Source organism: Pongo abelii, chromosome 10 (genome assembly GCF_028885655.2).
Source record: "Pongo abelii isolate AG06213 chromosome 10, NHGRI_mPonAbe1-v2.0_pri, whole genome shotgun sequence".
In the NCBI taxonomy this organism is placed as follows: domain Eukaryota; kingdom Metazoa; phylum Chordata; class Mammalia; order Primates; family Hominidae; genus Pongo; species Pongo abelii.
The window spans coordinates 115,520,369-115,754,060 of NC_071995.2; the positions used below are offsets into that span (position 1 = coordinate 115,520,369).

The following is a 233,692-nucleotide window of genomic DNA, read 5'->3' on the forward strand; positions in this document are numbered from 1 at the left end:
TGCTAATTTTGTAATTGGGTTGTCTTTCAGTTATTGAGTTGTAAATGTTCTTTATTTATTCTGGATACAATTTCTGGATCAGATATATGACTCATGATTTTCTTTTTTCTTTCTTTCTTTCTTTTTTTTTTTTTTTTGATACAGGGTCTCACTCTGTCACCCAGGCTGGAAGTGCAGTGGCACAATCTTGGCTCGGCTCACTGCAACCTCAACCTCATGGGCTCAAGTGGTCCTCCTACCTCTGCCCCTCAAGGAGCTGGGACTACAGGTGTGTGCCACCATGCCCAGCTAATTTTTTTTGTATTTTTTTAGAGATGAGGTTTCATTATGTTGCCCAGGCTGGTCTTGAACTCCTGAGCTCAGGCAATCCACCTGCCTTGGCCTCCCAAAGTGCTAGGATTACAGGCATGAGGCACCACACCTGGCTGATTCACAAACATTTTCTTCCATTCTATGGGTTATCTTTCACTTTCTTGATGGTGTCATTTGCAACATAAAGGTTTCTTATTTTTAAGTCGTCCAATTTATGTTTTATTATATGACTTGTGTTTTTGGTGTTGTATCTAAGAATTCATTGCCTAATTCAAGGTCATGAAGATTTACTCCTATGTTGTCTTTTGTTACTTTATTTTTTTAGAGACAGAGTCTGGTTCATAGCTCACTGCAGCCTCAAGCTCCTGGGCTCAAGTGATCCTCCCACCTCAACCTCCCAAGTAGCTGGAACTACAGACACACACCACCTTGCCCACTAATTTTAAAAAATTGTTTTTCTGTAGAGACAGGGTCAGCTATGTTGCCCAGGCTAGTCTTAAACTCCTAGCCTCAAGTGATCCTTCTGCCGCGGCCTCCCAAAGTACTGGGATTACAGACATGAGCCACTGCCCCCAGCCGCCTGTTTTTTTCTAAGTGTTTTTTTTAATTTTTACGGTTTTAGTTCTTACATTTAGGTATTTTATTTGTTTCTGTGTATGGTCTGAGGTAGGAGTCCAAATTCATTCTTTACATGTGGCTATCCAGTTGTCCCAGTACCATTTGAAAATGCTATTTTCCCCCATTGGATTGTCTTCCTAGCCTTATCAAACAAAGCAATTAACATCATATGGTAGTTCTAGTTTTAATGTTTGGAGGAACCTCCATAGTGTTTTCCGTAGTGGCCACAGCAATTTATATTTCCACCTACAGTGTACAAGAGTTCCCTTTTCTCCATATCCTCATCAATTCTTATTTATTTATTTATTTTAGTAATAGCCATTCTAACAGGCGTGAAGTTATATTCCACTTCTGGGTATACATCCAAAGGAACTGAAATCAGGATACTGAAGAGATATCTGCACTCTCATGCATGCTGCAGTATTATTCACAATGGCCAAGACATAGAAGTAACATAAGTGTCCATCCATAGATGAGCGGGTAAAGATAATGTGGTATAGACATATAATGGATTGTTATTCTGCCTTGAAAAAGAGGGAAATCCTGCCATTTGCAACAAGGTGGATGAACACAGAAGACATAATGCTGAATGAAATGAGCCAGGCACGGAAGGCCAAGTACTACATTATCTCTCTTATACGAGGAACCTAAAATAGTCAAACTCATTTTGATAATCGTTGCCAGGAGCTAGAGGGAGGAAGGAGAATGGGGAGATGTTGGTCCAAAGGTACAGAGTTTCAGTTATCCAAGATGAATAAGTCCTAGAGAACTACTGTACAGCGTGGTGCCTATAGTTTATAATATTACATTTTATACTTAAACATTTGCTAAGATCTTATGTTTAGTGTTCTTACCACCAAATAATAATAATATTATAGAGGGCTGGAGGAAACTTTTGGAGGTGACAGATACGTTTATAGCACTGACTGTGGTGGTGGTTTCACAGGTGTACACTTATTTCCAAACTCATCAAGTTGCATGCATTAAATATATACATTTTTTGTATGCCAGCCATACCTCAATAAAGTGGTTTTTAAAAAATAAATGGACAAGCTGGATTCAGTGACTCATGCCTGTAATCTCAGCACTTTGGGAGGCCAAGGCAGGAGGATCATTTGAGTCCAGGAGTTCGAGACCAGCCTGGGCAACATAGTGAGACCTCGTCTCTACAAAAAATTTTAAAAATTAGCCAAGCATGATGGCGTACACCTGTAATTCCAGCTACTTGGGAGCCTGGGAAGATCGCTTGAGTCCGGGAGTTTGAGGCTGCAGTGAGCCATGATTGTGCCACTGTACTCTAGCCTGTGTGGCAGAGGGAGATCCTGTCTCAAAAAAAAAAAAAAAAAATCAATTGACATAATTTAATAGCTTCTAGACTGCAAACTCTGGATATCTTAATAGTGTGTGATACAATTCATGCTCTACACTTTCTGTGTTATCTTTTCCTAAAAGGCAGCTTTGCATGGAGAGATCACGGTAGCCTGTGAGTTGGAATGGTGGAATTTGTGATGATGCAATGCTTAATTATTTGAAAAAGTAAAATTGCTTAGCTAGGCAATACCTTTGATGTGATAACTTTGCAATGCATGTTAATTTGAATGTATGTCTATTTATTTATTTATTTTTGAGACGGAGTCTGGCTCTGCACTCAGGCTGGAGTGCAGTGGTGCCATCTCAGCTCACTGCAGCCTCCACCTCCCTGGTTCAAGCGATTCTCCTGCCTCAGCCTCCCGAGTAGCTAGGATTACAGGCACACGCCACCACACCCAGCTAATGTTTATATTTTTAGTAGAGACGAGGTTTCATCATGTTGGCTGGACTGGTCTCCAACTCCTGACCTCAGGTGATCCGCCTGCCTTGGCTTCCCAAAGTGTTGGAATTACAGGTGTGAGCCACCACCCCCGGTCTGTATGACCTTTTATAAGATGGGCCACATACAGAGATTGCAAACTAGGGGCTCTGGGGCCTAATTCACCCCCATAGGCATGCTGTGTTGGGCCAATATATTGTTTTAAAATTATTTTATCCAACATTTAAAAAATTATAAACAAAAATCTTGATTTCTTCTTTCTCTTGCAAGTGTAGGAGCTCTAGCTCCATGAGTAGTTGCCCTCTGAGATGGGGCAACCACTCTCTCCCTGGTTCTGAAGCCAGGCTCGCTGTCATTCACCATTCACATTGTTTTTCTAATGGTGGAGAAGCATGTTTCTGCAGCTAGGCCTCCATCAAATGTGAGAACATCTAGTTCAGCAAGCCTCCAGACAAATGGAGAAGGTATATTTGTTGTAAAGAAAAGGAATATTTCGGCCGGGTGCGGTGGCTCACGCCTGTAATCCCAGGATTTTGGGAGGCCGAGGCGGGCAGATCACGAGGTCAGGAGATCGAGATCATCCTGGCTAACACGGTGAAACCTCATCTCTATTAAAAATACAAAAAATTAGCTGGGCGTGGTGGCAGGCACCTGTAGTCCCAGCTACTTGGGAGGCTGAGGCAGGAGAATAGCATGAATCCGGGAGGTGGAGCTTGCAGTGAGCTGAGATTGCCCCACTGCACTCCAGCCTGGGTGACACAGCGAGACTCCGTCTCAAAAAAAAAAAAAAAAATAGAAAAGGAATATTTCTATATTGATATGTACAAACATATGTATACACGGTCATCCCTCACTGTCATGGGGGACTGGTTACAGGGACCCGTAGATACCAGAATCCTCAGATGCTGAAGCCTCTCATGTAAAATGGCATAGTGTTCGCATTATAACCTACACGTATCTTCTGTACACTTTGTCTCTAGATTACTTATAGTACCTAATACAATGGAAGTGCTATGTAAATAGTTGTTATAGTGTGCTTTAAAATTTTCTATTACTTTTTATTGTTGTATTTTTTCCCCCTAAGTGTTTTCCATTTGTGGTTGGTCGAATCAAGGTCAGAGAGCCCACAGATTCAGACAGCAAATTGCAGTACCCATCTCTCCCGTGATCTGCCTGTCTGTCCCCTGTAGGTGTTAGTTAGCCACCACTGGCCTGCAGTTTTTCACATATGTTGATAGAATCTCTCCTATCAAAGCATATGTTCTTTGAGGACCACCCCATTCCACTGATTTTTGGTAGTATTCACCACCCGTGGTGTCCTACACCACCAGCCATGATAGGGGTCCCCGATCCCTGGACCAGGGACTGGTACTAGTCTGTGGCCTATTAGGAGCTGGGCCACACAGCAGCAGGTGAGCGGCAGGCAAGTGAGTGAAGCTTCGTCTGTATGTACAACTGTTAACCATCGCTGGCATTACCGCCTGAGCTCTGCCTCCTGTCAGATCAGTTGTGGCATTAGATTCTCATAGGAAGGAGCACAACCCTATTGTGAACGGCGCATGCGAAGGATCTAGGCTGTGCCCTCCTTATGAGAATCTAATATCTGATGATCTGCCACTGTCTCCCATCACCCCCAGATGGGACCATCTAGTTGCAGGAGAACAAGCTCAGGGTTCCCAATGATTCTATATTATGGGGAGGTGTATAATTATTTCATTACATATTACAATGTAATAACAGAAATAAAGTGCACAATAAATGTAATGCACTTGAATCATCCCGAAACCATTCCACCTTCCCTTCCTGGTCCATGGAGAAACTGTCTTCTGCAAAACTGGTCCTGAGTGCCAAAAACGTTGGGGACCACTGCACTATGGCGCTGTTGCCCAAACATGCCTCAACACATAAACAGACTCACATATATCCAATGAAGTCTTTCAAGATGCTAGGGGGGTGCATCTTTTAAACACTTGCTGTGTGCGCAGTTCTGTTATAAGCTCCTTGGTTATATTGTCTCACCTGCCCCACAAAGTGGGCACAATATCATCCCTGTGAGACACAAACCAGGTATGTGGGTTTCCCAAAGTCACACAGGACATGGTGGAGCTGGGATTTGTAGTTGGGTGATCAGATTCTGGAATCCACTCTCTCAAGCACTAGTCAAGAGGGCTATCCTAGACTGACTTTTGTTTGGTGTGAGTTCTTTCTTGAACCTAGTGGGAGAAACTGAGGCACGAAAGAGAACCAAGTCTCATCCAGTATCAAATTAACTCTGGGTGCCCAGGACTTTGTTCTGAACAAACCATCAGCAAAGTCCCTGCTCTGTTTTGTGTAGGTACCTGATTCTCTTTGTAATAGACCTTCCTGTTCCAAGCCAATCTTTACCTTCTCCAATGCCGGGGATTTGGAGATAGTGATAAATAATATTACTTTTTATAAGAACTCATTCAGAAAAAAAAAAAAATGTTTAGAAGCTGTGTTTTCTCATTAAAAATTTAAAAAGAAAAAAAAGCCCTCTGTGTCCCACAAGGAGATAAATTGTAATTCTTACAACTTAATTACTTTACTGAACAGAAGATATTTCATAAGTTTGTTCTGCTTTAAAGCCACTAAAACGTTAATGGCTGCACACAACTGAGATGTGTTCATAGGAGCAAAGGGGCAGCCAGTCGTTTAAACTTTCCAACTGCAGAGCTCGCTGGGGTTCACCAAGTGCCAACACATCCATTATTCTCTGTATTCTAGAAACTTCTTAAAACAGTCCTCACAGGTAGGTATGATGATGGAGAGAGCGTGGCTCAGATGTGCTGAAGGTCCCAAAGCCACCTGTATCAAGTCAGTGGCAGGGTTGGGAAGAATGATTTCATTGCATACAATGAAACCATTACCAAGCAACTATGATTCTGGTTCTGCAAGAAGCACTGGGAAGACAGAGGGAAATACAATGTACCAATCTTTCCTTAGAGGGTCTCTGTGCTTGGCTTAGAAAGGGCTGGCCCTGTCGTGCACCATGTCTCCAGTAGAACCAGCCCAGAAGGGTTTGCTGTCTGGGTTCTGGTAGCTTCTGCAGGTGGAGGCCCCAGCCTGCTGTGACACTGGCTCTCCCTTCGAGATTCCCCGTCCCCCACCCCCGAGTCAGGTGAAGCCAGGTACAAGAGAATCTAAAGAGGCTCCCCTCAAAGCCAAAAAATTAAGCCGGGCCCCTATACCACTCCTTTCGCCAAAATAAATTTCAAATGCTTAGAGTTCAATTTAAATACGAAAGCCATAAAAAGGCTGAGAAGAAAAAAAAATGGGTCATTAAAAATATATATAATCGTGGAGAGGCAAAGGCAAACATGAACCCAAAAGTCATAAAGAAAAAATTAATATTTCCAACTACATGAAAATGAAAGTCCTCTATATGGTGAAAAAAATTACAAACTGTAAATGGGAGAAATATTTGTAATGCATTTCTTTATTATCCAAAGAGCTCTTATATATCTCTGAAAAAGACAAAGCCGAAACATGAAATGTACAAAGGACACAAAAAAGCAGTTCATAAAAGAAAGATAAATGGCCAATAAACACATGAAATAATGTGCTCATAATGCATGTGAATTTAAATGAGCTGATTTTTCAGCAGTCAGGTTGGCAAAGATGAAACAGGTTGACGAGGCCCGGGGAGGGGAAAATTGGGGATGAACACTTTCATGCGCTCTTGGGGGAGTGTAAATTGGTGCTGTTGCTTGGAATGCAATTTAGCAATATCTACCAAAATTCTAAGTATGTGTACCCCATGACCAGCCAGTCCACTTCTAGGAATTCATTCTACAGATATTTTTGCTCAAACACTCCAAGACGTACATACAAGGATGTTTTGACAGCAGCTGTATTTGCAGGAGGGCAAACACAGCCTGAATACCCATTGGTAGGCAAGTGATGAAGTAACTAACATCGAATTTCTGCCATGTAAAAGAATGAAGGGCCGGGCATGGTGGCTCATGCCTGCAATCCCAGCACTTTGGGAGGCCGAGGCGGGGGGATCACGAGGTCAGGAGATAGAGACCATCATGGCCAACATGGTGAACCCCTGTCTCTACTAAACATACAAAAATTAGCTGGGCATGGTGGTGCACGCCTGTAGTCCCAGCTACTTGGGAGGCTGAGGCAGGAGAATTGCTTGAACCTGGGAGGTGGAGGTTGCAGTGAGCCACGATCACACCACTGCACTCCAGCCTGGCAACAGAATGAGACTCTGTCAAAAAAAAAAAAAAAAAAAAAGAATGAAGACGGCTATATGTACTGATATGGAAAGATCTCCAAGAAATACTGATATGCCAAAAAAAAAAAACAGACTAGTCCTGATTAGTCCATCTAAGAAGAGAGGTACATTGTATTTCTCTTCGTCCTCCCAGTGCTTTTTGCAGACCCAGAAACATGGTAGTTGCTTGGTAATTGTTTCATTGTGTGCAATGAACTCTTCTTCCCAACCCTGCCACTGAGTTGATACGGGTGGCTTTGGGACCTTCAGCACATCTGAGCCATGCTTTCCCCATCATCATCCCTACCTCTAGGAGCTATTTTAAGAAGTTTCTAGAATAAAGAGAATAATGGAAGTGTTTGCACTTGGTGAACCCCAGCAAGCACTGCTGGACTGAGCATCCCTTCCTTTGCCTTATTTCAGTTCCAGCACAAGGTCAGGGCTAATTCACCAACTGAATAAACTTGGGAAGGTCACTCAAGGTCTCTCTGTGCCGCAGTTTCCTTCCCCATAAAGTGGGAAACCATAGTGCTTGGTATCATAGGATTCAATGGGATAATGCATGGGAAGCAGTTTTAAAAGCTTCTGATACCTAGTGCTATAGTTTGAACATCTGTCCCCTCCAAAACTCATGTTGAAATTAAATCATTTAATGTGGCAGTACTGGGAGGTGAGGCCTTTAAGAGGTGATTGGGTCATGAGGACCCTGACCCAATCAGAATGGATTAATCCATTCATGGGTTAGTGGATTAATGGGTTGTCATGGGATTGGGGCTGGTGGCTTTATAAAAAGAGGAAGAGAGACCTGAGTTGGCACAGGCAGCACCCTCACTAGGTGATGCCCTCCACCACCTGTGGACTCTATAGAGCATCCCCTCTAGAAAACGGCCCTCACCTGTTGCAGCCCCTTGATCTTGGACTTCTCAGCCTCTGGAAGGGTAAGAAATAAATGTGTTTTCTTTATAAATTACCCAGTTTCAGGTATTCTTTTATAAGCAACAGAGAATGGACTAAGACATCTAGCAGGAACTCTCTAAATATTGGAGTTTAAACATTTGTTTCACAAAGCAAAAGAACATGAGAGACAGGTGTATACAGCATGCTGTATAGCTCTTGTACTTAGAGGAAAAAGAGAAATAATACCTGCAAGAATTCGTTTGCATATGTATAACTCTCTTTGCATAAACACAAGAAAATGGTGTCACTGGAGGAGAAATGAATGGCCAGGGTCAGCAGGGAAGAGAGATTTTTCACCGTAAAACGCTTTTGAATGTTAAACCATATGCACGTACTAACTGTTCAAAAATAGATAAAATTAAAAATTGGCCAGGCATGGTGGCTCATGCCAGCACTTCGGGAGGCCGAGGCGGGCGGATCACCTGAGGCCAGGAGTTTAAGATCAGCCTGGCCAACATGGTGAAACCCTGTCTCTACTGAAAAAACACAAAAATCAGCCAGGCGTGCTGGCGCACGCCTATAATCCCAGCTACTCAGGAGGCTGAGGCAGGAGAATCACTTGAACCTGGGAGGCGGAGGTTGCAATGAGCTGAGATCGTGCCACTGCACCACTCCAGCCTGGGGAACAGAGTGAGACTCTGTCTCAATTTAAGGAAGGAGAGAGGGAGGGAGGGAAGGAAGGAAGGAAACAAACATACTGCTTAGCATGTATTTCATGTAATAATCAAATGATGCTACTGGATGGCTCTACGTTTCTTATTTTTACCTCTTCTGGTCTTCAAAAAAGCTGTTCCTTCTACCCTGTACTAACCTCCTTCTTCCTCTTCTATCAGAAAACTTCTCATGAAACCTTCCCTGACACCCCTCCCTTTTGTATTCCCGTAGTATTAATTCATTTGTTCATGGTGACAGTCATCACGTTGGCTCTAGTTATGTTAAATGTCAACCTGCTTCCTGTAGACTGGAAAGTCTGCAAAGGGCTATGTCTTATTTATCACGTAGTACAGATCCAGGCAGAGTAGATGCTCAACAAATGTTTTTTGGATTTTTTCTTTTTCTTTTTCTTTTTCTTTTTTTTTTTTTTTTTTTTTTTTGAGACAGATTCTCACTCTGTCGCCCAGGCTGGAGTGCAGTTGCACAGTCTCAGCTCACTGCAACCTCCACCTCCCGAGTTCAAGAGATCCTCCCACCTCAGCCTCCCAAGTAGCTGGAACTACAGGCATGTACCACCACGCCCAGCTAATTTTTATATTTTTAGTAGAGCCAGGGTTTCATCATGTTAGCCAGGCTGGTCTTAAACTCCTGGCCTCAAGTGATTCGCCTGCCTCGGCCTTCCAAAGTGCTGGGATTACAGGTGTGAGCCACCATGCCCGGCCAACAAATGTTTTTTGAACAAATACATTTGCTTGACTATCCTCAGTGAACCTCTGGGCACCAACTTTATCATTTTCATCATGAGAAGGAGATTCACTGAGAAAAACAAAATATGCTTCCAATCCAAGGAAGCAGAAAAGGGCTGCTGCCAACTCCCAGTGGCTGGTCTTTTGTCTAAAAGAAAGTTACACAGACCTTTGCTGTTGGTTTCCATAATACTTCGCCATTTCTCACGTACAAGACTTCCATTTAATGCATACCTGTTTACATACAATGTAACCCCTGGGCACAATAACGTTGCCTTCTTTTTCAAATGGAATGATTATGACGAAATGGAGAGGCAAGGTGTACCATTTTACTTTCCAATTACAGATGCACTATAGCACCAACACAGAGAAATATCAACCTTGTTCTCTTCCTGTCTGCGACTGGGAAAACATCAAAACAGATGTTTCTAGATTGTGGCTAGAAACAAACAAACATCTTCCTGGCTGGACCCGGAAGGCCCAGCGTCAGCCTGGAGTACGTTTTACAGCCGTGGTGGAAACCCTTGAAATGGGAGGTGCATGTGGAGACAACTGTTCCATGATGTCTGGAATAGCCTGCTGGGTGGGTGGGGATGGAGGGGGTCCCAGCACCCTGGGCTCAGACGGAGGGATGGAGGCATGGCAGCCTTTGGATCTTTGCATGACTCTGGGATCTGGGTCCCCACTGTCAAATTGAGCATTTTATAGTATAGGTTATGGAGCTGTGGAAATAAATGAAAGAATAAGAGAGCAAAGGAAGGAAGGAAAGGGTAAGAAAGGCTGGGCATGGTGGCTCACGCCTGTAATCCCAGCACTTTGGGAGGCTAAAGCAGGAGGATCATTTGAGCTCAGGAGTTTGAGGCTAGCCTGAGCAACATGGTGGAGACCCTCATCTCTACAAATCTCTACAAAAAAATGCAAAACCTAGCAGGGCGTGGTGGCGCCCTCCTGTGGTCCCAGCTCCTTGGAAGGGTGAAGTGGGAGGATGGCGTGAGCCCAGGAGGTCCAGGCTGCAGTGAGCTGTGATCGCGCCACTGCACTCCAGCCTGGGCGACAGAACAAGACCTTGTCTCAAAAACAAAACAAAAAGAGAGAATGGCAAGAAGGAAACTGTATTTAATTAGCAGCTCCTACATGCCTAGCACTGTGCGGGGAGCATTGGTATCCATCATCTCATTTCATCCTGATGTCCATTCTGGGAGATGGGCATTCCTATTTTGCAGATAAGGGAACTGAGGCCAGGGAGGGCCGCACACACACAAACGTGGCCTGTAGCACAGTTAGAATTCCACCCCGCTCTAAGTGGCTCCAATCTTAGCCCTTTTAGGCTACTCCCTGGAGCAGCAAGAGACGGGCAGGATTTCCCTTCTGCAGGGAAGGAGCGCCCTCCCTCTGGTTCCCGGGAGACTCAGTGCAAGGGAAGCCAGCTGCATCCGCGTGGCCTGTGCTCCTAGGGAAAGCACGTGCAAAGGCAGGGGAGGAAGTGGCAGTGCCCCCTGGTGTTGGGCGGACCACACACACCTCAGCTCAGACCTATGCAGCAGCTTTAGGGGCTATCTCCTCTCTCAGGACACCTCTTCCTCTCGAAGGCTGCCCTAGATGTCCATTTTGATCAGATTTCGACCTCATCACAATGGAGGAGGACTGTGTAATTCACTCTGTACTCAACCAGGATTCTAGGGGTGGCCCAGCGGTCATAAGTCACAAAATGAGGCAGTGCTTGGCATGCGGCGGGTGTGGACGTTCACAGAATGAGGATCCAGAGCTCTTTACTCTCAAAGGAATGGCCGTCACCTGCAGTAGGGCAGAGGCTCTCTGACCCTAAGTACATGTGTGCTGAAACAGTGTTTCTGCGCTGCTGCCACATCTTTTTTTTTTTTTTGAGACAGTCTCGCTCTTGTTGCTCAGGCTGGAGTGCAATGGCATGATCTTGGCTCACCGAAACCTCCGCCTCCTGGGTGCAAGCAATTCTCCTGCCTCAGCCTCCCAAGTAGCTGGGACTACAGGCATGCACCACCACGCCTGGCTAAATTTATATTTTTAGTAGAGACGGGGTTTCTCCATGTTGGTCAGGCTGGTCTCGAACTCCCGACCTCAGGTGATCTTTCCGCCTCAGCCTCCCTAAGTGCTGGGATTACAGGCGTCAGTCACGGTGTCCAGCTGCTCCCACATCTTTAGAGAGATGTGGCTCACCCACAGAAGCAGGCGGTGGCGGGCTGGGGGGAATGGGTATCTCTGGTGAGGAAAAAAAAACACAAAGTTTGTGTATAATCGATGCAAGATGTCATATTTTGGGTCAGATAAAAGATTTTCCGGTCTTCATACTACTAAAGAGACTTTCTACAAGTTTACTTTTCAGTATAAGTGCTCAGTAATCAGAAAAGAATACAATTCCAAATAAGCCCCTGCTTTAAAACAGAATCTTGGGGCCAGGCACAGTGGCTCATGCCTGTAACTCCAGCACTTTGGGAAGTCAAGGCAGGAGGATTGCTTCAGGCCAGGAGTTCAAGACCTGCCTGGGTAACATGGTGAGACCCTATCTCTACAAAGAATTTTAAAAATTAGCCAGGCATAGTGATATGCATCTATAATCCCAGCACTTTGGGAGTCTGAGTCAGGCAGATCACTTGAGTCCAGGAGTTTGAGGCTGCAGTGAGTTAAGATCATGCCACCATACTCCAGCCTGGCATGGCAACGAAGCCAGACCCCATCTCTAAGACAGACAAAACCAGAATCTTGTGCACTCCTGCTTCCCCACAACAAAGAATGAATCCCAGTTTCAGAACACCTGTTCCAGCTCTGCAACTTCCTGGAAAATTTTCCCTCGTCTTTGTTTGCCTCAGTTTCTCCTATCTGTAAAATGGAGCCAGGCTATCTACCATTTGTGAAAAGATTCAAGGAAACTTAAGGCTCTTAAAGAAGCTTTCAAGTGCCCTAGACTAGGAGTCCTCATTACCACTAGCTAATTTCACCTTCAAAGCACTCTAGCATTAACCAGACGTGCCTAATTACATTGCAGGGAAATGCCGTGGGTTGTTTTTGCCTGAATATGACAGAAATTGGGGTGGTCATCTGTCAAAAAATGTTCCTGTGCCCGAGAGATAGATATATAAACGCTAAGTCTTATCTGATTATCAGTGAAGGTTTCGTGTGGTTTTTTAAGGTCTAAATACTGGGTGCATGATAAAAGAACAGTTCCTTTTTTGCAATATGCCAGCTGTCATGGGTTTCCAGGCAAGACATTATTTCTGATAAATAGATATGGACAATAGATAATGTCTATATTAATATTACTAAAAAGTGGTCCTCTCCTGCAGTTCACCCAAGACGAGGACGACAGTGTATAAAGAGGCAGCCTGCAGATGCCAGACAAGAGACTTTCTTCTTGTGACAGTTTGAGCTCCCTCACTGCAATTAACTTTTTCTCCCCCTCCCACTCCTCCTTCATCTTATGCAATGCAGTTCAGAAAAAGGGGGCCTGTATTTTCCTCCTGCTGATGGAAGTTGATTAGCAGTCAGGTGGAGTGATGCTCAGGGGACAGCACAGCAGATTAATTAAATCACTTCTACTGGCTAAGTGGTGACACTTTGATTTATAGCAGAGCTCACTCAACCAGACAGTGGCTTTTCTTGCATGCCAAAGGAAGAAGGGCCATACTGGCCAGTGGTTGGAGACTGGGGGCTTTGCAAACTTTAAAGACAAGCATCGTAGTCATTAAAGCCAAAGCCCCCCACTGGGCTCCTCTCTTGGGGGCAGGGGGATCTGCAAGGGAGAGAAACTAGACAAAGCAGAGAGACTAAGCCAGGGGAGGCACAGGACTGTATCACACCCTGCAGAAAAGTGAGCTTGAAGTGGTTCAGCACTGTTTCCCCCAGGTCTGTCTTTACTGAACCATTCTTTGGCATCGAACTTTGGCTCACCCTGAAGAAATAGACCTATGGGAGTCCTATGGTATTGGCTCAGGAGAGCTGGTGACTGTTTCCATGACAGCACAGGGTCTTCTCAATTAGGAGCCCTCAGATCAAAATGCATGGATTAGCTGTGCCTCTGCTGGTATGTTTTATGTCACAAATGGCATACATTTTGTGGCTGATCCTATTTCAGTCTTTGCTTGGGCCATTGAGAAGTGCAGTCAAAGCCGGGCACAGTGGCTCACACCTGTAATCTCAGCACTTTGGGAGGTTAAGGCAGGCTGATCACCTGAGGTCAGGAGTTTGAGACCAGCCTGGCCAACATGGTGAAACCCCGTCTCTACTAAAAATACAAAAAAATTAGTCAGGTGTGGTGGCTCACGCCTGCAGTCCCAGCTACTCGGGAGGCTGAGGCGGAAGAATTGCTTGAACCCGGGAGCCGGAGGTTGCATTGAGCCGAGATCGCGTCACTGCACTCCAGCCTGGGTGACAGAATGAGACTCCATCTCAAAAAAAAAAAAAAAAAAAAGTTCAGTCGCACATGCAGCCCAAACCGTGGGCCTTCGTACACACTCCCATGTATGAGCTCTTTATGGATTCCCTGTCTCTCCCAACTCTTCCTTTACCTGGAACATTTTTGTTTATCTTGAAATGCTCTTTGAAGAGCATTCATATGATATTTTATATGAATGAGGTCATATAACATAGCAGTCAAATCCCTAAACTTTAGAGCATATTTAGCAAGGTCTGCTTCTCTGATAACCTATATTGGATTAGAGAGCTTGTTATACAGATCCCGACTGGGCACAGTGGCTCACACCTATAATCCCAGCACTTTGGGAGGCAGAGGTGGGAAGATCACTTAAGGCCAGGAGTCTGAGACCAGCCTGGGCAACATAGCAAGACCCAGTCTCCACAAAAATGAAAAATACAGATAAAAATAAATACAGATTCCTGGGTGCCATTCCATACCTTCTGAATCAGAATAGGTCAGACACAGCCTTTCTTTTTAACAGAATCTTCTAGGCAATTCTGGAACATGCTGACATTGGAGAACCATAGTTTTAGGGTCAGACATCTCTGAAAGCAAATCTCAGCTCTACCAATCAATAGCAAGTTACTTCAAGCAAGGATCATCTCTTTTTCTCAACCATAAAATGACACTGGTGAGAATTAAATTAGATGTCTGTAAGTAGATAAACATCTAACATGGCTGGCTGGCAACCTGTAAGACTCAATAAATGGTAGACAACTCGAATGTCCAAAGATGGATGAGTGAATCAGCAAAATGTGGTCCATAGGTACATGGAATATTATTCAGCCTTAAAAAGGAAGGAGGTTTTGACACACGCTGCAACGTGGATGAATGTCCTTTGAGGACATGCTACCAAGTGAAAGAAGTCAGACACAAAATACTGGATGGTCTCATTTAGATGAGGCCCGTCGTACAGTCAAAATCATAGACAGAAAGTAGAATGGTGGCTGCCAGGAGCTGGAGGGGAGTGGGAGATGAGGTTAGTGTTTAATGGATGCTATAGAATTTTCAGTCTGGGGGCTGGGCATGGTAGCTCAAGCCTTTAATCCCAGCACTTTGGGAGGCCGAAGCTGGTGGATCACTTGAGACCAGGAGTTCAAAACCAGCCTGGCCAATATAGTGAAACTCTGTCTCTACTAAAAATACAAAAATTAGCTGGGTGTGGTGGTGCATGCCTGTTATCTCAGCTACTTGGGAGGCTGAGACAGGAGAATCACTTGAACCCAGGAGGCAAATGTTGCAGTGAGCCGAGATTGCACCACTGCACTCCAGCCTGGGTGACAGAGTGAGACTCTGACTCTGACACACACACACACACGAAGAATTTCAGTTTGGGGTGGTGCAAAAGTTCTGGAGATAGATAGTGGTGATGGCTGCACAACAGTGTCTATGCACACGATGTCACTTAACTGTACACCACTTTTAGGTGTACACATGATCTGACATAATCTTCTTGGGCATTGAAAATGGCAAATCTTGCCAGGTGCAGTGGCTCACACCTGTAATCCCAGCACTTTGAGAGGCCAAGGCATGAGGATTGCTTGAGCTCAGGAGTTTGAGAGCAGCCTGGGCAACATAGGAGGACCCCATCTCTTAAAAAAGAATATATAAAAATACAAAAATTAGCTGGGCATGGTGTTGCACGACCGTAGTCCCAGCTACTCTGGAGGCTGAGGTGAGGATCACTCAAGCCTTGAAGTCGAGGCTACAGTGAGCTGAGATTGCGACACTGCACTCCAGCCTGGGTGACAGAGTGAAACCCTGTCAAAAAAGAAAGAAGGAAGGAAGGAAAGAAAATTGCAAATCTTATGTGTATTTTACCACAATCAAAAAATAAAATAAATGATATTGTTACCACCACCGACAAACAAAAGTTATTTTTCAACTCCCAATTCCCCACCTTCCCCTTCCAGATCTTCTACAATCAATCTAGCAACAAAGCATCCAGTTGAGGTGCAGGAGGAAGGGGAATGGAGGAGAAACGGGAAAGAAATAACAGTCTCTAGCCCTCTCATTGTTTTTTCTTAACCCAGGAGTCCAAAAAGTCCCCAAGAAGCCACGGACCGCTTATCCCAACTGTGAAGGAAGCTGATGCGACATCAAATATTAAAAGGGTAGAGGAACCAGCATAGTTTTCCATATAAATGAAGCTACTTACATATATGAAGATTGCTTTTAAAATTCAAATATAATTATTTTTTAAAAGGCATCCTGCGAGCTCTGTCTCTCTCCCAGCACTGACACTTCTGGGCTGTTGTCATGTGCCAGTGAGGTGCCTGTTGGCAGACAGCCCAAAGCACTTTGTAACATGCCCTCCAGATCCTAAGTGAAAACTGATCAAAGAATTGGCACCAGCAAAGACAAGACTGAAATCAGCTCTAAAAGGGGTGGGGTTGGGCTATTGTCCCTCTTTGTGGGAACAGCTGCTTAACGGGGCATTGGAGCGGCGTGATTATAATATGCATACGGACTGCTCTGTTAACAGAAGCCGGCTTAAAGTACTCCAGGGGCCTCCACCTTGTGTTTTGGCAAAGGGATCTTCGAGGATGCTGTGTCAAACCTTTTTGAAAATGTCTCCTTGACACGGAGGGTGAGGAGCGGCGTCTGCGAATCTCATTACACAGGGTCCCACGCCTCCCTCTGCTGTTCTCCGGCTCCCGTTTCTTGGCTGCCGCCAGTGGGAGTCGCACGGGGGTCACCTGCCCCCACTTTTAATCAGGACGGGGAAAAAATGCACCAAAGGAGTGCCGCGGGTTACCTGAGCGGACCTGGGAGCCCGTCTCCTGAGTCCTAGGGGGAGGATCATTTTTTTGTCTAGATCGGCAAGCGGGCAGGTTTGCAGAGTCCCTGGGGGCCGGTAGTTCTTATAAAGGAGAATGCACCACCAAGCAATTAGTTTCATTGTGTTGTGCATGGGACGGCATCGCCCGCTCTGGAACGGAGGAGGAGGGGGACATCCCGGCACTGGGAGTGGGGAGGGCTGAGAGGGACCCCATGGACACAGCTGACGCCCAGTTCCACAGGCCAGGGGAGGGAAGCGAACCGTGCAAGTGCTGGAGTCGTGGGGCTGGGATCTCCCACGATCTGAATCTGACACATTCCTCCCAGGGCACTGGAACTTAAGATGTGAGTTAGCAGCCGTCTTCATCGGAGGCGGAAACTGGAGATCAGCAAGGTTAGAACAATTTCACCAAAGTCTCCTAGCTAGTAAGTGGCAGGGCTAGGACCACACTGCCCCCCTCCCCCCAACACCCTCATCTGTCCCACTCCAGGGCCTATGTGTTTTGCTAGTTGGTTTTGTTTTTACTTGCACCCCACCCAAAGGAAACGGATATGTTTCTTTTTCTGGGGTGGGAGTTGGCTGCTCCCCAGGCCCTGCCAGGCCCCTGTTCGGGATGGTTTCCCCGCCTCCGTCCTCAGCCCATTGGCAGCTAAAAGGTCCCCTGGCCTCCATCTCCCAGTGTCTGTGGGTAGAAGTGAAGGGAGGGCGGGAGGAAGGGAACAGTTTTAAAATGAATATATGCATGTGTCTCTCCTGCTAATCACCGGAATGCATTTTCAGGAGAGGTGAACGGAGGGATTAGCTGCAGGACTCCCATTAATGTTAACTTTATTTCAGTAATGAGGTGCCAAGGCATAGAACAATCACTGTGGCTAACACGGTGTAATCACAGTGATGAGATCCGCACGCTGTGAGGGGAGGATGAGGGGAGGATCGTCAGGAGAGGGGAGCTGCTCGCTGGTGGGGACGGATGACACAGAAGAGGTGGGGGAGCAGGATGGGAGAGGAAGAGGGAGGAGGAGGCAGGTGACCCTTGGCAAGGGCCGAGTGGGTTAAATGAGGGCCCCTGATAAGGAGGAAATAATGGTAGCAACTCCTCAGTGGATGCTCAGAGTGGATAGCCCAGGAGGGGGACTCTGCTCATTTAATTTAATCCTCATGGCAACAGGGAGGGCAAGGCATTATCCGCATTGTATAGATCAGCAAACTGAGTTTCAGAGATGTTAAGTAATTTGCCCGACGTCACAGAGCTGTTGGAAGAACCTCAATTGGAAGTAAGTTTCTCCTAATCACTAAACTTTTCAGGACTGCACCCTGACTACAGAGAGCAGAAGATAGCAGGCAAGTGCCAAAGAACCAAAACAGCAGGGCTGGCAGGAGGAAGACGCGGTTGTGCATGCCCGGCTCGCCTGGAACACCAGTGCACGTGCCTGGGTCGGTAGGACTCAGCACTGAACCACAGCTGACCATTTGGATGTATTGGGCATGCTGAGAGAGGAGAAGAAAGGAAAGGGTGAAAAATTGCTACATAACCAGATTCCAGGTGCCATCTCTAGCCACAGAGGAAATCATCAATGCATCCACAAACAAAGTTAGAATGTTCTCTGACTCTCCCGACCACCCTATCCTTCCGTTTGCAAATGCTTGCACCCAAGGGACAGTTAACTCCTAACAGAGGCTAGTGTTTCTCCAAGTGTGAGCTGCAGACACATCCGGGCACCTGTTAAAAACACTGCTTGCTGGGCTCTGCCCCAGACCTGTGCCCAAAGCATTTCCTTCTTTCTTTTTTTTTCTTTTTTTTCTTTTTTGTTGGGGTGGGGGGGAGGCGGACAGAGTCTCTGTTGCCCAGGCTGAAGGCTGGAGTGCAGTGGCTCGATCTCAACTCACTGCAACCTACGCCTCCCGGGTTCAAGTGATTCTCCTGCCTCAGCCTCCCGAGTAACTGGGATTACAGGCACACACCACCATGCCTGGCTAATTTTTTGTATTTTTAGTAGAAACAGGGTTTCCCCATGTTGGCCAGACTGGTCTCGAACCCCTGACCTCAAGTGATCCACATGCCTCGGCCTCTCAAAGTGCTGGGATTACAGGCGTAAGCCACTGTGTCCAGCCTGAAAGCATTTCTTAGAGCAGTTCCTGGATGAGGTTTCCTGAAGGTTTCTCTGTATTTGTAAGAACTCGTAGAAAGCAGATATCTATAAGCAGCAAAGCACATTCTGCAGGCCAGTCTTGCCCCAATTCCATGACCCCATCACCTCCCCTGGTTGTTCAAAGGTACGAAGTTCATGCCTTCAACACAACACATTTATTGAGCACCTACAGTGTGCCAAGCTCTAGTTCATGCCCTGGAGATAGAGCAAGAATCAAACCTAAGTCCCTGCTTTCGCAAAGCTTGCATTCCAGGGAGCAAGACAAGCAAACAACCAAACTGGGAGGATATCAGGATATCAGAGAGTGCCATGAGGGAAACGAAAGCAGGAGGAATAGAGCAGTGGTTTTCAATCAGGGCGATGTTGCCCCCAGGGAACATCTCGAAATGTCTAGAGATACTTTTGGTTGTCATAATTTGGGGAGGGAGGTGCTGCTAAACACCCTTCAATGCACAGGGCAGGCCCTGCAACAAAGAATTATCCAGCCCTAATTGTCACTGGTGCCCAGGCTGATAACCCCTGGGCTAGGGAAGACAGAGGACTGCTCTTCAAGGCAGGCATCAGGGAAGGCCTCCGGTGAGGGACACTTGAGCAAGGACCCAGAGCAGGTGAAGGATGTCTATGGGCAGAAGGTCTCAGGCAGAGGGGATGGAGTTGGAGGAGGCGCCCTCACTGCAGGTGGGAGCATGCACACCTCGAGGGAGAGATCTGGGGGTTTCAGCCTAAGCGTGATGGAGCCTGGGGGTCCCAGCAGGGCCGGAGATGCTCTCACTTAAGCTTCCAAAGGGTTCCTTTGGCTGCCGCAAGGAGAACAGCCTAGGAGGAGCCGAGAGGAGCTGGGGACCAGGTGGGAGGATGCTGGCTCACCTAGGCAAGAAATGTAGGGGCTGGAAGGGGAAGAGGAGCCCCAGGGTGGTAAGGTGTGGTCTGGATCAGAATGTGCCACCCAGGACCGGGCGCAATGGCTCGCACCTGTAATCCCAGCACTTTGGGAGGCCGAGGCGGGCGAATCACTTGAGGTCAGGAGTTTAAGATCAGCCTGGCCAACATGGTGAAACCCTGTCTCTACTAAAAATACAAAAATTAGCTGGGCGTGGTGGCAGGTGCCTGTAATCCCAGCTGCTCGGGAGGCTGAGGCAGGAGAATCACTCGAACCCTGGAGGTGGAGGGAGCAGGGAGCCGAGATCATGCCACTGCATTCCAGCCTGGATGACAGAGCAAGACTCTGTCTCAAAAAAAAAAAAAAAAAAAGACTGTGCCACCCAGGCTGTAGCCTCTGGGATTTGCTGAGGGATTAGTTGAGGGTGCGAGACAGAGAGGAATCAAGAGTCACTTTGGAGCTGACTTTCCATGAGGTCCCTGCTCCAGGTGTGTCCTTGACAAAAGGGACTCCGAGCCCTGCTTCTAACCCTAAGCCGGTGGCTCTCAACTAGTGGCGATTGTGCCCCCCCAGAGGACACTGGAGACTGGACCATGTCTGGAGACGTTCGGGGTTGTCATAGCTGGGGATGCTGGCTCCTACTGGCATCTAGTGGGCAGAGGTCAGGGATGCTGCTGAACGTCCTGCAGTGCCCAGGACAGCCCCCACCACAAACAGTCACCCAGCCCCGAATGTCAGTAGTGCCAAGACTGAGGAATCCTGACCCCTGATTCCCCCTAAACCCTGCCACCTCCTCTCACACGGGGCCTGGCCCCGCCAACTTAGCGGGGACTTTGTCAGAGGCCGGAGATTCCAAATCAATGCATCTCAGTGGCTAAGGTCCATATTAACTACATCTCACTTGCTTCTGACAGTGACACAGATCAGATGCTGCTGCTGTCGTGGCTGCCACCACAAGAAACAAGAGTGTTGGAGTGCAAATTCATTATCCAGCTGTTAAGAGCGACAGAGCATGCACACATCTCTCCCCGACTGGGGTATCTGAGAGCCAGCCCTGCTGTATGATTGAGTGGCTGCCAGCCTCCTCTTTGTAACCTTGACACGCCAGAGCCGGGCCTCCAGTGCACCGGCTAAAAATCCTAAAGGCAACGGCGGCGGCAACAAATAGATGGGTTAATTTGTTTCATGCCCCCTTTGTCACCAGGCTCTCGCAGAATAAAACAACCACCACCGCCACCACCACAACCTCCATTTGTGGGGTTTAATACCCCAGCTGCTGGGAATCAGATTCAGCAGGAGGAAGAAAATGTGACGTCAATGCAGAGATCCATTTATTCGGTGATGTTTGCTTAAAAACCAGGTTTTCATCTGCAGGTTATTCTTGCACGCTTGGACCTCTAGCAACACAATATCACATTTCCAGGTGGTATCTTTAAGGAAAGCTAATTAAGACTCTTGGCACTTGTAGCATGAAACATTTTACAATTTTCTTCAAAGCAATTTGCCAACATTAGCTAATTAAAACACCCAGCCTTCCATTGAGGGACAATGGGAAGAGCGTACAATCGTCATTTCTGAGCATCTGTTGTACGGATAGAAATCCAAATTCCTGTTGCTTCTACTTGGTCAAGGTCCTTCTCTGAAGGTGGCCTTTCATGGTTTTTCTTTAACCTGCCTGGGAGCATTTAGAAGATTCCAGCTTTTTTAGCACTTAGCCTCTAAAATAAAGAACAACACAGGGAAAGGAGTTTGAGCAATTGAGGCTGGTCTGCTAAGCCAAGGGTTGGCAAACTATGGCCCAAGGGCTGAATCCGCCCCTTGATCTGTCTTTATAAATAAAGTTTTATTGGAATACAGCCATGCTCATTGGTTTACATATTGTTTCTGGCTATTCTCAAGCTAAAACAGCAGGGTTAAGTGACTGCAAGAGAAAGTATAAGGCCTAGAAAGCTGGAAATATTTTTACTGTCTGGCCCTTTATGAAAACAGTTTGCAGACCTCTGCATTCAGCGGTCTGTTGCATCTGCCTATGATTTTCCCGCTCTGCAGGCCAAACTACCCCATTCCCAGTTGTTGATTGGACAGCTCTTTTCCCATGGTGTCTTTACTGTTATTAAGTCTAGGCCCCAAATGAAGGTCTCCAAAGAAGTGTCTCTGGTCAGTAGAAAGGATTTTTTTTCTTTAGATAGAGATGAGCCTCTCTATGTTAACCAGGCTTATCATGAACTCCTGGCCTCAAGCAATCCTCCCATCTCAGCCTCCCGAAGTGCTGGGATTACAGGCATGAGCCACCATGCCCGTCCCAGTAGAAAGGTTTTTCAAGGAAAGGGAATTTGAATTTAATCTCTCAGTATAGAAGATAATTTGACAATGTCAAAACCCAATAGAGGCCGGGTACAGTGGCTCACACCTGTAATCTCAGCACTTTGGGAGGCTGCGGGTGGATCACCTGAGGTCAGGAGTTCAAGACCAGCCTGGCCAACATGGTGAAACCCCATCTCTACTAAAAATATAAGAGTTAGCCAGGCGTGGTGACACATGTCTGTAATCCCAGCTACTTGGGAGGCTGAGGCAGGAAAATCACTTGAACCTAGGAGGCAGAGGTTACAGTGAGCCAAGATCGCACCACTGCGCTCCAGCCTGGCGACAGAGTGAGACTCCGTCTCAAAACAAAACAAAACCCAATAAAATCTTTCTCCCATTTTACTCTGTTTTCTTAAGGATTGCAAGGTCAGCCTTCTGCTGCAGTTCGTCCAAAACATTTCCCCTTCTCCAGCCGCCACCACCCCGTTTGGAGATTCCATGTTGGGGAATTCATTCCCCTTTTTTGAGCCCTGCCTTCTGGATGGTTCGAGGAGCCTTCAGTTCTCCATGGATGGAGCTCATGGTCACCTGGATGCCTGGGACTGGGGAATGAGAGGCCAGGGGTCAGGGGCCGGGATGTAATTAATTTAATCTGGGTCCTGGGGTGTCTGAAGGCAGGACCAACGTGACTTGTAGCTTCAAGGTTGGCGGAGACATTTCTAGATACCCCTTACCTTCTCTCCCATCTTCCTTAGCACATCCTTATCTGAAGGCAAACCTTTATCTGCTGCATTGTTTATGTGGAGTAGCTTGAAGAATCCTCATTCATCCAGGAGAAACTCCTTTCAAAGGGTGCAGGAAAAACACTGCAGGTGGTACACCCCCAGAGACACCCCCGCAATAAGGCCGCTCTGCAAATCGGGGCCTTCAAGAATGAGTTGGTGAAGGCAGGGGTGGGGATAACCAGACAGAGATGGGGAGACACCCTCCCTACAGCCATAGCAGCCACTGCCGTCACGGAATTAGTTCCAGGCTAGTGTGCGTGTCCCACTGACTCATGAATGGCCATGTGCTGGATTAGGATCTTGCAGTGCAGGACAAAACAGGCTTGCGTGGAATCTAACTTGCAGAGGACATCTAAATAGGGATTTTAGCTTAGTTCAAATCCCTCTATGTTTTTGGGCTCACTCAGCCACATTGCCCACTAGAAGATTCTGAGAGCAAAAGGACTCAGTAGAAAGCATTTTTGCTAGTCTGAGGGTTACCAAATCATAGCTTCTTGGTTTAGAAGAGAGACTGAAACAAATTTCTGTTGTACACAGTGTGGGCAAAAACCTTTACATATATTATCTTTTTTTTTCTTTTTTTTTTTTTTTTTTTTTGATACAGAGTCTCGCTCTGTTGCCCAGACTGGAGTGCAGTGGCATGATCTCGGCGTACTGCAACCTCTGCTTCCCATATTCAAGCGATTCTCATGCCTCAGCCTCCCGAGTACCTGAGACTACAGGCGTGCACCAACACACCCAGCTAATTTTTTTGTATTTTTAGGAGAGACAGGGTTTTGTCATGTTGGCCAGGCTGGTCTCAAACGCCTGACCTCAAGTGATCTGCCTGCCTCGGCCTCCCAAAGTACTGGGAATACAGATGTGAGCCACCACACCCAGCCTACATATGTTATCTTTTTAATCCCCCCTAAAAACCTGTGGGGGAGGGTATTACGATGCATCTTGGCAATTTTACAAATAAGAATACCGAGCTTCAGAAGGGTTTAGAATTGGTGTAAAATGATGCCACGTGTAAGGGGCAGAGTTGGATGGAAGCCCAGGTCTCTCTGGTCAAGCCCACTCAGCTCTCTGTGCTGGGTTCCATTCTCCTATGCCACACATACAAGTGTATTCTTAGTATGTTTCTTTCCTTTGCTTTTCTTGTTGAAGAGCTGGGGTCTCACTATGCTGCCCAGGCTGGCTTCAAACCCCTGGGCTCAAGTGATCCTCCCACATCAGCCTCCCAAAGTGCTGGGATTACAGGCATGAGCCACCGCACCTGGCCATCTTCGTATATTTCTTAGTATATTCAGAGTTGCACAGCCATTCTCACAATCAATTCTAGAACATTTTCATTACCTCCCTGAAAGAAATCCCATATCAATTAGCCATCACTCCCCATTTCCCCCAGTCCCTTCAGCCCCAGGCAACCACTAATCTACTTTGTATCTCTACAGATGTGCCTATATTCTGATTTGCCATTTCACGTTAATAGATGATGTGGCCTCTGTGACTAGCTTCTTGCTTAGGATTTAGCATCAGGCTGTCAAGGTTCATCCATGTTGTAGCAAGGATCAGCACTTCCTTCCTTTTTGTGGCTGAGTAATGTGCCACTGTTTGGGTAGACCACATTTTGTTTATGGCTGAATAATATTCCACTGCATGGGTAGACCACATTTTGTTTAAATATTCCTCCGCTGATGAACATTTGGGCTATTTCTACCTTGTGGCTACTGGAATAGTGCTGTTGTAAATATTTGTGTACACATTTTTCCGTACATTTTAGAAAATCACATTTTTGTGCCTTTTGTTAAAGACTGAAAAAAAGTTGTAAACACGTGCTCTCATTGAACAGTGTTACAAATATTTATTGAAACGACTGAGGCATTTAGGGCAGGATAAAGCAGCTGGGTATGGTAAAAAGAAAAGTGAGTCAAAAGTCAAGGCCAGGCATGGTGGCTCACGCCTGTAATCCCAGCACTTTGGGAGGCCGAGGCAGGGGGATTGTTTAAGCCCAGGAGTTCGAGACCAGCCTGGCCAACATAGCGAAATCCTGTCACTGCTAAAAATACACATATTAGCCAGGCATGGTGGTTTGTGCCTGTAGTCTCAGCTACTTGGGGGGCTGAGGCAGGAGGATCACTTGAACCTTTGGGAGGTTGAGGCTGCAGTGAGCCGTGATCGCACCACTGCACTCCAGCCTGGGTTGAAGGAATGAGACCCTGTCTCAAAAAAAAAAACCCAAAAAAGTCAACATACAGAATGATTGATCTTTTTGATTCATTCACTAAATACTTATTAAAATATCTCCCGAGCATAAGATGGTATCCTGGGTACTAACGATTTCACTCCCTAGCTAGTCTATCATTCCATTATTATTATTATTATTATTATTATCATTATTATTATTATTTTGAGATGGAGATTCACTCTTTTCACCCAGGCTGGACTGCAGTGGCATAATCTTTGCTCACTGCAACCTCCACCTCCCAGGTTCAAGCGATTCTTCCGCCTCAACCCCCCGAGTAGCTGGGATTACATGTGCATGCCACCAGGCCTGGCTAATTTTTGTATTTTTAGTAGACACAAGGTTTCCCATGTTGGCCAGGCTGGTCTCCAACTCCTGACCTCAAGTGATCCGCCCGCCTCGGCCTCTCAAAGTGCTGGGATTACAGGTGTGAGCCACCGCACCCGGCCTATCATTCCTCGAAAAATACAAAGTTGCTGCTGTTCTAGAAAACAATCAAAGGTCAATCATTTGTCTTTTCAGGGCCTCCTCTTCTCATCAGCAAGCAGGGACAGTGCATCGACCCAGAGGCCTGGGAGAGGCAGGAATAATGATGCACTAGAGAGAATTCTGGATTTGGGAGAATCAGAGACTTAACAAATATAATGCTGACAATATGACCATTATGATACAAGAAACTATTTGTATCCACTGTCCTTTCCTCGCCTGAAATAATGTATTGCTTCCTACTCAGTGATGACATTTTTCAGGCACCAAGAGTTTCCCATGGAACAAGAAGTACATAAACTTCCTTGCTTTGTAGAAAACAGATTCTGTTTTATAAGTGGTTTAATATTTAGACACTACCTCCAAAGGTTGGGAAGGCCCTTACAAAGCAACAGGAGTTGGCCAGAATGAAAAGAATCAGCCGATGGCTGGGAGGCAGAGGCTGCAGTGAGCCGAGATTGCACCATTGCACTCCAGCCTGGGCGACAAAAGCGAGACTCCATCTCAAAAAAATAAAAATAAATAAAGGAATGATAGACTTGCCAATCTGCCTTGGAGAAGCAACAGACGGCTAAATCGTAGGGTTCCTGGCATTGCATTTGCCCACGTTTGCCAGCAGATGGCGACGTGATCCTGCAATGTTGCATTAGTGCAACCCCGGGCAATGAAAGGTCAGGGACAGGGCACCTGAAGCTAGCTACTTGGAGACTTGTGAACCTGATATGTTGCTTTGCAGAGGTCGAAAACCACTAAACACATTTGGGAGGGAGGAACAGAGGAAGGTCGACCAATGACGTGTTTAAAACAGCTGCAAGGATCGGATGAAATTTGCAATTGGCTTGAGCTTGAACTCCAGATAATCCCTAGAATAAAGACATGGGGGTGGGAATTAAAACAAAGAACTTGATGCAAATTAGGGTCAAACAATGATCCCCTTATGGCACATCCATTCCAAGGAATATCTTCAGTCATTAAAAAACCAAGTGGTAGTCTGAGCACGGTGGCTCATGCCTGTAATCCCAGTACTTTGAGAGGCTGAGGCAGGCAGATCACTTGAGGCTGATTGAAAACCAGCCTGGCCAACATGGCAAAACCCTATCTTTACTAAAAATACAAAAATTAGCCAGGCATGGTGGCATGCGCCTGTAATCCCAGCTACTCGGGAGGCTGAGGCAGGGAGACTTGCTTGAACCCGGGAGGCGGAGGTTGCAGTGAGCTGAGATCACGCCATTGCACTCCAACCTGGACGAAAAAGCGAGACTCCATCTCAAAAACAAACAAAAAACCTCAAGTGGTATTAGATATGACACCAAAAGCACAATCAACAAAAGAAAAATTAGACAAATTCGGCTGGGCTCGGTGGCTCCCGCCTGTAATCCCAGCACTTTGAGAAGCCAAGGCAGTGGATCACTTGAGCCAGGGGTTCAAGACCAGTCTGGCCAGCATGGCAAAACCCCATCTTTACTAAAAATACAAAAATCAGCCGGACATGGTGGTGCACACCTGTAATCCCAGCTACTTGGGAGGCTGAGGCAGGAGAATCTCTTCAACCTCCAAGGCAGAGGTTGCAGTGAGCTGAGACCACACCACTGCACTCCAGCCTGGGTGACAGAGTGAGACTCTGTCTCAAAAAAAGAAAAAAAGAAAAAGAAAAATTAGACAAATTGAACTTCATCAAAATTAAACTTCTATGCTTCCAAGAACGCCATCAAAAAAGTGAAAAAACAAACCACGGAAAGGGAGGAAATATTTGCAAATCTGATCTAGAATATATAAAGAATTCTAACAACTCAAAAATGAAAAGACATAAAAGCTAATTTTAAAATGGGCAAAGGATTTGGATACATCTCTCTCCAGAGAAGATACACAAATGGCCAATAAGCACATGAAAAGATGTTCAACATCATCAGCCATCAGAGATGTGCAAGTCAAAACCATCCTGCGATAGACCCCACTTCACATCCACTAGGATGGGTATAATTTTAAAAAGCAGACAATGACAAGTGTTGGCAAGGATGTGATGAGAAATTGGAATCCTTGTACATTGTGGGTGGAAATGCAAAATGGTATAGCTGCTTTGGCAAACAGTCTAGTAGTTCCTCAAAAGGGGAAACACTGATCAGATTTGACCCAGCAATTCCACTCTTTCATATCCCAAGAAAACTGAAAACATATGTCCACGAAAAACTTGGACATGAATTTTAAAGCAGCGTTATTGGCCAGGCGCAGCGGCTCACGCTTGTAATTCTAGCACTTTGGGAGGCCAAGGCGGGCGGATCACTTGAGGTCAGGAGTTCAAGACCAGCCTGGCCAACATGGCGAAACCCTGTCTTTACTAAAAAAAATACAAAAATTAGCCAGGCATGGTGGCACATGCCCGTAATCCCAGCTATTTGGGAGGCTGAGGCAGGAGATAACTTGAACCCGGGAGGCAGAGGTGGCAGTGAGCCAAGATCATGCCACTGCATTCCAGCCTGGGCAACAGAGCAAGACTGTCTCAAAAAAAAGAAAGAAAAGAAAAGAAAAAATAATCATTATTCATGAGAGCCAAAAGTGGAAACAATCCAGATGTCCATCAACAGATGAGTATTTTAACAAAATGTGGTATAGCCACACAATGGAATACTATTCGGTCATACAAAGGGATGGAGTACTGGTCCATGCTACAACATGATTGAACCTTGAAAACATCATTTTAAGTGAAGGAAGGCAGACACAAAAGACTCTACTAAAAAGACCCTGTCTCCACTAAAAATGCAAAAATTAGCCAGGCATGGTGGCGTGTGTCTGTAGTCCCAGCTATTCGGGAGGTTGAGGCAGGAGAATCACCCAAACCCAGGAGGTGGAGGTTGCAGTGAGCCAACATTGTGCCACTGCACTCCAGCCTGGCTGACAAGAGTGAAACTCCATCTCAATCAATCAATCAATCAATAAAATTGATAGTGGTAATGGATGCACAACTCTGTGAATAAAGTCATTGACTTGTATACTTCAAATGGGTGAATTATAAGGTAAGTAAATTATATCTCAATAAAGCTGTTACAAAAAAAATCAAATGCTAGACTATTTAACATGGAAACTCATTCCCATTACATTGTTAGGTGAAAAAAGGGAGAGAGAGAGAATAGGGCCCTGGGGCTGCTGGGTTCCATAGCTCCCTGTGAATGATGGCCCTTGGAGATGCAGAATGAAATGTGGGATTTCACCTGTTTCCATGATCCATGCATGCTTGGTGGAAATTGACTCTGGCTGCCCAACTCCACAGTGGCGTGCAACTCACTTTCTCTCCAATTCATCCTTCAAAGCCCCTTTTAAGAGATATTTGGTTACAACATGGTAAAATATAACGGGATCCCAATTTTTGTTTCTATTAAATATATTAATATATAAGCGCATGTGTGCATGAAAATAGATACACATCAGAGGATAACAGTGGTTGTCTACAGGTAGAAAGTTTATGGAGCTTTTATTTTCTCCTTCATATTTGTATTGCTCTAATTTTCTATAATGCAATGTATTAATTTGCAATTAGAAAAATATATATATATGTATTTTAAAATGTGTCTATAACCCCGACACTTTGGGAGGCCAACGTGGGTGGATTGCTAGCGTCTAGGAGTTCAAGACCACTTTGAGCAACATGGCAAAACCCCGTCTCTACAAAAATACAAAAAATTAGCCAGGCATGGTGGTGTGCACTTGTAGTCCCAGATACTCTGGAGGCTGAGGTGGGAGGATCACTTGAGCCTGGGAGGTTGAGGCCGCAGTGAACCATGATCACACCAGTGCACTCCAGCCTGAGTGACACAGCAAGACCCTGTCTCAAAAAAAAAAAAAAATTATGAGATAAAAATAAAAACATAGTGTTTTATTCTGTAAGTCTTCTCTGCCTGCCTCACTCACATAGTAACACTCCTTTTATTCTCACATTTATAACCCTATATAACAGGTAGTGGCATAATTGCTTGTCTTCTCCAACAGACATCTGAAGACAGATATCATTCCTAATTTATCATTCCATCCAAAACCCAGAAATGCCTGCCTTTGATATGCTCGGTGAACATAGTATGCATTACCAAATACTAAGCAGTATCTTCTGTGTGAAGCCTACATTAAAATTTTATTCAAGACTTTGTACCCTTTGAGGAGACAGTAATACAATTCCTTCAATGCTTTATATTATCATGAGGGATTATTTCCCTTTTTGCCCTTGCTGCCAGGAAGCTTACTTGCATCAACTGTGTTGCTGGCTCACAATTGCATATCTGATTCTAACTTTCTTCTTTGAGTCTAATGTGTGGCATTTCCTCAACTTCTTTTTGAAAATAAACCAGCTACAATCAGTGTAGCTCTATGCATGAGGTAGGAATAAATAAATAAATAGTGGCTACTCTGTTGAGGATAAAATATTTTCTTTGGAAATCCAAAGTGGTATTTTATCCTAAGAGGGATGGTAGCCTCAACATCTAAGGGTGCTCAGGCACAATGTGTCCAGAACCAGAGGCTTGGAGCAACTCAGTTTTAAACCCCAGAAGGGATGAAGCATCTTCCAGTTCTGTATACTCCCCAAGTACCTACACAGAGCTGGGTGAAGAGTAAGCACCCTTTAAATACCTGCTGTGTGAATGCTCAGGGCTCAGAATTCCGTATCCTTGCCATGCAAGGGGTCACAAAGTTTAACCCAGGTTTCTCAGCCTTAGCAATTCTGACACTCGGGCCAGTGAGTTCTTTGTTGTGGGCTGGCTGTCCTGGGTGTTGTGGGATGTTGAACAACATCCTTGGCCTCTACCCACCAGATGCCAGTAGCACCCCTGCACATAAACTTTTTGACAATCAAAAATGTCTTCAAACATTGCCAAATATCCCCTGGGGGCAAAACCTCCCTCTGGTTAAACAGCATGGGTTTTTGCCAGGTGTGGTGGCACGGACCTGTAGTCCTGGCTACTTGGGAGGCTGAGGTGGGAGGATCGCCTGAGATCAGGGATTGGAGACCAGCCTGGGCAACATAGCAAGACCCCATCTCTAAAAAAAAAAAAAATTAAAAATTAGTCAGGCATGGTGGCTCATGCCTGTAGTCCCAGCTACTCAGGTAGCTAAGATGGGAGGATCACTTGAGCCCAGGAGTTCGAGGCTGCAGTGAGCAGTGATTGTGCCACTGCACTCCAGCCTGGGCCACAAAGCAAAACTTTGTCTCAAAACAAACAAACAAACAAAAACAACAACAAAATGTCTTCAAACATTGCTTGAAGTGGGTGGTGTAAAATCTCCCACTGATTAAACAGCACTGGTTTCAAGCAACACCTTCCAGGTCCTAGAAGCCACCAACTACAATTCTAGAATACCAGGGCTGGAAGGACCCCATGTGTTATCCTGTTTACATCCTTTTACGGACAGGCCAATGGGCCCAGAAATAAGAGACACACTGAGGCACAGCCCCTGCCCACAGGAAACGACAACGGGTGATCAAAACGTGCCAAGGCAATGCGCTGCCCCTGGCCCTGCTTACACGCAGATTGGAGTTTGCAGGTGGCTCCTCCATGTCATGGTGTAAACTTGTGCTAAAATTAACCTGAGCATCTGAGACTTCCTCTATAAAATGACGAAAAAGAACACCTGGCTGGGCGCGGTGGTTCACGCCCTGTAATCCCAGCACTTTGGGAGGCCAAGGTGGGCAGATCACCTGAGGTCAGGACTTCAAGACTGGATGGCCAACATGATGAAACCCCATCTCTACTAAAAATACAAAAATTAGCCAGGCATAGTGGCATGCACCTGTAGTCCCAGTTACTTGGGAGGCTGAAACAGGAGAATCGCTTGAACCCGGGAGGCAGAGGTTGCAGTGAGCCGAGATCACGCCACCGCACTCCAGCCTGGGTGACAGGACTCCATTCCAAGAGAAAAAAGAAAAGGAATGCCTGGCTGGGTGCAGTGGCTCACGCCTATAATAATCCCACCGTTTTGCAAGGCTGAGGCAGGCAGATCACTTGAGCCCAGGAGTTCAAGACCAGCCTGAGCAACATATCGAGATCCCCATCTCTACTAAAAATTTTAAAAAAATAACTGGGTGTAATGATGTGTGCCTGCAGTCCCAGCTACTCAGGAGGCTGAGGTGGGAGGATCACTTGAGCCTGGGAGGTTGAGGCTGCAGTGAACCAAGATCGCGCCACTGCACCCCAGCCTGGGTAACAGAGTGAGACCCTGTCTTGCTCTCTTTCTCTCTCTCTCTCACACACACACACAAAAGAAGAATGCTGGTCTCCGAAGATGGGGATGGGATGCTGCACGTGCAGAGTGGCACATGGCGAGTGCTTCATAAATGTTTTTCTTTGTCTGAGTATGAATGGTTAAGAGGCCTATCCCACTTTTCGTGTTGGCGGAGGGTGCAGGAGGAAGAAGGGGGTAGCTGTGGGTATTTATTTAAGTCTTGGGTCTTCTCTGCACCAGCAGCATGCCCAGTTCCCTCTTCTGCAAGGGCTACTTTCCTGAGTCCCTGTTCACAAAATTGCCCGGACCGGGGAAAGAGTCCTGATTTGTCATCACCACCAGATGGTTCTCATCTATAGAAACAGCTTCATTGTTTTCAGGAGAGAGAGCTCCACGCAGGCACGGGGCCCATAATCTCTAGACAAGGATCACATTGAGGACAGAAAACCTATGGCATTGGTGCCACCAAGTGGCACAGAAAGCAATTGTCGGTGTCTGTGCCACCCGCACTGCCTTGCTCTCCACTTTCCATCTCTCCATCTTCTCCTCCTTCCCTTGAAATCGCACCACAAGTGTCATTTGACTACACTGCCATCCTTCGAGGTCTGAAAGGGCTGCAGTGAGAATAAAGGGCTTTACAATCACATCTGACTCGGCTCTGTAGTTCCTCCCCGTGCTAAATCAGGTCAATGAGCTGATTTGTGTCAAATAAATTAGCCCGGCCGGCTGCTAAGCTGCTCCAAGCCTATCTGTCTCGGGCTTCCAGGTTGGCATTTAGCAGGCTGCAGGCACAGCCCGGGCAGGTGCGGATGCCACGGACGGAGCTCGAGGAGCACGCCCTGAAGTGCTGCCCAGATGCAAACCTCCCGGGAGAAACTGAGTCCAGCACGTGCCTAGGGAAGAAAACACAGCAGATTCCAGCTCCAGACATCCTGCCGCAGATGCCACGGAGCGTTTAGGAACATCTTTAAAAACTGAAGTCCTTTGTACCCTCGAAAAGCACAATGTAGACCAGCAGCTTGACAGGGCGGAGCTGGTGCTGGGGGAAATGCGGACTGCCTCAAGCTCAAATAATCTTACAACACCAGGTAGCCAGTAAGACGGTCCACAGATCCTTCCCCAGCCTTTTTATATTTTACATTTCTGCATTTAGCAATTCACTAAAATAAATGACAGGCTCAGGAGATCTGGAGTGCAGTTTTCCCCATCTCTTCTCTACTCAGGAAAGTCGGAGTCACGCCGAGAGATGCCCTGCCGTGACAGGTTTCTTCAGCATCCTTAATGCAGGTCAACTCTGGCCGCGGCAAATGCCTATAATTTATTTGTGCAGAACAAAAAGACTTCCTTCCACACTGCATAAAATCAGACAAGGAAAAAGCAGGCAAAGCTAAACTCCTGTGCAATTATGAAAGGGTTTTAACCTCTAACTGGGCTTCAATCTTCCAGGCAGGATGATAGAAGTGGAAAGTGTGCTTGCCTGCTCTGCAAATGAATTCGCTATCATTGGATTAAATCAATCTAACAGGAGCTAATTATTTTAAAATAATATGGACAGCAGGGTCCTACCTTTATTTACATACAAATACAAAATCCACGTTTATATACAAAATACAGGCAAAATGCTCCAGCGGAACTTTAATTAGTGGTTATCTCTAGGGGCTGGGAATCTAATTTGGCACAATTTAATTTCTTTGTAAGTTCGTAGATTTTAAGGTTTCTGCCTGGTAATCACAAAAGCAGAGAAAGGAAAACCTTTTACTGAGCTGAGCAATGACTGTAGAAGCCCTGCTTAGTAGGAGTTCCAAGATGCTCTGTGTATCTCAGGTGAAGCACACCTAAATAATTTAGCACTGCATTAAGGCTCAGAAACATAGTACCGTTGTGTGCTTCTCTGCCAAAAGGCAGCTATTTTTATGACAGAAAACACAGCAGCTGTTTTCACAGGTGCAGGGCAGCAGTACATGGGAAGTTGGTCCCAGCAGAGAAGGATATGGTGTCTCTTTAAAACTGGAGGAGGAAGAGGCAGAAAATGGTGAGCCCCAGGTGAAATCTGCAAGAGAGAAGGAGGAAGCCCTGGTTTGAAGAAAAACGGGCTCCAGATGGCTGGGCTACATTTGTCCTGTGAAAATCAAAAGCCTGGGACCCAGCCGCTGGGAGACGTGGGCTCTGGTCTTGCTTTAACAGCCAGGGGGACTTTTGGCTTGTCACAAAAATTGGAATTTGGATCTGCAAGATAAGCTAGCAATCACCCTTAATTGACAAATGAGGAAACCAAAGCCGGAGAGGGTAATTTACTCAAGGTCATTAAGGTCAGTGCTCTTGTCAATAAAATTAGGATATTGCTCACATACTTCATACTGCTTTTGTTGCACACACACACACACACACATGCACGCGCACACAGAGCCAATGCATGGAAACATCTCTGAGAATATATAATGTCATCACATTTACTATTCAAATTAGCATCAACTGGTCAAATATTTACTCAGGTAGTAACTTACTCAACATTTCTATCTTGACATCCCCCAGTACAACTTAATACAATGTCCCAATCCCCATAGGACAGGACAACACTCTCTTTCGCTCTCACTCTCTCTCTTCCCCAAGAATAGTGAGATGTGGCCAGGTGCGGGGGCTCATGCCTGTAATCCCAGCACTTTGGGAGGCCAAAGTGGGCGGATCACAAGGTCAGGAGATCGAGACCATCCTGGCTAACAAGGTGAAACCCCGTCTCTACTAAAAATACAAAAAATTAGCCGGGCATGGTGGCAGGTGCCTGTAATCCCAGCTACTCAGGAGGCTGAGGCAGGAGAATGGCGTGAACCCAGGAGGCAGAGCTTCCGGTGAGCCCAGATTGCGCCACTGCACTCCAGCCTGGGCAACAGAGCGAGACTCCGTCTCAAAAAAAAAAAAAGAAAGAAAGAAAAGTGAGATGTGACCAACATAGTCTGGAATCTTAAATTACTGATAATGGTGATTTCTCATTTAGACAACACTTTTTTCCCCTCCCCAGACAGGGTCTCACTCTGTGGCCCGGGTTGGAGTGCACTGGCGCAATCATGGCTCACTGCAGTCTCGACCTGCTGGACTCAAGCCATCTTCCCGCTTCAGCCTCCTGAGTAGCTGGGACTACAGGCGTGCACTACCATGCCTGGCTCCTTTTTTTTATTTTTATTTTTTGTAGAGACAGGGTCTCCCTGTGTTGCTCAGGCTGGTCTCGAATTCTGGGCTCAAGCAAGTCCTCTCACCTTGGCCTCCCAAAGTGCTGGGATTACAGGTGTGAGCCACCACACCCAGCTGCCAACACCACTTTCGATTTTGGGATAATCTGGGTGTACAGTGATCAGAAGCTTACCTACCCCACGTTGCATTAAAAAAAGTATGAATTTAAAAATCCCAAGAATAAACTACCCTATGAAAACCTCTGGCAGTGCTGATAAAAACACATTTCTTGGTAAAAACATATGTCTTGGTCCCTCTGGTCTGATAGAATGTGTAGTCCTGAGAAAAAATAAACCTGGACTCTTGGGAAAATATTTGAATAATTAACTGCTTTGCTCATTGGTTGTAACTGGCAAGTCATTCTCTTTACTACAATATTAAAGTCTGCACTTTCATTTTACAGACAGTCCAGCGGGTCAACTCCAACATCAGGGACTAATTGAATCGTACACAGGAAGATCACTGAGTAGGTTCTGTGGAGACGCAGTCGGCCCGTATGCACATCACCACTCGGCTCCCAGCTCAGGTGCAGATCAACGGCGACCACTTGCTCCACTTTGCTGTGACAGCAGACCAGGTAAGGCATGTCGCAGATACATGCTGAATATAGGGATGCCTGTACACAAAACTGCACTCACGCTGTGATAACACGCAGAAGGTCACACGCTGGAAGAGCCTTGCCCAACAAACAACAGACTAACAGGCCAGAGGCGGGGAATGCTTCTCAGAGTCCCACTGTCTTTTTTTTATTGCTCCTACTTACTTATGTGATTACTTTTTAGTAGAATGACTAGTTTTCTAAACAGAATCTGTAATGACAGGCCCACATTTCGTCCCCAACCCCCACCTCCAAAGCCACTCCATTCAAAGAACTGCTGGCGAGGTGCTGGGGAGCCAATCCGTTGTAGAGGGGAGGCGTTCTACCCCCTCCAGATCCTTCTGCAGACAGGAGGGTGTCTGCATTTGGCGGAGTCCCAGAGTGTGGTGAGGACACAGTGGCAAAGGGATAATGCCATTCCTTGAGGCAGCGCTGGGCTGGTAGAGACCTGTGAGGAAGTAACGTGTCCTGTGGGGATTTCAGGGTAATTTAATCAGCAGCACTTCAGCAGGGTAGAAAGCAAGGGCAGGGAAATAATGAAGTCAGCACTCAGCTACCAGGAGCTCCTCTGTTCAACCTGACGGGGACATGTGACCCCAGAGCAGGGCTTCCCTCCCTCCACCCAGCTCACACTTCCAGCCAGGTAATTCTGTGTTGTTGGGGCTGTACTGGGTACTGCACGATGTTGGGCACCATCCCTGGCCTCCCTCCACGAGTGCCCACAGTACTGCCCTCCTCCCCAGCTGTGACAAAAATGTCCCCAGACATTGCCAAATGTTCCCTGGGGGACAAAATTGCCCCTGGTTGAGCACCACTACCCTAGATGAACTGGAAAAGTTGGTTTGTGAATATGTGAGCTTAGTTGTTTCTAACACAGGGCTGAAAAACAAGAGAAGGGGACAAAGGCTGCTTTCATTTAAAAATGTACTGTAGTAATCAGTAAGAAAAAGAAACAACATTGGCTAAGTCACGAATAGGCATTTCACCATATGTACATGATAAATGGCCAATCAAAACAAGGAATGGGGCTCATTCTGCTAGAAATTAAATACATTCAAACAAGAACACTGAGATCCATTAGCAAAATGTTTAAAAATAATATCACAGGGTTATCGGGTATGACAAAAATGGACACTCCCTGACACACTAGGTGAATATATTGGTGAAAATAGTTCAGATAAACATACAACCATGTATGTAAAAGTATTTATCATCAATGCATTATTTGTAGTAGCAAAAACAACAAGCAGCCTTGGAAACCAGTTAATGTCCTCAGCAGGGAATTAATAATATTATCGTATATTCATGAAATCGACACCATGTGGCCATGCAAATGCATTACATAGGCCTCTATGTAACATAGGATATTCATTAGAGAATTGTTTTTCAAGAGGACAAAGTGCTTTCATTTTTGCCTAGAAAACGGGGGAAGACAAAAATGCACTTATCTCTAGGTTGTATGATTTTAGGTTATCCTAAGTTTCATCCTTACGTGCTCCTGAATTATCTGAAATATCGTATCTTTAGCATGAGTTCTTTTTAAAAACAGTAACAACAATAGTAACAAGAGCTCTGTAATTCCTACCCTTCCAACCTCAGGAGCCCACCCACCCCTATCCGAGCTGACCCCACCCCTGACTGCCCCTGCCATTGCTCCCCGCTGAGTTGCAGACATATGACTTCTTGCCAAGCCTCAGGCCTTGCTCACATCGACACCTCACAGCGACCCTGAGAGGCAGATGCTGTGACCCCATTTCACAGATGAAGGGCCTGAGCTGCAGAGGAGGAAGACTGCCTCAGCCACGCCGCTAGTAAGTGGTAGTTCCCAACTCTAGAGTCCCAAAAGAATTCTGTCCTACCTCTGAAAAGTATATCCAATAAGCAGTACCTCCCTACGTTTACAACTTATCTGCAGATCCCAAGGATGGGAAAAGCTGCACTCAAACTTGCAAATTGTGCAACTGTTCCCCACGATTCCCTTGGGGCCAATGCCGACTGAAGCATCTCCAGGAGGCCCCAGTCGGGCTTGGGGACATGCTGAGAGGTGACAGCACTGGTCTTGAGTCATATCCTCTGCTTCTGCAAAAGCTGTGGAGCTCACCCATCAATAGCAGCTCCACACCAGGCGCATTGGCTCATGCCTATAATCCCAGCACTTTCGGAGGCTGAGGCGGGCAGATCATCTGAGGTCAGGAGTTCGTTACCAGCCCGGCCAACATGGTGAAACCCCGTCTCTACTAAAAACACAAAAACTTAGCTGGGTGTGGTGGTGTACGCCTGTGATCCCAGCTACTCAGGAGGCTGAGGCAGAATTGCTTGAACCCAGGAGGCAGAGGTTGCAGTGAGCCGAGATCACGCCATTGCACTCCAGCCTGAGCGACAGAGCGAGACTCCATCTCAAAAAAAAAAAAAAAAAAAGCTCTAGCATTGCCAGATTCCAGGCCCTGTGGAAGGTATTTCCCTCCCTCTTTTGTCCTTGCCTGTCTCAGAGCCCTTTTCACAGTCTCTTGTGTGTTTCTTTCCCTGTTAGGACCAATCTTTACAACTTCCAGCAAGTGCAGCAAATAAGATGCAGAACTGGGGGAGATGCGCCGTATGACTCAATTCCCTTGAGCCGAAAACACTCACTTATTAATAACATTTTTTTCTTTTTTTTTGAGACAGAGTCTCACAAAAACAGGCACACGCCCCCACACCCGGCTAATTTTTGTATTTTTAGTATTTTTAGATGGGGTTTCACCATATTGGTCAGGCTGGTCTGAACTCCTGCCTTCAGGTGATCCACCTGCCTCGGCCTCCCAAAGTGCTGGGATTACAGGCATAAGCCACCGCGCCCCACCAGTGAAAGTTTTTCTAAAGGTGTTTTTCATCCCCTTTGTGATCTCCTAAACTCCTAATGTGTATCACACACTTTGTTGGGCTCTGGACAAACAAAACTTGGACAAGGTCCCTGATTCTAGAAACCCTCGGTCGAGGGAACCCCAAACCAACCAGAGTGGAAGGCAGGGAGAGGTCCTAGGCTGGGAGCTGGGAGCCTGGAGCATGTGCCAGGTGCTCTGCAGCTCGGCTTCATTATGGAGGCTCAAGCGCTGTGAATTTCCAAAAACAGTGAACACACCCCTAGCTGACTGAAGTACAAAAAACATATTCCACAGCCAAATGAAAATGACCTTTGGATCCTCCACCTAATTTGGGTGTTTATGCCGCCTCGCCCCTCTTTTGGCCTGGACAGTTGAAATATATCTGCTCTCAGGGGAGACGCCCACGGTGTCAGGGCTGGAGCTGGCAAGAGACAGCAGGAGGAGGACTAAACCTAGAGTCAGAGATGAAGTTCTTGTTTGGGATCTGTCACTAAATCTCAGTGGGGACCCAGGAAGTCACTCCACCTCTCATATTTCCTCATCCACAAAGTGGAAATACAAGCAACCTTAATTCTCCATTGTAAGGTTGCAGTTCCTGTCTGTGAAAGCACTGGAAATGTAAAATGCAGTCTTCAGGTACAAAGTCAGAGAGGATCCGTAAACAGGCACAGGCTGCCCTTTGGTATAAACTGTTCACATTAAATCTATGTTATGTTGCTCAAGAGTTAAAATAAGCTCAAAGGAGAGGCTGATACCAATGTCAACCCGGGCAAGACAGACACTGAAATTCCAAACTGAGCTACCAAAAACAATAGATGGATGAGACATGCAGGCATGCCACAATCCGTCACATCAGAGTTCGATGTAGTCCTGCTGCAAACACGTGGAATTGGAGAAGTCCAATGCAAATGGAATACATTTCTTGGGATCTAATATTTTTAAAATTGCTTGACCAGCTTACCCTCTAGGAAAACTTATTTAAGGGAGGCAAATAATTTTGGGAGATGAGTATAAGAGGTAGTAGGAGGAAGTTAAGGAAAATCACCACTACATATTGCAGGAATGTACTGGAAGGCAAATATGGCCCAAAGAAAAAGCTCCACTGAAAAAAACGTTGAATACTGACCACAGAATTAGCACCTTGCTCCCAGGTCAATAATGTGAACCAAAACAATTACAAAGCCCTTGCTCAAGCCTGAGGTTCGTGAAGGAATATAGGAGAGCTGTGTGTTCATGTGACTCCTTAAAACAAAGAGCAGTACTATTCGAAGGGCATGATGTCTTGATCTTAGGATCAAATATTCTAGACCTTGAGCCGGAGAATCTGCGTTACAGTAGGAAAAATGGGGAGTGCTTTATGCCTGTGGATTCAGGACACACCAGCAACCTACATGTGTAGCATTCTCTAAGTCATAATGACCATTCTCATCTCCCACTGAGGGCAGGTGTAAGACTCTTCTCTTGCAGTGCTCTGATAGAAAGTTGGGTTTCTTCTTCTTCTCTATAAATCATAGGGAAACCAAACATTTGTACCTGTTACACCCCCAAAGCTGAAAGCAATAAAGAGTAAACACATACAGCAAGCTTCGAGGTGCGTCTGTTTAGGAATTGCCTCAACATTGGGTTTCTATTGATGAACAGGGGAGGAGGTTGTCTCTGACCTTCCTGAGGCTGCCACTGTACCCTGGCTGAGTAGCCCACAGTTAATTTTAAGGAGCAAAAGAAATGAGAACAAATTCCTCCAGGAAGAGAAATTAGATTTCTGCTAAAACAGTGCTCTCCATAGGTGATATGAGCACATTCGACTGCCACTGGAAAATAACCTGAGGGCAGGCACACGGTGCCCACTGTTAGAAATCTTGCAGTTAGATTAGAATGGAAGAGTGTCTGAGTTTTTAGATAATTTTACACGTGAGGATATGGCTAACAGGTCTTGTTCAGGGCCTATGCTTGATACTGTTGAAATACAAACAAAAATAACTGCCTAGAGAGAATATTCACATCCTAAAAGAGAAAATGTTTTATCTGGGTGGAAGAATGATTTAACTCCTGAAATTCGAGAACACAGAACAACAAAAATAATTTCCTTGAACATATTCAACTAGAATGGCAAGGCATTTTCCTACATAAAACATTAGAATGTCCCCATTACTCCAAAGGAATCCAATAAATAATTTTACAGTGAAAGGGCCTGGATCAAAACTGGAAGTGACACCGGCCCCCGACGAACACAAGTCACAGGTCCCTGTGCAGGTCCCAGGGCTAAGTCATCCAAGAACTCCACCGCCACCATAAGCCCGGCCTCCGGTTTCATCTTTCCCGAATGGGACTGGCTGGAGGGGCCAAGCTGCTTTACAGAAGAGTTCCATCTGGTAATCCTGGGTGGTGAGCGAAGCCAAAGATGACAACACGAGAAGTGGTCAAAGCCAAGGTTTCCTCACGCCGCCTTTGTCTTCTTCCTGCAGCCTGGCCCGATGGCTGAAGCTGGGTCCCAGGAGGCGAGTTCTTCGGCGGGGCCTCCTCACCCAGGCTGGAGCAAGTCCACTGCACCCGTCAAGCGGGGAAGAGCTCGGGCGGGCTTTCTCCATAGCAATACTTTGCTATGGGGTCCCGGTAGGTATTCTCATGCTGCACGCTCTGTTGGCAAAAGGAAGATAAGAGCGCGGTGAGAGCGAGCACAGCTTTACACGCCTCCCTCTCGGAAGAGTGAGAGTGGATCGGGACTGTCAGACTCTCCCTGCAGGGCGCTGGCCAAGTCCATCTCCAAATGTCACTAAAGGCTCCAAGGCACTTTCTGGAACAAAGAAGAATGCTCAACCCAGAATGCCAATGAAGAGCATGAACACGGACATAACATCACTGTGGGACTGTTTCTTTTTATGTACACCAGTGAGTTTTTAAATAACTTTGCTGTCACCTGGTGACTCAAGACAACTACTTTTTCTCAAATTACTTGAAGCAGTCTAAGATCCAATGGGTGTTCTGCACCTGATTCTGCGCTTCACTCAGTTCCCGTAAGGAACCCTGCAGCGACATTAAGGAGATGCACTTTAAATTGCTTTCATAAAGTTTATGTACCTAAAAATTTGGTGCATGAGCCAAATCCTACAATACCATGCAAGCCTCATTTGGCTAAGCAAATTGGAAGTGTGATTTAAAGCAGACAATCATTCCTGATGGCTAATTTTTCAGCAATTTGTTTTCATACAAGCAACTTGGGTTTTTGGCTAGTCTAGAATTCATTAATTAGTCCAAGACCAATGCTAAGCAACAAACTTGTAAATATTCATCCGATTTAACAGACATATAGCCAAATCTTCTCTTTCTTGGGATACTTTTATCAAAACAAATCAAATGGCAATTGGGAAATCTTTTTATGGTAAAAAGACCAAGTCCGAAAGTATAGTAGCTTCACTGAAGACTGGAAATAGTTCCTGGGTTTTATCAGTGAAGGAAAGAAAATACTTCGCCTTTTCTAGCGTTTCTCAGAATGAGAGAGAATCTGAATCAAAATGAGTCATGTGTTCAGCCTTCCTCCTCATTTCCTTTAAAGCTCATTCAAGTGGAAAGCTCTTCAAGCAAAACAAGACCATCAGGAATTTCTTAATGTTTTCAAATGCTCATTATAATCCCTGAAACATTTACCCAATGATACTGAATGCTCGCAGAACAAATCAGAGACATGAGAAGGGGCATAAAATCAAAAGGTGGACTACAGAAATCTGGCAAAGGGTACAAGAGCTTTGGAGAATGACAAATGAGTCCATTATCTCAGACGAAGCCAGTAAAATCTTAGAGACACCATGAATAGGAGCCAGAAGAAATGTGCTTGTATAATAAACACGTCTGGTGATTTTACAAAGAGAGCTATGACAACTGCCCAACCACAATAGCTGAGAGCCGAGGAGACAGTGATGAAAAGGCAAAAGACTTTCAGACGCTTTCGGCAGCAGGTGCAATAATATTTAATGCCCAAAGAGCGAAGCATTTAATGACAGCACGCTAATATGTATTGAGAGCCTGACAGCCTACAGATTTATTCATGTATTTTTAAACATTCACCTGCCTCATCCCCTTGAATCCTAAAATAAACAGCGACTCCATCCCAGAACAAATTGCTACTTACTCTAAACAAGTGGTTACTGGAAAGCCTTAGTCAAATTTCAAAGACAGGGAGGAGGACCTTCTCGTAGGAGTTGGACTATTAGGACTCCACCAGACTTAAAAATAATTTTAAGCTTCCACTTAAGGAACAAATGTACCAACCACATAGAAGAGATGCCAGTTGATTAGACCTTGATTTAATATAAATGCTTCACCTCCCCTAACTTGTAGAAATCTCACGTTGACATTTTAAATACTATCATCACACCAAACAAAGCGTGACACGGCTTCAAGTCTCTTCTCCATCACCACCCCACCAAAAGGATCGACAGTGTGTATTTTCTAGTTTCCTTCTAACCCGTCAGCTGCCATTCCACAGCTAGAGACATCACAGCTTCTGACCTGGGATGAGGTCCTGCATTTGGCCAGGCACAACTCAAAGTGATCTTCGACTGCCATGAAGAGGTTCTGGAATGCCACAGCTGCCCGGTTGAGGAAGCGCTCCAGGAGAAGTTGCTATGGAAACAAAAGTTAGTGCCTGTAATAAATTACCTAAGCCAGCACAAGGTGACCTTGGCTATCTCTCCTAAACTAAGAGAATGCTGATACAGGGAAGCGGGGAAGAGGAGAAGAAAAGGAGGGAGGGGAAAGGACACACGCGTGCACACACGTGCATGCCAAAGCACCCTGGGTATCTTATTCATTAGATATGTGATTAGCAATACAATGGTCCATTCTGCAAAAGAACCATTCAAGCAACTGGGAACCACCTCCTTTCCTTAGATAAAAGCTGTTGTGCAGCAATTTCTGACACCTACAAAGTTCCTTTCTAAGTTTTATTTTCAGAGGAACCTCACATGAAGAGCCTAATGCTCATCATAAAACAGAGACCAAAAGAAAAAGGAGCCGCAGAACCAGGAGCAACTCCCCATACCTTGTTGGGCTGCAGGCAGCAGGAGACACAGTACTCATAGGCGCTGCAGCAGCCGTTGGGCCAGCAGCCATCACAGCAGTACTGCTTCGTGCTAGGGACGTTGACGTTACAGCAGCCATTTACCAGCAAATCCTTCCTCTCGCAAACGTAGCCTGAAAGTCAGAGACCAACCTTAGCATAAAACCAGCAGCCTTGCCACCTCCCTATCAGGGATGACGATGAAGCAGCAGTGAAAGTACACAGAGACAGAAGCTGGAGTCTGGGGCATCATCCTAAGCACTGAAGAGCTGGAAACTGGACATAATGTGAGTGGGGCTTGCTTTCCCCAGGCAGTCGTTTCCAGGAAGCAGGCACTCCCATTATCGCCAGGCTACACGTCGGGACCTACCCACACCTACTGTTTAGTCGGCTGGCACATGTTTGATTTCATCACCAGGTCAAGCTACAGCTACGTTCTCCTATTCTAACCTATGCAAGCCAACATCTCATCTGTGCCTAAAGAAAAATGTCATTCTTTTTTGAACAAAAAGTTTAAAACAGAAAAAACCAAGGCACTGATTCACAAAAGTGAGGTCCTTCTAGATTTAACAAACAAACCACTCTTTACAAATATCTTTCAGATGCTCGCTGCTTACTGAGTAATTTGGAGGATTATAAAAATAGAAATATTCACATCTAACCCTTATAAACTGATTTGTACGTGTACATGCCACGGACTCAATCACCCTTTGGCCTTTGGGAATGCAGTTCTCTAATACTCAAGAAAGAAAAAAACCTCCTAATCCCCCTCTCAACTTCTTATAAATCTCATCATCTATATACAAATGCCCCCTCCAACCCAGCCCATTCATGGCCAACTTTAGAGAAAAAATCTTCTTACAAAAGCTAATGTATTGTTCAGAGTGGCTAAACAGACATTTCTCTACATCCTTCTGGGAATGGGACAGAAAAATGTAAGGATAGGTCCACAAGGGCCACCACTGGCCCTGAGGAAAGTCCCAAGTACACACATGAGCTCCCAGGTGCACGTTCAGGCCCACAGGTGCAGAGCAGCTGCTCCCCACATCGCTGCATTCCAAACGCCCCAGCTTCTTCATCCTCAGAGAAGGAGACTTGCTGAAGTATAAGGTTATTTTCAGAAACTACTTTAGAAAACAAAGTCTGTTCAAAAGCAGGAGGCACCAGTAGAACAACGGTAATGAAGAAACTAAAAGGGCCCTCACTTAAGACTTGGGCAAATGAGGTCTATAGAGAACCGGGTTCCGGATACTTGGGAATCGGTGCCTTTTGTGGTGGTAGTTGTTTATGTTATTCTGTCTTCTAAATTAACAGAGGATGATTCTAATGCTATAGTAAATGTTTCTTGGGATTCTTCCTATTTCTACTCATTTTCTCTACGGGACTAGAAACAAACACAAAATGTAAATAAGTTAGTTAGCATTTTCCTCAAAATTCTGCTCAAAATAATAAACATATAGCAACTCTATATAATGTGACCTCTGCCAGCTGAAAGTCTCTGCCTTTTACTTTTCATCTTGTAAGTGTCAGCATCTCAGGCATCCTTTTTTTTCCCCCACTGCCAACTTACAGTATTCAGCCTTGAAATGCAGCTCTTTCTAGCTTGGTGAAAGCAAGCTCATCAAGAACTCTCATCTTGTATCAGACATCTACTAACTCAAACGTTATCTCCAACAAGGAGTCCTGTAAGATCACAACCTCATACTGTGTTGCTATTGCCTTGAAAATTAACTTCCAGCCTTTGAAAAGTTTGTAAATGCAAATGATCTTATTTAATAATGTGTTACCCCGGCAATATTCACAGCGGCATCTGCTTGCTAAGAGGCATAAGTTCTTAAATGCTTTCTTTACTAAACTACTTACTTCACCCATATTCACGGAGAAAAATAAAACCTATAGCTCTTGGATTTTTATTAATTGATTGATTCATTCATTCATTCCTGGAATTTTTTACTCAAAGAGTCTGAGAGTCTCTGTCTCACCCAAATTAATCAAAAGAATATTCTTTCACCAGCTATGATAAAAGATGACAAACTGTGCTCACAACCCAGAACTAAAACATCAAAGTGAGAGTATAAGATTTCATGTTTTCTCACTGAATGTCACACATCCTGTAAGAAGCCCTGAACTCTAAGTCAATGTCTGCCTACTGACTATGTCATCTTGTGGAAGTAACTTCCTTTTGCTAAACTTCACTCTGCTTATTAAAAGACAAAACCCACATTATTTTCAATATGATTTGCTTTTTCAATGTGATCTTAAAAATATAGCTTGTCACTGGCATCACTGCTGAGTTGGGAATGCATTCTGGTCAGTCAACAAGTACATTTCTTGAGTGTCAACACAATGTGAATTTTACTCAGGTTACCAAGAAGGAAAACTGAGCTCTTATCCTATAGAGTTCACCCTCGAGATGAGAAAAAAATATTGGCAAGATGGGGAAATAGTGAGGCTGGGGAGAAATTGTCAAAAGGGGCCTGGAGACTGATGCATGACATAGTGCTCTTGTTGTAAGTTGTAGGCAGAAAGAACTTTAAGAGTTAAGAGTTATCAAAACAAGCTTCTCTGATGTTGAAGGGAAACTTGAATGATGAGTAGGGTATAGAAGACAAAAACCTGGGGAATGTTGGAAATGAGGGAGGAGGGAAAATGCGTTGCAGAGGAATCCCTATTCAAACAAAAACCCTATGAATGGCCCAACCAGTCTACGCTCCTGACCGCCTGGAGAGGAAGGGAAGCCAGCCTCACCGAGTTCATCCGTGATGAGGTGCTTCCCTTGAATGGAGTTGCGGCACTGATTGCTCGGACGACTGCTATTGCCCAAGTTAAACTGCACTTTCCACGGGATGGGCTGATTATGGTCATGAACCTGGAGGAGATTCCTATCTCTCACTGCCCTCTCCTCCTGCGAAGAAACCATAAGTGAGAAGGTTAAGTATCCAGTATCCTTTCTTACAGTTTCACCAGTTTTTCACAGAAACTACAGTAAGAGGCTTACACTACTGGAATCTGCACTCTCCCGGTACAAGCAAAGCCTGAGCCAAAGTCATAAAATAAACCTGTAGGAAAAAGTAATAAGCTAGCGCTATGCTTCGAAACTGGCATACTTACATGCGTGGCTCCTGGATGACGTGCGCATCATAAATGTGTATAGAAGTGTTAAATTTATGAAAAAATTGGAGAGGAAAAGTTTTGGACTTTTTCTTTCTGATGGCAAGTAATTTAAAATATTTTTCATATTAAAACAAATACATTGTGGAACAGAACTTAAAATGTGAATACACTTTTTAAAGAGCAGAAGAAACTTTTGTGACTCTCATCTCAGACATCTAGAGCACAAAATCCCTTTCATTTGCAGTTGCAGGTACTTTGGTGGAAGACGTTTGGGAAAACGTGAATTAGGAGGTTGATTTTAGGAGCAAAATGAAGCATGTCAACTTGCGAATTTCTTCTGTGAAGGACCACCGAGTATGTAACCCGCTACGGAACACACCCGGGCCGGCCAGCCCTCTACCCGGACAAGCAACTGGAAGAGTTACCCTGGAGTCAAGAGTTGAAGATCATCTCTTCTGGCCTTGAAGCTATGTCCGGTAGGAGCCAGCCTTCAAAACTGCCTTTTCTATACTGTTATAATCTTTTCTATACTGTTAAAAAAACTAAGGAGGAAGCTGCCTAAGTGCTAGAAAACAAGCCGAGCTTCAGACGGCCTCTTCTGAACGCTTCAGTGGACTACTGGATAACAAAACAATGATAGGACTCCCTCCCAAAGGCTTTTTATGGACTTGAAACATTCACTATTCTAACGGAGTTCTGTGGCTTTTACCTTTAAAAATAACCTGTCATGTGTCGCTTTTTAAGCAAAAGGGACTAATCTTGAAAATTTGATGAAGAAGCTTATATACTTAAAAAATGGTAAAGATCTTTATCGTTACTAAAATGTATCTAGGAAAGTAATCTGGGAAGATCTACTCGTATTTTAAAAATATATATCTACATACACTTTGGCCCAGGAAACTCAGCTCTGTCCTATGGAAAACACCAATGTATAGGGAAATACAGGGATGTTTACTACATGATCGTTTCGATGGTATAAAAAACCTGAAACCTGCCGGGCATGGTGGCTCATGCCAGTAATCCCAGCACTTTGGGAGGCCAAGGCCGGTGCATCACCTAAGGTCAGGAGTTCAAGACCAGCCTGGCCAACATGGTGAAACCCCATCTCTACTAAAAATACAAAAATTAGCCGGGCGTGGTGGTAGAACTGCATGAACCCAGAAGGTAAACGTTGCAGTGAGCCGAGATCACACCACTGCACTCCAGCCTGGGTGACAAGAGCAAAACTCCATCTCAAAAACAAACAAACAAAACCCCTGAAACCCCAATAACAGAGAAATGACTGAATGAACACTGGTATAACAATACGGTTACAACCAAACTGAGATACGACTGATAGCTATTTAACTAGAGTAGCAGCTCTACAAACTGACTTTTGCACATTAGATTAATGTAGGGAGCATAAAAACAAATTCTGATTCCTAAGCCCACCTATGGGCAGGAAAATCTGTGGAGACCTGGGAATCAGTATTTTTAAAGTACCTAGATGATTTTAATACATAGACAGGGTTGCGGACCACTGCATGACTATAGTGTATTATCAAGGGAAAAAGCAAGTTGCAGAATAATGTGCCTATCACACATATTATGATAATAATTATGATAATATGCACATATAGGTTTGTAAGAGCTAAGATAATAGTATGGAAAGATATACAGTAGTCTCTCTTACCCATGGTTTTACTTTCTGAAGTTTAACAGTTACTCACAGTTAACTGTGGTCCAAAAATATTAAATGAAAAACTGCAGAAGTAAACAGTTCCTGAGTTTTAAATTGAGCACTGTTCTAAGTAGCATGGTGCAACCTCACAATCATCCCATTCCGTCCCGCCCAGGTTGTGCATCATTTCTTTATCCAGCATATCTATGTTAGTCACTTAGTAGTCACTCAGTTACCAGGTGGAAAAACAGTATGGATAGGGTTTGGTACTAGCTGCAGTTTCAGGCATCCACTGAGGGTGTCAGAACAGATAAGGGGGAACTACTATACTACAGACTATTAACATGGGAGGGACATATGTGCTTATTAAAATTATCTTTAATCATCTTGGGAATATTCTTTTTAATTTAAAATAAAGTGATAATATTAAAAACAGGATTATTAATAACAGAATGAAATTAAGTCAAGATTCTGTAGAACTTTCTATTATACTTAGAACTTTTCTGGCCGGGCGCTGTGGCTCACGCCTGTAATCCCAGCACTTTGGGAGGCCGAGGTGGGTGGATCACGAGGTCAGGAGTTCGAGACCATCCTGGCTAACACAGTGAAACCCCGTCTCTACTAAAAATACAAAAAAATTAGCTGGGTATGGTGGCAGGTGCCTGTAGTCCCAGCTACTCAGGAGGCTGAGGCAGGAGAATGGCATGAACCTGGGAGGCGGAGCTTGCAGTGAGCCAAGATTACGCCACTGCACTCCAGCCTGGGCGACAAAGTGAGACTCTGTCTCAAAAAAAAAAAAAAAAAAGAACTTTTCTGTAAATCTATAATTATTCAAAAAACTGTTTTAAAAACATGATTACCAGCATTAAAAGCAAAAATTGTCCATAATCCCATCAACTTAAATTCTATTTGTTTTTGCATATTAACTTCTAGCTTTTGACCTCAACATTTATACAAATTAGGATGTTTTGCATTCAGCTCTTCTTGACACTAATTGGATAGTAAAACATTTCCAAGTCCCTACATTATCTTGATAATCACATTTTCAAGGCCATCTAATAATCCGTCATGTTGATGTGCCATCATTTAGTAAACACATCCTCTATAGATCAACATTAGGCCCAGGTTTTTGTTATCATAGATAATACTGCAATAAAATGTGGAGCTTTTAAAACAATTCTCTTGAATAACTTGTAGTAAAATGCTATGTAGTGCCAAATAGTGTCCCACATTATATCTACCATCTGTAATAGTACCAGCATTTAAATAACAGCGTTTACAATTTGACCACAACCCCACCAGTACTGGATTTTGTTCTTTAATTTACCGTCTTTCAAGGTGGCTTTAATTTCTATTCTGCCCCCTCCCTTTTGTTTCTTTGCAAAGAAAGAACTGGTACTAGCAGGACCAGGGCGGGTTATACAAAAACAACATCTGTATTCCTCAGTTATTGCAAGAAGAGGAGCTAAGTGCAGGAGCCTTGGGAGTATGGGACAAATCACTTAGGTGCATGCTGCTTAACTACCTGTAAATTCATACTCTTCTGCTCTACTGGGACCCTATCAGTTAACTGCATCATCAAGCTATGTGCAAACTAAACTGAGCTGCAAATGCTACCCTAGATAAATTAATAGCCATAAAGACTATTAAGAGCTTGGTCAAAGTACAGTAAACTGGATTTTACGACAAGATTAAAAGTGCTCTTAACGTTACTCCCACGCTATCCTGTTGTTCTTCCAAAAGAAAACAAGAGTTCACGGTCAAGTGCATCCCAGAAGGACCCCTGCCACATCATGACATTCCTGGTAAACAGGAAAGCAATTCTCCCAGTACTTCAACGCGTTTCCAAACACGAATATTCAAGACCTTGCCAAAAGGACAGTGAAAGCATGTGGCAGAAATGACTTAGCAATGTTTGCTTTTTTGAAGGCCCAGTCTTGCAAAGGGTGCTGAAGACATTCCTTCACAGGATAGGCAGCTTTCTACCTTTCCTGAACTGTTTCACCTACCCTATTAGGTTGTCTCAGTTTTAAGCTTTTCTTCATATTTATATTTTTTTCAATCGAAATTCATTCAAAGGTATCTAGTTCTTACAGAATGCTAAGGATGCAGAGACGAACGGCAGTCCGGTTCTGTATTCGAACAGCCTCAGAGCTGTTGAGAAAGGCGTACCTCCATGTATCAGCGCAATCAGGCACTGCAGATGCTGACACATGTCCACATGGGGTGCACTAGGTACAAAGAGAAGAGCAGAAGCCAAAAGTACATGAGGGCTTTCTTCCTAATTGTAAAGAGCTACAGAAACACACTGTGATTACTAATGTGTTGCTTTGTGTCTGACTTCAGAAAGGCTGTATTCATAACTGTGCTGTGTACTTTTCAGGAGTTATCACAGGTCAAGTGAGATAAATGTCCCACGTAAGCAGTAAAGCACAGAAACATAAGGCACTCTTATGAACCTCAAAAAAAGAGGTGGGGGGAGAAAGGCCAGAGGGTACTCCAAATGTCTAGTATTTGGGAAATGGCTAAATGCAGCCTGATAATGGAAATTTTTAGTTATAAAAATCATATTTCCAAAGAGCTTTTAAAGATAGGGAAATGCTTATATGTTAAGGGAAGAAACAGTACGCCTCAACTATACAAACAAGAAGGATGAAAAATGGCAGGAAGAAAATATGCCCAAATATGAACAGTGGATGCCTCTGGTTAGTGAGATTATGGGTAACTGTTCCTCTCCTCTACCCTGTGCAATATGAGACAAACGTTCTGCAATATATATCTCTCTCTCTTAATAATCAGTGCAAAACAAAAAAACCCCATCAAATTAGCAACTCTCATATTATATGATATATACTTCACTCTAGACAGTATCTAACTTGGCACCAATTTACACACTTAGCTCCTTTAAGGCTGAACATGTTTGTATATTTTCAAGGAGTTATGCAAACAGCCCTGAGACTTTCAGGAGCTGCACCACTTGAACACGTACAAGAACATCTGGTTACACGAGAGGAACTCTAAGGACCCTTCTGGCTCCCAAGATTGGAACTTGTTTAATCTCAGGTCAAATGCCTCGCATAGTTAGGCCCGCCCTGCCACTAGATCATGTCATCCTGTTTTGTTTTCTTCGTAACTTACATCATTATCTGAAATCACTTTGCTTATTTACTATCTCTCCTCCTTACTCGCTAGCGGAATATAGGCTCTTGGAGGGGAGAGACGTCATCTGCTTTGCCCACTCTGTCTCTGCCATCCAGCAGAACAGTGCCTGGCACACAGTTGGTGTTATTTGTTAAATAAATGCACCCAAGAAACCTGGTACCATTCACCATTCCCAACCCTCCCCTCAATGGCATCCCCACCATCATCACTGATTTCTCCTGTCTCCCATCTCTACAATTTAAGTTATCCCCCAAAGCATTAATTAACATGAAAACCAAAGAAAAGAGGAATTCAAAGCAGCAGAGAGGATAATCAACTATTCTCCAGGCAAAACTGCCGCATCTGCTCCATGAGTTTCCAGTCTCACCGCAGCGGAGCTAAGGGGCACGGGGAGCTTCACAGTGTTCATAGCATCTTCTCAATCAACGGTACACACCCTGGACCCATACACTCCATCTCACCATCTCCATTTTACAGAGGAAGAACACCAGCTCCCTCAAGGCCCACAGTTAGGGAGTGGAAGACCACCCAAACTGAGGCCAGCTGAGCAGGGGCAGCCAAGTCAGACGCATGCAGGAGCGCCTCTGCCAGAGCACCCAGGACAGCGGGGCTCAAAGTCTTTGGTCCTGGAACCCTTTCTAATCTTAAAAATTACTGAGGACCTCAATATGTGGGTTTATGTGCGTTATGGCTATTGATGCTTACCATATTGGAAATTAAAACATAAATCCTTAAAATGTTTATTTTAGATCGTTTTTATTCATTTAAAAATAACAACAATGAATTCAGTACATGAGTTTTTTGTGAAAAAACACTTTAAAAAATAGTAAGGAGGGGGCAATGTTTTTATATTTCTGCAAACCTTTTTAATGTCTCCCTTAATGGAAGACAGGTGAATCTCCGAAGCGACCTCTATATTCAATATCTGTCACAATATATTGTCTGGGTTGGAATACACCAAGAAAATCTATTCCACCCAAATGTGTAGTTGGAAAAGGGAGGACTACTTTAATAACTTTTGCAGAAAATTATGGATAATACTAAAGCATACTTGACAATAAATACTACACCAGAATTTGACAAATGCAGTTTCCTAAAAGTTCACTGCACACAGTGCAGCCGGTTTGGAAAACAGTTGTGCAGTTCCTCAAAAAGTGTAACACAGATTTACCATTTGACCCAGTAATGCCACTCCTAGGAATATACCAAGAGAAATTAAAACATGTCCACATGAAAACTTGTAAATGAATGTCTGTAACAGCATTATTCATAATAACTAAAAGGTGGAAACAACCCAAATGTCTCTCAACAAAGAATGAATAAACAAAATGTGACAGATGCACGCGATGCAATATTATTCGGACATAAAAATGAAGTGCTAATACATGCTAGGACATGGATGAACTTTGAAAACATTATGCTAAATGCAAACACCAATCAAAAAAGACCACATATATTATAGAATGCCAATTATATGAAATATCTAAAATAGGCAAAACTATAGAAACAAAGTAGATTACTGATTGCTTAGGACTGAGAGGCAGGGGGAAGATGATGATGAAAATGTTTTAAAACTACTGGTTTGTGAATATACTACTTTTTTATTTTTGTTTTTATTTTTATTTATTTATTTATTTATTTTTTGAGATGGAGTCTCGCTCTGTCGCCCAGGCTGGAGTGCAGTGGCGCAAATCTCGGCTCACTGTAAGCTCCGCCTTCCAGGTTCCACGCCATTCTTCTGCCTCAGCCTCCCGAGTAGCTGGGACTACAGGCACCCGCCACCACGCCCGGCTAATTTTTTGTATTTTTAGTAGAGATGGGGTTTCACCGTGTTAGCCAGAATGGTCTCGATCTCCTGACCTCGTGATCCACCTGCCTCGGCCTCCCAAAGTGCTGGGATTACAGGCGTGAGCCACCGCACCCGGCCTTATTTTTACTTTTTAATTTTTTTTTGAGACAGAGTCTTGCTCTGTCACCCAGGCTGGAATACAGTGGTGGATCCTGGCTCAATGCAACTTCCACCTCTCAGGTTCAAGTGATTCTCCTGACTCAGCCTCCCAAAGTGCTGGGATTACAGGCTGAGCCATCATGCCCAGCCTGTGAATATACTACAAACCAGCGTTACATACTTTAAATGGGTGAACTGTATATGTGAATTATATCTCAATAAAACTTACCAAAAAACCCAGTTCCTTCAGCACAATGTGGCATCTGAAACCATATCAATGAATTTTTCATAAACTGTTCAAATCCATGAGTCTGTCTTGCACATTAAACAGATCTTATGCAGATCTTCTAATTGACACATTTTCATTATACAATACTAAAAAAATCACATTTGTTAATATCACCAGGGATTTAATCTTTAGGTGTTAGAAAGTTACAAGCTAAGCGTAGCAGATACGCATTTTCCAAAATTCTAATTTTCACTTGAAAGCTTAAATATTATCATTGGCAAATAATGTCAGATGTTTTCTGTAAAGTAACAAGCTCACTTCGTTTTCAAGAAAATGTCTACCAAATACCCAAATCTGAATAACTAGTGTATCAGTTGTTCTTTCAAGAAAAAACAGTGTTTCATGAAAAAAAGTGGCTACTTAAGCTGCAGCTCAATTGCCAAAGCTCTTCCTCAAGACACCCATCATATTTCTGTAGGCAGAACGTACCGTTAGGCATATTTCCCATTTCATTCTACAGAAAAGATATGTACTTGGGGATCAAAATTTAGCAGAAGTAATAATTTTGACTGCTTTATTCTTAAGTGAAATTAGTACTTTTTTTTAAAACTACAAGTATGGCCGTGAAGAATACGACAACTAGTAGCACAGTCTGCTGCCGCTGCTTTGACCCTTGCTAAGGTACTGGCTTGACCCCCCCATGACTTCTGCACCATCAGTGAAAGTGTCAACAAGGTGAAAAAAGCAAAATAACATTTTGTCGTTATTCTGAAAAGAATTCTGGCCTTGCAGATCCCCTGAAAGAGTCTCAGGGACCCTCTGGGTTCCACAGACCACATTTTAGAACCCAGTGGGTTAGGTTATTATAAAAAACTAAAGGCTGGGTGCAGTAGCTCATGCCTATGATTCCAGCACTCTGGGAGGCTGAGCCAGGCCATTGCTTAAACCCAGGACTTGGACACCAGCCTGGAAAAAATAATGAGGGCCCATATCTACCAAAAAAATAAATTAATTAATTAGCTAGGTGTGGTTGCGCATGCCTGTAGTCCCAATTACTCGAGAGGCTGAAGTGGGAGGATCCCTGGAGCCTAGGAATTCCAGGCTGCACAGAGCTATGACAGTGCCACTGCACCCCAGCCTGGATGACACAGCAAGACCCTGTACCAAAAACAAACAAATAAACAAAACCAAGTTAAAAAAAAAACCCTAAGCCTCAGTGGCTTCACAGAAGATTGTTTCTTGCTCATGCTACAAGTCTAACATGGGTAAGCCGAGGGGTTCTGCTCATCCTAGTCCCTCAGGCTGAACGAGGCTCCCTCTCAGCACATGGCCTCCATGGTCACCACAGCTTCTGCCTGCAAGTGACAGTTCACATTGTATAAGCCATCACACACCACACAGCCACCCTCCTTCAAAGAGGGTGGGAGCCAATCCCACCACGCGCCCAGAGGAGGATGACCAACTCCTTGTGAACAACCCTGCTAACTACTACCCCAGGAGATCAGGCAAGGACATAATGAGTCACTGAGTGGCCCAGTGGAGGGCAGATCCCAAGATCTGAAGGACTGCAGCTTGGCTCAGTTAGTTCCCCAACTGCTGCTGGACCAGACATAGACCCAGTGCTGACAAGTATCCTGGTATTTCAACAGAAGCCAGAAGAAAGGATTTATGTAAAATCTCATACATTTTTAATCCCTTTTTAACAATACCAGCCAGGCACAGTGGCTCACACCTGTAATCCCAGCACTTTGGGAGGCCGAGGCGGGTGGACTGCTTAAGCTCGGGAGTTCAATACCAGCCTGAGCAACCTAGTAAAACCCCATCTCTACTAAAAATACAAAAGGCTGGACGCACTGGCTCACGCCTGTAATCCCAGCACTTTGTGGGGCCGAGGCAGGCAGATCATCTGAGGTCAGGAGTTCGAGACCAGCCTGGCCAACATGGCGAAACCCCGTCTCTACTAAAAATACAAAATTAGCCAGGAATGGTGGTGCACGCCTGTAATCCCAGCTACTCGGGAGGCTGAAGCAGGAGAATCGCTTGAACCTGGGAGGAGGTGGTTGCAGTGACCTGAGATCGCGTCACTGCACTCCAGCCTGGGTGACAGAGTGAGACCCCATCTCAAAAAACAAACAAAACAAAACAAAACAAGAAAACAAGAAAAACCATGCAAGCGAAACCAAGGTTGCATGTTACCCATTTCATCTCTATCTTGATGGTTACAAATTGAGAATGTGGGCTTTAAAATCAGGTGGCCCTGAATCAGTCCCAGCCTGAGCCATCGCAAAGAAACAGTAGCCCGAAGCACTACAAAGTGACAGAGACGTCCAATAGTAAAATGGTCAAAGGACGTGATAAGGCCACTTCAGATGCAGAACAGTCAAATTACCAAAACAAGTAAGATGTTCATCTTCAACCACTAGTCAGCGAAATATGCAGCACAGTAATAAAGATGGGGAATAAATCTGTAAGGTTATCTAAAGAAAGCGTTTTTAGTGTTACTGAAGGACACGGAAGAAGGCAGGATGTGGAGGGGAGACAGGGATACTGGTGATCCTGACCCTGTGAAGGCTAACGTGTGTGCTCGTCTTAGTTTTTTTCTTTTTTGAGACGGAGTCTCTGTCGCCCAGGCTGGAGTGCACTGGTGCGATCTCGGCTCACTGCAACCTCCGCCTCCTGGGTTCAAGTGATTCTCCTGCCTCAGCCTCCCAAGTAGCTGGGACTACAGGCGTGTGCCACCAAGCCTGGTTAATTTTTTGTATTTTCAGTAGAGATGGGGTTTCATCGTGTTAGCCAGGATGGTCTCAACCTCCTGACCTCATGATCTGCCCGCCTCAGCCCTCCCAAAGTGCTGGGAATTACAGGCGTGAGCCACTGCGCCTGGCCTCATCTTACTTTTTAACAAAGAAGTTTAAAAAGTAATAAAACAAAATAGAAAAATAGGAAAAAAAAGCATATAGAATAAGGATATAAATAAGAAAAATATTTTTGTACAGCTTTACAATGTGTTTGTGTTTTCAGCTAAGTGTTAAACAACAGCCAAAAAGTTTAAAAAAAATTAAAGTTTATAAAGTAAAAACATTACAGTAAGCAAATGTTAACTTATTATTAAAGAAAAATCTTCAAATCAATGTAGTGCGGCCTGTGTGGACAGTTGAGAGTAGTACACAGTAACGTGCTAGGCCTTCACGAGTTCACTCACCACTCACTCACTGACTCATCCGCAACAACTTCCAGTCCCATAAGCTCCACTCACGGTAAGTGTTCTTTATGGGCATACCATTTTTACTCTTACATTTTTTGAAACACAGTCTCACTCTGTTGCCCAGGCTGGAGTGCAGTGGCGTGATCTCGGCTCACTGCAACCTCCACCTCCCAGGTTCAAGCAACTCTCCTGCCTCAGCCTCCTGCATAGCTGGGATTACAGGTGTGTGCCACCACACCTGGCTAATTTTTATATTTTTAGTAGAGATGGGGTTTTGCTATGTTGGCCAGGCTGGTCTTGAACTCCTGACCTCAAGTGATCTACCTGCCTCAGACTCCCAAACTGCTAGGATTACAGGCGTTAGCCACCACACCCGGCCCATTTTGTATCTTTTATACAGTATTTTTACTGTACCTTTTCTATGTTTAAATCTATTTAGATCCACAAATACCTCCCATTGTGTTGCAATCACCTACAGTATTCAGTACAGTCACATGCTGTACAGGCTTAGAGCCTAGGAGCAATAGGCTATGCCACATAGCCCAGGGGTGTAGCAAAATCACCTAAAGATGCATTTTTCAGAATCTTGAGCGACGCATGACTATAATCTTAAAATGAAGATGATGTGTCAGGGTAGTGAAAAGGTGGTTGTAGGGAAGGTGACAGAGTGGACAGCACCTGAGCCAAGAGGTGAAAGGTTAGCAGAAGTATGCCAGACTGAAAAAAAACATTCATCCCAGTTAAAAAAACTCACTTGTTTGTTCAATCAATATTTGGATTCCCATGAAGTGGCTGGCAGTATCCTACGGGCTGGAGAGTCTATGAACAAGACAGACAAGGTCTCTGTTCTCAAGAATATTATAGTCTAAAAGAGAGAGTGAGGCACGACAGATAAGCAAGTAAATGAACAAGAAATGTTCAGTTTGTGATGCCTACCACAAAGAAAATAAAGCAGGTTTATGAGCAAGGAATTGAAGTAATTTACACCGTGTCACAAGGTATGGTCTGAAACAGTAACAGTCTGACCTAAAATGACAAAAAAGATTCAACCATGCAGAGATCCTGGAAGAGAATCCAGAGTTTTACCTGAGAATTTTACCTGGGGAAGTGCCACGATGATCCCATCTTTTTAAAGATTATCACCCCTACTGCTGGGAAGAGAAGAAGACAAAAATGGAAGCAGAGACTTGCAGCTGGGCTACTGCAATGGTCCAGACAAGAGATGCCAGTGGCTTGGCCTAGAGTGACAGCAGTCACACTCTGAAGAAATGGGCAGATTCAGGATACACTCTGGAGGCAGAGCCAATATTGTGGATATAGGGAGTGAGAGGAGAAAAAAAGAATGAAGTGGCTTGAATACCTGGTGAACAGTAATGCCACTGAGCGAGACTGGGAAGACTCGGGGAGGAACAAGTGCTGGCAGAGAATCAAGAGTTCTGTTGGTCCAAACACGAACACATTCAACGTCAACTAGAAAGTAGGAGGGTGGTTGCCGGGGGCTGGGGAAAGGGAGAAATGAAGAGTTATTGTAAAATGAATATTAAGTTTCAGTTTCTACAAGCGTTATGGGGATGGATGGTGGTGACGGTCGCACAGCGTTAAGGATGTATTTAATACCACTGAACTGCACACTTTAAAAATGGTTAAGATGGGGCCAGGCGTGGTGGCTGACGCCTGTAATCCCGGCACTTTGGGAGGCCGAGGCAGGTGGATCACCTGAGATCAGGAGTTTGAGACCAGCCCTGGCCAACATGGCGAAACCCTGTCTCTATTAAAAATACAAAAATTAGTTAGGTGTGGTGGCGCATGCCTGTAATCCCAGCTACTCAGGAGGCTAAGGCAGGGAGAACTGCTTGAACCCAAGAGGTAGAAGTTGCAGTGAGCCGAGATCATGCCACTACACTCCAGCCTGGGTGACAGAGTGAGACTCCATGTTAAAAAAGGTTAAGATGGGAAATTCTGGCCAGGCGTGGTGGCTCACACCTGTAATCTCAGCACTTTGGGAAGCTGAGGTGGGTGGATCATCTGAGGTCGGGAGTTTGAGACCAGCCATGACCAACATGGAGAAACCCCGTTTCTACTAAAAATACAAAATTAGCTGGGCGTGGTGGCACATGCCTGTAATCCCAGCTACTCAAGAAGGCTGAGGCAGGAGAATCATTTGAACCCGGGAGGTGGAGGTTGCGGTGAGTTGAGGTCACCCCACTGCACTCCAGCCTGGGCAACAAGAGCAAAACTCAGTCTTTGAATTACTACAATAAAAAAAAATGTGAAAAAAAAAGATATCAACTAGGCAATTGGATATAAGAATTTGGGGATTTCTGGACAGATCTAGGCTGTTGTTATCAACTACTGGCATCAACAGCATACCTCCAGAGATCACCTGAGTATTTAAACAATGGCCCAGAGATCACCTGAGTCAGACAGAGAGGAAGGCAGAGGACGGAGTCCTGGTGCACCCCACCACTCAGGGGTCACAAGACAGAGAAGGGACAACACGCGACTGTGAGGAGGTGTCTAAGGTGGCAGAAAACACAAGTCACAGAAGTCTGGTAGTTCACATGATTGCCCAGACATCCCGGCCAATAAAAGGGACTTACAACACTCAGCCTCTCTGTTTGCCTAAGGTGGCAGGTCACATACAATTCCCTATTCTTCCCTTTTCACAGCTCCCCTGCCAATCCACTAAACGTAGAGTGACCACATAGTTTTATCAATGTTCTATTCATTTATATCTTTTATTTACACACTTGAGCTTTGAGAGTAAAAAGGAGAGCTTTTTATAACCATGTCAGGACAAAAGCATAACCCATTATCCTGGGTGCACCCTGGGGTGTAACCACCCTTTCTACACAACTAAGCACTCAACCTGGACTTCTAGACAAACTTATTCATGCTTTGGGTAAGATTTCCCCACCCGAGCTCCTTGCTGTTTCTCCCAGAAATTCTCACATGGAAGAAAAATGAAAGGGTGCAGTGTGTTGGAGGGGTGGAATTCTACCAATCAAGTTATGCACAAAAAGCATAAAAGGAACTGTGGGTCCTTTTGAGTCATCCAGGAGGACACAGAGCCCCCAAATTAAACGAAGGGCACCCATGCCAGCGCCGGCCGACCCTCGCCACCTATGTCTTGGTTTCCCCCACTGTAATACTGGGAACCCCACCTCTCCCAGGCCTGCTGCGAGGATGAAGCGAGCAAATGCACGCCCTCTCTTAGCTCTGGACCTGGCAGATGAAAAGCAGGGAGGTGTTCGTAAAAGCAGTCCCCACCGCTGAAGGGTCCTCAACTCGGGGTTCTAGTCCCAGCTCTGCCCTGGCCTAGCAACCCCTTCCCGCTGCAGGGACCAAGGCGGTGGGCAGGTCCCTCACCCGTGCTGAGACCGGGACAGGAATACGCACTTCTCCCCACCCTCGGACGCCCCGGCGGCGCCGCTGCAGAAGCCGGGAGGTCGCACAAACGCGAGGAGTAAGGAAAAAGAGGAGGAAGGGACGGAAGGAGGAAGGAATGGAGAAAGGGAAGGAAGGAGGAAGAACGAAGTGAGGAAAGAGGAAGAAGGGAGGAAGGGAGAAAGAGGGACAAAAAGAAGGAGGATGGAAGGAGAAGGGGAGGAAGGAAGGAAGGAGGATGGAAGGAGAAGGGGAGGAAGGAAGGAAGGAGGATGGAAGGAGAAGGGGAGGAAGGAAGGAAGGAGGATGGAAGGAGAAGGGGAGGAAGGAAGGAAGGAGGATGGAAGGAGAAGGGGAGGAAGGAAGGAAGGAGGATGGAAGGAGAAGGGGAGGAAGGAAGGAAGGAGGATGGAAGGAGAAGGGGAGGAAGGATGGAAGGAGAAGGGGAGGAAGGAAGGAAGGAGGATGGAAGGAGAAGGGGAGGAAGGAAGGAAGGAGGATGGAAGGAGAAGGGGAGGAAGGAAGGAAGGAGGATGGAAGGAGAAGGGGAGGAAGGAAGGAAGGAGGATGGAAGGAGAAGGGGAGGAAGGAAGGAAGGAGGATGGAAGGAGAAGGGGAGGAAGGAAGGAAGGAGGGAGGAACGGAGAAAGGGGAGGAAAAAGGAAAGGAACGGAGGAAGGGGAGAACGGAAGGAATTAGGGAAGAAGGAAGGGAAGGAAGAACGAAGTGAGGAAAGAGGATGTCAGGGAAGAAAGGAGGGAGTAAAGGAAGGAAGGGAGAGATGGACAGAAAGGAGGACGGAAGGAGGAAGGGAAGGAAGAAAGACGGAAGAGAAGGGGGAGGAAGAAGGGGAGGAAAGAAGAAAGAGAAGGGGAAGAAAGGGAAGGGGAAGGAAGGAAAGGGGGAGGAAGGAAGGAGGAGGAAGGGAAGGAAGGGAGGCAGGAAGAGGGGAAGGAAGGAGGAAGGTAAGGAAGGAGGTGAGGGGAGGAGGGGAAGGGCGGCCACTGACCTGCTTGAAGGTGCTGCTGAGGAAGTAGACGAGCGACAGCCCGAAAACCAGGGCGAGCACCCACCTCTTCCGCAGAAGCCGGCGCCACACCATGGCCGCCAGATTCACCATCCCGGCGCGGACGTGGGGCGCGGCGGCCGGGGCGCGGAACGCGGCAGGCCCGGGGCCCGGGCGGCATGGCCCCTACGCTCCCGGCAGCCCCATCCCTCCAGGCGGGCGCCGGCCCCGCGGCCCGCGGCCCAGCCGGCTCCCGACAGCCTTGCGCGCAACCCACGTGACCCCGCCCTACGCCCCGCCTCTGCGCCGCAGCGACAAGGACTAGTCGCGCAAGATCTCCTCACCATTGGTCCCTACGGGGCGGCGGCCTCCTATTGGTTAAATGCCGGGAAAGGGGGCGGGCAATCGCGTGAGTGCGGCGGGTGTAGCTGTGCCCGGGTCCTAGCGCCGGACCCGGCGACGCCGAGAAACCACCCAATAGGAGGCCGGAAGCATCGGAAGTCACATGCTGCCCAGGCTGCGCGAGTGATTGGCTTGGCTGGACCTGAATGATGCGGCTGTGATTGCTGAATTGTCTGGGCAGGTAAAAAGAGAACGCGATTTTTTTCTCTTTTCTCCCAGCATGGTCTGTGTAGTCTCCTGCCCTTGCAGTCCCAGAGCGTTTTGCGCTGTGTGTTGGTTGCAGGGATGAAAAGCGCTCGCGACGTTGTTCCCGAAGTGCACCTGCCGGCTTCCAGTCCAAGTGATGCAGGCGATGCTCCTCTGAGTGCATTTCGATGCAGTCCTGTAACGGGCCCCGGGGGCGCAACTTGAACCATCGCAAGCATCGAAAAGTCTCGGTGCGGTCCTTCAAAGGGACATAGTGGGATGTACGGAGCAGAGGGTTAAAAAGCGTTTCATTCATTCAGATGCATCCCGCGTGCAAAAATTTATTCCAGAATTATGTACGGCCTGCTTCCAACAAAGAATCCGAAGCCTCTTCCAATACAAGCATCCGAAAGTAGAGTTTCGAGCATTCGATTTAGGAGGCGGTGTTAAATGTGTGGATGAGAACTTTGGAATATGAATTTTATTTTCCCCCAAGGATTTGCAATGTGGGATAATGGAGGGAGGGGCGAGAGGAGGATTAAGTTGAAATTGCAAATTCTTGAAAAATATTTATATAATGACCTTTTCTTGATATATGAAGATGCTGCTGCTGACCGGTTTGTTACCTAATTTTTCAAAAGAGAAAGGAGGCTTCACTGGCGGGTCGTTTTTAATCAGTGGCCCTAGTGACACCATTGCTGCCCCCTCAAGAAGCCTGGTCAGGATTAGGAAGTCATTCAACAGCCAATAATCGTGCCCTGAACTAATAGTCAGACACCATCTGACTGATATAGACACCCTATATCCACAATATTGGCTCTGCCTCCAGAGACAAGAAGATATTCACAGAGGCTAAACCTATTCATGGGAAGTAGATGGCCCTTATTACCTTGCTAGGGTGAAAGGTGGGACAGGGAGCAAGGGATCTAGAAAAGGGGAACTGGGAGACCCATAGATGTTTTATTCATTGAGTAAATACTTGTTGAGCACTACTCTGTGCCAAACAGTGTCCTGGATGCTGAGGCAGAGGGGTGAACCAAGTAGACAGGATCCCTACTTTCAGGAATGGCATTTATATTCTAATGGGGGGACAAATCATAAATAAATAAGCAAACATGAACAAATAAGTGCTATGAATAATATAAAACAGGGCAATATTATGGGGAGTCAGGAGAATGAGAAGAGAAGGCCTCTGGGAAGAGGTGACATCTGCCCTGCAGGACCAAGCCCTGCCACATTTAGAGGAGAAAGTATTCCAAGGGGAGGGCACAGCAAGTGCAAAGGCCCTGAGGCAGGGACACGCTGACACATTAGAGGAACAGAAGGGCCACTGTGGGTGGACAGGAGTGGGAAAAGGGAGAATGGGAGGAAATGCAGTTAGAAACATGATGCTACATCAGGAAGAACCCGTAGGCTGTGGACAGAGCTCGGGTTTGATTCTGATTGCACTGGGCAGCCATTGGAGGGTTTAAAGCATATTTTCTGGCTTCCCCAGTCAGGACTCTTAGTTTGACAATAGAATGAAATACAATACATTAAGAGTTTCAAAGAGGGCCGGGCATGGTGGCTTATGCCTGTAATCCCAGCACTTTGGGAGGCCAAGGCAGGTGGATCACTTGAGGTCAGAAGTTTGAGACCAGCCTGTCCAATATGGTGAAACCCCACCTCTACTAAAAGTACAAAAATTAGGTGGGCATGGTGTCGCATGTCTGTAAGCCTGTAATTTCAGCCACTCAGGAGGCTGAGGCAGGAGAATCACTTGAATCCAGGAGGCAGAGGTTGCAGTGAGCCAAGATCACACCACTGCACTCCAGCCTGGATGACAGAGCAAGACTCCATCTTAAAAAAAAAAAAAAGAGTTTCAAAGGGAGATCACTGAGAGGCTACCCAGAGATACTGAGCAGATGGAATCATCTGCTTATAGCTACCAACAATGTCTTAAGGCTTCTTAGCAGATTCAAGGTATCGCAGGGACTGTTCATCCAAGTGTTCTGTTCCATCCAGGTTTGGAGTCTCTGGCGAGCTCCACTGACTGTGCATCCCTCTGGAGGCGAAGAGGAGGGGGAGGCCTGTCCTCTCTGGGATCCAGTGGTCACATCCCCCTGAGGAGTCCCGAATGCCTACCTCCAGTGTCGTCAACATGGAGTTCTGAAGTCCATGTGGCTCTTCACAGTGAATCAGGTGACACGTCTCCAAGAGAATTTGCATCTTTATTACTACTTGATTAAATGTGAGAGCTGGAAGGAAGTTTTGGTTTGACCACTCTACCCCTCCCATGTAACACATGGGGAATCTGAAGCCACAGAGAGGTTACTGATTTGTCTAGGGTCACAGCAAGTTAGCGGCAGCATCAACCCAGAATCCATGTCTCCTGCCAGTCCGCTGCCCACTTCACTTCATCCGGCACCTCTTGGCTGCACAGTTTACTGTGTTATCCTCTCACATGAGGACTTCCTCCACCTCTGAGTCTCATCGTCCTCCTCTGTGAAATGGGGTGATAGCTTTCCTCATGGGATAGAATGTCACATTGAGGATGGAGCATGAAAGATTGAAACCCACTTTGGAAAATGCCAGAGGGCACTAGGGGTCTAAGATACGACTAGTGCAGGTTTGCAGTTTACAATTACCTTGGCAATCTGACAGGCAGTGGGAGTGTTGGGAGAGTCTGGCTCACCCATGTGTTGGGTTTTAGGTGTTAAGGAAGATGCAGAGACGCCACAGCAGCAACACGGATAACATTCCACCTGAAAGGTAGGCATCCCTGTTTCTGTTCCATCTGAGGGCTCTGGGCTTCGGGTGGTGAGGGGCAACCTGAAACTGGATTGAACAATACCTCCCACTCAGCGTTAGTTGTTAGAGTGACAGTGATGGCCTCATACTAAATATTCAATGCATAATAGCTTGCTCTTTCTTTTATGCTAAATTTCAAAGTCTTGTGTGATAGGTGAGCCACCTGACTCATTGTATCAATGAATGTACCTGTGGAATTTTGATTTATAGAGATGTCTTAGTCCATACAGGCTGCTATCACAAAAATAGCATAGAATGGGTGGTTTAAACAACAAATGTTTATCTCTCACAGTGCTGGAGGCTAGGAAGTCCAAGATGAAAGCTCCAGCATATTCAGTGTCTGCGAAAGGCCCACTTTCTGGTTCACTGATGGCCATTCTCTTGCTATGTCCTAACGTGGTGAAGGGAAAGGGATCTGTCTGGGTCTCCTTTTTAAGGGCACTAATCCCATTCGTGAAGAGCCCATCTCATCACTTAATCATTCCCAAAGGCCCACCTTCCAGTACTATCACATTACAGGTTAGTTTTCTTTTTTGAGAGAGGGTCTTGCTCTGTTACCCAGGCTGGAGTGCAGTGGTGATCATGGCTCACTATAGCCTCCAAATCCTAGGCTCAAGCGATCCTCCTGCCTCAGCCTCCCGAGTAGCTGGGACTACAGGCATGTGCCACCATACCTAGCTAATTTTTAAAATTTTTTGGTAGAGACGGGGTCTCACTAAGTTGTCCAGACTGGCCTCAAACTCCTGGGCTCAAGCGATCTTCCTACCTTGACCTCTCAAAGCCCTGGGATTATAGGCGTGAACCACTGTGCCTGGCACGGGTTAGGTTTCAACATAAGAATCTACACAAACATTGAGATCATAGCTCCGAGAAACAACACGGAGAGGCTAATGATGTTGAAAGATGAGATTTTTATTTCTTCCATTTCTCAAGAGGAGGGAGCATACTGCTGCATGCAGGGCCACCTGGGGAAGCACCAGCATCAGTCAGAGGGCAGAAAGGACCGAGGAAAAAGCATAGGACACAGCCTTTATTGTGTTTTCTGGGGGAAAGAAAGGCAAGGCAGGGGAAATACTTTAGGACTGGCTAGTTTGAATCATGTTGGTGGGCTCTGGGGTACCAAGGTGGTTTCTTTTTTTTTTTTTTTTTTTTTGAGATAGGATCTCCCTCTGTTGCGCAGGCTAGAATGCAGTGGCACGATCTCGGCTCACTGCAGCCTCGACCTCTCAGGCTCAAGCAATCCTCCTACCTCTCAGCCTTCCAAGTAGCTGGGACTAAAGGCATGCACCACCATGCATGGCTAATTTTTGTATTTGTGGAGACAGGGTTTTGTTATGTTTCCCAGGCTGGTCTCAAAACTCCTGGGCTCAAGCGATCTGCCCACCTTGGCCGCCCAAGCTCCTGCTCGCTGGGATTATAAGCGCGAGCCACCACTCCCGGCCTCAAGGTGCTCTTTAGTTTGGTGTCTGGCCCTAGATGATTTAGGACAGGAGAAATATTGGCTGCGTGTGTAAAACTTAGATAAAGGAAGGGCCATGCCGTGACTCACGCCTGTAATCCCAACACTTTGGGAGACTAAGGTGGGAGGATAACCTGAGTCCAGGAGTTGGAGACCAGCCTAGGTGACATGGGGAGATCCTGTCTCTACAAAAACATTTTAAAACTAGCCAGGTATGGTGGTGCATACCTTTAGTCTCAGCACTTTGGGAAGCCAAGGTGGGAGGGTCGTTTGAGCCCAGAAGTTTGAGATCAGCCTGGGCAAAATAGGGAGACCCTATCTCTACAAAAAAATTAAAACTTAGCCAGCATGGTGGCATACATCTGTGGTCCTAGTTATTCGGGAGGCAGAGGTGGGAGGATTGCTTGAGCCCAGGAGGTGGAGGTTGCAGTGAGCTATGATTGCACCACTGCATTCCAGCCTGGGCAACAGAGTGAGACCCTGTCTCAAAAAAAAAAAAAGTTAAATGAAGCAGTGGTTGGGGTTATGGGCTTATAGCTCTGGATCACAAGGACATGTAAATAACTTTGGCCGTTAGTTTGGCCCTGTGATTAATAGATACCAGGTGGAATCTAAAAAACAAAACAAAACAAAAAAACACTTAAAAAACACTCATGAGCTAGAATTTTTTTTTTTCACTTTTTTTTTTTGAGATGGAGTCTTGTTCTGTCACCGAGGCTGGAGTGCAGTAGCACAATCTCAGCTCACTACAACTTCCGCCTCCCGGGTTCAAGCTACTCTCATGCCTCAGCCTCCCAAGTAGTTGGGACCATAGGCATGCGCCACCACGTTTGGCTAATTTTTTTTTATTTTAGTAGAGATGGGGTTTCACCATGTTGGCTAGGCTGGTCTCGAACTCCTGAGCTTGGGCAGTCTGCCCACCTCAGCTTCCCAAAGGGCTGGGATTACAGGCATGAGCCATTGCACCCAGCCTAGAATTTATATCTATTGAAACCCAGGAGGGAACACACCTGGGGGCCTGTTCTCAGGTTGGGACAGCCTCCAGCCCCAGAAGCCCTGTGCTAGCACATATATCCAAGGGGCGGGCAGCCAAGCCTTCCCTTCCTCACATCCCAATCCCCCTGTGACTCTGGGGTTGGCTACAGAATCACAAATGGTATCCCCCAGTCCCAGCACTGGGACTGAGTTTTGTATGGTGCCTGCCTGTTCTGCAGGGAAGAACACGGGGCTCAGCCAAACCCCAGCTCAGCCACTTCTCACCTGTGGTGACTTTGGTACGTGACTTCACCCCTAGGTCTCAGCTTCTCCATCCAAAAATGGCAGGTAACAGAACTCAAGAGTTGCTTATGGGCCAGGCACGGTGGCTTATGCCTGTAATCCCAGCACTTTGGGAGGCTAAGGCAGGCTGATCACCTGAGATCAGGAGTTTGAGACCAGCCTGGCCAACATGGTGAAACCCCATCTCTACTAAAAATACAAAAATTAGCTGGTGTGGTGGCAGATGCCTGTAGTCCCAGCTACCCAGGAGGCTGAGGAAGGAGAACCACTTGAACCCTGGAGGTGGAGGCTGCAATGAGCAGAGATCATGCCACTGCAGTCTAGCCTGGGTGACAGAGTGAGACTCCATCTCAAAAAAAAAAAAAAAAAAAAAAAGAGTTGTTTATGGATGAAGGAGTGAGTGTGAAGATGCAGAAACAGCATCCGGCTTATAATAAGCCTGCCTGTTGGAACCTTTTCCGCCTCTAAAGACAACATTGTCATCTGCTCTCAAGTGAACCATGAGATCTCTTGGGGGCAGAGACCACAGCAGGAAACTCAAACCGTGTATTGAGTGCTTATGCTGTGCCAACCACCACATTACCCCAGTGAGAGCACCCATTTTACAAATGCAGAAGCTGAGGCTCAGTGAGGGGAAGGAAATTACCTAAAGTCACACAGCCAGGAAGTAGCAGGGCTGAGATTTGGGCCCCCATCCATGTGTCCCCTAGCACCTGTGCTTTGAGATAGCACATTTTGGCTGCCTACTGTCTGAGCAGAACCACTTCTCCTCCTGGGTTGCCTCAAGCTCTGGCGCTTAAGTGGTTAAGTTGGAAGCACAGCCTCTGTCCCCCTAAGGAATATTCTTTCCCAGTCAGGCTGAAATCTCGGCAATCTCGGCTGGATGCAGCAGAGAGGCCCAGGGAAGGGAGGCCAGCTATAAAAAGCCCCTTGGTGGGTTGAGTCTTCCCTGGTTGTACTGGAGGCCCCTGAGCCCAGTGAACTCAGAGTGCTGGCAAGCTCAAGGGGGACGGGATGGCTTTCTAGGGCCCCTTGGGTGGCCACAGAGAGAGAGTGGCCTCCTCATGGGCCAACATGGGTACCTGCCGGGACTCTTGCTTTCTGAGCTGAGCTCTTTGAAGTGCAGAAAAAGCTCAAGGCCCCTTGAGGATCATAGCCATGGTGTTTGCTGTTGTTGTCATTATTAATATTATCATTATTATTATCCAGAGCCCAGTGGAGGAGGAGCACATATTTCCTGGGCTTTTGGAGCCAGCAGGGATGGGGCTTTGTGAGGGAGGGAATCCAATCATGAGTTTCCTCCATTGCAGCAGACTTTTTTTTTTTTTTTGAGATAGAGTCTCACTGTGTTGCCCAGGCTAGAGTGCAGTGGCATAATCTCAGCTCACTGCAACCTCTGCCTCCCAGGTTCAAGTGATTCTCCTGCCGTAGCCTCCTAAGTAGCTGGGATTACAAGTCTGCACCACCATGCCCGGCTAATTTTTGTATTTTTAGTAGAGAGGGGTTTTTGCCATATTGGCCAGGCTGGTCTCAAACTCCTGGCCTCAAGTGATTCACCCACCTCAGCCCCCCAAAGTGCTGGGATTACAGGTGTGAGCCACCACACCCAGCCTGCTTCGAACTCCTGACCTCAAGTGATCTGCCCACCTCAGCCTCCCAAAGTGCTGGGATTACAGGCGTAAGCCACCGCGCCTGGCCTCACCAGGTTTTTAGTAACATAACTGCAGGCCCAGTTCGTGCAGCAAGGGAAACCACTGTGTCCCCCTGCTGTGTGTCACAGGTATTCTGCAAGATGTTAAATGGTTTTTCATGGATAAAAAGAATTCTGTGGTCAAATAAGTTTGAGGAACACTGGGCTTAAGCAAAGTCCATTATTTCACTTGCAGGGCTTCTCAGAGCGTTTAGTATGCCTGTTCACGCATTCTTTCAAACAATTTTTATTGAGCATGTTCCGAGTGCCAGGTGCATTGTGCATGGTGGTAAAGATACAGTGGGGAGCAAGGTTATGGTCTTTGACCTTGTGGAGTGGAGCTCTGTCCAAAGCTATGGTTTGCAGCACTGACCACACATTAGAATCACTGTAGCGGGGGGCAGTGGGGCATGGTGGCTCATGCTTGTAATCCCAGCACTTTGGGAGGCCAAGGCGGGTGGATCACTTGAGCTCAGGAGTTCGAGACCAGCCTGGCCAACATGGTGAAAACCCATCTCTACAGAAAATACAAAAATTAGCCAAGCATAGTGGCGCACACCTGTAATCCCAGCTACTCAGGAGGCTGAGGCACAACAACCACTTGAGCCCGGGAGACAGAGGTTGCAGTGAGCCAAGATTGAGCCACTGCACTCTAGCCTGGGTGACAGAGGGAGACCCTGCTCAAAAAAAAACAAGAATCACTGAGGGGACTCTGAGTAACTTCAGACGCTGGGACCCACCCATAAAGATTTTGATTCAATTGGTCTCCAGTGGGGTCGGGACACCTGTCTTTTTCAAAAGTTCCCCCAAGTGATTATAATATATGGCCAGGGTTGAGAGCCACAGGTCTCAAGGGAAAGATGAGGAATAAAATGACAACTGTGATCAATCCTGTGCAGGGGACATGAGGGTGCGGTGAGAACAAGGAGCAGGGGACTGTCATTGTCTGGGAAGGAGTGAAGCCTCAATCCAGGAAAGGAGATTTTAGCTGAAATCTGACAGATGAGCGTGCGTTACCCAGTTGGGATGGGGTACAGGTAGGGGAGACATCTGGTGAAGGTGACAGGCTGTAGTAGAAAGCCCTTGAACGATGAGAAAGGGGCACATGATAAGATTGGAGTTTGGGGCCAAATAATCCAGGGCGCCTGGCAACTTCATCTCTCTGAGCCTCAGTTTCTTTGTCAGTAAGGAACATGATATTTGGGAATGATATTTGTACCTATCTAGAGGGTTCCTCTGAGACCATGGAAAGGAACACAGAATGGGAAGCCCTGGGAGGGCTTTTAGTGGGATCGTGAAATAATCAAATACAGTTGGCCCTCCATATTCATGGGGGAATTGGTTCCAAGACCCCATGGATACGAGAATATGCAGCTGCTGAAGTCCCTGGTACAAAATGGCTAGGACAGTTAGCCTTTTGTATCTGTAGGTTTTGGTCCACAACCCAAGGTTGGTTGAATCCTTAAATATGGATGCTGGACTGTACGTGTTTTATTATTATTTACTTATTTATTGAGAAAGCATCTCACTCTGTCACCCAGGCTGGAGTGCAGTGGCGTGATCTTAACTCACTGCAACCTCCACCTCCTGGGCTCAAGCCACCCTCCCACCTCAGCCTCCCCACTAGCTGGGACTACAGGTGCGTGCCACCATGCCTGGCTAATTTTTTAATTTTTTGTAGAGACAGGTTCTTGCAATGTTGCCCAGGCTGGTCTTAAACTCCTGGGCTCAAGCGATCTGCCCACCTTGGCCTCCCAAAGTGCTGGGATTATAAGCGTGAGCCACCATGGCTGGTCTTTTATATATTTTAAAACATATTTCCTGGAGCCAATTGCAGTGGCACACGCTTATAATCCCAGCTACTCAGGAGGCTGAGGTGGGAGGATCACTTGAGCCCAGGAGTTTGAGGCTCTAGTGAGCTATGATCACACTACTCCAGCCTGGGCTACTCCCATCTCACTCTGTGGATAATGGTCTCGTATAATAGATGATATGAGATCAAGTGTGAAAACAGTGGAAAATTTCCACCAGAGCCTCCCTCCTGCTGCCATTTTGGACTGAATGACATCTCGCATACATTTATTAAGCACCTACTGTGTGCCTGGGGTTGTGGGGTCCAAAGGATGAATGAAGCCCAGCCCATTTTCAGGAAGCTCATGGTATATCTGGAGTCTCTTAGCGGTCTGTGGAGGTGCCTGCAGGGTGAGAGAAGGAGGGAGTGGCTCTTTGTCCTCCTGCTCCCCAACACATGCACGTCGAGCACATCAGCTCTGCTTGCATCTGTGGTGTGGACTGAGTTTGCAATGTAGTGATTCCACTTGAAAAGAGGTTGAACCCTCGGCCGGGCATGGTGGCTCATGCCTGTAATCCCAGCACTTTGGGAGGCCGAGGCGGGCAGATCACTTGAGGTCAGGAGTTCAATACCAGCCTGGCCAACGTGGTGAAACCCCATCTCTCTAAAAATACAAAAATTAGCCACACATGATGGCAGGTGCCTGTAGTCCCAGCTACTTGGGAGGCTGAGGCAGGAGAATTGCTTGAACCCGGGAGGTGGAGGTTGCAGAGTGAGGCTCTGTCTCAAAAGAAAAAAAAAGAAAGAAAAGAGGATGAACCCAAGAATAGAAAGATGGTATCCAGAACTTGATGTTCGTAGGAAACTGCACCCAATTCTGGGCTCTACATTCCTGCAGGCCTAACTCCAGGCTCTCTGCTCCGCCAGCAGTGGCTCTGCAAGAGCCACAGAATCCTTTGCCTGATTCCAACTCAAGGGGCCCTTGCTTGGAACTAGGGAAAGCAATTTGGCCCTGCAGGTCTTCCATAGGAACTAGAGATAACAGTTCCCACATATTGAGAACCTATTATTGCAAAACGTATTTTAAATTTAACACCCCCACCCCCAGGAATTCTATTCAGGAATAAAGGCACATTTTTCAGGTGAGAAAACTGAGTGCAGAGGTATAAGGCCCCTAGAACAGGTGGAGCTGGAGTTTGAATGTGGGCCTCCTAGCTAAGTCTTCTTAGCATTACTCTCTGCTGCCCACCCAATGTCAGCTGTGACCAAGGCTGGCCCCTCTGGGGAACTGGAGGCCATTGAACTTGAAGACTGCAGAGCCAGGGGTCCTTGGGATCCCGAGGTAATTCTAGAATCGTAGAATTCTGTGCTCACTTTTCAACGAAGTGTGCTGGTTACTAAAGTGGGCTCAAGAGAGAGTCGCCCTGGGTTCGAATCTACCCTGCTCCATCCCTTACCAGCTCTGTGACTCTGGACAAGTTACTTTCTCTCTCTGAGCCTCCATTTCTTTATCTGTAAAGTGGGACTATCAGTAGGACTTAATTCCAGGGTTGATGGGAGGATTTAGTAAGTTAATCAATGCAAAACACTCAGAAGACTATCTGACACATAGTAGGTTTCAATAAAAGTTATGACCTATTGTTATTAATATTATTTGTATTAGTTCCTAGGACTGCCGTAACAAAGTACCACACCCTGGGGGGCTTAAACAACAGAAATTTCTTTTAACAAATTCCAGAGGCTGGAAGGCTGAGATCAGAGCATCAGCAGGGTTGGTTCCTTCTGAGGCCTCCCTCCTTGGCTTGTGGATGGCCATCTTCTCCCTGCATCTTTACATGGTCTACTCTGTACCTGTCTGTGTCCTAATCTCTTCCTCTTCCCCCCCCGCCGCCCCCTTTTGAGACAGTCTCTCTGTCGCCCAGGCTGGAGTGCAGTGGTGAGATCTTGGCTCACTGCAGCCTCAACCTCCTGGGCTCAAGTGATCCTCCCACCTCAGCCTCCTGAGTAGCTGGGACTACAGGCATGTGCCACCATGCCTGGCTAATTTAGCTCTATTTCTTGTAAAGATGGGGTCTCCTATGTTGCCCAGGCTGGTTTTGAACAACTGGGCTCAAGTGATCTTCCCACCTCTGACTCTCAAAGTGCAGGGATTACAGGCATGAGCCACTGCATCAGCCCTAACCTCTTTTTACAGGGACAGCAGTCACACTGGATTGGGACCCACTCCAGTGACTTCATTTTAACTTCATTGCCTCGTACAGACCCTGTCTTTAAACAGGGTCACATTCTGAGGTCCTGGGAGGAAGGACTTCATGTGAATTTGAGGGGGACACAGCTCAACCCATAACATAATTGATATTATTGGTCCCCATCCTCCTCTGGAGTAAGGTCTTTTCCATCTGCCTGACTTCCTGGGGTTTCTCTCCCCTTGGCACCCAGAAACCGCAGCCAGGCGCTCAGCTCCGAGGCCAGTGTGGATGAAGGTGGCGTCTTTGAGAGTCTGAAGGCAGAGGCGGCCTCCCCACCAGCGCTCTTCTCGGGCCTATCAGGCAGCCTCCCCACCAGCTCGTTCCCCTCCAGCCTGGTGCTGGGCTCCTCGGCTGGCGGCGGGGACGTGTTCATCCAGATGCCCGCGTCCAGGGAGGAAGGAGGAGGCCGGGGCGAGGGGGGCGCCTACCACCACCGCCAGCCCCACCACCACTTCCACCACGGCGGCCACCGCGGGGGCTCCCTGCTGCAGCACGTGGGTGGGGACCACCGGGGGCACTCGGAGGAGGGAGGCGACGAGCAGCCTGGGACGCCCGCCCCCGCCCTGTCCGAGCTGAAGGCTGTGATCTGCTGGCTCCAGAAAGGACTCCCCTTCATCCTGATCCTCCTGGCCAAACTGTGCTTCCAGCATAAGCTCGGTGAGTTCTGCGGGTGTGGGTGTCCTAGCCATGGGCTTCACACGCAGGCTGCCTGCAGCTGGTGGGGTGGGGGCTCCTCCTCTGAAGCCCAGGGAGAGGCCGCAGAGACCAACATGGGCTTCAGGGTGTGGGATTCTGAGTCAGACCTGGGTTCAAAAGGATTTTGAACTAGCTGTGTGACTTCAGGCAAGTCACTTGGCTTCTCTGAGCCTCAGTTTCCTCATCTGTCTAGCGGGGGTTATGCTAGAAACTTCCTCACTGGTTGGCTCGTGTAAAGGAGTGCTGTGTAATAACTCAGACTGCTGGAGTCTGCACCCTAGCTCTCTCCCCTCCTAGTTGTGTGATGCTAGGTGCATTATTTAACCTCTCTGTACCTCAGTTTCCTCATCTATAAAGTTGGGGTATGATTTTATATTCTTCATGGGATCACAGTGATGTTAAATTTGAGTTAATATGTGTAAAACACATTATTTTTACTATATGTGTGTGTGTGTGTGTGTGTGTGTGTGTATATATATATATATATATATATTTTTTTTTTTTTTTTTTTTTCCTTGAGACAGGGTCTTGCTCTTTCAGCCAGGCTGGAAGAGCTGGAAGAGTCTCTGCTCACTGCAACCTTCGCTTACTACAACTTTCACCTCCCAGGTTGGTGATCCTCCCACCTCAGCCTCCTGAGTAGCTGGGACTACAAGCGTGTGCCACCACACCTGGCTAAATTTTAAATTTTTTCATAGAGTCGAAGTCTCACTATATTGCCCAGGCTGGTCTCAAATTCCTGGTCTCAAGCAGTCCTCCCACCTAAGCCTCCCAAAGTGCTGGGATTACAGGTATAACCCACTGTCCTGGCCTACTATATTTGTTATTAACACACATTGAAATATTTAACATAGAGCCTGGCACACAGCAAGTGATGAATAAATACTACCTATTGTTATTTTTAAGAAATAAGATAATGATTCATAAAGTGCTCAGCCTCCTATCTGACACATACTCAACAGCCAATAATTGGCCTCTAGTATACTGTTTTTTGTTTGTTTGTTTTGACATGGAGTTTTACTCTTGTTGCCCAGGCTGGAGTGCAATGGCGTGACCTCTGCTCACTGCAACCTCCACCTCCCGGGTTCAAGCAATTCTCCTGCCTCAGCCTCCCGAGTGACTGGGATTACAGGCAACCGCCACCACGCCCAGCTAATTTTTGTATTTTTTAGTAGGGATGGGGTTTCACCATGTTGGCCAGGTCTCAAACTCCTGACCTCAGGTGTTCCATCCACCTCAGCCTCCCAAAGTGCTGGGATTACAGGCATGAGCTACCGTGCCTGGCCTAGTATACTGTTATTGTTATTATTAATCTTACTTACTGTTTTTTTGTTTGTTTGTTTTTGTTTTTGAGATGGAGTCTCACTCTGTCACCAGGCTGGAGTGCAGTGGCGTGATCTCAGCTCACTGCAAACCTCTACCCTCCGAGTTCAAGTGATTCTCAGCCCTAACCTCAAGTGATCCACCTGCCTTGGCCTCCCAAAGTGCTGGGATTACAGGTGTGAGCCACCACGCCCGGCTTACTTATTAGATCATGGTATTGCTGTGCCCTGGCGGGCTTATAGGCTGTTGTTTTAGTACTGCAGTAGGAATGATGGTAAGAATTATCTTGTGGCCTACTATTTTCCGTGAGAAAATATCGGTCAGGTGTGGTGGCTCATACCTATAATCCCAAAATTTTGCGAGGCCGAGGCAGGAGGATTGCTTGAGGCTGGAGGTTCGAGACCAACCTGGGAAACATAGTGAGACCCTATCTCTACTGAAAAAAAAAGAGAGAGAGAGAGAAAGCCTCGAGAGGAGATGAGACCATTCTTTACTTCTTATTTTCTTCTTTCTGGTGAGCGCCAGCTTGCTCAGATTCCTCCACCTTCCTTGCTGGGGTGCTGCCCTATCAGCCCCACCCTTTCTATTCCTAGAAGTGAAGGCTGGCGTCTTCCCCATTATCCTGAATTCTGGCATCACAGCTAATTTTTGTTTTGTGAGTATGGTCATTTTATTTTTCACTTGGCAGGTTTTTTTTTGTTTTGTTTTTCAATCAAAGAGAAGAGTACCAAAAAGTATTACGGGGCTACTCATTCTTGTTTTATGTGCTTATAGTGAAGAAATACAGCTTCTACAAAGTAGATCTGGAAAAATAGCTGGAGTGCACATACCTATTAAAAGAGTAAGTGAGACCAGGCACAGTGGCTCACGCCTGTAATCCTGGCACTTTGGGAGACCGAAGTGGGCGGATCACTTAAGGTCAGGAATTCGAGACCAGCCTGGCCAACATGGTGAAACCCCATCTCTACTAATAATTCAAAAATTAGCGAGGTGTGGTGGCACATACCTGTAGTCCCAGCTACTCGGGAGGCTGAGGCACAAGAATCACTTAAACCCAGGAGGTGGAGGTTGCAGTGAGCTGAGATCGCACCACTGCACTTCAGCCTGGGCAACAGAGTAAGACAGTGTCTCAATAAATAAATAAATAAATAAATAAATAAATAAATAAATAAATAGTAAGTGCATTAGGTGAAAGAGGAATCCTGTCTACAAATAACAAAAAGCAGGACTCAAAAATCATTATTCGGGGAGAATTCCAAGATTGTAGCTTGGCAAACAGTGGCAATGAAATGACTGGTGGAAGAAAATTCAATTCCGTTCTGCCATCTGCCTGGGTCATGTTTGTCTGTTAGCTGGGATTTTTTTTTCTCATTGAACATTAAACTTGAACTCCTTATGGCGTTGTAAGTTTTTTCTTTTTCTTTTTCTTTTTTCTTTCTTTTTTTTTTTTTGAGACAGAGTCTTGCTCTGTTGCCCAGGCTGGAGTGCAGTGGTATGATCTCGACTCACTGCAGTCTCCCCATCCTGGGTTCAAGCAATTCTTGTGCCTCAGCCTCCTGGGTAGCTGCGACTACAGGCACATGCCACCATGTGTGGCTAATTTTTGTATTTTTACTACAGATGTGATTTCACCATGTTGGCCAGGCTGGTCTCAAACTCCTGGCCTCAAGTGATCTGCCCACCTCAGCCTCCCAAAGTGCTGGGATTACAAGTGTGAGCCACTGCACCCAGCGGTGAGTTTTTTTTGCTTTTATCACAAATTCTATCTGATTCTATCAATCAGATTCTTTTTAAAAGTAGAAATAATAAGAGGCATCATTTACTAACTGCTAGGGATTATGATCTAGAAGCTTTATCCCTCTATGAGGTGTAAGTAATGTTATTGTTCTGTCCATTTTACAGATAAGGAAACTGGGGCTTAGAGAGGTGCAGTGACTTGCCCAAGCTCAAACAGAGAAGACGTGGCAGAGCTGGGAACTCAACCCAGCCCTTACCAGACTGCATAGCCCATCCCCTGATCTGGTGCTATAAAGTATTCCCACAGGGACCTAAATCCTGTCCCTAAGTCAGAATGGCTCAGAGTTCCCAGAGATTTAGATGGCAGCCCAAATCCCCCAGAAGTGGGTTTTTTTTTTTTATTTTTCTCTCTCTTCTGTCAACTCTGAGGGGACCAGGGATGTGTCTTTTCCCCCATGTTGCTCAGCACCTGGGCTAGGCCTGATGAGTCTAAGTGGGTGACATCAGGCCCTTCTCTGTCCCACAGGCATTGCTGTGTGCATCGGGATGGCCAGCACCTTCGCCTATGCCAACTCCACGCTCCGAGAACAGGTCTCTCTGAAGGTGAGTCACTTTCCGACCTAGTCTCCTGTGGCTGCTGCAACAAATAGCCACAAGCCAGGCGCATCTTCCCCCCAAGTCTCCAGAGTTCATTGTATCGTTCTTATGCCTTTGTGTCCTCGTAACTTAGCCCCCACATATCAGTGAGAACATACGTTTGATTTTCCATTCCTGAGTTACATCACTTAGAATAATAGTTTCCAGTCTCATCCAGGTCACTGCAAATGCTGTTAATCCATTCCTTTTTATGGCTGTGTAGTATTCCACCATATATATACCACAGTTTCTTTATACACCGGTTGATTGGTGGGCATTTGAGTTGGTTCCACAATTTTGCGGTCGTGAATTGTGCTGCTATAAACTTGCTTGTGCAAGTATCTTTTTTGAATAATGACTTCTTTTCCTCTGGGTAGATACCCAGTACCAGGATTGCTGGATCAAATGGTAGTTCTACTTTTAGTTCTTTAAAGAATCTCCACACTGTTTTCCATAGTGGTTGTCCTAGTTTACATTCCCACCAGCAGTGTAGATGTGTTCCCTGTCCACCGCATTCACATTAGCATCTATTGTTTTTTGATTTTTTGATTATGGCCATTCTTGCAGGAGTGAGGTGGTATCACATTGTGGTTTTGATTTGCATTTCTCTGATCATTAGCAATGTAAGCATTTTTTCATGTTTGTTGGCCATTTGTATTCTTCTTTTGAAAATTGCCTATTCGTGTCCTTAGCCCACTTTTTGATAGGATTGTTTGTTTTTTTCTTACTGATTTGTTTGAGTTGGTTGTAGATTCTGGATATTAGTCCTTTGTCAGATGTACAGATTGTGAAGATTTTCTCCCACTCTGTGGGTTGTCTGTTTACTCTGCTGACTGTTCCTTTTGCCGTGCAAAAGCTCTTTAGTTTAATTAGGTCCCACCTATTTATCTTTGTTTTTATTGCATTTCCTTTTGGGTTCTTGGTCATGAAATCCTTGCCTAAGCCAGTGTCTAGAAGGGTTTTTCCAGTGTTATCTTCTAAAATTTTTATAGTTTCAGGTCCTAGGTTTAAATCCTTAACCCATCTTGAGTTGATTTTTGTATAAGGTGAGAGATGAGGATTCAGTTTCATTCTCCTAATGTGGCTAGCCAATTATCCCAGCACCATTTGTTGAAAAGGGTGTCCTTTCCACACTTTATGTTTTTGTTATGTTCAGTTAGCTGTAAGTATTTTGGTTTATTTCTGGGTTCTCTATTCTGTTCCATTGGTCTATGTCCCTATTTTTTTTTTAATAGCCCAGAGTTCTTTTATTTTTTTTTTAACACCTATTATGCCATGAATTCACACGGAATAGGTTCCAGCAGCTCAGGCTCCTTCCCATTGGTTCTCACAAAGTGTGCTTCTCTGGGTGGAGCAGGCTGGCCCTTTAGTTGAACCCAGGTACCTTTCTCTTTGGCTTCTTTCTTTTTCTGATCATTTTCCTTCATGCGTTTCAGGAAGCTATCTCAGCTCTTGGAGGGCTTAATGTGCTCAATATGCACATTCATTCTCTTGGCAAGAATCTTGCCCTTAACTTGTTTGTTTACAACAATGTCAACAGCATGCTGGGGAACATTGTAGACTCTTCCAGTTTTGCCATGGTAATGCTTGTGGGGCATTCCTTTTTGAACAGTACCCATTCCCTTGATGTCTACAATATCACCTTTCTTATAGATTCACATATACGTGGCCAAAGGAACAACTCCATGTTTTCTAAAAGGCCTAGAGAACATATATCGGGTGCCTCTCCTCTTTCCCTTTGTGTTCGTCATTTTGGTGAATTACTGGAAGATGGCGGTTCCGGCCGAAAGGAAAAGATATGTCCCTATTTTTGTACCAGTACCACGCTGTTTTGGTGACTATGGCCTTATAGTATAGGTTGAAATCAGGTAGTGTGATGCCTCCAGATTTTTCTTTCCACTTAGTCTTGCTTCAGTTATGTGGGCTCTTTTTTGGTTCCATATGAATTTTAGAATTGTTTTTTTTTCTAATTCTGTGAAGAATAATGGTGGTATTTTGATGGGAATTGCATTGAATTTGTAGATTGCTTTTGGCAGTATGGTCATTTTCACAATATTGATTCTACCCATTCATGAGCATGGGATGTGTTTCCATTTGTTCGTGTCATCTATGATTTCTTTCAGCAATGTTTTGTAGTTGTCCTTGTAGAGGTTTTTTGACTCCTTGGTTAGGTATATTCCTAAGTTTTGTTGTTGTTGTTGTTGTTGTTTTTGCAGCTATTGTAAAAGGGGTTGAGTTCTTGATTTGATTCTCCACTTGGTCACTGTTGGTGTATAAAAGAGCTACTGATTTGTGTACATTAATCTTGTATCTGGAAAGTTTGTTTTATGTTGGCTGTGGGTTTATCATAGATGGCTTTTATTACACTAAGGTATGTCCCTTGTATGCCATTTTGCTGAAAGTTTTGATCATAATCATGCTGGATTTTGTCGAATGCTTTTTCTGCATCTGTTGAAATGATCATGTGATTTTTGTTTTTAATTCTGTTTATGTGGTGTATCACATTTATTGACTTGCGCATGTTAAACCATCCCTACATCCCTCGTATGAAACCCACTTGATCATGGTGGATTATCTTTTTGGTAATTTGTTGGATTCGGTTAGCAAGTATTTTGTTAAGGATTTTAACATCTATGTTCATCAAGGATATCCATCTGTAGTTTTCTTTTTTGGTTATGTCCTTTCCTGATTTTGGTATTAGGGTGATGCTGGCTTCATAGAATGAATTAGGGAGGGTTCCTTCTTTCTCTATCTTGTGGAATAATGTTAAAAAGATTGGTACCAATTCTTTGAATGTCTGGTAGAATTCTGCTGTGAATCTGTCTGGTCCTGAACTTTTTTTTGTTGGTAATTTTTTAATTACCATTTCAATCTCGCTGCTTGTTATTGGTCTGTTTAGGGTATCTAATTCTTCCTGATTTAAGCTAGAAGGGTTGTATTTTTCCAGGAATTTATCCATCTCTTCTAGGTTTTCTAGTTTGTGTGCATAAAAGTATTCATAGTAGCCTTGATTGACCTTTTATATTTCAGTGGTGTCACTTGAAATATCTCCTGTTTCGTTTCTTAGTGAGGTCATTGGATTTTCTCTCTTCTTTTCTTGGTTAATCTTGCCAATGGTCTGTCAGTTTTATTTATCTTTTCAAAGAATCAGCTTCTTGTTTCATTTATCTTTTGAATTTTTTTTGTTTCAATTTCATTTAGTTCTGCTCTGATCTTGGTTATTTCCTTTCTTCTGCTGGGTTTGGATTTGGTTTCTTCTTGTTTCTCTAGTTCCTTGAGGTGTGACCTTAGAGTGTCAGTTTGTGCTCTTTCAGTCTTTTTGATGTAGGCATTTAGGGCTATGAACTTTCCTCTTAGCACCACCTTTGCTGTATCCCATAGATTTTGATAGGTCATGTCATTATTGTCATTCAGTTTGAAGAATTTTTAAATTTCCATCTTGATTTCATTTTTGACCCAATGCTCATTCAGGAGAAGGTTATTTAATTTCCATGTGTTTGCATGGTTTTGAAGGTTCCTTTGGGAGTTGATTTCCAGTTTTATTCCACCGTGGTCTGAGAGAGTACTTGATATAATTTCAATTTTCTTAAATTTATTGAGGCTCGTTTTGTAGCCTATCATATAATCTATCTTGGAGAAAGTTCCATGCGCTGTTGAATAGAATGTGTATTCTGCGGTTGTCAGATGAAATGTTCTGTATATATCTGTTAAATCCATTTGTTCCAAGGTATAGTTTAAATCCATTGTTTCTTCGTTGACTTTCTGTCTTGATGACCTGTCTAGTGCTGCCAGTGGAATACTGAAGTCCCCCACTATTACTATGTTGCTGTCAATCTCATTTCTTAGGTCTGTTAGTAATTGTTTTATAAATGTGGGATCTCCAGTGTTAGGTGCATATATATTTAGAATTGTGATATTTTCCTGTTGGACAAGGCCTTTTACCATTATATAATGTCCCTCTTTGTCTCTTTTAACCACTGTTGCTTTAAAGTTTGTTTTGTCTGATATAAGAATAGCTACCCCTGCTTGCTTTTGGTGCCCATTTGCATGAAATGCCTTTTTCCACCCCTTTAAGTTTATGTGAGTCCTTATGTGTTAGGTGAGTCGCCTGAAGGCAGCAGATAGTTGGTTGGTGAGTTCTTATCTATTCTGTGATTCTGTGTCTTTTAAGTGGAGCATTTAGGCCACTTACATTCAATGTTAGTATTGAAATGTGAGGTACCATTGCATTCATCATACTGTTTGTTGCGTGTGTACTTTGGTTTTTTTCATTTTTTGTTTTTGCTTTTTAACTTGTATTTTTGTTTTATGGTCCTGTGTGATTTATGCTTTAAAGAGGTTCTGTTTTGATGTGTTTCCAGGATTTGTTTCAAGATTTAGAGCTCCTTTTAGCAGTTCTTGTAGTGGTAACTTGGTAATGGCGAATTCTTGGTAATGGTGAATTCTCTTAGCATTTGTTTGTCTGAAAAATACTGTATCTTTCCTTCATATATGATTGTTAGTTTCACTGGATACAAAATTCTTGGCTAATCATTGTTTTGTTTAAGGAGGCTGAAGATAGGGCCCCAATTCCTTCTAGCTTGTAGGGTTTCTGCTGAGAAATCTGCGGTTAATCTGATAGGTTTTCCTTTATAGGTTAGCTGTTGCTTCTGTCTCACAGCTGTTAAAATTCTTTCCTTCGTTTTAACTTTGGATAACCTGATGACAATGTGCCTAGGCAAAGACCTTTTTGTGCTGAATTTCCCGGGTGTTCTTTGTGCTTCTTGTATTTGGATGTCTAGGTCTCTAGCAACGCCGGGAAAGTTTTCCTAGATTATTCCCCCAAATATGTTTTCTGAGCTTTCAGAATTCTCTTCTTCAGAAACACTGATTATTCTTAGGTTTAGTCATTTAACATAATCCCAGACTTCTTGGAGGCTTTGTTCATATTTTCTTATTCTTTTTTCTTTGTCTTTGTTGGATTGGGTTAATTCAAAGACCTTGTCTTCGAGCTCTGAATTTCTTTCTTCTACTTGTTCAATTCTATTGCCAAGACTTTCCAGAGCATTTCACATTTCTAAAAGTGTGTCCAAAGTTTCCTGAATTTTTAATTGTTTTTTCTTTAAGCTATCTATTTCCTTGAATAGTTCTCCCTTCACTTCTTGTATCATATTTTGGATTTTGTTGCACTGGGCTTTGCCTTTCTCTGTTCCCTCCCGGATTAGCTTAATAACTAACTTTCTGAATTCTTTTTCAGGTAAATCAGGGATTTCTTTTTGGTCTAGATCCATTGCTGGTGAACTAGTGTGATTTCTGGGGAGTGTTGAAGAGCCTTGTTTTGTCATATTACCAGGGTTGGTTTTCTGGTTCCTTCTCGTTTGGGTAGGCTCTGTCAGACGGAAGGTCTAGGGCTGAAGGCTATTGTTCAGATTCTTTTGTCCCGGGGGTTTTCCCTCGTTGTAATACTCTCCCCATTTTCCTATGGATGTGGCTTCCTGTGAGCCAAACTGCAGTGATTGTTGTCTGTCTTCTGGGTCTAGCCACTCAGCGAGTCTACCTGGCTCCAGGCTGGTACCGGGGGTTGTCTGCACAGAGTCCTGTGATGTGAACTGTCTATGGGTCTCTCAGCCCTGGACATCAGTGCCTGTTGCCGTGGAGGTGGTGGAGGGTATAATGGACTCCGTGAGGGTTCTTAGCTTTGGTGGTTTAATGCGCTATTTTTGTGCTGGTTGGCCTCCTGCCAGGAGGTGGCGCTTTCCAGAGAGCATCGGCTGTGGTAGCGTGGAGAGGAACCCGTGGAGCTCTAGAACTCTCGAGTTTCTATGGCCTTTGTCTTCCGCTACCAGGGTGGGTGGGAGGGAAGGACCATCAGGTGGAGGTGAGGCTAGGTGTGTCTGACCTCTCACTCTCCTTGGGCGGGTCTTGCTATGGGTTAAGTAGGTGACATTCCCAGGTCACTGGTGTTGTGTACCAAGGAGGATTATGGCTGCTTCTGCTGAGTCATGCAGGTTGTCAGGGAAGTGGGGGAAAGCTGGCAGTCACAGGCCTCACTCAGCTCCCATGCAAAACGAAGGGCCGGTCTCACTCCCAGCATGCCCACCACAACATCCCCCAGACCGTTTCCAGGTGGAGAGCGATAGGGGCTTGAAAACCTGCCCCAGGCTATCCGCCTCCCAGCTGCCAAAGAAGAGGGTGTAGTTCTTGCCCACGCTGTGGAGTCTGCACACTGGATTTGCACCCTCCCCTGAGTTCTGGCCAGGAGGCTTCTTACCCGGTTCAAATTGTTAGAGTTCAGCTAGAGATTTGCTTCTCCCTGTGGAGTTTTAGCCCCTGCTCCTACCCATTGGATCTCCGTGGTGCCAGACAGGAATGGGCCGCTGGGGGACCTAGTGAGCTCCCAGGGCCTTGCTGCTGCTTCCTCTACCCCTGTATTTTGCTCGGCTTTCCAAATTGACTCAGCGCCAGATAAAGTTGGAAACTTCTGCAAACAGACCTTCAGCTTCCCCCGTGAGGGTGAGTGTTCGGGAGAGGAGGGTCTCCCTTTCCCACTTTCGCAGTTGGGGCATTCACAGTTTTGGGGGGCTCTCCTGGGTCCTGCAGGAGCAGTCCATTTCCTTCAGAGAGTCTGTGGGTCCTCTCGGGATTGCTGGTTTGTCCTTGCAGTCAATCTGGTGCTAAAATTCACAATGCGAGCTGCCGCCCACTGCTCTCTCTGGAGCTGCAGTCTAGTCCTGCCTCCCATCCGCCATGATCTCACCAAAACATCTTCTTTTATTTCATAATTTTTAGAGACAGAGTCTTGCTCTGTCGTCCAGGCTGCAGTGCAGTGGCATGACCATAGCTCATTGCAGCCTCCAACTCCCGGGTTCAAGCAATCCTCTGACCTCAGCCTCCTAGGGAAACCATTCTTCTGTCTACCACCCCTGGGTAGATCCCTGACTGTTCCTTCTTTCTCCCCTCCAACAGCAGCATCTCCTCCACGTACACCTGGCCCAGTCCCTTTATGCCGCAGACATTCAACTCATTAGCTCACTTTCATTTTTTGTTTTTTTCTTTTTGAGACGGAATCTTGCTCTGTTGCCCAGGCTGGAGTACAGTGGCATGATCTTGGCGCACTGTAACCTCTGCCTCCCAAGTTCAAGCAATTCCCCTGCCTCAGTCTCCCCAGTAGCTGGGACTACAGACACACACCACCATGCCCAGCTAATTTTGTATTTTTAGTAGAGACGGGGTTTCGCCATGTTGGCCAGGCTGGTCTCAAACTCCTGACCTCCGGTAATCCGCACACCTTGGCCTCCAAAAGTGCTGGGTTTACAGGCGTGAGCCACCGCGCCCGGCCCCATTAGGTTACTTTCGTTCCACTTTCATGCTTATGGCCATCCCTCTTATGCTGCTGGGTGGACATAGAGCTTCACCGCCATCCTCCTGCATGTCCTCTGTGTCTGCTGAGCACTAACTGTGTGCCTGGCACAGTACTGAGCCCATTGCTCATCTCAGCAGGTTCATCCCAGTAACCTGGGAGGGAAACAAAATCATTCTTCTGTCATTTTCCCACTGAGGAAAGAGTGGCTCAGAGACACTAAGTTCCTTACCTGAGGTCACACAGCCAGTGCAAGTGATGGCATCATGATTTGCACCCGGGTAGTTGAGCCCGTGCTCATTCCAGGTTCAAATCCCTGCTCCTCCACCCACCTGCAGACCCTCAATTAGGTTACCTTGGTGATCTCAGCCTCAGGTGCCGCCTCTGGAAAAGAGCCTGTTGGCACCAATTCACAAACCCATTGAAAGGATTGAATGAAATAGTGCATCCAGGCCAGTCGCGGTGGCTCATGCCTGTAATCTCAACTACTCGGGAGGCTGAGGCATGAGAATCATTTGAATCTGGGAGGCAGAGGTTGCAGTGAGCCAAGATCACACCACCACCCTCCAACCCGGGTGACAGAGTGAGACTGTCTCAAAAAAAAAAACAGAAAAAAAGAAAAGAGCCAGGCACGGTGGCTCATGCCTGTAATCCCAGCATTTTGGGAGGCCAAGGCAGGTGGATCACTTGAGGTCAGGAGTTCGAGACCAGCCTGAACAACATGGTGAAACCCCATCTCTACTAAAAAGATACAAAATTAGCCGGCCATGGTGGCTCACACCTGTAATCCCAGCTACTTGGGAGGCTGAGGCAGGAGAATTGCTTGAACCTGGGAGGTGGAGGTTGAAGTGAGCCAAGATTGCGTCATTGCACACCAGCCTGGATTGACATGGTTTGATGGTTTGAGATGGTTTCACTCCATCTCAAAAAAAAAAAAAAAGAAAGAAAGAAATAGTGCATATAAGGTGTTTAACACAAGTACTGGGTATGGTGGCCTATGCCTGTAATCCCAGCAACTCAGGAGGCTGAGGCGGGAGGATCCCTTGAATCCAGGAGTTTGAGACCAGTCTGGGCAACATAGCAAGACCCCTTTCTTCTCTACCAAATTTTTTTTTTTTTTTTTTTTTTGAGATGAAGTCTCACTCTGTCACCCAGGCTGGAGTGCAGTGGTGCAATCTCGGCTCACTGCAACCTCTGCCTCCCATGTAGCGAGATTACAGGTGTGCACCACCAAGATTACCAAGTGATTCTCCTGCCTCAGCCTCCTGAGTAGCTGAGATTACAGGTGCATGCCACCATGCCCGGCTAATTTTTATATTTTTAGTAGAGATGGGGTTTCACCACATTGGCCAGGCTGGTCTTGAACACTTGACCTCAGGTGATCCGACCACCTCAGCCTCCCAAAGTGCTGGGATTACAGGCGTGAGCCACCACACCTGGCTTGCAAAACATTTTTTTAAAAAGTTAGCCAGGTGTGGGGGCATGTGCCTGTCATCCTAACTACTCAGGAGGCTGAAGCAGGAGGATTACTTGATCCCAGGAGTTTGAGGCTGCAGTGAGCTATGATTGCACCACTGCACTCTAGCCTGGGCAGCAGAGCAAGACCTTCTCTGTTTAAGAAAACATAAAAAGAAGGTGATGTTTAGCACGGTGCCTGGCATATAGGAAACATTTAATTGAGCTAATTTTCAAAAGTCTGTGCCTTCAGAAAAAAAAAAAAAACTCATCAAAAAGTGGCCTAAGGATGTTAATAGGCAATTCTCAGAAGAAGATGTACAAATAGCCAACAAACTTTTGAAAAAATGCTCATCATCACTAATGATCAGGGAAATACAAATCAAAACCACAATGCAATACCACCTTACTCCAGCGAGAATGGCCATTATCAAAAAATCAAAAAATAATAGATGTCAGCATGGATGCAGGAACACTTCTACACTGCTGGTGGGAATGTAAACTAGTACAACCACTATGGAAAACAGTGTGGAGATTCCGTAAAGAGCTAAAAGTAGAACTAGGCTGGGCACGGTGGCTCACGCCTGTAATTCCAGCACTTTGGGAGGCTGAGGCGGGTGGATCACAAGGTCAGGAGATGGAGACCATCCTGGCTAACATGGTGAAACCCCATCTCTGTTAAAAAAAAAAAAAAAAAAAAAAAAATTAGCTGGGCGTAGTGGCAGGTGCCTATAGTCCCAGCTACTCAAGAGGCTGAGGCAGGAGAATGGCGTGAACCTGGGAGTTGGAGCTTGCAGTGAGCCGAGATCGCACCACTGCACTCCAGCCTGGGCGACAGAGCAAGGCTCCATCTCAAAAAAAAAAAAAAAGAAAAGAAAAAAAAAAAGAAGTAAAAGTAGAACTACCATTTGATCCAGCAATCCTACTACTAGGCATCTACCCAGAGGAAAAGAAGTCACTATATGAAAAAAATACTTGCGCACTCATGTTTATAGCAGCACAATTCACAATTCCAAAAATGTAGAACCAGCCCAAATGCCCATCAACCAACCGGTGGGTAAAGAAACTGGTATATGTATATGATGGAATTCGCAGCAACCTGGATGGGATTGGAGACTATTATTCTAAGTAAAGTAACTCAGGAATGAAAAGCTAAACCTTTTGTATGTTCTCACTCATAAGTGGTAGCTAAGCTATGAGGATGCAAAGGCATAAGAATGATATAGTGGACTTTGGGGACTCTAGGGGAAAGAGTGGGAAGGGGGTGAGGGATTAAAGACTACAAATTGGGTTCACTGTATACTGCCCAGGTGATGGGTGCATGAAAATCTCACAAATCACCACAAAAGAACTTATTCAGGTAATACCACCTGTTCACCAAAAACCTATGGAAATAATTTTTTTTTTTTAAAGTCTGTGCTTTCTCCTGCACAGGTGATCCCATAATAATCACCAGCTTCACTGACCCTTCTAGAGCATCATCTGCTTTCTCAAAAGCACTTGGGCCTCCATGCAGCATGGAGGACAACCCAGTCTCCATTTGCACATGAGCACATTGAGGTTCGGAGTTGGGGACAGAGTCAGAGGTCCTTCCTGACCCTTAGTCTCATCTTCTTTATGCAAACTCCTTTCTGCTGTTGTTAAAACAGTAGGAGGGGGCAAGGACAGTGGCTCACGCCTATAATCCCAGCACTTTGGGAGGCTGAGACAGGTAGATCACTTGAGTTCGGGAGTTCGAGACCAGCCTGGCCAACATGGTGAAACCCCGTCTCTACTAAAAATACAAAAATTAGCTGGGCATAGTGGTGGGCGCCTGTAATCCCAGCCACTTGGGAGGCTGAGGCAGGAGAACCACTTGAACCCAGGAGGCAGAGGTTGCAATGAGCCGAGATTGCGCCATTGCACTCCAGCCTGGGCAACAAGAGCGAAACTCCGTCTCAAACAAACAAAACAGCTGGAGGCAGCTTTGGGGGCTAGGGCTGTCTCAAATGCAGTAACATCCAAATGGTACCTTGACTTAAATTTTAGGAGCTGAGAGGATCTCTGTATCCATGGACGGGACTCCAGGGGTCCTTGATCCTCATGAAGACACAGGTGACACTTTGCCTGTATGTGCATATCTTCCATAAGAGCAGGTCTGCATGGCTCTTAGTAAGCTTAGGCGTCTCAGCTGGTTAGGAGAGAACTACCTCCTTTGTCCTTCAATTTCTGTCTTCCCAGAACATTGCTAATTCCCTCTTCCTATTCCACCTTTGGTTTGGATTCATAGAGAATTAAACTGGAATCTATTATTTATTGGAGTAAAAAGAGCTGTCGGGTGGATTAATCACATTGATAAGAGCAGTTGGTTGGTTGGAGGTGGTTTCTAGCATCATTAACCTTGACCGCTCCTGGAATAATGGGTAGATGGAGATGCATTTGTTTTGTCCACTCTCTGGAAATGTGCATCGTAACAGTGCGTGGGGCACTGAGCTGTGTCTGGAGACACTGTATGTTGAGCATTTACCGAAACCACAGGGAAGGTTACACTGGGAAAGTTATGACCTCATCTTATTCCAGCAATGCAGCCACTCCAGTCCAAGAAAAGACACGAGCTGTTGAGAATCAACAGCGGAGGGGTCTGCCTATGTGTCCCAGGGTACACAGGCAGGAACACGCCCCTCTTTGCATCTCCTTCAGACATTTCCTAGGATTGCTCTCAGGCTATGAAACTGCTGGGAAACAGCAAACTGAGGATTTCCAATTTGTCTTCCTGGGGACTAGACAGGAATGAGGCTGAAGAAGGAGAAATGGGGCTGGATTGTGAAGGGCTTTGAGAATTAGGTGTATAAGCTTGGATTTAATTCTACACTGTGGCATTCCATGGAATGGTCAGTCCAGGGCAGTGGGCCAGAGGTCTGCCCTAGAAAAAGTGAAAGCAGAAATTTCCAACCTCTAGATCCGAATCTTCTGCTGAGTTGTAAACTCTTAATAATCAGTCCTACCCCTTAGCAAGCTTTAAATATGAATCTGTACCAGACTGAATGTTTGCATTTAAAAATTTGACTTTTGCCTGTAATTCCAGTGTTTTGGGAGCCCAAGGCAGGAGGATCACTTGAGGCCAGGAGTTCAAGACCAGCCTGAGCCAAATAGCAAGACTCTGTCTCTACAAAAAAAAAAAAAAAAATTTAATTAGCCAGGTATAGTGACACCTGCCTGTGGTGCTAGCTACTCAGGAGGCTGAGGCAGGAGGATCACTTGAGCCCAGGAGTTCAAGGTTACAGTGAGCTATGATCACACTACTGTACTCCAGCCTAGGCAACAGAAAAAAAAAATTAAAATTTGATTTAATCTTTAACAACAACCCCATTTTCAAATGAAGACACTGAGACTTAAAACACATCCCCTTGAGGTTTCAGACTGTCTGTGCTTTAGTTCTTAACAGCATTTTATGTACTTTAATTCTTACAACTCTATAAGGTAGATACTAAGATATACCCACTTTACAGATGAGGAAGGGGAAACTGAAAGAGTTTAAATAGAACTTGCCTGGAGTCGGACAGCTCCCACACAGGCTTTGACCAGGGATTTGAACGTGTGCCATCCCGCTCTGGAGTCTGCTGCGAACCATGGTGCTCTCCTGCCTTTCTAGATGGTTTTTCAAGCAGATGTCCACCATTCTGCCACCTTCTGCATGACCACCGCTTGGGTCTCAGTGGAATAGAAAGGTGCCAATGCCCGTCCTTTCACCTTCAGCACCACTTCCTTCAAAATGCTGACAAAGTGAAAAGCTGCCAGTCATCAGGGTACATTCTGGAAGGTTCTGCCACATGCACCTTTGATATCACATATCTCTTGCTTTGTCTTCAGGAGAAGAGGTCAGTGCTGGTCATCTTGTGGATCCTGGCCTTTCTGGCGGGGAACACCCTCTATGTGCTTTATACATTCAGCTCCCAGCAGCTGTACAACAGGTGAGCATGGGAATCCAACCCCCACGATGGGAGAGTGGGGCACTTGGCTGGGCTTGGGGCACGTACCCTTTCACTTGAGAATGAGGCACAAGTTCTATGTCACGTTGTAACTTCCAAATTCCACCCTGCGGTTACTACTCATGTATATCTAGACCAGCACTCAATAGTAGAAATTCAAGGCAAGCCGCATAGGTAAATTAACATCTTCTAGTTACTGAAAACTAAACAGAAACAGGTGGAATCAATTATAATAATTGATGTTATTTAACCCAGTATATCAAAAATATTTGTGTGTTTTTTTTCTGTTTGTTTTGCTTTTTTTTGAGACAGGATCTCACTGCATCACCCAGGCTGGCAGTGGTGTGATCATGGCTCACTGCAGCCTTGATCTCCCTGGGCTCAGGTGATCCTCCCACCTCAGCCTCCCAAGTAGCTGGTACTACAGGTGCATGCCACCACACCTGGCTAATTTTTATATTTCTTGTAGAGATGGGGTTTCCCTATGTTGCCCAGGCTGGGCTTGGACCTCTGAGCTCAGGCAATCCACCTGCCTTGGCCTCCCAAAGTGCTGGGATTGATTACAGGCGTGAGCCGCTGCATCTGGCCCCAAAAGATTATCTTTTCAACATGCAATTGATATAAAAATTATAAATGAGATATTTTACGTTCTTTTTTTTTTTTTCTTTTTTCTTGAGATGGAGTCTCACTCTGTCGCCCAGGCTGGAGTGCAGTGGTGCGATCTCAGCTCACTGCAATCTCCGCCTCCCGGGTTCAAGCAGTTCTCCTGCCTCAGCCTCCCGAGTAACTGGGATTACAGGCATGCGCCACCATGCCCAGCAAATTTTTGTATTTTTAGTAGAGACCGGGTTTCACCATATTGGTCAAGCTGGTCTCAAACTCCTGACCTCATGATCAGGCCACAGTGCCCGGCCCATTGTCATTTTAGAGTATACTTTTTCTACTTATAAAAAATAAAAGTTGGCCGGGTGTGATGGCTCACGCCTATAATCCCAGCACTTTGGGAGGCTGAGGCGGGTGGATCACAAGGTCAGGAGTTAAAGACCAGCCTGGCCAAGATGGTGAAACCCCCATCTCTACTAAAAATTAGCCAGGTGTGGTGGCAGGCGCCTGTAATCCCAGGTACTCGGGAGGCTGAACCAGAGAACTGCTTGGACCCAGGAGGCAGAGGTTGCAGTGAGCCGTAATCGCGCCACTGCACTCCAGACAGAGCGAGACTCCGTCTCAAAGTTAACTGTAAGGCAGCCTTAGGCAGTGCCTTTCAGAAGAAGACATTGCTTTCATAGGAGATGACAGCTCCATGGATGTTACTGCCCCTGAAGATCTTCCAGTGGGACAAGATGTGGAGGTGGAAGACAGTGATATTGATGATTCTGACCCCATGTAGGGTGAGGCTAAGGTTTGTGTCCTAAGTTTTAACAAAAAATTTTAAAAATAGGAAAAACCTTATAGAATAAGGATATAAAGAAAGAAAATATTTCTGTACAGCTGTACAATCTGTTTTAAGCTAAGTGTTATTATAAAATAGTCAAAAATAAAAACTAAGTGTACAAAGTAAAAATGTTACAGTAAGCTAAGGTCAATTTATGATTGAAGAAATAAACATTTTAAAATAAATATAACGGCCGGGCATGGTGGCTCACGCCTGTAATCCCAGCACTTTGGGAGGCCAAGGTGGGTGGATCACTTGAGGTCAGGAGTTTGAGACCAGCCTGACCAACATGGTGAAACCCTGTCTCTACTAAAAAAAAAACCAAAATTAGCCAGGTGTGGTGGCAGGAGCCTGTAATCCCAGCTACTTGGGAGGCTGAGGCAGGAGAATCATTTGAACCCGGGAGGCGGAGGCTACAGTAAGCCAAAATCGCGCCACTGCATCCAGTCTGGGTGATAGAATGAGACTCTATCTCAAAATAAAATAAAATAAAATAAATGTAGTGTAGCCTACATGTACAGTGTCTGTAAATTCTACAGCAGTGTATAGTCATGTCCTAGGCCTTCACATTCATTCACCACTCTCTCATTGACTCACCCAGAGCAACTCCCACTCCTGCAAGCTCCAGTGATAGTAAGTGTCCCATATGGGTGTACCTTTTTTCATCCTTTATACGGTGTTTTTACTGTGCCCTTTCTGTTTAGATATACAAATACCATTGTGTCATAATTGCCTATAGTATTCAGTACAGTAACAAGCTATGTAGGTTTGTAACCTAAGAGTAATAGGCTACATCATATAGCCTAGATGTGTAGTAGGCTATGCTATCTAGTTTTGTGTAAGTCAACTCTATGGTGTTCACACAAGGACCAAGTCACCTAAGGATGTGTTTCTCAGAACATGTCCCAGTCATTAAGCGATGTATGACTGTATTTGATTTTTCCCCCATGTGATGAATGTAACAGCTTTTAAAAGTTATTTTAAGTATGTATGTCTTTTTTCTTTGTTTTTTCAATTTTTTTTTTCTTGAAACAACATCTTGCTCTGTCACCCAGGCTGGAGTGCAGTGGTGTGATCACACTTACTGAAACCTTGACCTCCTAGCCTCAAGCAATCTTCCCACCTTAGACTCCCAAGTAGCTGGGACTTCAGGTGCATGTTACCATGCTCAGCTAAATTTTTTTATTTTTAGTAGAGATGGGGTTTCTCCATGTTGCCCAGGCTGGTCTTGAACTCCTTGCCTCAAGTGATCCACTCACCTCAGCCTCCCAAATGGCTCACAGGAGGCAGAGCACAGGAAATTGAATGGATGACTTAGCCCCAACTTATCATCAGCTTCCTTAAAATATCCCTGTCACCCTGGCAGCCATGCACCTGGAAATTCTTTTGAAATGAGACGCTTCCTCCACAAATCTGCCAGCGTAAATGAAGCAGGCAGAATCTCACTCACTCCCATGAACATCTCGAACGGTCAACAGTTTCCCTCCTGAGTTCCTTCAGGGCTGCTTGCCAGCCTCCGATTTTTTTGTGTGAGTTTGTTTCCCCTGGTGCCTATATAATGCTGTCCTATAGTTGCTGCCCCATCAATATTTGTCAAATAAATGAGTATCTCAGATTTTTTTTTTTTTTTTTTTTGGAGACACAGTCTTGCTCTGTTGCCCTAGCTGGAATGTAGTGGTGCCATCATGGCTCACTGCAGCCTTGAACTCCTGGGCTCAAGCGATCCTTCCACCTCAGCCTCCCAAAGTGCTGGGAATACTAGCATGGGCCACCACACCTGGTCACAATTTTTAAAGTTACTTATATTTCTAATTTCAAAAGTAATTTTTATTTTATCTTATTTTATTTCTATTTTTTGAGACGGAGTCTTGCTCTGTCACCAGGCTGGAGTGCTGTGGTGTGATCTCGGCTCACTGCAACCTCCAACTCCCTGATTCAAGTGATTCTCCTGCCTCAGCCTCCTGAGTAGCTGGAATTACAGGCATGTGCCACCACGCCCGGCTGATTTTTGTATTTTTAGTAAAGACAGAGTTTCACCACATTGGCCAGAATGGTCTCGATCTGCTGACCTCGTGATCCACCCGCCTCGGCCTCCCAAAGTGCTGGGATTACAAGTGTGAGCCATTGCGCCCGGCCCAAAAGTAATTTATTTTTAATTGTGAAAATTGGAAAACCCATTTAAAAAGGACCCAAAACACCTCCAATTCTGTCACCTAACAGCATCTCTGCTAACATTTTTCTCTACATATTTATACATATTTGTTGTGGAAGTTGTAGCGTGCAGAACATGCCATTTTACAACTCTTTCATTTACCAGCATATCACTTTAATGCACAAGAAATGTCAATAAATGCAAGGAGCATTTCTTTATTTATTTTGAGACAGAGTCTTGCTCTGTCGCCCAGGCTGGAGTGCAGTGGCACAATCTCAACTCACTGTAACCTCCATCTCCTGGGTTCAAGCAATTCTCCTGCCTCAGCCTCTTAAGTAGCTAGGACTATAGACGCATGACACCACACCCAGCTAATTTTTGTATTTTTAGTAGAGACAGAGTTTCACCAAGTTGGCCAGGATGGTCTCGATCTCTTGACCTTGTGATCCACCCGCCTCGGCTTCCCAAAGTGCTGGGATTACAGGTGTGAACCACCACGCCCAGCCAATTTTTCATAATTTTAATAGAGACAGGTTTCACCATGTTGGCCAGGCTGGTCACGAACTCCTGACCTCAGGTGATCTGCCCGCCTTGGCCTCCCAAAGTGCTGGGATTACAGGCGTGAGCCACCATGCCCAGCCGCAAGTAACATCTATTGACACTTCCTGTGTGTGTGCCCAGGACTATATTAAGAAAACATATCACCTAAGGGCCCTTTGGGTTACTAGCTTAAGCAAACAGGGAATTCTTCCTTTAGGCATTGCTCCACGCAGAGACTCAAACAATCCTAGGAAAACCAAACAAGCCCCGAGAAAGGGCAGGGACCAGGGACTTCCTGGAATTTGATGTTCAGTTCTTGGCATGACTTAGCTGTTCACTGGCAGTCTCTGTTTCTCCTTTAAAATTAAAGACAGAGCGCTTCTGGTTGGCTTTTCATGGGCCAGAGGGGCTGGGTCGCAGAGTCCAGTGGGGATGTGGATGCTTTCCCTGAGGATGGCAGTGGTGAGCACACCTCAGAATAGAGTCATAGGCTCAGCAGAGGCCCTAAATGCAACTACTTGGAAGAATCTGTAGAGGGTGTAAGGGTGATGGGAATCACATCTCTACATCAGATACAAAACTGTGTAAGTCCCAGACTTAGAGATTTCACAAACCAGTAAAGCGACCGACAACAAAGTCCAGGGGTTTACTATGTAGATATCCACTTGCTTTTTGCAATTAAAAACATATTTTAAAAGTGATCATCACGCAATAGCCAAAAGGTAGAAGCAACCCAGTGTCTATTGACAGATGAATGGATAAAACACCCTGCGGTATGTACATACAGTGGAATATTATTCAGCCTTAAATAGAAAGGAAATTCTGACACATGCTGCAACATGGATGAAACTTGAGGACATTTTGTGAATTGAAATAAGCCAGATACAAAAGGACATTAGGTGTATGATTTCACTTACATGAAGTACCTAAAGCAGTCAAATTTATAGACAGAAAGAATGGCAGTTGCCAGGGACTGGAGGGAGAAGGGAATGTGGAGTTACTGCTAATGGGTACAGAGTCTCAGCTTTGCAAGATGAAAAGAGGTCTGTGGTTGGATGGTGGTGATGATTATGCAACAATGTGAACGTACTTAGCATCATTGAACTGTGCACATAAAAATGGTTAAGACGGTACATTTTATGTTATGTGTGTTTTACCACAATTAGAAAAAAAGATCATCTACCACTGACATCATTTCATAAAAGAATGGTTATTTTAACACCAAAGAATTAATTAGGAAAGAAAAATAATCCTGTAAGCGGAATACATTTAGCTTCATTTTAAAAAAAGTATTTAGAGATCACTGCATAAGTGAATGTTAATCAGAACGTGATTGCTGTTTGTGGAAACTATCAGAGCTGTCAGAATTGAGGGAAGATTCTTTTGTGGATGGTTGGGGGTAGGGTTGGCCAGAGAACCTCTAGGACAGGGGTGAAACGCAAGTCAGGCTTTCAGATCACATCCATCCGTTTTGAAAATAAACTTTGAGGACTGAGTGGTTTTGCCACCTTCTGAGGCTACCCATAAAAGCAGTTTGAGGAGTCAGTTCCAAGGTGTCAACACATATCTCATATGCTGCATTCAGTGCATGGTCTAGAATGTCAAGGTCTGGGTGGAGGGTGGAGGAGGTGGAGTTTCCCAGAAACTTGGATGAATTTCCAGCTCATACCATTTTCTGGGTATGATGATATTGCCAGTCTCAGACCTCTGTGCCCCCATCAAAGCAGGCTGAGTCAAACTGGCGCCCAGAAAGAGAGAGAGAGAGAAGCTTAAGAGAGGAGCAACAGGCCAGGTGCGGTGGCTCACGCCTGTAATCCAAGCACTTTGGGAGGCTGAGGTGGGCGGATCCCCTGAGGTCAGGAGTTTGAACCAGCCTGGCCAACATGATGAAACCCCGTCTCTACTAAAAATACAAAATTACCCAGGTGTGGTGGCACATGCCTGTAATCCCAGCTACTTGGAAGGCTGAGGCAGGAAAATCACTTGAACCGGGGAGGTGGAGGTTGCAGTGAGCCGAGATCGCGCTGTTGCACTCCAGCCTGGGCAACAAGAGCGAAACTCCATCTCAAAAAAAAAAAAAAAGAGAGAGAAGACCAACATAGCTGAGTCCTTGTCCTTACTGAAGTCACCAGTCTAGAGGGTGCTTGTATGTGACACCAACAACCATTATCTTATTTTGGCCTCCTGGGGACCCATTTCACAGGTGAGGACACTGAGACTTCATGAAGCCCTTGCTAAGGAGTCTTAGCCTTGGAGGCAGCCTTTACCACTGAGCTTGAATCTTCTCAGGATTTGATGTCTGATGACCACATCAGAGCCTTAATTCTACCACTTCCTAGCTTTGTGCCCTTAGGCAAGTCCTGTCACCTCTCTGAGCCTTCCCTAGTTTCCTGATTTGCAAAATTGGAACCAAGTTCACATTCTTCCCTTATCTGCCTGCAGGCTAGTTAGGAAGGCCACATGTCAATAAGACTCGTGAAAGTACTGGGTAAACAATAAAATATTGGACATATATCATAATTAATATGATTCTTTTATGATTAATTATCATAATTAGGCTGGGCACAGTGGCTCATGCCTGTATTCCTAACACTTTGGGAGGCCAAGGTGGGTGGATCACTTGAGGCCAGGAGTCTGAGACCAGCCTGGCCAACATGGCGAAACCCTGTCTCTATTAAAAATATAAAAATTAGCCTGGCGTGGTGGTAGGCATCTGTAATCCCAGCTACTCGGGAAGCTGAGGCAGAAAAATCGCTTGAAGCCAGGAGACGGAGGTTGCAGTGAGCCAAGGTTGCGACACTGCACTCCAGCCTGGGCAAGAGAGCAAGACTCCGTCTTAAAAAAAAAAAAAAAAAAAAAATCACCAGAATTAGTGGAGGTCCTAAGGAGGAGCAAAACTGACAATAAAATATATCAGTCCATTAAAGTTTGTAGAGTACTTTAGAAATGATTAGACTTGATGATGAATCCACAGAAAAACACTTTTGCACCCACCCCTCAACCAAAAGCAAAAACAAACAAACAAACAAAAAAACTCACTAACATGATAGAATAAAACCCAGATAGATGGATTGAACACCAACTTGTGTCCAACATAAAATGGAAAGGATAAGGCAGATCTTCAAGATAAAACGGAAAGGATAAGGCAGATCTTCAAGATAAAACGGAAAGGATAAGGCAGATCTTCAAGATAAAACGGAAAGGATAAGGCAGATCTTCAAGATAAAACGGAAAGGATAAGGCAGATCTTCAAGATAAAACAGAAAGGATAAGGCAGATCTTCAAGATAAAATGGAAAGGATAAGGCAGATCTTCAAGATAAAATGGAAAGGATAAGGCAGATCTTCAAGATAAAATGGAAAGGATAAGGCAGATCTTCAAGATAAAATGGAAAGGATAAGGCAGATCTTCAAGATAAAATGGAAAGCATAAGGCAGATCTTCATTTGATCATGATCATGGAAGCACTGGAGATTTGGCAGAGTGTGGAAGTCCACCAACCAGCCTGGGATATCCCAGGAAGGGCAAGAGCAGAGCTAAAGACGGGAGCTCAGGGCCGCAAACCTCTCCCTGTGTTATGACCTGGATGACCACTCCAGCTTGCAGGCGAGGAATTCCATGGAGACAGGGTGGGGATGTGGGAGGGTCACTGAAGGTGTTATGAGTGACTTGTCAGTAATTTTGCCCTACTCAAAATAACCCAGACCAATCCATTCTTAGGATGCTAGAATAGAGGGCTCATTTTGCACCTTTTTCCACCAGCCCAGCTGAGTATTTCCAAAGCATATAGAAAGCATCCATTCTGTGCTGAGTGTACTTCTCCCTGCTTTGGAGGAGACAGAGGGGATTCAGTCTGGCCCTTGCCCAGAGCCTGTAATCCAGTGGGAAGAAGGGAGAGGGACCAGCATGGGTTGAGTACTGGTCCCAATCTAAGCTCCACATTCAACCCGAGATGCTGCAGGAACGTGACTCCACCTCTTGGTGTTCCCCAGTGGCCTCAGCTCAAAATGGGATTTTTTTTTTTTTTTTTTTTTTTGAGAAGGAGTCTCACTCTGTCGGCCATGCTGGAGTACAGTGGCATGATCTCGGCTCACTGCAACCTCTGCCTCCTAGGTTCAAGTGATTCTCCTGCCTCAGCCTTCCGAGTCGCTGAGACTACAGGCATGCACCACCATGCCCAGCTAATTTTTATATTTTTAGTAGAGACAGGGTTTCACCATGTTGGCCAGGCTGGTCTCGAACTCCTGATCTCAAGTGATCTGCCTGCCTCTGCCTCCCAAAGTGCTGGGATTACAGTCGCGAGCCACCGCACCCAGCCTCAAAATGGGATATTCACAGTACCTACTTCATAGAGTCTTTGGGAAGACAACATGAGTTAAGACATGTAAAATATACAGAGCAGGGCCTGCATGACATCTAAAGCCAGGGTATTTTAGCCACTATTACAAAGAACATCCCCCTCTTGGGGGGATGTGCCACTCAAAGTGTGGTCTCTTTACCAGTGCCAGTTTGAGAGCCCCTTGTTGTCTGTCTCCAACGAGTTAAGTACAGAAACTGAACATGAGGTTTCACTTATCCGGTCATGGACAGGTTTACACTACTCAGCTGTAGAGTATGGTTGGAGAACTGTAACTGCAGCCAGGATGTCTGGGTTCCAGGCCACCTCTGTCCCTTAATATTTTTAGGACCATCCACATATTTACCTTTCTGTGCCTCAGTTTCCTCATCTGCAAAATGGGGTGGATAAAAGTACCTGCGTTATAATGTTACTGTCATCATCACTGCTGCACCGCAGGGTCTGTAATCTGTCCATTATCTCATCAAATCCTGCGAATAACACCATGAGGGAGGGAACAATTCCCATTTTATTCATGAGAACCCTGAGGCTTCCAGAGATAACTTTATTTGCCCAGGGTCCAATAAAGGGAGAAGCCTGGATTCAAGTTCAAGTCTGTCTGATACCAACTCCTTTATGCTTATGTAGTGTGACTTTGGGCAGCTGACTTCACCTCTCCAAGCCTCAGTGCCTTATTTATGAACTGGAGATAAGCAACACTCACTGCACAGGACAGTCGTGAGGATTAGTGAGACACAGTGAACAAAGAGCTTAGCACAGTTCCCGGCACATCAGCTTCCCCCTCTCCTTCATAGTATTGGCCTGCCTTCCTAATTTCCTTCCTCCCTGCCTTCCCTCCCTCTCTTCCTCCCTCTTTCTTTTCTTCCCTCCTTTCTTCCTGCCTTCCTTTTGCCTCCTCTCGTTAAGCCTGTTGTGGACCCACAAAACTAGAGGAGACTGTTATGGTTGGATTTGTCCCCACCAAAACTCATGTTGAAATTTGATCCCCAATGATGTTGGGAAGTGGGGCCTAGCAGAAAGTGTTTGGGTCATGGGTATGGATCCTCCATGAATGGTTTGGTGCCATTCTCATGATAGTGAGTGAGTTCTTGCTCTGGTAAAACTGGATTAGTCTCATGGGAATGGATTAGTTCCTGTCAGGGTGGGTTCTTATAAAGCCAGGATGCCCCTAGGGTTTTGTCTGCTTCCCCTTTGGCCTTCTCCTTCATGTTATGATGCACGAGAAAAATAGGCCTCACCAGAAGCTAGTGCTGTGCTCTTGAACTTCCCAGCCTGTAGAACCTGGGCTAAATGAAACTCTTTCCTCTGGCTGAGAGCAGTGGCTTACGCCTGTATCCCAGCACTTAGGAAGGCTGAGGCCGGTGGATCACTTGAGGTCAGGAGTTTGAAACCAGCCTGGCCAACATGGCAAAACCCCGTCTCTACTAAAAATACAAAAAATTAGCCAGCTGAGTTGGCAGGTGCCTGTAATCCCAGCTACTTGGGAGGTTGAGGTGGGAGAATCACTTGAACCCAGGAGGTGGAGGCTGCAGTGAGCCAAGATCATGCCACTGCACTCCAGCGTGGGAGACAGAGCAAGATTCCATCTCAAAAACAAACAAAACCACCTCTATCCTCTATAAATTACCCAGTCTAAGGTATTCTGTTATAGCAACACAAAAAAAGGACTAAAACAGGGACCTTAATGAAACTCCAGGCCAATATGGTCATTTAACTCTGAAGGGAACTAAGACTCAAGAGAGGTTAAAAGATCCACGTGAGGTCACACAGCAGGTGAGTAGCAGATTCAGGAAAAGGACACAGACGTCTGACTCCCAGTTCAGTGCTCTTTCTACAGGTGGTACTTAGAAGGCTCCCGAGTGAGTAGAAGGAGCTGCTGAGGCCTGGCCCTAAGGGAACCTTCTGACTCTCTGAATCCTCCCCCCAGCCTCATATTCCTGAAGCCCAACCTGGAGACGCTGGACTTCTTTGATCTGCTTTGGATCGTGGGGATCGCAGACTTTGTTCTGAAGTACATCACCATTGCCCTCAAGTGCCTCATCGTGGCCCTGCCCAAGATCATCCTGGCCGTCAAGTCCAAGGTAGGCACTGGCTGCAGCCACCAGGTAGCCCCAGTCACATGGATCATGCAGAGGATTCAGGGTGCCTTCTGAGGAGGAAAGAATGGATGAGGGTGGACTGATGTCAGCATATAAAATAAACAGAGCCTGAGCTCGTAGCTCCTGTCACCCAGCTCTTCTAATTCCACAAAGCTGAGCATGGCTCTTTGTCATCACCACCTCGTCACACCTCTACTTTCCAAGTGCATTTCCTAAGTTAGGTTGTTCTCAGCTACCCTTGATGCAATTTTCATCCACATGTCACCTGAGAGAGGGAAAAAAAGCATGTTAGCATGCTCTGGGACCTGCTTCTCCCAGGGAAGGAGAGCCCTAATAGGTTTTGACTCTTTGTGGCTTCCAGGAGCTCATTTTATAGAGGGGACTGAGGCTCAGAAGGAAAGAGCTCCATGATTGATTAGTGATGTCTGCCACAGACCCTGGAGTGGGGAGTGAGGGCAATGATGCTTTGCAGTGTATCATAGAGAAAGGCCTCCAGTCAGGTGTTGGAATGAAGAGGCCTTGGGGAATAGACATTGGAGTTCAGAGGACTGAGCAGGGCTCAGACAAGGTATCACCTGTAGGACATAGTGATTGCCAGTGGCTCTGTAAGGTGACCCAAAGGGAATCTGGACCGAAGCAGATGGACTAAAGAATGTTTGAAATCTCCTGCTTTCCATTCTGTAAAAACAGCCATCTTTCAAGTTCAGAAATCTGAGACATGTCTCAGGCATTGCTTGGCAGCAGAGCAGCTTGGAAGTCACCATTGATCTTGAGTGGCAACTAACCCAACCCATGACCCCAATCTTTGGGCCTGTTTTGGTCCTCTCACTTTTCATGTCCACTCCCTTCCTCCACTGTGTGATTTAACATGGTGGTCCCCAACCTTTTTGGCACCAGGAACCGGTTTTGTGGAAGACAGTTTTTCCACGGATCAGGGTCGGGATGGTTTTGGAATGAAACTGTTCCACTTCAGATCATCAGACATTGGATTTTCATAAGGAGCGTACAACCTAGATCATCCCTCACATGTGCAGTTCACAATAGGGTTCCCACTCCTAGGAGAATCTACTGCTGCAGCTGATCTGACGGGAGGCGGAGCTCAGGCAGTAATGCTTGCTCACCCACTGCTCACCTCCTGCTGTGCGACCTGCTTCCTAACAGGCCACAGTCTAGTACCAGTCTTCAGCCCCGGACCCCTGGTTTATCTAGTTGGGCCAAAATCCTAGGCTGTTGAGGTTTTCTTAGATGAAGCCGCAGCTCTGGTACCCAAAGGCAGTGCCAGGAAACACAAAATGGCATAAAGACAAAAAAAAAAGAGATGCGGAGAAGAAAGGCCAGAGGGGAAACAACAGGCCTAGGAAAGTCGTAAGATACCTCCCATTGACCCTCCCCAAGACCATGATGACCAGGACCTTTTGCCCATTGAGCTCATGCAGGGTTCCAGGTTGGCACCATGCACTTGACACTGGAAAGCAGCATGGCCTGATGGCTATGCCCATGGACTCTGGCATCAGACACATCTATGTTCAGATCCCAGCCATGCGCCTCTCCAGCTATGTGACTTTGGGCAGGTGACAAAAACCTAGTTTTCTCATCTGTCAACTGAGAATAACAATAGTGCTTTCCTCCAAAGTACTCACTTTGTAAGAACTATTGGTTGTGGGAAATATAGAGTGCTTTGCTCCACGCTCTGCACATAGTAATTGCTCAATGAGTGATTCACAATACCTGTGTTGTCTAATCTTCATGACTGCCAGCTCTGCACTGACTAGCTGTGCAATCTTGGATGAATTACTTAGCCTCAGTGCCCTCATCTGTAAAATGGGGTAATAGTTTTCCAGCTAAATGACTTCCTCTGGCCCTTTCAGCTACACTCTCCCCAGGGGGCTGACCTGCGCGAACTATATCAATGGGCTCCTGTGCCTATCACCTTCCAGTTGGGTTCAGCCGATGGGAAGCCCAAGAGGAGAGAGAGGCAGAGGTATTTATTCCCCCAGCATATTAGTCTCCTGTGGCTGCTGTGACAAATTGCTACAAACTTAGTGGTTTAAAGCAACATTAATTTATTATCTTATCGTTCTGGAGGTTAGGAGTCCTAAATGGGTTTTACTGCAGCAAAAACGATGGTGTCAGCGGGGCTGTGTTCTTCCTCCATCTTCCGAGTCAGTGATGGCAGGTTGAGCGTTCTCTCCTGTCTCCCTCTCCCTCCCCCACACACCTCTGCCTTCATTGTTGCATCTCCTGATTCTCACCCTCCTGCCTTCCTCTTATAAGGACCCTGTGATGACACTGGTCCCACCCGAATAATCTAGGCTCATCTCCCATCCTTAATCACATCAGTAAAGTCTCTTTTGCCACAGAAGGTAACATTCACAGGTTCCAGGGATTAAGGTGTGGACATCGGCTGGGCACGGTGGCTCACGCCTGTAATCCTAGCACTTTGGGAGGAAGAGGCGGGTGGATTGTCTGAGGTCAGGAGTTCAAAACCAGCCTGGGCAACACGGTGAAACCCCATCTCTACTAAAAATACAAAAAAATTAGCTGGGCGTGGTAGCATGCGCCTGTAGTCCTACTTACTGGGGAGACTGAGGCAGGAGAATTGCTTAAACCCGGGAGGCAGAAGTTGCAGTGAGCCAAGATCATGCCACTGCACTCCAGCCTGGGCGACAGAGCGAGACTCCGTCTCCAAAAAAAAAAAAATGTGGACATCATGCCTACTTCAGCAGCACATATACTAAAATTGGAACGATACAGAGATTAGCATGGCCCCTGTGCAAGGATGACACACAAATTCATGAAGCATTCTATATTTTTTTTAATTAAAAAAAAAAAATAGGGCTGTGTGTGGTGGCTCAATGGCTCAAACCTGTAATCCCAGCACTTTGGGAGGCTGAGGCAGGAAGATTGCTTGAGGCTAGGAGTTTGAGACCAGCTTGGGCAAGATAAGCCTGCTGGCGAGACACTGTCTGTACTAAAAATTTAAAAAATTAGCTGAGTGTGGTGACACATGCCTGCAGTTCCAGCTATTTGGGAGCCCAAGGTGGGAGGATCACTCGAGGCCAGGAGTTCCAGGCTGCAGTAAGCCATGATCGTGCCACTGTACTCCAGCCTGGGCAACACAGTGAGACTCTGTCTCTTAAAAAAAAAAAAAATTAAAATAAAAAATGTATATAAAAATAAAATAATTTTCTAAAAGACGTGGACATTTTTGGGTGGGCGCAGCATTACATTCCCTGCCACACCTGGTTTCCTCCCTCCCAGGTTACCGTGGGTCAATGCTATTCCTCGTACTTCACACTCAGTAACCCATTGAATCTCTACAACATCCCTGGGAAGCAGGCACTGTTATTCCTACCACCCCCTTTCTCACATGCCGAAAATAAGTCTGAATACACAGTTCCTATCACACGCAGCTCCGTCACACAGCTTTCTATCCAGGTCTGAATACACAGTTCCTATCACACGCAGCTCCGTCACACAGCTTTCTATCCAGGTCTGAATACACAGTTCCTATCACACGCAGCTCCGTCACACAGCTTTCTATCCAGGTCTGAATACACAGTTCCTATCACAGGCAGCTCCGTCACACAGCTTTCTATCCAGGTCTGAATACACAGTTCCTATCACACGCAGCTCCGTCACACAGCTTTCTATCCAGGTCTGAATACACAGTTCCTATCACAGGCAGCTCCGTCACACAGCTTTCTATCCAGGTCTGAATACACAGTTCCTATCACACGCAGCTCCGTCACACAGCTTTCTATCCAGGTCTGAATACACAGTTCCTATCACAGGCAGCTCCGTCACACAGCTTTCTATCCAGGTCTGAATACACAGTTCCTATCACACGCAGCTCCGTCACACAGCTTTCTATCCAGGTCTGAATACACAGTTCCTATCACACGCAGCTCCGTCACACAGCTTTCTATCCAGGTCTGAATACACAGTTCCTATCACAGGCAGCTCCGTCACACAGCTTTCTATCCAGGTCTGAATACACAGTTCCTATCACACGCAGCTCCGTCACACAGCTTTCTATCCAGGTCTGAATACACAGTTCCTATCACACGCAGCTCCGTCACACAGCTTTCTATCCAGGTCTGAATACACAGTTCCTATCACAGGCAGCTCCGTTACACAGCTTTCTATCCAGGTCTGAATACACAGTTCCTATCACACGCCGCTCCGTCACACAGCTTTCTATCCAGGTCTGAATACACAGTTCCTATCACAGCCAGCTCCGTCACACAGCTTTCTATCCAGGTCTGGTAACTGTGCCCTCCCCGTACCCTTCTAGACTAGACCACCCCTTGTTGGTTTCCCCAAACCCTGCCCACACCTTTGTAAATAGCACAGGTATTAAACTCTTCAGTTACCTGATTTTAGTATGCCAGGACCCTACTCACTCTACCATGAGACTTCCCTCATGGCGAGATCAGAGTTTATGAATATTCAGGGCTGGCCTGGCTCATCGTAAGTGCTCAATACATGTTGGCTACCAGGGTGATGCTTTTAAATCACTGCTGTGCCCATCTTTCCTCCTCCTACTGCTACTACCACCCTACCCTTCAAGATGCACACCCTTATCCCCATTTGACAGACAAAGACATTGAGGCTCAGAGATCCCCCGATAGACACTTGTCAGAACCAGGATTTGAACTCAGGTCTGCCTTATTCCAAACCCAAGGGTTTCTCCCAGCTGTCTGACCTCTGAGAATCCTAGCCAGGTGATTGTTTCCTTAGGCTTTGTGTGCCCCTACACTGGCTTTGTGTTCTTGGGCTGGCAACCCTAGGGGGATGCTTCTGGTTGGCCTCCTCCTTGAAACATCTGCTCAGGCCTCACTCCCTTGTTAGATAATGACAGGTCTGGCCAGGGAAGGTCTGAGAGCTAACTGTCGGCTTCCTGGGGACCACATATGTTGACCAGGAATAGGCTGCAGCCATCAGCTGCCTCGTCAAGGTGGACCAGCTCCTGCAAGGGGGCACAGGTTGCAGCCACCTGCAGGCACAAGGCACATCATCCTCACTTGAGCAATAACACCCCTTCCTGTGCCCAGCTACAGCCAAGCTCTGACCCCAGGAACCCAGGATGGGGAGGAGCCTGGACTGAAGCCAGTGTTGAGAAGTGGCATTGTCTTCCACCCTTCCTTAGCACCTGTTGGCTGCTGGGATCTTGTTGGCTCTCCACAGCCAGCCAGGTCAGACAGAGGAGCAGGGCAGGCAGAGCCCACAGAGTGGCATGTGCTAAGTGACACTTGAGAACAGATTGTCAACAACGGATCATTTTTCTGCCTGTTCTAGTTAGCAACAGGAATAACAACTGTAATAGTAAACTCTTAGAGGCCACTTAACTGTGTACTGGCCACTGTCCCAAGTACTTTACATGTACAAACTCATTGAGTCATGACCACATCCCTGTGAACAGGGTCCTGTTATTACTACCATCCCATTTTCACAGATGTAGAAACTACAGCACAGCACAGAGAGGTTCAGTGACTTGCCCAAGGCCACACAGCTAGAAATTGAAGAGCAAAGTCAGACCACCAGGCAGTCAGGCCCCTGAGTCTGAGCTCTTAATCTCTCTGCTGTAGTTAGAACAGAGATGCTGCCCAGTTACTGCGTGGGGCATTGTACAGCTTCACTTCTGTAAGTAGACTCAGAGCTGAGAGTGCAAAGCTAGACCAAGGCTTCCTAGCGGTCTCCCTGGCTCTCACTGCAGCTCATGGTCTGTGGTAGGCAGGATCTCCCGCACGTGTCGTGTCCTCTTACAATTCCCCAGTTCAGCTCCTGGGAGAAGGTCTGATTGGCCCGGGTCATTTTGTGTACCAGCTAGTTCATAGGTCAGCAGCTGGCCAATGAATGGGCTGCATATGGTCATGTGCCTACTCCTTATCCAATCAACTGTTGCCAAGGAGGAGGCAATGTCAGCTGGTATGAAAAAACATGGCTACCTAGGGAGGCTCTTTCAGGTGGGGCCTGGGTTGAGCCAGGCAAAGCAATCAGGCATAGTAGACCCATTTTCAAGAAGGAACTCGGGATCTTCCCCAAAGCCTGGGCTTCTTCTCATTGTTCTAGATCTCAGAGTGTAGCACCTCCCTCCACCCCATTGTTCACATCAATAACCTGGAAGGGACCTCTGACTCTTCCTCTTTTTTCCTTGCTTCTTCCAGTCAGCAACCAGGTTCTGTTCATTTTGCCTCCTCAATGACGTGGGAGCCCATCCTCCTTCTATATCTCCACCATCACCACCCTAGTGCTCGCCACCATGAGACCAAAGTAGTCTCCCTCTATGTTTCCACTCCATCCCCCTCCACTTCATTCTTTTCCCTGCCAGCGGAGCAGGATTCCAAAAGAAAATTAATCTGATTGTCCTCTCTTACCACTTCCCCTCACCTCCACCCAACTTAAACACTCCAGGGGCTGCCCTTGTGCTCAGGACAAGCTCCACAGGTGCGGCTGCAAAGCCTACCCAGCCTGCCCCTGCCCCCACCACCAGCATCATGCCCTGCCACTCCTTGGCTCCCCCTCTGTTTCTTCCCTCTGCCCACCTCCCTCCTGTCTTGGCCTCTTACACATGCCCTTCAGACCCCCAGAGATGCTCCTTCTCCAGTGGATCCTTGAGGCTTCAGTTCAGAAGTCTCTTCTGGATCCCCCTAAGTCCAGTTCTTTCATAGCATTTCTGATTACCTATTTGTGTGTGGGGGGTTTTGTTTATTTGTTTGGTTTGGTTTGGTTTGGTTTGAGACAAGGTCTTTCTCTGTTTCCCAGGCTGGAGTGCAGAGGCACAATCACAGTTCACTGTAGCCTCAACCTCCCGGGCTCAAGCGATCCTCCCAGCTCAGCCTCCTGAGTAGCTGGGACTGCTCAGTGCACCACCACGCCTGGCTAATTTTTTTATTCTTCTTGGGGATGGAGTCTCATTTTGTTGCCCAGGCTAGTCTTGAACTCCTGGGCTCAAGTGATTTTCCTGCTTCAGCCTCCCAAAGTACTTGTGTAATTATTACATTCATTCCTGCCTCCTCACTATTTGAAAAGTCTGTTTGGCCCACCAGTGTATCTGTAAGACCCGGCCCAGCACTGGGCACTGGGCAGAGCTCTGTAAACCGTGAGTAAGTGAAATGGCAGAGAAACTGAAGTTAGCTCAATCCTGCCCTGTGCCTTCTGATTTATTTTCAGCAGACGAAAATAAAACAGGAAAGCCAGGCATTGTGGCTCACACCTGTAATCCCAGCACTTTGGGAGGCCAAGATGAGTGGATTGCTTGAGCTCATGAGTTCGAGACAAGCCTGGGCAGCATGGTGAAACCCTGTCTCTACAAAAAATACAAAAAAAAAAAATTGGCCTGCTGTGGTGTACATGACTGTAGTCCCAGCTGCTCAGGAGGCTGAGGTGGGAAGATCGCTTGAGCCCAGGAAGCAGAGGTTGCAGTGAGCTGAGATCACCCCACTGCACTCCAGCCTCGGCAATAGAGCCAGCCTCTCAGTATTCTTCTGACATAGGTGCTGGTTACTCTTATCAATGGATGAGGAGATGGAGGTTAAGAGATCAGATAATTCTTTTTTTTTTTTTCTTGAGACAGAGTTTCACTTCTGTCCCCCAGGCTGGAGTGCAATGGCGCGACCTCCGCTCACTGCAACCTCCACCTCCCAGGTTCAAGGTATTCTGCCTCAGCCTCCCAAGTAGCTGGGATTACAGACACGTGCCACCATGCCTGGGTAATTTTTGTATTTTTCGTTTGACCATATTGGCCAGGCTGATCTCGAACTCCTGACCTCAGGTGATCCACCCACCTCGGCCTCCCAAAGTGCTGGGATTACAGGCGTGAGCCACCACGCCCGGCCGAGATCGGGTAGTTCTTATAGTCATGCAGCTGCTCAGTGGTGGAGTCAGGATGACAGCACAGGTCTTTACAACTTCAAGACTCCAGCTCTACCTCAAAGGAGTGGGTTTGGGACAAGAGAAGGAAGGCACTTGATGTTGACTCATCACCTGGTGCCTCCTGGGTTCTGTCTAGATTCTTTCTCATAGTCCTGCTCTTCCAAGGCTCTCAATACCCCTGTAAGATACAATTCACTGTCACCTCTTTCTGGATGAAAAACTGTTAGTTTCCTGTGGTTGCAGTAATGAAATACCACAAACTTGGTGGCTTGAAATAACAGAAATTTGTTCTCTCACAGTTCTGGAAGCCAGAAATCCAAAATCAGTGTCACCGAGCCAAAATCAAGGTGTCAGCGGGGCTGCACTGCCTCCGGAGGCTCAAGGAGAGAATCTGATCCTTGCCTCTTCGGGCTTCTGGTGGCTCCTGGTGTCCTTGGCTTGTGGCTGTGTCACTCCAGTCTCTGCCCCCATGGCCACATGGTCTTCTCCTCTTCTGTGAATGATACCTCTCTGCCTCTGTCTTATAAGGACACATGTAACGGTATTTTGGGCCCAGCTGGATAAGGCAGGGTAACCTCCCCATGCCAATATCCTTAATCACATCTGCAAAGACATGATTATTTTCTAAATAATGTCACATTCACAGCTTCCAGGTATCCTTGAGTGGCCATTATTTTCTTTACTACACTGAGGCTGAAAGAGAGGTGAGATAGTTTGTCCAAAAAACACCCAGTTGCTCAGTTATAGAATCAAAATGAAAATCCAACTCTTCCAGCTCCCAAGCCCGTGGCTACTTCTGAGGAACAGGAGATCATCTGCCAGGTCGGGCAGGTGCTGGAGGGCCTGGGCCATTCCTAACCTGCAATTTTGCAGCCATGGTGCCTTGAGCAAGTCGCTTAATGTGAGCATTTTCCTCCTGCAGAAAATCAAGATGTTAACAGTAGCGTTCTTTAGATACTGTAAAGGTAAAAAGACTTGACAGGGCACAGTGGCTCACACCTGTAATCCCTGCTTTGGGAGGCCAAAGTGAGAAGGTTGCTTGAGGCCAAGAGTTTGAGACTAGCCTGGGCAACACAGCAAGATGCCATCTTTATAATAAAAATATAAATAAAAATCAATTAGCTGGGCATGGTGGAACGCACCTGTAGTCCCAGCCACTTGAGAGGCTGAAGTGGGAGGATCACTTGAGCCCAGGAGTTGAGGTTACAGTGAGCCATGATCACGTCACTACACTCAGCCTGGGCAATAGAGGGAGATGTTGTCTCTAAAAAAAAAAAAAGATATAATGTGTATAATGTGTGTATGAAGAGTTATCACCTAGAGAGGAGGCAGGTGAGGCTTTGTGGACCATCATCATGGGTCCCACCTCCCCGTCTGGCATCTTACTTATTCATCCCTCTCCCTCTTTCACTCCCTTACTCTTACTCTGTTTTTTGTGCTCCAGACAGACAGACCCTACATCTTTTGCTTCTTTTTGTTTGTTTGTTTTGAGATGGAGTGTCGCTCTTGTTGCCCAGGCTGGAGTGCAATGGCGCAATCTCGGCTCACCACAACCTCTGCCTCCCGAGTTCAAGCAATTCTCCTGCCTCAGCCTCCCAAGAAGCTTGGATTACAGGCATGCGCCACCACACCCAGCTAATTTTGTATTTTTAGTAGAGATGGTGTTTCTCCATGTTGGTCAGGCTGGCCTCAAACTCCCAACCTCAGGTGATCCGCCTGCCTCGGCCTCCCAAAGTGCTGGGATTACAGGCGTGAGCCACTGCACCCAGCCTCTTTTGCTTCTTTATACTCATTAACTCGCCCCATTCTGCAGCATCCCTATGTGGTAGATGCTGTTCTTATCCCATTTTCCAGATGAGAAAATTGAGACACTGAGACATTGAGAAACTAACCTACAATCTTGTAGAGTGGGCTGCTTGCTGCCCTGTCTCCCACCTGCACCTACTGATTCATCTGCCTCAAAGAGCTTTCCCTCCTTCTCATGTCTTGATAACTCCTGTTCTCTCTGCAGATCACTGCCTCTTAGAAACCTTCCCTGCCTCTTCAGGCTAGGGATGGTGCTCCCACGAGGACTCCTACAGCACCCTATACTTCCCCTATTCTAGCACCCACCACTCTGACTGTAATTGTTCGTTTAAATGTCTGCCTTCTCTGCTTGATTGTAACCTCTGTGACAGCAGGAAACGAATGCATCCAGTTTGTTTGTTGATGGATCACCAGTATCTGCTGTGTATTCAGAAGCGTTCATTGTATGTATGTAAGTATGTATACATGTGTGTTTGAGTGGGTAGATGGACGAGTGAATGGATATATAGGTAGGTAGATAGATGAATTAGATGACCATCTGGGAAGTTTGGTGGATGGATGGATAGATGGATGGATGGGTGGATGGATGGATGGATGGATGGATGGATGGATAAATGGGAGGAGAGTGGATGGATGAATGAGTGGATGGATGGGTAAATGGGAGGAGAGTGATGGATGGATGGTGGATGGATGGATGGATAGATAAATGGGAGGAGAGGGATGGATGAATGGATGGATGGATGGGAGGAGAGTAGATGGATGGATGGATGGATGGGTGGATGGGTAAATGGGAGGAGAGTGATGGATGGATGGTGGATGGACGGATGGATGGATGGATGGATGGATGGATGGATGGGAGGAGAGTAGATGGATGGATGGATGGGTGGATGGATAAATGGGAGGAGAGGGATGGATGAATGGATGGATGGATGCATGGGAGGAGAGTAGATGGATGCATGGATGGGTGGATGGGTAAATGAGAGGAGAGTAGATGGATGGATGGGTGGATGGGTAAATGGGAGGAGAGTGATGGATGGATGGTGGATGGATGGATGGATGGATGGATAAATGGGAGGAGAGGGATGGATGGATGGATGGATGGATGGATGGATAAATGGGAGGAGAGTGGATGGATGAATGGGTAGGTGGATGGGTAAATGGGAGGAGAGTGATGGATGGATGGATGGATGGATGGATGGATAAATGGGAGGAGAGTGGATGGATGAATGGGTAGCTGGATGGGTAAATGGGAGGAGAGTGATGGATGGATGGTGGATGGATGGATGGATAGATAAATGGGAGGAGAGGGATGGATGGATGGACGGATGGATGGATGGGTGGATAAATGAGAGGAGAGTAGATGGATGGATGGATGGGTGGATGGGTAAATGGGAGGAGAGTGATGGGTGGATGGATGGTAGATGGATGGATGGGAGGAGAGTGGATGGATGGATGGATGGATGGATAAATGGGAGGAGAGTAGATGGATGGATGGATGGGTGGATGGGTAAATGGGAGAAGAGTAGATGGATGGATGGATAGATGGGTGGATGGGTAAATGGGAGGAGAGTGGATGGGTGGATGGGTAAATGGAAGGAGAGTGGATGGGTGGATGGGTAAATGGAAGGAGAGTGGATGGGTGGATGGGTAAATGGGAGGAGAGTGGATGGGTGGATGAGTAAATGGAAGGAGAGTGGATGGGTGGATGGGTATATGGAAGGAGAGTGGATGGGTGGATGGGCAAATGGTAGGAGAGTGATGGGTGGGTGGGTAAATGGAAGGAGAGTGGATGGGTGGATGGGTAAATGGAAGGAGAGTGATTAGATGGATAGATGGGTGGATGGGTAAATGGGAGGAGAGTGAGTAGATGGATGGATGGGTGGATGGGTAAATGGTAGGAGAGTGATTAGATGGATAGATGGGTGGATGGGTAAATGGGAGGAGAGTGAGTAGATGGATGGATGGGTGGATGGGGGAAATGGTAGGAGAGTGAGTAGATGGATAGATGGGTGGATGGGTAAATGGGAGGAGAGTGAGTAGATGGATAGATGGGTGAATGGGTAAATGGGAGGAGAGTGAGTAGATGGATGGACGGGTGTATGGGTAAATGATAGGAGAGTGGTGGGTGGATGGATGGTGGATGGATGGGAGGAGAGTGGATGGATGGATGGATGGATGGATGGATGGATAAATGGGAGGAGAGTAGATGAATGGATGGATGGATGGGTGGATGGGTAAATGGGAGAAGAGTAGATGGATGGATGGATGGGTGGATGGGTAAATGGGAGAAGAGTAGATGGATGGATGGATGGGTAAATGGAAGGAGAGTGGGTGGGTGGATGGATGGATGGATGGATGGATGGATAAATGGGAGGAGAGTAGATGAATGGATGGATGGATGGGTGGATGGGTAAATGGGAGAAGAGTAGATGGATGGATGGATGGGTGGATGGGTAAATGGGAGAAGAGTAGATGGATGGATGGATGGGTAAATGGAAGGAGAGTGGATGGGTGGATGGGTAAATGGGAGGAGAGTGAGCAGATGGATAGATGGGTGGATGGGTAAATGGTAGGAGAGTGGTGGGTGGATGGATGGTAGATGGATGGATGGGAGGAGAGTGGATGGATGGATGGTGGATGGGTGGATGGATGGATGGATGGATGGATGGATGGGTAAATGGGAGTAGGGTGGATGGATAGGTAGTCTAATCAGTTGTAATAACTGACTACCTCCTCTTACAGCAACAGCAAGAGCTTGGATTTCATTTTCAGCTCAGCTCAAACCTCATATTTGGTAGGTGTCAAAACACTTCTTTCATGAAGACACAAAAACCTATAAGCAAAGTAGCACTAACTTCTCTATGCTAGAAAAGACCACATAGGGCCTTTGAAAGAAATCTGGCAGCCACACTTATAATAATAAACATAGCTAAATATTGCTGAGCATTTATTATGAGGCAGTGTGTTAAGCAATGCCATTTGTTCAAGAAATATTTACTGAATGCCAGCTACATGCCCCACTCTGTTCTAAACTCTGAGGATACATCAGTGAACCAGTAAACAGAAACCCCTGTATTCCTGGAGTTTATATCCTCTTAAAGACATTGTCTCATTTAATCTTAACAGTCCCAGGAGGGTAGATGCTGTTGATATCTCTTTTCACAGAGAGGAAACTGAGTTAAATAACTTGCAAGAGTGCAAACCTTGCAGTAACAAACTTATAGCAGCAGGAGCAGCCAGGTGGGGCCAGCCTTTCACGTGAGCAGGCAGGGCTCTAATTCATTTCCATCTGATGCCAGCCTCATGAGGGAAATGCTGTTGTCTTGATTTTTTGTTTTCTTATTGAGATACAATTCACGTAACATAAAATTAACCATTAGGCTGGGTGCAATGGCTCATGCCTGTTATCCCAGCACTTTGGGAGGCCAAGTTGGGAGGATCTCTTGAGCCCAGGAGTTCAATACCAGCTTGGGCAACATGGCAAAACCCTGTCTCTACCAAAATACAAAGATTTAGCCGAGCATGGTGGCGCTCACCAGTAGTCCCAGCTACTTGGGAGGCTGAAGTGGGAGGATCACTTAAGCCTATAAGGTTAGGACTGCTGCAGTGAGCCCTGATCGCAGCACTGCACTCCAGCCTAGGCGACAGAGGGAGACCGTGTCTCAAAAAAATAAAATAAAATAATAAAAATAAACCATCAATCATTTTAGAGTATGCCATTCAGTGGCGTTTAGTACATTCACAGTGTTGTACAACCACCACCTCTGTCTAGTTCCAAGACATTCTCATCACACCAGAAGGAAACCTTGTCCCTGCTAAGCAGTCACATTCCATTCCCACTTCCCGCAAGCTCCTGGCAACCGCCAATCTGCTTTTCATCTCTATGGATTTGCCTATGCTGGACATTTTGTATAAGTGGAATGATACACTATGTGGCCTTTTGTGTCTGGCTTCTCTCATGCCGTGCTATGTTTTCAAGGTTCATCCATGTTGTAGCATGTATTAGCACTTCATTTCTTCTTTTTCTTTTTTGAGACGGAGTCTGTCTGTGTTGCCCAGGCTTTAGTGGAGCACCATGATCTTGGCTCACTGCAACCTCTGCCTCCCGGGTTCAAGCAATTCTGCCTCAGCCCCCCAGAATAGCTGGGATTACAGGAGTGCGCCACCAGGCCTGGCTAATGTTTGTATTTTAGAGAGATGGGGTTTCGCCATGTAGGCCAGCCTGGTCTCAGACTCCTGACCTCAGGTGATCTGCCCACCTCGGCCTCCCAAAGTGCTGGGATTACAGGCGTGAGCCACCGCGCCTGGCTTTCATTCCTTCTTATGGCTACATAATATTCCATTGTGTGGATAGACTACAATTTGTTTAGCCATTCCTCTGTCAATGGACATCTAGGCTGTTTTCGCTTTTTGGCTATTGTGAATAGTGCTGCTATGAGCTTTTGTAGATGAGTATCTGTTTGAACATAATTTTTGCGGTAAATACCTAGGCATGGAATTGTGGATCATGCTGTAATCCTAGGTTGAACCTTTTGAGGAACTGTCAAACCTTCCCACAGTGCCTGCACCATTTCACATGCCCAGAGGAAGAAATGAAAACAGCCAGAGGCTAAGAAAGTAGTCCAAAGCCACATAGCTCACAAGTGCCTACGTGGAGATTTGAACTCAGGCAGTCCTCCTGCTCCAGAACTGCAACCCTGAGTTATTAGACCGCGGTCCTTCCCGTGTATGTTCCCTGAATTCCTTTGGAAAATTTTCTTTTTTGTTTTTTGACACAGAGTCTCTGTCGCTCAAGCTGGACTTCAGTGGCACAATTTCAGCTCACAGCAACCTCCACCTCCCGGGTTCAAGGAATTCTCCTGACTCAGCCTCCTGAGTAGCTGGGATTACAGCTGTGCACCACCACGCCCAGCTAATTTTTGTATTTTTAGTAGAGACGGGGTTTCACCATGTTGGCCAGGCTGGTCTTGAACTCCTGACCTCAGGTGATCTGCCTGCCTCGGCCTCCCAAAGTGCTGGGATTACAGGTATGAGCCACTGCGCCCAGCCTAGAAAATTTCTGAGAATTAATTTTGGAGAAAAGTCCTCCTAAACCATTCATATAAAAGTCCCCCAAGTCCAGGCCAGAGCTACCTCACTTCCTTCTCCTTGAAACGGACACTGCTAGGGCCGAGGAGGCGGGGATGGACCCAGCACCCCTTTCTCGCGCCTCTGAGTTGTGGGCGACAGTTATTAATGCCTCCCTGGCAACTGTCCAACTCCCTTTTTTTGATGATGATTATTTTATTCGGTGAGATTAATGTGCCAGGTCAGCGCGTAATCTAGCCTGTAGAAAGTGATGTGAATAGTCTTCCCCAAGATAAATTGCAGGCTTGGAAAAGGTTCACAGCCTTCCCTTGCCTGTCTGAGTGCTCTCCCGAATCCTCATCAATCCTTGTCTGTGGAGAAGAAAAGGATGGGTTTTCATCTGCAGCGGGGGGAAGACACATTTGTCAGAGACCCCTAATGGCTCACGGCACAGATGCTCTTTCCCGGGCCTCCGCACCATCCACTGAGAGGGCGGGTTGGTTTTAATATTATAATTATTATATTGAAAGTGCTTTTGGTATTTGGGTCGGTTGATGGCCCTGACGTGTGAGGTTGGATGAGCCACCTTGTCTGGGGACTTTGGGAATCTCTCCATTTTCTGCCTTTTCTTAATCATCCCACTGCCAATGCCAATTCCCACATGCCTTGCAACGCTGGAGGGTCTGTCAGGAATCCTCATACCTGGGCCTTCTAGGAGAACTGGGCTTCCTGGCCAGCCAAGACGGGTTAAAGATGGCATCGACTGATCTTCAACCTCAGCCCCAAAACCATCACACTGGCCAGGTGTCTTGAGCTGCCACTTGTCATTACATATCCAGATAGCTGGGTTTTTTTTGGGTTTTTTTTGTTTTTGTTTTTATTTTTTTGAGGCAGGGTCTCATTGCTGTTGTCCAGGCTGGAGTGCAGTGGCATGATCAGCTTACCGCAGCCTTGACCTCCTGGACTCCAGTGACCCTCCCACCTCAGTGTCCCACATGCCACCATGCCCAACTAATTTTTAAAATTTTTGTAGAGACAGGGTCTCACTATCTTGCCCTGGGCTGGTCTCAAATTCCTGGGCTCAAGTGCTCCTCCCACCTCAGCCTCCCAGAGTGCTGGGATTACAGGTATGAGCCACTGTGCCTGGTCCAGAAAACTTCTATATAGCTCATATGTGTTACACTTGCCTGGCCTGGCTCCTACTCCACCTCTCCAACATCATCACCCATGACTCTGTCTCTTGCTCACTCGGGACCAGCTGTGCTGGTAACTTCTTGGTGCCTCCAAAGCACCCAGCGCCTTCCTTCTCAGGCTTTTGCTCTTTCTGTTCCCTCTGCTGGGAGCAGTTTTTTCCTGGATGTTCCCATGGCTGTCTCCTTCCCATCACTTGGATCTCGACTCCAATGTCACCACCTCTGGAAAGTCCATCCTGACTGCCCTGCTGAGAGTGCTTTTCTCCAACCTGCAGTATTCCACCATCATTTTATATCTTTCCTAGCGTGTACCAGTATCTGAAATAATCAGATTGTTTGTCTTTATTTATTTTCTGTCCTTCCCCACTAGAATGTGAACTCATGTGAGCAAAGACCCCTAGGTTGCTCTTGACTCCAGGGAATGTACCACTGTGGGCTGAATTCAGAGCTTCTCTGGGTGCTGTGGCTCACGCCTGGAATCCCAGCACTTTGGGAGTGTGAGGTGGGAGGATCACTTGAGCCTAGGAGTTCGAGACCAGCCTGGCAACATAGTGAGGCCCTGTCTCTACAAAAAACTAAAAACATATCAAAGCATAGTGTCGTGCACCTGTAGTCCCAGCTATTTAGGAGGCTGAGGTGGGAAGATTGCTTGAGCCAAGCAGGTTGAGGCTGCAGTGAGCCGTGACTGTGCCACTGTACTCCAGCCTGAGCAACAGAATGAGATCCTGTATCAAAAAAAAAAAAAAAAAAGCCTCATATTAATGATCTATTAGAAGGTTTAAAACCAGGCCAGGGCTGGGCATAGTGGTTCATGTTTGTAATCCCAGCACTTTGGGAGGCCGAGGCAGGCGGATCCCTTGAGGTCAGGAGTTCGAGACTAGCCTAGCCAATGTGGCAAAATCCTGTCTCTACTAAAAATACAAAAATTAGTCCGGCGTGGTGGTGCACACCTGCAATCCCAGCTACGTGGGAGGCTGAGGTGGGAGAATTGCTTGAACCCGGGAGGCAGAGGCTGCAGTGAGCTGAGATTGTGCCACTGTACTCCAGCCTGGGCGACAGAGTGAGACTTTGTCTCAAAAAACAAAAGAAAGGAAAGGAAGGGAAAGGAAGGAAAGGAATGAATTCCCCTTAGCTGAAGATCCCAGAGCTATGCTGTCTAATATAGTAGCTAAAAAAACAAAACCAGGCCTGCTTATTTCCCACTGCATAGAGTTTGCCTCGGCCACTGCCCCTGTCTCACCAATTTCACTGATGTTATTCAGGACCTATTTGCTTACAGGGCAATGCTAGATCCTGAGAATATAAAAATGAGTAAGACATCGTAACCTTTGTCCACTTACTTGATTCTCTGTGAATGAAACTTGGTTTTATATTAACCTAGCCCAAACCTAGGTAAGAAGGCAAATCCTCTGTCCCAGAAACATACATAGAAACATATCATATACTCCTACTTCTGTAATACTAATACTAATTATTAAACATTTGACATGTCCACATTGCCTCTTTATGAAAATGAAGGCCAGGTGCAGTGGCTCACGCCTGTAATCCCAGCACTTTGGGAGGCCAAGGCAGTTGGCCTGAGGTCAGGAGTTCGACACCAACCTGGCCAACATGGCAAAAACCCATCTCTACCAAAAAAATACAAAAATTAGCCAGGTGTGGTGGCATGTGTCTGTAATCCCAGCTACTCCAGAGGCTGAGTCAGAAGAATCGCTTGAACCCTGGAGGCAGAGGTTGCAGTGAGCCGAGGTCACACTGCACTCCAACCTGGGCGACAGAGTGAGACTCCATCTCCAGAAAAAAAAAAAAGAAAGAAAAAAGAAAATGAATTCCGCTTAGCCCAAGATCCCGAAACTATGCTGTCTAATATAGTAGCTACAGGCCACATGTGGCTCTCTAAATTTAAATTAATTATGTTTAAAATTGAGTTCCTCAGTTGCACCAACCACGTTTCAAGGGCTCAAATGCAGAAACGGTTCACGGCTACTGGGGTGGACAATGCAAAGATAGAATATTTCCATCCATGCAGAAAACACTGTTCTAGAATGTTCTTAGGACAGAGTTTAATTCAGCTTCCCAAAAGTACAGGTAGCAGATGGAGAAACATAAAAGTGGGCCCTTCCCTAAGAACTCTCTACAAGTCCCCTGTGCAGGTAGACAGCACTGCAGAGTAGAAAGAACACAGCTGGAGTCAACGAAACTGGGTTCAAATCCTGGCTTCCTGACTTATTCCCCAGGTAACCTTGGCTACTCTTTTGAGGCTCCCAGCTTCTTCATCTCTCCAGTGGTCATTTCTTTTTCTTTTTCTTTTTGAGACAGAGTCTCACTCTGTCACCCAGGCTGGAGTGCAGTGGTGCAATCCTGGCTCACTGAAACCTCTGCCTCCTGGTTTCAAGTGATTCTCCTGCCTCAGCCTCTCAAGTAGCTGATATTACAGGCACCCACCACCACGCCCAGCTAACTTTTGTATTTTTAGTAGAGAAGGGTTTTCACCATGTTGGCCAGGGTAGTGTTGAACTCCTGACCTCAAGTGATCCACCTGCCTCAGCCTCCTAAAGTGCTGGGATTACAGGTGTGAGCCACCATGGCCAGCCTCTCCAGTGGTCATTTCTGTCTCTTTAAGGTTATCATAAGGTGCAAGGTCAGGTATCTCATTGCTGGGTGGTTACTAGGACTGGTTGTATCAGAAACAAGGAAAGGCTTAGCTGAACTGATTTCTCTGAATAACACAGCATTTGACCAACTTGCCATCTTTTCCATAAGGATAGGCAGGAGGAAGCCCTTCCATGTCCTAAATCATCTTAACTAAGTTCTAGCTCAGTAGGCTCAGCCAAATCCCTGGACAAGAGGTTCCAGTAGGATGAGATTCCATAGGCTCTCAATCCTATTGGTTTTTCTCTAAGCACAGGGGACGGGGAGGGAAGGTGGACAAAAATAAGAAAGGTGGTTTTCTCTAACATGAGAACCAAGAGGATTCATGGGGCCATTAAAATCCCTACATTTTCTGGGCCCTGAACCGAGCACTTTTGCTCTCAAAGTGGTTTCCCCCATTGATGGAGACATCTTCGCTCCTGGAGGTCACACCTTCCCCTCCCCCCACCTTCCCTTCTCCCAGTCAGACATCTGTCTATGCTGGGGCAGGTCTGAGTATTCTAGGCCTCAGCTGTGGTTTTGGCTGCATAACATTCTGTGTGTAAAGACACAGTGCCCCATCCTGGAATAAGAAATTCGAGAAGAGCCAGCCACGCTGGTTCCAACTACCCACACACGGGGGCTGGAAGAAGTTTAAGTAGTGATTCCCAACTAGGGAGCAATGGTAATTTCTGGATCATTTTTAGTTGCCACCATTGGAGGGGGTGTGCTACTGGTATTTAGTGGACAGAGACCAGGGTTGCTGCTGAATATTCTACAATGCACAGGACAGCCCCCTACTGCAACCCAGAATTATCCAGCCCTAAATGTCAGTAGTGCTGAAGTTAAGGAACTCTAGGTTAAATGTGTGCCTTATGGCCCTGGGTCAGCTCCCCAAATGTTATGGACTGAACTGTGCCTCCCGAAATGTGTGTGTTGGAGTCCAAACCCCAGGACCTCAGAATTTGGCTATATTTGGAAATAGGGTCTATAAAGACGGCCAGGCTCTATGGGTCACTCCTGTAATCCCAGCACTTTGGGAGGCTGAGGCAGGTGGATCACTTGAGGTCAGAAGTTCGAGACCAGCCTAGCCAACATGGTGAAACCCTGTCTCTACTAAAAATACAAAAATTAGCCAGGCTTGGTGGCATGTGCCTGTAATCCCAGTACTTGGGTGGCTGAGGCAGGAGAATCACTTGGACCCAGGAGGTGGAGGTTGCAGCTGAGATGATGCCACTGCACTCCAGCCTGTGTTAAAAAAAAAAAAGGAAAAAAAAAAAAAAAAAGGTCATTAAGTTAGAAAGAGGTCACTAGTGATGCAGGGCAGGCAAGCCCCAAAGAGGTTCTTAGAGTGTGAGGGTTCTTGGCTTTGCCTAAGAAAGAATTCAAGGGTGAGCCAGTGGTAGGGTAGAAGAAGGTAGCTTTACTGAAGAGGCGTTACAGCTCAGGCAGTATTGCAGCACCATGACTGCTCCTGCAGAGCAGGGCTGCCCCATAGGCAGAGAGTAGCACCTCATGGCAATTTTACAGCCATATTTATACCTACTTTTAATTACATGTATATTAAGGGGCAGTTTATGCAGAAATTTCTAGGGAAGGGGTAGTCACTTTTGGGTCACTGGGTGATGGTCATGGAAAGCAGTGGTAACTCCTGGGTGTTGCCATGGCAATGGTAAACTAACATTGGCATACTTGTGGGCATGGCTTATGGAAAGCTGCTTCCACCCTGTCCCTGTTCTAGCTAGCTCTCAACTTGGCCCCATATCTGAGCCCCATCTCTGGAGTCAAGTCCCGCCTCCTGCCTCACTAGGATGGGCCCTGGTCCAATAGGACTGGTGACATTGTAAGAAGAGGAGATTGGGACACCAACAGACACAGAGGAAAGATCACGTGAGGACACAGAGAAAATAGCCACCTACAAGCCAAGGAGAGAGAGACCTGGGAAACAGAACGAGACTCTGTCTCAAAAAAAAAAAAAAAAAAGGAAGGAGAAGAAGCAAATAAATGTGTATGTTCTTTTTACTCACCTTTATATATTCAAATAGTATGGTAACATTCTATATACAGCTCCCACCTTGCTTTTATTATCCATCTATTTTAGAGATTGTTCTGATAAATACATAGAGAAAACACTGCACAGTGGTTAAATGCATGGACCCTGGAGCCAGATTGCCTGTGTTCAAATCCTGTTTGAGAAACCCTTTGCCATTTGCCAGCTTTGGGACCTTAGCGGGATAGTTTGCATCTCTTGCATTCATTTTCTCATCTGTAAAATGGGATCATAATAGTACCTATCTGATTAGGTTTTTTTTATTTTTATTTTTTATTTTTTTTGAGACAGAGTCTTTGTCACCCAGGTTGGAGTGCAGTGGCGTGATCTCAGCTCACTGCAACCTCAGCCTCCCAGGCTGAAGTGATTCTCCCGCCTCAGCCTCCTGAATCTGGGACCACAGATGTGTGCCACCATGCCCAGCTAATTTTTCATATATTTCTTTTTTTGGTAGAGATGGGCTTTCACCATGTTGCCCAGGCTGGGCTCAAACTCCTAAGCTCAAGTGATCTACCTGCCTCAGCCTCCAAGTGCTGATTACAGACACGAGACACTCTGCCTGGTCCAATCATAATAGTACCTACATGTGTTAGTTTTCATTTACTGCCTAACAAATGACCACTGACTTAGTGGCTTAGAAAACACTCATTTATGAGTTCACAGTTCTGTAGGTCAGCAGTCCAGGTCTGCTTGATTGAGTTTTCTACAAAGGGTCTCACAAGGCCAAAATCAAGGTGTTGGCCAGGCTGGGCTCTTATCTGGAGGTTCTGGAGACAAGTCTACTTCCAGGCTTATTAAGGTTGTTGGCAGAATCAGTTCTGTGTGGTTGTAGGACTTGAGGTCCCCCATCCTTGCTGGCTGCCAGCCAGGTCACTCTCAGCTCCTAGAAGCCACGCTCCAGGCCTTGTACACAGTTGCCACCATCTTCAAGCGAAAAGCAGAGTGCTGTTCTTGTGTCTGACGTTTCTCTGACTTCCTTTTCCCCCAGCCCAAGAAAACTCTGCTTTTAAAGGGCTTAGGTGATTAAATTAGACTCACTGGGACAGCCTGCTAACCAACTAAAAGGTAACTGATTAGTAACCTCAATTATATCTCCAAAATCCCTTTTATCGTGTAGCCTGTAATATGATCTAGATGTGATATTTCATTACCTTCATAGTACTGGGCATTAAGATGGGAAATTTTGCTGGGTGCCCACCGCACTACCTCAGAGGGTTGTTGTGAAAATGCAATTGCACATCTCCTAGTATGCAATATTTATAAGTTAGCTGTGTTTTTTTTAACAGCGGTTGTGCGTATTATGGAAGTTGTTTGGATTTATCAAGGATTTTTTAAAGAGATTCCTCAGCTCGGCACGATGGCTCATGCCTGTAATCCCTTTTTTCCGTAGAGACGGGGTTTCACCATGGGAGGCTGATGTGGGCAGATCACCTGAGGTCACCTCATCTCTACTAAAAATATGTACCTGTCCCTTGGAACTTACAGTCCAGTGATGAAAATGATGGCCTGGATAATTAGGGGTAGTGTGGTGATACAGTTCAGATGTTTGTCCCCTCCAAATCTCATGGTAAAATGTGATTCCCCAATGTTGGAGGTGGCACCTAGTAGGAGTTGTTTGGGTCACAGGGGTGAATCTCATGTGAATGGCGTGATACCCTCCCCAAGGTAATGAGTGAGTTGTTGCTCTATTAGTTCATGCACGATCTGACTGTTTAAAAGAGCCTGGCATCTCTTCTGCTTGCTCTCTCAACATGTGACACACCTGCTCCCCCTTCACCTTCTGCCATGAGTAAAAGCTTCCGGAAGCTTCACCAGAGGCCGAGCAGATGCAGGTGCCATGCTTCCCCTATAGTCTGCAGAACCATGAGCCAAAATAAACCTCTTTTCTTTACAAATCACCTAGTCTCTGCCAGGCATGGTGTCTCACACCTGTAATCCCTGCACATTGGGAGGCCAGGGCAGGCAGATCATTTGAGGTCAGGAGTTTGAGACCAGCCTGACCAACATGGTGAAGCTCTGTCTCTACTAAAAATACAAAAAATTGTCCGGGCACAGTGGCTCACACCTGTAATCCCAGCACTTTGGAAGGCTGAGGCAGGCAGATCACCTGAGGTCACAGGTTCAAGTCCAGCCTGGCCAACATGGTGAAACCTTGTCTCTACTATAAATACAAAAAATCAGCCGGGCATGGTGGTGGTTGCCTGTAATCCCAGCTACTCGGGTGGCTGAGGCAGGAGAATTGCTTGAACCCAGGAGGTGGGAGGTTGCGGTGAGCCGAGATAATGCCACTGCCCTCCAGGTTGGGTGACAGAGCAAGACTCTGTCTCAAAAAAAAAAAAAAAGGTTTAAAAATGCAAAAAATTAGCTAGCACTGTGGTGCGTGCCTTTAATCCCAGCTACTCAGGGAGCTGAGGCAAGAGAATTGCTTGAGCCCGGGAGGTGGAGGTTGCAGTGAGCTGAGATTGTGCCGTTGCACTCCAGCCCAGGTGACAGAGCAAGACTCCATCTCAAAATAAAATAAAATAAAATACCATTTGACAGATAAAACAGAGGCTCAGGGAGGCTAAGCAGTTTGTGAAGGGTCACTGTGCTGGAAGGTGACAAAGTAGGACTCAACTCAGCTTGACTGGGTGACAGTAACAGCTGATATGTCTAGGATTTTCTTCTTATTTGTGTATTTATCCACTGTGCGAAGTGCTTTATTTGCATGATTTCATTTGGTCTTCTCAGCAACACTCTAAGAAGGTAGGTGCTGTTATTGTTCCCATTCCACAGATGAGGAAACTGAGGGCCAGCAAGGGAATGCCACCCAGCAGTGAGCAGCAAAGCCAGGGGGTGCTGAGCCCAGGGGGTGCCCTGTCTGCCTGCAGCTGTTATTGAAGATGTCCCTTTTCTCACCGTCAGGTTTTACTGGAACAGAAGAGAAAGCCAGCGAGATACTAATCATTAGCAATGTTAATGTTACCTGATATTTAGTCGGCTTTATGTTTTTACAAAATGTACCTCCCTTTCTGTTGCCAGAAAGATTCTAGAGCATGTAGCAAGAAAAGCAAGTAATTGTCTTTCTCTGCAGCCCTGTGGAATCGTCGAAAGAACACATACTATACCCTAAAATTAAACCTAGATTCAAGTTCTAGCTCCTTCTGCCTCTGAGACCTTGATTAACCTCATTGAGCCCCAATGTCTCTGTCTTTAAAATGGGAATAGCAGGACTTATAACACTGTTGTGAGAATTAAATGAAATAACACAAGTCAAGTGCTGCTGGTTAGTTAATTATTGTCATTCTGAGGAAGATAAGAGCATTAGCAGCCATCTGTTTATAATTTAAAGTGAGTAAGAAAGAATCTAACCAAAGTCAGGATCGAACAGAATACCATTTTTCAAACTATGTTTCTGGGCCCTTAGGGAGATGTTAATAGGCATTTTATTGGTTTGTTTGTTTTCTGTGGGTTTTTTGTTTTTGTTTGTTTGTTTTGTTTTGTTTTTTGAGACAGAGTCTCACTCTGTCGCCCAGGCTGGAGTGCAGTGGTGCGATCTTGGCTCACTGCAACCTCTGCCTTCCAGGTTCAAGCGATTCTCCTGCCTCAGCCTCCTGAGCAGCTGGGATTACAGGCACCTGCCACCATGCCCAGCTAATTTTTGTATTTGTAGCAGAGATGGAGTTTCGCCATGTTGGCCAGGCTGGTTTCAAACTCCTGACCTCAAGTGATCCACCTGACTTGGCCTCCCAAAGTGGTGGCTTAAAGGTGTGAGCCACCGCATCCAGACTAATAGGCATTTTATAAAAAGGTGTTCTATGGTTAAATAACTTTGGGAAATGCTCTGTACATTATCCCCCACTCGCACACTCACATAGTAAAGGCTCTGAGAAGTCCCGCAGTAAAGAAATTCATTTCACTTTGTTTTCTCTGACACATTTCCAACTTATTAAGCATGGGACCCTTTTATTGAGGAGCACAGCATCTTGCAGACTCTAGTTCAGGAGCTGGCAAACTACAGGTGGGCCCACTGCTTATTTTTGTAAATAAAGTTCTGTTGGAAACCCGCCATGCCCATTTATGTATGCGTTGTCTGTGACTTTCACTGTACCGTGGCAGAGTTGAGGAGTGATGACAGAGACTCTGTGGCCCACAAATCTTAAAATATTTACTGTCTGGTCCTTTAAAAAAAAGTCTGCTAAAACTGAAGGTAGTGTAAAGATAGAGGCAGACAGTGGGAATGATGTGGCCACAAGACAAACAATGCCACCAGCCACCAGGAACTGGGAGAGGCAAAGAATGACTTTCTTCTCTAGAGTCTCCAGAGGGAGTGTGGCCCAGCCAACACTTTGATTTGGGCCCAAGGAAACTAATTTTAGACTTCTGGCCTCCAGATCTGGGACAGAATAAGTTTCTGTTGTTTCAAGCCACTCAGCATGTGGCAATTTCCTACAGGAGCCACAAGAAACTAATGAACAGGTGGGCCGGGCGCAGTGGCTCATGCCTGTAATCCTAGCACTTTGGGAGGCCGAGCAAGGAGGATCATTTGAATCCAGGAGTTCGAACCCAGCCTGGGTGGCATGGTGAAACTCTGTCTCTACCAAAAAAAAAAAAAAAAAAAAATTAGCCTAGCATGGTAGCACATGCATATAGACCCAGCTACTCAGGAGGCTGAGATGGGAGAATCTCTTGAGCCTGGGAGGCAGAGGATGCAGTGAGCCGAGATCACACCACTGCACCCCAGCCTGGGCAACAGAGCAAGACCCTGTCTCAAAAAAAAAAAAATCAAAAACAAATACACAGGTGTTTATGCCACTTGTATTTGTCAGAGAAGGAAGTTGGTCCATCTCATGAGCGACATTCACAACAGCAGAGGAAACACCTGGTCTTGTTATGCCAGCAGTGGAGGTTATAAAGTCCTCCGGGTGCAGCTGACACCACCTGCCACGGGGGTGGTGATTTACACTCTCCCTCCTCTTGTTCCAGTTGTCATTAGTTGCCTATATACATCTGAGATTTTTCATTTTTAGGTTATTTTTGAATATTTTAAAATTATAAAATATTTCAACTATACAGAAAATAATATATAATGGAGATCTCCATACCTACCATTGAGATTGAAAAGATGTGAACCTTTTCCATGCTTGCTTCAGATCTTCCTCTTTCCTTTTAGAGAAATAAAAGCCACTCCGCTGCCCCCACTTACATCCACTGTATTGTTTCCTGTCTGTATTAATTAGGGTATCCCAGGTGCTGCTGTCAACAACACCAAAGTCTCAAAGATGTCGCGCAACATTCTTTTCAGCTCATCAGAGTCCAGTGGAGGTTGGCCAAGGTGCTCTGCTCCAGGCAGTCATTTAGGGATCATGGCTTCTTCCATGGAGTGAAATCACCATCCCCCAGGATGTTCTCATAGGACAATTTCTCAACTTGAGATGTACATAAAAGTCATCTGGAGAGCCTTGAGTAGCAGGGGGATGAGACCTCAGTCTCCACTGGAACCTCAACATCAGGGGGCCAATGAGGGAAGGGAAACTGGAGAATTACATGAAAGGTTTTTGGCCCAAGGCAGTGGTGCAGATCGCTTCCACCCACATTCTTCCCTTGGCTAGGACCCAGTCAGAAGGCCTCACCTAACAGCGGATAATCTGGGAAACTTTTGTCTTGCTGAGAGTCTGGGGGAAGATTAAGTGGGACTTGGGGAACCATGGCAGTATCTCTGCCACATCCTTTGAAATGTGTATTCCTTCTCTCTCCTTCCCTAGAGGTTACCACTGGTTCCTTACTTTTACTACACATGTTTTTGTCCATAAACAAAATACGGTATTGGTTTGGGTGCATATCAAATTAACATAGCTTATATTCTACATACATCCTTTTGCAACTTGTGCTGTTACACAATGTTGTGTTTTTGAGGTTTGTGTGTCTTCTATCTGGACCAGCAGCATGAGCACCTGGCAACTTGTTAGAAATGTAAAGCCTCAGACCCCACCCCAGACCCACTGATTCAGAAACTGTGAGGTGGGGCCAGCAGTCTGTGCCTTTCCAAATCCTCCAGATAATTTGAATGCACACTGAAGTTTGATAACCACAGATCTTTATTAATATGTGTAGCTCTAGTTCTCAGTTTATTCATTTTTCAGCAATATATAATACTCTTTGGTTTATTCATTCATTCCCCTTACTCATGAGCAATTAGATTGTTTCTTTATTTTTGTACCATTATGTATAGTACAATAATGATCATCTTACTACATATGCACAAAAGTTTCTCTAACATAGCCATCTAGAAATGAAATTGTTGAATTTTAGGATTGAGTAGCTTTAGCTTTATCCAGAATCCCCAGACGGTTCTTTCTCGAGGCAGGCTGGGTGCGGTGGCTCACGCCTGTAATCCCAGCATTTTGGGAGGCCACAGTGGGCAGATGACCCCCAGGAGTTCGAGACCAGCCAAGGCAACATGACAAAACCTTGTCTCTACAAAACATACAAAAATTAGCCAGGCATGGTGGCACATGCCTGTAGTTCCAGCTATTCAGGAAGCCGAAGTGGGAGGATCGCTTGAGCCTGGGAAGTAGAGGCTGCAGTGAGCCACGATTACACCACTGCACTCCATCCTGGGTGATGAAGTGAAACTCTGTCAAAAAAAAAAAAAAAGAGAAGCTATAGCAATTTACACTTCTTCCAATGCTGGATACAAGTTGTTTTTTATTGTTTTCCTTTAAGCTTTTAGCATTACTTTGAAATCCCTTATCTTCAAGGCGTACTAGAGACACATTATCAGGAAAGGGTTAAGAAATTGTCTTTTTTTTTTTTTTTTAGAAGTTTTAGATTTAAACATGGACACAGAACCTGGCTCCATCACTTCCTCTATCGCCCACTGCTTGGTAGGTTTGCTTCTTGATGTTTGATTCTTCCTTGCCTAACAGAGGTAATAGTGGGCAGTTCTCTCTTCTTCCTGATCTTGATGGGAGTGCCTCTAGGATCCCTGTAACAGACAAGGTTCACCAGAGAAACAGAACCAGTAGAATATATGTACATAGAGAGATTTATTTTAAGGAATTGCCTTGTAGGACTGCAGGGGCTGGAAAGTCTGAAATCTGCAGAACAGGCTAGCAGGCTGAAAGCTCTTGGAAGGAGCTTATGCTGCAGTTTTTTTTTGTTTTTTTTTTTGTTTTTTTTTTTTTTTGACACAGGGTCTCTCTCTATCACCCAGGCTGGAGTGCAATGGCGCAATCTTGGCTCACTACAACCTCCGCCTCCCAGGTTCCAGCAAGTCTCGTGTCTCAGCCTCCTGAGTAGCTGGGACCACAGGCGTGAGCCACCATACCGGCTAATTTTTGTATTTTTAGTTGAGACGGGGTTTTGCCATGTTGGCCAGGCTGGTCTCGAACTCCTGGCCTCAAGTAATCTGCCTGTCTCGGCTTCCCAAAGTGCTGGGATTACAGGCGTGTGCCACAGTGCCCAGCCCTGATGCTGCAGTCTTGAGGGAGAATTTATTCTTCCTCGGGGAAACCTCAGTCTTGTTCTTATGGCCCTTCAGCTGATTGGATGAGGTTCACCCAGGATATCAAGGAAAATCTTCATTGCATAAGTCAACTGGTTGTAGATGTTAACCACATCTACAAAATGCCCTCACAGCAACACCCAGATCAGTGTTTGATTGCGTAACTAAATACTACAGCCTAGCTAGCTGAATCGAGACGTTAAACTAAACATATAGTCCCCCATTAAACAAGAGGCCAGCTTTGGAGCTGGCGCTGATGTTTTATCATGTTGACAAAGTATTCATCTTGGCTGGGTGCTGAGGCTCATGCCTGTAATTTCAGCACTTTGGGAGGCCGAGGCGGGCAGATCACTCGAGGCTAGGAGTTCGAGACCAGCCTGGCCAAAATGGCGAAACCCCATCTCTACCAAAAGTACAAAAATTAGCCAGGCATGGTGGTGCATGCCTGTAATCCTAGCTACTTGGAAGGCTGAGCCATGACAATAGCTTGAACCTGGGAGGCGGAGGTTGCAGTGAGCCCAGATGGCACCACTGCATTCTAGCCTGGATAACAGAGTGACACTCTGTCTCAAAAAAAAAAAAAAAAAAATATATATATATATATATATTCATCTAGTTTAATCTGGTAAAATGTTTAAAATTAAAGATGGTTGTTATGGCCAGGCACAGTGTTTCACATCTATAATCCTAGCAGTTTAGGAGGCTGAGGCCAGGAGTTCGAGACCAAGCCTGGGCAACTTAGTGAGACCCCCTCTCTACAAAAAAAATTAATTAAAAAATTAGCCGAGCACAGCGGTGCACACCTGTAGTCCCAGCTACTCGGGAGACTGAGGATCCCTTGAGCCTGGGAGTTCGAGGCTGCAGTGAGCCATGGTCATGCCACTACACTCCACCCTGAGTGACACAACAAGAGACCCTGTCTCCAAAAAAAAAAAAAAAAAAAAAAGCTGTTGAATTTGATCAAAAAGCATTTGATTTTTCTCCTTCCATCTGTTGCTATGAAGAGCTGCATTATTAGATTTTATATTAATCCTTGCATTCAATGAACCCCTCTTGATCATAACATACTATTCTTTGAATGTACTTCTGGATTCCGTGTGCCACTGTTCTGCTGGGATTTTTGCTCCTCATTTGTAAAAGTTCCTAAGTGTTCCTCTCCATTTTTACATGGCTTCCCGGAAATGGCTCCTGTCACTTTCACTTAGATCTCATTGGCCACCACTCAGTCACACTTACTGCATGGCAGGCTGGGGAATGTCATCTTGTGGCTGGGTGCCAATGGCCCTAAGCAAAGATTGAGATGCTTATTTTGAAAGAGGAAGAGGAGAAGGGATATCAGGAGGCACTAGCAATCTCTGTACCGGGGTGATTATCCCTTGTCTGTAAATGAGAGACTGGAGGCTCAGCAAGGTGTGTTCACTTATCCAGGGTCACACAGCAAGTCTGTGGCCAGGCTGTGACTTCAGAGGCCAGGTCTTCCAGATGCCAAGGGAGATGCCATTAGGGACCCGTGATAGTAATAAGAAATATTAGATGATAATACGACGGAGTAATAATAAATATCCAGTGTCCCTAGTACTAGTCTAAATGCTTCATTAACATGAACTCATTTCATTCTCACAACAATCCTATGAGGTAGACACTCTTAATGCCCCCAGTTTGCAGATGAGGAAACTGAGGCACAGAGAAGGTAAGTGACTTACCTGGGGTATGTAAATGACAGGGCTTAGACTCTAAGACTCTTAATCACTGCATGATTCTGCCTCTCCCTGCACCATTCCCCACCCGCACTCCCCTGACCCAGTGACTGCAGCTCAAACAGCAGCAGCAGCTGCTCCCTGTGCACCTGCAGAACCATCGAAACTGCTCCCACCAACCCAGGCACCATACACCCTCATCCCCAGCCTCCTTACATCCTCCTCCCTCAACTACCCTGGTACCCTCCTTTTCTGTCTGTGGGGCCTGCACCTCACTTTTTATTGAGTCTGTGTTTTTGTTTTGAGTTAGGGTCTTGCTGTGTCACCCAAACCGGTGTGCTTTGATGCGATTGCGGCTCACTACAGCCTCAAACTCCTGGGCTCAAGCAATCCTCCCACCTCAGCCCCCTGAGTAGCTGGGACTACAGGTGCGCACCACATTCAGCTAATTTTTAAATTTTTTTCTTTTTAAGACAGTTTCGCTCTTGTTGCCCAGGCTGGAGCGCAATGGCACGATCTCACTACAACCTCCGCCTCCCAGGTTCAAGTGGTTCTCCTGCCTCAGCCTCCCAAATAACTGGGATTACAGGCGTCCGCCACCATACCCAGCTAATTTTTGTATTTGTTGTAGAGATGGGGTTTCACCATGTTGGCCAGGCTGGTCTCGAACTCCTGACCTCAGGTGATCCACCTGCCTCGGCCTCCTAAAGTGCTCGTGAGCCACCACACCTGTCCTAATTTTTAAGTTTTTTATAGCAACGGGGTCTTGCTGCATTGCCCAGGCAAGGAGTGTTGAACTCCTGGACTCAAGCGATCCTCCTGCCTTGGCCTCCCAATGTGCTGGAATTACAGGTGTGAGCTGCTGCATCCAGCCTTCATGTTTTGTTGCTGTCCTTGTGTTTTGTTTTGTTTTGGTTTTCCCTTCACTCTGCCCCCTGGGAGACTCCCAAAGGCTACATTCTGCTACCAAGGGACGCAGCAGGGACAGGGCCCCAGCGGGCACCTGGGATTTCCCACACCCCACCCTCTACTGGATGAAGATGGTGGGGAGGTTTGGGGTTATTTATTTATTTATCTAGTCCCGCCTGGCTCCACATCCCCCAAGCTGTTGTACCTCCACTAGAGAAGATGAAAAACAACCTCAGACAATGGAAGACAAGGCTTGCCACATGGCCCCCGCAGTTTAATTTCCTTTAATTCATTTTCTATTGAACCAAATGATACTGTTTGTTTTTAATGGCAAACACTCAGCAGGGAGGAGGGGCGGTCAGGCCTCCTCCTGGGGAAATTAGGAACATAGCTGCTATTGAAATTCTTGCTCCCTCTCCTGTGCTCCCCCGGCTCCCCCACTCTCACCCCCAGCACTGGGCCGTTGGAAATCGATCTCCAGGTTGAAAGATGATACTTGTCACCAGCTCAGATGGTCACTGTCTGGCGAGCTGGCCTGGCTCTGCCCCAGCTGCCATCAGCCCCTTTTAGGATGGCCGCCCCATCCCAAGGCCCACCCTTCTCTGGTTATAACTGGATGCACACGGCCGGAGCCATGGCTTTTTTGGTGCCCCTCTCCCCTGCCTATCGCTGGTAATCCTGAGCAGGCACCTAGCCCTTGCCGGAGCCATCCAGTGCCCTCCCCCAGGAACTGAGGAACACAGAGGCTGGGCACAGTTAGAGCTGAGTTTGTTCATTCATTCATTCATTCATTCATTCATCCATCACCTGGGAGCAGAGTCGTGGCTGCATCCCAGTCCTCCTCCATCAGAGGTTGCGTTTGAACTAGATTCCCGATGGTTCAGGTGCTGACGGGAGTTGAGAAGTGCTGATGAGAGGAGAGGTCCTTCCACTTCGTTCTGAGGTTTTGGCAACTCCTTCATGTGGCCTGGGGGGGGGGGTCCAGCGCTTCTTTGAAGTCCGAGAAGATCCACAATCTTTCCAAAGCCCCCTCTTTTTTGCTGGTATGGGCCGGAGTCAGCTCCAGTTCTCGCAGGTAAAGAGCACTTTGATATGCAACCAGCCCCTTTGGGAGAGGCTTTGGCCTGTTCGTGGCTTCGCTGGGAGCCATGCCAAGATGGTCAGTGCCCAACTCGGACATCCTGGAGGCCTCTCTGGTTCATCAAAGGCTGGGCTTCACCCTGCCCTCTTTTTCACAGACCAGTAGACCCAGAAAGACTTTTTTTTTTTTGAGACAAAGTCTTGTTGCCCAGGCTGGAGTGCAGTGGCACAATCTCAGCTCACTGCAACCTCTGCCTCCCGGGTTCAAGCGATTCTGCTGCCTCAGCCTCCTGAGTAGCTGGGATTATAGGTGTCCACCACAACGCTCAGCTAATTTTTTGTATTTTTTAGTAAAGATGGGGTTTCACCATGTTGGCCAGGCTGGTCACGAACTCCTGACCTCAGATGATCCACTCACCTCGGCCTCCCAAAGTGCTGGGCTTGCAGGTGTAAGCCACCGTGCCCAGCCCAGAAAGACCTTCTTATTCTGCTGATTTGTGGAAACCAAGTCCCCAAAGTGACCATTTCTGGGTCACATGATTTATCTTCTCACGTATTCATTCTGCAGATATTTATTGGACACCCCAGAGTGCCGAGCCCTGTGCTAGGCATGGGGTTCTGCAGACCAGGAGTTTCACGCTCAAAGCTCACGGTCCAGTGGGGGTGTTGCAGGCAAGGAAGCAGTCACTCCAAGGCCCTCTGGGAAAACAGAGAAGGGACACCTAAACCAGTCCCCAGCAGAGTCTTCCTAAAGAAGGTGACATCAGAGCTGAGTTTTAAAGCAGGGCTGGGAGTTACCCGGGCATCGCAAAGCCACCAGGGCACGGCAGGAAGGGGACAGCCGCAGCCACGGTGCAGAAGTGGAAAACAGTTCGGGGTGTGCGTTTTTCCAGATAACTCCTGAACATCCCATTCCCACCAGACTCTAAGCTCCATGGGGGAAGAATAAGAATCTGCCCAGTGGCTCAGGTAGGTGAGTGAGTGACTCTCAAAGTACCCAGTGGCTCAAAGTACCCAGTGGCTCAGGGTAGGTGAGTGAGTGACTCTCAAAGTAATGAGCGAACAGCAGTGGTTGGTATGAATTTGCTCACAGGGCAAAGCAGGGAGGCTCACGTTCTTGGCTCCCAGACCCACCCTGACCCACCTTTCCAAACTACATCATGGGTATATGGCGGCAACCCCTGCTCTGGGGTGCTGGGGGAATTAATCATCAAGCTAAGTGCTGATCATTTTGCTCTTCTTCAGCTAAATGATTAATCTAGGCAGCCAGGCTCCCTGAGGGGGCCTTGGAAGTGTCCACTTTGGCTCCCTGCTCCTGAGGGGGAAGACAGGGACTGCTGTGTTGGTTTCCTGCTTTTTGCTTCCATTGGGGTAGGGGGGACTACCCTGCTTCCATATTTCCCCCAGATGTTTCTCCTTCCCTGGAGAGAAGAAAAGGTAGCAGAACTGAGATTTGGCCTGAGGGAGCCAAATCAGTGGTGATAACATGTCTCAACTTTTAGCTTGTCCAGAAAGGTTCCAGAGTGGATTGGAAAGAGCTTGGGCTCTGGAGTCGGGTGGATCTGAGCTGGAATTTTGGTTCCACCATTTCCATCAGTATCACTTCCAGTCAGTCACCTCCCTTCTCCATGCCTCAGTTTCCTCATCTGTAAAAAAGGAAGTTATCCACCAGGTATGATGGCTCACACTACTCGGAAGTTTGTCTTTCCAGCTACTAGGAAGGCTGAGGTGGGAGGATGGCTTGAGCCCAAGAGTTCAAGTCCAGGTGGGCAACATAGAAAGACCCCCATTTCAAAAAAAAAAAAAAGAAGAAATACTCCTGTTTACCTCTGGAGGTGGGGTGGAGACTGGAGGTGATTTAAAAAATAAATTGAAGCAATGCAGGTGGAGGTGATTTTAGCAATCCCTGGCACATGTAAATGTTCAAAGGGGGTATTTTTTTTTTCCTTTTTTTGAGACAGAGTCTCACTCTGTCGCCCAGGCTGGAGTGCAGTGGGGCCATCTCGGCTCACTGCAACCTCTGTTCCCCAGGTTCAAGCAATCCTTGTGCCTCAGTCTCCTGAGCAGCTGGGATTACAGGCGCCCACCACCACACCTGGCTAATTTTTGTATTTTTAGTAGAGACGAGTTTTCGCCATGTTGGCCAGGCTGGTCTTAAACTCCTGACCTCAAGTAATCTGCCCGCCTTGGCCTCCCAATGTGCTGGGATTACAGGCGTGAGCCAACGCACCCGGCACGCGTGTGCGTGTGTGTGCGTGTGTGTGTGCGCGCGTGCGTGTGTGTGTGGTGTGTGTGTGCATCCTCCCTCATGACCCTCGTGGAAATCCAGGCTTGGCAGCCCACCGAGGCTTTGCTGGCCTCTGGCTCTTCTCCTCGGGGCCCAGAAGTGCTAAGATCAGAACCCTGAATGGAAAGAAGGAAAAGAAGGGAGGAAATATTATCCTTACTAGTTACCAATAGGTGCCAGCCCTGGACTGGGTCCTGGGGCTGCTTGGTTTGAATCCTGCCTTTGCCACTAGCTATATACCCTCGGGTGAGTGAGTTCACCGGGTCAAACTCTGATGCCTCTTCTGTGTACATGACTGATGATATTACCTGGCTCCAGGAGGAGCCCGGTGAGGAGCAAATGAGGTCATGAGGTTTAGAACAGAGTTTTCAGTGCCTGCTCAGTCTTAGCTGTTGGGATAAGACCTGACCCTGACTTCAAGGGGCTGATGGAGAGGTGGGGCAGAGACACACAAAAGAACAAGAACAAGACAGAGGGAGATGGCACCTGGAACACAGACTTATTCCCTGCTGCGGCCTTATCCAGGGTGCCTGGCACATAGCAGCCCGACATACACACTGAGTGATGGCCATAGCAGCCCGACATAAATACACATTGAGTGACAATGCAGAGATGCAGGCAGAGGACGGGGATGGCAGAGGGAGGAGAGGAGGGGCAGCTCTGTTCCCTCATGGGCGTGACCAGATTACCGCAGGTCCCTGGGGCGTGGCATTACTGAAAGCAGACTTGTCACTACACTAGGTGAGGCCGGGAGGTGGCGGGGAGATCTCTGCAGCCAGCCTTCTGTGTCTAGGCCTGTTCCTATCTTTTTTTTTTTTTTTTTTCCTTGAGACAGGGTCTCACTCGTCACCCAGGCTGGAGTTCAGTGGCGCGATCTCGGCTCACTGCAACCTCCACCTCCTGGGTTTAAGCGATTCTCCTGCCTCAGCTTCTTGAGTAGCTGCGATTACAGCATGCGCCACCACACCTGACTACTTTTTGTATTTTTAGTAGAGACGGGGTTTCACCATGTTGGCCAGGCTGGTCTCTAAATCATGACCTCAAGTTATCCACCTGCCTTGGCCTCCCAAAGTGCTGGGATTACAGGTGTGAGCCACTGTGCCCGGCTAGGGCTGTTCCTATCTTAGGAGGAGGAAACCATCATTCCAAGAGTTTCAGTACCTTGTCCATAATCCCACACCATCCAGAGGTGAGGGAGTCCTTTTGTTTTTTGTTTTGTTTTGCCTTTTGTTTTTGTTTTATCTTTTGAAACAGGGTCTCACTCTGTCACCCAGGCTGGAGTGCAGTGGCATGATCATGATTCATTGCAGCCATGACCTCCCAGGCTCAAGTCATCTTCCTGCCTCAGCCTCCCCGATAACTGGGACTACAGGCATGTGCCACCATGCCTGGCTAATTTTTCTTGTATTTTTTGTAGAGAAAGGGTTTTGCCATGTTACCCGGGTTGGCCTTGAACTCCTGGGCTCAAGCGATCCACCCACCTTGGCCTCCCAAAGTGCTGGGATTACAGGTGTGAGCCTCCCGGCCAAGGGAGTCCTTTTGAATGCTTGCCTGGCCTTCGCCTCTGTTCCCAGCCCGACACCTCAGCCATCGCTTGCCAAGTGTTTTGAATTCCTCTTAGGGCTGAATTATGCTCTTGTTCTCTCACCTCCTCCAGGCCTTGGCAGTGGCTATTCCCTGTGCTAGGAACACTGTCTCCCCAGCCCCCATCTGGCTGACCCCTCATCACCCCCATCACCCTCAGGTGTTTAGATATCACCTCCACCTGGAAGTCTGAACTTGTGGTTGGGTGACTCACCTGTGTGCTCCCACAGCCCCGAGGCCACTTGTGTTGTGAATGCATCATGTGATGTTGTAATTGCTGGTTTGTCTCCCCCATTAGGACTTGAAACTTGGCAAGGACAGAGATCAAGTCTCTTGTATATTTCATTTTATTCCCAGCACAGTGCATGGTACATAGCAGGTACTCAAAACACATACGCTGAAGGTAATTAATTGATGAGAATGTTGCAGATATTTCTCCCTTCACTATATTTTCCCTGAAGCAGGCAGTGTGAGTTCAGTTGGAAGGGTCTACTAGACTTGGAGTCAAGCAGGTTCCATTCCCAGCTCTTTCACTTATAAGTCATGGACCTTGGATGAATCAGTAGCCTTCTCTAAGCCTCAGTGTTCTTCCCTATATAATGGGGATAGTATTCATGATGTGAAGATTAAACAGGACCATACCTTTAATATGAATGAAACCTTTTGATCACTGCAGCTTAGTAAGTGCTAGGCTCGATTTATGAATTAGTGAAAAAACAAGGTAAGCAGAGGAAATGGGTCCTTGGAAAACATGACCCCAGCCCTCCCCGTGTCATTCTCCAGGAGTAGATGATGACAGTCATTGTCATGGCAACACTGTAGAAGCCAGTCACCATGCACATACTACCTGCCAGCCACTGTCCTAGGCACTTTCCATTCACCCATTTCTTCATCCACTGAACCAGTATTTTTTGGCCACCTATTCTGTAACAGGCCCAGGACTAGGTCCCGGAAATACAGCAGTGAAGAAGCAGAGCATGCACTTTCAAGGGACTTAGATAAAAAGATGCTGAAATCAATAGGCAATATGTCAGATGGAGATCAAACAGGGAGTGTCATGTTTGCAGGGTGGGAAAGGGAGGGCGATGCTCTTTTAGACAGTGGTGGGGGGTAGGGAGAAGGTAACATTCATGCAAAGCCTTGAAGGAAGCAAGGGAGTGTGCCATGCAGATATGTGGGGAAGAGGATTCCAGGCTGGGGAAACAGCATATGTAAAGGCCCTGAGGTGAAAACATGCTTGGCAAGATTAAGGAGCAATGAGCCTGTGTGGCTGGAGCAGAAGAAGGGGCAGGGCAACTTCATGGGCAAGCATCCTGTGCAGAAGGCCCGAACACTTGGTTTAATGCTCCACTGTTGCCGTATAAGATTTTTTTGTTTTTTTTTTTGGTTTTTTTTGAGACTGAGACGACAGAGTCTCACTTTGTTGCCCAGGCTGCTGGAGTGTGCAGTGGTGCAATCTCAGCTCGCTGCAACCTCCGCCTCCCAAGCTCAAGTGATTCTCATGCTTCAGCCTCCCGAGTAGCTGGGATTACAGGCATTCACCACCACGCCCAGCTAGGTTTTCTATTTTTAGTACAGATGGGGTTTCACCTGTGTGCAACCATGCCCAGCTAAATTTTTGTATTTTTAGTAGAAATGGGGTTTCACTATGTTAGCCAGGCCAGTCACAAACTCCTGACCTCAGGTGATCCGCCCGCGTCGGCCTCCCAAAGTGCTGGGATTACAGACATGAGCCACTGTGCCCAGCCGAGATTCTTAGTATGTTAACAAGGAGCCCTGCATTTTAATTTTACACTGGGTATCATAAATGATGTAGCCGGTCCTGGTAGTAGTAGATGTAGTCAAAGAGGTGGTAATAACCACAGCTCAGAGGCCACTCCCGGGCCTGGGTGTGCTCTGGCCTCCTCCCATCTTGCCATGGAAGCCAGCCCACCAGAGATGCTCCAGCCATGCCATCCTGACGCTACCCTCATGACAGTCTATTTCTTCTCTGTGTTAGTTTCCTGTGAGTACTGTAACAAATAACCACAAACCTTGTGGCTTAAAACAACACAACTGTATTATCTTACAGTTCTGGAGGTCAGATGTCCAAAATCTGTGTCACTGGGCTAAAGCCAAGGTGTCAGCAGTGTGGTTCCTTTGGGAGGCTCTGGGGGACAATCCATTTTCTTGTCTTTTCTAGCTTCTAGAAGCTCCCTGCCCTCCTTGCCTCTGGTCCCCTTCTCCATCTCGAAAGTGCATCTCTCCAACCTCTGTGTCTGTTGTCTCATTGTCTTCCTTTACCCTGACCCTCTTGCCTTCCTCTAATAAGGATCCTTGTGATGACATTGGGCCCTTCCAGGTCACCTAGGATAATCTCCCCATCTCAGGAGCCTTAATTTCATCACATCTGCGCGTGCACAAAATTCCTTTTGCCCTGTAAGGTAACAAATTCATAGGTTCTGGGGATTGGGATATGGACATCTTTGTGGGGGGGGCATTATTCAGCCTCCCACATCCCCTGCTTTGCTAACGAGGAAACTGAGGCCCAGAGAAGTGATGATATGACTTGGGCAAAGTCACCCTCCCAGGAGGAAAGATCCACACTTGAGGACCCTGTTTGTCAAGTTTGAAGTCATGGGCTCCAGACCACCAGGAAAGGAGACGCCTTCTGCCCATCTCTGTCTGTCTCCCTCCTTCCCTTACACCTCTCCCTCCATTCCCTAGTGTTTTGGGAAACAGCCAGGCTTGGGCAGTTTAGCCCAGAGCATTTGTGCTTAAGACTGCAGCTGACATGGGGACAGATAAGCTCATCCATCCACCTGGGACCAGGACAGAGGGAAGAGACCGCTTTTTCGTAGCTAACAGGGTCCCAGGCCACTATGGGCTTAATCATCAACATCTTATAATTAGGCCTCTCCTGGGTACTGGGGAGCAGGGCCCTGTGTGTAGGGAAGCTGCTGATGCAGTTGCTGGGGCACGTGCGCTGGGCCCTTCCTGTTCATGGGGCCGATGCTCTTAGATCAAGGGAACCATGGCCAATGAAATTGGGTGCCCCACTGCTGCTGTTGACAGGAAGATTTTTACTCACAGCCCAGCAACTCCTTTGGGGCCTCAGCCTGGCCCCAAGGACTCTGCCAGCTGGCCCCTGGGACCATAGCACCAGAGGCGATCACGGCCTCCTCCTCCCCCTCCTCGCCAGAAGGGCAGAGAGAGGATCTTTATAGGAAATTGGGGGTGAGAGGGAGAAAATGACACATTTTCATCAGCTCTGGTTTTAATAGTGAGTGTCCAGTTATCTAGTGGCAGATGTTGTGGGTAAGAGCATCTGTACAGACATCAGAGACCTGGATTCAAATCCCACCTCTGCTACATCTGAGCTCTATAAGCTTAGGCAAAATGGTGAACTTCTCTGAAACTGAGCCTCAGTTTCTCTCATCTGCAAAGTGGAGGTGACAATTTCCCCCCTCATGGGGTTGTTATAGTCTATTTTCAAAGTGGGTAAGCAAAATTTCAGCTTGTGGCCTTAAAAAAATAACATGTATGAGGTATAAAAACAAAAAATAACAAATACTCATGTACCCAGCTTAAAAAGTAGAGAACTGCTAGTTTCTTAGAAACCCCTTGTGTATACCTCCTGGGTTCCATCCATCTTCTTCCCTCCCTTTGCCCATAAGAAAAGTTTTGTGATTACCATTTGTGTGTTTTCCTTGTGTCTGGTCTTTGTAGTTTCCTTGTTTTTGTTTTGTTTTGTTTTTTGAGATGGAGTCTCACTCTGTCACCCAGGCTAGAATACAGTGGTGCGATCACAGCTCACTGCAACATCCACCTTCTGGGTTCAAGCGATTCTCATGCATCAGCTTCCCAAACAGTTGCGACTACAGGCGCGCACTACCATGCCCGACTAATTTTTGTATTTTTAGTACAGATGGGGTTTCACCATGTTGGCCTGGCTGGTCTTGAACTCCTGACCTCAAGTGATTTGCCCGCCTCAGCCTCCCAAAGTACTGGGATTACAGGTGTGAGCCACCGCAGCTGGCCTGTTTTTATTTTTTAAATAGAGACAGGAGGTCTCATGATGTCTCCCAGGCTAGTCTCAAACTCCTGGCCTCTAGCAATCCTCATGCCTCAACCTCCCAAAGTGCCAAAGTGCTGGGATTACAGGCATAAGCCACTGCACCAGCCTGATTTTTGTAGTTTTTACGTCTTCTTCCTTGCTGTTATTAAAGGTCAGAGCATAAGCATGTATAGCCTTGTCCCTTCCACGCCTAATTTCCTACTAAGTTCCTCTGATTTCCGTCTCCTCTCAGCTACCAACAGAGGACAGTACTGACTGGGAAACCAGAATGCCAAACTTGTCACTACTGTAGTACACTTAAGAATTAATAGGCTCTGAAAAGCACCACAGGGACTTCACTGTTAAGTAAAGTATATGTAGCAAGGGGCTTTTGAACTTCCTAGAAAGTATGGAGTAAGACCACACTTTACACTCAAACAAACCTGAGTTTTGAACATCAGCACTGCTCACCATCCTAAGCCACCAATTCTTTGCATTTACTCCAAAAATATTTCAGTGTCATATTATGACAGGCACTGCGAAGGTGTTGGGGATAAGATGATAAATGAAAGAAACAGACCAAAACAGAGTCCCTGCTCTCATTTCATTGGGGAAATCACCATTAAACTATATCAACACGCAAATACAGAACTTCAGGTTTCAACAAGCACTAGAAACAAATAAAAACAATTCATGGAGAATTCGTTTAGGGAAATGGGAAAGGGCTTTCTCTGTGGGATGGACATTTGAGCTGAAACTTGTACTTCCTTGACATCTGACTTTGGTTTTAAAAAAAATTTACCAGCCTGGGCAACACAGGGAGACCCCATCTCTACAAAAAAAAAGTCTGTAAAAAATTATCTGGGGCATGGTGGCACACACCTGTGGTCCCAGCTACTCGTGGGGCTGAGAGGGGAGGCTCGCTTGAGCCCAGGAAGTCAAGGCTGCAGTGAGCTGAGATCGCACCACTGCACTCCAGCCTGGGTGACAGAGTGAGGCCCTATCTCAAAAAAAAAAACACCCGCTTTTTCGTCTGCAAACCTGGGCTGGTAATATCCCTCCCAGCTTTGCCCTTAGTAACAGGCCCTGGCTCAGTGCCTCGTTCAGCACTGCCGTTCAGTAAATGTTATGTCCCTTCCTTCCTGTCGTTCCTGGCTGTGTATGTTGCTGGAGATCTTCTGAGGAGTGGTGTGAGTGAGCAGTCTCTGAGTGATGGGAGAAATCTGCTGCTGGCAAGTGAGTTGTGAAGCCTCTAATAGGCTCTCACTGGACCCTCTTCAACTGGGTTTGATGGCGACCCTGTCGGAGAGAGAAAAGAGAAGGGAGGGTGTATCGTCTACTGTCAACATTCGGAAGCCTTCCTCTTTTTCTGGGGAAGGTGGTGTCGAGTCACCTGGGTACAAGTCCCAGTTCTGCAGCAAGTAACTTGACCTCTCCGAGCCTTGTGTTCTCATCTGTAAAATGGTCCGTATAACTCCTCTACAGTGGTCTGTCATGTGGAACAGGACCCAGCATTGCGGGGGCACGCCGCCAGTGGGGCCGTTACCACTGTTTCCACCAGAGCAAGGAGGAACTGGGGTAAAGGTGCAGAGGTTTGGGGTACAGGTAAGGAGAAGAAAAAGGCTGTCAAAGGGCTCATTCACATCATGGCGGTCCGGGTTCCTGCGTCACCCTTCCCTAGGTGGGTAACCTGGGGCAGATTCCTTTATCCCTCTGATCCCGTTTCTTCGTCTGTAAGACACAGCTCCACAACTTCCTTCACTCAGCGGCTGTGAAATCCTGCAGGCAAGCCGCGTCGCATGGCCCCTGACTTCAAGTTTAGGGGAGCTGATGAGGTCACTCCCTGCTGGACAAGGGGTCTTCGGGGTGAAATGTTCAAATAAGAGAGCGGGGAGTGGACGCGCAAAGATGCGTCAAAAGGATGGAAAAGGCAGCCTTGCCCTTCGCAAACTGAGACCTCCTTCGTCCGCGAAGGGCTAAGAGCCTCAGACTGGGGGGCCTGGTACCGGCGCGGGACGCCGGGAGGCCAGACCCGGAGCCTGCGGGGCGGCCCGGGGCGCGGGGCTGTGACCTCATCGGCCGGCGCCGTCCCGCGGGGCCATGAGATCATGAGATGCCGGCGCTCGACGAGGAGTCGATTTGTTGGGAGCGCGGGGACAGCCGGCCGCCCGACGCGGTGATCTCATCCGGGCCCGGGGGAGGAGGAGGCAGGCGGCCGGGCCAGCCCGCGCCGCCAGGAGGGGGATTAATGGCTGCCACCGGGTGGTGGCGTTACCGGCAGCACCCGTTGCCAGGCAACGCGCAGCCACCAGCCCCGCCCCCGCTGGCCCCGCCCCCTACCTGCTGCGCTTCTTTCCATCCTGGCTCGCCCTTCTCTTGCCTTTTTTCCTTTTTCTTTTGTATTGAGGCATAACTTACATACTGTGGAGTGCCCTAATTATAAAGCTCAGTGGATTTTTACAAACATATGTAATCACTCAGATCAAAGTATCGACAAAGCTGTCCAACAGAAATATAAGGGGAGTCACACAGACGATTTTAAATGTTCTAGTAGTCACGTTAAACAACTAGAAAGGAACAGGTGACTTTAATTTTAATACTATATTTTATTTAGCCTAATGTGTCCAAAATATTATTTCAACATGTAATCGACATAAAATTTTTAATGAGATATTTTACTTTTTATTGTTTTTCTAAGATTTTGAAATTCCTTGTTTCTTTTGTTTTTAAGGGAGATGTTTGTTTGTTTGTTTTTAAAGACAGTCTTACTGTGTCACCCAGGCTGGAGTGTAGAAGCACGATCATGCTCACTGCAGCCTCGACTTCCCTGGGCTCAGGTCATCCTCCTGCCTCAGCCTCCCGAGTAGCTGGATCTACAGGCGTGTGCCATCATGCCTGGCTAGTTTTTGTAGTTTTTGTAGAGACAGGATTTCATTATGTTTCCCAGTCTGGTCTCAAATTCCCGGGCTCAAGGGGTCCTCCTGCCTCGGCCTCCCATAGTTCTGGGTTTATAGGTGTGAGCCACCATGCCCAGCTATCCCTGTGTATTTTAGACTTTCAGTACATCTCAATTCAGAATAGCCACATTTCAAGTGCTCCATAGCGACATGTGACCAGTGGTTACTGGATTGGCTGTGGTGTATACAGAACATTTCCAGCATCTGGAAAGTTCCTCTGTCCTCACTTCCCCCACCAGGGGTACCCATTATTCTGAGTTTTATCATCCTTCAGTTATCCTTCCCTCTCTACCCCCATACCTTGTATCTTTTCTTTCTCTTTCTTCCACATCTTACTTTATCTCCTAGGGTCTCCTAGGGTCTCCCTTTCTCTGTTTCTCAGAGTGGCACAAAGCCACTCTGGAAAATCAGGCTGGATTTAAATCCTGGCTCCACCACTGTCTAGCAACTTTGGACAACATACCCTGCCTCTTTGAGCCTCTCTCTCCTCACCAGTTAACGGGGGCAAATAATTTCAGTGTCCATCTCCTGGGATTGTCAGAGTCTGGGGACAGCCTGCAGGTACTAAGTGTTCAACCGAGAAACTCATCACTGAACTAGAAGCCAGCCCTGGTCCTTCTCTCTTTCCTCTTGTAATCCTCTCACTTGCTGGGTCTCCTACTCTGTTCTTCCCTCCCCTGCCTCTGTGTTTGAGCTTTCTCATCTAAGAAATGGGAATGCGTCGTAACTACCTACAAGAGGAGCAATTGGTGTGCCGTTCCTGGCCCCTGGTACGCACTTAATACGGGGGTTACTCTTCCCCTGTTGCCTTCTCACCTGGACTCTGCCTCCTGAGTGTTCTTTCTCTTCTGGCCTCTAACTCTGCCATTTCTCTCTTCCTTTCTTCTGCCCCCCAGCCCCATTTCCCCCTCCTGTTTCTATCCACTTCCCTCCTTCCTTCCTGTGTTCTTCTCTAGCCTTGCTTCTGTCCCCAGTCCTGCCCCGTCACACTTGTTTCTCCCACCCCTCCTGGCCGGGCGCTGCTGTGAAGTTAGTGGTCCAGCCCCGATCCCACCCCTAGCACTGGAGGAGACCCAGCACGGGCCTCAGCTCATTAGCCCAGCCCTTCAGGCCTCCAGGTCGGTGCTGGGTCTGCAGGGCTCTGCCACCTGTGGTCCCCACAACCCCACCATCCTAACAGGCCCGCAGGCCACCTTCCCAGGACAACATGTCTTTGTTTTCAGCTCCTTGTCCCAGCCTGGCCCGCCCACTTGGGAGCAGGACTTGTGGCCCCCATCCCCTGTGGCTTTTGGGAGCCAACAGGCAGTCCATCCAGGGAAGAAAAGCAAGCAAGGAAAAGTCACGCAGGAGGCTGAGGGGCCCCTCTGGCCCAGGAGGCTGGAAGCAGTCCCTCCTGCTTATTTTTCCACATGTGGAAGGAGGGCTTTGAAATGCAGATTCCTGGCACTGTGCTAGCTTGCTAGCTTTAGTCCATGAAGCTTTCTATCCTCCTTTTTCTGACAACTCGTTTCTTTTTATTTTTATTTATTTTTTTTTTTGAGACAGAGTCTTACTCTGTTGCCCAGGCTGGAGTGCAGTGGCGCAATCTCAGCCCACTGCAGCCTCCGCCTCCCAGGTTCAAGCGATTCTCCTGCGTCAGCCTCCAGAGTAGCTGAGATTACAGGTGTGCACCTCTACACCAGCTAATTTTTTGTATTTTTGGTAGAGACGGGATTTCACCATGTTGGCCAGGCTGATCTTGAACGCCTGACCTCAGGTGATCTGCGTGCCTCAGCCTCCCAAAGTGCTGGAGTTACAGGTGTGAGCCACCCTGCCTGGCCAACCTCCTTCGACCAGAGGAACCAGCCCTCCTCTCTGTCCCCTTAGTTCTGATGAGACTGTCAGTCACAGTGCTGCCCCCCTGGTTGTGACCAGGACTGACCAATCATAGAACCCCATGGCCTCTTGGCCTCAGAGCTTGGTTCCCAGAGGGGAGCAGGGCCATCACTTTGGCAAATGGCCCCAGGAGAAACAGGGTCTCTCTCTCTCTCTCTCTCTCTCTCTCTCTCTCTCTCTCTCTCTCTCTGTGGCAATTCCAGCTGTAAGAGTGTTGGCTTGGGGCTGCCAGTGGCCATCTTTCCTACCAGATACTGTCAGATCCAGCATTTTCCAGCTGTGTCACCTGGGGCAGGTTATCTAACTTTACTGTGCCTCCATTTCCTTATCTGTAAAGTGGAAGTATTAATAGCACCTGCCTCATAGTGGTGTGCACAGAGTGGTGCCTAGCACATAGTTAACAGCTAAGTCACCATCATCATCATCACCACCACTACCACCACCTGCAGTGAGTCCAACCTTGGCAGGAGAGAATGAAACTTACACACAAGAAACAGAGAAATCTAAGCTGAGAGATGGGGAAGAAGAGGAGAGATAGAAAGAGAACTGGCTCACACCTATAATCCCAGCACTTTGGGAGGCTGAGACGGGCAGATCACCTGAGGAGTTCGAGACCAGCCTGGTCAACATGGTGAAACCCCATCTCTACTAAAAATACAAAAATCAGCTGGCCATGGTGGTGCGTGCCTATAATCCCAGCTACTTGGGAGGCTGAGGCACAAGAATCACTTGAACCCGGGAGGCAGAGATTGCAGTGAGCCAAGATTGAGCCACTGCACTCCAGGTTGGGCGATAGTGCGAGACTCTGTCTCAAAAAGCAAAACACAAAAAGACAAAAGGAAAGATACAACTAGAGAAATAGAGAAGGCTCTTTGACGATATTGTTTGACCTCCTGGATCCAGGCATCCTTGAAGCCAGAGCCGCCCCTGCCTTCCCAGTTTTGTGACCTAATACATTTCCTTCTTTGTAGAAGCTACTTCATGTTAGCTGTCACTTATAGCCTAAAGTGACATCAGTAGTTGTTGTAACAGTGCATAGAGGCCCAGAATGGCAGAGCTGGGTCAACACCCCCATCACACAGAACACTGAGGCCCAGAGAGGGAGAGCAGCTTGCCCAAAGTCACACAGATGCAGAGGATGTGCACCTAGCTACCTGACTTCAAATGCCACACTTTAACCCTGTTTTCATGTTATAAATGGTGACATATAAAAATTAGGCCAAGCGTGGTAGCTCACCTGTAATCCCAGCACTTTAGGAGGTCAAAGTGTGTGGATCGCTTGAGGTCAGGAGTTTGAGACCAGCCTGGCCAATGTGGCAAAACCTTGTCTCTACTAAAAATATGAAAATTAGCTGGGCGCCGTGGCACATACCTATAATCCCAGCTACTCTGGTGGCTGAGGCAGGAGAATTGCTTGAACCTGGAAGGCGGTGGTTGCAGTGAGCTGAAATTGCACCACTGCACTCCAGCCTGGGTAAACAGCAAGACTCTGTCAAAAAAAAAAAAAAAAAAAAAATTAATTCTCCTGCTTTCCTGGTCCACTGCCATCCTCTTTGACCAGACTTAACTTATTTTTTTCATATTTCCAGGCTGCTAACAGTGCTGCAGCTAACATTTATTGAGCACTTACCATGTGCCAGGCACTGAACTCAATGCTTTACACACATTTGCTCATTCATCCTCCCAACAAACCTAGGAGCTAGGGGCTACCATTAGCCCCATTTTACTAGCAAGGAAACTGAGGCACAAAAGGATGAAGTGACTTGCCCCAGGTAACTCAGGAAGAGACAGAATCAGAATTCAAATTCAGGTCATCTGATTCCCAAGTCCATGCTCTTTGCCATTGTGCTCGCTCAGAATCCAGGGCCTCATCTTTGAAGAGGCAGAGCTAGGATCTGCACCCAGAGCCACGTTTCTTTCCCAGGTCTTTCCCATGGTATTTCTGTGCCCAACATGGCAGTCACTGGCCAACCCTCCCTGTCTCACTCCTACCCTCATCATTTTCTAGAACATTTGTTATGTATAGACTCCCATTCCTAGTATCTTCAGCATTAGAGCTCTCTATGAGCCATGCATGTGGGAGACCCAGCTGTTTCGAAGCACAAGGCCATTTAGTTTGCCCCCTCATTTGTCCATTACTCATTCAGCAAATGTTTCTTGGTCACCTACTGAGTCCCAAATGCTTTCTATTAGTTAGTATTGGAATCAAATAGTAACAGCAAAGAATCCAAAATAATAAGACTTAAATTTAAAATATGTATCTCTTTCTCATGTAAAGGCCAAAGATAAGCCGCCCAAGCCTGGGAGTATGACACCTTCCAGCCCACTGCTTCACCAGCTCTAGGGTGTGGGATTCCCCCTCATGGTCGAAGATGGTAGCAAGAGCACCAGCCATCACATCCAAGTTCCAGACAATAGGATAGAGGAAGTGGGGAAGAATAAGGTGAAAGCTTCTCTGAAGTTTCTACATGACACTTATAATTGTGTTCACGGTGAAGACCCTCTTCCTGGCTTGCAGAAGGCTGTCTTCTCACTGTGTCCTCAAGTGGCAGAGAGATCTCTCATGTCTCTTCCTATAAGGGAACTAATCCCATCATGAGAGCTCTACTCTCATGATCTAATTACCTTTCAGAGGCCTTATCTTTAAATACCATGACATTAGGGATTAGGGCTTCAACAAAGGAACTTGAGGTGGGCACAGTTCAGTCTATAGCACCAGCTGAGTAGCCTTAGATGGGTACCTTAGTTTTTGTTGTTGTTGTTGTTGTTGTTGTTGTTGACTTGAAACAACCACTTAATTCTCACAATTTTGCGGGTCAGGAGTTCAGTCAGGACACACTGGGTACAGCTTGTCTCTCCTCCCTATGTTATCTGCTGGGGCTGGACTGTCCAAGATGGCATCTTCACTCCCAGGTCTGATGCGTCAGCTGCAATGGCAGGAATGGCCTTCTTAAGGTCCTATATCTGGGGCCTCAGTTCTCACCGTTGGCTGGTTTCCATGTTTCTCCTCCAGTTAGTCTCAGAGCTGCTCCCCTTCCACATGTCCTCTTCACTGGGTCTCTCCTTATAGCTTGGGCTTCCCACAAACATGGCAGCTGGAGGAGGGAGAACTAGCAAAAGGAAGGAAGTGAAAGCTGCCTGATCTCTTAAGGCCTAGGCTTGGAAGTCCCAGATATCACTTCTGTTCACCTTAGTTCGTTTGAACCTGCATTTTCTCATCTCTAAAATAAGGCAGCAATAACATAATGGCCACATTTCTGGATTATCATGAGGGCCAGTACTAGCTATATCATGTACTGGGCCCTTCTTATGTACCTGTGTTTTAGATTTATTCGCTTATTTAATCCATAAGATCACCTTGGTGTGTTGAATATAGGTTATACTGACATGTGAGAGCAAATGGTTACATTTTCAGGAAATTTGCAAATAGTTGTTAAATCATTGGTAGCTTGAAGTTGGCCTTGTGGGAACATTTACACCACAGAAATTGGCAAACACACAAATCAGGGCCTTTTCTTTCCCCCAGAGACCTAGTTTGCCAGCACACGACTGCATGCATATCTATATGTATGTGTGTATATATGTATGAATGTATGTGTATATTCAACCCCATTTACAGATGAAGAAACTGAGGGTCATAGAGGTTGAATTATTGTGCCAAATCAACCAATTTGGTAGGTGATAGATCTGACCTTAGAATCCCAAATCCCATGCCTTTAAACCACTAGGCTGTCCTGCCTCCACAGATGAAAAAATGCGTATGAAAGAGATTCCTAAACAGGCAAAGCTGTGTAAATATTCATTATTCATCTTGATACAGAAAAAAAAGGTTTCATCTCTGTCTGTGCATTTTTCATACATTGAAGCTGCTGACAGATACTTGATTATGTCTCTCCTCCCTTCCTCCGCACCCCCATAAGTCTTCAAATCATCTTTCCCATGTAGGTGCGTTCTTCTAAAAAATTCTCCTCTCTGTTCATTTCTTCTGCTTCTCAGCATCCTACTCTCCTTCATTTCCCACCTGCTTCTGGAGCCAGCCCTTTGTTGTTTCGATGTTTCCCATTTCTCTTCTTGTCCCACCCCTCATCTTGGCAGTGAGGAAGTCGGAACAGAATCCACCTTCCCAACTCGACACTCCCACCCCCTTTATCTGAATCCAAGCAGAGAACCGTCCGTGCCCAAGCACGTCCTGCAACAATTGCTACCATTTCCACTTCACGGTGGCAGGGAGGCGAGACAGCTCATAATCTGATCGTATTCCTTGTTCTCTGATGCCCCAGAGAAACCACACATCCCATTTGGTGGTCGTCAGAAATAACATGCTTAAGAAACCTGGAATTATAAAACTGCTTAATTAGGGAGAGATGGTTTTGCTGGGATATGCCGAATTTTCCTTGGTGGTTTGATCTCCGTTTCAAAGTGGCCCACCCCCTGGCAGCTAATTGCTACCTTTAACGGGGTGCCATGTAGGCTTTCACTCTCTTAAATTTATTTGCTGTGACATCAGTGCTTGCTTATAAAGAGATATTCTCTCTTCAGCGTTTCAACTCTCCTCCATCAGCAAACTGTAGGAAGTTGACTTGAGTAATGAGGATGGAATCTTCAGCTTCAAGAGGTCCTCCTTTGTTACATGAGCACCTACTACATGCTAGATGCTGGGAATACACCCAGAGCCAAATTATCTTCTCCCATAAGGGGCTCACAGTCCAGTGGGAGGGATGGATAGTAAAATAATTTTTTAATATTGTGAAAAATGCTTTGAAGGAGTAATTTAGGGGCTGGGTGTGGTGAATTACACCTGTAACCAGCACTTTGGGAGGCCGAGCCGGGTGGATCACCTGACTCAGGAGTTCGAGACCAGCCTGGGCAACATGGTGAAACCCCGTCTCTACTAAAATACAAAAAAATTAGCTGGGTCTGGCAGCAGGTGCTTGTAATCCCAGCTACTCAGGAGGTTGAGGCAGGAGAATCGTTTGAACCCAGGAGGCAGAGGCTGTAGGGAGTCAAGATCAGGCCACTGCACTCCAGCTTAGGCAACAGGGTGAGACTCCATCTGAAAGGAAAGAAAGAAAGAGAGAAAGGAAACAAAGGAAAGAAAAGAAAGGAAGGAAGGAGTGATTTAGGGGGGTCTTCAAAGGTGTACATAACAGGAGCACCTAATTTGATTAAAAAGTCACAGAAGGCTTTTCATAGGCAGTGACAGTTAGCTGAGACCCAAGAGATGAATAGATGTTAGTTCAGCAAAGAGTAGAGGGACCACTATTCCATCTGCGAAGGAAGAGCTTGGTGTCATTAAGCAAATAAAAGACAGGCAAAGAAACTGGTATTAGAACCTTCCAGGAAATCCTGGGGATGTGTTAGAATCCCCATCGTGACTTATCTAGATTCTGATAGAACAGACCACAGGTCAGAAAACTACAGGCTACAGGCCAAATACGTCATGCTACTTGTTTTTATAAGTAAAGTTTTATTGGAACACAGCCACAGCCATTCACTTACCTATTGTCCAAAGCTATTTTCCTACTGTAGTGACAGAGGTGAGTAGTGGTGCCAGAGACCGTATGGCCTGCAAAGGCTGAGTACTCACTACCTGGTTATTTGTAGAAAAAATTTGCCAACACTTGTTCTAGAGCTGCCCAATAGCAGGTGGGAGGTTTGGGATTTGGCCCAGAAACCAGCCTGCAGCTAAGGGGACTGAGAATTGGAAGATCCAAAGACAGTGACCAAAACTAAACCTAAGGTGGCAAGTGACAATCCTAGGTCTGATCCCAGCCTCTTTTGTTCCTGTGGCTGTGCTCTTGACCGCCAAGCCAGACTGGTTGTTGAGACTGGCCTACAAGGAAGAACAGAGAGGGGACCAGAGTCAGCCAGACGCCAGCAAGCAGGGGCTCCCAAGAGACACAGGGACCTTTCATGGGGTAGCCGTGTCCTTACCTGTCATGAGACCAGGCAGACCAAGCAGGAGGCTGCCCACCAAGATGGCGCTCAGACCAGTGACCATCTTTTCCTTCACCTCTTGGCTCTGGAACACCCTTCCTCCCTTGCCGGCCCTCATTTCTTCACCAGTTTGGCTGTTAGTCGTCCATTAAAGTAGTGCTTCTCAAACTTGGATGTGCACTCGGGTCACCTGGGAACCTTATTAAATTGTAGATTCTATTTCAGGAAGTCTGGGGTGAGGCCTAAGAGCCTGCATTTCTAACCAGCTCCCAGGCGATGCTGATGGTGCTGGTTCATGGCTCACATTTTGGGTGGCTGGAAAGATAACTTCTCTTAGACTTTCTTGATCAGTTTCCCACCCCACATCCCATGCCTCAATTCTGGGGCCCACTCACATTTACCTCTAGCAGAGTTCTACCACACTGTATTATAGTAGTTTGCTTAGTGATGGTTTTCCTCATTGGGTAGCAAGCTTCCTGATGACAGGGATGAGGTCTTAGTTATCTTAGTATCACCAGAGCCTGGCACTGTGTCTGGTGCATAGTAGGTGTCCAGAAATGGAAGCAAGGGTGGGAGGGAAGAAGAAAGGGAGCGGGCGAGGAAGAGAGGGAGGGAGGGGCAGAGGAAAGGAAGGAAGGCAGCATCAATGGATAAAAGGCAGGAAGGGAGGGAAGGAAGAAAGGAAATACAGATGGGTGGAAGAAAGAAAGGTAAGGAAGGAAGGAAACAAGAGTGATCTAGGGGTGCACTGAATGTAGGGAAGAGTGACAAAAGCAGGTTAAGGCCAGGCATGGTGGCTCACATCTGTAGTCCCTACAGGGGACTCACGAAGCCAAGCCGGCAGGAGGATCACTTGAGCCCAAGAGATGGAGACCAGCCTGGGCAACATAGATAGACCCCATCTCTAAAACACACAATGTTTTAAGTGAAAAAAAAAAAAAAAAAGAAACAGCAGGTCAAGACTGGCAGTTGAGAGAGGTTGGACAATTTGGTCCAGGGTAAGATGGAACATACAAGAGTTGAGAGACCATGGGTGAGAGCAATTTGGGAGACATGAGGGAGGCATGAGACAGCTCAGTGTGGGTCGTTCAGGGAATGAAAGTTCAAATCATGGGTATTCTGCAGATCTTGGGGTCTGCAGCAGGGTATGGACAGGCTTGGTTAGCCCTGGCCATACACTGAGTTGCTGTCCATTGGTCCAGCATCCATCATGCCCTTGTCCATGTAAAACAAACATGACAGCCACCCCCTACATCTCTGTACTCCAGTCACCCCCATCTTCCCAAAAGTTCCAGAGGGAAACCAGCATTTCCCTCCAGGGGATGTTTCTGGGGCTCAGGGACTGGTGGGAGTCAGGAGGGGAAAGGAAGGCCCTTTGGGAAACAATGGCCTCCCAACTGGAGGTGGCCAACTAGTCACAAAAATCAGGCAGGGGATGAGTGATGATTGAACGCCCTTTCTTGGTCCTTGGTAGATGTGGGTATATGTGCTCCAAGGAATCCTCTTCTGAGTGACCTGTGCCCAGCCCATCAAGATGGAATATAAAAAGGTGGCTATAAATCTCTGTCCACATGCCACACATACGATGTAATCTTGGCTCACTTCAACCTCCACCTCCTGGTTTCAAGTGATTCTCATGCCTCAGCCACCCATGTAGCTGGGATTGTAGGCATGTGCCACCATACCCGGCTATTTTTTGTATTTTTGGTAGAGACAGTGTTTCACCATGTTGGCCAGGCTGGTCTTGAACTCCTGGCCTCAAGAGATCTGTCCACCTTGGCCTCCCAAAGTGCTGGGATTACAGGCGTGAGCCACCGTGCCCAGACTCATTTCCCCTCTAATTTAAACATATCACATGCTCAGTATAAAAAATCTGGAGAGAGCATAAAAACACAAAGAGAATGGTTTTTTTTTTTTTTTTGCATTCTCTATTATTTCCATTTGGAACAATAATATGAGCATTTGCTTGGGTCAAATGATATCTTTCATCAGGATGATTTCTTTTTTAACTTTTAATTTTGAGATAACTTTAGACTTAAAGAAAAGTTGCAAAAGTAATGCTGAGGGTTCCCATATACCCTTCATTCCTCTTCCCCTAATGTTAATATCTGATATACCAGAGTCCAATTAGCAAGGGCAGGAAATGAACATCAATACTGTTACTACTAACTAAACTAAAGACCTTATTCACATTTTGCCAGTTGCCCCATTGACATTATTTTGTTTCTCAATTTTTATTGTTGTTTTTTTGTTTTCGAGACAGGGTCTTACTCTGTCACCCAGGCCGGAGTGCAGTGGCACAATCATAGCTCACTGCAGCCTCGAACTTCTGGGCTCAAGCAATTCTCCCACCTCAGCCTCTCAAGTAGCTGGGACCACAGGAACTCACCACCACTCCCAGATAATCTTTTGATTTTTTTGTAGACACAAGATCTTGCTATATTGCCCAGGCTGGTCTTGAACTCCTGGGCTCAAGGGATCCTCCCACCTTAGCCTCCCAAAGTGTTGGGATTACAGGTGTCAGCCATTGCACCTGGCCTATTGACATTTTTTTGCTAGTATAGGATTGAATCAGGGCTGGGTGCGGTCACTCACGCCTGTAATCTTTGCACTTTGGGAAGCCGAAGTAGGAGGATCACCTGCTGTCAGGAATAGGAGACCAGCCTGGCCAAGGTGGTGAAACCCCGTCTCTACTAAAAATACAAAAATTAGCTGGGCGTGGTGGTGTGTGCCTGTAATCCCAGTTACTTGAGAGCCTGAGGCAGGAGAATTGCTTGAACCCAGGAGGTGGAGGTTGCAGTGAGCTGAGATTGTGCCACTGCACTCCAGCCTGCCTGGGTGAAAGAGCAAGACTCTGTCTCAAAAAAAGAAAAAAAAAAAAAAAAAAGAGAGAGAGAAAGAGAGAATAGGATTGAATCCAGGATCCCATGTTATATTACTTGTCATGTCTCCTTAATTCTCTCCAACCTCACATTCCTTGCTCTTCTCTTTGTCTTTCATGATCTTGACATTTTTGAAGAGTGTTGGGCCCCTTCAACTTGGAGCCAGGTGCAATGGCTCATGCCTATAATCGCAGCACTTTGGGAGCCTGAGGTGGGAGGATCTCTTGAGCCCAGGAGTTTGAGACCAGCCTGGACAACACAGCATGACCTCGTCTCTCTACAAAAAAAAAAAAAAGAGAGAGAGTATCTTTCAACTTGGATTTGTCTCTTGTTTTCTCATGATTAGATTAGAATTTATTGATGAGTTTTGGCGAGAATACCACAGAAGTGATACTGTATCTTTTCATGGCACCATGTCAGAGGGTTCAGGATGTCAAAATGACTTCTCACTGGGGATGTTAACCTTGATCACCTGATTAATATAATGTATATTTGCTTTCTTCACCATAAAGTTGCTATTTCTTCAGGATACATTTTTAATGGTTGTATGGCTTTCCATTATAGATCTCTAACATAATCAGGCCCTCTTTTTTGTACATCGTGTTTTTTACTTTTATTTATTTATTTATTTATTTATTTATTTATTTTTTAGTATTACAAAGAATGCTGTAGTGACAATTCCTATAGGCACATCTTTGCACATATCTCTGATTATTTTGTTAGGGTAAATTGCCAGACATAGAATTGTTGGAGTAAAGATTATTCATATTTTTACAGATGTAGATGCTTGGGGCAGGGTTGTTTGTTTGATTTAATCAGCTTTATAGAAGCAGGATTTAAATACAATAAATTGCGCACATTAGGAGTGTATATTTCAATGAGTTTTGGCAAATGTGCACACCCATGTATCCCCCATCCCAATCAAGATATAAAATATTTCATATTTCTAGGCCAGGTGCAGCAGCTCACACCAGTAATTCCAACACTTTGGGAGGCTGACGAGGGGCAGATTGCTTGAGCCCAAGAGTTTGAGACCAAGCTGGGCAACATGGTGAAATCCTGTCTCTACTAAAAATACAAAAAAATTAGGTAGGTGTGGTGTTGTGTACCCGTGATCCCATTTACTTGGGAGGCTGAGGTGGAAGGATCGCTTGAACCTGGGAAGTCGAGGCTGCAGTGAGCCATAGTCGTACAACTGCACTCCAGCCTGGGCAACATAGCAAGACCTTGTCTCCAAAAACAAACAAACAAAAAAAATATATCTATCTATCTCTCTATCTATCTATCTATCTATATATATATATATATCTTTCTATCCCTTTCCAAAATTTCCTGACACCTCCTTGCAGTCAGTTCTCCCCACCTCTCACCCCAGACAACCAGGGATCTGATTTCTATTATCTCAGATTAGTGTTACCTATTCTAGGACTTAGTATAAACCGGAATTATACAACAAATATTCTTCCATGACTGTCTTCTTTGATTCCACATAATGTTTGTGACATTCGCCCATGTCATCGTGAACATCAGGCATTCGTGTATTCTTATTGCTGGACAGCATCCTGTTGTATAAATACGCCATCGTTTGTTTATCCATTCTTCCATTGATGGGCGTCTGGGCTGCTTCCAGTTTGGGGATTTTATGAATAAAGCCACTAAGGACACTGGCATACGTGTGGACATATGTTTTCATTTCTCTCGGGTAAATAGCTCAGACTGGAATTGCTGGGTCATAAAGTAGGTATGTATTCAACTTTATTAGACACTACAGAGTGGGCGTATTTTCATCTCCATTTTACAACACAGGCCACAGAAAGCTTGAGGGACTTGTCCAAGGTGAAGGGGAGGAAGAGAAATAGGATTTTTCTCCAGGAATAATGCTAGGTGCTTATCCTGTTCATCTCCTTTAATCCTCAAAGCAACCCTGTAAGGTGGGAATTCTGATTCCCATTCTGTAGATGGGGAAACTAAGGGTCATGAACATCCAGCAAGTTCAGGTTCAATCCCAGCCCAGTGTGAGTACCCAAGTCGTGCTCTTTTTTTTTGAGATGGAGTCTTGCTCTGTTGCCCAGGCTGAAATACAGTGGTACAGTGGTGTGATATCTTGGCTCACTGCAACCTCTGCCTCCCAAGTTCAAGCAATTCTCCTGCCTCGCTTGAGTAGCCTCTGAGTAGCTGGGATTACAGGTGTGCCACCACGCTCAGCTAATTTTTGTATTTTTAGTAGAGTTGGGGGTTCGCCATGTTGGCCAGGCTGGTCTCGAACTCCTGACCTTAAGTGATCCACCTGCTTCAGCCTCCCAAAGTGCTGGGATTACAGGTATGAGCCACCACACCCGGCCCCTGTTCTTTCTCAACACAACTAGGTATTCATCCTGCCTCCTTGGAAAGAGCAGGTGGTGGAGCTAGGAAGGACACGTATCTCCCCGTTTTGGGCCTTATGGCCTGGCTTTACCTGCATTCTGTGCTCATCCTGCCTGGGCCCCTGAGAGCAGTCGCCTGTGATGCTCGAGTCAGCCCTCTAAAGATGAGGATGGCCTGGATGCGGAGGGCAGGGACTATGCCCCCACCTTGGGCTTTGAGCCCTCCAAGCCACAGCAAGACCCAGAGGGTGACCCACTCTCCAGCCCTCTGCCTGAAGGTGTAGAGTTTCTCCTACCCTGAAACTTGATCCTCAATCCTGGGCACTTTGGTCTTCTGGGCTGCTGGGTGGTGGGTGAGGGCAGCAGGCAGGGGCCGCGTCTCCCTGGCCATATCACAGCCCCATTAGGAGCTGGCCTGAGTGCTTTCCAGAGCTGATTAATGGCCTGCCTGTGACCTGGAATGTCATCACTGCCCGGGGCGGGGGGCCCCCCCAGCTGGGTCCTTTGGGTCTTTACTGCTAATAATAATTGATGTTCTCTGTGTGGTTGCAGGGAAAGTTCTATCTGGTCATCGAGGAGCTGAGCCAGCTGTTCCGATCCCTTGTCCCCATCCAGCTGTGGTACAAATACATCATGGGTGACGACTCCTCCAACAGCTACTTCCTGGGAGGGGTCCTGATCGTTCTCTACAGCCTCTGCAAGGTGAGGTGGCCCCAAGGCTGGAGGGCCGGCCTAAGGAGGGCCCCATTCACTAGTCAGGCCTCAGGGGGCTCCTGGGCAACCTAGAATACCCATGCTGATTTATTTATTTATTTATTTTAATTGAGGGAAAATTCACACAACAAGAAATTAACCACTAACTGTTTTATTTTTATTTTATTTATTTATTTTTGAGATAGAGTCTCACTCCGTTGTCCAGGCTGGAGTTCAATGGCGCAGTCTCGGCTCACTGCAACCTCCGCTCCTGGGTTCAAGTGATTCTCTTGCCTCAGCCTCCTGAATAGCTAGAACTATAGGTGTCCACCACTACACACAGCTAATTTTTTGTATATTTAGTAGAGACGGGGTTTCATCATGTTGGCCAGGCTGGTTTTGAACTCCTGACCTCAAGTGATCTGCCCACCTCTGCCTCCCAAAGTGCTGGGATTACAGGCATGAGCCACCATGCCCGGCCTCCTGTAATTATTTTAAAGTGTACAATTAAATGGCATTGAGCAGATTCACAATGTCACGCAACCACCACCACCTCTGTCTAGTTCCAAGATATTTTCATCACCCTGAAAAGAAATACCTATTAAGCAGTCACTCCCCATTCTTCCAACCTCCCCTTCCCCCAGCCCTTCGCAACCACAAATCTGCTTTTTCTGTCTCTATGAATATACTTATTATGAATGTTTCATATAAATGGAATCATGTAATAGGTGCCCTTTTGTGTCTGGCACTTTCATTTAACATTGTATTTTTGAGGTTCATCCACATTGTAACATGTATCAGTATTTTTTCTGGTTCAATCTACCCTAATTTCTCACCTATGAAGCTCACCATATGATATTCTTTCCAATAGTCATCTTCACAAACACTTCAAGGTACATACTATTATTACTCCTTTTTTTTTTTTTAGACCGAGTCTCGCTTTGTTGCCCAGGCTGGAGTGCAATGGCGCAATCTTGGCTCATTGCAACCTCCGCCTCCCAGGTTCAAGCGATTCTCATGCCTCAGCCTCTCTAGTAGCTGGGATTACAAGCATTCACTACTATACCTGGCTAATTTTTGTATTTTTAGTAGAGATGATGTTTTACCATGTTGGCCAGGCTGGTCTCAAACTCCTGACCTCAAGTGATCCACCCACCTCAGCCTCCCAAAGTGCTGGGATTACAGTCATGAGCCACCCCACCTGGCCCCCATTATTCCCATTTTACAGGTTAAGAAACTGAGGTACAGGGAGGTTAGAAACTGAGGTTACTTGCCCAAGGTCACTCAGGTAAAGACAACAGAACAAGCATTGAACCCAGGCGGGCTGCTTCTAAAGCCATAAGCTCCCAACCACACTTCCACTGAATGTTTTCTATCTCTCTTACCTCAAAAATAGTATCTGTGTTAAATTGCACACCCTCAACTCCTCAAATTAGTACGCAGTGCTTTTTTTTTCATCATTAGTACAAATCAGAGGTTTTTTTACCCCCTAAAAATCCATACATCCTTCTCTTTCTCTTTGGTTCTCCATTTCTGGCTTTAGAGAATCCTGGGAGGATGCATGAGTTCTTCTCTTTCCTTCCTTCCAGCAGGACTGGCCAGGCAGTCCATGTAGTATCAGCCGTTGGGGTGTACTGATTACTTGCTGATTCTGATCAACACAGTGGCTGACTGGAGTGCTAGATGGAGAAGGGTTATCAGGGTGGGCTGGGCTCAGAGGAAGAGTGCTGTGATCGATTAGCAATGCCTGCTGTGGGCTTGGGAGAAGAAATAGGCCCTATGCATGCCATATATTTGCTATTCTGGCCTAGGTAGCAGGGGAAACTCTTGATATTAGGCAACAAGACAAAAGCCATGCAACACTGTTGGGAAGAAAGAAGTGCAAATGAGAAGAGGAGCCCTAAAAATGTTCTGAGTCAAAAATGGGTGGAGGATCAGAGGATGGGGTGGGGTGATTGTGCAGGGGTCACGAGAGATCCTTGGGTACTTTTCAGCTACCACCCTGCTCTCCTTTCAGTCCTTCGACATCTGTGGACGTGTGGGCGGAGTTAGGAAAGCCCTCAAGCTTCTCTGCACCTCTCAGGTGAGTTGGCTTCAGGTGGTCCCCACCGAGGTCCTGAGAATCAGGAACTGGAAAGAGCAGTGACCCCTTCCTCAGCCCACAGTTCTCACAGTGCTCCTGAGGGCATAGTTCCCAAGAGCGTCCATAGCTGTATTTGCCTCTCCCCTCCCTCAAATAGAACTATGGAGTCCGAGCCACCGGGCAGCAGTGCACAGAAGCCGGTGACATCTGTGCCATCTGTCAGGCCGAGTTCCGAGAGCCTCTGATTCTCCTGTGCCAGGTGAGCAGGGTTCAGGCGGGACCATTGGAGACCAAGGCTGGGGGAGAGCAGGACCCTTCCCCATCGTCAGTCCTCGGGTCTCTGGCATGGGTCTCTGGGAGCCAATCCGGTTAAGACTAGAGTCAGCCAGACCTGGGTTCCAATCTTACCTCTGCCTCTTAGTAGCTGGGTGGACTTGGGCACATTATTTCACCTCTTTGAGCCTTGGTTTCCTTAGTAAAATGTAGACATGCTAAATTCAGTATGGTGTAACATCAAAATATCCTGCATGTGAATTTCAGCAGCATTCTTGACCCCTGATGGGTCAGTCACTCTCTCTCTGAGCCTTGGTTTTTCTCATGTCTAAAATGGATATAATAGTGGCCAGGTGCGGTGGCTCACACCTGTAATCCCAGCATTTTGGAAGGCCGAGGCAGGCAGATCACCTGAGGTCAGGAGTTCGAGACCAGCCGGGCCAACATGGTGAAACCCTGTCTCTACTAAAAAAAATTACAAAAATTAGCCAGGCATGGTGGCACACACCTCTAGTCTCAGCTACTCCGGAAGCTGAGGCAGGAGAATTGCTTGAACCTGGGAGGTGGAGGTTGCAGTGAGCCGAGGTCATGCCACTGCACTCCAGCCTGGGCAACAGAGCAAGACTACATCTCAAAAAAAAAAAAAAAAGGACATAATAATAACAGCTACTTCATAGAGCTATTATTATGATTAAAGTAGATTATCCATGGAAAGAGCTAAATTTCAATTATTCAACCATAGAAGTTGCCAGAACTATCATTGTCATCTGTATAATTATTATTACCATTTGTTTTTATTAGTTGTGGGTCACCAGCCCACAGTCATAAGTGCTGGCCTGTTCCTTTTAACTCCCTAAATGTGTCCCTCCTCCTCCTGACATCAGGGACTAGGTGTCAATTCAGCAAATGTGTATTGGGGTCAAAGCATCCTATCTGACACCAGGAAGGAGAGGCAGAGGGCCCGCAGATCCCGTCCCCTCCTCTGGAAGCTCACAGTCTCCGCCGGGAGACAGACACTTACATAAATAACTGTGAAGCAAGGCAGGCAGTGATAAGTGCCGTGTAAGAGAGATTCATGCAGTGTCTCGGGGGACTGAGGCAGAGAGCGATGAGTTCCAGGTTGGGAAGCGTTTTTGGAGGAGGCATAGCCTGGAGACTAAAAGGCATGGAAAGGCTTACGGGTAGGGGGATAGAAGTTGGGTTCCTTTTTAATGTCGACAAGCATTTTTGTTGCTGTTGTTATTGCCGTTTGGAGATTTGGAAGGGGGAGGTTGTTTTTCATGTTCAATTGTATTTCTTTTTAAATGGATAATATATTTGCATGAATCAACATTCAAAAAGAAGACTAAAGAGACATGATGACTAAACACAGTCTGGGACCTGGGTTGGATCCCAGAACAGAGAAGGGACATTAGTAGAAAATGGGTTTGATGAAATCCAAATAGAGTCTGGAGTTGAGTTAATAGTAACATATCAACGTGGGTTTCTTAGTTTTGACAAATGTACCACGGTAATGCAAGATGATGACATTAGGGGAAACTGAAACCCAGTGAGGGGTGTACTGGGATTTTCTGTTCTATCTTTGCAACTTTTCTGTAAGCCTTAAATTATTCCAAAAAAAAAGTTTACTTTAAAAAAATCTTTGAAAGATATAAAAAGGAGGCCTGTCACCATATGTATGTATATGTGTGTATATATTTATACCTACAAACATATCTTTTTAAAAAAAGACATAAGTTATAGTACATGCTACCTATGCTGTTTTCTGCACCTTCCTTTTTAACTTAAAACTCTACCTTAGAGATTGCTCCTTATCCTATTTTATAGCTGTATAATGTGCCATCTTATGAATAGACCAGTTTGTTTAACCATTCTTCTATTGATAGGCATTTAGTAGCTGATAATCTTTTGTTATTACAAATAAGGCTGTCATGAATGATCCAGAATGGGGAGATCAATTGCACCAACCTGGGCCCATAGTGTTGATTAAAGGTTAATTCAAGGGAAGCATTTAGAACTGCTCCTGGCACGTGGTCAGGGTTCAATAAATATTAGCTCTTATGGGCATGCATCCCATTTCACACACACATGAGCTCTTGGTAGGATAAATTCCTAGCAGCAGAATTACTGGGTCAGAGGGTACACAGTTTTGACAGTTATTGCTAAACTGCCCTCTGTAAAGAGTGTATCCACTTATGCTCCTAGTATGCAGTATGACACAGCCTCTTGCTCCTTCCCTCACCAACACACAGCGTTACCAAGCCTCTTTTGAGCTTTGCCAATCTGACAGGTGACAAACGGTATCTCAGTGCAGTTTTAATTTGCATTTCCCTAATTATGAGCGTGGTTGAGCATCTTTTCATATGCTTCAGAGCCATCTGTAGTTCCTTCTTGGTAGCAGGGACGATTTGAACATGATGTCAAGGTGAAAGTCTGACAAGCTCTCTAAGCCTCAGTCTGTTTGTCTCTCCTCCATTCTTCTCCTGATACCGCTATGTCTTCCTGCAGCGGGATTAGAAATTCTTGGGAGGAGTCAGACAAGACACCCATTGTCCCAGATCTAGGAGTAACAGCCACATCCAGTGCTGGTTGAAGACTGTACATATGACCAGGCCAGGCACACATTTTAGTCTTGCTCTGTTGCTGTGAGCTAGGCCTGGAAACGCAGAGACGATTCACACAGGTAAATGGGTCATGCTGATTCCTAAAAGCATTGAATGAATGAACAAATGAATGAATGACTCGGCTTCGATGTTGCTTCCTCCATAAAGCCTTTCCTGACTCTGCTTCCCCAGACTAGTCACGTCCCTAGCTATATGGTCTCATAGATGCCTGTGTTTTTCCTACTTAGCACTTATTCCAATTGTTAACTAGGTAGTTCATTGGGTAATTAGATGGGCAAGGTCTGTCTCCCTTCTGCCAAATCACAAGCAACATGAGAGCAGATACCATGTCTGTCTTGTTTAGCAGCAGAGCCACAGTACTGTCTCAGTAAATATTGGATGGATGGATGGATGGGTGGATGGATGGATGGATGGATGGATGGACGGACAGACAGATGGATGGAGGGATGCATGGATGCACAGATGGGATGGGTGGGTGGATGGATGGATGGATGGATGGATGGATGGACAGAAGGAAGGATGGATGGGATGGTTGGATGGAATGTTTAGATTAATAGGATGGATGGGTGGGTGGATGGATGGATGGATGGATGGATGGGATTGGTGGGTGGGTGGATGGATGGATGGATGGATGGATGGATGGATGGATGGATGGATGGATGGGTGGATGAATGGAAGTGAATGATGGCCAGGTGGAGAAGTTGGTGGGTGAGTGAAAGGTAGGTGGACAGAGGTATAAGTGAGTGAGTGACTGTATGGATGGGCAAATGGATGGACAGATGAGTGGGTAAATAGGATGGATGGACAGATGGACGGATGGATGGAATGGTGTCCAAGTGGAGGAGTGGATGGGTGAGTGTAAAGGTGGGTAGATAGAGGTATAAGTGGGTGAGTGACAGTGTGGGTGAGCAAATGAATGGACAGATGGGTGGGTATATAGATGGGTGGGTGGGTGAATGGATAGGTGGAAGGAAGGAAGGAAGGAAGGAAGGGGCAGAGGGGCCCACTAGGCTAAAGCCACACCTTGTCTCCCCTTTAAGCTCAATATGTCACTCCCACTCCACCCACTACCCCCTGAGCTAGGGCTCAGGAAGCAGATTGTTAATTGAAGCTAGTTGGGCAGACACTGAGCATGTTCTGAGGTTAGAATGCTCTGCTCAGGAGCGCACTTGCCCAGTTAGGCACTCTGCAAGTATTTATGGTGTGCCCTCTGACAGGCTACAGGGAGCCAGGGAAAGGGCATTTTGAACACAAAGTGAGAAGCTTGGTTCATTTAAAGAAATCCTTTGCCAAAGAGAAGAGTAAGAGTGCATTTAGAGAATGAACTGTCCTCCAATTCTTGGTCACTATGAGTTTGGTTTTTTGCATGTTTTATGATATGAAGGCAAGAGGGCAGGAGAATGGTGACTCCTGTTGATTTCGTGCTTACAAGTTCTTCATACTTGACCTTATCTGTCCCCATCCTCACAGACACTTTGGGAGGGACATAGTAACCCTATTTAATAGAGACAAAGACTCAGGCTCAGAAAAACAAAGGGATGGACTTGCCTGAGGTCCTGTTGTTCCTCAGTCACAGAACCAGGATTCAAATCCAGAGCCTCTGATGCCATTGGCCATGCCCATTCCATAAGGCTTGGTCTCAGGCTTTGAGATGCCCCCAGGGCTGCATTAAAAGATCAGAGAACTTTTTCCAGAAATTCCTGGGAATAGTCTCTGCTGTGTCCAGCCAGGCCTGTGCACGTTGCCTCCTCGGAATGAATGAATGGCTGAGCTGGGATCAGAGTTCTTGACACCTACCTCTGACTCCTCCATCCAGTCATCTATGCTTTGAGGGCTTATTGAGCACCAACAATATCCTAGGCACTAACTCTGTAACCCTGAGCAACACATTTCATTGTGACCCTGACCCTCCATGTCATCTGTCGTCCAAGACTGACAAGCTGCTGGGCAGCTCGTAGGACTTTTTTAAGAGTTATATGAGATGATGTATAGGGCTGTATATGGGTTTTGAAAATCACAGTGTATTATACCGATATTCAGTGTTAGTGTTTAATTCTAAGTCTGGACATGGCTGGCCTGGTTTGTGTGATTAAAGAGGATCTGAGGTTAGGGGTATGTATCTGTGTGTGTGTGTGTGTGTGTGTGTGTGTGTGTGTGACCTGTCTGGTAGTAGCCACATTTTCAGTAATGTCATTTTTCGTAATTAAATGCTTCAAACATCCTTTCCCAGATTCTCTATAATAAGTAAGGGTTTTCACTACAAAGTCAGATGCTTTTTGTATCAGTTATCAATTGCCGTGTAACAAGTTACCCCAAAACTCAGTGGCTTAAAGCAACAAATGTTTATTATCTCACAGTTTTTACGGGTCAAGAATCCAGGCACAGGCCAGGCATGGTAGCTCATGCCTATAATCCCAGCACTTTGGGAGGCCAAGGTGGGCAGATTGCTTGAGGCCAGAAGTTCAAGACCAGCCTAAGCAACATAGCGAGACCCCATCTCTACCAAAAATACAAAAATTAGCCAAGTTTGGTGGTGTACGCCTGTGGTCCCAGCTACTCAGGATGCTGAGCTGAGAGGATTGCCTGAGCCCAAGAGGCGGAGGCTGCAGTGAGCCAAGATTGCACCACTACATCATAGCCTGGGTGACAGAGGGAGACCCTGTCTCAAAAAAATAAAAAGGCTGGGCATGGTGGCTCACACCTGTAATCCCAGCACTTTGGGAGGCCAAGGCAGGCAGATCACCTGAGGTCAGGAGTTCAAGACCAGCCTGGCCAACATGGTGAAACCCCGTCTCTACTAAAAATACAAAAATTAGCCAGGCATGGTGGCATACACCTGTAGTCCCAGCTACTCAGGAGTCTAGGGCAGGAGAGTCACTTGAACCTGGGAAGCAGAGGTTGCAGTGACCCAAGGTCATGCCACTGCACTCTAGCCTGGGTGACAGAGCAAGACTCTGTCTCAAAAAATATATATTTTTTTAATTTATATATATATTATTTATATAATTATATCTATTATATATATATAATAAATTTTATATATATATATAATAAATTATATATATATATATATATAGAGAGAGAGAGAGAGAGAGAGAGAGAGAGAGAGAGAGAGAGAGAGAGGATCCAGGTACAACTTAGCTGTGTCCTCTGCCCCAGGGCCTCTCACAGGCTGCAGTCAAAGTATTGCCAGGGCTGTGGTCATCTCCTGGCTCAACTTGGGGAGGAGCTGCATCCAAGCTCTGCTGTGTGGTTGCTGGTAGGATTCTGTTCCTCATGGGCTGTGAAATTGAAGGTCTCAGTTCCTCACTGGCTCTTATGGCCAGTAGATACCCTGAGTTCTGGAAGTCACAGTCTTTTGTAACCCAATCCCAGAAGGGACATCCCATCACCTTCACTGTGTCCTCCTGGTTGGAAGCAGGTCACTAGGTGCCACCCTAACTTAAAGGAAGGGGATACACGAGGCTATGAACACCAGGAGAAAGGGATACTGGGGGCCATAATGGAGATCTGCCTCTCACATGCCCAAGTTGGATTCCAACCCTGCCACTTAGCAGCTGTGTACCTTGGGCACATAGCTCCCCCTCTCTGAGTCTCACTGACCTGTCTGTTTGCTGTTATGAGACTAGGGTGCAATTATGCACATAAAGAACATTGACTGGGCCTGGTATCGTGTTCCTACTTTATTTTATTTATTTGTTTGTTTGAGACAGAGTCTCCCCCTGTCACCCAGGCTGGAGTGCAGTGGCATGGTCTTGGCTCACTGCAACCTCTGCCTCCAGAGTTCAAGCGATGCTCCTGCCTCAGCCTCCTGAATAGCTGGGATTACAGGCACCCACCACCATGCCCAGCTAATTTTTGCATTTTTAGTAGAGACGGGGTTTCTCCATGTTACAAACTCCTGGCCTCAAGTGATCCACCCACCTTGGCTTCCCAAAATTTTGGAATTACAGGCGTGAGCCACTGTGCCCGGTGTATTTATACTTTATAAGGGGTAGTGGCTCATGACTGTCTCTTCTCCTCCTCACCTGCATTCATCCCCCTGGACCCAGGCCTGGCTGCTTCCTGCTTTCTCAGCTCACCCTGAACACCAAGTGCTAGGTCCAGAAATGCCCCTCTCCCACTCAAAGCCTCTTCTCTCACACTGGGGCTGGCTGTTGTGATTGTAGGCTCTTGTCCCAAGTCCCACCTGCCTGCTCTGGATCTTTGGGCAAGATCTGGATAGAATTTGGGGTGAGGGTGAGGTGACTGGTTTAACTCCAATTCTGTGCTTCAGGAGGCACGACCGGGGGCAGTTAACAATCCAAGGCCAGCCGAGCACAGTGGCTTGCACCTGTAATCCCAGCATTTTGGGAGGCTGAGGCGAGTGGATCCCTTGAGCCCAGGAGTTTGAGACCAGCCTGGGCAACATAGGAAGACCCCAACTCTACAAAAAATACAAAAATCAGCTGGGTGCCGTGGTGCATGCCTGTAGTCGAGCTACTCAGGAGGCTGAGGTGGGAGGATCACTCAAGCCCCGAAAGGTCGAGGCTGCAGTGAGCCGTAATCACACCACTGCACTCCAGCCCAGGTGATAGAGTGTGACCGTGTCTCAAAAAAAAAAAAAAAAAAAAAAAAAAAACCCAAGAAACAAACAAACAAAAAAACAATCCAGGGCCACCTGCCTTCCCCACTGCCCATCAATCCACCCGATCCTATCCTTCTCAGCTGAGAAAGGGCTCCTTCTTCCTCCCCCTTCCTCTGTAGACGTTCATACCTTTCTCCACATGCTGGAGGCAGTCCACGGCCGTGAACTCCTCAGCTGGGCCCTGGGTAAACCTGGTTTTTTGAACCTTTTCATTTGACACCAGATTCTGTCCTCCCATTTCTCTGAGGAAGGGATTGTGAGCTCCCGGAGGGCAGGGACCAGGCCTTCGTCACCCTAGTATCACCAGACTTTCCTGTTTGGTCATTTGTCATCTGCATTCCCATTCATTTGTCCTCTCCGTTGACAGAGCGCCTACTCTGTGCCAGCTCAGGGCTGGACAGTAGGAGTACGATAACAACATGGCTGCCCTCATGGCATTTACCACCTAGAGGGCGGGGCAGATGTTGACTAAGCAGTTAGAACAGTGGTTCCCAAAGTGTGGCCAGGGTACTCCTGGGGGTTCCTTTCAGGGGGTCTGTGAGGTCAAAACCATTTATATAATAATACTAAGACATTATTGGCTTTTTTGCTCTAGTTCTTTCATGAGTGTACAGTGGAGTTTTCCAGAGGCTGCATCACCTGTGAGGAGGTCATCACTCTGGTGGCTCATGAATATGTGCTTGTGTATTATGGGGTTTTTTTGGTTGGTTGGTTGGTTGTTTTTTTTTTTTTTTTTTTTTTTTTTTTTTTTTTTTTGAGACAGAGTCTCACTGTGTAGCCCAGGCTGGAATGCAGTGGCACGATCTCAGTTCACTGCAACCATCACGGTTCAAGCAATTCTCCTGCCTCAACCTCCCGAGTAGCTGGGATTCCAGGCAGACGCCACCATGCCCAGCTAATTTGTGTATTTTTAGTGAAGACGGGCTTTCGCCATGTTGGCCAGGCTGATCTTGAACTCCTGACCTCGTGATCCGCCCACCTTGGCCTCCCAAAGTGTTGGGATTACAGGCGTGAGCCACCGTGCCTGGCCATTATGTTTTAAATATGTCTCCGTTTCTATTTCTAAATATTTCTAAATTTGTAAATATAGACAAATTTAAACCACATAGACAAAAGCTCTTTGAGGTCTTCAGTGTTTTTAAAAAATATAAAGGGGTCTTAGCACCAGAACATCTGAGAACTATTAAATTAGAAGTGTGAGAGCCTCAATGAATGTGTTGAATGAATGAGTGAAAAAACTGCTAAATTTCATGGCTATTTCCCATTCACTTAACCAAGTTTATGTGAACAGGGGTTGTGTTGCATTCTCCTATGTAAGTACCTCTTTTGTCCAGGGTAGCATGGTTAAGTCCCATTCGGTTGGTCAACAGATATTTACTGAGCATCTGAGCAAGAACCGTACTCAGCATAAAGCCAGGTTCTGCCCTCAGAAAGCTCTCAATCCAGTGGCTGGGCACGGTGGCTCACACCTATAATCCCGGCACTTTGAGAGGCCAAGGTGGGAGGATCACATGAAGCCAGGAGTTTGAGACCAGCCTGGGCAACAAAGTGAGACTCCATTTCCACAAAAAAATTAAAAAATCAGCCAGGCATGGTGGCACATGCCTGTAGTTGTAGCTACTTGGGAGGTTGAAGCAGGAGGGTCGCTCAAGCCCAGAAGATCAAGGCTGCTGTGAGCTGTGATCGCACCACTGCACTCAAGCCTGGACGACAGAGCAAGACCCAGTTTAAAAAAAAAAAAATACATATATATATATATAGAGAGAGAGAGAGCTGTTAATCTAGTGAACAATCAGATGAATTTGCAAATAATTCCGGAAGTGTCATGCAATGCTTTGAGAGGAGTTTTCACCAGGAAGAGTGGCATAGGAGAGAAGACGCGATCAGTACTTACATTTGCAGGAGACAGTAACAGGATGGAATTGGGGCAACATCATAAAACAAGGGAGACATGATTGCTTGGCTGAGTCTTCCAAAAGAACTGGGCATGCACCCAGCTGGTCAAGATGGAGAAAGGGCATCCCAGGGTGATACTAAAGTTGGTTGGAAGGCTGTGAATAAGCCATGGGTTGAAGGTCATGTGGCATGTCAATGACATCAGTTACTCCAGGGTGCGAGGATGGGGCTGGACGAGAGAAGGGCCATCATAGAGGGTAATGGGTGCCATAGTGGGAATCTGTAGAAGCTGAAGGGCTTGCTGACCCCTGGGTCCTGCCCTCCAGACCATGATGAGAATCCAGTATGGTCTTCACGGCTCTGTGTGGACTTCTCTCCTTTCCCCACTCCCTCTCTCCCCTGCACCCCCAACTACAGCCACATTAGCTGTCTTCAAGTGCCTCAAACATCTTCCTATCTCAGGAGCTTTGCACAGGAGACTTCCTTCAGCCTGGAATGTTCTATCTCCATCCCCTCTCTTCTGCCCAGTTAACTGCTAAATGTTCTTCAGGCTTCGACTCAAGTGTCCCCACCTCCAGGAAGCCTTCCTTGACTACCCCTTGGATCAAACTGGTCCCTCTGTCACACACCTCCATAATACCATGGAAATCTCCTTCAGAGTGCTGTCTACAATTAGGCACCCACTCTACACCATGCTAGGAATGAAGGGGTTTACAAGAAGCTTACAGCCTGGCATGGCAAGACAGATAATAAACAGTAAACATATAAGATAATAATCATTATTACTATAATAATAGCTAACAGTTACAGAGCACTTACTATTTGCCAGTCATTATTCCAAGTGCCTTCTTTTTTATATTATTTTTATTTTTTTAGACAAGGTCTCACTCTGTCTCCCAGGCTGGAGTGAAGTGGCATGATCATAGCTCACTACAGCCTCAACCTCCTGGGCTCAAGCAATCCTCCCACCACTTCAGCCTCCCAAGTAGCTGGGACGGCACATGCCACCATGCCCAGCTAATTTTTTTTTTTTTTTTTTTTTTTTTTTTTTTTGTAGAGACACGGGGCATGGGGGTGGAGGAAGTCTCGCCATGTTGCCCAGGCTGGTCTCAAACTCCGGGCCTTGAGCCATCCTCCTGCCTTCGCCTCCCAAAGTGCTGGGGTTATAGGCATGAGCCACTGTGCCTAGCTTCTTTTTTGTGGTTTTGCTTTTAAAAAAACATTTTGTTTAGATTTTTATATTATTATTTTCCTCAAACGTTTCATTTTGAAAAATTTCAAACCTGCAGAAAAGTTGCATGAAACTCTTCTATTCTTCACCCAGATTTACTGATCATTAACATTTTACATTTGCCCTTTTTTTGACATCAATTTTTTTCCCTAAACCAGTTAAGAGTAAGTGGTAGACATTTAGATTCTTCATCCCTAAATACTTCAGTGTGCATCTCCCAGGAACAAGGACATACTCTCAGATAATCACAATTCCACTAGCATGCCCAGGATTTTTTCTTTTTTTTTTTTTTTTTGAGACGGAGTCTAGCTCACTCTGTTGCCCAGGCTGAAGTGCAGTGGCACGATCTCGGCTCACTGCAGCCTCTGCCCCCTGGGTTCAAGCGATTCTCCTGCCTTAGCCTTCCAAGTAGCTGGGACTATAGGCATGTGCCACCACGCCTGGCTAATTTTTGTATTTTTAGTAGAGACGGGATTTCACCATGTTGGCCAGGCTGGTCTGAAACTCCTGACCTCAGTGATCCCCCCGCCTCAGCCTCCGAAAGTGCTAGGATTACAGGTGTAAGCCACTGTGCCTGGCCACCCAGGAAATTTTAAATTAACATAAAATATTATTTAATATATGGTACATATTCAGATGTCTCCAGTTGCCTTCAAAGTACCCTTTATAGTTGGCATTTTTTTGCCCACCCCCCCCCCCCCCCGGGACCAATCAAGACTCATGTGCTGCATTTGGTTGTCATAGCTAAGTACTTTTAACATGTTAATTAATCTTCCAATGAGGGGGTTCTATCCCTATTTTACAGATGGGGGAACTGAGGCACAAACAGGTTGCATTACTTGTCCAAGTTATACAGCCAGAGAATGGTGGAACCCATTGGTCTTTCCAATCTCCCTGCCTCTCTCTCTCTCTCTCTCTCTTTTTTTTTTTTTTTTTTTTTTTTTGAGGCAGAGTTTTGCTCTCATTGCCCAGGCTGGAACACAATGGCACGATCTCAGCTCACCGCAACCTCTGCCTCCAGGGTTCAAGTGATTCTCCTGCCTCAGCTTCCCGAGTAGCTGGGATTATAGGCATGTACCACCACGCCCGGCTAATTTTGTATTTTTAGTAGAGACGGGGTTTCTCCATGTTGGTCAGGCTGGTCTCAAACTCTTGACCTCATGTGATCCGCCTGCCTCACCCTCCCAAACAGCTGGGATTACATTTTGAGCCCCCATGCCTGGCTCTCTCTTTTTTTTAAAATTTAATTTAATTTTAAGTTCCAGGATGCATGTGCAGGATGTACAGGTTTGTTACATAGGTAAACGTGTGCCATGGCGGTTTGCTGCACCTATCAACCCATCACCTAGGTATTAAGCCCCACATGCATTAGCTATTTATCCTGATGCTCTCCCTCCCCCAGCCCCCACAACAGGCCCCAGTATGTTGTTCCCCTCCCTGTATCCATGTGTTCTCATTGTTCAGCTCTGACTCATTGAGTGAGAACATGTGGTGTTTGGTTTTCTGTTCCTGTGTTAGTTTGCTGAGGATAATGGCTTCCAGCTCCATCCATGTCCCTGCAAAGGACATGATCTCGTTCCTTTTTATGGCTGCATAGTATTCCATGGTATATATGTACCACATTTTCTCTATCCAGTCTATCATTGATGAGCATTTGGGTTGATTCCATGTCTTTGCTATTGTGAATAGTGCTGCAGTGAACATATGCGTGCATGTATCTGTTTATTGTAGCACTAGTTACCTGCCTTTCCTCTTGACCCTTGTGTTCTATTCTCAACCTAGAAGGCGGAGGGATCGCTTTAAACTGCACATCATATCAGGTCACTCCTCTGCTCCAAGCCCTGCCATGGCCCCTTACTTCTCTCAGAATAAGAGCCAAAGACCTCACAATGGCCCACAAGTACCTACACCATCTGCACCCCTCACCCTCCATCACTTCTGTGACCTCATCTCCCTCTCCCATCCACCCCGACAATCCCAGCCAAGCTATCCTCTCCTTCCTGTTCCTCCCGCACATCAAACACAGTCCAGCCTCAGGGCCTTTGCACATGCTGTTGCTGCTAGAAGTGCTTTTCCCCAAGATCTCATCAGGGCGCACTCCTCACCGTCCTGCAAGTTTTACCCAAATGTCAGTATGTCCGTAAAGTTGTCCTTAACATCCCAACCCGCCCAAGCCCTCCCTATTCCTTCTCCCTCCTGCTTTTTTTTTGTTTTTTGTTTTTTGTTTTTAGATGGAGTCTTGCTCTGTCACCTAGGCTAGAGTGCAGTGGCACAAACTCAGCTCACTGCAACCTCTGCCTCCGGGTTCAAATGATTCTCTTGCCTCCGCCTCCTGAGTAGCTGGGACTACAGGCGCCCACCACCAAGCCCGGCTAATTTTTGTATTTTTTAGTAGAAACGGGTTTTCACCATGTTGGCCAGGGTGGTCTCGAACTCCTGTCTCAGGTGATCCGTCCGCCTCAGCCTCCCAAAGTGCTGGGATTACAGTCGTGAGCCACCACACCCGTCCCCTCCCCTGCTGTTTCATCTTGGTGCTTCCTACTGATAACTCAGTATTTTAGAGTCGCGTTGTCTCCCCAATGCGAGTGCAGGCGCCCCGAAGGCAGGGGTTGTCTGTCTAGTCCGCTGCCGCTTCTCCTGCTCCCGAGACCGAGGTGGACGCGCAGTAAAGAGTCTTGGTGCCTGCTGATTGCTGTCCCCGCAGCACGTGTTCTGTGAGGAGTGCCTCTGCCTGTGGCTGGACCGTGAGCGCACCTGCCCGCTCTGCCGCTCGGTTGCTGTGGACACCCTGCGCTGCTGGAAGGACGGCGCCACGTCCGCACACTTCCAGGTGTACTAGGACCGAACACTGAGGACACCCAGAAGGACGCCAAGGGTCAGCATGCCCGGACCCAGCCCTGCGGGGGCTTCCTGAGAAACAGGCCTCAAGCACTTACATCCTGCCTCTTGCCCTCCACCACTTCTGACCCCAAAGTCCCGCCCCTGTCTTGTCCTTCTGACCTTCATCTTCCTCTCTCGTTCTGTGGTGTAGTGCGTGCCTCCTTCCCCTGCAAAAGGGGACGTCTTCCTAACTCAGACTTGATGCCCTTCTAGATGCGTCTTCCTTCTCCACTCCAAGTCAAGGACCTGGCAGTACATGAAGTTCCCACTTGTTGGCTTTCTCTTTTCTTTTCTCTTTCTTTTCTTTTCTTTCTCTCTCTCTCTCTTTCCCTCCCTCCCTCCTTCCTTCCTTCCTTTTTTTTTTTTTTTTTTTTTTGACAGGGTCTTGCTCTATCACCCAGGCTGGAGTGCAGTGGCACAATCTCGGCTCGCTGCAACCTCCACCTCCTGGGTTCAAGCGATTCTCCTGCCTCAGCCTCCCGAGTAGCTGGGATTACAGGCACCCACCAACACACTTGGCTAATTTTTGTATTTTTTAGTAGAGACAGGGTTTTGCCATGTTGGCCAGGCTGGTCTCCAACTCCTGACCTCAAATGATTAGCTCACCTCAGCTTCACGAAGTGCTGGGATTACAGGCGTGAGCCACCATGCCCAGCCTCTTTTTTCTTTTTTCTTTTTTTTTTTTTTGAGACAGGGTCTGGGTCTTCACCCAGGCTGGAGTGCAGTTGGCACAATCACAGCTCACTGCAACCTTGAACTCCTGGGCCCAAGCCATCCTCCCGCCTCAGCCTCCCAAGTAGCTGGGACTATAGGTGTGTGCCACCAGGCCTGGCTAATTTTTTTTTTTTTTTTAATTTTTAGTAGAGGCGAGTACTCATTATGTTGTCCAGGGTGTTCTCAAACTCCTGGGCTCAAGCAGTCCTCCTGTCCTGGCCTCGCAAAGTGCTGAGTGCTGGAATTACAGGTATGAGCCACTGTGCCCAGCCCACCTGCTGGTTATTTTAACTTAGTAGCTAGTACCTAGTACTTGATGGTGCAGTCTGGGGAGGAGCCTAGAGGTCACTGCCTCCCAGATGGCCCAGGCCTGTGGATTGGAATCCCTGTGAGCCCTGTGAAGTCTTGTCTTTTCTTTTCTTTTCTCTCTTTTTTTTTTTTTTTTTTTTTGTTGTTGTTGTTGTTGTTGTGAGACAGACTCTTGCTCTGTTGCCCAGGCTGGAGTGCAATGGCACAATCTTGGCTCACTGCAACCTCTGCCTCCTAGGTTCAAGTGATTCTCCTGCCTCAGCCTCCCGAGTAGCTGGGACAACAGGTGCGTGCCACCATGCCTAGCTAATTTTTTTTGTATTTTTAGTAAAGACGGGGTTTCACCACGTTGGCCAGGCTGGCCTCAAACTCCTGACCTCAAGTGATCCACCTGCCTCAGCCTCCCAGAGTGCTGGGATTACAGGCATGAGCCACCACACCCGGCCCAAAGTATTTTCAAAATACAGTTGTTGGGCCCCACCATATACCTGTAATGACTTAAGGTCCCAAATACTTCATGCGCGGCAGGCACAGCATCCAGCATCCTGCTTGGATTACGTGCTGTCATCCTCACAACAGCCCTGTGATGGGGGAGGTACTGTTGGGTCCCCTGTTTTATAGATGAGGAAACTTGGGCACAGAGCTTGGTGCGGTAACTTTCCCAGGGTCACCCAGCCAGCATGGGCGGGCCGAGTTTCCAACAGAGGCCTGGTACAGTTTCAGAACCCACATCTAAAAAAAAAAAAATTTTATTAGAGATGAGGTCTCTAATAAAAATCCAGGTTGTCCAGGCTAGATTCAAACTCCTGGGCTCAAGTGATCCTCCCTCCTCAGCCTCCCAAGTAGCTGCAACTACAGGCACACTCTGCTATCCCCAGCAGAGCCCACACTCTTAACCTCCGCACTGATCTGCCCCTCAGACATTCCAGGCATGGGGCCCAGCAGACATGGTCTTCTAAAAGCACACGAGAGGCCGGGTGCGGTGGCCCGTGCCTGTAGTGCCAACACTTTGAGAGGCTGAAGCAGGAGGGTCACCTGAGGTCGGGAGTTCAAGACTAGCCTGGCCAACATGGCAAAACCCCTCTTTACTAAAAAATACAAAAATTAGCCAGGCGTGGTGGTGGGTGCCTGTAATTCCACCTACTCAGGAGGCTGAGGCAGGGAGAATTGCTTGAACCCGGGAGGCGAAAGTTTCAGTGAGCCGAGATTGCACACAGCACTCCAACCTGGGTGACAGAGTAAGCGAGACTCTGTCTCAAAAAAAAAAAAAAAAAGAAAGAAAGGTCAGCTTTGGCCTAGATGTGGTTACCCCTTGGTCTCTTGTCTTTATGTCTTTCTCCTCTTTCTATTCTGTCATCTCCCTCACTTAAGTCTCAGGCCTGTCAGCGGCTCCTGTGGACATTGCCATCCCCTCTGGTAGGCTTCAGAGCAAACAGGACAACCCATGTTATGGATGTTTCCACCAACCAGGGTAGTGGCCTGGAGCACCGTAACCATCTGTGCTTCTGTGCTCTCTATGACAGAGCCACTTCTCCACCTCTGAAATGTTCCCTGCTCTGAAATCTGGCATGAGATGGCACAGGTGACCACGCAGAAGCCACCGGAATCTTGCCTTCCCTATTCCTCTCCCAAGTCTGTTCTGTTATCGTCAACCTCAGCACAACAGGCTGGCGCCAGTGGCATTACAGAGAAAGCAATCTGTGTGGCCAGTGGGCAGATTACCGTGCAAGGCCCAGGAGAAATGGAGGAGCTTTGCAGCCACCTCGCTGTCAGCCAGTATTAACATGTCCCCTTCCCCCCCCACCCCCATAGATTCAGGACATTCGCCCCTGTGTGCCACGAAGCCAAGACTTTCCCCTTGGCTTGGCATCCCTGGCTCTCTCCTGGTACCCAGCAAGACGTCTGTTCCAGGGCAGTGTAGCATCTTTCAGGCTCTGTTACTATGGCGATGGCCATGATGTTTCAATCCCACTTGCCTGAATAATCAAGTGGGAAGGGGAAGCAGAGGGAAATGGGGCCACGTGAATGCAGCTGCTCTGTTCTCCCTACCCTGAGGAAGAACCAAAGGGAAGCAACAGGAACTTCTGCAACTGGTTTTTATCAGAAAGATCATCCTGCCTGTGGATGCTGTCGAAGGGGCACAAGAAATTGGAGCTGGAGAAGATTGATGAAAGTGCAGGTGTGTCAGGAAATAGATAGAACAGTCTGCTGGGAGTCACACCTGGAATTCTGATTCCAAACTCTTTATTACTTTGGAAAGTCACTCGGCCTCCCTGTAGCCATCTCCAGGGTGACGGAACCCAGTGTATTACCTGCTGGAACCAAGGAAACTAACAATGTAGGTTACTAGTGAATACCCCAATGGCTTCTCTAATTATGCCCATGCCACCAAAACAATAAAATAAAATTCTCTAACACTGCAAAGAATGAGCCATGCCTGTTAACACTGTAAAGAATGTAACATGTGGGGGACACACAGGAGCAGGTGGGATGGTTTAGTTCAGGATTTTATTAGTGCATGCCCTACCCTCTGGGGGAACGTCCCATCTGAGGTTTTCTTCTCAGTGGGGGGATTTAACTTCTGTCCTGGGGAAAAGAGTGTCTGATGAGGAGTGTTTCCAACACAGGCTGCATGAATTCCCCAATACCTGTGCGAAAGCAGCCAGGAGTCCCCGTTGGAAAAGAACAATGCCACTCTCTTTTATGTATCTTGGTTCTGCAACTCATTTGTTGTAAGTAGGGTTAATCGAGTATCAGGTTCACAGTATCCTGCCCTTAATATTTTATGATTCACTGACTCAAGTTCCATGAAGTCCTTAGAAATGGTCCTCTTCATGTAAAATATCTTGAGAATAGTAAATGTGAGGGAATAAGAAAGGCAGGCTTTGGACTCAGATGTGATAGGTGCATCAGCTTCGGAAGAGAAGAATGATGTGCACAGTGGTAGGAAGACATCCGGGCTGCTGAGACTCGGGATTAGAAGAAAGGTAAATAAAGTGGGTCCTGGAATCTTTTAAGACTTCTGCTGTGGGACAAACAGCTGCCTTTGGTGTTTTTAATGTCTCCCAAAGTACCCTTCAGCCAATAAATACCATCTGTTGGTACAACTTGTGTTTGTGGTCTTGATTTTCCTTTCACCTCTTGAAGCCAAGTGCAACTGTTTTAGATCAAAGGAGAAGAAGCCCTTCGCGGAGTGGGTGGTTGTCTTATGTTGGTTTCCCCTAAAGCAGATCCTGTTCAGGTGCATGTGATTTATTGCAGAAGTGCTCCCACAAGAAACCAGTAAGGGAATCATGAGTGAAACAGAACAGGGAAGGGAAAGAAGCCAAGCTCTGGCGAACTCTCAGTCTTAGCCGGATCCCCCAGGGAGCTCAGGAGCGTAAGTTTCATCTCAGAGTTTGTCCCATCCCACAAAATACACACCAAATGATTCTTGGCACTGGGCTGATGGGGGGACTTCCTGCACTTCAGACTCTCCCCTAAGAGGCTCCAAGGTGAAGCCTCTGAAGGCCCCAGATACCAGCAAGGCACACGAAACTGCAGCATAGGAATCTGGCAAAAGGGATCAGAAAGGGCCTTTGTGGGGCACTTACAGTGCCCACTACAGGGGCTAACTGGAGGTGGTGCAGACCAAAAATGTATAGGCTGATTCAAGAAGGGTTTTCCAGGGCGCCCGATTATGATAGATATTTAAATGTAGATTAATAGCACAAGGTGACAGTACATGCCTCTCAGGGCAACATTATGACACCAGCCATGAAAACATCGTCAGGCCAAACTTTTGAGTTGCCATCAAGGCTGGGCGTGGTGGCTCACTCCTGTAATCACAGCATTTTGGAAGGCCAAAGTGGGAGGATCGCTTGAGCCCAGGAATTTGAGGCCAGCCTGGGCAACATAGCGAGACCCCTATCTCTACAAAAAATTAAAAAATTAGTCGGGCATGGTGATATGCGCCTGTGGTCCCAGCTACTCCGAGGTGGGAGGATCGCTTGAGCCCAGGAGGTGGAGGCTGCAGTGAGCCTTGATCACACCACTGCACTCCAGCCTGGGCGACAGAGCTAGATCCTGTCTCAAAAAAGACAAGAAAAGAAAACCAATTCAAATATGGCTTAAGTGAAAGAAAGACTTTATTTGGTTTACATAACTGTATGGGCTTCAGGTACAGCTGGATTCAGAGACTCCCAGTGTTGATATAGAATTGTGTCTCTCGGTCAGGCGCAGTGGCTCACGCCTGTAATCCCAGCACTTTGGGAGGCTGAGGCAGGCAGATCACTTGAGGTCAGGCGTTGGAGACCAGCCTGACCCCCTCTCTACTAAAAAAAAAAAAACTAGCCAGGCGTGGTGGCCCACACCTGTAATCCCAGCTACTCGGGAGGCTGAAGCACAGGAATCACTTAAACCTGGGAGGCGGAGGTTGCAGTGAGCCGAGATAGCGCCACTGCATTCCAGCCTGGGTGACAGAGTGAGACCCTATCTCTGGAAAAAAAAAAAAAAAAAAAAGAATTGTGTCTCGGCCATCCCTCAATTCTGTTTTCCTCTGAGACAGTTTGATTTTCAGGCAGCTGGACCCAAGTGGTAGTAAGACGGCCCGCAGCAGTTCTGCGCTTATGTTCTAGCAGCTTAACAAACCCTGCATCCCGAAAGCTCCACCAAAAGTCTTAAGACTGACTCTCATTTGTTTGTCCCAAACCAATTACTTTAGCCAGTGAGATGTGGAGCACTGGCCAGGCCTGGGTCAGCTGCTGAGCTCTTGAGGCAGTGAGAGGATGGAGTCAGCCCCTCTAAGTCACATCGACTGAAAGTGGGGCGGGGGTGGGTGTTCAAAGGAAAAGAGAAGGTCTGGTATCTAAAAAAACAACCTGGGCCAGGCACGGTGGCTCACGCCTGTAATCCCAGCACTTTAGGAGGCCGAGGCAGGTGGATCACCCGAGGTCAGGGGTTTGAGACCAGTCTGACTAACATGGTGAAACCCTGTCTCTACTAAAAATACAAAAATTAGCCGGGTATGGTGACACATGCCTGTAATCACAGCTACTCGGGAGGCTGAGGCAGGAGAACAGCTTGAACCCAGGGAGCAGAGGTTGCAGTGAACCAATATCACACCACTGCACTCCAACCTGGGCAACAAGAGAGAAACTCTGTCTCCAAAAAAAAAAGGTATGTGTACTCAACCTCCCATTCTTAGGATGAGACTAGAACCCAAGTTGTCCGCAGTTGGAGACATTAATCTGCAGGCTCATTGGCTTGTCCACAGGATACCATGCATAAATTATGGTTGTGTGCACTCACCTTGAACTGTTGGGCAAGTTTCCCAAACCTGTGGCCCAACCCAAGGGCATTCTTTAGGCCAGTCCTTCCCTTCAGGGGTTGGGGGGGTGGTGGATCTTAGGAATTAGAGGAGGGAAGGAAGTGTCTGGCCTTCTGCCAGAGGGAACATTGGGGCAGGCAGGAGCCAGGGGCAGGGATCCTGTCCCTGTTATGTGGCCGGGTACTCCCAGAGTCTATGAGGGTCAGCCTTCCAAAAGGAAATGAAAACACAAATGTCTTTGGCTAGAAGTGCACAATCAATTTTTTAATAAAGTCATTACAAATATGTACAAAGCATCTCCAAGGTATGAAATTCCTCTTACAAAAGAGCACAACGACGTCAGAACCAACAACGTCAGAACCCAGAACAGAACGTCCCCAAGCTTATTGCCTCTCTGGCTAGGCCAGAGGCCTCACTAAGGTTCTCCAGATACCCTCCCAGCTGTCCCTGCCATGCGCACAGGCTCCTTGGCGCTTATAGTGCAAAAGACCTTCGGGAGAAGGAACTCGGAAGTTCAGGTTGGAGAAGAGGGTAGGAAGGAGGTAAGAAAAGCTTTCCGTGTCCTAGGAAATAAGTCATACAGGCCCTATTTGCAAATTCCACACACCTTCCCCGGGGCCCTATAGAAACCAGGAACACAGGGTTAGGGCATGAGTATATAAAATCCACAACGAAACCAACCAGCCTGTCCTTGAGTGTCCCCAAAGGTGACACTTTTTCCAGTAGACCTAAGTCAGGCCCCCGGCTCCCAGCGGGGCCATGTGCTGGCACTCGCCCTGGAACTAGCAGTGCTGTGGGACGACCTCATGAAGGGACCCAGTGGAGCAGAGCAGTCAGCTCATGAGCGTGGGGGTCCCATGGGCTCGAGTCCAAATCTTGGCTCAGGCACTTCGCTGGTGGTGTGGACTTCAGCTAAGTTGCTTAACGTCTCTGAGCCTCAGCTTCCTCCACTGTAAAATGGGAATGCTAACAGTACTATCTGCTAAAGTGGGCATGAGGCATCACAGAGGGGAAGACGGGTAAAGAACTTCGCCCAGTGCTTGGGAGTGGCGAGCACGCCATAAAAGGTAGCTTTGATTATTGTGTAAAGCAGCAAGGACCAGTCTGTTCATGCTGGAAATGAGTCGAGATTGCAGGCTTTTTAACTGCCTTTACCAGATAGCAGGGCTCTCAGTAAATACTATGTAACAATCTGCCAGCAAAGCTTGGGGTCACAGTGGTGACCTGACAAATCTGTTAAACATCGTGAACCAGACTGGAAAGGAACATTTCACATCATCTGCTTCCGAGCAGGACTGCCCCTCCACCATCCACAAGTCAAGTCTCTTCTGAGATGGAATTCTACAACTGGCACATTGTAGATGCTCAATAAATATATGCTAAATGAATGAATGAAAATTTAAAAAATAAACTTTCAGCTTAAGCTTTAAAATGACACTTTGACATCAATTTCCTCCCCTCATGGAACTTCCAGTCAGCTCCATGGGACTAAAAAGAGTGTCTAGCCGGTCCCCTAAACCCTTAACCAACTTCTGACCTTCAGAAAAGAAATGGGTATTGACACAGAAGAGCAAAATCTGTGTTCTGGTCAATGCAACTTGTAATACCAGGTGGACACTCAGAAAGTCCACAATGGTGAGCCAGTGTCCCCAAAAGATACTTGTGTAGGAGGTGGGTGGGTGAGGACTCCTCTAATGCCCCGGGGAGGGAGAGTGATATTTTATCACTGTCAGAAACATAATAATAGGAGAACATGAGATCAGCTACATACATTGTGAAAACCAGTCACAGTTTCATTTTTCTGTCACAGTATTGGTTAAATCACCCTTTCCTCTCACCATCAAAACAGAAAAGAATCAAAATAAGAAGTGGAGGCTGAGCTCGGTGGCTCACGCCTGTAATCCCAGCACTTTGGGAGGCCAAGGCGGGTGGATCACTTGAGGCCAGGAGTTCAAAACCACTCTGGCCAACATGGTAAAACCCCGTCTCTACTAAAAATACAAAAATTAGCCGAGTGTGGTGGCGGGTGCCTGTAATCCCAGCTACTCAGGAGGCTGAGGCAGGAGAATCGCTTGAACCTGGGAGGTGGAGGTTGCAGTGAGCTGAGCTCGCACCACTGCACTCCAGCCTGGGTGACAGAGTGAGACTCTGTCTCAAAATAAAAAAAAAGAAGAAGAAGTGGAAAAGAAGTCCCCAGTATCCAAATGAAGGCAGCTAAAAAAAAATAAAATAAAAACAAATGAACAAAAAACAGGAACTGGGCTCTAAGAGATGCGCAGGGCCGAAAAAAAAACCAAAAAAACAAAACAGGAACTGGGGTCTAGGAGATGCGCACGGCCTAGGACCATGGACAGCAGCCGGTGGGGCTAATGGGTTCCCCAGAGAAACTTCCTACTCAGGCTACACCAATAACAAAGAGAATAGGAAACGGACCCCCAAATTTGAAGAGATTGTATTTGTTTGTGGGGGATCAGGTGGGGGTGAGAAGCTTCCAGAAAGGACTGGATCTCATTCGGAGTGTTGAAGTCCCGGGGGCTCCAGTCCCAGAGGTTCCTGGCTCCCCACTCTCTGAGAGCAAGCAGCACCATCAGAAATGAAGAGGCAAAAGTCTCTTCATCTCATTATGCAGCAAGCTACCTAAACGATGATCTCAGAGGCCTCCCTCTGCTTGTACGGTCACACACACACACACACACACACTGCTGTCTGCTGAAACCCGATATGAGGTCTTTTTTAAAATTTATTTCAAAGCCTCCCTCCCTCTCTCTCTCTCTCTTCACAGACGCTCTGCAGTGAAGCTAATCAAAATCAATGACTCCTTGGCAGCCAGAGAAAAGTGGGGGGAGTGGAGGAGAGGGAGGGATGTTGCCAGCACTTTGCACACTGTGGAAATATTTTTTAAAAAACAAGAACCACCCCACTATCTCATGCAATCCAAGTAATACAACAGGAGAGATGGTGGAGACAATATATACATATATATCATGCTTCAATTTCTTAATACAAATGTCCATCAAGAAGTCAAATCTCATATAAAAACAAGCATTAAAAACAACCCCTTGTCAAAAATCGGGGCAGTCGAGAAGTGCACTCCAATGAATGATGTGCAAGAAAAGGCCAGGATTCGATAAATACGTGGTCTCTAATAAAACAGGAGGATATCTACAAGGGACTTGGCTGGGAAGCTCTATCAGGAGGTCGTGGGTGCCCCAGTTCTCTCAGCAAAGTGGCTTCATTGAAATCAAAATCACCCAAAATGCCAACCCCAGCGTTTGGAGTTTATATCCTCCAGGGGAAACATCAAAAGCCAGTAGGCAAGTCGGGGTTGAAAAAGGGATCCTCTCACTTTTCATCTTCTCCTGTGTCTATAGGTGGTCAGCATGCCCCCACTACGATCTTGAAGGTACAGCCTTAAAGAAGCAGAGAACTGTGATTGGATACAACTGTGTAGTAATGGACGCCCCTCCCCAGAAAATGGGGGGAGCTGGAAAGACCCTAGTCTGTGGCTAAGAAAGTGATTAAATAGAAGCAGTGACTGTATTTCATATTATTCTAATGAATTTGCCTTCTCTAAGTTCGTGGCTTTGTGGGAATATTACCCGCTGCTCTCTGCAGCCCCCAGCTAAGCGAGGGTCCCCTGCAAACATCAGCTAGGGGGAGGGCACGAGTAATGAGGAGAAGCACGTTCTCCCAAAATAAGCATTCTTCTTCTTTTTTTTTTTGCTTTGCTGAGTTCAAAGCTGCGGGGTGGGGGAGTCTTCCATCGCATTCAGCAGCCCTGGGGTTGCATTGCTCTTTAAAGGGCTATTTAGGAAAACACAAGGAACGGATTTTAAAAAGAAGACAGAAAGAAATCCAGCTCCCAGCTTGCAGCAGCACTGAGAGGTTGTACATTCTAAAGGACCTGGTCATTTACAGCAAAGCCTATGGAGGGATAATTCCCATTTCAGCTGCATCCACCTTAACAAATGAGGATCCCACTGCTGGCTTCTTAGAACTGTACAGCAAAGCCTGTGGGGGGATAATTCCCATTTCAGCTGCATCCACCTTAAACGTGGATCCCACTGCTGGCGTCTTAGAACTGGAGCAGTGTCTGCTAACCAGCCTGCTGGACCCTCTGTCTATAGGTACAGGGTGGTGACCTGCAAATCCAGCCTTGGAGAATGACCGTCCGAATCTGCAGCCCGACACCTCGCCACCTCGGCTTTGAAAATGGCAGTGTGTGGTATCCTGCACAGAGGAAGAACACCTGCTTATGTTGGATTTTTCGAAAATGAAAGCAAAAAATAATCACTGCTCCCTGAAGAGTCTTTGCAGCCAAGTCTCCATCCAGCACACATCTTTTCTTAGCCCTTCTAGAAACTTCTGAAAATAGTAGCTTATCCTTGGGGGGAAAAAATCAGACCTCTGTCAATCAGTGAGATGCTGGTGCATTTCATTTAAATGGCCCGCTCCCTCCCCCAACATCCCCCGGTTATAAATCATCTTTGACCAGAATGTAGCCATTTCTTGGCTCTTTAATCCATAAAACCTAAACCCTGAAATCCCCTTGGGGAGTGGAGGAGGCTGTGGGCTGAACTCCGAGGACACTTTTATGGGGGTGGGGGAGATAGCAACCAAGTCATGCATAAGGTCAGCTTTCTGCCTCATAACCAGCAAGCCTCTCAATGCCATCCTCCCTCCTAGACCCCAAGGTTTGCTCCAAACCACCTCTGGATATTTGTCCCCACGTAGAAAAAGAGAAGAGACTCTCAAGTGGCACTTTTGCAACCTGTCCCTTAAAAAAAAAAAAAAAGAATCTGAAACAGCAAAATAGAAATCTCTCTTGTCCCCTGGCCTTCCAAGTCTGTCAACAGAATACCACAGCAGCACCAGCAGGAACGCACTTAGCACCAGCAAAATTTTAAGTGAAGCACCAGAGACACAAAAATCCCATTTCTCTTGACGTGACAGTGGGATCTCGCGATCGACCTAGGTAAGTATAGAGGGAGAGGCTAGGATGAGTCAAGAAATGGAGGCATCCCAGACTGCCCCTACACAATTGGCCCCAAGTCCTCACTTTTTTTTTTTCTATCATGCCTTTTGCACTGTTACCTCTTATTCCACCAGCATCTATCCCCAGGCAGTTGGCCGATGCTGGGGCTAATTCCCACCAGTCTTTGCAAATAGTTTCTAAGTACACAGCAGGCATCTCTCTTCTGGCGCCCCAGACATTACAGAATATCAAAGTTCACATCGCAAGGTGCAGAAAAGGAAGGCAACCACGTCCTCAACAAGGCATGCACTGATACGTAATATTCATATTTTTTTATATATAGAGAGCTGTATGTAAATAGCATTGGGGTGTCTGTTTCTGCAGCTGGATTTCCAAAGGGCTTCCCCAGTCCCATTCTGTGTTTCTACGATCGCTCCAGGCACTGTCTTTACTCTCCACTTCCTTCTCGAAGTGCCAACCGCGGCCTTTCAAGCTCTGGGCTCCCCCTCTGGAAAACGGGAACCAGCTTTCTCCAAGGACACAGGGTTTTCACCAACCTGCAGAAATAAAGATTGGTATTTTGGTCAGTGCAGACAGCTGCTGGGGGTGACGTCAGTGCAGTGGGCCTCTGCATGCTCAGCCCCGGATGTCGGGAGGGGGAGCGGGGAGGGGAGAGCTACTGGATGCAAAGCTCTGGTTTTGGAGGAAGGATGCCTCAAAAGCTAGTCTTGGCACTCTTCCCCTTACCAGAATCTCTGTCTATGTAGCAGCCTTCCCCAAATAGACATTTGTGCGTGCACACACACTCCCCTCTCTGCTTTTAGACCTAGATATTTACATAGGCATCTTCAGAGATGTTTTTAAAAAGAAGAATCTAGAGACACATGAACTTTTTGCTTCTCCAAATTCAGAACAGGACCTTCCTCGATTCATTTCATAGACCCAGATTCAAGAGAGAGTTGTAGGGCAGTCTCTGTTCTCTTTTGTTTGTTTGCTCGTTCATTCATCCATTCACTTATTCCTAAGTATGCCAAGTGCCATACTAGGGGCTACAGGTTCAATGACATAATTCTTGTCCTTGAGGGGCTCAGAACCAACAGGGAGATGGGAAGAAATGGATAATGACAGTCCCATGTAAAGAGCATATGCAATCTGGGGAAACGTGGTCTATGGGAGCCCAGAGGAGGCAGCTCGTAAGGGAGACAAAGCAGACTCCTCAGAGAGAGTGGCAGGCCCCTGCTGACTATTGAAGAGTGCCAGGAAACTAACCAAGATAAGAAAATGAGGCATCCTAGGCAGGGCAGAAAAAACAGCCCATACCCAGGAGCATCCACCACAGAACGCACAAAATGTGTGCACAAATGCTCATGGCAGAATTATCCATAATAGCAAAATACGGAAACAACCCAAATGTCCATCAACTGATAGATAAACAAAATGTGGTCTCTCCATACAATGGACTATTAGTCAGCCGTCAAAAAGGAATGAAGTATTGATACGTGAAGATGGATGAACCTTGAAGGCATCATGCTAAGTCAGAGAAGCCAGACACAAAAGGACACATATTGTGTGATTCCATTTATATGAAATGTCCATAACAGGCAGATCTTCTGAGACAAAAAGGAGAATGGTGGTTGCCCAGGCCCGGGGCGGATAGGAGGAATTGGGGAGTGACGCTCATGGGCATGGGGTTTCTTTCAGGGAAACGAAAATATTCCAAAGTTGATTGTGAAGATGGCTGCAAAATTCTATATATACTCCTCATCATTGACTTGTACACCTTAAAAAGGTAGGGTTTTCTGTTTATTTGTTTGTTTGTTTGTTTTTGAGACAAGGTCTCGTTCTGTTGCCCAGGCTGGAGTGCAGTGGTACAATCTCAGCTCACTGCAACCTCTGCCTCTTGGGTTCAAGCGACTCTCCTGCCTCAGCCTCCCAAGTAGCTGGGACTACAGGTGCACGCCATCACGCCCGGCTAATTTTTGTATTTTTAGTAGAGACGGAGTTTTGCCATGTTGGCCAGACTGGTCTTGAACTCCTGACTTCAAGTGATCCACCCACCTCAGCCTCCCAAAGTGCTGTGATTACAGGCATGAGCCACCGTGCCCAGACTTAAAAGGACAGATTTGGTGGCTATAAGTTAGCGGGGGAGATAAGAACGTATCACCCGTTATTCTAAAGCAGGCGGCATAAGAATGAGCATGTGGGTAATACACACCAAGTGATATAGGAGAGAAAGTGGAAGGGAGATCACTTTGTGGCTTCTGGGTTTGAAAAAGTCTGAGATGTTGACTTGTATGAAGTGTACCAGCTGGTACCCTTGACTTCTGGCTTCCTTCTGGGTTTGGCCAACAGGAGGCACTAATGAGAAAGTAACATCAGGTGTTTGTTCCCCAGCTCCCCTCCCACTGGTCAGAGGTTGGCCACAGCCGCTGTCTGGGCTCTGGTACAGTGACACCCTCCTGGGGACTCCAGGTCCCATTCCTTACCCTGGCACCTTCAGGCCAGGGTGGGAATAGCTCCCCTCTATGGCCAAGCCTGCGGTACTGCATTCACTCTCGCTGGTTTCCCAAACCCTGCCCACGCCTTTGCTGTTGAAGCTTTCCTAAATTCTCTTCTGATTACTGAGTTTGGAAACACTTTCTGCCTCTTACTCGGGCCCTAATGGATACATCATCTGACTGCATGAAAGATATGAGTCATAAACACATGGACCCCATAGTCTATGTCAGCTGACAGTCACAAGGATCCAAATCGGTGACTTCAAACCTTTTGCTTTTTCTTTTTTTTTTTTTAAAGAAACTGGGTCTCGTTCTGCCACCCAGGCAGGAGTGCAGTGGCGCCATCATAGCTCACTGCACCCTCGACCTCCTGAGCTCAAGCGATCCTCCCACCTCAGCCTCTAGCTGGGACTACAGGCATGCACCACCACATCTGGCTAATTTATTATTTTTATTTTTTCTTTTAGAGACAGGGTCTTTCTATGTTGCCTAGGCTGGTCTCAAACTCCTGGCCTCAAGCAATCCTCCCACACTGGCCTCCCAAAGTGCTAGGATTACAGGTGTGCACCACCACACCAGGCCAATTCCGCTTCTATCTCATGAGAGCACAAACACAGTAGGAACTCTGCATTGGTATGTAGCCACCATATATTTTCAAAGAATATGGAATTAGCCATCAATCAACTCAATTGATAAATACATTCTAAATTTAGTTTATGAAATCAGCTTTTGTAACCCCTAAACATCTCTGTTGGTGTCTAGCCATAAACCTACAGAATGAAAGTCAGTGTAACCCTGCAGCATTAGCCTAAAATAATTATGCTGCCTTAAGCACAGCTGGGATGGAAGGAGAGACAGGAACGCTTATTAAGTACCTACTATGCTATTGAGTGTGTGGACGTCGTGCTAAGCATGGTTATCTGCACCAGATAAGGCCAGGTGCCTGCTTTAAATTTGCCTCCAGGCTTATTATGGATATGCCATGCCAGAGGCCAGTACTGTAAATGACCAATATCTGGAGGTAAACCAATAGCCTAGAAGTCAGAATGGGGTTACAATCACCAGGGAAGCTTCAGAGCGGACCCGGGATTTGATCAGGGCCTAGAACACACACATATTTTTTCCATATTTGGAAAAAGGAAGCGTGGCTTAGGTGGGGGAAGGGGCTAAACAAGACCAAGGACAGTGATAAGCATGGCACAAACAGGGAAGCATGATGAGCAGGGAACTGTATCAGAAAGTTGTAGGAATTGAGGCCAGGTGCTATGGCTCACGCCTGTAATCCCAGCACTTCAGGAGGCTGAGGAGAGAGGATTGCATAAGCCCAGGAGTTTGGGGCTGCCGTGGGCTATATTTTATATATATAGGGTTTCTTTCTTTCCTTCCTTCCTTCCTTCCTTCCTTTCTTTTTTCTGAGCAGCAAGTAGTAATCGTGCAATTTAAAACTATTTTTAAAACATCCAAGTCCATCAACCCCTGTGAGCCACTGCCCCACCCTTGGGATGTGTTCCCTTAAACTTGGCTCATAAAGAACTTTCTCAGATGCTACCTCACAGCCAAAACTCGTGGCTGAAGTGATTCATGAAATACCTTTGAAAAAATGTCCCTGTTTCCATTTTTCATCCACCATGTGAGGGGAGAAGCGGGCAGAGAGGGAGAACTTGAACCCGCAAGGTCCTGCCTCCCTGGGCTGCAGTGATGTTGTGCCGCTTTGGGTACGGAAGGTGAAAGCTGAAAACCATGAACCCCACTGCAGCATTAGATGGGGCAAGAGGCTTATTCCCTTTTTCTGATGTCAGCAAAGAATTAGGACTCTTGGATTCCCTCCTAAGAGGCCCCAATTTTTAATTAAAAAAAATACCTTGGCCGGGTGTGGTGGCTCTTGCCTGTAATTCCAGCACTTTGAGAGGCCAAGGAGGCCAGAAGGTCGAGACCAGCCTGGGCAACATGGCAAAACCTCATCTCTACTAAACATACAAAAATTAACCAAGTGTGGTAGTGCACACCTGTAATCCCAACTACTCAAGAGGCTGAGGCACGAGAATCTCTTGAACCCAGGAAGTGGAGGTTGCAGTGAGCTGAGATCATGCCTCTGCACTCCATCCTGGGCAACAGAGCCAGACCCTGTCTCAATAAGTAAATAAATACATAAAATTTTAAAAATACCTTTTTTGCCCTTGCTATTTGCACACGTGATAAGTTACAAATTCAAACAGTGGAGAAGAATATAAAAATAAAAGGAAAGCCCCTTCAACCCAACCCTTAAGCCCCACTCCCTTTCCCAGAGGCAGCCAGTGTTACCAGCTGGTTGTGTAGCCTCCCAGAGTATTTTCTGGGCATTTGTAGACGCCATGTCTCTTTTTTGTTCTTTTCCTAACATTATGTTCCCAGAGCCCAGCACGATGCCCAGCATATACTAGGCACTGAATTCATTATCTATTGAGTGAGAGTAAATAAGTGACAAACGAATAAAGATGACAGGCTGGGTGAGGTGGCTCACGCCTGTAATCCCAGCAATTTGGGTGGCTGAGGCAGGTGGATCACCTGAGGTCAGGAGTTTGAGACCAGCCTGGCCAACATGGTGAAACCCCATCTCTACTAAAAATACTAAAATTAGCCAAGTGTGATGGCGCACACCGGTAATCCCAGCTAGTCAGGAGGCTGAGACAGGAGAATCACTTAAACCCGGGAGGCAGAGGTTGCAGTGAACTGAGGTGATATCACTGTACTCCAGCCTGGGGGAGAGAGCAAGACTTCATCTCAAAAAAAAAAAGCAGTTTCTCAGATCTTTGGTTTCAGCAGGTTGATTTTGACCAAGGAGTTTCAATGGTACCAATCATCCTAGTCCCTAAGGCTTGAAGGAAAGACTGGGCATGGTGGCATGTGTCCCTAATCCCTGCTACTTAGGTGGCTGAGGCAGGAGGATTGCTTGAGCCCAGGAGTTCAAGACCAGCCTGGGCAATATAGCAAGACCCTGTCTCAAAAAAAAAAAAAAAGACTTGGAGGAGAAGCTCTCCATGCAGAATCCTCTTGAAAAGAAGATTGCTCCAGTCCATTTTATCCCTTAAATCTCCATCTGTATAGTTCATGTCGGCCAGGTAGGAAGCTGGGTGCACAGGAGACTGTGGAAAGGAAGCTGGAAGGAAGAGGCCATTTGGCAGCCTCTGGAAGAGGTATTTGCTCTCCTTGGCCCAGCCCTCTTCTATCAGTGAACAGTTATCAATGCTATCAGCTACTAGATAGTGATTACCTAAAGGCTATGAAGAGAGACCTGAGCTCCTACCCACTAGGAACTTACGGCAGGTGGACCTTGGAAGCCCAACTTGCTTGACTTTCAGAAGGGTAAGCAGTGAGAGTTGGGAAGTAGCTCAGCTCAGCACAGAATCAACACCAAAACAAACAAACAAAAAATACAGACTCTTCTTAAAGCAAACTGTGGCCTGTAAGACAATGTTGCCCATGTCCCATGTCCCACATGTTATACTATGCACATTCTTTGACCTAACAATTTCTCTTTCAGGAACTTCACTTTTTGTTTGCAAAGCTGTCCAAATATGAATGTCCCCTGCCAGGCACAGTGGCTCACACCTGTAATCCCAGCACTTTGGGAGGCCAAAATGGGAGAATCACTTGAGCCCAGGAGTTCCAGACCAGCCTGGGCCACATAATGAGACTCCATCTGCACATATACAAAAAAAAATTTTTTTTTTTTAAGATGGAGTTTCGCAATTATTGCGCAGGCTGGAGTGCAAATAGCGCAATCTTGGCTCACTGCAACCTCCGCCACCCTGGTTCAAGCTGTTCTCCGGCCTCAGCCTCCCAAGTAGCTGGGATTACAAGCATGCACCACCACGCCCCACTATTTTTTTGGTATTTTTAGTAGAGATGGGGTTTCACCATGTTGGCCAGGCTGGTGTTGAACTCCTGACCTCAGGTGATCCACCTGCCTTGGCCTCCCAAAGTGCTGAGATTACAGGCGTGAGCCACTGCGCCCGGCCACAAAAAATTTTTAATTAGCCAATTGTGGTGGCGCACATCTATAGTCCCAGCTACTCAGGAGGCTGAGGTAGGAAGATCACATAAGCTCAGGAGTTTAAGTTACAGTGGGCTATGATCATGCCACTGCACATCAGCCTGGGTGACACAGAAAGACCCTGTTTCCAAAACAACAAAAAAAGTTCCTAACAACCTTGTTTACCCTACCAGAAAACAGGAAATAATGCAAATGTTCCCAAGGAAGTGACCATATAAGGAAATCCTGGTTCATCCAAGCAACAGAACATCATGCAGCCATTAAAAAGGATGAGGAAAACCTTTGCGTGTTGACATGGGAAGATCTCAACCACCTATTTTTAGTGAGGAAAAAGCAGGTTACAAAACAGCATGAACAGTATGAGCTCATATATTTAAAATAGGATGCGTGTGTGGGTGTCTATGCATCAAGGGAAGAGCATAGGGGGCTCCCTGAAATCAGGGGTCACGAACTGAAATGCACTGGACCCAGTAAAGGTACCCAGGAGGGGCTGGGGACACTGGAGTGTTTTTGTGCTTTCTAACGGGGTTTCTGACATTCATCTCCAGCCTGTTTCTGCCACATGGGAATACATGTGTTAGAATACATTGTTCGATCTTTTCATTTTTCAAGAAAAATTGGAAATACAGACTTCTACCTGAAAATGACTGATTTTTTTTTTTTTTTTTTTTTTTTTTTTTTTGGATGGGATCTCACTTTGTTGCCCAGGCTGGTCTCGAACTGCTGGGCTCAAGTGATCCTCCTGCCCCAGCTTCCTGAGTAATGAGCACTACAGGCACATGCCACCACACCTGGCTAAAATGCCTGACTTTTAAGTGTTGGGGGAAAACCACACAGGTCACACAGAACTCAACTGCAAGCCAAATTCAGCTAGGAGACCACCCATCTTCACCCTGCCCGAGATACTCAGACACTCTTACTATCACCTGGCATTTAAGCTCGCCTCATCTTAACCCTCAGCAGCTATCTCTGGGCCCCAGGTTCTCCATCAGTACAATGACGGAGATGGGTTAGATGTCTCTAATGTCCTGTCTGGCTCTGGCTATGTTTCCAGAACACAGACCCTTTTGGCTCACAGATCTTTTGAGAATTGGATCCAAATTATGTTTTCTGTCCCAAGCAGGGGAAAGCAGAAGAGGAGGATGAAATCAGCCAATGTTATTAGCTTGATTACTGGGTGTTCACAAATTTCCTGAGGCCTCCCCTACATTCATTCATTCATACATTCATTCATTCACCAGTTAGTGAATGTCACCATGGCCGGGTGCTGGGATACAGTAATGGGCAAAATAGGCATGGCGGTTTGCATCTTTCTGGGACCTGAAGGCCAGTGTTGCCCGGGCTGGGAAGCCCTGATCTAGTGGTTCTCCCAGCCCTGTCAGAGTGGCCTAAGTAGGCCCTTGGTGAGTCCCAGACTGGGGAAGGCAGGATTAAAGCAGATAGCAACTGCCTTAAGCAAAAGGCTCAGAACGTTCTGAGACCTCCCACCCATACCATAAAGATGGGCCCATGGACTAAACTTCTTCTTTTTCTTTCTTTTTTTTTAAAGACAGGGTTTTTAAAAACAGCCTGTTGTCCAGGCTGGAGTGCAGTGGCACAATCATAGCTCACTGCAGACTTGACCTCCTGGGCTCAAGCGATCCTCCCACCTCAGCCTCCTGAGTAACTGGGACTACAGGTGTGTGCCACAATGCCTGGCTAATTTTTGTATTTTTTTTTTTTTAATAGAGGTAAGAAGATATCGCCATGTTGGCCAGGCTGGTCTTGAACTCCTGACCTCAAGTGCTCTACCCACCTTGGTCCCCCAAAGTGCTGGGATTACAGGTGTGAGCCACCGCACCCAGCCTATGGACTCAATTTTACACCAAATAAGAACAACACATAGCATAGGCTTTCATTCACCATTTTCTGAACACCAGTGACATGCCTTGTACTGCACTGGAGTAGATTATAGCATGCTTCCTTCATGCTAGGAGCTCATTATGGAGATAAAACAGAATTGGTTCTCCAAGCCACTCACATGTAGAGGGGGCTGAATCTGTGCCAGCCGCTTTATACACAGCGCTCCTCCAGTGCAGATGCTATTATTCTTCCCATTTTACAGGTGAGGAAACCAAGGCTCAGAAGGTAATGGGATCGGCCTAAGGTCACACAACTGGCAAATGGGAGATGGAGAAAGTGATGTGAAAGTCGGCCTGACTCCAAAATTCATGTCCCTTTCCATGAAGCTTCCCTCCCTCAGCATAAAGTATTAGTGAGGAAGATAAACAGTTACCAGAGTTAAATTTTCTGAATCAAGCTTTAGGCTTTTTGGTCTACCAACAGTCTCAAATATTCTAAGTCTGAGCTATCTTTGAAAAATGGTACCTTGGCCAGGTGTGGTGGCTCACACCTGTAATCTCAGCACTCTGGGAGGCCAAGGCAGGCATATCTGGGTCACTTGAGGTCAGGAGTTAGAGCACCAAACGGGCCAACATGGTGAAACCCCTTCTCTACTAAAAATACAAAAATTAGCTGGGCGTGGTGACGGGCACCTTGCAATCCCAGCTACTAGGGAGGCTGAGGCAGAAGAATCGCTTGAACCCGGGAGGCAGGGGTTGCAGTGAGCCAAGATGGTGCCACTGCGCTCCAGCCTGGGCAACAGAGCGAGACTCCACCTAAAAAAAACACACAAAAAGAAAACAGAAAATGGTACCTCTTCTTGAATCCATTCCAGTAACTCAGACACATCCCCACTCCTGGAAGACCTCCCTCTCCACCCAGGCAAGCCACTTTGTCCTAGTTTCTCTAGCATCAGTGTGTTAGCATTTTACAGGATTTATTAAGTACCATGTGCCAGCTCCAAGAATATTAGATGAACATGATTCCTGCCCCCAGGATGATAGGTACAGCCAGGCAGACAGAGAAGATTTCCACATTAGTGACATTACTGAGACTTTGAACCTTTCCCTGAAGTGGAGACAGGCATGCTAGGCGTCATCCACACTCCCACACTGGCTAGAGGTGTGGTCCATGAAGAACAGTCCACAGCAAGGCAACAGAGATTCAGCTGAGGCCAGTCACAGCCAGCTCAAAAGCCAACAGACACCTGACATATAAAGGCCAGTGACATGGGCTGGGCGCAGTGGCTCATGCTTGGAATCTCAGCACTTTGGAAGGCCAAGGCAGGAAGACTGCTTGAGCCCAGGAGTTCCAGGCCAGACTGGGCAACATAGCAAGACCCCATCTCTAAAAAAAAGTAAAAAATTAGTGGCACACACCAGTAGCCTCAGCTACTGCAGAGGCAAAGGTGGGAGGATCACTTGAGCCCAGGTTGAGGCTGCAGTGAGCTCTGATTGTGCCACTGCACCCCAGCCTGGGCAACAGAGAGACCCTGTCTCAAATAAGTAAATAAAAGCCAAGGACATGAATGAGACATGGGAGCCAACAGCAGTGTTTCCAGATCTTGACATGATTTTATGCTCCAGACAGCCTTTATAATACAAGAATGCTAACTATGTTTTTTGTTTGTATTTGAGACAGAGTCTTGCTCTGTCGCTCAAGCTGGAGTGCAATGGCGTGATCTCAGCTCACTGCAACCTCTGCCTCCTGGGTTCAAGTGATTCTCGTGCCTCAGCCTCCCAGGTAGCTGGGATTAGAGGCACACGCCACCATGCCCAGCTAATTTTTGGTTTGGTTTGGTTGGGTTGGGTTGGGTTGGGTTGGGTTGGGTTGGGTTGGGGTTGGGGTTGGGGTTGAGGTTGGGTTGGGTTGGGTTTGGTTTGGTTTTGTTTTAGTAGAAGCGAGGTTTCACCATGTTGTCCAGGCTGGTGTTAAACTCCTGACCTCAGGAGCTCTACCCACCTTGGCCCCCTAAAGTGCTGGGATTACAGGTGTGAGCCACCACACCCAGCCAAAAGAATGCTAAATATGTTTTGATATCAAACTTCCATTTGAGAGCATTAAAAACATTTTTTTTTTTAGACGGAGTTTCTCTCTGTCACCCAGGCTGAAGTTCAGTGGCACAATCTCAGCTCACTGCAACCTCCACCTCCCAAATTCAAGTGATTCTCTTGCCTCAGCCTCCCGAGTAACTGGGACTATAGGCATATGCCACCACACCAGGCTAATTTGTTTCTATTTTTAGTAGAGATGGGGTTTCACCATGTTGGTCAGGCTGGTCTTGAACTCCTGACCTCAAATGATCTGCCCACCTCAGCCTCCCAAAGTGCTGGGATTACAAGCATGAGCCACTGTGCCCAGCCAAAAAAAAAAATTTATTATTATTATTATTTTTTGAGACAGGGTCTTGCTCTGTCACCCAGGCTGGAGTGCGGTGGCGTGATCACAGCTCACTGCAGCCTCAACCTCCCTGGGCTCAAGCGATCCTCCCATCTCAGCCTCCCAAGTAGCAGGACTACAGATGCAAGCCACCAAGCTTGGTTAATTTTTCTTTTTTCTTTTTTTAGTAAAGATTGGGTCTCACTTTGTTGCCCAGGCTAGTATTGAACTCCTGGCTTCAAGCAATCCTCTCACCTGTGAGCATTAAAAAAGTTTTTTTTCATTAGTTCTTTTTTTTTTTTTTTTTTTCTTTGAGATGGGGGTCTCATTCTGTTGTCTGCCCAGGCTGGAGTACTGTAGCTCACTGCAGCTTCGAACTCTTGGGCTCAAGTGACTTCACAATGATGGATGGGGAATGTAAATGATGGACTAACCAAATAAAGCAATACTAACCAACTTCTAAGCGTGGTGGCTCACACCTGTAATCCCAGCACTTTGGGAGGCCAAGGCAGGCGGATCACAAGGTCAGGAGTTCGAGACCAGGATGGCCAATGTAGTGAAACTCCGTCTCTACTAAATATACAAAAATTAAGCCAGGTGTGGTGGCAGGCACCTGTAATCCCAGCTACTCAGGAGGCTGAGGCAGGAGAATCTCTTGAACCCGGGAGATGGAGGTTGCAGTGAGATTGCGCCATTGCACTCCAGCCCAGGTGACAGTATGAGACTCATCTCAAAACAAACAAACAAAACAAACAAACAAACAGAAAAAAGTGTCTCATAGAAAAATATTAAAATGTTGAACAAACGCCTGTGATATATGGAAAAGGTCAGGTTACAGATAATATATTTATAGTGATTCCAAGTCCTAAAGTACCTATCCAGCCAGGAATGGTGGTGCACGCCTATAATCCCAACACTTTGGAAAACCGAGGCAGGAGGTCTTGAGCTCAGTAGTTCAAGACCAGCCTGGGCAACATAGCAAAACCCTGTCTCTACAAAAAATGCAAAAATTAGCCAGGTGTGGTAGCGTGCACCTGTAGTCTCAGCTACTCAGAAGGCTGAGGTGGGAGAGTCGCTTGAGCCCAGGAGGTTGAGGCTGCAGTGAGCTATGATCCTGCTACTGCACTCCAGCCTGGGTGACAGCGTAAGACCCCGTCTCAAAAAAACAAAGAGAGAGAGAGACAGAGATAGAGAGAGACAGGAAGAAGGAAGGAAGGAAGGAAGGAAAGAAGGAAGGGAGGGAGGGAGGGAGGGACGGAAAGAAAGAAAAAGAGAAAGAAAGGAAGAAAGAAAGAAGGAAAGAGAAATGGCAGAAAGAAAGAAAGAAAATCACATCACTAAAGGGTCAAATCTAATGTAATGGAAAAGTAGAAAGGCTTAGAATCTGTCTGGTCTTTACATGGGAAAGGACTGCAATCTTCTGCTACTCAGACCTTCTGCTCAAAGCTGAACCTCCTTTCTCCAGAGGCAAGACAACAATTTTCTTTTTCATTTTTTGTTTTGATTTGTTTTGTTTTGAGACAGGGTCTCATTATGTCACCCAGGACGGAGTGCAGTGGCACAATCATAGCTCACTGCAGCCACAAAATCCTGGCTCAAGCAATCATCTTGCCTCAGCCTCCCCAGTAGCTGGGACTACAGGCACATGCCACCACGCCTGACTACAATTTTCTTTTATTCAGCATTTTCCAAATAGTTGCCAATGAACTTGTAATATTTTTTGTCATCAAGAAAAAGTTATTTATTTTTCTGAGACAGGGTCTCATTCTCTTATCCAGCCTGTAGTACAGTGGTAGGATTACAGCTCACTATAGCCTCAGTCTCCTGGGCTCAAGCAATCCTCCTACCTCAGCCTCCCGAGTAGTTGGTAACACAGGTGTGGACCACCATACCTCGCTAATTTCTTATTTTTTGTAGAGATGGGGTCTTACTATGTTGCCCAGGTTAGTCTCAAGTTCCTGGGCTCAAGCAATCTTCCCACCTCAGCCTCCCCAAGTGCTGGGACTACAGGCATGAGCCACCACATCCAGCTACTTTTTAAAAAAAGTAATATTATATCAAGTTCCCCAGAGCAATTAAATTCCACCCTGCCCAAGTCTCTGGCCCATGGAGCAAAGTTTCAGTGTGGGAAAGCTCTGTGGAAAGCAGCCATCTTGAATAAGCCAGTTGCCTCCCCACAAGAAGAGGAAGGAGCTTTCTTCTTGCCTGGCCAACCAGCAGTCATAAAAGGATGCATCCTACTGATGTGGGCTAAATCAGAAATCCCCCACCCAACAGCAGGGGCACCAGTTTAGGGCAGGAAAGGAGAGGGGAGCCATTGCTGAGTTGAATGGTGAGAGTTCTAAGGGTGATGGAAACCCACTTGATGTCCACAATGTTCCCCTGGCACTGAGGGGAGTGGGCATGAGTGAGTTGGTTCAGGGATCAGGACCTCTCAGACCTTGGCAGGAGGTGAACTGGTTTACTTCTACTAAGAGGTGAGGGCAGGGGCAAAGCCTGGGTCTCCTGTCTCTGAAAGAGTCTGGGGTCACCTGAGGGCTGCGGTTGGGACTCATTCATCTCTGCATCCCTTCACCTGGGCACCCAGCCCTGGCACCAAGCTACACTGCTTGTTTTTCTTTCCTGAAATGTACTATGCAGTCTTACCTCCAGGCCACTGGACTTGGCTCTCTCTCTTCCCAAAACACCTTTCTGGCATGTCTTCGTATAGCTGGCTCCTTTCTGTCATTCAAATCCGCTATTCCCCTGGTTCCTCTTCAGAGTGGCCTGCCTTCCCTCATCACCACAGGTGAGGAGTCCCTGGGGCACTCTCTATTGTGTTACCTTTGTGTATTACCTTCAGAGCCCTGAGCAGTTTCTGAAATTATCTCTGTGTTAGATTGCATAATCCAAAGGTGGCCACTATAATATCTCCCAATCCACATGCTATTCCAGAACCTCACCACTCCCCCATGAGGTGGAGTCTAATTCTGCCCCACCTTGAATCTGCATCAGCTTGTGACTTGCTTCTGACCAAAGTGACTTTGGAAGCTGGGACAGAAAAAGCAAAGCAGCTTCCACCTAGTTCCCCGGGATACTTGCTTTTGGAGCTCTCAGTCACTGTGTCAGAATCCGGCTGCCATGCTGTGAGGAAGCCCAAGCCACACGAAGAGGCTGAGTATAGCTGCTCCAATTGACAGCCCCAGCTGACTCCCAGTATTAACAGCCAGACATATAAATAAGGTTGCCTCCCCACCCATGACTCCAGTCCCCAGCCATCCTGAAGCAGAGACAAGTCACCCCCACTAATGCCCTGACCAAATTCCTAACCCACAGAATGTGTGAGCATGGTCAAATACGTCTGCCTTCCATATAGGTGAGTTCCACATCCATGGATTCAACCAACCCCAGATCAAAACTAGTGGAAAAAAAAAATTTAAAAATAACATAACGAGTTTTAAAAACACACATAAAAACAATACAGTATAATTAGTTACATAGCATTTACATTGTATTGGGTATTATAAGTAATCTAAAGATGATTTAAAGCACACAGTGTGTGGGTTACATGCAAACACTACACCATTTTATATCAAGGACTTGGCATCCTTGGATTTTGGGATCCAAAATGGGATCCTGGAACCACTCCCCCCCAGAGACAGAGGGATGGCTCTAGTTGTTTGAAGCAAAACTTAGTAGTTTTGGAGTAATTTGTGACACAAAAGTAGTAACAAGAACAATATTTACTTATTGTCCATCTCTTCCCACTAAATTGTGAGCTCCATGAAAGCAGGGAACTCTTAAGTCTTGGTCCTTCCTGTATCCACAGTGCCCTATACACAGAAGGTACTCAATAATTAGCAGTTGTATAAGTGGAAGAACCTGAATTTGGGAAACAATAGCGACTATGTTGCATAGTTTCTTTTTTTTATTTTATTTTATTTTTTTTTGTGACAGAGTCTCACTCATTCTGTTGCCCAGGCTGGAGTAGAGTGGCGCGATCTCGGCTCACTGCAATCTCCGCCTCCTGAGTTCATGCAATTCTCCTGCCTCAGCCTCCCGAGTAGCTGGGACTACAGGCACACACCATCATGCCTGGCTAATTTTTGTATTTTTAGTGGAGACAGGATTTCACCACATTGGCCAGGCAGGTCTCGAACTCCTGACCTCAAGTGATCCACCCGCCTCAGCCTCTCAATGTGCTGGGATTACTACAGGTGTGAGCCAGCATACCCGGCTGATGTTGCATAGTTTCTGATTCATTTAACACAGCACATAGTTATTGTACACCTACTATGTGTCAAGCAAATCGCCAGGGACTAGAGACACTGTGGGTTAGCTTTCTGTTCCTGTGAAATCCTATCACAGGGACACTAGTGAGGACCACCAAAGAAACGGAAGCCCCCTCCCCATCTCTCGTTATCTGCCTGTCTAAAAGGCTGACTTTTCAAAAACTCTAGAGTTATGATTGCCAAATCCAGCCAGCCAACATCTGGGGGTATATTTAATTATCCCCGGGTGTGGCTCTTTTCCATCCACAGCTCAGTCACTTGTACTCTGGCCTCTCACTAGGCGAGCGGATGACTCCAGACAGGGACCATGTGGCAGGAAGGCTGCCTGGTTCTGCACATCTGGCCCCTTCCCGGGGGGTTCCTCCCCAACAGCTGTCCTCCTCGGGCTCCCTCGCCAAGCAGAAGGCCAAGCTTTCAACCTCTAAAAGTAATTCTGGCAGGGGTGCTGCGACCTGGGAGGGAGGCCTGCGGGATGCGCCTCCAGGTTTAACCACTTAATCCCCAAAGTACCTGCCAAGAACCAGTTAGCATGTCTGGCTGGCGGGCCAGGCCGTCATTAATTCATTAAAGCAGGCTCCCGCTGGCCCATTATCTTCCTTGCCACTGACCACGTCGCCTTATGGGCCTGCGGAGTCCCCCTCTCTCCCCTTCCCCTGCTCCCAAGGCAGGATTCTACCCAGCCCTGGCCCCGACTCCCAGGCAGATTCCTCGGCTCCATTCTCTCTCCCTCCCTGCCCCCGCCCCAGGCACGCTTCTCCCTCCCTCCCTCCCACGCCTCCACCAGCCAGCGCTCACCATAAAGCGTCTTTTGTTCCCTCTCTCCTGTATCTTCGAGTATTGACTGGTTAAATCATACCCATCCTCCTCCAGGCCTCCCCAGCCTCAGAGGAGCCTCCCCTGGGGCTCTGGAAGAAAGGGAATTTCACTTGTGCAGGAATTCACTGTGCACCAACCCGGTCTGCTTATTGCCCCTATCTCCTCTTCCCCTGCAAGTCATGGGGTGGGGGGCGCTGTGTGCCCTCAAAGACAGAAGCTCCAATTCCACTGGGGATCACTTAGGTGGATGCTCTCTGCCTCAGCTTCCCCTTTGAATTAAAAGGAATGACACTGACCATTTCATGACATCCCCTGTTGAGTGAAGTTAAGAGACAGACACCGCACTGGACTTTTTTGAGACAAGAGTCTCACTCTGTCACCTAGGCTGGAGTGCAATGGTGCTATCTCAGCTTACTGCAACCTCTGCCTCTGGGACTCAAGTGATCCTCCCACCTCAGCCTCTCGAGTAGCTGAGAATACAGGTGCACACCACCACGCCCAGCTTTTTTTTTTTTCTTTTTTTTTTTTTTTTTTTGGTATAGACAAGTTTTCACCATGTTGCCCAGGCTGGTCTTGAACTCCTGGGCTCAAGTGATCCACCCACCTTGGCCTCCCAAAGAGCTGGGATTCCAGGACTGAACCACTGGCCCAGCCTGCACTGGACACTTTAAATGAATGTTCTCTTCTCATTCTCCCAATAACCCTAGAAGGATACAGCTCCAGTTTACAGATAAAGGTGCAGAGGTAATGGTTCTTTCTCAAGGTCATGCTGTCAGCAAATGGCTGGACACTTAAGAGTCCCTTAACCATTATTCTCTCCTGACCCTTCCGGCACTGATCTCCCAGGAGGGCAGGTAGGAGTGGTGTGGAATGGCCCGCAATAATAATGGTAAAATGTTGACTACCTTGGGAAAGAATGAGAGTAAATGCACAATAATAATCATGATGGTTCACATGTATATCCACTGTTCTAGAGCTTTCCATGTATGAATTCATTTAACCCCCTTAATAATGTGCCTATGCACTAAGTACTATTATTGACCCCATTTTACATATGGGAAAACTGAGTCTTGGGTTTTTGTTTGTTTTTTTTTTAAAGGATGACTTCTGAGAAAAGTATTGCTGGCTCGCAGTAGAGACTCAAAACAAGTATGCTGGATAAATATATGTGTATATACACACACACACATATATGTGTATATACACACACACACATATATGTGTATATACACACACACATATATGTGTATATACACACACATATGTGTATATACACACACACATATGTGTGTATATGTTTTAAATTATTATTGAGGTGGAGTCTCGCTCTGTTGCCCAGGCTGGAGTGCAGTGGTATGATCTCGGCTCTTCTTGGCTGACTTCTTGGCTGACTGCAACCTCCGCCTCCCAGGTTCAAGCGATTCTCCTGCCTCAGCCTCCGGAGTAGCCAGGATTACAGGTGTGCACCATCATGCCTAGCTAATTTTTGTATTTTAGTAGAGATGGGGTTTCACCATGTTGGCCATGCTGGTCTCAAACTCCTGACCTCAGGTGATCCACCTGCCTTGGCCTCCCAAAGTGCTGGAATTACAGGTGTGAGCCACCCTGCCTGGCCTGTATGTTGAAAATATTGATTCTGCATATAGCAGAGCACACCCTTAAAACCTACGGGAATTGAAAGTGGTAGTTCCCACCCTATATGGCTGGCACAGGCCTCCCTCAAACACCCAAGGTACAGCTGTGAACATTCCCCTTTCTCTATTACGGTAGGGAAAGTGGAGAGCACCCCACATCCAGCATAGAACGCAAGACTGTCTTCCTCCAGTGATTTTTCTTTCCCCTTTACTTAACTTACCAGAGCTGGGAAAAAATGGGTTTCCCCAAATTAAACCAAAAGCACAAGAAAGGCCGGAGAGGCTGGTATTCTGAGGTCAGATGTAGGCTGCAGGGAGAGAACTTGATCAGGGCCAGTGCAGGGAGCCCGAGCACGGAGAACTCGGCCTGGGAGCGCAGGAAGGCGGGTGGTGAGCAATTCTACGGGTGTCCCGAGGATATGAGGGGCGGTGCTGGAGGGAAGCCGAGCGGGACATCGTGAGGTCAGGGCGCCAGAGGCTGCAGAACCCTGGAGGCCTCTGGAGAACGCCAGAGGCTGCAGGGGACGCCCGGGCGGGACAAGGCAGGTAGAAGAACCCAGAGGTGTGGGAAGAGGGTGTCTCAGAGTCAGCGCGCAGCACGGAAGTAACTCTGGGGTAGAAGCCGAGGGGGGGCGGGGGAAATAAACTCCACAGAGACAATAACCTGCTGCTGACCCCCAACACCGACTCAAAACAGCGAAACTCCTGGCCGCCGCCCTCCCCTGCAGCGCAGGCCCCAGTTACCCAACTCCTCCGCTGCGCTCCGGCGCAGAGCGGCGCACTCTGCCCGCCCCGCCCGCAGCCTCCCTTTCCAGGCCCCGGGAACATTCCCACCCCGACATTCACACACCGGCAAACAGGAACACACAGTCAGGCTCCGGCCCGGAGTCCTCGGCCTCCCGGGAGGGGCACCCGACATCCCGCACGCCTGGTCCCGGGAGGGGAGAGCTTTTCCAATCTCCTGGACGACAGAACCAGAGAAAGCCGTGTCCCAGCCCTCTCTCCACAGTTCTATTTGATTTTACTCCCTTCCTCTCTTTCCTTCTCATTCACTTTTCAATTGTCTTGCAACTCGTTTTCCAGGTAGTTTCTCTTTTTCTCTATCCTCCCCAAACTTCTTGTCCCTCCCCAACTCGTCGCTTGTTTTTTCTCTCCCTCTTCACCCACTTTTTTTCTGCCTCTTCCCAAATTCCACGCTTTGGGCTTCGCGTCTGTCGCTCAACTTCCTTTTTCTGCACCCCGCGATCCATCCAAAATGTTCTTCCTGTCTCTGGAATTGGGCAGCCTCAGCCTGGCCCCTTTCAGTCGCGGGAGCCCCTGGCCTCTCCAACAGGAGAGGGAGAAGGTAGGGAGAAGTGGATGGGACCCCCGGCGCCCGGGAGCCGGGCAGAGAGAGCCCCGAAGCGCGCACTTCTCTTCGCCAGCGCCCAGGCTGCGCGGGCCCACGCGACATCTGTCGTCTGCGGTCCCGGCTCACACCCCGCGCACCCCCGCAGCTCCCTGGGCGCTGCCACCCCCCACGCTCCGGCTGCCGCCTTTCCCCGCGGGCGCAGACGCTCGGGCCTCGCCTTCAGGCGCCGCTCCAACTTCCCAGGGTGTCTGCGGCGCGCGGCGGGGCTCGGCGGCGGGGACCTAAGGGCGGCTGGCTATGTCACCTTCGAGCTTCACCTTCCGGCCCTAGACCCATCTATGGTGGGCTCAGCCTAATTCTCTCTCCCTCATTCTCTGCAGCGCTCCTCGCTACTCCAGGATCCAGAGTAGTAAGATGATGCTTACGCTGTGTGCTTCCTCAAAGCGCCTAGCACAGTGCCAGGCGCACAGCTAGGGCATAATGTTTCCCCCACCCCAAGAGCCTAGTACCTTCCTCCCACTGATACCAACCACACTAGGCGCTCAGTACCCTCTTCCCGTCCTAAGTTCTCAACACATGACCTCCCTAAACAGTGCCCAACACCCCGAAGGAGCTCAATAAATGTTCCTTCCTTAAGGCTTCCCATTGGAGTTTCCCTGAAAGCCCCCTATTCCAGCCCACTCCGAGGGCGTCTCCTTCCCATCGCAGCTACAACCGTCTGGGGAGAAGGAAGCCAAACTCCTAAACAGGACACCTCACTCGAGAAGGAGCGAAGTTGGCAGGGCAGAGGAAAACTGCAAATGCGCGGAGCTTGGGAAGAAAGATTGGGCCAGCCAGAAACCTGGAAGGGGAGGAAGTCTCGAGATGCGCTTGGGGTGCCAGATAATGGGGATCAGAGATTGGAGAAGTGACACTTAGGGACAAGAGGTTGGGAGCAAAGGTGATGGAGACGGGGGCGACTTAGGAACGGCAAGAGGCTTGGAAGGGGACCGGGGACCTTTCTTGGAAGTGCGATAGATTTTAAGTATCTGGCGTGGCTTACAACTATATTCCCATAGCAAGCACACTTTTTACTTGCATTGTGTGTTTATTTGTGGGGCTGGTGGGGATTATGGAGGCTGAAGTCCTCCGCAAGCCACTGAGCTATAAGTGAGTAGCAAGATGCGCTTAAGGACTCGCAGAGATGGGGGCAGAAACGGTGGACCTTACACTTGGAAGGAAAAACTGGGACTGGGTAGAAGAGGAGAGGTGGAGATGCTTGCAAGAGAAGAGAACGGAGGAAGAAGGAGAAGGGAAAAGAAGAAAGCCAAACTTGCCACTCTCCCGCTCCCGGGCCAGCCCAGCGTCTCCAGTGCCCAGCTGCCGCGCCCTGGCTCTCGCTCGCTCGCTCGCTCGCTCGCTCGCGTACCTGTTGCTCGCTCCGGCTGGGTCTCGGCTCCGGCCCCACCAAGAAGCCCGGCGTTCCTACAAGTTCCGCCTGCCGAGCAGCCAGGCCGCCAGCGCCGCCACCTGCGCGGCCGCGCACAGCCAGGGCCAGTAGGTTGGGAGCGCGCTGGGCGCCGGCGCCCTCCGGCTCCGCGCGCGGCGCCGCCACATGGTGCGCTGGTGCAGCTCGTCGCCTAGCGCCTTGAGCCGGGCGGCGGTGAGCTGCGCGGCGGACGAGCGCAGCCCCAGGCGACCCGCGCTGCAGGCGCACACGGCCGGGGGGCCGCGGTCGCGGTGCAGGGGACACGGGCACATGACCGCTGGCCTCGCTCCCGCCCCGCGCTCGGGCCACCCCTCGCCTCCTCTCCCTCCGGCCTCTGCGCCCGCTGCCGCCGCGCTCCAGCCGCCGGGGGCCTCCCCTGGACACCAAGTTTCTCCTTGTGTTGTGCGTTTGTTGTGCTGACGGCGCTATTATTAATTAAAGTGTCACATGGTGGAGGGGGGCGGGGAGGGGGGTTACATCATCCGGCCCCCGGGGGTTGGGGGGGGCTGCAGGCAGAAGAAACCGAGAGGTAACTTTTAACCCTAGCGGCGCCGGCAGCGAGGGAGCGCGAGGTTTGGGAGACGGGGAGCGCGGCGCGGGGCGACGCGAGAAGGCGCCCCGCAGCGGAGGTCCTGGGCTTTGGGGGTCTCGGGGGACCCCCGCGGAGGCGAGGAGCGCGAGGGAAGGTTGTTCTCCTTCCCCTTTTCCTGAATTCAGCTCGAGTTCCGATTTGGCGAGGGAAAAAGGCTTGTTTGCCGTTTTGGATGAAGCTGATGCTGAATTCGGCTGCATTATTCAAAAATATTCCGAGGCTGTTGTTTTGTTTGGGGGAAGTGGGTGGATTCAAAATCTTATGGAAGGGCCAGATTACACTCAACTTGCCTCGTTTCAGGTCTGACTTGGCACCTGTAGGCTTTCAGCCTGACCCTAACGTGCCCCCAGCGCCCGGCTAGAAACCTGACCCTAACGTGCCCCCAGCGCCCGGTAGGAGGCTGGATGGGTCGGTCCTGAGCTCGCGTGGGGCGCGGACGGAGGCATTCTCGCTGCCCAGCACCCGCACCCAAAAGACCCTCACAAGGGGCTTTCTAAAGGGAAACTTCTTGTCTGCTTTCTTTGTGAACATTATTTTCCTGATGGGGTTACAGTTTTCTGCGACGATCCCGATTTAATGCGCAGTGGAGACCCTAAGGGGTCGGCGAGAGGAGGGGAGCGGGGGACTTTAATTCCCCCTTTTCCAATCCGACAGCCACTCCTGTGCACCTCCAGACTGGAGCGTCTGGAGTTGTCACAGCCAGTGAAGGCTCAGATGGGCTGGGCGGCTCTCAGGATTCTGTGGGGGAGAATGAAACCTGCGATCTTAAATTGACTGGGATTCAGACAACTTTGGGATTCAGACGACCGGGATGAGTCCAGAGATGGCTCCAAGTTGGGAGTCTGGAACCTGCTGAGGAAGCTTCCATTCTTTCCTTCCCACCGCAGAGTATAACCAAGGTTCTTCGAGTCTGTGAACTTAGTTTTGGTCTGAATTGATCAGGAGGAGAAATGTCCCTTTTGGCCCACAGCGTGGTGAAATGACAACAAAGTCAGGGCTCAGAGCCCACAACACAGTGTGATTCTGGTGGCTCACCCAGCTCCAATTATTCTAGGCTTCATAATGTCCAAGACTTACTGCGCACCTTCTATGTCTGGCACCTGTAGGCTTTGGGCGCCCTTGCCTCTGCTGCCTAAAGGTAAATCTCCCAACAATTCTACATGCAATTACTATAATATTTCAAAGATGAGGAAGCTGAGGCACAGGTAGGTAAGGCCTCTTGCCCTAGCTCACAGAGTAGCTAAGAATGAAACCGCATCTGAACTAGGGCAGTATGCCGCAGGCTCTAAGCTCTTAACCACGGTTTTATACTGCCCCCTGTAATCTGGGAATAATAATACCTCCATCCCAGGATTGGGGCAGAGATTAAATGAGAGAAATGTGTGCCAAGCACCTGGCACGCAGAGGGCCCTGGATAGACCTTGGTTCCCTTTGCTTCTCGCCAGAACCACTTCCCATTCTCCTGGGACTCACCTCCTTAATCCTCCCTAGTCTTTGCAGAGGGGACCTGATCCATTGCCCGGGTGTAGCGTTCCAAGAATGAAGACACAGTGTCTATTTAAAAAGCCCTTTGGATTTAAATTGAACAATTCCCTCCCCCCCCCCTTTTTAATCTGCACGCTTTTAACGGCTCACTTCATGGACATTAATTTTAATGGGACGATTATTACCCTGTTTGGAAGCCTGCCCCTCGAAATGCTGGGCTCGCAAGGTGGTGCTGGGTCGGGTCCCAGCAGCTTGGATGTTGTCTGTAGAAGAGGGGGTGCAATCTTGGCCATGGGGATGCAACGTTCAGCAGAGGGGGAAGAGAAGGAGGTGATGAAAAAGTGGGAGAGAAGGAAAGACCTGTCTCTCCCTGACACTCTTAAGTCTGGCAGTCCTTAATTTGCACACATGAGTTATCCTGCACTATTGGACCACTTACTAACTGGGGAGCATGGCCTTGAGGTGGCTTTTTGGAGCCTCCATTCTCTCAACTGTAAAGTGGGAATAATAATAGTACCCACCCCACAGCCTAAATACCAGGAAAGCCATTACTTAGCACAGTGCCTCCTGGCCCATCATTAGGTTTTTTGTTTTTTGTTTGTTTGTTTGTTTTTTAGACAGAGTCTTGCTCTGTCAGCAGGCTGGAGTGCAGTGGCACGATCTTGGCTCACAGCAACGTCCACCTCCAGGTTCAAGCGATTCTCCCGCCTTGGCCTCCCGAGTAGCTGGGAGTACAGACACCTGCCACCACGCCCAGCTTAGTTTTGTATTTTTAATAGAAATGGGATTTCGCCATGTTGGCCAGGCTGGTCTCGAACTCCCAACCTTCAGTGATCCTCCTGCCTTGGCTTTCCAAAGTGCTGGGATTACAGGCGTGAGCCACCATGCCCGGTCCCATCATTAGCATTTAATAAATGTTGACTACTGTTAATATTTTAGAGTGGATCATGTAGTTGTCAAATAGTGTACTTTGAAGAATGTTGGGGATCCACACCCTCAAATATATATGGTTCCCCTATTGTAGATTGGTGATTCCATTGCTGATATTAAGCATTTCCCAGAGAAAGCAAATTCTTTGGGAGGGTAACATGTCTCCTAGCACTTCTTAAATCGTCTTAATTTTTATTAAAAAAAATTTTTTTAAAGATGGTGTCTCTCTGTGTGGCCCAGGTTGGAGTGCAGTAATGAGATCATAACTCACTGCAGCCTCCAACTCCTGGGCTCAAGCAATCCTTCCGCCTCAGCCTCTGGAGTAGCTGGGACCACAGACACACACCACCACACTTGGCTAATTTAAAAAAAATTTTAGAGATTTTTTTGGGTCTTGCTATGTTGCCTAGGCTGGTCTTGAACTCCTGGGCTCAAGTAATCCTCCCACCACAGCCTCTCGAGTGACTAGAACTAGAGGCCTGCACCACAATGCCAGGCTTCTCCTAACAGTTTAGGAAAAATGAGTTGTCGATTTCAATGTTTAACTTAATAAACACTTATATAGTGCTCGCTCTGTGCCAGGTGCTGTTCTAAGTTCTCTAGACACATAACTCCTTTAATTCCCCTAATAACCCTATGAGACAGATACTATTGTTAGCCCAATGTTATGTATGCACAAACCAAGGCAGAGGGGTTAAGTAAGTCATCCAAAGTCACACACCTGCCATGCCCCAGAGTTTGAGCCCTTAAAATTAGGGTGACAAATGGTGATTGGGGACTTGGGAAGAGGGAGGGAGGCTGTTGGATGAATTCTGTCTCCCCCGCCGCCGCTCCACCCCAAATTGATAACCCCTGGAACTTCAAAATGTGGCTATATTTGGAGATAGCATCTTTAAGTAATTAAGTTAAAATGAGGTCATTAGGATGGACCTGAATCCATTATGACTGGTGTCGTCATAAGGAGAGGAAATTAGGACACAGACACAGACTCAGACACACGGAAGGAAGACTATGTGAAGACAGAGGAAGAAGGCATCTACCAGCCAAGGAGAGCACCTAGAACAGGTCTTTCCTTCACAGCCCTCAGAAGGAACTAACCCTGCCCGGGCCTGGTGGCTCACACCTGTAATCCCAGCACTTTGGGAGACCCAGGTGGGTAGATTGCTTGAGCACAGGAGTTCAAGACTAGCCTGGGCAACATGGTGAAATCCTGTCTCTACAAAAAAAAAAAAAAAAAAAAAAAATAGCTGGCATGGTGGTGTGCACCTGTGGTTCCCAGCTACTCAGGCGGCTGAGGTGGAAGGATTGCTTGACCCCGGGAAGTCAAGGCTGCAGTGAGCCAAGATCATGCCACTGTGTTCCATCGTGGGTGACAGAGTGAGGAGTGAGGCCCTGCTTCAAATAAAAAAAAAAAAAAAAAAAAATGGAACCAACCGTGTCGACTCATTGAACTTGAACTTCCAGCCTCTAGAACTGTGAGAAAATAAATTTTTGTTGTTTAAGCCCCTGAGACTGTGGCATGCTGCTATGGCACCCCTAGCAAACAAATATAGAGAGGAACAACGTCCTAAACGGGAAGCTAGAAGCAGATATTTCACCAGACTCTGGCTGCTTTTACTGTGGGGCACATGTGAGGACATTTTTCTGTGTTTTTGGGAAGGATGGGTTCTAGGACTGTTTGCCTGTTCCTCTTTTTTTTTTTTTTTTTTTTGAGATGGAGTCTTGCTCTGTCTCCCAGGCTGGAGAGCAGTAATGCGATCTCAGCTCACTGCAACCTCAGCTTCCCACGTTCAAGCGATTCTCCTTCCTCAGCCTCCCAAGTATCTGGGGTTACAGGTGCCCACCACCGTGCCTGGCTAATTTTTGTATTTTTAGTAGACACGGGGTTTCACCATCTTGGCCAGGCTGGTCTCGAACTCCTGACCTTGTGATCTACCTGCCTCTGCCTTCCAAAGTGCTGGGATTACAGGCGTGAGCCACAGTGCCTGGCCCCTGCCTGTTCCTCTTCTTCCTCATTGGTGTCCTGTTGGAGATCTTTAAGGGAGGAAGAGTTTTAGGAGATTATTTTGGAAAACAGTTTGTGGAAATCCAGTTCATCATACAGGGAAAACTTTTCTACCAGTTGCAAAAAATGCAACCTCTTTCTCATGAAGTAAAGAAATGGGAAAGGCTTTCTAGTCCATGAACGTTTCCTGCGGTCTCCCGGCTTAAAACCGGCCACACAGCAGGCACTCAAACTCTTTTTGAAATAAAGACTCAGGCCGGACTCAGTGGCTTACACCTGTAATCCTAGCACTTTGGGAGGCTGAGGTGGGCAGATTGCCTGAGCTCAGGAGTTCGAGACCAGCCTGGGCAACATGGCAAAACCCTATCTCTACTAAAAATACAAAAAAGTAGCCGAGTGTGGTGGTACTCGCCTGTACTCCCAGCTACTCAGGAGGCTGAGGCATGAGGATTGTTTGAACCTGAGAGGCTGAGGTTGCAGTGAGCTGAGATTGCACCACTTCACTCCAGCCTGGGGAATAGAGTAAGACTCTGTCTCAAAAAAAAAAAAAAAAAAAATTAAAAAAAAGAAGTAAAGACTCAATGAATGAATGAACAAATAGTAAGCATCCTGATTTGTCTTTCTCTCTTCCTTTTTTTTTTTTTTTTTTTTTTTTGAGATGGAGTCTCACTCTGTTGCCCAGGCTCAAGTGCAGTGGCGCAATCTCAGCTCCCTGCAACCTCTACCTCCCAGGCTCAAGTGAACCTCCTGCCTCAGCCACCCGAGTAGCTGGAATTACAGGTGTGCTCCGCCATGCCCAGCTATTTTAGTAGAGACGGGGTTTCACCATGTTGCCCAGGCTGGTCTCAAACTCAAGTGATCCACATGCCTCGGTCTCCCAAAGTGCTGGGATTACAGGCGTGAGCCACCACTCCTTACCTGTCTTTCTCTCTTTCAAACATATGCAGTGATATATGTACAATCGTTATGATCAAGTGTGTGTGTGTGTGTGTGTGTGTGTGCGCGTGCATGTGTGTGGATTCTTTCCCTAAATTATCTCCTAATTCCTACAGAAATCAGTACTCAAGTGTATTGAACAGGAAAGGGTTGGGTATTTCCTTTCTTTAATTAAAACAATAATTATCTATCCTGGTGTTTGAGACCGAGTGAGCCTTACCTTATGGTGTTTTAATTTGTGTGGCTTGGTGGAGTGGTAAATGAATGAACAGCTGTTGACTCCTCCAAACAGCTGTGTTTCCTGAAGCCATGTATTAAAGCCAGAGCCAGATTCAATGCCAGGAGCCTGCTTGGTGAACAACAGAGTTCTTGAATTGAAATCAGAGATATAACAGAGTTTGACACTTGGAGCCAGGAGCCAGAGGGACCTGGGTTTGAACCCTAGTCCCACTATTCAATAGTTGGGTACCTGGGGCATATTTTCCACGTCTCCAAGCCTCCACTTTCCCATCTGCAAAATGGGACTAATAATCCTAGTACCTTCCTCATTGTGTTGTGAGGAGGATTAAAAAGAGAGAATGTCTGTCAAGTGTTTAGCAAAGTAGTTGGCACTCAATAAATATTAGTTATGGTCTTTGTTGATATCTCAGGATTATTAAGCAGCCACTTGAGAAATGGAACAGGGACCCTGACCCAAGCCCACTGGGGAAACAAGAGGATTCAGATTTCAGTGAGTACCTTATTCAATTACATCATAGCTATTCCCAGGAAAGTTTCCCTCCATCCAATAGACCCAGATCAGGACAGCGCTAATTTCTCACATTTACCCTATTTAACCCTCCCATACCTGAAAAAAAAATGGGGCAACCCCTTCTCCAGGGACGTCCTTGTAATTCATTTGATACCTCTCCCCTGAGGATCTTGTTGTTGTAAGCAAATGGAGAAGAGCAGATGAATGTCCACAGCAGGGGAGAAAAAATTAACCAGCCCATAATTATAGTCCCATCAATACTTTAAGTGTAAAGGGTAAACCTCACTTAAATAAAACCTAATTCCTTGATTACTGGAGTCACAAGAGATAGGGCTGATTAAACCTGCACCTCTGCTCTGAAAATCCAGTCATATTGTCCTTTGCTCAGGCAATAATCACTTTATTGAAGGCAACTGAGCTCAGTTTAAACACGTGAATCACTAGACTTGAAATTATACTGATGAAAGTGTAAATGAGGATAAATGCTGGAGAACATTTTGGCAGAGCTGGAAAAACTGAAAACGCACATGCCCTATGACCCGATGATTCCACTTCCAGCTATTTACTCTAGATCAGCGGTTCTCGACGGAGGACAACTTTGCTCCTCAGGAGACATTTGACAATGTCTAGAGATATTTTTGGTTGTTAAAACTGAGGGATGTTATTGACATCTAGTGGGTAGAAGCCAGGGATGCTGCTAAAATCTTACAGGGCACAGGCAACCAAAAATTACCTGGCCCAAAATGTTGTGACAGTTGTCAGAATCAAAATGGAGTTGCTAATGTTAAGAAAACCCTGACAGGGCCAGGTGCGGTGGCTCATGCCTGTAATCCCAGCACTTTGAGAGGCCAAGGCGGATGGATCACTTGAGATCAGGAGTTCAAGACCAGTCTTGCCAACATGGTGAAACCCATCTCTACTAAAAATACAAAAATTAGCAGGACGTGGTGGTGCACACCTGTAATCCCAGCTACTGGGGAGGCTGAGACAGGAGAATCACTTGAACCCGGGAGGCGGAGGTTGCAGTGAGCCAAGGTTGCACCACAGCACTCCAGCCTGGGTGACAAAGTGAGATTCTGTCTCAAAAAAAAAAAAAGAAGAAAAGAAAAGAAAACCTTACAGGGCTACTTGAGGGTAGAGGTTGGGAGGAAGGAGAGGATCTGAAAAAATAACTATTAGGTACTAGGCTTAGTACCTGGGTGATGAAATAGTCTGTACAACAAACCCCCATGACATGAGTCTACCTATATAACAAAACTGCACATGCACCCCTGAACCTAAAATAAAAGTTAAGAAAAGAAAACCTTGACAGATAGAGCCAGGAAAGGCCATGCAGAGAAGGTTCCCGTGCTTGTATGCCTGATAACAAAAATGATCATAGAAGCCTGTAAAAACCACAGCCTTGCACAAGCCCTTTTGTGTAAGACCATCACAACCTTACACAAAAAAATACTCCTGCAGGGACATCTGCCTAGCAACTGCCTGTACAACTTTGGACTGGCGTCACTCTTGTTATTGATCTTTGTAGCCAAGGATAATTATTTCTAAGCAATTGTGTAATCCTCCTCATGTTTTTTTCCTTGAAGAACCCTTGTCTTCTTTTACCTCTCTGCATGCACACATAGTTTACTATGCCACGCATATTTTCATTACAATGCATTGCTCCCAAAAAACATCTTTTCTTCTGGAGAGAGCCTCTCTCTGTTTGTTTGTTTACATTGACAATGTCAATAGTGCTGACTGTGAGGTCCGGTGTGGTGGCTCACGCCTGTAATCCCAACACTTTGGGAGGCCGAGGCGGGTGAATCACCTGAGGTCAGGAGTTCAAGACCAGCCTGACCAACATGGAGAAACCCTGTTTATACTAAAAATACAAAATTAGCCAGGCATGGTGGTGCATGCCTGTAATCCCAGCTACTCGGGAGGCTGAGGCAGGGGAATCGCTTGAACTCGGGAGGCCGAGGTTGCTGTGAGTTGAGATTGCACCGTTGCACTTCAGCCTGGGCAACAAGAGCGAAACTCAGTCTCAAAAGAAAAAAAAAAAAAATAGTGCTGAGTGTGAGAAACCATGCCCCAGATATATTAGCTAGTATGCATTGGGCAAAAGTAACAGAAAATTCAACTGGTAGAGCCTTAAATTATAAGAATTTTTACTGTTTACTTGATAAGTCCAGAACGGGGGTTGGCAAACTATAGCCTATGGGCCAATCTGGTCTGCTGCCTGCTTTTGTAATAGATAGATCGATTATTGATCAATTGATGGGGTCTCGCTCTGTCACTCAGGCTGGAGTATAGTGGTGCAATCACGGTTCACTGCAGCCTCAACCTCCTGGGTTCAAACGATCCTCCCACCTTGACGTTCTGAGTAGCTGGGACCACAGGCATGCACCACAATGCCTGACTAATTGATTTTTATTTTTTGTAGACATGGGGTCTTTCTATGTTGCCCAAGCTTCTCTCAAACTTCTGGGCTCAAGCGATCCTCCCACCTCAACCTCCCAAAGTGTTGGGATTACAGACATGAGCCACTGCACCCAGTTGTAATGGTTGTATTGAAACACAGTCATGCTTATTCATTTATATAATGGATGCTTTTCTGCTACAACAGTCGAGTTGAATAGTTTCAATAGAGATTATATGGCGTGCAAAGCCTAAACTATTTACTATCTGGCCCTTTACAGAAAAAGTGTGCTGATCCCTGCTCCAGGGGAAGGCATGGCCTTTCAAGGTTGGGTTTGTGGTGCAAATATCTCATCAAAGACCAGGCTGTGCCTGTGCTTCCACTCCGTCACCCTTAGTATGTTGGTTTTAGTCTTCAGGCTTATTGCCTCATGGCAGCAAGATGGCTGCCACAGCTCCAGCTATCACATCCTCGAAGCAAAAGGAGAGAGAAAGAAAAGAAAAAGATCTCCTTGTGCAGGTCTCTTGTTCAGGGGGAAAAAAACCTTTCTTAGAAGCCCCCCAGCAGATTTTTCTTAATCTCATTGACCAGCAGTAAATCTCATGCTCACTTCCAGACCAATGGCTGGCAAAAGGTAATGTAATTGTCAGGTGTACTAGATCAAATAGTGTCTCTTCCAAAAGTTCTTCTCCACCTGCAACATGTGGGTGTGACCTTATTTGGAAATCGGGTCTTTGCAGGTATAATCAAGTTAACATGAGGTCACACTGGATTAGGATGGATCTTAAGCAGTGACTAGTGTCCTTATAAGAAGAGGGAAATTTGGACACAGATATACACAGAGTGAGCACAGCTATGTGAAGATGGGGCAGATTGGAGTTGCACTGCTCAAGCCAAGGAACAGCAAGGATTGCCAGCTACCACCAGGAGCTAAAAAAGGCAAAGAAGAATTCTTCCCTAAGGGCCTTTGGAAGGTGCATGGCCCTGCTGACATCTTGACTTCAGGCTTCTAGTCTCATGAACCATGAGAAAAGATATTGTTTCTATTGTTTTAAGCCACCCAGTTGTTGGTAATTTGTTACAGCAGCCTAGAACATAAATATACCATATGTATTAGGTTGGTGCAAAAGTAATTGTGGTTTTTACCATTAAAAGTAATGGCAAAAATTAGCCATTGGTCTGGAGGTAAGCACGTGACCTATTGCTGGTCAATGAGATTAAGAAAAATCTGCTGGGGGGCTTCTAAGAAAGGTTTTTCCCCTGGACAAGAGACCTATACCAGGAAATCTTTTCCTTTTCCTTCACTCTACTTTTGCATTGAGGATCTGATATCTGGAAGAAAAAAAAAAATCTAGTTAGTTAGAATTAGTTGGGCCAGCTGGGCACAGTGGCTCATGCCTGTAACCCAGCACTTTGGGAGGCTGAGATCACTTGAGCTCAGGAGTTCAAGACCAGCCTTGCCAAATGGTGAAACCCTGTCTCTACTATACAAAAATTAGCCAGGTGTGGTGGTGTGTGCCTGTAATCCCAGCTACTCGGGAGGCTGAGGCACACGAATCACTTGAACTCAGGAGGCATAGGTTACACTGAGCCAGATCGCACCACTGCACTCCAGCCTGGGTGACCGAGTTAAACTGTGTCTAAAAAATAAAAGAAAAATAGTTAGGCTATGAATAGCCCAAAACACTCAAACTGACGCAGGGCAGGCAAGTCCCAAAGTGGGGCTTAGCCTGCAAGGGTTCTTGGCTTCACCCAGGAAAGAATTCAAGGGCGAGCTAGTTGTAGGGTAGAAGAAAACAGCTTTATTGAAGCAGCAGTGTTACCACCCTGGCAGAGCTCCATGACTGCTCCTGCAGAGCAGGGCCACCCCATAAGCAGCATGCTGACAGCAGCAGATCAGGGCAGCTCTGCAATCAGATATATACCTAGTTTTAATTACATGTGGACTAAGGGGCAGTTTATGCAGTAATTTCTAAGAAAAGGGTGGCAGCTTTTGAGTCTTTGGGTCATTGCCATGGAAAGCGGCAGTAACTCCCGGGTGTTGCCATGGCAATGGTAACTGACATGGCACCCTGGTGGTGTTTCTTATGGAAAGTGGCTTCTACCCTATCCCTGTGTGGGCTAGTCCTCGGTTTGGTCCAGTGTCTGAGCCCTGCCTCTGGACTTTAGTCTTGCCTCCTACCCCAAAACCTCAGTGGCTTAAATGAGTTAGGATGTATTTCCCTCTCATATATACAAAGAGTGAGGAAGGTGGTGTAGCTACATAGACATCAGGGTAACAGGGTCCTTCGATCTTGTTCTTCCACCAGCATTCCACACTGTCTCATGATCTGAGATGGCTGCTTGAATGCCTGCCACACTTTTACATTCCCAGAATTACCATTTAACACTTTCATGTAGACTTCATATGTCAGAACTTAGTCATGTGGCCTTGCCTACCTATATAGACTGCTGGGAAATGTAGTCTTTTGGCGAGACATCAATGTGCCTACCTAATATATACGGGAGGTCTGTTATTAAAAGGGAAGGGAAGAACAGAAGGTCTCTGCTTCACCATTATGGCCTTAAATCAGAGATTGACAAACTGTGGGCTGTGGCCAAATTCATACTTCCATCTGTTTGTTTGTTTTTAATTGGAATTTTTATTGAGATACAGTAGTCCCCCCCAATCCAAGGGACATATGTGCCAAGACCCCAGTGCGTGCAGAAACTGAGGATAGTACCAAGCCCTATATATATCTATACTATGTTTTTCCTATACATACATGTCTATTGTGAAAGGAAAATAAAAACTTGGGACCCCAATTCACTACGCCAAAAGAAAAAAAATAAGCTGGAAGCTGAGTCATGCAAAAAGCTGCCTTTCTGTTAGTTCCTAAGCAGAGAGCTACAGATAAAAGGTTAAATATCCCCTCAGTCCGTACTCTATGTTCACCTTATCTATGTAAAGTGCCGATTTACTAAGCACCAGACATCACGTAATTGACTGTTCCCCTACGTGCTCCTTTTGTCTTACAACCTGTGGATGACCTTATCCTCCCTCTTTCCCTTCCAGCCCACTTCTCCTCTTTCAATATCGAAGCCCTCAAAGTCGTCTTTGGAGAAAGGCAAAGACCACAGACTGTTTCTGTGATTCCGTGTTTATTGCTTCCTGGCATGTCCTTAACCTTGGCAAAATACACTTCTAAATGGATTGAGACATGTCTCAGATACTTTTTGGTTTACGCCATGATAAAGTTTAATTTATAAATTAGTCACAGTAAAAGATTAATTGCAATAAGAAAATAGAACAATGATAGCAATATGCCAGCATCACCGCTCTTGTGCTTTGGGGCCATTATTAAGGAAAATAAGGGTTATTTGAACACAAGCACTGCAATACTTGAACAGTCAGCCTGATAACCAAGATGGCAGCTAAGTGGCTAATGGACTAGTAGCATCTATGGCATGGATGTGCTGGAATGAGGGATGACATACATCCTAGGTAGGATGGAGCAATGGAGCAGGATGACAAGAGATTTCATCACTATTCAGAATACTGCACAATTTAAAACATATATATATATATATATATATATATATATATATATATATATATATTTATTCGAAGTTTCGTTCTTGTCCTCTAGACTGGAGTGCAGTGGCGCGTTCTCGGCTCACTGCAACCTCTGCCTCCCAAGTTCAAGTGAGTCTCCTGCCTCAGCCTACCAAGTAGCTGGGATTTCAGGTGCTCGCCACCATGCCTGGCTAATTTTTGTATTTTTAGTAGAGACGGAGTTTCACCACGTTGGCCAGCCTGGCCTCAAACTCCTGACCTCAAGTGATTCACCTGCTTTGGCCTCCCAAAGTGCTGGGATTACAGGTATAAGCCACTGTGCCTGGCCATTACTTTTTTATTTCTGGAATTTTCCATTTAATATTTCCAGAAGTCAGTTGATGGTGGGTAACTGAAATCTTGGAAAGTGAAACCGTGGGTAAAGGGGGACTACTGTAATTATAGATTTATGTGCAATTTTAGAAGTAATATGGAGAGACTCCTTCTACACGTTGCCCAGTTTTCCCAATGGTAATATTTTACAAAACTGTAGTATAACATCATAACTAGGATATTGATCCGCTGATCTTACGCAGATTTCCTCAGGTTCACTTATACTCTTGGGTGTGTGTGTGTATGTTAAGTTCCACACCATTTTATTGCCTATGTAGATTCGTGTATCCACTCCCACAGTAAAGACACTGATTCCATGGTATGGCTGTATCATAATTTGTTCAACCATTAACCCCCTGAAGAATGTCTGAATCATTTACAGTTTTTGGCTATGAGAAATAAAACTGCTGTGAACATTTGCATACAGGTTTTTGTGTGAACATAAGTTTTCCTTTTTCTGGGATAAATGCCCAGGAATGCAATTGTTGGGTCATATGATAGTTGCATGTTTAGTTTTCTAAGAAACTGCCAAACTGTTTTCCAGACTAGCTGCACCATTGTGCATTCCCACCAGCAATGTATGTGTATGATCCTGTTTCTCCACATCCTCTCCAGCATTTGATGTTACTATTTTATATTTTAGCCATTCTGATAGGTATATAGTGATACCTCATTGTGAATTTTCTGTTCGTTTGTTTTGTTTTGTTTTTTTGAGACAGAGTCTCACTCTGTTGTTGAGGCTGGAGTGCAATGGCACGATCTCGGCTCACTGCAACCTCCGCCTCCCGGGTTCAAGTGATTCTCTTGCCTCAGCCTCCCCAGTAGCTGGGATTACAGGTGCCCACCACCATGCCTGGCTAATTTTTTGTACTTTTAGTAGAGACGGGGTTTCACCATGTTGGCCAGGCTGGTCTCAAACTCCTGACCTCAGGTGATCCACCCGCCTTGGCCCCCCAAAATGCTGAGATTACAGATGTGAACCACTGAGCCTGGCCTCACTGTGGTTTTGATTTTCTTTTCCCTAATAAGTAGCTAATGATGTTGACTATCTTTTCAAGTGTGTATTTGCTATCCGTATATCCTCTTGGGTGACTCCATCTATTTTTGTAAATAAAGTTTTATTGGAACACACACCTGTTCATTTATATATCATTGCTGTCTGCATTTACACTACAACAGCAGAGTTAGGACAGACACTATATGGCCTGCAAGCCTAAAATATTTACCATCCTTGCCCTTTATAGAAAAATGTTGCCAATCGCTGCCTCAGACAAATCATGATTTATTCCTTGAGGCGGCTGGGCACAAGGCTGTTCAAACACAATCAGGGTTTTATGGGCGAGAGAGAAGAGAAGAAATGACGTTTTCTGCTGTATTAGACATCCAGTGGTGTTCAAAGATGTTCACTGCAGCATTGTTTGAAATAACCAACATTTGGAAGCAACAAAAATATCCACGAAGAGAAGACTGGGTAAACAAATGTGGTATATTCATACTATGGAACAGTGTAACAAATCACAAGAAATGAACTAGATTTATAGATAGATGTATTTCAGAAACATAATGTTGAGCAAAATAAGGCATTTGTAAAATGAGGCAATTATTTGTACAGTTTGATACTGTTTATATAAATTTGAAATACACAGAAAACAATACTATCAATTATTCATGAACACACACATATTTCTTTAAAATAGGCTGGAAGGATACACATGAAATTTACAATGGTGGTTTTGCTTTTGCCCTTGGGAGTGGAAGGGTAGAAATAGCACAGGGGTAATTGATAAAGGGGACTTTGGAAAGATATACATGCACTGGTATGTAAAAGAGTTTAAGCCGGGTGCAGTGACACATGCCTATAATCCCAGCTATTTATGAGGCTGAGGCAGGAAGATTGCTTGAGCCCAGGAGTTCAGGACCCACTTGGGCACTGTAACAAGACCCCGTCTGAAAAAAATAAAACAAAACAAAACGAAAAAATCCTAATAATTAAAGAAGTTTAAGTGCATTTTCCACATATTTCAATTTCAGGATTTTTTTTTTTTTTTTTTTTTTTTTTTTTAGACAGAACCTCGCTCTGTCCCCTAGGCTGGAGTGCAATGGCACGATCTCGGCTTATTGCAACCTCCGCCTCCTGGGTTCTAGCGATTCTCCTGTCTCACCCTCCCAAGTAGCTAGGATTATAGGTGCCCGCCACCATGTCCAGCTAATTTTTTTATTTTTAGTAGAGACGGGGTTTCACCATGTTGGTCAGGCTGATCTCGAACTCCTGACCTCAGGTGATCCACTCACCTCGGCCTCCCGAAGTGCTGGGATTACAGGCATAAGCCACTGCACCCGGCCCTCAATTTCAGGAATTTGATGACAAGGTTTTCAACAGTGAAGGTCAGCCCCATACCTTTATGTGTCATCGTTTTACTGTTTCCCATTTTACTAAAATTACACAAATAAGGAGATCACAGAATTCACCGGTTTCCCTAGTTATTAGAGTGTCCTGAGCAGCTAGCAGACACATCGTTGATGCCTGCTCAGCACTCACTCCCTGCCTTTAGGGAGTACCCTTTAGCTGTACCCCGTTTCAACCCTGTAATTCTGATAGAGGCAGCCAGACTTCGGAGCTTCTGCACTTCCTTGGCCACAGAGGTGGGTAGCTGAGCCACACTGGGCCCTTACATCTTCCCGGCCTCAGTACTTGCTTGGAGATGGACACGTGGCTAGCTTCCCACTTGCTGCAGAAGCAAGCACCCTTCAGAGGTGTGGCCTTTGGGATGAATCCTGATAGCTCAGCCCAGGGTCTGTTTCTTCAGACCTTTCAACAAGCTTGTGAGCAAGTTAACCCACTGTGGGAATACCCTTTCTGCTTATGAGGAATTCTCTCCTGTACAGCTGAACTCTGACTGATATTCGATAGATAAGCAAAATAGGCTGGGTGTGGTGGCTCCCACCTGTAATCCCAGCACTTTGGAAGGCTGAGGTGGGAGGATCACTTGAGGTCAGGAGTTCAAGACCAGCCTGGCCAACGTGGCGAAATCCTGTCTTACTAAAAATACAAAAATTAACCGGGTGTGGTGGTTCACTCCTGTAATCCCAGCTGCTATGGAGGCTGAGACACAAGAATCACGTCAACCCAGGAGGAGATTGCAGTGAGCTGAGATGGTGCCACCGCACTCCAGACTGGGCGACAGAACAAGACTCTGTCTCAAAAAAAAAAAAAAAAAAAAGAATCTGGGGCCTTACAGGGGGTATGTTTCCCAGAGCCCCTCTCAAGAAGTAAAACAATAAGTGACTCTATGAGGTGGAGAAATGCCCAGAAAAGAATAATTGATCAAATGCAATTGAATAACTCTGGCATACATTGTGATGTGCTACTTAGAACTCACGTCAGCAGTGATTCTCCATTTTTGCTGAAGGTTAGGATCACCTGGGAGCTTTAAAAAAAAATCCTGATATCCAGGATATCCTGATACCCAAACCAATAAAATCAGAACGTCTGGAGAGGGAGCCAGACAGCAGTGTTGTTACAGATCCCAGGTGATTCCAATGTGCAGCCAAGTTTGACATGCACCGTCTTTCAGGAAGGAAGGGTGTATTCCTCTAGGTGCTATAAGTGTTGCAGGAAGACTGCCCTCAGCTCTCAGTCCCCTATGGGAATTGCCTCAGTTGAAGAAACTGCCTCATCCAAGATCATATTTCCTTCCGGGGGCAGTCCACATCTGTTGAGCAACCAATGGTGGGTTACAAAGGCCAGGTTCTTTTGCTACAATGGGAGACAACTGTAACGTACAGCACTTCTTGTCACAGGAACCACATCACCTAGCTACATTCTTGTGATTCCCTATGCCAAATCCTCCTTCCTTTTCTTCCTTTTCATAGGTAGTGATCCCAAAGGTATCCCTAAAGAAACTGTCTGCATGCTAATCTCCATCTGAGATTCCACTTGCTGGGAAACCCAACCTGTGACAATAACCATGTTAGATCTTCCACCTCTGTCCATCTGACACAGAAGTCAAAGGGCAACACAGGCGAGGCCACTGAATGGACCAGAGGGGAGCATCTGATCAAAGACAGCTCAGGCAGTAAACCTATCAGACTTGCTCCCTCTCCGGTGGGACTCCACGTATTAGAGAGGATTTGCCAGTTGGCAGCGAAGAGAGAGGGAAGCAAGCACGGTGGTGCCAGCTGATATTCCTGTCCTTAGATCTGTCTTGGACCCTGGTGGTTTTCAGTTCGAACTTGATCCACTCATTCTTCATCCATTTGTTTAGGAATAGATGAGCTCTAGAAAGAGAGGCTAGCTTTCTCTACTTAATATGTTTCTAGTCACTAACTACTTAGATCAAGATTCCAGATTCAACTCTCCGGGTGTCTGGCCCATTTCTCCAGCTCTGAACTGCTTTTTTTTTTTTTTCTCCTGAGTTGGAGTTTCACTCTTATTACCCAGGCTGCAGTGCAATGGTGTGGTCTCGGCTCACTGCAACCTCCGCCTCCCAGGTTCAAGCCATTCTCCTGCCTCAGCCTCCCTAGTAGCTGGGATTACAGGCGCCCACCACCACACCCAGCTAATTTTTGTATTTTTTGTAGAGACGCAGTTTCACCACCTTGGGGGTTTCACCATGTTGGCCAGCCTGGTCTTGAGCTCCTGACCTCAGGTGATCCACCCGCCTCAGCCTCCCAGAGCGCTGGGAGTACAGATGTGATATCTATTGGTAACATCATCCCCATTCCTCTAGAGAAATGACCATCTCTCATTGCATATGGTTCTGAAGGGACTAGCAATCATAGGACATACATGCACTATGTGTATACAGGGCACACATGTGATCAGTCCCAGCCAATCATAGTATCACCTTCCATGACTCTTACTGTGGGCATGTGACCCACAGTGTCATATGCTAATCAGAGTCCTTCCCTGAGACATTTATCTATGGATGCTGGGAGTGAGAAATATCTTCTTTTCTCTGGTGCTACTAAACTGGAATAATATAAGCTTGGAGCTGTGTACAGCAATGCTTTTTCCCTAAGTGCAATAAAAGAAAGTGAGACCAACAGAAAAAAAAGAGGGAGAGAAGGTGAGAGACAAATCAGACAGAGAAGCCTGAAGGCTGGTTTCAGAGCCTGAGTTTCCCTTTTTTAAATTGTAGTTTTTTAATTTTTTGAGACAGAGTCTTGCTCTGTCACCCAGGCTGGAGTGCAGTGGTGCCATATCAGCTCACTGCAACCTCTGTCTCCTGGGTTCAAGCTATTCTTCTGCCTCAGCATCCAGAGTAGCTGGGACTACTGGCGCACTCCACCACACCCGGCTAATTTTTGTATTTTTAGGAGAGATGGGGTTTCGTCATGTTGGCCATGGTGGTCTTGAATTCCTGGCCTCAAGTGATTGGCCTGCCTTGGCCTCCCAAAGTGCTGGATTACAGGCACGAGCCACCGCTCCTGGCCCGAGTGTCCCTTTTTACCCTTGGACTTCCCAGAGCAAAATTAATTCTCTTTTTAGCTAAAGTCATTTTCAATTGGGTTTCTTTTTTTTCAACCTATGGATCTTAGGTAATACAGAACCTAAGTCTGGAGAAGGAAGGCAGGGAGGGCTTCTTGAAGGAGGTAACCTCTAACATGAAACCTGGTAAGAGTTAGACAGGTGCCGGTGGGAAGGGAGGCGAATTCCAGGGACAAGAGAGCATGACAAAGTGAAAGCTAAAAGAGGTTGCGATGATTAGATTAGATTGGAGACTGAGGAGAGTGTTGAGAGGTCAGGCTACAGATAGATGTGGGGTAGAGACCTCAGAAGGTTTTAAATGGCATCTGCCTTGGAGAAATCTCATGGAAGTGGACATTAAGATTTACAAAGCAGATGGACAGGTCCTCAAAGAACTCAAGGGCATTGCAGACATTCCTGACTTCATCCTCATGATGGCCCCAGTGATGTCCATCTGCAAAGTGCTTTGAGAACATTCTGAGTAGCTTAGGGTACTTTGCTGCTATTAAGTGCCCATATAAATCCCAACTTATTGGCTCAAATGTTTGATTTCCTATTTTTCTTTCCACTTGGGTGTCACCTGTAATTAGAGTTCCAGAGTGCTCAGTGTACCAAAGTGCTCAGGGTGATTTTTCTATTAAAACAGAAAGGAGAGAGGACTCATCGTTTCTGCAAATTGCAAAGTGGAACAGGCAACTGTTTCCATCACCTGCATGGGCAATTGTGTTGAGATTGATGAGACTTATAATGACACCCCTCACTTTTTTCTTAAAGGACTGAATTTATCTTTCTCTCTCCTACTCAGTGTGTGTGTGAATGTGTGTATGGTTGTGTCTACCTTTATTACTTGTAGGCTTATCAGCAGCACAAATTTTTTTTTTTGAGATAGGGTCTCACTCTGCCACCCAGGCTGGAATGCAGTGACATGATCATGGATCACTGCAACCTTCATCTCCTGCGCTCAAGCAATTCTCCCACCTTAGCCTTCCGAGTGGCTGGAAGTACAGGCATGTGCTATCATGACTTGCTATTTTTTTTTTTTTGTAGAGACGAGGTCTTGCTATGTTGCCCAGGCTGGTCTTGAACTCCTGGACTCAAGTAATCCTCCTGCCTCGGCCTCCCAAAGTGCTGGGATTACAGGTGTGAGCCACTGTGCCAGGCTTAGCAGCACAAATATTTATTGAGCATCCACTGGGTGTGGACACAAATCTCAGAAACACCTTCTGCTCTCTCTGAGCTCCATCATTCATTCATTCATTGATTCATTCATTCCACCAAGCAAGATTTACTGAGCACACTCTAGGAACCAGGCTGTATGAAAGGAGATGAGGATGCCCTGATGAACAAGATAGGCATGGCCCCCAGCCTCAGGGAGCCCGCATCCTAATGGGGGAGACACACAAAACAAACAGATAATAAATAAAACCACTTATCTATTGAGGTACAGCTCTGTTTCAGTGATAGGGATAATTGTGTGTGGATGCATTACTTAGATGGAATGGTCAGGGGGGTCACGTTCGAACCGAGAGCTGAAGGATAAAGAGGCAACCTCACTGAGGAGTGATACGGAAGAGTGTTTTAGGAAGAGGGAAGTGGGTTCAAAAGCCCCCAAGGTGGAAAAGAAGTTAGCTTTTTTCAGACTACAGATAAATTTGAATGGGAAGATATAAACTAAACACTGGAACCCTCACACAGTGCTGGTGGGGATGTAAAGTGGTGGATGGCAGGTCCTTAAGTGATTAAACATGATTTAAAATTATTTTACCCAGCAATTCTGCTCCTAGCAATATACCAAGGAGAAATAAGAAACTATGCCTACACAAAAACTTGTACAGGAATCTTCATAGACACATTATTCTTTTTCGTTTAATATATTTTTTTAAAGACAGGGTCTCACTTTGTTGACCAGGCTGGAGTGCAGTGGTGCAAACGTGACTCACTGCAGCCTCGACCTCCTAGGCTCAAGTGATCCTCCCACTTCAGTCCCCCAAGTAGCTGGGACTACAGGTGTGCACCACACCTGGCTAATTTTTGTATTTTTTGTAAAGATGAGGTTTTGACATGTTGTCCAGACTGGGTCTTGAACTCCTGAGCTCAAGCAATCCATCCACCCAAAGTGCTAGAATTACAGGCATGAGCCACAGCACCTGGTCAGAAGCATTATTCTCAATAGCCAAAAGATGGAAGCAACTCCAGTGCCCATCAATGTCTGTAAAATAGGGATCGTTTTTTAATAGATGAATTGAGAAACAAATTTTAGTCTATCCATGCAATGGAATATTATTCAGCCATGAAAAGGAGTGAAGTACTGATACCTGCTGGAATGGGATGAGCCTGGAAAAGATTAACTGAATAAAAGAAGCTAGACACAAAAGGTCACGTACTGTATGATTCCATCTACATGGAATGTCCAGAATAGAGAAATCTACAGAGACAGAAAGCACAATGATGATTGCCCAGGGAAGACTGGAGGTGATGGCTAAAGTGAGTAGGGTTTCTTTTGGGGGGTGATGAAAGTATTCTAAAATTGTGGCAATGATGACATATATCTGTGCATACTCTAAAATACATTGAATTGTATGCTTTAAATGGGTGAATGGTGCAGTATGTGTATTATATTTCAATAAAGCTGTTGTAAAATATGATCTCGTTTATTATTTCAAGAACAGTGGAGGTTCCTTTAGGTGTTTTAAATAGGGAAATGTCCTGAGCTGATTCACTTTTCCAAAAGCTCTCTGGCGGCTCTGTGATTCATTGGCAGGAGCAACAATTGAGACGGGGAGACCAGTGGGGAGGTTCTGCAGTGGGCTAGGCTCCATGATGGTGCCTTGGATTTAGGGTTGTCAGATTTAGCAAAGAGAAATACAGGATGCCCAGTTAAATTTGAATTTCAGATAAGCAAAGAATATTTTTGGTATAATATATCCCAAATATTGCACAGGACAAAATTATTCTTTGCTTATCTAAAATTTAAATTTTGCATGGGTATACTTACATTAAAATAATTCATTGTCTATCTGAAATTCCATTTTAACTATGTGTCTTGCATTTTGCCTGGTGACCCTCCTTGGACTAGGATGGTGGTGAGCGAGATAGAGAGAAGAGAAGTGAACAGATTGAAGGTATAGTTTTTCTTTGTTTTGTTTTGTTTTGTTTTTTGACAGGGTCTTGCTCTGTCTCCCAGGCTGGAGTGCAGTGGTGCAATCTCAGCTCACTGCAGCCTTGACCTCCTGGGCTCAATCAATCCTCTGACTTCAGCCTCCCTAGTAGCTGTGGCTACAGGCATGCACCACTATGCCTGGTTAATTTTTTTAATTATTATTTTTAAAGATGAGGTTGTCCTATGCTGCCCAGGCTGGTCTCAAACTCCTGAGGCCCATGCAATCTTCCTGCCTCAGCCTCCCAAATTGCTGGGATTATAAATGTGAGCCACCTTGCCTGGCCTCAAGATATATTTTGAAAGTAGAATTATCAGGACTTGAGCTGGGCATGGTGGCTCATGCCTGTAATCCCAGCACTTTAAGAGGCCGAGGTGGGCAGATCACCTGAGACCAGGAGTTCGAGACCAGCCTGGCCAACATGGTGAAACCCAGACTCTACTAAAAACACAAAAATTAGCTGGGCCTGGTGGTGGGCCCCTGTAATCCCAGCTACTCAGGAGGCTGAGGTAAGAGAGTGGCGTGAACCCGGGAGGCGGAGGTTACAGTAAGCAGAGATTCTGCCACTGCACTCCAGCCTGGGTGACAGAGCAAGACTCCATCTCAAAAAAAAAAAAAAAAAAAATTATCAGCCCTTGATGTGAGAGGTGAGGAGGGAGAGCGAGAACTCAAATTCTTGGCTGAAGCATCAACGTAGTGTCATTGTGTGTTGAGATGGGAAAAACTTAGTTGGGTTGCAAAGAAATAAGATGAGAGGAATAATTTGGAATTTAATAAATTGGGAGGGATGACTTGGAATAAAGAAAATAATTTTGAGGCCAGGCGCAGTGGCTCACGCCTGTAATCCCAGCACTTTGGGAGGCCGAGGTGAGTGGGTCACCTAAGGTCAGGAGTTGGAGACCAGCCTGACTAATATGGTGAAACCCCGTCTCTACTAAAAATACAAAAATTAGCCAGGTGTGGTGGCGGGCAACTGTAGTCCCAGCTACTTGGAAGGCTGAGACAGGAGAATTGCTTGAACCTGGGAGGCGGAGGTTGCAGTAAGCCGAGATCACGCCACTGCACTCCAGCCTGAGTGACAGAGTGAGACTCTGTCTCAAAATAAATAAATAAATAAAAATAAAAAATAATTTTGAGGTTCTTTGTTTCATAGGAGTGAGAGTTAAAGTCATGCTAATGACAGGAGTATCTTTGCTTCATGTGAGCCCAGACTAGGATGGCTGCACAAGCTTGCCCTGGTGCCTTGCCTCTTAAGTAGACAGGCAAGGAAATTGGCTCTTGCTGTCCCAGGGTCTGAGCTGGAGTCTGGGCACTTATCCTGGGGACCCAAGCCATTGCCTCCTCCTTCAGCGCCAGCAGTAACTGAGCAAAGTGTCTCTCATGAGCATCAGGCTGGAAGTGAATTCTCAAGACAAATAAAAAGATGCAAGAGGTGAGAGAGAGCGAGAGACCCAAGGATGGAACTCTTTTTTTTTCTCCGGGGGAGGGTAACACTTTCAGAGGGAAAGATTTTGGAACCAGACTGGAGAAATGAAAAGGGAAGGGGCTTTAATAAAAGCAAGAGGGGGTTGAGGAGGGAGAAAGAGAGGTGGGAAGAGAGTTGGGTCCATATGGGACAAGCTTCTTTTGAATGACTAAGTCTGTAAGTGGCAGCTGACGCTGAATCCCGTCTGTGCAGCATTTTAAAAAAATGGAATTATTGATGGGAAAGTTCCTAAGAACAAGGAAATTTTTTTTTTTTTTTTGCTACAGATCATTTTTCTTTTATTTCAAGCCCAGTTAAAAAAATTTTTTTTGCAGAATTTTATATTTTGCTAATATGAAAGCATAAATCATGTCTACAGCAAGGGATGCATCCAGGTGAGGCTGACATTCAGAATGGCCACTCACATCATTGCGATGTTCTGTTCATGTTTCTAAACAATGTACTTAGAAATCATCACCATTTTTTATTTTCATTTTCATATTAATTTCCTGATGCTCACACATTAGTGATCCCAAATGAGGTGTGATTCTTCAGTCTCTACACACAAGAGGGGAGGAAGCAGCAATGTAAGTTGAAGGGAGTTTTGACTCAACTCATGGCTTGTTCAAGAATAAACTACTGTTTGCTTGTTTCCTTGTTTGCTTTTTTTTTTTCCTTTTTCTTTTTTGAAATGGAGTCTTGCTCTGTCCCCCAGGCTAGAGTGCAGTGATGCGATCTCATAAGTGATTCTTATGCCTCAGCCTCCTGAGTAGCTGGGATTACAGGAACATGCCACCATGCCCAGCTGATGTTTGTATTTTTAGTAGAGATGGGGTTTCGCCATGTTGGCCAGGCTGGTTTCAAACTCCTGACCTCAGGTGATCTACCCACCTTGGCCTCCCAAAGTGCTGGGATTACAGGCGTGAGCCACCGTGCCTGGCTGCTTTTTTATTTTTTATTTTTTTTAAGAGAGAGGGTCTTGCTCTGTTGGAGTGCAGTGGAATGATCACAGCTCACTGCAACCTCAGACTCCTGGGCTCTAGGGATCCTCTTGCCTCAGTCTCCCGAGTAGCTAGGACTATAGGCATGTACCATCATGCCTGGTTAATTGTAATTTTTTATATTTTGTAAAGATGGGGCATCACTATGTTGCCCAGGCTGGTCTTGAACTCCTGGTCTCTAGCCATTCTCCCGCCTCAGTCTCCCAAGGCATTGGGATTACAAGTATGAGCCACTGCACGCAGCTACTGGTTGCTTTGAAGGTACTGAATGCAATGTACACTTTTAGATAAACATCTTTGTTTAAAAAATGAAATTAGTTGCTAACAATGATCATTTTTCATAATTAAAAATCAAGACATTGAATTTTGGAAGATGTGGGCTAAGATGCAACAATTGAGTAGAGGAGAGTAATATTGGCTTTCTGTGGCTGGGTGTGGTGGCTCACACCTGTAATCCCAGCACTTTGGGAGGCCAAGGTGGGTGGATCACCTGAGCTCAGGAGTTCAAGACTAGCCTGGCCAACATGGTGAAACCCCATCTCTACTAAAAATGCAAAAAATTAGCCAGGCGTAGTGGCGAACGCCTGTAATTCCAGCTACTCGGGAGGCTGAAGCAGAAGAATCTCTTGAACCCGGGAGGTGGAGGTTGCAGTGAGCTGAGATCATGCCATTGCACTCCAGCCCGGGCAACAGGAGCAAAACTCTGTCTCAAAAAAAAAAAAAAAAAAAAAAAATTGACTTTGCGCTGTACATGGACATCCATTCTCCAGTTTGTTACAGTCCACGCCTGGCCCATTTGCCCCACTTTTGTTTCCTGGGGTCATCTGTAGGCATTTGAGTCTGTGGTTGCTGAAGTCCATCTGCTGTAGGCTGAATAACGGCCCCTCAAAAATATCCAAGTCCTAATCCATGGAACCTGTGAATGTTACCTTAAATGGCAAAAGATTTTTGCAAATATTGACCAGGTATGCTGGCTCGCGCCTGTAATCCCAGCACTTTGAGAGACCGAGGCAGGCGGGTCATTTGAGGCCAAGAGTTCAAGACTAGCCTGGCGGACATGGTGAAACCTCATCTCTACTAAAAATCCAAAAAATCAGGTGGGCGTGGTGGTGGGCACCTGTAATCCCATCTACTCGGGAGGCTGAGGCATGAGAATTTCTTGAACCCAGGTGGCGGAGATTGCAGTGAGCTGGGATTGTGCCACTGCACTCCAGAGCGAGACTCTGTCTCAATAAAAAAAAAAATAAAAAAATAAAGTTTTTTGCCAATGTCACTAAATTAAGGATCTTGAGATGGGGAAGCTTATCCTGGATTGCCAGGTGGGCCCTTAATAATCACAAGTATCCTTCTAAGAGGAGGCAGGCTGGGCATGGTGGCTCATGCCTGAAATCCCAGCAGCTCAGCAGGCTGAGGTGAGAAAATTGCTTGAGGCCAGGAGTCCGAGACCAGCCTGGACAACATAGCAAGACCCTGTCTCTACAAAAAATATTTAAAAATTAGCAAGGCATGGTGGCATGGAAATCCTGGAAATCCAGGACATTGTAAACCCCTCCCCGCTCTCCCAAGAGCTGGAAATATGACTGCCTTAGGCCAATCAGATAGTCCTCCAGGAGAGTGGTTCTCAAACTGGGTTATGCATCAGAATTACAGGGAGGGATTGTTAAAAACAAAATTGCTAGGGTCGCACCCCTAGCGTTTCCAATTTAGTGGTTTGGGCTGAGAATTTGCATTCCAAACAAGCTCCCAGGTATTGCTGGTTCAGGGGCCACATTCTGAGAACCTCTGTTCTCGGAATTTGAATCCTAGGAAATGGAAGACAGGCAGCGATCCCATCCTACAAAGATGGTTCACAGTTCCCATGATGAAATCCCTGAATCTGATCTGGTTCTTGGTATTTCAAGGGTCTGGTTATTCCTCTTTTTGTTTAACTTGGTGAGCCATCCTCTGAGTTTAATTCCCTTTTTCTCAAGGTAGAAAGACTTGGCATCTGTTGCTTGCAAACAAAGAACTTTAACAGATTGAGCTTGCAAAGTATATCCTCAATGTGATAAAAGGTGGGGTCCTGTGGAATACAAGACTTACAGAGCACAGGTTAGATGCAATCTCTATCTGCCAAGACTGTATTAATATGGATCATAGACACCATTTATTAAAAGCCTACATTATGTTTTATGGATGCTAAGAGTTTTATAGGCATTTTATCAGCCTTACAGTTATTCTGAAAGAAAGATATTTCTATCTTTACTTTTCATTTGAGGAAATGGAGGTCCAGGAATTTGCTACTGGAAAGATATAAAATCAACATAAATATAGTCAGTGAATGGTAGGCAATACTAAAAAAAAAAAGACAATATTTTCATTCCTCTTAGCATGCTTCTTCTCTCTCTCTTTTTCATTTTCTCTGGGTGACTAATGGCCCCATTAGCCTGCCTGCACTGTCCCTGTAAAAATTCTTTTAAAGGGGCAACAGGAAACGTTGATCTTGACCAGCATAATTGGGTGTTTAAAATTTTCCAGTTTGAAGCTGGGCTTGGGGGCTTATGCCTGTAATCCCCCGAGGTGGGAAGGATCGCTTGAGGCCAGGAGTTCAAGGCCAACCATATGACCAACTTCATCTCTACTAAAAACTTAAAAATTAGTCTGAGATAGTGGCGTGCTCCTGTAGTTCCAGTTACTTGGGAGGCTGAGGCGGGAGGATCACTTGAGCCCAGGAGTTCGAGGCTGCAGTGAGCTACGATCATGCCACTGCACTCCAGCCTGAGTGACAGAGCGAGACCCCATTTTTTTTAAATTCCAGTTTGCTTTCTGTTTTAAGTGTTAGATGGTCCATAAAATCTACAGATACCAGAAAAGTGATATTTGGCTTTTGACTTGCAAGTATGTAATCAAAGCAAGTATGACCTTTGGATTTCACATGGAAGGCACATGGGATGAATGCGATGCTAGCGGAATGGGAAAAAATTAGCTCGTTTTTATTTTTATTACAAATAATATTTATTGGCAGCAGCCACTGATGAGCAGCAGCCATGGTTCTGTGGTCTCCCATGTCTGTGGGTCTCAATGAGGGCCACAAGGTGAGGACCAAGAATGTGAGCAAGCACGGCTGCTACTGCCACCGCAGGCACCCCACCAAGCACAGAAAGTTTGTGTGGGACATGATGTGAGAGGTGTGTGGCTTTGTTCTATATGAGTGATGCACCTTGGAATTGTTCAAGGTCTCCAAGAAAAAGTGGACCCTCAAGTTCATCAAGAAGAGAGCTGGGACACACATCTGCACCATAAGAAGTGACAGGAGCTGGGCAATGTCTTGACCTCCAGGAAGTGAATGGCTGCCAAGAAGAACTGAGACTTCCTCCCCTTCTGTGTATAACAAAACCTTTACAGAAAAAAAAAAAAGAGAATGCTTACGAGTATTGGATGCTTATGTTCCATCTCGCATCACTTGACTCATCTTTTACCTTAGTCATTGCTGTAGCAACTGGCTTTGTGCACGTGTAACCTGACAGTCGTTCCTGTTAGCTGCACAGAGTACCTCCTGCTTTTTGCCCCAGAGGATCTCTGCTGCCTTGGTATGGAACATCCATGATAATCCATTTACTTATACCCAATCTAGAAGTGGGAAGTTGTTAAAGCTCCTTGGCTTAGCCTTTCTCTAGTAGGGGATGAGAGTCACTGGACAAATGCTTTCCTCTTCTGGCTCTTATCTCTTGGGAGGACAATTCTGAGCTGTGTTCTAAGGCTCCTTAGAAGGTGCTAGTGGAATGAGCCTAAATTGCCACAGTAGGACCAACTCAAAGATGCTCTTTCTTTTTTTTTGTTTTTTTGAGACAGAGTCTCGCACTGTCGCCCAGGCTGGAGTGTAGTGGTGCGAGTATACACCCAACCATATACTCTAATTTTCTACAGTGAATGTTGTCCAAGCCTGGTTTCCCACAGTAAGCAAGCCTGAGCCCTGGGTTTGTAGGCAGCTAGTTTATTTACAGAAGTGATTCTAGAGAAGAGGCCTGAGAGACTAAGAAGAGTTAGACAAGGAACAAGGGACAGTTAATTGCAAGAGCATCTTTGAGCCTGGAGTGGTGGCTCACGCCTGTAACCCCAGCACTTTGGGAGGCTGAGGTGGGTGGATCACTTGAGGTCAGGAGTTCAAGACTAGTCTGGCCAACATGGTGAAACCCTGTCTCTACTAAAAATACAAAAAATTAGCCGGGTGTGGTGGCGGGCGCCTGTAGTCCCAGCTACTCAGGAGGCTGAGGCAGGAAAATGGCGTGAACCCGGGAGGCGGAGCTTGCAGCGAGCCGAGATCGCGCCACTGCACTCCAGCCTGGGCAACAGAGCGAGACACCGTCTCAAAAACAAAACAAAACAAACAAACAAAAAACCATTTATTGAGCATGTATTAATCACCAGTCTCAAAGCTAAGAGTTGCCAATCTAGAAGGGAAGGGATATATATATATATGATATATATATACATAAAATTACAAATTGTGTTATGTATTATGATGAGAAGTACAGGATGCTGTGAGAATGAATAACAGGGATACCTGATGTTTCTTGAGTGGAGGTTGGAAGATTAAGTGAAATGTGAATTGAGATATGAAAGATGTGTAGGAGTTAACCAGGTCAAGGTGGGGGGAAAAATTCCCTGCTGAGGGAATATCAGGTGCAAAGAAAACATTTTTAAGTGGAATGCCATCGTATGTCACTTTCTTTCCCATCTTAAAGCCCTTGGATTTCCTTCTGGAAATCTCTCTCCTAAGATCTGACCTTCCCTTGGCTGGTTTCTCTTTCAGATTTTTTAAAAATGTTTTTTTATTTCCATAGGTTATTGGGAACAGGTGGTATTTGGTTACATGAGTAAGTTCTTTAGTGGTGATTTGTGAGATTTTGGCGCACGCATCACCCGAGCAGTATACACTGAACCCAAGTTATAGTCTTTTATCCTTCCCCACCTTCCCACCCTCCCCTCGTCCGCCTCCCCTGTTCCAAAGTCCTATAAGTCATTCTTATGCCTTTGCATCCTCGTAGCTTAGCTCCCACTTATGAGTGAGAACATACGATGTTTGGTTTTCCATTCCTGAGTTACTTCACTTAGAATAATAGTCTCCAATCCCATCCAGGTTGCTACGAATGCCATGAATTCATTCCTTTTTTATGGCTGAGTAGTATTTCACCATATGCATATATCAGTTTCTTTATCCACCCGTTGATTCTCTTCTAGATTTTAATTCAAATAACATCTTAAACAGACTTTCACTATCAATCCTTACTCCC

The 233,692-nt window shown here is 46.6% G+C and overlaps 3 protein-coding genes, 2 long non-coding RNA genes and 1 other non-coding gene across 15 annotated transcripts; 2 read left to right on the forward strand and 4 right to left on the reverse strand.

Moving 5' to 3' along the window:
• Positions 1-35,548: 35,548 nt before the first annotated feature.
• SPRING1 (SREBF pathway regulator in golgi 1) lies at positions 35,549-61,339 on the reverse strand. 7 transcript variants are annotated; one of them, XM_054527659.2, is made up of 6 exons: positions 61,124-61,334; positions 46,094-46,250; positions 43,328-43,479; positions 42,796-42,909; positions 41,243-41,313; positions 40,757-40,926 (listed from the first exon to the last, which is right to left on the reverse strand). In XM_054527659.2, exons 1-6 carry the CDS (start codon positions 61,235-61,237, stop codon positions 40,890-40,892), a joined length of 645 nt encoding a protein of 214 aa, XP_054383634.1. In that variant the 5' UTR covers positions 61,238-61,334; the 3' UTR covers positions 40,757-40,889. The 7 variants fall into 7 exon arrangements, with proteins under 7 accessions (XP_009246562.1, XP_009246563.1, XP_024113008.1 ...); XM_024257238.3 differs by having other exon boundaries at positions 61,060-61,327; XM_009248287.4 differs by lacking the exon at positions 41,243-41,313 and having other exon boundaries at positions 35,549-40,926; positions 61,124-61,330.
• A 213-nt stretch (positions 61,340-61,552) lies between these two features.
• Positions 61,553-183,549, forward strand: RNFT2 (ring finger protein, transmembrane 2). Of its 4 annotated transcripts, NM_001133921.1 has the most exon segments (12): positions 61,597-61,639; positions 63,649-63,825; positions 64,337-64,395; positions 73,093-73,559; positions 77,185-77,261; positions 89,938-90,038; positions 100,464-100,617; positions 156,906-157,055; positions 159,064-159,129; positions 159,287-159,388; positions 172,485-173,111; positions 173,922-174,957. In NM_001133921.1, coding segments are annotated over 10 exon segments (1,335 nt in total). In that variant the 5' UTR covers positions 61,597-61,639; positions 63,649-63,801; the 3' UTR covers positions 172,620-173,111; positions 173,922-174,957.
• On the forward strand, positions 103,346-103,449 carry LOC112135885 (U6 spliceosomal RNA). Its single transcript, XR_002917119.1, has one exon. It is a non-coding gene; the product is annotated as a U6 spliceosomal RNA (small nuclear RNA).
• LOC129049239 (uncharacterized) lies at positions 140,992-142,619 on the reverse strand. Its single transcript, XR_008512167.1, has 2 exons — positions 141,733-142,619; positions 140,992-141,638 (listed from the first exon to the last, which is right to left on the reverse strand). It is a non-coding gene; the product is annotated as an uncharacterized LOC129049239 (long non-coding RNA).
• Positions 161,706-171,806, reverse strand: LOC129049240 (uncharacterized). Its single transcript, XR_008512168.1, has 2 exons — positions 171,522-171,806; positions 161,706-162,106 (listed from the first exon to the last, which is right to left on the reverse strand). It is a non-coding gene; the product is annotated as an uncharacterized LOC129049240 (long non-coding RNA).
• A 480-nt stretch (positions 183,550-184,029) lies between the features above and the next one.
• HRK (harakiri, BCL2 interacting protein) lies at positions 184,030-204,704 on the reverse strand. The gene is made up of 2 exons (XM_054527660.2): positions 204,238-204,704; positions 184,030-184,523 (listed from the first exon to the last, which is right to left on the reverse strand). Exon 1 carries the CDS (start codon positions 204,567-204,569, stop codon positions 204,294-204,296), a length of 276 nt encoding a protein of 91 aa, XP_054383635.1. The 5' UTR covers positions 204,570-204,704; the 3' UTR covers positions 184,030-184,523; positions 204,238-204,293.
• Between the last annotated feature and the right edge of the window lie 28,988 nt (positions 204,705-233,692).

Bases quoted from the DNA above. Each gene is read 5' to 3' on its own strand.
- SPRING1 (XM_054527659.2), bottom strand. From the start codon at position 61,237: ATGCCGCCCGGGCCCCGGGCCTGCCGCGTTCCGCGCCCCGGCCGCCGC. The intron at 46,251-61,123 runs GTGGGTGCTCGC...GTTTCTTCGCAG, and splicing joins CGCCGGCTTCTGCGGAAGAG to GAGGAGAGGGCAGTGAGAGA. The intron at 41,314-42,795 runs GTCAGAAGCTGT...ATGTCGCTGCAG, and splicing joins AATGCAGGACCTCATCCCAG to GGTTCCTTACGGGAACTGAG.
- HRK (XM_054527660.2), bottom strand. From the start codon at position 204,569: ATGTGCCCGTGTCCCCTGCACCGCGACCGCGGCCCCCCGGCCGTGTGC.
- RNFT2 (XM_054526533.2), top strand. From the start codon at position 63,802: ATGTGGCTCTTCACAGTGAATCAG. The intron at 64,396-73,092 runs GTAGGCATCCCT...CTTGGCACCCAG, and splicing joins GATAACATTCCACCTGAAAG to AAACCGCAGCCAGGCGCTCA. The intron at 77,262-89,937 runs GTGAGTCACTTT...CTTTGTCTTCAG, and splicing joins GAGAACAGGTCTCTCTGAAG to GAGAAGAGGTCAGTGCTGGT.